The 284,995-nt window shown below is 41.8% G+C and overlaps 1 long non-coding RNA gene and 1 pseudogene across 1 annotated transcript; both read right to left on the bottom strand.

Moving 5' to 3' along the window:
- Positions 1-11,905: 11,905 nt before the first annotated feature.
- LOC124787776 lies at positions 11,906-40,552 on the bottom strand. Its single transcript, XR_007016009.1, has 3 exons — positions 40,498-40,552; positions 34,475-34,594; positions 11,906-12,017 (listed from the first exon to the last, which is right to left on the bottom strand). It is a non-coding gene; the product is annotated as an uncharacterized LOC124787776 (long non-coding RNA).
- A 37,720-nt stretch (positions 40,553-78,272) lies between these two features.
- On the bottom strand, positions 78,273-260,166 carry LOC124788972 (annotated as a pseudogene).
- Between the last annotated feature and the right edge of the window lie 24,829 nt (positions 260,167-284,995).

The following is a 284,995-nucleotide window of genomic DNA, read 5'->3' as shown; positions in this document are numbered from 1 at the left end:
CGCTCCCCGATTGTCGAGAAACGGTACTGCGAAACAAGTCATTTCCATTCACTGTAGCTGATTGTTACTTGTGTGGCAGGGACCACGACGACTCATATTTAATTAAAACGACAGCTTCAGGGTCGCAGCCTTACTGAGAGCCGTGATGATTCTAGGTCACAGCTCGACAATTTAGGTGACGACGAGAATGAGCGTTTCAGAATAGGGCTGCGACCCCAAAACTAGTCACTAAGATAAATTTAAATAAACTGAAAAAAATAAGAAAGTAATAATTAAGTATAGTTTCAGAACTGCCATTTACAGGAAAATATTTCATCAGGCGTCTGAAAGGGGTGGTGGGCAGAGAAATGCTTGTCCCATCCCGGGATCTAGAGTACATTTACATTATATTACGTTAATACTTGTTGCATGGATCGTGATTACGACATTTCATAACGATGTGAAACGAGTCAGCTACAATAAAGTTTCCTTACATGATATAATTCAAATTTTTTATTTTATTTTTGTTTTTATTTTATTTTTTTACCATTACTACTTCATATTTAAAAACCATCTATGGAGTGGAAAGGGTTGTCAGTCAGAAATTCTTTTAGTTTGTTTTTAAATGCCTGTTGGCTCTCTATCAGCCGTTTAATGCTGTTCCGTAAATGACCAAAGACATTTGTGGCAGCATAGTTCACCCATTTCTGTGCCAAAGTCAGACTTAATGCAAAATAGAGAAGCTCATCCTTTCTTCTTGTGCTGTAGTTATGCACTTTGCTACTATTTTTTTAATTGGGTTGGGTTATTAAGAATAAATTTCATAAGTGAATGTATATATTGTGAAAGTGAATATCCCTAGTTCCTTAAATAAATGTCTGTAAAGTGATATTGGATGGGCTCCAGCTTCTACTTACACACTTTTGTGCAATGAAAACTTCTTCTCTTGATGATGAACTACTCCAAAATATCAAGGCACATGAAAAAAGTGAATGAAAATAAGCATACTAGGTTAATTTACTGATATTTTTGTCGTGAAATGTTTCAGCAGAACACCAATGTTTTTCTTCCAATTCAATTTCTCGTCAATATACACACCCAGAAGTTTGATTGTCTGCCTTAGTAACACATTATTCTTCAAACTCTGCATTTATCAATGCTGTTATGCTATGTATTGTATGGAACTGTATTTATGGTGTTTTATGAAAATTTGTTGAAGAGACGATTTGCAGTGAACCACTCAATAATTTTCTGAAAGACATTATTTACAATTTCCTCAGCTAATTCCAGTTACCATACTTGTATCATCGGTAAAAAAAAAACAAAAAAAAAACTAGCTATGCTTCTTAATGAATATAGAGTGGCAAATCATTAATATGTATTAGGAAAAATAAGGGACCCAAGTCTGTATCATGTGGTACACTGTTCTTCATACCTCCCTAATTAAAGGACTCTGTTGATTTTTGCACACTATCTGTACCGTTAATTTCCCCCTTTTCCATTCTTCCTATAAAATATGAATTACACCAATTACGAAATGTCTCACGCATACCTTAATACGTAAGCTTAGCTTGAAGAATCTCATGATTCACACAGTCAAAAGCCTTTGAGAGATGACAAACAATCCCAGTTGTTTAACAATAACCTATACAGCCTATCCAGTAAGCTACTACATATGTGGCTGATAATCTTACTTCTCCGTTTGGAACAAGCTTTTCGTATTCTGGTAGAGATGCCATCAGTTCCATGAGAGCTTTTGCTTTTGAGTGTATTAATTATTTTCCGAATTTCATTAGGAGAGGTGGGTTGAATTTCAATTTTATCAAATTGCATGGTCATTGCTTCTTCCACACACAGCCTGCATTTTACAATGGGCAGCTTGATGCTGCTTTCTCTACAACATTTAAAAAGATTACTACAATGAATTTTATCCATAGCGGATGCTGTGGAACTCTGTGACTGTTCCTTTATAGGGTGTAGAAAAGTACCTGCTACCAGTCACAAAAAAGTTTATTTATTTGTCACACGACCGGTTTCGGGCTTGCGCCCATCCTCAGGTGTTTATGCATTCATGTACACGTTTATACTGTAGGAGATCACTGTATAAACACAAAAAAATATTTGCTTGTGACTACACAGATGCAAGTGGGACAATTGTAAGTGGTATGTCAGCATTTGACGAAAATATATCTGTACTTCCATAAAGATGGAGCACCATTTTGACAGTTATGCTGTGGTGATAGTTTTGCCACTTAGTTACATACTTATTGTCATTTTCACGTCCATATTTCAGTTTTACCAAGTATAGCTTCATATTTCACTATTATGATGTGCACTCGTGAAATACACTATGTTTACATACAGACATGTGTACTGTGGTCAAAGAACTTAGATGTAACAAATGTAAAGATGTTGCTCAGACAGAAACTTGTAGGTTATGGTCAAAGAACTTAGGCACAGGAAGTGCAAAGGTGTTGCATATATAGAAATTTAAAAAGCTACTATAGACTGCGACGTTTCTTGATACACGTTATGAAATTTTTTGATTCACATTTTTGTCAGAGAAATTAGATCTAGGAAGTACAATGATGTTATATATATATGAAATTACTAAAAGCTATTACAAATTTAAAAAAATGACACCTAGAACTGTTTTGAGCCACACTGTTGTCAGAGAACTTAGATCTAGGAGGTACAATAATGTTGCACACATGGAATTTTGAAAGCTATTACACATTATACAATGACAAATACAGCTTGTGTTTACACTATGACTATTACCAATTATAATAATGACACTTGGACTATTATATGACTGCTAAATCGAATTTCCATAGAATATTACTTTGGTATTATATCACAGGATAATTAGTTTCCATTTTTGAATATTTCATGATAGGATTTGTTTGCAAGTTCCATTTGTAGTTGAGAACGAGGTCTGGTGAGGTAGAGATGTGGATATAAATTGCTAGCTCTTCAAGCAGATTCATTTTCTTTCCTTTCTTCACAGTGTGTAGTATTTGTAGGTTTTCTGTAATGGCTGTGGCTGAGTGACCATGGACTTTTAGGTGCATTGCAAAGGTCAAAGGTGGATTTATCAAAATTATTTAGCTGGAAGGCATCCATATGCTCACGATATCTTATAGTGAATCTCCTTCCTGTTTGGCCTATGTAAAATTGTGGGCAATTGTCACATAAAAGTTTCTAAAAACCTGATTTGTGGTGGCATTAGTTGTTTGTCTTACTGTTGTGGATGATGTGGTGTTGTAGTTTGTTGTTAGTGCTGAAAGAAATTTGAATACCAGTTTTCCGAAAGAGGTTGGCAATTTGGTAAGAAATTTTACCTATAAATGGTATGCGGGCAAATGTGTTTTTTCCTTCTTGTGAATCTGATTTAGTAGGTGTGTATTGTTTCTTTATGATTTTATTGTTAATTTACAATTAGATGTATGTTGCAGCCATTTCTCCATGTAATTTCATTTATAATGTTAATTTCTTTTTGTTCATCATGGGGGCTGAGTGGGATTTTATGCATACAACTAAGTGTGGATCTGAAGAACGCCATTTTGTGTTGTGCTGGATGACATGAGGGTTTGTTAATGACAATGTCACTAGTGGTAGGTTTTCTGTAAATCTGGAATGCATGTTTGTTGTTTCCATTAAATATTGTAAGGTCGAGAAAATTGATGCCTTTATCTACTTGATGTTTGATGTTGTTGTGATGCTTCTGAGGCCTTTAGCAAGTTTCTCAATCTCCTCAGTTGTACCATTGTACAAGATAATAGTATCATCCAAATACCTTTTGTAGTATATTATTTTATTTTCAAGTGAACTATCTGATCTGAAAAAAATATTTTTCTATGTGGTTAATGTAAATATCTGCAAGTATTCCTGCCAAACTACTGCCCATTGCAAGACCATCTTCCTGTTTATAAACATTGTTATGAAAAGTAAAATAATTGTGTGATAGCACCAGTTCACATATCTCAGCCTTGGATAGCTTTTTGTGTTTTAATAGGTTGTTTCTAATTATCTGAATAGTGTCATGTACGGGAATGTTGGTATAAAGGTTTACTATGTCCATTGAAGAAAATTTGGCACCCTCTGGTATCGGTAAGTCTTTGATGTGCTCAATACGTTCATAGCTATTCTTAACTGAAAAATTGTTTTCATATGTATAAAAGTTACTAAGAATGTCTTCAAGTTTCTAGCTGATAAATTATGCGGGACTGTTTCTTGAGTTGACTATGGGGTGTATAGGGCAACTTCCCTTATGAATCTTTGGTTGTGAAATAGTTTTGGTGCAGATGGGTTCATGACAAGACATTTTAAAATATCACAGTCAAATAAAAGGATGTCAGAATATTTCAATAGTTTCTTAAACTGGGCCTGAAATTTGGGTGTGGTGTCATTGTGTATTCCATGTACGTTATTATTCTGGAAAAATTCTAGAGTTTTGTTGATATATTCAGATTCATACATAACAACAGTTGAGTTTATCAGATTTGACTACCATAGCTTTGTTTTCAGACAGTTTTCTATTAATATTTCTGAGCAGTTTGGAGTCATAGTTATTTGATTTTTGTTTTTGTAAGTTTATGTGTATGATATTGTTAACTTGCTGCCCAATACTAATCTTTTCATTATTATTTATTTTAGATGAGTTTCATGCCATTTTAGAGAAACCATTAATTCTTTGATATTGTTATCAGTGAATATAGGTGGCATATTATATTTGCGACCCTTCTCAGGTAATTCAGTTTCATGTTTGTCGAATGAGATGCTGGTTGAATTAATCACCCTATCGTAAAACCTTTATTCTGATGTGGAAGGAGACTGTAGTTCTTGCAGTTTGTTGGGGTTAAGAGCAAGTAATTTCTGATTATGTCTAGTTGACACTATTAGTTGTTCTTTGCACACTTGATCATTAATTTCATCTAAAATACACATAAATTGCATTTGAGTCAAGGAGTTGCTTAGTGCCAAGTGGAGTTTGAGCATTTTGATTAATTGGATCTCAGTTTTTAACCAAACAGTTTCACATTTTGACTTTGCTATTTTGGCTGACTTTGTGTGGCTCCTAATATTAATTTTGATGTAGTTCAGTATTCCTGTAGATAAAAGGCACGTTTTGTTGAAATGGATTGCTTTAATGGTCTTCATTATCTTGATTTTACATGTTTTGAATTCATTGACAGTTTGTAATTTCTGGCTAGCTAACATTACATGAATTTTATCCATAGTGGATGCTGTCGAACTCCGTGACTGTTCCCTTTATAGGGTGTAAAAAAACCGGTACCAGTCACAATAAATGTTATTTATTTGTCACATGACTGGTTTTGGGCTTGTCCCATCATACATTCACGTATAAATACAAAAAAAATATTTGCTGGTGACTACACAGATGCAAATGGGAAAATTGTAAGTGGTAAGGCAGTATTTGACGAAAATATATCTGTACTTACATAAAGATGAAGCACCATTAATGCAGTTATGCTGTGGTGATAGTTTTGCCACTTAGGTACATACTTATTCTCATTTTCAGGTCCATATTTCAGTTTTACCAAGTATAGCTTCATATTTCACTATTATGATGTGCACTTGTGAAATACACTATGTTTACATACAGACATGTATGAGGCTCTTTCGGAAAATATACATTGTAATCCCTACAAACAGTAATTTCCTTTCCTCTGTCTGACAGTTTGCACAACGAATACTCCAAGTTTTTCAGAAATAGTTGAAAATTTGCCAATGGAGACCTGTACACAGCTACAATTATACAAGTACCATTATTTAGTTTAAGCTCATAGGCACACGCTTCTATAAGTTACTTCACACAAAACTTTTTTAATTTTTCAGTTTTTCATGATATGATATATTTTAACATATATGGAAACTCTTACTCTGTCCATACTGTGTCTACTTACATTTTGTGAAAGCTTATATCCACATGGATTTACCTTTCCCATATCTGTGGCTGTTATCTTCACTGAGGTGCAGTACATCTACTCCACTCTTAGTTTCTAAATCTTCCAATCAAAAAAGAAGCTACTTTGTGTTTCAGTCCCCTGATTTCCCAATGAAATGTGCATATATTATTTTTCATCATATTTTTATGAGGATCTTGTGATATTTTAACATCCCTAATACATGCCTGTCAGAGGTTCTCATTAAGCTAAATTTCATTCAATGTTCATTCATGAGACACTGCTCTTAGCTTAAAATAGAGTTATTCCCATTCGTTTCAGTTCCACTCACGCCCCTTAAGGATTTTGCTATCATCCTGGCCAGTTTACTCTTCCCTTTGTTACTGAGATGTAGGACCCACCTGTGAAGCTCCAAATACCAATAGTATCAACAGGAACCAAATCCATGTCTGGCAAAGCAGCTGTCCGCAGCAGCTGATCTAACTCCATATTGACCCCCCTGTACCATTGGGACCGATAATATCACATGAAAGCAGGAACCAAGCCAACATTTGTATGGTTCGTTGCAGATGCTACTTTTAACCAGGTCACACTCTATATTGTAGTTTTGATCCCTATCAGTACTGTTTACTGTTCCACCCACTATCACAACATGATCCTGATTTGTGAAACCCTTGCACAATGATCCTACATAGTCTATCATTTGGTTAAGACATACACTGGGTTTGAAAAACTTGTGATGTGACACCTTTCACCTAATTTTTCCTGCAATATCTGGCCCACGGTTCTTCCATGGCTATTATCTAACGATGGAACTTTCCTTCTACTTTCTACTTTTTTCGAAACAGTTGTTTCCCTGGTGAAAGTCTGTTGATTATTAGCTACACTTACGTCTACTTGAGCCTCTTCTTCAGTTAACTGAGGCGGCAAAGCAAATCCGTTGTTTGTGCGAATTATGAAACTGTCAGATACTGCTCTCTTTCAGTGGCCCCTATTCCTTGTTCCCGTTTCCCACCTGTCTTCACCATTCTCTCCTCATAACGTCATCAGTTCCTTCCTAGCAGCATCCAGTTCATTCTTAAGGGATATAATCTTCCCTTCCTGTTCAGGTATTTTCCTTTCCCTTGAACATACCTTGCAGTACCATGGAAGAGAACCATTTACTTCCACAATTCCCATGCCATTACATTCCCCCAATGTAACTGTCTGTCACAACAAGTGCGTAGAACACCAGAATTAACTTTCCTACGCCAGCTCAAACACTTTGCGCTCATGGTTGTTTATAATAATTTTACAAAAATTTATCTAGACAATAACAGTAGCATTCAACTACCTATAGATCACAAGAGTCACTAAAGTTGTGTGGAACGCTAATACATGTGTATACTATTAATATAGTAACGTAATCTCCTTAAAATAAGGTTAAACGTAAAACTTGTATACCTGAAAAATTAGGCCTAAGATCGTGTATGAGTGACATGGACTTTACGCATTTTGAAAAGAAATAAAAGGTATACGTTAAACCTTTTAATTTCCCGGGTAGATATGTGTAACGAAAAAATTATTCACATAAAACTTACGAAAAAGTCTTAAACTTGTATGGAAATCTACGTCTAAAGTACGCGAAAATCGGCCCGTAGGACTTTTTTTTTTTTCGAGAAATCTGTTATAACACATGAAACTTTCTATAAACGATATGAAATGGGCTCTAATTAACTTCCTCGTGGCGTAATATTGACTTAATTGACAGTCATTACAGAATTAACTTCTTATCTTCACGAGCTCAATAATCAAGCGTTTGCATTCTGCGCCAGGGATTCCAGTTTTTATTTGTTGCAGAATTATCATAACCTTCTAGAAGTGACTTCCAGTGATTACGTTAGCCCTCTTGTTTAGAGAAATGCAGGGTTATGTGGCTGACTGCTTTTCTTATGGCGTGACGCGTCTCGAAACTGGCCAAATCATGTACAGTATATAAAAAAATGGCGATTTTTCAGTCTTGCCACCCCCTCTTGCCTTGGATAAATTTCTGCGGACGCAAAAATAAAATCATCCGTGAAATCAATGGAGTAGGTCATGAACTATCATGGCGGTTTGTAATAGTGCCTTAAATGACGACAAGAATGTAACAAAGTGCATTTCGCTTACTTCACAACTCTGAACTAATTCTTCGCCCCAGGGGAGTAACTTGAAAGCTCGGCAAGATAGCCATTTGTTAAGTAAAATTAATAATCTCCCAAGGGGCTATGGCCTGGGTCAAATCCTGCAATTGCACACCTTTTTGGGGACTTGTGTGTTCTTGTCCTACCACCTACAACAGGAGAAAGGAGACCTGCAGTTTAACAAGGAATCCGAAGGACGCCTCATTTAAGGCAGATCTTCACGTTACTGAGAGGTGACTACTGAGTTAAAAGCAGATTGAAAAATTCCGTGATTCGATCAGGATTTTACTCTGCGACCTTTACCATTTGACTACTAGGTCCAAATCACCGATTTAAGTAAAAAAAAATAGACGGAGCGTAAGTACGAAGTTATGCGAAAAGGAGGGTAGTTTCATCGTGGTATAGTGGATATCATCTCTCAGCACCAGTCTAAAGAACCCCAATCAATGCATAGATTTTTTAATAAAACATGTGGTAACTTAAAAGAACACGTAATACAGCCACAATAGAGTCCAATGACAATGTTCCCGCCTGGTCTGTATATCCTATGGTGCGGTAAAGGATAAAGTATGATAAATGTTCAACCAACTGGCGATGCAGTAGGTAACGGAATCCACTGTACTAAATATCCATAGTACCTGTACCTTTCACACATGGTCTTATCGTCACGTCTTTGGAAAAAAGACTATGAAAAAGAAAAATAAGATGAATGTATGATAAATGTTCAATCAACTGGCGATGCAGTAGGTAACGGAATCCAATGTACTAAATATCCATAGCACCTGTACCTTTCACACATGGTCTTATCATCACTTCCTTGGAAAAAAGATTATGAAAAAGAGAAATATGAACGAATGTAAAATTGAGCTCTTTTCCCTTTATACACCCAAAAAAGGAAAAAAAAGAAAAAAACGATGCACCACGAAGGAATTATCCAAATGGGACGGGAATCGGTAGATGTATTGTAAATGTACCAACAAACAAATAATTACACTTTTAGAAAATTGGACGATTTATTGAAGAGAAAGAGCTTCACCAATTAAGCAAGTTGGTCCACCTTTGACCCTTATGCAAGCAGTTATTCGGCTAGACGTTGATTGACAGAGTTGTCGGATGTCCTCCTGAGGGATACCGTGCCAAATTATGTCCAACTGGTGCGTTCGGTTGCCAGATGTTGGAGGGTCCTGGCTGGGCATTTTCTTGCTGAAACGTAAGCCCAGGACGGCTTGCCAGGAAGGGCAACAAAACGGGGCGAAGAATATCATCGACGTACCACTGTGGTGGAATGGTCCCGTTCATGTCAACCGAAGTGGTCCTGCTATCAAATGAAAAGGCACTCAGGGCAATCACTCGTGGTTGCCGGGCCATATAGCGGGCGACAGGGTGGTATCCCACAGCATATTCGCTCGTCAGTGGGGCTCATTTCGAAGCAGGATAATCGCTGAAGGCAACTCTGCTCCAATGGAAGAGATCTCAGGTCGAAGACGTTTCTGGATACGCCCTAGACAGCGGTGGCACAACGACCTAATTGTAACCCTACATGCGACCCGACAACCAGAAGTGATGGTCTGGGTCCATTTCATTTCATACTTGGACCCCTTTGGTTGTCATCGATGACCCCTTTACAGCGCATTGGTATGTCGACTATATACTACGGCCTGTTGTGTTGCCCTTAATGGCAATCTATACTGGTCTTACATTTCAGCAAGATAATGCCCAGCAAGAGTTTCTGCTGCTTGTCTTCGTGCTTTCCGAACCGTACTTTGTCCCCAGATCTCTCCCCCAATTGAGAACGTTTGGAGAGTTATGGACAGAACCCTCCTACCAGTTCGAGATTTCGACGGTTTAACACACCAGTTGAACAGAATTTGGCACGATATCCGTTATAGGGACATCTAAAAGATCTATCAATCAGTGCCAAGCCGAATAAACACTTACATAAGGGCCAGAGATGGTTCAAAGCGTTATTGACTTTCTGAATTTGTGAAGGTCTTGCTCTTCAGTACATCATCCAATTTCTTCTGAAAACGTAATAATTTTTTTGTCTGTATATGCACATTTTTTGTCTTACAGTGTATATCCGAGATCATTGCAAGGGAAGAAACTACCACTAGAATGGTAGATAAGAATTAAGTTCTGTGAATTAATGTGTAGAATGTCAGGAATCGATAAGCTGTGAGTAAACTGGGAACTGGTAAGAGAGAGAGAAGGGCAAGCTGAAGTTGTAATGCAACTTTCCCAAGTCTGTGATGAAGGACTCTCAAAGTAGAGGTTATTCGATCCGAATTCTCATTCTAAGAGGGATTTCTGATGCTTCATGAGCAGTGTGGCATGTCACTACGATGAGCCCTAGACTATCAGAGGACGTTAGAAAGGCGCGAAAGCTGGAGTAACCTCTTGGCCGGTAGCCTGAAGCTATCAAGTATCCTCGCGAAAAGTAAGGAAATGAAACTGGCAAAAGAAATACAAGGAAACAATAAAGATAAAAAGAAAACTGATAGTAAACTTAGACGGTAGAGCACTTGCAAAGCAACGACCCGAGTTCGAGTGTCGGTCCAGCACACAGTTTTAACCAGCCAGAAATTTTTGAATGATCGCACAATCCGCTCGAGAACGAAAATTTAATTTTAATCATTCTGCTCTTTATCTTCCCAGTTATTACTCACACCAACAAATCAGTGTAGCAACGAGAGAAAGAAGGGAACGGTGTAGCAGAAACAAGTCGTCTGGTGGTCATTTTGATACAGCAAAGAATAATTGAAGCGTAAAAAGTTGACAGATGCCTCTTATATACATTCAGAGTGATTAAAAAACGACGGAATGTATGGAAACGGGAAGGTTACGCATTCTGTTTTAGAAATCTAAAAGGTAGCAGAATTATTATCGAATTTCCATAAAAACGTTAACATTGCACCAACAGACAAGGTACGAGCAGATAAATATGCTTATTAACTGCATCAACATCTTGTGCTTGTTTATTGCTGACTAGGAAAACACGTAAATCTGAAAGCAAAGTATGAAAGAATGCACGAAGTTCAGTTTGTTCAGAAAAGACAAAGATTCGAGGTCAAAAACACTAACATAGCGCTTAGTTCTTCAAGTACGAATAACGTAAACAGGGCGAATTTAGTAACGCGAGGAGACCTAGTGAATTTATTCACAAAAGTTAATCAAAATATGGAAGGTAGAGAACTGCTAACCGTCAGAACTCGGAAACAATAGCAAAGCGAGAAAATTCTTTCACTTTGGAGGCGAAATTACACGGGATGACCTACGTATCCAAACTGTCAGAAGTTCATCAGCGCAGGCGAAGAAAACTACCAGAACAGAAAACTGTCATTATCAGATATTGCTGTCGAACAGAGTGGAGGAAGAAGTTGATGGTAATCTATATCTGAAGCACACCACTGATCTATTTCCACTGATATGATTTGGTCTTAGCAGTATAATGCTACACTGCTCTGGACGTGTCATTTTATTAAATGAATCATCGTTCTTATGTGCGTTATTGTTTGACAACCTGAACAAATAAATAGATTTCGGTGTGTACTAGGCGTGTAAGGAGATCCTTCGCAACCGAACATAATTTAATTCTATAAACATTAGAACAATGTTTCAAATACGTGTACAAAGGATTGTTATGCCAATTGAAATTTGTATTAGGTAGTTGCCTTACCAATTTTAAGAAAGGCACAGGAGCCGGTGACTCTTCATCTTTCAAGTCCTCAGTACAATTCCTGAAATTCAAAACACACTTTTAAGATGAGAAATTACTTTCGTTTTCATTGTGTTATAAATTGTTTTCACGTAATGACATTGTAGTTTGGAGACTTACCGTTGTGATGGTGTGGATTTGTTCCCTCTGGATGCACCTCCCATTGAAATTTCATCTATAGAGTCGTCTTCAGTGTCGTAAGACGAAATCAGGGGCTCAGCGAGCTCAGACCTGGAGACGAAATATCTCATGTGAGGTCTAAGTTTCCCATTGCTTGTACACATTCTGGGAGGTGTAGAAAATGAAACATAAATGGAAATTAAGAGTTGTAAGAAGCAACTGAAGAATGAAGGTGGAAGCGCCGTCATGAGGCTTAAAATTTAATTAAAAATTCATGTGAACTGTTAGGCTAACCTCGTGGCAAGTAGAGGACTGATAGATACATCGGCTGACCATGTCAGCATGCTTTTGAGGAACTGGAGAAGTATCTCGCGCCGAGAGGTTCGAGCTTATGCAGAAGAGTTAATGGCAACTACAGTGAGAGAATACACTGTCTGACAAAATAATGCGAAACAGCGAGAAGGGAAGGGGGAAACGAAATGAAATTTTACGAGCTTAGAGAGCATGCGATGCTATTTTGGCGATTACATAGTCAAATCAAATTTAAAATGAAATTGTCAAAATGAGCCCATTTATCAGTATGCCGCTGACCAGAATGTAAGCACTGATACCGTTGAGAAGTGTATCACACAGGCTTTGCATCCTCTCCTGAGGAAAGCTGACCCTCAAACCTTTTAACTCGACGTTGAGATCCTGGATAATTGCACTGAGACGGAATTGACGTCCGAGCCGGTCCCACACATTTTCGATTAGGGACAAATCTGGGGATCTCAGTAGCCACGGGGATACCCCAGCATCACAGAGACAGTTCACAGACATGTGGCATGTGTGAACAAACATTGCCCTGACGAATGTATGACACCACGATATTGTCGCATGAGATGAAACACGTGAGGACACAGAGTGCCCGTGAAGTACCGTTATGCCATCGGGGTTCCCTCAATCAGTTAGTGAAGTGATGCAGTGCTTAACACACTGGACTCACATTCGGAGGACGACGGTTCAAACTCACGTCCGGCCATCCTGATTTAGGTCTTCCGTGATTTCCCTAAATCGCTTCAGGAGAATGCTCTTTGAAAGGGCACGGCCGACTTCCTTCTCCATACATCCCTAATCCGATGGGGCCGATGATGCCCCTGTTTGGTCCCCTCTCCCGAATCAACCAACTTCAGTCACCACGAGTGGTGGCCTGAAGTCATGCCCGACGGCTACCCACACCATGACGCCAGGATTAACGCGGCCCTAAGTCGGCGTCATATTCGCAGACGATGGCCACCCAGGGCAGAACAGAACCGCGACGTATCGCGCAACACAGTGCGACGCTATACATTGATATTGCACGCTTTCCAGTCACAAGATCAGTCCAGGCACAGCCGTTAGTGTTATGGTGTTAACAGCAGCCTACGCAAGAGACAATAATTCATTAATCGTTTCATATTTTTGCGCCACACTCATGTAGTACTCTTTTAGTGATATTTTCGCCAATTCATTTTAAAAATCCCATTTATTTTGTATTACTATCATGATTTCAACCTTAAGGCCTTATCAGGTACAACACTGTTGAGTATAATTATTCTTTCTTAAGTGGAGAAGTTTGTACAGTTGTAACACGGAAAATGCAGATAAAGTACCTTCTGGCACATCCAAAATTTTTCGCCGTTTAATAACCGTTGATAACTTGTACTGTACTTCGACACTGAAGCGCCAAAGAAAGTGATATAGGCATGCTTATTCAAATACAGAGATACGTAAACAGGCAGGGAACGGCGCTGCGATCGACAACGCATATATAAGCAAAGAAGTGTCTAGCGCAGTTGTTGGATCGGTTACTGCTGCTACAGTGGCAGCTTATCAAGATTTAAGTGAGTTTGAACGTGGTGTTATAATTGGAGCACGAGCGGTGGGACACAGCATCTCCGACGTAGCGATGAAGTCGGGAAGTTCCCTTACGACCACTTCACGAGTGTACCGTGAATATCTGGAATCCGGTAAAATATCAAATCTCCGACATCGCTGCGACCGAAAAAAAATCCTGCAAGAACGGGACCAACGACAACTGAAGAGAATCGTTCAACGTGACAGAAGTCTAACCCTCCCACAAATTGCTGCAGATTTCAATTCTGGCCAATCAGCAAGTGTCAGCTTGCGGACCATTCAATTAAACATCATCGATATGGGCTTTCGGAGCCGAAGGCCCACTCATGTACCCTTGATGACTGCACGACACAAAGCTTTACGCCTCGCATGAGCCCGTCAACACCGATATTGGACTGTTGATGACTGGAAACGTGTTGTCTGGTCGGAGAAGTATCGTTTCAAATTGTGTCGGATGGATGGGCACATATACGGGTATGGAGACAACATCATGGATCCATGCACCCTGCATGTCAACAGGGAACTGTCCAAGCCAGTGGAGACTCTATATTGGTGTGGAGCGTGTGCAGTTAAAGTGATATGGAACCCCTGAAACATTCATGTCCATTGTTCATTCCGACGCAATTGGGCAATTCCAACGGGACAAAGCGACACCCCACACGTCGAGAATTGCCACATAGTGGCTCCAGGAGCATTCTTCTGAGTTTGAACTCTTCCGCTGGCCACCAAACTCTCGAGACATGAACATTGTTGGACATATCTGGGATGCCCTGCAACATGATGTTTAGAAGAGATCTCCAACCCGTCGTACTCTTACGGATATATAGGCATCCCTGCAGGGTTCATGGTGTCAATTCCCTCCAGCACTACTTTACACATTAGTCGAGTCCATTCCACGTTGTGTTGTGGCACTTCTGCGTGCTTGCGGGGGCCATACACGATATTAGGGAGGTGACCAGTTTCTTTGGCTCCTAGGTGTAGTTATGAATCTGTAAGCTTTATTATAGAAGCTATATTTAATATGTAATACCGTATTTATATGTAAACATATATCATTGTCTCTAATTATAATGTAAATATTGTAAATTTATGGATAATAGCCAAGGGAACTTCCTTTAATTGTGCGATAACAACCACGAAATGGCAGTAGCTGTGCCGTTGTTTATCTTTGCATATGGAGAGTCTCCGTTGCGTTGCCAGCACAGAGGAAGCAGAGCAGCTTGACTCATGAAAGAGTGAGAAAGTGTTTGTTGGGCGCTCCGGCAGATGCGATGTACAGCTAAGATCGCTCCTTGTAGGCGCACCTAATTCGTTAACCCGCGAGTATTCAGAGCACGGTAGGAGTGGACAGGCGGAGGAAGCTGCAATCCTAACTGTTGCCTGTCCCGTATTTATCCGTTTCTCCGGAGACGACTGGCGGTTCTCAATCAGCAGCAGAAACAGTAGCAGCTCAGCATTGTCGCCGTTGCATTCTTCGTCTTCTGCACAGCTACAACATCGTAAGACTGTTAACTATTATTGTACAGGCATTACTCAGTGGCATTCCTTTCACAAACTTTAATAATTTTCTTCAATAATAACACGCAATAGTTAAAACTTTTAGGGCGTCTGTTTTGTTATTGTCTTCAGACATTATTACCAAGTACAGTCCCTTTCCTTTCCATGTAATCGCCGAGTGTGGTATAACTATAAGAACGTAGTAACTATTTACTGCCAGGTTTGTTTGTTTGCTCATGACCAGTTTCAGTCTAAATTTTGCTGCTCTGTAACTGTTCATTCGTGTATTGTATAACAGAGGCTTAACTTATCTCCAATTTTGAGTATTAACTTCAGACACTTAAAGTAACGTAAAATTTCACCGGAAAAACTAATAAATAAAGATACAGCACAAATTAAGAGTGCGAAATTTCATTTATCCTGTATTTAGTTTAGCGAGTGACTTCTGCTCGCTTATTGCTACGTCATAAGAAAATCAGTTGATCATTTGCTTAAACTAAATTCAATTCAGTCTTTCAATAATCAAAAGTAAATTGCTTGCCTTTTCTAAATTTTGCATTACATTACGGTGAGGTTACTGAAAGTTATTTTTCACTAAAAAAATTTCAGCTACAGCCTGTCATTCATTTAACCAGCAACTTCATTTAACTTTACTTTCAAAATTTAGTATTTTACATTAAGTAACTGCAAATTGAGTACTTTCTTATTCATTTATTCTTTCGTGAACTTATGTGTTGTAGAAAGCGTGACAAACTGTTGTTGCCACGGCAGTGATTATTTGCTTAATTCTCTTTACAATTGGCCTTCCTTGGATTTTGGATATTCATTGCAGCGGTAGTCTGCTGACCGTTTGATGATCCTTTTTTGGCTAATCAGTATTTTTTGTTTTATTTGTATTTTTAGTATTAAAATATTAGGAGGTACCCTCTTCCCCCCTGTGTAGTTTGTGAGAGTTTGCACTGCTTTCCACCAATTTCAAAATTATCATCTGTATTTAGATTAGGTTCAGAATATAGTCTTCCTTCAGAACGGTCTGTTGTACAGTTTTCTCATACTAACTGGTATTATTTTCCTTCGGTAAGAATACCCTTACTCACTGTAAATTTCACTAGGCATACGCAATCACGGTCCGTTACATCACAATCCAGTAGGCCGATTAGGAAGAAAGAGGTTACACGGTCAAATGGCGGAAATATAATTCAAAGAATAATTTCTTAATCTATCTACTGCACTTTCTCGACCAACTGTGCTGATGATATAGTTAGTGCAAGGAATCCATTACTTGTTCTCGGATACCATACGCAGATGTGAAGCAGCTAAGATATGCTTGGCGCAAAATACGGAGATTCTACCTTTCGAGTGGTTAGCAGCTGTCTATCGAAACATTGACAACGAATGTGTGTACCCTCACGTTCCCATGGAGTCCAAAATCGACCACTGCCATAGCGAATACATCACCAATCTGGATATTGCATGATTTGACCAGCTGGTCAAATAGAGGACCCAGTGGGGCCACTTTCAAAGTCTATCGAATGCCGAAAACCCTATTTCACACGAGTATGTGGCCCTCTGTGACATTCAAGTGACCAGTCAACATCTGATGCTGCTTCTATCCCCTACTAGGCCTGGTAACAACACATACGTCACTAATGTTTACTGACCGTTCTACCTGTCACAGAGAGTTGCATCTCTAATCATATACATAACCGTCTATGGTGTCTGGCTGTACAAAGTAACATTGACATCCGACGTGTCTTTTGGATGCGTCATCAGTGTATAAGTCGCACATTCCATTTTCAGAGAAACTGTGTTACGGACTCCACAAACATGCCACAATAAAACCAAATATGTCATAAAAAGTGAGACATGCTCATTGTCATTTTAAGCATGCTCAGACGATAAATATTAAGGATGTTGTAACTTTTTTAATTATGTATTATATGCTTGGCAATATAAATTATTATCAAAGCTATGCAAATCATCCAGTCATAAATCCTCCACAAACTACAACTACTGTAGTACAAAGGCGACATAATACCCTTGTAAGAGGTCCATGATTAAGGAATTTGTTGCTAGCGCACTCGAGCAGATGTATTTTCGATGGATTGCTCACGCGCTGCCTGCGATATGTAAGGTATAAGAGAATCTCAGACCAGAGAGCAGTGTTGTATGCAGTAGGAACTGTGTGTCAGTAGCAGTAAGTTGTTGCTAGCAGTTGTGTGTGTGGAGTTGGCTGGGCAGGTCGTGGGGAGCGATGGCGGAGCCTGAGCGTTGTACTATAAGGTAAAAGCAGCCTCTCGCATATTTAGTATTGTTATATCAAGTCCCATTTAAATGTTGTAAAGAAATCTCTTAATAATAATCTTTCTCATAAAAAGTAACTTTTGACGATCATTCATTTCAATTTAAGGAATTTACTAATTTCTCCAATCCTTGGTCATCCCGATTATTGTAAAGAAAAATTCAGTTGTTCTTTTTATACATGAGAAATCTTTCGGCCAGCATTGCACTGGGCTGTGCCAGAAAAATTTCATATAGGAGCAGATATATATGCGTTATCCGGCGACTAAATTGAGGTAAGATTTTTCAAGTTATTCAGAATGATCTTTCAGGGCCATGACACAGCACTGCTGACGTCTAAAATATACCAATTTAAATTCACACAGTCAGTTATTGAAAGGTTATCTATGAGTCACATTTTTTATTAGGAGATTAGTCACATTTTATTGTTCCAAGGTCATGGAATTTATCTGTGGTAAGTTACGCTGAATGTGAATTATATACTTATATTTTTTACTGTTGGGAGGTTTCAGAACTTTTCTGTTGGGAGGTTGTAGGACATATTACTTTTCTGCTGGGAAGTTACACTTGGCGACCCTGCCAGGATCGTATTTTTGTGAATTTCTGAGAATTAGTCTTATATCTGCTCTTATATACTTAATGCTAAATGTAGTTTGCATCTGGCGCTATGCATTTACTAACTTGTCACACCTACTTTCACAGATCATCAGCAATTTGTTGCTCTTTGTTGATATTGTATTTGTTCCATTTTTGCTTTGTCTTTGTTTGATTTTGTGCTTAACTTTGATTTGTGAAAATGCCGGTGAAAAACTGCTAACAGTACATCGCAATGTGCAATGAGTGAAAAAGCTGACTCGTATAATTTGACCGATAATACTAGTGACACTCAGTGTAATAGTGGTAATCCTCTAATTACAGATATTCACTGCCTGCCGAACACCAGTATTGATTGAAATCCTAATGATGGGCACACAAATTTAATTATGTCCACAGTAAATTTAACAATTGATGACGCGGCACACTCCATTACAATGAATGCTGCCCAGTTTGACGTATCTGATTTGCAAAATTTACACATTGAATTGATAAATGTTTCTAACATAGGTGAACAATATACACAAAACATGTCAAAGTTATTTTATTCCGATGTAGTGACCAACAGTGCACATCTGATTAGCAAACCTTTTCGTGAATCAGACAATGACCAAATGCTTACACAAAACGTGACATATGCAGATACACCATCACACAGCACAGAGAAAAGAGTCGCTAATTCTGGCTGGGATCAAATTATTGCATTATTACTACAACTTAATTAGAAACATGACAACCATTTCAAACAACTTAATGAATCATACAAACAACTTAATGAAAATCTCAAACAGTGGATTGAAAAACTAGACAACAATTTCAAACAATCTAATGAATCGACCAAACAACTTAATGAAAGTTTCAAACCGTCAAATGAAAACCCCAACAGGTCGTTTAAACAAATTAATGAAAAACTTGACATCTCTGCTGAACAGCTTAATGAACAGATTACAGCCATTTCCGTGCAATGTAATGAAACTAAAGAAGAATTACGTGAAGAAATTAAGGCTTGTGCTAGGAATAGTATCGAAGAGTTTTGTAATACACATGCAGCCACAACAAAATCACTTAGAGATGAAATTAGTGCAGTTGCTAAACAATGTTCTGGAAACACAACACAGTTACGCGATGAGTTTAAATTAATGTCAGCAGAACATTCACGCACACTGGACGCGAAAGTAGAAACGAAATTTGACCAACAGAACAGCCAAATTGACGAACGTCATAGTGATAGAAATGAAAAATGTTTCAGTCTCTAACACGTCACAGCATATGCCACATCTTGAACATTTGTCACACTCACACAGCCAGTGTAACTTAGGTAATTTACAGAGAGTACGTGACTTGGATTCCGGGCAGACACAGACAAACGGATTATCATATAATCCTGAACCTGTTCAGACAATCAGAGACGATAATTTTGATTATAAGCACTTTCTACCCGTGAGAAAATTTAAGTTATTTAAGAATGACAGAACACAGATGCACCCTTTGGAATGGATACAACAATTTGCTTTTCAATTTTCGCCGGCATCGCCTATAACGCAGAAACTAAAAGTTATTTGCAGCGCGTAGGAGACCTCAGGGGGTTCATTACACTTCGATGAATATGTGCCGTAGCGTGCACAGGGCCCCAAGCCGTAGCAGTGCTATATCATCTTTAGTTTTCTGCACTGCTGCCTTCTCTTTTACTATCCTTTATATCTATCAAAACAGCTCTTCAACTATCGATCTATCTAGGACTAGAAATGAATAAAGAAAACCTGATATGACAAGTTTTACTTTAAGTGAAGTTATCATTATACGCTCCAGAAATGACAACCACGAGAATTTTAATACCAGACTAAAGTTTAATCATCAGTATGTACAAAATTTTCAACAATCGCAGACACATTTTGGTAACAATAGAGGTTTTTCCCCACAACAGCAACAAAACCAGCCGGTTAACATACCTAACCAGCTATGTAGTCTGCAAGGTCAACCAAGATTTAATGTTTCGCCGCCTACACGCATAGCGTCGGCCCCACCAAATAGTAACGCACAGCAACATGGAAATTAGTACGTACAGAAAACACATCATTTCAATTCCTATCGCAACGCGCCGTGTAGCAATGACTATCATGACAGACGTAAAAGTAATGAGCACAGATTTCAGCGTACATTTAATAACAGTAGGTCTTACCAGCAGCAGAATCATCCGCAACAATATATTATCATGAATGAACCAGACAGTCGATATCATCCCGAACCTAATACGTCAGGAAGAAATAACAGAACAGTACAAATAGTCGAGATGCCACAGCATCCTCCCGCAAATAACAGCACGTCAGATAGAATTTGACTAGATACAGTACAGATTGAATCTTTCAGCAACGTAAGCAATACTTTTGACACACAGACTCTTATTCACGAAAATGTTACTACTTTTGACGACATCCGAGACACACTTTTGCATGAAAAACCAGTTATTCAAAAAACCATTTCCCACCCTGTCATTGAAGTAAAGATTGGATCATCCACATTTTCAGCAATAATCGATTCTGGATCACCTATGTCAGTTATAAATGAAGAAACTTTCAACGAATGTAACAAAGAGAACACCTATCCTACGTTACCATTAGGCAAAACTAAAGTAAAAGGAGCAGTATCTGGTAAAGGAATGGATGTAAAATTACAGACACACTTATTATTTTGTATTGCAGGTCATAAGTTCCACTTAAATTTTTGTATTGTTCCCTTATTGACAACAGACGTTATTTTAGGTACGAATTTTTTGGCACAACATGACGCAATTATTGACTTTCAAAATTCCTATTTAATTTTAAAGGATGAAAATGTACAACTGGCATTAGAATTTCAGCACGCTTTATCTGCAGATGAACAGGCAATTAATCGAAAAGGGATCATTTCTACATCACGTAACACAAACTGTCATTCCACATTGTTCACAGATACGTACGTACACAACTACAATATGCCAAACGAAGTTGACTATGACGTTATGCAAATGATTTCCGATAAAGTAAAACAGAGCAACGCAAAAACAGATGACGAACGTACTCAACTTCGCCAAATTCTTTTACAGCAAGTTCCAGTTTTTGACAACATCGCTGGTACTATGTCCGGTTTTATGTATGAATTTCGTGTTAAACAGCATGACACGTTTAAAGCCAAACATTATCCTATTCCGAATATCCGTACACAAAAGATTGTAGCAGACGCACTATCCCGTTCTCTCAGCAACAATCAGCAAGACATCGCAACCAACTTCTGCCAAGCAAATTCTAGCGTCATGTATATTCAACAAGTTGCATTTGAAAATTTCATTTCATCGTCATTACGAGACATAGCACAAGAGGAGAACAAAGACAACGTGTGGAAAGAAATTAAACACCTTTGGAAAGATAGGAGTAACGTTACCATTAGAAACCATTATACTGAACGCAAGAATATTATGTTTCGCCCCTCCCACCCTGACAGCAACAACTGGTTATTATGTATTCCTGACGAGCTTGTTAACTAATTAATTTTGTATACTCTTTTAAGTTACGCAAATTATGGAGCCAGAAAATGTTTTCTTATACTGAGACAGAACTGTTATTTTGCGAACATGGAGATACGTATTCGACGAGTTTTTAGCGTCTCCCAGAAAGCTAAATCAGACACGACTTCACTTATTCCTCCGATACATCCCATTGTACCCGTTAAATTGAGACACATGGGCGCTGTAGACATTTTTGGTCCGATTCCCAGAACTAATAGAGGTTTCTGCTACATCTTTGCCGCTGTTGAACTCACTTCGAAATTTGTTACCTTCACTCCGTTACGCAAAGTTACTGCCAAATCTATTTCGAATGCATTTGTAAAATATTTTTTATTCCAGTAGGGCATATATTGAAAGTAATTTCCGACAATGGACCACAGTTTCGATCTGTGATATGGACACGTATGTTACGAGCTAGAAACATTTCTCCGATCTACATATCCAAGTATCCGCTTCTTCGAACCCTTGTGAACGACTAATGAAAGAAATTGGTAAACTATGTAAAATATACTGCCATAAGAAACATATTAATTGGGATACACACATACTCTCATTCCAGGATGTAATCAACTCCATACCAAATGAATCTACTATGCTATCTCCGACTGTTATATTGAAAAATGTTGAACCAGCTAACAAAATTAAAGAATTAGTATCCTTTCCTACATCTCGTCGACTACGCCACCATGAAATAATTGACATTGCGCTCAACAACATCAAACGTGCCGCAGAGCGCCGGAGAAGACAGCAAAAACAGGTTTGTACACGCCGTGACTTTCACATTGGACAGAAGATATTAGTACGCACACATTATTTATCCATCAGAGGAATGAGTAGATGCAGTAAATTTGAGCTTCTATACGCCGGTCCATATAGAATTCGCAGCATTCCTCACCCCAATGTAGTACATGTCGAAAATTTGAGAACCAGAAAGAGCAAGGACAATCACCATATTTCCCATATTAAACCCTTTATTGACTGAACATACTTTATGATTTATCACACTGTAATGCCATTTGCAGATATTAATATCACCACTTACTGATGATGATCATAGTTTTTCTTATCAAGTGCCCGGCAAGGTAAGGTTAGCAGGTCGCTTTTCTTGTCGTTATATATCAGAACACGCACATTTTCCATTTTTTGTGTGTGTATGATTGTTTTTCTACCTTAAGTAGAATTTTGCTCTGTGTGCACTATGAAATCTTTAAGATATAACAAACACCAGTTGACACTGACATTTTACCTTATGATATCTCAACATCTTGACTATTTTACATTTCTTGTTACTACATTATGATACTGTGTGTACATTTTCCAACTTGAAAACTGTCTATGTTTTTGACCTAATACGTTTTCTGTCATGCTATGCTGTATGCTTAGTTATATCTCTAGAAACAAGTTTTCATTTAACGGGTATATGATTTAAATGCAAGATATTAATCCTTATTCGTTATTTTCAGAAAGCAATGCCATGTAAAAGAAATTAATTATACAACTACAGTGGTTTACTATGAAATGGAAATTTCACCATCGGAATGAACGAAAAAAAATGCAATACCTTGTCATGAAGAGTAACTGGATCAGAATTAACAAGCATTAACAAGAATATATACTATACACACTGTATGATAGCAGTCTTAACTAATTATTTTTCTTTCAGAATACGAGGCGATTGATGCAAGCTGTCAGACAGAACTACACATGTTAATTTTAGCGTTGAAATATGCTAGAAGTAAGAAACTCTATGAATAGTTGTATGAAGTAAATGGTAATCCAAATAATGACTAATGAAGTGTCTATTTTTTTGCAGATGATAATAAATGATGATGTATAGTTGTATGAAGAATATGGTAATATGAATAATGAAGTTTTTCTTTGCAGATGATGATAATGATGACGTTTCTATATTTACTATTAGTTAAGAGATGCTATGTAGTTATTTAAGTATTCATTGCAGTTCCTTTTGGCAGTATGTCTTATGTTGCATAGTATAATGACTGAATGTTTTGGGAAAGACAGCTAGAGTACATACATATTAAGTACACGTTTCATTACCTGTTAATTCGAAGTTTACTGCTTTTCAGCATAATATACATTTTTTTCTTTCAGGTCAATAATACATTTTCTATTTTTTCCTGGTGAAGCTTTCCATGATATTAATACGCTATAAGCAGTTAGTTATTAAACCTGTTCTAGTACTTGCATTTTTTTGTACAGTTGTGTGTATCATTCATGAATGTGATCACATATACTCTACTTGTTTCGTAACCTTGGTACAGCTGACTCATGATGAATGATGTTAATAATCCTTATTTCCAGCAACAAGTCGAAAGCAAATATTTTCATGCCCCAGCAATCAATTATCGATCCCAACGCAATGCATTGCTAACACAATTTTTTTTATGCCAGTCTCAACTATTACCAGTATGCAACTAAATAATGCTACCAGTTTAAGATATATTTCTAGTCCTAAATATAATGCAAATTTTTCTTATGTGTTGATTCCCTTATGTCTATGTATTATTGGACTACAGACCTTGAGTAATAGTTACAATGTGTTACATTTTAAATATGTCTTATGTCACTTGCATGATATCATATATAAACACTAACAATTTGATGCTTCATGCAATAACTCCTGTTTTGAATGATGACTTCTGAATAACGCATAATAAATGCCTTTTCATTGGCCAATGAATGCCAATAATCACTGCAATGATATGTCTTATGATGCCAATGATTACTGTAATGAGATGACTTATGCAAAAATGCAATCCCAATGATTACTGTAAACTGTAATGAGATGACATGATGCCAATAATTACTGTAATGAGATGAGTTATGAATATGCTATGCCATTAATTACTGTAATTAGATGACTTATGAATAATGTTCTGTAATAATTACTGTCATGAGATGACTTATGATGCCAATGATCACTGTAATATGATCACTTATGCATAAGTGTTATGCCAATAATTTCTGTAAATAATATTTTGTTATACTCTACAAATGCTATGCAAATAATTACTGTAATTAGATGTCTTATGCATAAATGCTGTGCCAATGATTTCTGAAATGAGATGACTTATGAAGGATGTTTTGTAACACTGCATAAATGAATGCCAATAATTACTGTAATGAGATGACTTATGAATAACGATCTGTAATACTCCATACATTCTTATTAAATGCTGTGTAAAAAAAGCCAATGAATGTCAATAATTATTCAGATTGGTTGATACACTAGTGTAATTCTATGATGACTATCATAAGACGTAATGTATCCTTCACCTTCTGACCTAATTACCAGCAATTACTGCAATATCCGTATGTCCTGTCCATCCTCATGATCATGGAGCACTATATTTGGTTTTAGCACTAATTCTACATTGATGTAAGAGTATGGATTCTACAAGAATGTGGAGTTGATATATCAAGCTGTCCACCACCTTGAACGATGGAGATGTCATTATGGTCCTACTGTTTGATGTACCTAATGTACTACCAAAATGATAACATTGAATATTAATACAACATTTCAGTGTCTTGGTTACACTTATAAGTACTTCAGGGAAGAGAACTTCAGATTGTCTCACTTGGTGTTGTGCTTCTGTAGAAAGATATGGACTTTCAGTGAAGCTACGTGCAACCTACTGTGCTACAACCATGATGCAATCCTTCCCATTCCTTTCCAAGTTCTTATAAAATGGTAAAGACTTATACAGTGCGTTTAAATTCTTGTAAAATGATAAAGACATATCCAGTGCGTGTGCACTTCATTTCATATGTTAATAAGATCAGTTGTCCTAAATATGCTAAAGACTTATACAGTGTGTGTGCATTTCATTTGTTAATATGATCAGTTGTCCTAAATATGCTAAAGATTTTTACAGTGCGTGTGCACTTTATTTCATTTCTTAACGTATTCAGTTCTTGTAAAAAATGCTAAAGACTTATACAGTGCGTGTGCACTTTATATCATTTGTTAGTATATTTTGTACTCATTGTGTATACACTATTTCATTTCTTAATACGTTCTGTACTCATTGCGTATACATTTTGTCATTTCTTGATATGTTCTGTACTCAGTGCGTGTGCACTCTATTTCATTTCTTAATATGTTCTGCACTTATCAATAATGTGTATACTCTGTGACTGTAGACTTATTAACTAAATAAATTATAGAAAAATTTGTTGCTCATGGGAAATCCAATTGATTCACCATCGCTGCCAAATTTTTGCCCCCCCCCCCCCCAGTGGAGGGTTATGTAAGAGGTCCATGATTAAGGAATTTGTTGCTAGCGCACTCGAGCAGATGTAATTTCGATGGATTGCTCACGCGCTGCCTGCGATATGTAAGGTATATGAGAATCTCAGACCAAATAGCAGTGTTGTATGCAGTAGGAACTGTGTGTCAGTAGCAATAAGTTTATGTAAGAGGTCCATGATTAAGGAATTTGTTGCTAGCACACTCGAGCAGATGTAATTTCGATGGATTGCTCACGCGCTGCCTGCGATATGTAAGGTATAAGAGAATCTCAGACCAGAGAGCAGTGTTGTATGCAGTAGGAACTGTGTGTCAGTAGCAGTAAGTTGTTGCTAGCAGTTGTGTGTGTGGAGTTGGCTGGGCAGGTCGTGGGGAGCGATGGCGGAGCCTGAGCGTTGTACTATAAGGTAAAAGCAGCCTCTCGCATATGTAGTATTGTTATATCAAGTCCCATTTAAATGTTGTAAAGAAATCTCTTAATAATAATCTTTCTCATAAAAAGTAACTTTTGACGATCATTCATTTCAATTTAAGGAATTTACTAATTTCTCCAATCCTTGGTCATCCCGATTATTGTAAAGAAAAATTCAGTTGTTCTTTATATACATGAGAAATCTATCGGCCAGCATTGCACTGGGCTGTGCCAGAAAAATTTCATATAGGAGCAGATATATATGCGTTATCCGGAGACTTCATTGAGGAAAGATTTTTCAATTTATTCAGAATGATCTTTCAGGGCCATGATGCAGCACTGCTGACGTCTAAAATTTACCAATTTAAATTCACACAGTCAGTTATTGAAAGGTTATCTATGAGTCACATTTTTTATTAGGAGATTAGTCGCAATTTATTGTTCCAAGGTTATGGAATTTATCTGTGGGAAGTTATGCTGAATGTGAATTATATACTTATATTTTTTTACTGATGGGAGGTTTCGGAACTTTTCTGTTGGGAGGTTGTTAGACATATTATTTTTCTGTTGGGAAGTTACACCCTTTACTCATGTAACTATTCCACTTAATGACTGCCTACTGTTAACTGCTGGATATTTTTTAAACTATTATGTGTGACAGTGCCATTGGAAAGCTACATTAAACCTCTACGGGAGTGCGAATAATAAATGAACAGTAAAATACAAGAGTAAAATCGAGCGAGGTGGCGCAGTGATTAGCACACTGGACTCGCATTCGGGAGGACGACGGTTCAATCCCGCGTCCGGCCGTCCTGACTTAGATTTTCCGTGATTTCCCTAAATTGCTTCAGACAAATGCCGGGATAGTTCCTTTGAATGGGCATGGCCGACTTCCTTCGCTGGTCCAATGAGACCGATGACCTCGCTGTTTGGTCTCTTCTACCAAATCAACCCAACAAGAGTAAAATTCTTCAAGCTGGCCATTTGCCTTTTTGATGTCTTAAGCAACTCTTTCAAAATTGTAAAATCGGGTGTAAACGTGTTTGCGAATTTTGCTAATAATATATATATATATATATATATATATATATATATATATATATATATATAATACTGTGTAGTTTCCATAATTATAGTTCGCAGAATATTCATAACAATTGTGAGTGTAAATATGGTGAATATATACACAAACTGCTTTAGCTGTAAATTGCGGTCACTGTTTCAGCAGTGTGTGTTCGGGTGGCGATTGTTAGTAAAATATTGCAGAGCTCGGGATTTTTTCAGGGCTTAATCAATTTGAAGGTCGTTTCGGTTATTGATTTTAAGCTCCCAAACATACGTATTTGTGGGACTTGAGGAGTACGAGAACCTCAAATAATTTATTATGGTTGATATTGAGATTCACGTGTTATGGACTTGTTTGGTTGTTTTCGCAGTCAATATTTATGATAATGAACTTTAGCTTTATGTCTTGATTAACAGTGAGAAACTATGCTGTCGCACTTTGGGCGTTTGCTTTGCTGTTTAACGACTAAATGGCGTCTTACATTAATAGGCTTTTTACGTTAATTACGCCAACTTTCTTTTTTGCATTGGAATCCGCAAAAATGTAAGCTCGCCGTTCATAAAAGTTTGAACGATTATTAACAAAGACTGTTTTACACGATGATCATCCTAGATTAACAACATGATTAATTTCATGGAACTTATCTATGCAATTTATTTATTTATAATGATCATTTCGCTAACCTGCCTACTAAATTATAATTGTGTACTTTACAGTTCTTCAGTAAATGCACCGGATTTTGGGGCTCAGCTGTTCGACATACTCCTACGACACTGATGCAAGCCAGTCTAACACCTTATCCCAAAAGCGGACTTTAAAACAATCAGTGCAGACGCAACGCGCTTCCTTCTTTGCACTGTGCTGAACACCAGCCAATTGCTCTGAAATGCTAGGTCATTTAAAAACGACCGTAAGCACCAAATCGGAATAGTTTCAGATTCACCACACTCGTACTCCGTTGGACGCTGCTTCAGACAGCGCGCGCCAGTGTTTGGCCCCAACGTCCGATCCTTCGTAAGGGAATATGATCTCGGTTGCCAGTTGCCTTTGCCCGGTAATTCCGTCTGCACAAGCATTACGGAAAGACAGACGTTTCCTTACCATTGTGGCTAGTCGACGCTATCCACGTCACTAAATTTAATTTCTTGGAGTACAGTCATACTTTTCTGTCTTTAATCAGTATTCATTATTGATGTTTACTGCAATGTATATAAATGTGAGATAGTTGCGGATCTGTGTTTTTGCAACTTTTCTAAAGTAGAAGGAAAAATTCTGTTTCATTCAAAGCAAAAATGGTTATTTCTCATTATTTGTGTGTAGAGATGTGTTTTCCCCGATTTGTCTATTACGTCTAAATGTAGGTTTTGCGTATCTGGTTGACTTACTAAGCACCAACGCGCGGTCACTTGTTCTTTCGTAGGAGAAGTCTTTGTATTTCATAGTACCAACTTCGGCATTAACTGATAAGATTAATCCAACTTATCTAACATTAGAAATCACTCCAAGGAGGATAAAGTTTGTTTCTCTCTCTCTTTCTTTCACTCTCTCTCTCTAACTCTCTCTCTCTCTCTCTCTCTCTCTCTCTCTCTCTCTCTCTCACACACACACACACACACACACACACACACACACACACACACACACACACAAAACACACGAAGTGAACCATGCAGCAAACACATTTCCCAAAAAAGTGGAAGCAAATGCTTTAATCTGTATTCATATCCGTGAACTGGGACCACAATTTCCTGATACAGTTCCTGAAGTTATTAAATACCTTGGCTGATGGGGAAAAACATTAAACCGGGATATTTTAGTATACCTGATAATGGTACATGTTACATTACGTACTGAATCTCTTGAAGTTTGCTTTCTCCTTAGCTTTCTTCTACTGCGTGTTATTTCAAAATGTTCCCGAATTTTTAAACGCTGCCAAACAGTTGGTTTCAGCGGGTATAATATGCTTCTTACGCTGCTGCATTTGCCGATTTCTTTGCTTCTATCATAATGCAGTGAGAGCTCCTCCTTGCTTATGTTAAACCGATAAACTTCTCTAAAATACGCAATCTGATGATTGTGAAGTAATCGTACAAGAATATAAACAGCTGTTCTTGGTTCAAATGGCTGTGAGCACTATGGGACTTAATATCTGAGGTCATCAATCACCTACAACTTAGAAATACTCAAACCTAACTAACCTAAGGACATCACACACATCCATGCCCGAGGCACGATTCGAACCTGCGACTGTAGTGGTCGCGTGGTTCCAGACTGAAGCGCCTAGAACCGATCGGCCAAACTGGCTGGCCATCTGTTCTTGAGTTGACAGTAACTCCCGGTATTAGTGTTAGAACTTTTGTTTGTTGTTTCAACACTGGTAAGCCGTTTTTAAAGTTCATTTAAATTATATTAATAAAACGAAATGGATAGAATAAGTGAGAATGCTGTCCGTTAATTTCAACGACATCAAGTAATAGTGGTGGAGACCGTTCAGAAATTCTCAACATTGAATATAATGAATAGTCTCGATATTTACAAATGAAAACTTTTCCTGAGGTAGGAATTCGAACCCAAATCTACTTCTTATTAGGATCGACCACCTTTTAGCTTACCCGACATCTCCAGATCTGACCCAGTTAGTCAATATCACTTACATTTTTCTACAAAATTTTGAGTTTAAATAATTAGAGGTTCTCCCATATGGGTGAATTGCATTTCATTTCCATTCAGTTTGCTAGCTTCATTGAAGAGGTGTAAATCCCAATAGTAGGGATTTACCCGCTGCTTACATGATACTACAAGCCACGAAAAAAAAGTCTAGCATAAATGTTCATTTCTTTTCATTACACAAAAGAATGAATATTTCTGAGCACATTCCTCGGAATATTCAGTACATTGCAGATTCAGCATTTTCAAATGGATTTAACAAATACCATCCATATCAGAGAATGTCATCGATTTCATCCCAATTAATTGCGTGTATGTCATTTCAGTGAAATTAATTCAACTGATGTACACACGGTAAGCCATCCTTTTAACGATATCGAGTCCTACTGCTGCGCTACACCCGCTATTCTGGCTGTTTGTTCAGCAAGACAGGATGTTTCGTGTCGGTCTTGAAGGCGTTCTAGGGTGACCTAAATCGTTCAGTCGGCTGCCTACGACATATAGAAGATCCGGTTTCGTTTATGATCTGGTAGAAATATATTCAAGTTCTTTGAGTCATCTTCCTTTTCTAGGTTTAAATCTAGCAGACTTCATTTATGTGCCTCGACTATTGTCCACATATGTAATCTGCTAAAAAGTAGTTTTCCACAACCCTCAAGGCTTTCATTGTTTATGTTTTGTTTATTATAAACCTCTTTCTCAACACTCTTCTGACTACAGGACAACGTACAGGTAAATTTGGTAAATCCGTGGTAAGGTGCTATGGGACCAAACTGCTGAGGTTATCGCTCCCTAGTCTTGCACACGACTTAATTTAAATAAAACTAACTTACGTTAAGGACAACACATACACCCATGCCTGAGGGAGGACTCGAACCTCCGACCGGGGACAACGTACAGGTACACTGTCTCAGTGCATTTGAGCAGATACTGCTGTGTCGTCAAGCGTAAAGGTGACTGTGTGGCTTGTGTACTGTGTTAATGAGTGTGGCCGCGCGCGATTAGCCGAGTGGTCTAGGTGCTGCAGTCATGGATTGTGCGGCTGGTCCCGGCGGAGGTTCGAGTCCTCCCTCGGGCATGGGTGTGTGTGTTTGTCCTTCGGATAGTTTAGGTTAAGTAGTGTGTGAGCTTAGGGACTGATGACCTTAGCCGTTAAGTCTCATAAGATTTCACACACATTTGAACATTTTAATCAGAAGAGTGTTCCTGGAGACATTTTGTGGCAATTGTGGACTTCTGGGGTGTCGCATTGTCCTGCTAGATTGCCCAATTCCTTCGGAATGCACAATGGACAAGAATGGATTCAGGAGATCAGACAGGATTCTTATGTACGTGTCACCTGTCAGAATCGTATTTAGACGTATCAGGGATCTCATATCACTCCAACTGCACACGCCTAACACCATTACAGAGCCTCCACCAGCTTGAACAGCCCCTTGCTGACATGCAGGGTCCATGAATTCAGGAGGTTGTCTCCATACCCGTACACGTCCATCTGCTCGATATAATTTGAAACGTGACTCGTCCGATCAAGTAACATGTTTCCAGTCATCAACAGTCCAATGTCGGTGTTGACGGGGCCAAGCGAGGCGTAAAGCTTTGTGTTGTGCAGTCATCAAGAGTACACGAGTGGGCCTTCGGCTCTGAAAGCCCATATCGATGATATTTTGTTGAATGGTCCGCAAGCTGACACTTGCTAATGGGCCAGAATTGAAATCTGCAGCAATTTATGGAAGGGTTAGACTTCTGTCACGTTGAACGATTCTCTTCAGTTGTTGTTGGTCCCGTTCTTGCAGTATTTTTTTCCTGAGGCAGCGATGTCGGAGATTTGCTGCTTTACCGGATCCCGATATTCATGGTACACCCGTGAAATGGTCGTAAGGGAAATTCCTCACTTCATCGCTACGTGAGAGATGCTGTGTCCCATCGCTTGTGCGCCGACTATAACACCACGTTCAAACTCATTTAAATCTTGATAACCTCGCAATATATCAGCAGTAACCGGTCTGACAACTGCGCCAGACCCTTGTAGTCTTATACAGGTGTTGCCAACCGGAGCGCCGTGTTCTGCCTGTTTACATCTGTCTGTATTGGAATACGTATGCCTATGTCAGTTTCTCTGCGCTTCAGTGTAATACTCAGTCGCCTTCAAACCGTCCATTTAGCCTCTAGGAGTCCGCTAACAAACAATAGCAGAAACCACACAGCACCGAGGTGAAGAAAGAAGGTAAACAAGGAACGCTTGAAATGGAACCTGGAGTCATGCAAAAAGCTGCTCTTCGCGGACGAGTGCAGAATTTTCCTGACACCAAATAGATTTAGTAGAAGAGTTTGGAGATGCCAAAGTATCAATGCATTCAGGCAGGTGGGGTACTCATGTTGTGGACCATATACGGAAGTCGGACAAGTCTCACTGCTGTCAAAGTTAGATGCAGACCTGTGTAGTATCAGAGCAGGAACCCCCACTAAACTGGCTAGCCCCACAGTCAACATTTTGGAGATGGGGTCATGTTTCAAGACGACGAACAAGTCCACACTTGGATCCCGCTGAAGTTTGCAGTGCGTCGTCATAGCAACTCCCATCACACACTGGATGACGTCAGGAGGGCCGCCCTGGGGGAGGTGGGAAGGCCTGAGGCACGTTCCGCTCACGCTTTGGACTAGGAATTATCAAGGGATGTTACAATGCACAGGGTAGCACAAAACGGTAATCAGCGGTAACCGGAAGCAGATTTTGATATAACATATGTGCAAAGACGTACATTTTCGAAAGAAATTCTCTTATATTGGTTATTGTTTTAATTATAGTGGTTTATGAGGCTTATCCTTTCAGACCTTACTCCCCTTTCATCTAAACCCATAAAAATTCTCAAATGTGCAGGTGGTATAGTTTTGAGCTGTCTGTATATCGGCTACCCTGGATAATGAATGTAGCTCATACCGCCTAATAACACTCCATAACAGTTTATCAAAATTTAACTACAAGTAATTGATAGGTTCGATAAAACATAGTTATTAAGTAGCCGGACGCTGTGGCCGAGCGGTTCTAGGCGCTTCAGTCCGGAACGGAGCTGCTGCTACGGTCGCAGGTTCGAAGTCTGCCTCGGGCATGGAGTGTGTGATGTTCTTAGGTTAATTATTTAAGTAGTTCTAAGTCTAGGTGACTGATGACCTCAGATGTAAGTCCCATAGTGCTTGGAGCCATTTGAACCATTCAGGTATTAAGCTCCCCACTATAAGTACATAGCAAACACACGCATTACTTGTTCTTATTTCTTTTTAACTTTAAAAACCTACTTCAGTATCTCACTACTAACAAACAAGGATTTGCCAAAATTTCCTCTCCACATGAAGAATGGAAAGCTAAAAAGTTCCAAATACCAAATCTCTCACATGTCAGGAGAATGAAAAACACAAGTATTTCTCTTTGTACATAGCTGATTTGCATCCAAAAAATTGAGAAATAATTGTGAAACCACACAATTATGCTGCTCACTACACCATCGCAAAAAATAATGAGGCAAATTAGAAAATAAATTACTTTATCAAGATGGTTCTAATTACCATACTAGATAACTGACTGGTTCTATGTGTCAGTAAGACAGTTTTTTAAGATGATTCATACAAAGCTGAAAAACAGCACCCAGACATTGTTAACAATGCTGTTTATTTACACTAAGAGGGGCGTTACGAGTTTCGAACTCATAAATTCATCTTCAGCTTACTGTTGACGTTTGCACCACATTTGAAGTTGTTTACATTAGCTGTCAGTCGTTTTTCTTCCAATACTAATGTAAAAAATAACTAAAATAATACAAAAGTGAACAGCCGTCCGAAGATGAGCCTGTTGGTCCGAAACCGGTATCGGCATTGTTTCTGTAAATCAAAAAACGTTACCAACAGTAGCTGGTTGCTGTTTTTCTCTTTGCAAGAATCAATTTGTATTTTGTGCACAAAATCAGTCTTAAAAATATCAGATTTCGACAAAATAGCTGGGAGAAAGTATATGTTCCAAGAGCCAACAGAACTGAAGCACTACATTATATTGTTAGCAATGCATGCGCGCAAATAAAGCACTACGTGTGGAACTGTAGTCAACAAAAGCACTTCTTGTATCGTTTGAGTTTTCGAACTCTAGACAGAGCAAGAGCTAGGCACAAAGACCATGCGCCATCTGCCAACACATGTTTGAAAGGATTTGTCCATGGTTTGGCACCTGGATCAAGTGTGGGACATGCAACAGTATACCGAGGACACAATAGCACTGAAAACGCCACTGAAAAGAAAAAATGGCACTTAGAACATTTTCTATTTCCACACTTCATATTATTCCGTAACTTACACATTTGCTTCAGGAGGAATCTTCTGCGTCTCAAACCTCATGACTTGACTAGGACTGCCACTTATTTCTGTAGATGTATTGAAGCTGATGACCAAGCTCCCCCTAACACTGGGAGAATGGCTGAAAAGAGAGAAAGCATTTTTCATTAATAGCAGTAATCGAGTATTCAGTCTAAGAATCATTTCTGCGCCACTCCTTCAATAGATACGTACATTAAATGGAATTTTCGGTCATAGTGTTTCCGCTAACCAAAAATTGCTGATTGGTGTAACACTTCAATCTTCGTATATAATATGACAATGAATATAGAGCATTAATATATCACTTTTATACCCATAGCACAAGAATTTACCGAGAAATACATGTCTATCTTCAATATAATAACTCCAAAATGGACTGAAGTGGATCTAAAAATTAAATTCATTTTCTCAAACAATAAAAAATAAAAAAGTGCTGCTGGCCATTATGACCACAAAGGGCTTCAGAATTTCGATTGATGTTATGCTTGTCAGAAGCAAAGAATCGCTAGTTAGTGATAAGCAGTTCTTTTCAATTTACCGTTAAATATTAGAATATTTCCTGTTGCCTAACGACGCTGTTTCAATCTTAGCGGCTTCTAAAGTCTCGTAACCTGTACAGATTTAGAATCATCAGAGAGTGTCGCCGTGACATTTGTGCTGAGAATTAGACTATGAATAACTGTTAATTCTTCCTCGCCAATAATAACGTAATATTAAATTAAGTTTATAATTATTAACAGTATCATTGCGTGTATACACAATAACGAAAGTTTCGTCTATTACAGTAGCATCTCTTCACTTAGTCTCTTTTAACCATACGTTATGGCGCGAAGATACTCGCTTGATACTTCGTAGGATCAGCGCCTTGGAAGAAATATCGAAACAGCCACAAAAATTTTGCAATTCCTGCGGTGCGAATCCCCCCGTATTCAGTTTCAAAATACAGCTTTAAGACAAATACAAAATACTGGTTAATTAATTTGCTACCATAGCTGTATGATTCTGTCAGTTGTAACGTTCACTATCTCGATAATGTTTTTAAATTAAGAATATATAATGCATTTTTCGTGTACAATACTAGTTTCATTCCATCATTGGATGTCTAGTTAAGCAATAAAGGCAGTTTCAATTGAAAAAATGTTTCTCATTAATACCAATTACGCGTCTCGCCCTTGTGAGGCATCATCACATTATGGAAAAACGTAACCGAAGAAACTTCGTTTGTCAGCTGCCACAATAGGTCATAAAATAAAAATAAAAATCATCTGGATAAGATACCCGCTCGTCAATAGTCCTGTTGTTGTTGTTGTTGTTGTTGTTGTGGTCTTCAGTCCAGAAACTGGTTTGATGGAGTTCTCCATTCTGTTATATTCTGTGCGAGCCTCTTCATCTCCCAACAACTATTGCAACCTGCATCCTTCTGAATCTGCTTAGTGTATTTATCTACGATTTTTACCCTGAACGTTTCCCTCCAATAGTAAATTAGTGATCCCTTGATGCCTCAGAACATGTCCCACCAACTGATCCCTTCTTCTAGTCAAGTTATGCTACAAATTTCTCTTCTCCCCAATTCTATTCAATACCTCCTCATTAGTTATGTGATCTACCCATCTAATCTTCAGCATTGTTCTGTAGCACCACATTTCGAAAGCTTCTGCTCTCTTGTTGTCTACACTGTCTATTGTCCATGTTTCACTTCCATACATGGCTACACTCCATACAATACTTTCAGAAAAAATTTCCTGACACTTAAATCTATACTCGAAGTTAACAAATTTCTCTTCTTCAGAAACGCTTTCCTCGCCATAGCGAGTCTACATGTTGTATCCTTTCTACTTCGGCCATCACCAGTGACTTTTCTCTGCAAATAGCAAAACTCATTTCCTGCTTTAAGTAGCACATTTCCTAATCTAGTTATCTCACCATCACCTGATTTAATGCAACTATATTCCATTATTCTCGTTTTGCTTTCGTTGATGTTCATCTTATATCCTCCTTTCAAGATACTGCACATTCCGTTCATGTGCTCTTCCAGGTCCTTTGCTGTTTCTGACAGAATTACAACGTCGTCGGCAAATCTCAAAGTTCTTATTTATTTTCCATGGATTTTAATTTCTACTCCACAATTTTCTTTTGTTTTCTTTACTACTTGCTGAATATACAGATTGAATAACATCGGGGATAGGCTACAATCCTGTCTCACTCCCTTCTCAACCACACCTTCCCTTTCGTGCCCCTCGACTCTCAAAACTGCCACCTGGTTCCCGTACAAATTGTAAATAGCCTTTTGCTCCCTGTATTTTACACCGTCAGAATTTGAATAAGAGTGTTCCAGTAAACATTGTCAAAAGCTTTTTCTAAGTCTACAAATACTACGAACGTTGGTTGGCCTTTCCTTTATGTAGCTTCTAAGATAAGTCGTAGGGTCAGTATTGCCTCGCGTGTTCCATCATTTCTAAGGAATCCAAAACGAACTTCCGCGAGGCCGGCTTCTACAAGTTTCTTCATTCGTCTCTAAAGAAGCCGTGTTAGTACTTTCCAGCCATGACTTAATAAACTGATAGTTCGGTAACTTTCACACCTATTATCACCACCCTATCAGAACCGAAATGTTTATGTGCGAAGACTGGATCAGCATGGTGTACACAGTGTACAAACACGTGTACGTAATTTATCATGAAAGGTAGAGAGGGAAGAGAACCTCTTCGTGGAGTTCATTCCTTTTACAATGCTGTAATAACTAAAACGATTACTTGAATTTTCAGTAACTGAAACTAATTTTCATCCGTTAAACGGTACAAGCTACCTACACTTCAGCGTTGTGACGTTGCATCACATTGGAAGTATCGGAAATCATAGCTGGAAGTGGTATCACGGACATAAGAACGGTTTACTATTACTATCATTGAATTTATCGATGAAAATGTGAATAGCGTGCGTGAATGAATAGAGACCCCAAAGGACGATCTCCTACGATGTGAAAGTCAGGCAGACATTATGAAACTTTGGGATGCAGGAATAAGGAACATTATTGCAATAAGAATTCCGTTGACGATTAGTAAAGATTTACATGACCCATCATTGAAGTGGACGTGGGGTTTGGCTGGTCATGAACTTACGGAAATAAGGAATACCAAGAACCTTGCTTTTTATAAAGTACACTGGTCAGTCAGAACATTCTGACCACCGTCCTAGTGACCAGTCCCTACTAATCAAGCTCACGCACGGTGTACGAAGAGTCAGTGAGCGTGCTGTCAGTGTGTAGAAGGGGGAAGGTTTACGATTTATCTGAGTTTGACCGAGGGCAGATTGTCATGGCTCGGAGGCTCGGCACGAGCATTTCGGAAACTGCAGGACTTGTCGAATGTTCGAGGAGTGTTGTGGTGAGTGTCTTCAACATGAGGCAAAACAACGGTGAAACGACGTTCTGACGTCGTGAAGTTGGGCTGCCGCCCCTCATTACAGATGTCGGACGTCGGAGGCTGGGCAGACTAGCAGAATAGGACAGGAGGCGGACTGTGGCGGAACTAACATCAGACTCTAACTCTGGCAGAGTGCAAGTGTGTCTGAACACACAGTGCACTCCCATCGATGGGCTTCCGCAGCCGACGACCCTTGCCTGTGCAAATGTTAACACAACGACATCGGCAACTATTGCTGAAACGGGCGCTAGAATGAAATTACAACGAAATCCAGGCCTTTAGTTGCTTACAGGCGTTGATAAATACCGATGAGGACAGTTGAAAATGGTTGCTGCGAGCGGGACCCGAACCCGGGATCTCCGGCTTACATGACAGACGCTCTATCCGTCTGAGCCACCGAGGACACAGATAATCGTGCGACTGCAGGAACTTATCTCTGGCACGCTCCACGGGAGACCCGCATGTCCGAAAGAACAGATAAATCTACATATCGGCACTAGACCTAGGCGCTGTGGCAGAGCGTTGCATGGTCTGATGTATCTCAATGCCTTCTCCACGATGCCGGTGAGAGGACGCGAATCCGTCATTTTTCAGGGGAACAGCTCCTCGAAACCTATGCTGCAGGACAGAGACAAGCTCGCGGCGGCTCCATTATGCTCTGGTGAACATTCACATACGGCCAGTGGAGCATGTGCAAGGCACGATGATGGTCAACGAGTATCGTACACTGGTTGCAGCCCACTTATATCCCTTCATGATCAGTGTATACTAATTATGGGACCAGTTTCGATTTTAAATTAGAGTCATCTTCAGACCCCTACGCAAACTGAATGGTGATGTCCAACACTCGGTACATATATATATATATATATATATATATATATATATATATATATATATATATATATATATATATATATAGTTGTTTAAATAGATGGACAGAACGTTTTACTGTTGCTTTAGGCATTTTCAATGGCATTCAGTAGGAATGATCGACATAATTATTTTATTATTGTAATTATTTTCTTTACGTCTAGGTTCTTGGTATTTCTTAGAAACAAATTCAGGCTAACTGTGTCGTGTTGCGTCTCTTATCTCCGACATGTTACCGTTGGCTGTCACGATTACGACCATACACCCCACCCCAATCATTCACAGCTTCCTATGCTGCGTTGCCAGGCTTTGTAGCAAGGTCAACACACATTGTGAAATGCAATGTTTACAAAACTGGCCACAGCCTGATGCTTGGTCTGACCACCACAATGCATTATTAGGTACATTCCTATTGGTGGTGCTATGCACTTGTTTTCGTCAACCGTAGTTCTATTGTCTCTACTCAGTTATCGGGACATTTGCAGGTTAGCATGACCTCTGAACCAGTGAAACTTGGCATTTATGAGATGATAAATAATAGAAAAATAATTCAGGACCGACTGCAGAGTGAACTCAAATCTACGAATTCGCGAAACTTGTCTGCACGTAGCGACGCTACAGTCAACTGCAAAAATTTTTCACACATCCAGGTACATAACAGTAACCACAACAGTCATTGAACACATAAAATGGAAATGAAGGTATGGCATCGTTGGCCGGAAGGCTCCTATTCGGAGAAGTTCGGCCGCCAAGTGCAAGTCTTATTTCATTCAACGCCACATTGGGTGACTTGCGCGCCGGTAATGAGTATGAAATGATGATGAAGACAACACAACACTCAGTCCCCGAGCGAAGAAAATCTCCAACCCGGCCAGAAATCGAACCCGGGCCCAACCCAACTAAGCTGGCGGACATTGAACACATAAATGAGAGTTGACAGAAAGTGATTTCTTAATACACTCTACTAAGAATGAAGAAAATATGGAATTAACACAAAGATGCAACGAAGAAACTAACTTCTAGTCTCAGAACAATTGTAGTTGTGGAATAATTGCAACATTCACTCCTCATTTACACCAAAGACTACAAGAATGAGGTGAAACGTGTCGGTAATACAGTTAAACCCAGTACAGGAGATAAATAATAGTTTCTCTTTAATGATGGGATACGCACCACTGAAGAAGCTACAAAAGCAATATGACTGCCAAATGTTATTAAACATAATTTTAACATATCTGCATCCAACATGTATCCGATGCTGTATTTTGGAAGCGTGCCATATGATGGGCAAACAGTATGAAACGCTTCACGTGAAATACAGATAAATATTACCAGTTGAGAAGATTAGGGGGAGCGACAAGATTACACGACCACGATATCGTTACACTTGGCCTCCCGTGGCCATTATCGCAACACCACGTGACATTACAGTAGACAAGTTCAATGCTGATTAAACGCGTCTCGTTGTGAATGGCTTCAAGACAGTTATACTTATATTATCAAGTAGCTCAGCACGTCCTTGTGGAGCCATGTCCTTGTGAAATATCACGATAAAAAATTCATGATCAGCAAACAGATGCACCCTAGCTCCCAGGTAAAATAATATTATGGTCGACTAATACAAGTAGTTGAAATATTGCGACACTGAACAAAGCACACAGGGCAGAGACTGCATGAGCTAGAAAAGAGTGCGTAGCGAACCACGTACCTTGTAAGACGTATTAGCAGACTACCGATCTATGCTCGTGTTAGCCTCTAAACTGCGATCTGTCGCGACGGAACGTAAGTCCAACAGCTTTTGTTGCCACTTGCCGGCAAGCAGATCAATGTAATCCCCTCCCCCCCCCCCTTCCCCGCCCTCTGACGTCCCCTCTCTCACCGGCAGCCTGTTTCTTGCTCATGTGCAATCTCTATGCCAGTGACTCACAGCGTGACGTTGGTCCTGTTATTTCACGGCTATACGGGAACAGCTGTGACCAGCGTTGTGCAACGTTACACGCTTCGTGCCGCTTTTCGACTGAATGGAGATGTAGTGTAGACATGTGTTGCAATCGGTGTTGAGAGAGCCATAAGTAGCTTTTGCTTTATAAGCATGCCGAACTGCCATCAAATTCACTGTTAAAAAGTATCACATATTATCAGGAAAGAAAGGAACTAGATCATTAGAGATGAAGCAAAAAGTTATGACTATAGAAAGGAAGAGAAGGAAATAGACCATTCATTCTCTAAATAGTCGTCGCAGCATTTGCCAGAAAGTGTTTAAGAGAAACACTGAAAGTCTAAATGTCCATGGCCGGGTGGAGATATAAATCATAGTCCTCCCGAATGCGAGTCAATTCTTTCAGCACTGGGTGACCTCTCCCGGTTCCAATTTTTGTATTTATAGTTTAAGTACACTTATGCCAGAGGTCGTTGCTGTGCGTCTTCTGAAAGTTAGTATTTCCTGTCAGTGAAACTCTTACTGTTGTTTACAGTTTTCTAGCTAGAAAACACTCAGTCATTGTATCGGCCAAATTGCAGTCCAATTAGCAAAGAGATTTGCGTGCCACTTTATCATTAAGTATTTTACAACTTTTCAGTCATTTACTGAAGAGAACGTCATGAAATTTCTGAAATTTATTGGAAATCACGAGCTGTGTGACATCCCTGTAATCTTCTTTTCCATGAAGAAACAATCTTCGTAGTAGCGATATGGTTTTTATTTATTTACCAATGACGCGTTTCGCCTGATACAGGCATCTTCAGATTGGCTGCAGTTTAGATGGTGTTGGGTACATGGGATACTGATCATACAGAACATCCCAGCAAATAACTGCCCTCGTCAAATATTCGGAAGCACTGCGAGGGGTCGTTGTTGAGGCTAACGCTGTTAATAAAATGGAAATGCCGAGTGGCTGGGGCCTCCCATCGGGTACACCGTTCGCCTGGTGCAGGTCTTTCGAGTTGACGCCACTTCGGCGACTTGCGTGCCGATGGGGACGAAATGATGATGATAAGGACAACACAACAGCCAGTCATTAAGCGGAGAAAATCTACGACTCAGGAGGGTATCGAATCCGGGCCGGTGGGTATGACATTCCGTCCTGCTGACCAGGGGCGGACTGCGCTGTTAATGACAGAAGAGGTTGCTGAAGCAAAAAAATTGACTGAATTCTTCTCCATTTATGCTGCTGTCAGTTAAGTAAGTGCGTCAACGAGAAAGGAAACGCTTCAACAATAATCTTCAATATAACAGTTCTCTCGAAACACCTAGTGAAACTAACAAATAGCTGATAGTCAAATTACTGCGATACTCGCTGATTAATTTACTACCAGTGCTGCGTAAATTTATAAATGAACGACTGATGTATCTTCAGCCCTTGTCGATCAGTGTTTCTAAATAATAGAACAAATGAAGGACTCTTTACTTTCACAGTTCTGCTATACCTAAAACTAATCCTCGACATCTACCGTGTCGCCTCTCGCGCTCCTCTCAGCTTGGTGCCCCAAGCAGCGGCTTCTATCGCTCGGTCTTTAAATCAGGCCTGTCAGTTACGATTTTTGAATCGTAGCTCTACGCATTGCGCCTTAAACGGAATTACTGCTACTGCTGACAAGTCTTCAGGAGGTAGATAGTAAGTGCTAAACCTACGAAACTGGGGCGAGTCACTAGTTACGTATACTTTCAAATATTTGCAGTCTGCTATAAAATTTTTAAATGCCAAACGTCGCTGAGTAATCAGCTTTCATTTCAACTATATCCATCACAAAGGGATCGGCAAAAAGTTTATCTCTTAAATCAGTTTATCGTTGCGGTGCTACGTTAGTTAAACAACAATCTTACAAATGTTAACTTCTTAAATTGACATAGGCGAATTAGAAGGACAAATCATTCATGCTAACTGTAATGTTTATTGTATGTATGGAGAACTCTTTGTTTTGATACTGCTTTATGAGAAATTCATTAACTTATATATAACAATTTGTGCTTGTGTTTTAACTATATTATAAGCATGGTGTCTTTATAGATGCCTTCAAGATCTACACAACTGTTTGTTGTACGCATAAGTATCGTCTCTGTAGCTTTCGGTAGTAATTTTTTAAATATTTTTATTTTATATATAAATGTCAATAAATTCCTTTGTATTTATTTTATACAAGTGGTAAAAACGTGATGAGTTCGCTCTTATATTGTGACTTCAGACATGTCATTTAATTCTCCGTAACATATCTGGACGTGGTTTCACTGCTTTTAGTGAATATTCAAAGTCTCAGTTTTAGCACATTCGGAATGTAGCCACTTCTGCTTATCGTCCGTAAGCATAGTTTATCCCAACTACCAAGGGATTTCCAACTACCTAGCACAGTTCCGCCCACCAGACAGCTATCCATCCCCCTTTCACGGCCCACTGCAATGACGGGGAACGCTCCTCAACGCCCTCTCACCTACTAGGAACAGTCACTACACTTGCCGGCCAGATATCGCTCAACCAAACCTGCTGTTTTACAGTGCATTGCATAGTGGGCACATCGCTCGAAACTTCACACTGTGTTCTGAGAACCAGAAGATACTCATGAGCAACACTGGAACTAGGCACACATAACTGCACTGGCTGCTTCGTGTAGTTAATATTTGTTATCATGTTTGTACAAGCTGTCATAAACAAGTACATCAGCACAAGCTGGCCAACTGTATTTGTGAATGGAAGTAAGCTTGGGACTTGAACATGAGGTACTGTGATTGTATAAGTAAACCAGAGCATTCTTCATACTGCCACGTTGTAACCAGAATGAAGTTCAAGTCCGAAAGCAGAGTCGTCAGTGAAGTACAATGCTTAGGATTAAATGCACATTTATTGCAAACACCAACGCACATCCAGAACAGAACTAAATTCCTGGATAGGTTTTAACTGGCGACCAGCAGCTCACCAGAGAGCGACGCTGACTGCTACTGTACACGGCACACGACATGGTTCTCTCCTGGAGAAACACCGTCCTGCTGCTTTGGAAGTTCTCATTGCAGCCGACTACGTCCTCCTGGATCCATATTCTCTGTATGTCAGTACTTGCCGATCCTCAAGCTCTGGTCGCATTGTCACAGCCTCTTCACTAAGATGAGCAAGAAAGATAGGCCTCCCGTCGAAAATTTTCCATCGTCGAGCGGGTCTTCAATATCCTTAAACGAGGAATATCCACCTTGAACCTGTGCCTCAGAAACGTAATAAGACTAGATACGAACGACACGAACGACGTTCCTGCGTTTTTCTTCTCATAATGAATGATCAACCTCCTCGACTTCGTATGTAATGTCCGACGTTACAATACAATACGGCTCAAAGTAGCACTTTAGTAAGCTCTCTGGCAGTCTTATTTCCCACACAGGTATAAAAATCCACGGCAGATCTCCCGGACTGTATTTCACTGGTCGGTGCTTGGGGTTACAGCACTCTCTGTCACTCTCCTAAGCGTCCAGTGACCTTACGCGAGCTAACTATTTTGTTCCTCAGTCCTGCTGATGAGTTGCTCGTCCGCGTCAAACAAGAACATTGTATCCATTGTCGTTTCGGCCTCGTGACTGTGGAGCAGAAAGCATGCAGCGAAGCCTTTTCTGTCTTTACTTCGCTACGTTACATGCGAATCTCATGACCAGCAGTAGAGTACCCAATCTCTGTTTTCGACATCAACATATATCGGAAACGTATGTGCGAACGTCTTATTAAAACGTACTGCAATTTATGTGGGTGATGTGGCAGTGTGAAATTGTCTTTGATACTAGTCTCGATTATATCAAAGATCATCACACGGGGTGTTCATGCTTTAGTCTCATGTGTTCTGATAGGAACTTTGCAATTTCTGGAGCTTTGGTAGTTGGCTCAAATTTGGTGACAGCATAGCCGGGTGAGGTACTCAGGTAGACTATTATCCATCGACTACCAGTTTGTCGATTTTGGGAACTTCTCAAAAGTTCGATTTCAATTCGGTAGAATTGTGCTGCCGCAGGCCGAACTGGTAACAGATGTCCTGGAAGTAAATGCGAAAATTGCTTCTGCTGAAGACATTCTTTACAATGCCTCATAGTGAAAGACGGCGAAACTGGCGGTTTCGTCGACTTTCACTTTATACATATTTGATATGCAAATTACGCAGAGGGATATGTAAACCGAATTAATTTGATCTGAAAATAGTGTATTCTTTTATTTTTATTAAAGGTTATCCGATAGTGATTGACTACACGTAAAGTACTTGAAGGTGTTTTATTTGTTGAGAATTACATTTGGCCGGCCGCAGTGGCCGAGCCGTTCTAGGCGCTTCAGTCTGGAACCGCGCGACCGCTAGGGTCCCAGGTTCGAATCCTGCCTCGGGCATGGATGTGTGTGATGTCCGTAGGTTAGTTAGGTTTAAGTAGTTCTAAGTTCTAGGGGACTGATGATCTCAGATGTTAAGTCACATAGTGCTCAGAGCCATTTGAACCATTTGAATTACATTTTGCTGGGCTGGCAGTTTCACAGCAGACAGAAGATCAAAGTAGGCGCAAGGCCACCATTAAATTAATGCATTCTGTAAAAGGTGACGCCGACGCCATGTAGGACAGCTTTCGCTGAAGGACAGGGTAAGGGAACACTCGTCGCTAGCTGACACAATGCAGACATCAGGTAACATCGCAACCATCCAGACGGGCGCAACGGAGTCATTGGAATTCTGCACGAGATGACTGCAACTCCCGAGTTCCTAGGCCGTTTTTCTGCTGTGAGCGCGCTGAAAAGTACAGTAAGAGTTCCAGAAGGCGGACAGCAATGAGCCTCGGGTGGAGAATGCAGGGAAGACGGCGCTGACCCGCCGACAGGAGAGCAATATACCGGTGAACACTATGCGGGCTCTGTGAAAGCTGCAGGTATTTATGGCTCTAAGCTCTTATCATGGAGGAATTTTGTAAGGGGACTATGCTCCAGACTGAACGCTGAAAGGCATAATTAGTCTTAAATGATGATGATGATGATGATGCTCTCGGCAGAACACGGCAGGATTCTGTGAGTGTGAGACTGCAACTTTCTCATCCCGGCACAGAGGGGAAGAACCAAACCAAATTCGTTTCTTTAGCTGTAGGCCTCTGGGTGCGAAAATGCGGGAATTTCATTGGTCAGCCCGGTCTGACGTAATAGTTTCGGAAAATTATTGAGAAGTGGGAGGACGCTTCACGAGAACTGACACGTGTCATAGGATGATTGCTTGTGAGTGGCTAGGTCTGACTTTCAAAGGAGGTGCGAAATTTACGAGGGGAGACAGGAGGAACTAAGGAGTCACTTCATCCGTTGCGAGTGAGAAAAACACTTCGAGGTCTGCTCGCATAATTTGGTGTGAGAAGCAGTCAATTCAATTTGAAGCTCAAACAGGAGCATGATGTAAAGTTTGCGTTAGGTAGCTTTTGGATATTCACAGACATCGTATCCAACACTGTGGGCACCAACAGCAGCATTGGCTGACGACACAAAGACACTTTCAAAAATGCAAAGCTCTGCAATTGGCTTCGGCGCGTATAAGTTGTAACGTACAAAGTAAACTTTAGAGTGTCAGTGAGTAAGAAGGAAGACGCTCTTCTCACACGCATAATTTTACGTAGTCAAACTTTGGCAGTCATTGTCGTCAGATCGCGGAAAAGGTTCAGTGTGCCACTAATGAAGTAACTTACCAATCAGTTTCTTGTCTTGCACGTCCGCCATCCTAAGTTACTTGTAACTGTTTCATATTCTTGTGATAATCTGTCAGTGAACAGAATGTTATTAGACATGTTCGTGTTATACTTCAGCTTAACTATTGCACTCGTTTTGTGTGAGGATCTGTAATAAACAACAGAACTTACGGTAACTTTGACTTTCATTACATATGTATCTCACCTGACCACAAAAAAATTACAGTGCCACTATTCCACCACCATTTTGAAGTCTGTAGGGACATTATTTAGCACTCATTAGAAATCCTTACATAACAGATGATAGTTTGCCGCCTTCATTGGCTTTCTACATACTTACCTAAAGACATAGGCAGGGAAGTACAGTAGTGTCTAACTGATCCGTGGAGACCTGGCCAGTGATAAGAGCACCTGATTCTGTCTAGGATAGCCACGAGTCTCAGATGACCAGATGATGGAGCATCGTAGAACTTCAGGATAACTGGCAGTAGATGGAGGGTACTTTTCACTCCATCAGAACGTGATTGCTCTTATACAATATTCCGTTTATTAATCGGAATTCACCGAGCGAGGTGGCGCAGTGGTTAGACACTGGACTCGCATTCGGAAGGACGACGGTTCAATCCCGCGTCCGCCCATCCTGATTTAGGTTTTCCGTGATTTCCCTAAATCACTCCAGGCAAATGCCGGGATGGTTCCTCTGAAAGGGCACGGCCGACTTCCTTCCCCATCCTTCCCTAATCCGATGAGACCGATGACCACGCTGTTTGGTCTCCTTCCCCAAAACCAACCAACCAACCAACCAATTAATCGGAATTCTCATTTGGTCTGCTCCTCCTTCTTCTAGCTTCTATGGTTTTCAGCAATGATGGTTTTTCCTTTTGTTTATCAGAAATGTCATTTAATGCAACGATGGCAGAGGTTTCGTCCACGCTGCTCTGTTCTCCCAAAGTATTCTCTGAAAGGCAGTCAGTGTCCATGTGTTTGGGTCTGTTTTCTTGTACCGCTGTAGCATCATACTCTTAAAGCCTCAGTTGCACATCTCGTCAGCTATCCTGATGAATTCTTCAGGTTAATCAGCCTGCACAGAGAATAGTGGTCTGTCACAATGCCGAATCATTTCCTCTTATTGATTTAATATTTCAGAATCGAGACAGACACCATGGCCATTAACTAAGTGCCCCAAGATTTCAGTTCCTTCGACGCCAAGGAGGTAACTTTCTGGATTCAGATGGAGATCTGCAGTCAAAACATGCTTCAACACAATTGTTAGACAACTTAGATGTTCACCAAATATCTCTAATAAACGACATCATCAACAAACATATACATAATATAGACACATAGTCCATTGAAGGTATCAAAGCATGTTGTCTATCACACATTTGAAGGTGATTGGTGCATTACTTAGACCTAATGGTGTAATTTTAAATTCATGTAGGACATAAGTTGTTATGGGGACAGTATTTTCTCTGTCTGTCAAACTCAATTTGGTAAGAGTTTCTCCACAGCTGAGAAATGCTTTGCTCCTTTCAGTTAGTGTAGGTTGTTATCAATGTGTGTAAACTAATAAGTATTGGGGCGGCCTGTATTTTAGTGCACTCTGCATTGTTGCCAGACCTCCTCGTGTAAACACCACTATCACATTCTAGGTCAACACCCTCTCCTTTCCCTTCCACCTCCCTCTCTCCCTCCTCCCTCCCTCAACGTTCTTGGCCAACTGGATGAGGCAGAAGAATTCGAAGGAGTATTATATTATTGATCAGGGAAGTTGATGCTGTCAACGTAGTTGTCATATGTCCCATGTATATTTAGGATCTAATCTATGACCCAGTTATCGTAAGGCCTATAATCTTAATGCCTTTAATTTGTAGCCCTTATGTAAGCAAATGAGCTTCTTCTCCTCTTGTCCAGTATTTATTTAGGTCTAACTGACGACCAGCTTTATCTCAAATTGTATAATTTATTACCTAATGTAGCCACCAGAGGAGGACTTATGAATTTAGCGTTTCTCAACTGTAGTTTTTCACACAGTACACCTTTAGAATCCAATATGGTTGTCTAAGGTTTCCCCCCTTGGCCCACTCTTCTAAGCAGTCCAAGTGATATAGCATGCTTCTACCAGAAAACACACACGCACAGTGCTATTGGTGTATTATGACTTAAAAAAAATATATGGCTCTTTTTATCACAAAATCAGTATTTTAAAATTCACCGCACTGTGCTTACTAATGACTGGAACAGGAGAGCAATGGGCTTGCATTTATTAAACCTTGTCATTCATAGAACATGAACTGTGAAACACATCATGAGATGCCTCCTGGGTGTGCAATACTTCTCGTGCAAGACTGTAGCCACCAGACCTACTGACGTGCTCACTGTGAATGCTTGAGAGGGATGCAAACGAACCCATGCCATAGCGACACGGCTGGCTAATTCTCTCATGCATTAGTTAGCTACTCCTGTGTTTATACGAGAATGCTCCACTATCAACACATACTGGACTGCAACATTAAGAGAGGGCATCAAACTACAAACAGGCATCTCTTTGTATAGTAGACTGCTACTGTTCTCTCTAAATGCTACTGCTGTTTTTTAAGGTGATGAAGGAGACAGGTGACTGACTCACAATGAATGCATTTTCTCTAAAGTGGTGCACTCAAGTATCTCCTCTTTATAGAATTCATCAAGCTCTTAAATAATACGTGCATATCTGTGCCTAACACAGCAACACCTGCAGCCAGTTCACTGCGCCACAAGTGACATGTATCTGTGAAAACAAGGGATATATATAGTGCTAGCACTCTATACACAAAAGCACATTGTAGCTAATTTACAGGTTCTGCCAGCGGTATTTATTCATAACATAATGTATTCAGACATTAGGGTTGCAGAGTATTCATACAACACCCTGACAGAAACATAGTAGTTAATTTACAACTTCCTGCAGGACATGTGTGTGCTAGCTAATGACATCATTCTATGTGCACAGAATGCCCTGACAGAGATGACTGGGTAAATTATATACCTCCCTCCTTAACTTCATATACTTCTTGATCACCGGTTCTGCTGAAAAGTTTCTCGATGTTCTCTATTCTGCTACATCTCAATACTTTCGTATTTCTTCGATTTACTCTCAGTCCATATTCTGTACTCTTTAGACTGTTCATTCCATTCAACAGATTCTGTAATTCTTCTCTACTCTCACTTAGGATAGCAATGTCATCAGCGAATCTTATTATTCGTATCCTTTCACCTCGAATTTTAATTTCACTCTTGAACCTTTCATTTATATTCGTCATTGCTTCTTCTATGTATAGATCGAACAGAGGGAACGAAATACTATAACTCTCTCTTACACCCCTGAGCATTTCGTTCTTGATCTTCCAGTCTCATTGCTCCCGTCTAGTTCATGTGCTCGTACGTATTGTGTAATAGCCATCTTCCTGTATAGCTTACCCTATTTATTTCAGAATTTCGAACATTTTGCACCATTTTACATTGTCGAACGCTTTGTACGGGTCGACAAATCCTATGAACGTGTTTTGATTTTGCTTCACTCTTGCTTCTGTTATCAACAGCAACATCAGAGCAACCCTCCTGGTGCCTATACCTTCCCTAAAGCCAAACTGACCGTCTCCTGATAGATCCTCAAATTTACTTTCCAGTCTTGTGATTATTATTATTATTATTATTATTATTGTTATCACCATCTTCGATAAATGAGTTAATAACCTGATTTGCGATAATTCTCGCGCTTGTCGGCTCTTGAAATCTTCAGAATTGTGTGTATGATGTTTACCTGAAAGTCTAATAGTATATCGCCAGTCTCTCTTCGCTATCGACTCCAGTTTCCTCTTCTTCTATCGTGTCTTCAGACATGTCTCCCCCTGTCGAGGCCCTCAATGTACTATTTTTACTTATCCGCTCTTTCCTTTGCATTTAACAGTAGAATCCTCATTGCACTCTTAATGTTATCAGCCTTGCTTTTAATTTCACCGAAGGTTATTTTCACTTATGTGCATTTTGAGGCAGGCATTCTGATAATTATTTCCTTTTCGATTTCTTCACATTGTTCATGAAGCCATTTCGCCTTAGTTTCCATGCTCTTACTCTTTATTTCACGCCTAACTGACTTGCGTTTTTGTATCCTTGAATTTCTCTGAACGTTTCTTGCACCTCCTTCTTATGTAGATAAGCTGAAGTATTTCTGCTGTTATCCATAGTTTCCCGGCAATTACCTTCCTTGAACGTTTGTTTTTGTTCCATCCACTATGACTGCTCTTTTTAGAGACGTCAATTTCTCTTCAGATTAACTGCTTATTGCGCTATTTATTATCACAATAGCTACAGCCTCAGAGAACTTCAAGAATACCTTTTCAGTTCTTAGTATCTCCGTATCGCACATCTTTGAGCAGTAATCAGAACGACTTTGATCCCAGGTTCGACCACTGACACTGGTTACATTTTGAATAAAAATCAGCAGCAATGGCGGCCAAAGGCCTGTGGAGTAATAAATCACCCTCATTTTGCCAACGGACTTGTCAAAGAGGGTGGAGATGTGAGCAGATATTCAGGACACTCTCTTGCCCTTGGGCTGAGAAACTGCCCCTAAAAAGGGTAAGAATAAGCAATGGTCAACGGCGTTCGGATGCATAAGATATAGGAAACCACTGCATTAATACACATAATCTAAATCCACAGAGCATGTGACCTGTAACTGAAACAGTTTCATAGGAATCTCTGCACTGGCAAAAGATTCCGGACTAGTCCCCGATTTAGACCTCCAGGAGGTGACAATCAGGGGAGGGGGTGCCTGTGGGGGAGGGGGCTGATCATGAGAATGAGATTGAATAGCCAACACGATATCATTCTTCGACTTAGGGCGTGGAACGCAAAAAGTTTTAAAATGTTAGAGAAGTTAGAAATCTGAAGGGTGAAATACAAAGGCTCAACTTGAATATTGTGGGGTTCAGTGAAAAGAACTTGAAAGCAGATAACTATTTCTTCTCAGAATGAGATTTTCACTCTGCAGCGGAGTGTGCGCTGATATGAAACTTCCTGGCAGATTAAAACTGTGTGCCCGACCGAGACTCGAACTCGGGACCTTTGCCCTTCGCGGGAAAGTGCTCTACCAACTGAGCTACCCAAGCACGACTCAAGCCGCCTCCTGACAGCTTTACTTCTGCCAGTACCTCGTCTCCTACCTTCCAAACTTTACAGAAGCTCTCCTCCGAACCTTGCAGAACTCGCACTCCTGAAAGAAAGGATATTGCGGTTACATGGCTTAGCCACAGCCTGGGGGCTGTTTCTAGAATGAAATTTTCACTCTACAGAGGAGTGTGCGCTGATATGAAACTTCCTTAAAACTGTGCAAGAGCGCTTCTGTAAAGTTTGGAAGGTAGGAGACGAGGTAATGGCAGAAGTAAAGCTGTGAGTACCGGGCGTGAGTCGTGCTTCGGTAGCTCAGTTGGTAGAGCACTTGCCGCGAAAGGCAAAAGTCCCGAGTTCGAGTCTCGGTCGGGCACACAGTTTTAATCTGCCAGGAAATTTCATATCAGCGCACACTCCGGTGCAGAGTGAAAATCTCATTTTGGAAACATCCCCCAGGCTGTGGCTAAGCCATGTCTCCGCAATATCCTTTCTTTCAGGATTGCTGGTTCTGCAAGGTTTGCAGGAGAGCTTCTGTAAAGTTTGGAAGGTAGGAGACGAGGTACTGGCAGAAGTACAGCTGTGAGTACCGTGCGTGAGTCGTGCTTCGGTAGCTCAGTTGGCCAGTTCGCCGGCGGACGGCGTGGAGGTAGGACGTAGTGTGGTGTGCGCTGCGCCGTCTGTGCTTCCGCATGGTAAGTCTCGCGCTTGCTGCGGATTAAAACTCTTTTTATAGAACGCTTCGAGAAGTAATGAGTAGCATGCAGTGATGGCTCAACCAAGTCGAAAAGATACGTTGAAACTTACCTTTGATCCTCGATATGCCAGACCCAAGTCGTTTGAAGTAGAAAATTGGTTAGAAGAAGATGTGAAGCTCTCCTTTAATGATGTAATTGGGATCCACCTGTCGATTGTAACTTGTGTCGTGTTTGTTAAAATGCGTAGTTCCGAGTTGTGCGAGAAAATAGTTGAGTCTTCCGGAGGTGTCATGAAATTTAAGCACTCAGATGGAAACGTTGGTGAAGTCACCGTTGCACATGCTGGTTTTGGCATTCGCACAATTCGAATCTTCGAGTTACCTTTTGAGATTACAACAGACCAAATTAATGCTGTAATTTCACCCTTCGGGAAAGTGCTCAGCAACTTTGCCGAGAAATGGTCAAGTGCGCATAAATTCCCAGTACTAAATGGCGTACGTCAGCTTCGTGTAGAGTTACAAAAGCACATCCCGTCGTACATCAATGTCTGCGGATATAGAGGGATTGTAATTTATGACGACCAACCGCGAACCTGTGCCGCCTGTAACAAGCCTGGGCACGTTCGCGCAGAATGTATACAGCGGCGCGTTGCACAGCTGCCGGCCGGCGAGGCCGCCAGGCCACCGGCGATGACAACACTGCCAGGAACCTACGCCGCCGTGGCACGCGAACGGCCGACTGTCTCCTCAGCCCCTGAATCGTGTGCAAATACAAATTCTCCGAACACTGAAATTCCGATGGACGTCAGTGCCGTCATAGCTGACGACCTACAAGAGTCCCGCCAATCTACGGAAACAGTCGAAGTTCCACCGACACAGACACCTGCAATTGTAAAGGCAGCAGATCCGCCGGAAGCTGAAGACCGACACACCTTGCAGGAAAGCGACACTAACGTGGATACTGAAGAAAGTCCGTCGAGAGGCAATTCTCCGAAGAAAAATAAGAAACGCCGGCTGGCGCGCAAAGGTGCAGAGGAGACAGCTCCCACACTCCGACAAAAAGCGAAGGAAATAGGTAGTACCTTACGCCAACAGACCTGTAGCAACACGAAAGCGACACCAGTTTCTGTGGAGCGTTCCCCTTCTGCGCTGGAAAAACGAGACTTCCAAGGAAAGTCAACAAAGAAAGCATCCAACGACCCTCAAGAAACGAGTCACTCTCATGAAGCTTCACTCGTCCCACCCACGACGACAACCTCAACCAGCTGGGCAGACGAAAGCGACCATAACAATGCCGACGCTGAAATGACAGAAGTTTCAGAAACTCAGACAGACTGTAAGCTAGCCCCACAGGTGGCTGATTTCTTCAACGACGACGTCTCCGCGAACGAACATTCTAAAGAACAAAGACACACCGCTGAAACATTGCTACCGGTGAATATTATTAAGATGCGTTTTAAAGCTGACGTTTGCGAGACAAAACAGAAGAATGTCTGACATACAAGCATACAAAATCGCGACAGTAAACCTTAATAAGATTCACAGTTCCTTTAAACTACAGAACTGAAAAGATTTTATATATGCTTCTGACAGTGACATTATACTTTTACAAGAAGTGACAGACATTGAGCTTGGTAACGTACCTGGCGTCAACGCCATTACAAACCCAGGGCATGGAGCGGAAATGGGCACGGCTCTGCTCACAAAGGAGGGCATAGTAGTCCAAGATGTAGTAAAACTACCAAACAGTGAAGGCATAGCGGCCACAATAAACAACATACGGCTCATTAACGTGCATGCCCCTTCAGGATCCAGTAACAGGCACCGCAGAACGGAGTTCTTTAAAGAAGAAATTGTCCCACTATTTGGAACTCGATATGATCACCTTATCCTAGGAGGAGATTTTAATTGTGTTTTGCATGCCAAAGACCAAACTCCCAATTTTAACAAGTGTTCTGAACTGGAACGTATAGTTAATGACTTAAGACTAATAGACTCATGGGAACATATGCACGGTGCAGCCCCTGGCTTCACCCACGCCACAAGTCACTCGGCGAGCCGTCTCGACAGGATATATGTAACGCACAATTTGAAACACCTCATTTTGCAGTCCGAAGTATGGCCTACCGTTTTTTCAGATCATGCTGCTTACATATGCACAATCAATCTGATAAAACAAGGGACATTCAGAGGTCGAGGCACATGGAAGCTCAATGTGTCACATCTGGAAGACCATGCTTGTCATGAGGCATTTCACAAGGTATGGAGAGAGTGTGAAAGCAAATTTAGCTCGTACAACTCTGGCACTGACTGGTGGCTGAAACATGCCAAACCTAAAATACGGAGGTTTTTCATAAACTACTCCAAAGACAAAAACTTTTGGTACAAATGAACTATAGAATTTTACTTTCAGTGTCTAAGGGATTTGTACAAGTGCGATGCAACAGTTGTGGACAACTACGAAAGAATTAACAAAATTAAAGCAAAAATCTTAGCACTACGGCGTAAACAACTGGAAGGCTACCAAATAAGGTCGCGTGCCCAGAACATAACCCAGCACGAGGTCACTTCCATTTATCATGTCATTCGTGAAAGCAAAAGGGCGGCTCGCAAGATATTATCTGAAATAACAACTGATGATGGAAGGAAGCTGACGAAGCAAAGAGAGATTAAAGAGGCAATCGTACAGCATTTTGAATCCTTAATGTCTAGTCAGCCGGTTGACGAACAGCTTCAAGACGAGTTAATGATTAACCTCCAGGGCAAAGTATGCCACGCGGAAGCACAAACTCTCATCTCGGAAGTGACTGAAGAAGACGTCGAAGAAGCTATATATGGAAGCACGAAAAATAAGGCTCCAGGGGCAGATGGAATTCCGGCAGAATTTTATCGCAGATTCAGTGGCCTCGTAAAAGGCAAGTTTACTCTCATCTGCAACGAACTGCTAAACCCTGAGAATGACATCCCGAAGGAATTTCGTGAGGGACTCGTAGTGCTAGTGCCAAAAACTACCAATACGAAATCTGTAAGCGCTCTGAGGCCAATTACGCTTTTAAACAGCGATTACAAAATCTTTGGCCGCATCCTCGCTCGCAGGCTGAAAACCACAATGACCAGCGTCACTGGCCCTTATCAAACAAGTGTGGGCAAAGACAGAAGAATTCTCCAGACCCTCTGTGATTACAGGGACGTAATCTCAACGGCCGACGTCTGCAAAATAAAATGTGCACTCATCTCACTCGACTTTGACAAAGCCTTCGACAGAGTTAAACATAGTTTTCTCCTTCGCACCATGGGCGCAATGGGCTTCCCACCTCTATTCATTGCGGTAGTAAGAAATACAGTAACGAACAACTCAGCCAGATTTGTCATCAATGGACACATTAGCCGCCCGATTGACGTCACCAGCTCCATTAGGCAAGGGTGTCCAATGTCAATGGCACTCTTCGCCATCGCCATCGAGCCCCCGCTTGCCTCCCTTATGAAACATCTACAAGGACTACAAATACATGGAGAAAAGATCGTGTGCAAGGCATACGCTGATGATGTTGGCTTCCTAGTCGTGAATGGCGCTGAAGTACAGAGCGCACTACGAATAGTAACAAAATATGAACAGGCATCTGGTGCAAAACTTAATAGAACAAAGTCGGGGATTTTCAACATCGGCCGTGGAATTGGGACGCAAACGCAGGATCTGTTACGCGAGCTTGTAACCATGAAATGTCTCGGCATAGATTTTAAAAGAAATATCAAGCACACTATTGCTGCGAATTATCGAAAATTACTTAACAGCATACGCGCCTCTGTTCAAGCACATAGTATTAGGAAACTCGATGAACTTCAAAAAGTAACAGTGGCAAATGTATACATCACATCCAAAGTTAATTATGTAGCACAAGTTCTGCCACCACCTGCGACTTTGTTGAAAAGCATCGCATCTGCACTAGGACACTTTGTGAGCCGCGGACGTATTTTCAAAGTCAAATATGACATTCTGATGCTCCCTACGAAATGTGGTGGGTTAAATCTTACCGATGTCAGAAAAAAAGCGCAAGCCTTATACCTTGCTACCACATACAAACAATGGAAAGAGCCAAGTGGTACCCTTGCTGCACATTTGTTAAACGAAATGGCTCCTGCTGACGTCAGTGCACCTATAAATGTCCAACACATACCCAACGGACTATACCACTTGAAATACTTTTTCGTAGAATACAGCTATATACAGGCAAGGATTCCTGGAAAAGACATCATGAAAGTAAAAGAACTTTATAATAACTTGATGAAAGACAAACCCAGAAACGACGTAGAACAAAAGTATCCTTGTTATAACTGGGAAACAATATGGGAAAATATTCACTGCCGGAACTTGCCAACGTATGTCAAATCGACCTGTTACTTTGCTGTAAACAGAAAAATTACGACGAACTCTAAACTTCACTCTATTCGATTGGCCGAGTCACCGCTGTGTCCATTATGTAAAATACCAGATACCGAAGAGCATAGATTGCTGTGTGACAGGGTAAAAGAAATATGGCTCTACATAAGACAAAATATAGCGAGCGTCAGCAGAACTACGCCCAATGCCGTTACGACTGCTGAATTTTTAAACCCTGGCGGTATACCTTACCCTAAAACAAAACGAAATGCAATTAACTGGTTGCAAGGCCAAACGATGCATTACGTTCTAACAAAAGAATCAAGCAATAGGGAGGACTTCTGGGTATACCTTACAACTGAGCACCACAAGTTGATGTGTACTAAAAAATACAAAGAAAATTACGCAAACTTTTTAACTAAAACAATCCTGTAACCATTAGAAATGCGTAATTTACATTGCACACTCAAGCATTTCGTATATTAGACGAATGATTTTTGGTTAAAGTTTGTTCTTCACGTAGCAGGAGGAGGATTTCCAACAGAAAGTAGTCAGAGAAGATCATCAGTATAGACCAATTACGCCTATGTGTATCTATTACTTTGGTTTCGGAGAAACACAGTGATGAAACTGGTATACGCCATTTATTTAGTTTCTGTTTTTCTTTCCTTTTCTTTTCACAAGAAGACACATTTATGTTAATTAAGTGTAAAATCAAGCAGAAGAAGCCTATTTTACTTCATTACCTTCTGAAAAAGGAAATTATACTTATCAGCAATAATGAGTTTGCTTCTTTCCGTTTTTCCACGCACGGAGAACGAAATTTACAGATGCAGTTACATTTCCACAACAATTATGAGACAGCCTTCTCAATGGAATTTACATTTATTTTTATTCAAGCCATGTTGCAAACAAAGGCGACAGAAGGGGCATACTTCGTTCGTCGTTCAGAAGTAGCGCGTTTCCACATCATCAAGTTACATTCATTCTTAAAGGCGGAGAAGCCGGGCCGAGAAGGCAACACTTGGCGAGCGTAAAGGATGGGTTGAAGGGGAAGAAGGAGACCCCAAAAATAAAAAAAATAAAAAAATAAAATAAAAGTTGGTAGAGCACTTGCCCGCAAAAGGCAAAGGTCTCGAGTTCGAGTCTCGGTCGGGCACACAATTTCAATCTGCCAGGAAGTTTTACTTCTTCTCAACTGAGTATAGGGTATCATAAACACCATTAGAAAATTGTATAGCAGAAGTAGGAGTCATTATGAATAGGAAGGTAGGGCAGTTTAGTGACAGAGTTGTTCTCATCAGATTCCACACTAAACCAGAACCGACAATATTACTTCATGCATACAAACCGATGTCGCAAGCAGAAGATGAAGAAACAGAGAATGTATATGAGGATATATAACGGTAGTTCAGTACATAAAGGGAGATAGGGAGATGAAAATCTAATAGTTATGGGGATTGGAATGCAGGTATGTACCTGAAATATCTTATGTGTGTGTGTGTGTGTGTGTGTGTGTGTGTGTGTGTGTACTTGTTCGTATACAGACACGATCTAATGATTTTTTTCGTACGTTGCAGATGGCAGCTTTCCATTACAACTGATGGGTGGTGACACACTAGACCTAATGGAGACAATAACCTCCCATGAAGGAGTGGCTGGTTTTGAATGACTGAACCAGCATCGCTAACCAACGAGGATTGCAATTGTAAGTACACATTTTTATACATGTGCGTGGAATATTTTTGTGCTTTGATTGTCTGACATTAGGCTGGCCCATAGGATTCTTGAATGACATCACCAATTTGAGGATGGATTATCGTCTCTGAATATGTCAGTCTCGGACAAAACTATCCAGTGGCTATGGACGTACGTATGTACCGTTTATGTATGACACATATTGGCCACCATCTGTTGTGAGTCATAGAAATATGAAGCCAGTCCTCAATATAACCCAGCACACGTGGTCGACGTAATGGTCATGGAGTGTTATATGAGGGAGAGATCGTCGTCGTCGGCTGATACTCGTATCCGAGTTTTCATTTCTCTCCTGAGATTTCCTTTGTCACGGTTCAGGCGTGGAAGTGTCGTTGATGGCTTAGCAATCCAATCCTAGCGTGGAACAGGCGGCCACAGACATTACAGCTGATGGAAGGTGGAGGACGTGGCTGAGCCTGGAGGAGTTTACGTCTCTGGCGTTTGTCATTCTCCATTCTTCGACGTTCCAGCTCAAAGTTTTGAAGAGCATTTGAGGTAACTGAGCGCCAGCGACTTCGGTCTTCTGCTATTGTGGACCAGTTACTCGGATCGATGTTCAAGTTTTTCAGATTTTTCTTGTACTGATCCTTATAACGTTTGAGAGGGGCACCTCGTGGCCTTTTATCTGTGCTCACTTCGCTGTACAGCATTTGGCGTGGAAGTCTGTCATTTTTCATCCGCTGGACATGTCCGACCCATCTGAGTTGATGCCCAATGATAAGAGCTTCCATGCTATGCATTTTTGCTTTCTCTAGAACAGCCGTGTTGGATATGAAGTCATCCCATTTCAGGTTCGTGATATATCTTAGCTTCTGTTGGTTGAAGCGTTCTAGTTTCTTCAGATCGCAGCGATATAACGTCCAGGTTTCGCAACCATATAGCAGGGTGGAAATGACTACAGCTTTGTACACCATCAGTTTGGTGTACAGTGTTAGGTCTTTATTCAGGAAGACACGCTTTGTAAGGCGACCAAATGCTACATGTGCAGCACGTAATCTATTCTCCACATCTTTTCCAGATAAGCAGTTGGATGACAGTATGCTTCCCAGGTAGAGGAAATGGTCCACTTGTTCTAAGAGTGTATCATTGACGGATATACTGAAGTCAGGAACGGAGGAGCCAGGAGTTGGCTGCGCCATCACCTTTGTCTTTGGAATATTGATGGAGAGACCAAATCGTTCGTACGCCCTGCTGAAGGAATCAACTAACAGCTGCAACTCTGCAGGTGAATGAGCTGGAGTGGCATTGTCATGAGCATACTGCAGCTCTGTCACACGAGTGGTACTGGTGAACCTTTTTGAATGGAGTCTGGACTGGTTGAATAATCCTCCATCAAACCTGTACTTTAGTTCTATTCCTGCATTGTTTACGGTTGTCTCGTAAAGCATAGCTGCCAGATACAATGCAAATAATGTAGGTGCAAGAACGCATCCTTGTTTAAGCCCACTTGTTATTGGGAATTCACCAGTCATTTTATTCTGGCAGAGGACCTGTCCAGTCATATCAACGTGGAGAGCTTCAATCAGGTCAACAAAATGTTCAGGGCAGCCGAAGCGTTTTAAGACCATCCACATGGCTTCTCTGGGAACTGTATCAAAGGCCTTTTCTAGATCGTAGAAAACAAGTAGTAAAGGCTTTTGCTGTTCTCTGCACTTCTCCTGTAGTTGTCGTGCACAGAAGATCATGTCAATTGTCCCTCTTGAAGGTCGAAACCCGTATTGAGACTCAGGTAGTATAGTCTCTGAAAGTGTCTGGAGGTGATTTAAAAGGATTCTTGCAAAAATTTTTCCAGTGATAGAGAGTAGAGATATTCCCCGGTAGTTACCACAGACGCTTCTGTCGCCCTTTTTGAAGATGGTGACAATTGTGGAGTTCTTCAAGTCAGCTGGTACCTTACGGGTTTCCCACATTAATATAATAAGTGAGAAGAGTCTAGTTTTTAGAGGCAAGCCGCCACCCTCAATAAGCTCCATCGGGATGCTGTCAGGTCCAGGAGCCTTCCCAGGTTTCACACTCTTGAGTGCCTTGCAAAATTCTTGAAAAGTTGGAGGATCAGCCAGCCAGGGTTTTGGAGGGTGCTGTGGGACATTTTTGAGAAAATCTCCAGCGGCAGTAGAAGGGCTGTTTAACAGTGAGCTGAAGTGCTCTTTCCAACGATTTAAGATGTCCTGACTTTCAGTAAGAATGGTGGAGTTGTCAGCAGCTTTCAGTGCTCCTGATGAGGAGCGGATAGGTCCATACAGCTCTTTAATACCAGCGTAAAAGCCACGCAGGTTCCTTGCATCAGAAAGATTTTGGAGTTCTGTGGCTTTCTGTTGCCACCATTTGTTCTTGATTACTCGTATTTCACTTTGACATTTCTGCTTGAGTTCTTGAAAGTGTGCTTTCTTTTCTGCGCGGGATGGATCTTGAGCAAGGGATAGGTAAGCATCCCGCTTTGCATTGATGATGGCTTGTATTTCTCCGTGGTTGTCATCAAACCAGTCACTTCTCTTCCGTGCACTACAACCAACAACATTCTCAGCAGTTTCTTTGATGATGTTCTTTAATGTGGTCCATTCTTGTTCGACGTCATCTGTGGTTGCTGGAGCTTTGTTAAGTTGTTCAGACAGTATGTCTTGGAAGTGTGAGCGAACGTTTTTGTTGTTCAGGTTGCTTATGTTGAATTTTCTGCGTGGTGGGTTTGAAAAGTGGGATCGTGGCTTGCGATACTTTGGTACTCTCAAACGGCTGACTAAAAGTCTATGGTCCGTCCAGCACTCATCGATGTTTAGTGCTGCTTTTGTGATGAGAATGTCTTTCTTGTCACGCTGTCGCGTAATAACGTAGTCTATAAGATGCCAATGAGCGTGGGTGCATCATTGTGGTCTTAAAGCGGTTACGCAAACGGAATTGGGTATTGGAGATGAAAAGCTCGTGCTCAGCACATAGACCAAGAAGTAGCAACCCATTTACATTGCAGTTTCCCACCCCTTGTTTTCCCATGACATCTCCCCAAAAACGGTTGTCCCTTCCCACTCTGGCATTGAAATCACCAAGTAAAATTAATTTATCTTGAATGGGTATTTTAGAGAGAGTACTGTTCAGTTGGTGGTAGAACTGATTCTTTGTGTCTTCATCACTGTCTAAAGTAGGAGCATATGCAGAGACGAAGGTGATGAATCTGTCTGAACCAATGGGTACTCTAAGAGTCATCAGTCTTTCATTAATTGAGACAGGTGTAAGTCGAAGATCTTTCACTATTTTCGTTTTTACGGCAAATCCTGCACCATGGATGCGTGGTTCTCCTGCATCCTTTCCCTTCCAGAAGATGGTGTACCCTGAACGTACCTCACTAATGTGTCCCTCACCTGAGAGTCTTGTCTCACTCAAGGCAGCTATGTCTATATCTAGACGGGCTAGTTCTTGGGTGATAAGAGCGGTTCTTCTCTCTGGTCTGTAATTGTTCACGTCCAGGAGGGTCCTGACATTCCATGTCCCTATTGTCATAATCATTTCATTCTTCTTTTGTTTACGTCCGCAGTATAAGGAGTGACCTACTGGGTGCGGATTCCCAGCCCGGTTCAAGTGTGACTTCCGATGTTTAGCCCACATTTTCTAGGGCCTTCCCCATTCAGGGTGGGCAGCGGTCATCCTAAATAGGCCTGCCCAGTCGCAGATGCAGGACCGGATTCCCGAGTAGTCACACGGGTTCTCAGGAAGGCGACCATCACACACCTGCCGCCAGTGTGCAGGTCCAGACTAGTAGCTTCCAGCCTCACTCGGAGCCTGCTACCATCGTCCTTATCCCATCGCCATTGGTCTTTAGAGAAAATGACAGGAGAAATTGCCATTTGCATGAATTTCTTTAAGGTGGATTACAGCTTGCGAGGAAGTGACCCACACACTATAATTCTGGAACAATTCATCACGGCACATATGTATGTGACATGTGACTTCAGGTACCAGAACTGCAACGAACTGCCGCGAGCTCAATGATGGCTGAGCGGCGCCTTTACAGCCAGTTCGTCTGGCATGACCTCTTCCGCCTCCACGATCTTTGAGAACCTGGGATATAAGATTCTTCTTCCGCTCGCTTCGCCGTTGGGTCGAAGGGTAGATAATAGATACTAGAGAGGAAAGTGAAAGACACCCTTGGGCCTCGGAAACCTAATACCGTTGGGGTCGAAGAAACCAAGAGTTGGCCGAGGGGGGCCGGATAGGAAAGAAAACAGGAGAAGCCTGACACAAGTAAGTGGAAGTAATGCCAGGCTTAGCTAAGGGCCCGTGTGGTTGCCACCCACATACTCCCAAGACGGGAGCCCCCTGCGGTGGAGGGAGAGATACGTCTTTGATAATAAAATGACCAGCCCTCATGAAGATAATGAATATTTACCACCGCACTTTATGAGCCCATTCTCATCTGTAAGCTGACATGACTGGCTTCCGTTTAGAAGAAACTGAACACATAAGCGACAGTTCACATTTCTACAATAATTTACACTTGCATACAATGCTTACAAGATTTTACCTTGTTTGTAGGAGCGCTTGCTGCCGACATTGAGATGACGGACATAGATTCCCATGCTGCGTTGATTAATATATTAAACATTCAACTGCTCGATTATGGAGAGATGAACCTCTGACTGACTAATACCAACATGGAGTATCACCTGCATAAGTACCGGAAAAAAATACTAAATGTGCATATGATTCTTTTTTTGGAATCATCAGACACGTACGTATCTACCTCATTGCTTCTTTTCCCCACAAGACAGTTGGAACCATCTGCAGGCAGTCTAGCTGTTGCAAAGTGAGTCAGTTATCTCGCCTGTTAAACTACAGTAGGCCAGCACCAGGATAGCAGGAGGAATGGTTTAAATTAATCATTTGCTGGTGGCGTATATGAGGATAGGATCTCATACACCTGCATTGATAACTCTACTACAGGCTACCAAGACCCAATGCATTTCCTAAATGCATGTCTATCTATCTTCTCAGAATCATTAACGATCTGTGGTATCCTGTCATTAAGAGCAAAGCAGTTTTATACACTGAACTCACGTACTCCCCAAAACAAAATGGTAGTGGTGAAGAGAAAACCATTGTTCATAATTGGAGGAAAGAAGGTGTGTCGTTGTGGGGCACCTCAATTCATCAACTTCCAAAATGCAGTTCAGAAATACTCAGCTGAATTTTCTAAGTCATAGCTCAAAAATAGCGATTTTTTATCGTAATATAACAAAAACAATCAGTGTAGATCGCAAATTGTGTTTATTATTGTGGTAACCGGTTTCAATCGTATAAAGACCATCTACAGACCAGTATGTAACTCTGAAATTAACAAAGTAGCCTAGGAATAATACGGCTGTCCCATTGTATAGCATTAAGTAAGCAGAAATTTATTATTCCCCATGTAATTCCTTAATTTCAGTGTTACATATTGGTCTGAAGACGGTCATGTGTGACTGAAACAAATTACCAGAAAATTAAACACCATTTGAAATATAAACTCATTGCTGTTGTTGTATTAAAATAAAATATCGTTGCTTTTCCAATTTCGACATAAAACATTATTAGCTTACTCCTAATGAGGGATGTGGAACTTGAAAAAAAATTGAGGAATTAGGGCAAAAATAAACAAAAAATATGAACATTGGGTTTAACAAAAAATGTTTTCCATTTGATGTTATTCCAAAATATCCGAAAGTTATGTGTATACTGCACTCAACCAAACTCCACGTGTGCCAATTTCATCACTAGTTAGTGAAAACACATTTTGCAGATCCAAAGTTCCTACTAACGCACGCACGAATAAATCAACTTGACTGCGTATGCAAGAACATAAAATACACACCAGCAAGGCAGTTTTAAAACAGATCTCTTAAGAACACAGCCTACTGAAAGACTAACAACATAAAATACGAAGCTTGCTTGAGCACGAATGAACAACGCACTTTCAAGAATTATGGCAACCGCTTACCTCTGGTAGTTATCAAGATATTCAGCAAATAACACACGCAAGCATCAGTTTGCGATTATTGCTCAAAACGGCCGCAAACAGTCTGATACAATCAACAGATCAAGGGCGTCGCCAGAATTTCGTCAAAGGGAGGGTTCTGTTTTGTCAAAGAGATCCTTGAAATGGTTCCCGTTTTTCATTTCATTCATAAAACACATATATTTAGTTTTTAATTTTTTGTTCATAATTTGCTTTCGGGAGACCTTCATACAAATAGTATTTGTTTTATAAAATTAAGCTTCAAAACGTTTTCTTAGAAAGTATAACATATATTGTCAACAGTATATATATAAGAAGTACCCAAATTCACAATTAACCCATTAAGGCTCAAACTTGCGCTAACGCAACATTTCATTCGTAATATTTTTGTATAAAATGAGTTGTAAAATTTCGAATTTCTTTAATACAACATTTAGAGGACACCTGAAAAAAACTAGTTTAGTCATTTTAATTAGATCACTGACCGTAATGCTGACCACCGTGAATTTTCGAACTTCCAGATAAATTTGTGTATTTCATTGCGAAAGTTTTCATTGTCTTCCCTAATTAGGATGTGATGAATTTTAGACGAATTGTATACAGCGAACTTCTTTCAAACTTCTGTTATCATACTACATCACTGTTTAGAGACGCCAGTTTGAATTCGAAGTTTTTTTTGTTGCTATATACAATAATGTTGCTAATGTTGCGTTTACGCAACTTTGTGACCGCCGAGTATATTTGTGAAACACGGCTGCTTGATTCTGCCATAATAATATATCGGTAATCAAAATGGCTTCAAATGGTTCAAATGGCTCTGAGCACTATGCGACTTAACTTCTGAGGTCATCAGTCGCCTAGAACTTAGAAATAATTAAACCTAACTAACCTAAGGACATCACACACAGCCATTCCCGAGGCAGGATTTGAACCTGCGACCGTAGCGGCCACGCGGTTCCAGACTGAAGCGCCTAGAACCGCTCGACCACACAGGCCGGCTATCGGTAATCCATTGTTGACGGAACAGTTTATTACTGTCAGCTTTTGTTCGGGAGATATTCATTCAGTGTGTTTACAGATATAACAATAGCTCTGATCAAATATTCGCTACCGGTCAGTTAGTTTCATTGAAGCTTTGTCCGCCCCCGGTAGCTGAATGGTCAGCGTACGGATTGTCAGTCCTCTGGGCCCGGGTTCGATTCCCGGCTGTGTCGGGGAATTTTCTCCGCCCAGGGACTGAGTGCTGTGCTGTCCTCATCATCATCCTATCATCCTCATCGACTGCAGGTTGCCGAAGTGGCGTCGCATTGAAAGACCTGCACCCAGCGAACGGTCTGCCCGACGGCGGGCCCCAGCCATGCGATTAAACTAAAAATTGAAGTTTTGCATTTTGTTTACTTTTGCGTTATGCAAATTGAATCGTAATTTACCGAAGCTCTGCTGTAAATGAATGCAGACAGTGCACACAGGGATTTCCGCTTGTTTAGGAATGTCTGGTTATTACACCAAACCCCTATCTACTGTGCAACTAATATTGTTGGTACATTTGAAATACAAGCACATAGTGAGCTAGACATAGTGAATTCAATTGTCGGTCAGAAGTCAGTGCACCTGCTAAGAAAAGCAAACGAATTAGTGTAAATGTTACGAAAGGAAATGAAGATGTTCCGAACTGGAATAAAGTTCAACCAGCTTACACATCTTCACCGATAACAGAGGTGCTAACCAAGACAAATGTTCAAATGTGTGTGAATTCCTAAGGGACCAAACTGCATAGGTCATCGGTCCCTAGACTTACACAGTTCTTAAACTAACTTATGCTAAGAACAACACACACACCCATGCTCGAGAGAAGACTCGAACCTCCGGAGGGAGAGGCCGCGCAGTACGTGACACGACTCCTCAAACCAAGCCAGAAGACATGAATAAAGTAGAGGGTTTATCACCTTGCGAAATTTTTTCACTTTACTTTGACTCAGAAGTGATTTCAAAAATTACTGAATACACAAATACACATGCACAAGACAATAATCGCCATTCATTTCAAATAACTGTTCCATTACTGAAGCAATTTGTAGGAATAATGATTCTTTCAGGACATGACGCATTACCACCAACGGAACTGTACACACAGGTTATCTGCAACAAATTGTACTGGTCGAAAGATGAAGACAACGGATTAACAATTGTAAGAAGTTGCATGAGTCTTAAAAAATTCTTGTCAATGAAACAAAACGTCCATTTGTCTAATAACGACAGAATGAATAAAAATTACAAGTTTCCTAAAGTGGGACCAATCGTTGATGTAATCAATGAAAAATATCTTCAATTTGGAATATATTCACATAATTTCTCTATTGACGAGGAAATGGTCCCTTATCTGGGGAGACATTCCTCCAAGATGTTCACCTGTCCGATTTGGTTTCAAATTCTGGTGTTTATGCAGTTCAAATGGCTACTTGTACAAATTCATTCCTTATGATGGGAAGATCACAGGATGTGAAACATCTGAATTTTCTTGGGGTGAAAAGTAGTAATGAACTGGCTTTCAGTTGATGAAGAACCGTCTCGTCATTGTATATATTTTGATAATCTCTTTTCCTCTTATTCTTTATTTTGTGTTTTAAAACAAAATAGATTTTTTGCCACTGGCTCGTTTCGGGAGAACCGCACTGCAAAGTGCCCTTTGGAATCCCCCTCAAGCATGAATAATAAAGGCAAGGGTATGTTTGACTTTCTGTTTGACGATAAAGCTGAAGTCATGATGGTAAAGTGGAATGACAATTCCACTATGACAGTAGTCACCAACAACGGCATCATTCAGCCTTTAGCAAATGCAAAAAGGTACAGTCGGAAAGAAAAGTATTTCTCTGCACCAACCCAGGGTTATAGCTCAGCACAGTCAGCATATGGGTAGTGTTGATTTACGTTGATAATACTACTGCCAATTACAGAATTTGAATAGGAGGCAAAAAATGGTGGTCATCTCTCTTCACCAATTTGATAGGCAGTGGAAAATATACAATCTTGCAAATTAAGAAAATATGTCATAACTTGAATTTCGATCATACTTATGTATGACCCTAATGAAATCAAAAGATACTGCAGCCGAGGACGAAAGAAAGAGAGAAACTGCTACCCCTCAGAACACAGGAAAATGCACTTACGGACGTCCCCCTAAATGCTCCCTTCCGAAAGAAATACGCTATGATGATGTGGGCCACATAATAATAGCGGAGGAAAACAAAGCAAGAAGAAGATCTAGGATATGTAAAAGTACAACAATTGACAATGGCATCTCTATTCAAACTGTTTTCAAACATTTCATAAGAGAACTAAATACGACTCCTTGTAGTCCCCAAGTTGCGTAAACGCAACACTTTGCTGTATTTTAATTAGTACCTGTATATTTTTTGTGTATTTATGTCTATATTATTATACAATTAGATCAAATAAACATTATTTAAAAAAATAATATTATTTTAATCTGTGGTCTTCAATGGGGTAAATATTTCTTTATTTGGAAACATGATAACCTGACTCTCTCGCCAAATGAATTAAAATTCGAGTACTTTCAAAGTTAAACGGGTTCATATCAATTTTGTCAATGACACTCTTCCTCCTAATACACTCTTGCATTTAAATTTATGACTTATCTGAAACCAAGCCAGAAATCCTCCAACACATCAAAGCACCCCATGTTCCTCAATTAAATCTAAAATGTTATTAAAGTATCTTCCACTTCATTAAAATTCTTCAATTTTCTTAAGTGATAAAGAACTTTTTAAACATTATTATTTCAACAGTCAACTTGAAACTTAGCAACCAAATTTATTTATTTATTAAGCAAAACGAAATGCACATATACTATGAACTACAGCTCTGGTATCTTAATATTGATTCACACATCGATTTCAGATAGACTTCTAATATTTGCGACCTCGTAAATGTGTTTGTATTTATGCATGATACTATGGTTACACAGTCTTTGGTGCTATAAAACTCTTCTACGATGTACATTGTACAATGACGTTTATATGATGTTTACTTGAAAATATGTTAGAGTTAGACAGTTGGACTCATTGCTCCGAGGACATTACAAATAAGATGTTTCACAGTTGAATATCGTTCCTGTAGTAAAACTTGAAGACATGGTATACTGCCGTTCCAAAATTGAGCAATTTTTATAAACGGAAACGTAGGACAAAATAACGATCGCTAGTCACCTTCCAACGTAAATATGGCTTTTAGTACCGGGAGTCCCGAAGAGAGGTTCGGTTCGCCTCCGAAGAGGCTCTTTTCATCGAAACAGATAGGCTGTGTCTTAAAGGAAATTGCAATCTGTCAGGAGAGACAGTAATTCAGCATGGGTTGGATGTGACCTTTAGTAAGGGACAGGCCCCGGCATTTGCTTAAACGGAAAATGGGAAACCACAGAAAACCATTTTCAAGATCGGCGGGGGGTGGATTCAAACCACCTCGCCTCCTAAATCCAGGGATTGCTAGCTCAGCGCCTCAACGCACAGAGCTACCCCAGTCGGTACAGAATTTGGAAAACCTGGTTGTCGTACCTTCTTTCTAAAATAAAATAAAGTGCATCGCAACGAAATGTGGAATTCTAATATTACATGTTTTTCTTTTAATTGTGGATGTTTAATTATTTGATAGTGCATGGATGCATGAATAATTTAAGATTTAATAATTTGTGCATGGAATTCCTGGATTCAGTAATTATGGTGTAATAAGAGCATAAATAGATATTGCATGAAACGGGGCGGGGATTGGGGGGCGGGTCGTGCCGGACAAATTCAAGCAGCTCACTGAAGAAGTCCTTCAGAAACGAACGAAATAAATAATGTGCTATCACCAAATACTCCTTCTGCTGTCCACAAATCTTCCCGACCGTTGCGTATCGGAACTGGTTTCCTTAACTGAGTACCGCCTGGGTGACCAGACTGGGCAGTATTTTGCCATACAGTATTCTGAGCCATTTTGTATAAAAATGCAACCATCGATGTTTGGAAGCCATTTCTGTTGATTAATGTGATTTTTGGGCTACACAAGCAAATCCAAGTGTATTTTTGTGCTCTGGTTTTAATTTGATATTATTTCTAATGGTTTTTACCGTTCGGCTGCCATTGTGAAATACAGAAATATTGCAACCTCAAAGTTCTACTCGTCCCCAGATAATGACTCCAGTGCTTACATTAATATGCTATAGATAGACGATTAGGCTATTATAGTAGTGAGTAATTGGTGGACGAATCAAAATCGGTTTTCCTCGTTTTTCTTGTTACAGACTAACCGTAATTAGAAATTGTCACAACAGCGCACACCACAAAACAATAAACGGCTGCACTTACTTTATGTTCAGTTGCAAGTAAGAATTGAGCTGATTAACAAAACAACTGAGCACAAGTAAGACTAACAATGTACAGTAGTTTGTCTCGGCTGAAGTATGGATGGGCGGTAGTCGACAGTGCTATCAATCTATCGATAGTTTGAATCTAGCAATGACCTTGTTGACAATGAACAGTGCGTGGCCCCTTTTGCGTTGTGAGACTGAAAATCAAAATATCTTTCAGTTGCACTACATGGTAACTAGGTGGTGTGTACTTTCATTTAGGTAACAGGGTGAGTTTGAACCCTCCGGAGCCCCCCTCCTCCCCCTCCCCCCCCCCCCCCCCCCGCGCCTTTTGGCTACTAGTGCACTCTCGTAAAGAGGATGACGGGGGCTCAGAAAGTATTTTGAACAAGTTCAAAACGCCACCCAGTGATGGATGTAGATACTCACTGTAAAGGTTCCAACAGTTTTCGGGTTGAAGATATTCCATGTGAAATTCCCGTCCGTCAAATGGTTGGCTGTCTAGTGGCTCGAATTCAGGTAGGTGTCTCACCGCCAACAGTCCTCAGGCCAGTGCCCCAGTGATCAGGCCGCTGGGGAGCTAAAAACGTCTGCAGTAGTAGCGAATCCCGAACGTCCCACTGTGCCTCCAGTAAGTGAACTACACTACTGGCCATTAAAATTGCTACTCTAAGAAGAAATGCAGATGATAAACGGGTATTCATTGGACAAATATATTATACTAGAACTAACATGTGATTACATTTTCATGCACGCGGGATTAGCCGAGCGGCGCTGCAGTCATGGACAGTGTGGCTGGTCCCAGCGTAGGTTCGAGTCCTCCCTCGGGCATGGGTGTGTGTGTTTGTCGTTAGGATAATTTAGGTTAAGTAGAGGGTATGCTTAGGGGTTGATGACCTTAGCAGTTAAATCCCATAAGATTTCACAAACATTTGAACATGTTGATTACAAAAAATGGTTCAAATGGCTCTGAGCACTATGGGACTTAACATCTTCTAAACATTCTGCGTGGTGTCTGTTTGTTCTATATCGTGTCTCCCTACCACATTCGCGCAACGACGCTCTGAGCGTGTTTTTTAGGGAATTGACTAGTTTCAACCTGGGACCTGTCGCTGGTAAGGAGACGCCAGACCACACATGACATGTAGCATTCAGAAGAGTTCAGTGAGACTAGCGATGATATAACCAAATACTTAGTGATTTCAGCGTCAGCTCCACTGCACTCCCTGTAAAAGAATCTTAATACTAACTAAATTTAGTGGAAGGGGTTCAAGGCTTTCCTATTTTTAGTTAGCTGATAAAATAACGTCGAAAAAGCAGTTAAGTTTACCATTGGAAATTTTATTCTACTCACAAAACATCGTTTATAAATTGCACTATTGATAAAAGGAAATGTTTTAATACAGGATGGTAAAAACCAACTGCGTTCAACAAAAATGTGAACGAATATTCCCTGAATGGGTTTCCAAGTTCTACAATGGATCGAAGGATGACCTATGCCATATCACATCTATAATCTAGGTTTAAATTAAGTTTCACAAGAGAGAAAACTATCAAAATGGTCTATAGTGACCCTCAATTATCTTTAATTACTTATCTAACTTGTCGTAAATTACAGTAGCTGATGTGGCTTCTCAATAACTATGTAACAGAAAAATCATAGCGTTTCAGATGTTTACTTCAAGAGGCAAATGTGAACACCATGAGCTTTAATTGACGATCGACACTAGTATTACGCAAAAAGGGGATGTAACAGATGAGACTTCTGCAATTCTGAGTGAAGCCTTATGCGCTCAAAAATGCGGCATCGCGTGCGTTCATTACCTTGTCAGTGTTCGTTAGGGGGCGGCGGCCGGCGCAGCTCCGTCCAGCTCACCCTCTCGGAAGCAACTCTCTCCTAACTTCTCCTTACTACAATTTACCGAAGTTGGTTTAAAAAAAAAACTATCTGGCTGTGTTTTCATCTGACCAATCAGGGTCTCAATGTTAACCTTAAGCTCCGCCTACAAAAATTCTGTCTATCCAATAAGAAACGTTATACTTTTCGTGGTGGGGCAATGTTTTTATAGTTTGGAACGTAACAGAGAAGCGAAAAAGTCTCACGCTAAACCTTGCAGCTGGTGTGGTCCTTTTAGCGTTATCGTAAGATCTATACTGTTCTTCTGGAGGGCTCTATCTTTTAACATGGGCTGGGGGTGGCCCTAACGTAACAGAGACGCGGAAAAGTCTCACGCTAAAACTTGCGGGTGGTGTGGCCCTTTTTGTGTTATCGTAAGATCTATACTGTTCTTCTGGAGGGCTCTAGCTTTTAACATGGGCTGGGGGGTGGTCCTAACGTAACAGAGACGCGAAAAAAGTCTTACGCCAAAAACTTGCGGGTGGTGCGGTCCTAGCGGTTAGCTTGCGACGTGGGTGCCCGTCCGTCCCTTATCGTAGGGCCTTCTCGCTTAACACGGTTCTGCTCTCGGCTTCTGTTCTCGTTTCTCCCCTCGGAACTCCGTCTGTCTCACGGTGGGAAGGTATGACATGCATTTAGGCATTCTTGTGTTAGTCTGTGGTATTCCATTTGCTCACTCGTTACTCGTATTACTTTGGTTAATTTAATGTCACGATTTATTCGGAGCTATGTGACATACTACTGGATTTGCTTATCATGTCAGGGTTTTCATGGAAGGTGTTGGATTTGCCTGACACCTTACAATCTGAGGTCATCAGCCCCCTAGAACCTAGAACTATTTAAACCTAACTAACCTAAGGACATCACACACATCCATGCCCGAGACAGGATTCGAACCTGCGACAGTAGCGGTCACGCGGTTCCAGACTGAAGTGGCTAGAACCGCTCGGCCACACAGGCCGGCCATGTTGATTACATTTTCACGCAATTTGGATGCATAGATCCTGAGAAATCAGTACCCAGAACAATCACCTCTCGCCGTAATAACGACCTTGATACGCCTGGGCATTGAGTCAAACAGAACTTGGATGGCGTGTACAGATACAGCTGCCCATGCAGCTTCAACACGATACCACAGTTCATCAAGAGTAGTGACTGGCATATTGTGATGAGCCAGTTGGTCGGACACCATTGACCAGACGTTTTCAATTGGTGAGAGATCTGGAGAATGTACTGGACAGGGCAGCAGTCGAACATTTTCTGTACCCAGAAAGGCCCGTACAGGACCTGCAACATGCGGTCGCGCATTATTCTGCTGAAATTTGGGTATCGAATGAAGGTTAGGGCCACGGGTCGTAACACATCTGAAATGTAACGTCCACTTTTCAAACTGCCGTCAATGCGAACAAGAGGTGACCGAGACGTGTAACCGATGGTACCCCATACCATCACGCTGGGTGATACGCCAGTATGGCGATGACGAATACACGCTTCCAATGTGCGTTCACCGCGATGTCGCCAAAAATGGATGCGACCATCATGATGCTGTAAATAGAACGTGGATTCACCCGAAAAAATATTTTGCCATTCGTGCACTCAGGTTCGTCGTTGAGTACACCATCGCAGGCGCTCCTGTCTGTGACGCAGCGTCAAGGGTAACCGCAGCCATGGTCTCCGAGCTGATAGTCCGTGCTGCTGCAAACGTCGTCGAACTGTTCGTGCAGATGGTTGCTGTCTTGCACACGTCCCCATCTGTTGACTCAGGGATCATGACGTGGCTGCACGACCCGTTACAGCTATGCGGATAAGATGTTTGTCATCTCGACTGCTAGTGGAACGAGGCTTTTGTGATCCAGCACGGCGTTCCTTATTACCCTCCTGAACCCACCGATTTCATATTCTGCTAACAGTCATTGGATCTCGACCAACGCGAGCAGCAATGTCGCGATAGGCTACAATCCGACTTTTATCGAAGTCGGAAACGTGATGGTACGCATTTCTCCTCCTTACACGAGGCATCACAACAACGTTTCGCCAGGCAACGCCGGTCAGCTGTTGTTGTGTATGAGAAATTGGTTGAAAACTTTCCTCATGTCAGCACGTTGTAGGTGTCGCCACCCGCGCCAACCCTGTGTGAATGCTCTGAAAAGCTAATCATTTGCATATCAGAGCATCCTCTTCGTGTTGGTTAAATTTCGCGTCTGTAGCAGGTCATCTTCGTGGTGTAGCAATTTTAATGGCCAGTAGTGTATGTTCACGTACGCCCAGCACGCCAACATATCACCGCTTGGTGCCACATTGCTGCTCCCTTTCAGAAGCATGACCACCTGTTACGTAGGAACCGGGCAAAGACGTTTCTTCGAAATGGTTGCTACCGACATCGCATGTACGTGGCTCCGTTGTGGCTACTGCACAGTCCAGTATTATGAAAAACTAGTTACAAGCTAAATACATTTTGAAGTCAAAACTATTCAAAACTAACGCAAATTTAGTTTTTGAAGACTGGTAAAACTATTAAGATTAGCTTAGATAAGATTTACTTTCATTCCAACTGATCCGTAGTGAGGAGGTCCTCTAGGATGTGGAACATGTCAGAAAAAACAACAATACATGACAAATATTTGCAACTAAAACAAATAAGCTAATGTACCATGCCACAGGTCCCACGTGGAATGATCGTCATTTTTTAATGAACACTACATGAAAGTCATTTCACAAAAACTGATGCACTGCATTTAAAATAAATTTTTTTTATTTATTTATAAGGTAATAAACATGTAATGCAACTACTATAATACTTATTTACAATGAACACATTACTGCACTGAAATGGTGCAGAAGTTAGATTGTACTTACACACACACACACACACACACACACACACACACACACACACACGTGCACACACACATATTTACAATGAACACATTACTGCACTGAAATTGCGCAAAAGTTATATATATATATATATATATATATATATATATATATATATATATATATATATATATACAAATCAGTTGGTTTTACTGAGAAATTCATCAATGGAGTAGAAAGAGTTGGCCACCAATAAATCCTTTAGGCTTCTCTTAAACTGAATTTCGTTGGTTGTTAAGCTTTTTATGGCTGCTGGCAAGTTATTGAAAATGTGTGTTCCTGAATAATGCACACCTTTTTGTACAAGGCTAAGTGACTTGTGGAGATTATTCTTGTTTCTAGTATTGATTCCATGAATTGAGCTGTTGGTTTGAAAAAGTGATATATTTTTAATGACAAATTTCATTAAGGAATAAATGTATTGGGAAGCAGTAGTTAGTATCCCTAGTTCCCTAAACAGGCTTCTGCAGGATGTTCTTGAGTTCACACCACATATTACTCTTACTGCACGTTTTTGTGCCCGGAAAACTTTAGCTTGGCTTGATGAATTACCCCAAAAAATAATCCCATATGACATTATGGAATGAAAGTAAGCATAGTATGCCAGCTTTTTCATTTTTATATCCCCTATGACTGACAAAATTCGCATTGCAAACAGAGATTTGTTAAGACGCTTCAGCAGTTCTGTGGTGTGCTCCTCCCAGTTGAACTTATTATCAAGCTGTAATCCCAAGAATTTAACACTGTCCACTTCTTCTATCTTCTTGTCATCGTATGTTAGACATATACTCATGGGACACCCCTTACAAGTTCTGAACTGCATGTAGTGTGTTTTTTCAAAGTTTATTGACAAAGAATTGGCTAGGAACCAGTGATTAATGTCCACAAATATTTTATTAGCTGATCTTTCTAAGACTACGCTTGATTTGCTCTTTATTGCAATGTTTGTATCATCGGCAAACAAAACGAACTTGGCATCTGGTAATGTTACTGATGAAAGGTCATTGATATACACAAGAAAAAGTAAGGGCCCCAAAATGGAACCTTGTGGGACCCCAGATGTAATTAGTTCCCAGTTGGATGATGCCTGGTAGCTTGATATATGTCTCTTTCCTAATAACGTTAACGAAACACAAGTAATTTGCAAATGTCTCATATTCCATAGGAAAGACCTTCTTGTGTTTCAGCGTGCAAGTTAGTGCACGACTGACGAAGGATGGCCTTAGCGTCCACACGTTATACAAGTATTTTTAAAATATATATAGAATTTATCTTATGATAAATTTGGTAACTCATGAATTAACAACAACGTATTTCAAATAGCTTTAATTTATAACATAGCACACAGATACGTGATACTCGAAATTTTTATAAATGTATCGCAAAAAGAACCTCATGTCTAACAACAACAAAAATTGTAGAAAACGTCGAAAACTGTTTGTGACAGTATCTAGTGCGCATTCGTCCACGTGATTCTAAAATGAGTTACTAGACTGAGGTACTGCCCAAAGAGCATAACGTGTTCGTTGCCACACAATCTCCCAGGTACAGCACTCCCACTTACTGTCATAACATTTTTGATTTTGGATGGTTAATCGAGAACAGAAAGTTATCCAAAACTACTGATTCACGAGGCATCAATTTAATTTCCATCTGATTTAAAAAGTGGCTCTACTTCTGTGTGATGAGCGCGGAGGTAGTCTCAAAACGGCAACCGCAGATGGAAACGTCAAGATTGTGCACAATATGGTATTGGGGAATGAGTGATGAGAGGTAAATAAAATGAATGACGTCTAGCTATATCAGAAGGAAGATAATTAAGGTTTTATATTTGACTATAGCTGTGAGGTAATTTTATGTTAAGGTGGCTGACGGAAACCAGGTGCAGAAACGGAAGTCTCTCGTGATCGTTCTAACATCTGCATCTATACTCCGCAAGCCACCTTACGATTTGTGGCAGAAGTACTTTATGTACCATTGTTACTTTCGTCTTTTCCTATTCCAGTCGCGAATGGTTCGCGGGTAGAACGATTTCTGGTGAGCCTGAGGTCGAATCTTCGAACTCGAACATTAAACTATCCCGTGATGAAGACCTCGCCCTTACAGTATTTGCCATTCTTGTTCTGTGAGCATCTCAGGGGCGCTTTCGTGCTTTCTAAAGGAACCTGTAATGAAACACACAGTCCTTATTTGGATCTTCTCTATTTTCTCGCCTAAGGCGCTGCAGTCATGGACTGTGCGGCTGATCCCGGCGGAGGTTCCAGTCCTCCCTCGGGCATGGGTGTGTGTGTTTGACCTTAGAATAATTTAGGTTAAGTAGTGTGTAAGCTTAGGGACTGATGACCTTAGCAGTTAAGTCCCATAAGATTTCACACACATTTGAACATTCTATTTTCTCTGCCTGTCTGGTACGATTTACAGACGTGAGCAGTATTCAAGTACTAATCGTTAGAGGATTTTATGTTACCTCTTTTGTCAGTGGACTACTTTTAGTGAGGATTATTCCAATGAATCTCATTTTGGACTCTGCCTTACTTGCGATTGGTTTTTTGTGGCCGTTTCACTACAAATCGCTCTGTACTCATACTCTTAGATATTTCACGGACGTGTTCGCTGCGGCTGCTCTCTGTAGCATGAGTGGTAGTGACAACAGGTCAGGAGACCGAGTGGGTACACTGCTGACCGAAAGAAAGGTGTTCAATCCACTGTAATTATACATTGTGTCACTAGCTCAGCGTGGCAAACACGCCTCATTCAGTTGACCCTGGCGGTGCTGACTCATGGCCAATTGTTTTCAGCAATGGTAGGTGCCCTGCACTGCTGACGACAAACTGGAGGAGGTCTGACAGCCTCAGTGGGCCACAGCCCTCACGTCAGCAGTGCTGCGTATTGAGTTGCGGCCGAGTTCCTCTATCGGAATAGCATCGCGCTGTGATTCGGCCGCCCACGTGTTTGCCACAGCGTTACGTGGCGACTGCTGCGTTTTTCGTGCGATCCGTAGCCCTTCGGCAGGAGTCGGACAGAGGCTAACTCGGATGGTAGGTCAGTAGTGCTGAGACACCTAGTCTCGTAGCTCAGTGATGATGGTGGCTGGTCCACCTGGACTCGAAGGCACCTGCTGGCGATGCCCAGTCGTCTCGTCATCCACCACGACCCTGGCATCGTGCCGGTGTTGCTGGTGCCCCTGCCTCAAATTTCAGGAACGTTTACCTGGCTGTGATGTGCATTTGTTACGCCAAAACCTGGCACCTAATCACGAAGCCTGTAGCAGAAGTCATGTCTGGTGTGGTGGCAACAATCTGCCACATCTACTACTAATAGGTGTTGCTGTTTTTTGCCGAGTGCAAGTAGCCCATCTTTTGCCTACATGTGAATGATTTACTTCTGAAACAGCACTTCTCCACTCAGTCACATTTTTCATGGAATGAAAGAAGCATTCAGTAAGGCATTATTTAGTGAGGAGAGCTACGACTTTTTTGGGGGGAGGTGGGGTGGGGGGGGGGGGCTATACACTACTGAGTGCAGATATTTTTACATCTTGTTTGAAAACATGAGACCAATGCAAAAACCTATAGAATTTTTTAAAACTGATGGAAGAATACTGTTTCTCAAATAAACACTGATAACTTCGCAAATAAAAAGCAATAAATCGTTTCTAATAGTTTATAATGAACTTAGTTAATATAATTATATATATAAATCGATAAATTCTTTTCACTTTAAAAAATTTGATTTTCTTATTGGCAAAAGGCATGTTATAGTATATATTAATTTGGAGCCAGAACGTATTTTACTTAAATATCCAGGTTGTAAGATCCCATTAACAGCATGTATTTGCTATCCCTTTATTACTGCTCTAACGTGCTTGTCCTAAACCTACTTGCACGTGGCCATTGATGGCAGTTCCTTTTGGTTACAGGAACTAAAATAAATTTTTGATGTTACTGTCCTGAAGTGGTTTTCAGTCTTTAACTTCTGACTGAACGTTGTCGGCGAATACTGACTTAAAATTATTTTTCTTATCCTCAGTGGGCCTCCAGTCTGACATTCTGTGTATGTTAAGTACAATTTTGAGTCACCTCGGCTTCTGTAAACTTATACTTTGCCATGAGCCGTAAATACCGTCTTTGTTTCTAAAAAAAGAGAAAGAAGTATGTATTCACTTGCCAGAAGGACTTGGTTATTTCTAAAATTTTGGAATTCTGTCATTTTTTAAATATTTCTGTGAGGTGTGAAAGCTCTTATTCAGCATCTGATTGTATGTGGGGCTTAAAGAACAATTACTGTCTTTCTAGATTACTTTCTTGTTTTAGAATTGTCTTATGTAGGGGCTTCCACATGAAGTTTTTATTATTTGTTCATTTGGTGACTCTTAATGTTATTAAACTGTTGTTAAAATTTCATATGCTTTTACTGCCCAACACTGTACTACTCACCCTACCAGCTCCCTACCGCTTCAAATACTTCTGCTTAATTTGATTCACTTTCGGATTATCGTTCTGTAGTGGAGGTATAATGTAACACATAGACGACTAAATATAGAATTGGCAAGATTTTCTAGACTGAAAAGTTTTTAAGTTTCAATAGCATAATTGTTCCTAGGTACATGACCATGTTGTACCTGGGACATATTTTTGCATTTTTCGAAGTACTTTCAGGAAAATCACAAGGAACATATAAAGCGAATACCATTACTTACAAATAAAATGAGAAAATATATTAAACTTTGAAACGCGTACGTATTCATTACCAGCGATGGCGAGGCATGACAGAATCTCTGACCAGAGAGTTATTTATCGTTGCTAGTCTGCGCTTGACCGCGCGAGTGTTGAGTTGCGAGTTGCACTCTGTCTGCAGTAGTAGTCAGTCGGCAGTAGTTGTAGCGAGTGGACGGTTGTACTGAGCGGCCGTCGGCATGCGTCGGCGGTGTGCTCTCCTTGCATCTCTGGTCACGGTTCGGGACAAGGTATATTGTTATCGAAGATAATGAAGCAACATTGCGCTCAGCTAATAACATATGTTAACTGTAATTAATTTGTTCAAGAATTGCCCCAATAATAATTTTCTTATAAAGTAACTGTTTTAAAGAAAAAGATTCATTTCAACTTAAATAATACTTCTTGTGCATTCCCGCCAAGAATCAAAATTAATTATGGGCCAGCATTGCACGGAGCTGTGCCGAAAAATAAGAGCGGATATAGATGCAGTTTTACTGAGGTAAGAATTTATCAGGTTTAATTATCTCACAGGGCCGAAGGTCAGCGCAGCCTTTATAAGATTTATCAGGTTTAATTATTGCTGTTCACATGTTACATTCAGTTCATGCTTCATTATTTAATTAATATTATTGTGGGTTCATGATCAATCTTCAATCCTTAACGTTAATTCTGTTTTTAGCTCATTATCATTGTCACAAAATTTTTGCGGGAAGGTTACAACTTCTGTTATAGAACTGGCTAGAGGCGGAAGTGTCCTAAGATACATTACTCTCTCCTCTACATTACCTAGATAATCAGTTTCAAAGAAGCACAGTAATATTACTTTGAAGAGCCTTACACAAAATAATCTATTACATTTATCAGTGTCAAACATGAATTTCAGAATTATGAAACACGTATCAACGGATTAAGAAAATGATCGCTACTGTGCTGAAAACTTTTTACTTGTCCCGCCTGTCTGCGTATGAAATTATAACCATTGTGCTTCACAACTGAATCAAGTATTGTATTGAAATCATGCTTTCCTGCTATCGCTTACAAGTGACAATAATTTTCACGTGTAACAGGCCGCTAGTAAACTGATACAGATAAGAGCCGACCAATATACAACAACATTAAAATATTCCAAACAAATATCACATATAATTTTATTAATCACAAAGAATGCACATGGCGACAAAATAACAATAAAATCCTGTAATCGACACTGTACATGGAAGTTACTCTGGAATAAATATTGCGAGGTGACATATTCCAACAAACGCAGTTATACGTCAACGATCCTGAGGTTGGGACACACCGAAACATCTAAACTTGGAGCATTTTGAGCGCTGCATAGAGAGAGATTCACTTAGGAATCAATGAACGATGTTTGTAAAGGTTGTTAAGTAGGCTGCATGCACTGAAGTCTATAGTAGATGCCACGCTTTGCTAGAAGATCTGCATGACTTCCCATCTCAGCAACTTTTCCATTACTGATGACACATATAGCATCTGCATCTTGAACTGTTGACAACCTGTGCGCGATTGTAACGCAAGTTCGTCCTTCTTTCGCCTTATTGAGTGCCTCTTGAACAATCTGTAAAAAGCATAAAATGTACCATATATAAGAAATAGTTTTACGTTTGGGATTCATGTTAAAACAGTTTTAATTGGAGTACCTTTCCTCCAGAATGTATATCGACAGGCATGTCTATGGAATTACTTTCATCTAATTTTCGTCTGTAATGAACTTATCAAATGGATATGAGAGTTTAAGGATACACTAGAAGCCACGCGGGGTAGCCGCGTGGTCCAAGGCGCCTTGCCACGGTTCGCGCTGCTCTCCCCGTCGGAGGTTCGAGTCCTCCTCGGTCATGGGTGTGTATATTGTCCTTAGCGTAAGTTAGTTTAATCTAGATTAAGCAATGTGTAAGCCTAGGGACCTCAACAGTTTGGCCCCATAGGAACTTACCACAAATTTCCTACACGGTAAAATCTGATCAAAATTTCATTGCTTCTCGTTTCTATTGAAGTCATAAATCGATCACCAGTCACAAAAGCCTGCAAATTTCTGCTGCATTAACAAAGGTCTCGCTTCAGCAACTTAACAGTGTGACACTTTGAAAATGTATGTCACGTTTTACCTGAATGAGTGACGTTTCGTGTAATGCTGTATTCCTTGCTACGGCTAGAAAAAAATTTTGTGAAGAAATTGGAGATAGTGGTTAATGCCCGCCGACATTAGTGGTGGAAAATTTGGGTTATATTAGTTCTGAACACACTCTAAGGCTGCTCGTGTGACAGAAGAGTCACCTGATGAAATTTCTAACAGTTCGTCGTCATAGGAAATAGACACTAAAAAACAAGTAATTTAGAAGCAAAAACGTTCCTTATAGCATTTCGCTTTTCGGTTGAAATGAACGGAATATTGCTTCTGTATCAAGGTTAAATGGCTCTGAGCACTATGGGACTCAACTGCTGAGGTCATTAGTCCCCTAGAACTTAGAACTAGTTAAACCTAACTAACCTAAGGACATCACAAACATCCATGCCCGAGGCAGGATTCGAACCTGCGACGTAGCGGTCTTGCGGTTCCAGACTGCAGCGCCTTTAACCGCACGGCCACTTCGGCCGGCTATCAAGGTTAAAGATACACATTGTTAATGGAATTACGATCACCATTTCCAGCCATATATTATTCATCGCCGTTTAACGTTCAGTGACCAGTTACCTTTTCACTATCCGAGTCCAGTGCCGACGTTGCTTCATCTAGTATAAGGACACTGGGATTGCGAAGTAAGGCCCTTGCAATTGCCACTCGCTGTTTCTGGCCCCCACTGAGTTGAGCTCCTTTGTCTCCCGCAAGTGTGTTGTAACCCTGTAATTGTGAATTTTACTTATTTTAAGAAATGTCGCCCTGACAAGAAAAGGACGACTTTTTGCCCGTAATTATTTTCCTAAGATAGAATGAACTAAGTATTGATGGCTTCCATTTTAATACCTTAGGTAAAGTCTTTATAAAATTGTGGATGTTTGCTTTCTTAGCCGTTTCGATGATGTCATCCATGGGTACGTCGCGGCTGTTGTCACCATATGCGATGTTCTCGCCGATTGTCCTGTCGAAGAGGACAGGTTCTTGCTGGACCAGCCCCAGCCGCGATCGCAGGGAAGACATTTTGACTTTGGACACATCACGGTCATCGAGAGCCTGTATATACAAAATCATCTTAGTTAGTTAAAAGTATCCCGATATAGCTGAACACATAATGCGGAATACGGTAGCTTACGTAACAGTGCTAACAGTGATGTAAACATCACCCGGATTAAAGACTATTGGTCATGTGCAGTCACCATCTTGAGTTTATTTTCAGACCGTTTTCCACAGTCGTTCAGACGAATGGCAGGCTGATCCTCAATCTCTAACTCAAAAAATACAACACACGAACTATAAAACAAAATAGATAGGACAAAGTGTACGCGATTCACACACAGAAAGCACACACAACTTACATTTGTTAGGTTAATATAGAGACAGTAGGACATCCGGTAGCAAAAATAGATAAATTCAGAAAACTATGAAAATTGCAGCCTCTTACGACAGAATAAATGCTAGAAAAGAGAGATCTAAATTAAGACTTTAGAATATGCGTCATTCTGTTTAAAGTCCCAGATGACGAAGCAGAGACTTTCTCCAAGCAGAAATAAATAACCATCAGTAGGAATCAGGTGTAATGAAGCACACAAAGTGTCTTAGAAGCAAGGCAATGTCTCTTTATGAAGAGAAAGAAACAGTGCATTATTATGGAATTTTACTGTAGAGAATAATGCTAACATAATTTCTTAAGAACAAGAACAGGAGGAATGCTATTTTGGTACAAAAATTTGCCAAAGAAATTGTGATGAACGCTGTGTCTATAAAAGAGGAATCTACATATAAAAGTGGTTAGTCGATAAAATGAAGTGGCTCGCATGAAATAGTTAAGTACAGAGACTAGATGAATACAATTAATGCTGTCCGGAAGTGCATAGCAAAAAAGTCTCATAGTGGGCTGAAATCAAAAACAGAAATATGTTTAGTATGACACAGTGGTGCTCCTATTGATTTTTATACGTAGTCTATACTAGCTGAGAAGGACCACATTCGTTTCCCCTTTTTTTCTCATTTGGTTGCTGATTGGGAATAATGCGTAACTAACCAACTCGTTTGTGTAGCGCCTTATTCAAAGCGTATTGGTAGAAATTAAATTTGGTATTTTACTTCCGTGTGTTACGACGAATAATTTTTGCGTGTATCCAGCACACGAACACGCTACAAACAGTTGTCCGTCCGAGACCAACGATTCCTTTAAACTCACTCTGCAACACTGGAATGTTACCCATTGTGTCTGATTGACAGTCTAATTGTACACTCATTTTACCGGAAATCTGAGCTCGAAAGTTTACAACATCGTCTTGGTTTACTGTTATATCTATGTATTTAAATGTTTCGTTTTTCATGGTGTCATATTCCATATCCACTGATTCCTCTCTTGAACTACATCACTCTGTGTTGCTAAAACTCCTCGCTCACACACTCATCTTTTATTTGCGTAGTTTCTCTTCAAGCGGATACACTTTATCGATGAGTTGCTCCTCTGTCTTTACTAGGTAGCAAAACTCATCGACTAAGAAGATTTTATCAGTGTGTGGTTCAATAAGCTATATATCGCTTCCACATTCTATTCTACAAGATTAGAGGAGGTTCTTCAACATTCGAAAGTATTGTACAAGATTAGAAAACTTTCGTTAACATTCGAGAAATTCGTAGAAACTGAATTATATTATAGGAAGAAGATCTTGATGCGGAAGAGGCAGAAGATGTCCTGCTGGCCAGCTCGATGTGGAAGCGACCACTTCAAGCATTCATGGGTCCACAACAGCAACAACCACAATCGCTCATCTATAGTACACAACTGGGAGACCAAGGATAGCACCACATATAAAAACCATTGATTGGCGGTGGATAGTTTTGGAGGTATTGTCAATTTCAACCACAAACACTTTACATATATCAGGAGCCCGTCTTAAGAGTCACCAAGCGCAATTTCTCTGATGTTTCGGCAGATATTTGCAGTTTCATCTCTACAATATGCAGCTGGACTCATCCCACACGAATACTGTTCATCACATCTTGCATGTCACGCCCAGAGTCGACGGCAAGAATCGGTTTGTTTCCTGTTACAAACAAAATGATTTTTATGCGGAATTTTACATGCCCATTCAATAGAGCGGTTTCAAATTAGACTAGTGCGATACTGGTTTACCGATACGTATTAACAGCGATAGTAGAAGATGAGCTATAGCGGCGGCTGAGCAACGCTATTCCATGGCGGTTGCAAACTACGCGGGCCAAGGCAGGTACTGTCAATCCTGGAGTATCGTTTATTCTTCGTGAAGAATAAAGACCTGCATTTTTGTTTCGGCTGTGATAAGTAAGCAGCAGCAGGGAGGGTTTAAATGGTAAAGTCCCGCCGAGGGTTGTGTCCACAAAAAACTGTGGCAACTTGACGGCGCATATCGCCTGGAGTAGATGCGGCTCCCCATAGGAAAGAATCTAGAAGAGACAAATGAGGAGGTCTTGGCCAGCCATTGCACTCCAGCGATCCATCCTACCAAACGGTCAGTAAACTTTTCATTCATTACTTGCGTGGCAACACTGTAAGCTTGATCTGGATAGCCGTCGTATTGGAACCACATATACAGTCGCTTATCCAGTGGTATCTCTTCTTGAAAAACAGGTAGAATGTTCCTAAGAAATTGTACATAAGCATTTCATTTAACACCCTGGGATGGAGTATGTTCCCACCATGAAATTTCCCATGATGCCGCACCATACGTTTACGCTGCATGGTTGTTGGTGTTACCATCGAGGATTTTCAGCTGCCCAGCAGTGCATGTTACGTAAATTTACAGTACCGTGGTTCGTAGACGTTACTACGTCGGTAAAGAGCACGCGATCGGAAAACGTAGAGTCAGTTCGCAGGCTCTACGAACTAAACCGACAAAATTCTGTACGACGTTCGAAACCACGTTCTCCAGTTGTCTGACGTAGTGACAGATGATAAGGGTGGAATTTATGTCGATTCAAGGTACGAATGACACTCGTCTGGCTGAACCTACATTTCCTGTGCCACCATATTGACGGATAAGAGGCGTAGAGAGGAGAGCTTCTGGACGGATATTCTCTGTCAGCTGCAGTCTTCTTCCTCGACGTCTGACGTTGAAGCTCCCCGTCGTCACTGGTTAGCTAATAACTCGTGCAAGTGCCTGGCGCGAAAGACAGCGACGATGAGGTTAGACATCCCTGTAGTCTGCACTACCGCGTCATTTCTACAACATTTGTTTGACCGCCGTATGAAAATACCACGTCTTACTTCTCCTCATTGATCTATATTTCTGCATGCAAAAATGTTGAAGCAAAAATGACCTGCCAGTAGACGGGACGTTTCCTGGCAGTTTTGCAGTGCAGAAAAACAACTGAAAGTCGTGATACAACAACGTAGCATGCTGTCAGCGATTTTACAACAGAGTAACCAATTCTTGCGGACCTGCCTTTAAATTGTAGACTATTTTTCGGATTATTTTTTCAAGATTTTCGACCTTGAAATTAACAAGCATTACATCACTGTATTCGTTTTCTGAAGCTTTAAAAAGAAGTACATCATTCTATTTTTAAAAAATCGTATTTCCTTCAATATCTCGATCGACACGAGAATTAAGGCTCTTTATCACTTAGTAAAAATTCGTACTCCTTAACGTACTATCATTCCCCGAAAACTTCATTTCAATATCTAGAAACGAGGTGTTACTTCTTACGTTTAGGAACTCCCAAAGTAACGTAGATGACGCTAAGACTAGTAATTTAATATGATACACATGGGGCTGCAGATGTCGAGAAATATCCGGAAACTGGAGAGATATGTTGAACATGTGACGTCACAGGATGACGTACCTCGTCAGACGTGCTGCAGTTGGGCTTGGGAGTGACGGGATTATTGAGTTATGCAATACATGCACTTCAGAAAACGTTGCAAATTTCGAGCACCTGTTGTAAATATGACATGTTGTAAACGTAGGAGTTTGAAAATTACTATCCTCGCTATAACCGAGAAAAAACCGATCTTTATTTGTTTTTCTTTCCTCTTATCCCTTCCTGTTTTTGTTTGCAGGCATTATTAAGTAAGGAAAATGTAGATAATTTACTGGTAACGTCGCAGTTCGGCACCTAATAGTTATTTACCTGTGAAGCAATACGGTAGTTTTTTGTTGTACGTACTTTCCAGTAAACCAGTTAGTAAAATTATACATCTTACCTCAATTTAAACACTTAAATGTCTAACGAAATAAAAAAAATACTTCCTGCCAGACAGAAGATCGAATCCAGAGCTCCACACACTAATGTCGCGCGCCTGGGTCCCAAACGACTCCGACCTGAATACGTGACTGGTGTTGGGATAATCAGGTACGGCAGACCGGTAGGCTCAACCGCTACACGTGCAGCTAGGTATAGGTATGTCATCTGTTGACGTCACATGATCAACAGTTCTCCTCCACTTTTGTGGCATTTGCTGACATCTGTTGCCCCAAGTGTCTTACGTTACATTACTTCTCTCAGTGCCTTCTACATCGCTTTGGAGGTTTTCAAATGTTAATAAGAATCACGCACTTGCTGCATCACATCCAGGTATCTGCGGTATAATTTAGAAATTATACAGTGTAATATGTGTTTTTACTTATCCGTTCTGTTGCACAACAGATGCTTTCCTCTCACATAAATAACTGTGTAGACATGTTCATTGAACAAGTTCAGTATTACCATTAACTAGACCATCGTTGCTCCCTTCTCTACTTCTACGTTCTGTCTCGGATGACGTCTGTGACAAACTATGGAGCGAAGCTGAACTACTGTACTGGTATTCGAAAAGACCTGTTTAAACTCTTGTCCTGTCATCCTGATTTAAATTTTTCCGTAACTTTCCACAATTCGTTAGAACCCAGCAGCTGGTAACAACTCTCAAAAATTTTCATCCCCATGCCACCCCAGTCCAGGTCTGCCCTCCATCTGTAATGTCTCGTCATAGGTGTAAGTCTATAATCTCTCTCTCCTTATTCCACGTTAGGACAACATGTAATAATTCTGCTCTTCTCTCCCTGTCGTCTCGTTATCTCTAAGTGATGATGCAGTCACCAGATTCTTTTAAAATACCGTTTACCGTTTAGTACTCACCACAGTACCAGAGGTGGCGTCGTAGAACCTCTCCAGAAGTTGTACGCAGGTTGACTTGCCGCAGCCAGACGGACCCACCAACGCCACGGTCTGACCGGGCTTCACAATCAGGTCTAGGCCCCTCAGGATCACGGAGTCGGGCCGAGTTGGATAGCTGAACTCCACGTCCGAGTAACGCACTTCACCTTCCGCTGCCTACAAAATGAGGTACAGTGCTATATTACGGCTATAGTTGCTAAAAAAAAAAATTTATCCTTATCTTGTGGAGCAAAATTTCCATGTCGTTTACCGTCCTAATGAACTATGACCAGAAGTGAAGGGAGTGATAGTTCCATTTGAAGACGTGCCGTGTATGACGACTGAATGTTGCTGTCAGATGCGGAGTATGAGACGTATGTGGGCACGGTATCTGAGCAGCTTGTTAGCGACGCGTGTGTTGTACACACGGAAGCACGTAGCGAATTTACCGACTTCGAAAGAGGGATGGTTATCGGAGCAACGCGTGCACCATGGCATACCGGAAGTTACACAAGAATTCAGATTTGTCAGCATTGTGTAAGATCGATCTAAGCATCACAGAGATAATGTTTCCACATGTTTAAACCGCCATCCCAGAGATATATGGGACGATCGACAGTCCACTGCGAGTCGTACACTGAAGAGCCAAAGAAACTGGTACACCTGAATGATATCGTGTAGGGCTCCCGCGAGCAACCAGAAGTGCCGTAACACGACGTGGCATGGACTCGACTAATGTCTAAAGTAGTGCTGTAAGGAACTGACATAATGAACCCTGCAGGGCTGTTCATAAATCCGGAACAGTACGAGGGGTTGGAGATCTCTTCTGAACAACTCGCTGCAAGGCATCCCATATATGCTCAATAATGTTCATGTATGGGGAGTTCGGTGGACAGCGGAAGTGTTTAAACTCAGAAGAGTGTTCCTGGAGACACTCTGTGGCAATTTAGGATGTTTGGGGTGTCGCATTGTCCTGCTGGAATTGACCAAGTCAATTGGAATGCACAATGGACATGAATGGATGCAGGTGTCAGACAGGATGCTTACGTACATTACACCTGGCAGAACTGTATCTAGGCGTATCAGGGGTGCCATATCACACCAACTGAACACGACCCATACCATTACAGAGTCTCCATCAACTTGAACAGTCCCCTACTGACATGCAGCGTCCGCTCGATATGATTTGAAACGAGACTCGTCCGACCAGGCAACATGGTTGCAGTCATCAACAGTCCCATGTCGGTGTTGACAGGTCTAGGCAAGGCGTGAAGCTTTGTGTCACGCAGTCGTCAAGGGTACACGAGTGGGCCTTCGGCTCCGAAAGCCCATATCAATGGCGTTTCGTTGAATGGTTCGCACGCTGACAGTTCCTGATGGCCCAGCATCGAAATCTGCAGCAATCCGCGGAAGGGCTGCATTTCTGACACGTTGAACTATTCTCTTTAGTTGTCATTTGTCCCGTTTTTGCAGGATCTTTCTTCCTGCCGCAGCGATGTCAGAGATTTGATGTTTTACCAGGTTCCTGATATTGGCCATACACTCGTGAAATTGTCGTACGGAAAAATCCCCACTTCATCGCTATTCGGAGATGAAGTGTCCCAGCGCTCGTGCGCCGACTATAACACCACATTCAGACTCACTTAAATCTTCATAAACTGTCATTGTAGCAGCAGTAACCGATCTAACAACTGCGCCAGACTCTTATTGTCTTATATAGGCGTTTCCGATCGCAGCGCCATATCCTGCCTGTTTACATATCTCTGTATTTGAATACGCATGCCTATCTCGGTTTATTTGGCGCTTCAATGTATCACCGCCGACTGGAATGGCCGGCGACACGAACCCATTCCTAGCAGGGGTCTACGGAGACAAGTGAACGGCATAGACTTCCGCAGCCGACGACTGACTTGAGCCCCAGTGCTTTCTTATACCTTTTGGTTAATCAAATCAGTAGTACTGAAGATAAAATCTTCTAGGTTGTAACACAGTGCCATCTTCCTTTTCAGTTTCACCTTATGTAATCGACGTTCAGACCCCTCCATGATGGGACTTTTTTCAGGAGCTTCTGATATTCCCTGTTAGTTGAGTGCTGTCAAAGACCAGTGTCGTGTTCACTTATAAAAGCGAGTTTTCCTGCGCTTGTTCTGAAGAAGTGGTTTTATTGGATGAAATTCTTCCAGCTACTAAAGCTGGGCCATCATCATTGAATAGGTAGCGAAACAGGCAGAGGGCCGAGAGATGGAATATATGTCAAAATATTGTTGTCCTGCTGTAGCGATTACGTCCTGGTAGTTGTACACTTCACGAAGCGTTGGTCCCTAATAGCAGGAAACAAGCTGGAATCCTAAAGTCCTCTTCTCTGCTGAAATTACACTCGTTCTTAGAAAACTCAACTTCTTTTCTGACTTTTTTTCGTTCTGTAAATATTGCTTTCTTCGGCTAGCACTCGTACTTTGTTTGAAACTTATGTCTTGGCCGCGGTTGTCCTGATATTCCGCTACAGTAGATATCACACCACTTTTTAATCGCATGTGGTACTGATTCCAGTTAGTACGTTCTTTTACTGTCATTCCACTTTTGCCTATATCCTTTTTGCCACAGCGAGACGTCACTTCATAGACTTCCACAGTGTGAAGGTAATCTGATGCCTCTGTTATGTTCTGACTGAAAAATATGGTTTTTATACTATATTTCCAAACAATTACGCTTATGCAGTCAGTAACTCTAGAAACTAAAAGTAACCTAACAGAATGAGAAGCGGTTCCTCGACCTTCTTATTAGCATAATCAAAAATAATTCGATTGGAAGCTCTAGTTCTTGACATATCATCATAGCTTTAGGCCTTCAGTGTATCGCTTAGGAAGTTCAGCTGATGATGCCAAGCGGTTATTGTCACCATATGGAAGGTGTGCGGTAACAGAATATTTATGAGTTGCTACTGATGACAAAGACTAACCCATACTAACGTCGCCAGACTTCATAAAATTCTCCTTTATAAAGGGTGATTCCGTGACGATGTTACGATGTTACGAACTTTCGGGGATGATCGAAAAGGGCAAATGCGTCAATTTGAGGTAAGGGACCCTAGTCCGGAAACGACCGAGTCGAAAGTTACAGGCGAAAATCGTTCTGATGCATCTGACAGTGGAATAAGTGTATCGGTACTGTTGTTGTTAATGTCGTAGGATAGGCAACTTTCGGAGGTTGTATTATAGACCAAAACAAGAAAAATATCCACTAATCATGCCCTCTAAAACGCATACCTAAAGATATATGAGCGTTTTTTCTCAGTAGAAGGAGTATGTTTCACAGCAATGAAGATGAACAAGTGTTTATAGCTCTTAAGGTATGCATTTTAAATCCCGTATTCACAGGAAAATTTTTTTCTTCTTTATATCCATAGCGACATCTTTGAAAGTTGCAAACCCTACAATCGTACCATCAATAGTACCGGTACTGCATATCATTGTCAGAGGCATCACAGCGCCATGAGCTTGTCGTGCGGTAGCGTTCTCGCTTCCCACGCACGGGTTCCCGGGTTCGATTCCCGGTGGGGTCAGGGATTTTCTCTGCCTCGTGATGACTGGGTGTTGTGTGATGTCCTTAGGTTAGTTAGGTTTAAGTAGTACTAAGTACTAGGGGAATGATGACCATATATGTTAAGTCCCATAGTGCTCAGAACCATTTGAACCATTTGATATGAGCTTATAACTTTCGAATCGGTTGCTTGCCCCCTACCTAAAATTGATAAATTTACCGTTCTCCATCATCCTTGAAAGTTTGAAATATCATCACGAAATCACAATGAATTTAAAATGGCTCTTTCATAGGCACAATTAGAGTAGATAGCACACGTTTGAAACAATTTGCTCCTCTGTGACAAAAAGGCCACATTTTCAGTCAGAAAAAAGTAAAAGACTTTCACAATAAAACACGGATCATTGTGAACGTCGTGCCCTAAAAAATGCGGCACTAAAGATTACTTGTTAGCTCCGTTAATAGGATGGCACATTTTTAAAAAAAGAGCTTCATAGATTCCAAAATTTCTTATATGACGTTCACTCAAAATGAATTTCGCCTCAGAGGTATAGGGTGATTTTGGTCTTCTGTTCCTATATGTGTTGATCGATAGATCTCGAATACTGTACGACACAAAGTGAATACAAATCCTACAAACACAAATAAGTATTTAGACGACAAGTCGCACTTCCCACCAGCAAGTAGTGCTCAACACTCAGTCTTCAAATGGCTTCCATAATAGTGGGAATAATTGCTTATATGACACCCATTACAGTGCAACACAAATATGGATGCACTATCAGTTGATAGCTCACAATTCCAGTCCACACCAGATCGTCGTAAAAAGTAATCCCAACAGTCCAGGACCAGGCAAATCCGTCGATAATAAAAAGAGCAACAGCGCCAAAAATAGTCCAGCTGAAACCTAGTAAACAAATGCAGTGTACACAGTGTAAGTGAAAATAGTTCAAATGGCTCTGAGCACTATGGGACTTAACTTCTGAAGTCATCAGTCCCCTAGAACTTAGAACTACTTAAACCTAACTAACCTAAGGACATCACACACATCCATGCCCGAGGCAGGATTCGAACCTGCGACCGTAGCGGTCGCGCGGTTCCTGACTGTAGCGTCTAGAGCCGCTCGGCCATACGGCCGGCAGTGTAAGTGAGGTAGAGGCCTTAGCACGATACAAATTGAAGTGCCTTCCAGCTGCCCTGTGGCCAGGTTTAATGTCCGGCTTGGATTCAGCAGCCAGGTCTGTTGGCGCCTTATGCTGCCTGCTGGAGGGTTCACAGGGTATCGACCTTGCTGTCGAATAATAGAGGTATACCATCTTTCCCACCTCCCCCTCTAATCGCCTCGTGGAGCTTAAAGTGTCCGTGTCGGTATTGTGAACGAGGTACCAGTATGGGGAGCGGTGTAGGTGGCTAAGCCAGCAAAAGTTTCGTTGTCTACCCTCAATGTATTGTGGCGTTCAGTCCTCTGCTTGCAGCTGAAATTGGTTGGAGCTGGCGTTCCAGTCTCCGTGTCCACGCTGGAAGCCAGTGATGCTAGAGGTGCAAAATGAGAGTTGAAAAAGAATCCGCATCCCGCGAGGGAGTAGTTCTTACTACACTGAATTTGGTGAGGTACGTCTGTCACATATGTGAATCTGTCTCAAGCTGACTGTGGTGGTAGTGGTGGTTGTGTCGTAGGGGAATCCACTAAGTACTGAAACGACTACTTGGCAATCTGTACCAGCATAGCGCCATTGGCATCCGCTGTGAACATTCGTCGTCCATAGATGGCTCTGATGACACTTGATAGCCGTTCTGGAAGTCTCCCAAAGTTACGAGCCCAAACATCTGCGCCAAGCTAGTGGTGGGGGCGACGGTTGGGCTCGCATGGGCATGTTGTACGTCACAGAATGTCTCAGAGGGTCTAGTGTCGATGGGCATGCAGCAGTTCCTGTGGAGTGCGTTGATGTGTCGGTGTGATCCTGTGGGACCTCGACCCTGGATGTGGTTGACCGCACCTTCCACATCTGTTCCTTAAAACCACTCCGCTTCACCGAAGGTGGCTAAGTGAAACGGCGCCAATGCGAAGTGTATATTGGTAAAAAGAAAGCAAGTAAAGCCTGAGAATCGTTGGAGATACTTAAGAATGAATGTAATGTCAGTAGAGGAGATGACTATAGGATTCCAGCTTCGTGCCTTCCCATCCTCAAGGAAACCACCGTCCGTGAGCAACACAAATCGCTACCAGGAACTCACCTTTACAGTACGGCAACACTATTCTGATAAACTTTTTCATCGTTTGCCTGCCTCTGTCGCTGTCTGCCCAATGACGACTGCCCGCCAGTATCAGTCAACAGAATTTCACCCAGCAACCTAACTTCTTCAGAACAATCAGGGAAAATTCCCTTTCACAGGTGAAACCGAAATTGCTCTTCAACAGTGTTCAGCAAAACCAAGAACACCAAAAGATCCAACTTTCAATGACAATGGCCGTTAAGGTCTATAGACATATATGTTAATCCTATTGTTGCAACAAGACTACTCGACTAGTTTATTTTACAATGCTGAAATAAATATGCACAGTGGTAAAAATTATCGGAGGATCTGAAGAGATTCTAAAGTAGTTATGTCTGGTTCTGTTACAATATGGGGTGTTCCATGTACAACGCAATCACTTTCTTCGCTGTTTTCCGGGAAAAGATGCTGGGGAAGAAGGAACATATGCTCTGAGATGTTCCTCAATTTTGGTAACTACCATATCGTCGAACGAGACAATTTAGGGACGGCCGTGCTCATTGCTCCATCTGGCGCTATAGACTTGGGTGTCAGTAGCACCTGCCTACAGAACTATGCACAGTCTCAGGCTGAGATACTTCTCATTTGAAATAATAGTTCCACAGCTACACTTTTTCTCATACGTGCTCCTTACTACAACATAGCAGCTAGGCTGGACTAGACTGTGCGTCTGACAAGAGGGCTGCAACTTCGAAATTTGTAGGGGACAAGAAATTAATCAAGAAGTGTAGCTAAGTAGTTGTTATATCCAACGAAAAATACTTTGTCGACTATGGAACCTCACAGAAATATTTCTCGTTATAAAATAATAGAGGTGATCGTGCCAAACCGAAACGTTGCTCGACGTCAGTACTGAAAATGGCTGTTGCAGTCTTTGCAAGATGGTGAAGATGATCTTTAAATGTTCTGTTTACCACGTCGCTTTCTTCGCTGTCTCTTCTGTAAACATTTTGCAGGTAATTTTAAACAAGCTTCATGATGAACTATACAACTAAAATATTAAATTCAGCTCAGAATTGAATGACAAAGCCATATTACCTGGCTTTCTTGTGTGGTGTGTGGCGGAGGGTATTTTGTACACCACTGTCAGTTCCCTGTGAGCTACAGACTCAAAACTTTCAACATAACTCGGAACAGGATAAGAGTGCTATATTGACTTACTTTCTTGTGTAGTGTGGGGCGAAGCGTACTTCGGTACCACTGCCATTTCCCCATTTTTCTGGTCCAGTCGCGAATGGTTCACGGGAAGAACGATTGCTGGTAAGCCTTCGTGTAAACCCGAATCTCTCTACTTTTTAACTTCACGGTCTTTACGTGGGAGGAAGCAACGCATCAGCTGCGTTAGACGAAAAAAACCTGAGATAAACTTGACATAAACGGCACGTCTCCATTGTAATCTCATTAAAATGCTTGGAAGCGACTCAAAAATTCACACACACAAAAGACTAAGAAGAAGAAAATAATTATTTAAACAAAAATGAGTTTTTAATGTAATACAGTTTTAATAGGGCTAAAATAAATAAAATTACTTCCCCTAGCACATTCAGGTTCGTAACGGCACTCAGATAGGCGTGAAGAGCTGTGGTTGCGAATTTTTAATTGTCGTGAAATTACTTGTTAGATCTGGAACGAAAAACTTGTAGCACATGCAACATATAATTGATGCATGAATAGCTCATCTCTTTACGATTATAGTACTTACTAACTGATGCATGAACATTTTACTTCTTACTATTACGTTTTGCATGTGCTGCACGTTTTTACACTACTGGACATTAAAATTGCTACACCACGAAGATGACGTGCTACAGACGCGAAATTTAATCGACAGGTAGAAGATGCTGTGATATTTAAATGATCAGCTTTTCAGAGCATTCACACAAGGCTGGCACCGATGGCGACACATACAACGTGCTGACATGAAGAAAGTTTCCAATCGATTTCTCACACACAAACAGCAGTTGACTGGCGTTGCCTGGTGAAACATTGTTGTAATGCCTCGTGTAAGGAGGAGAAATGCGTACCATCACGTTTCCGACTTTGATGAAGGTCGAATTTTAGCCTATCGCGATTGCGGTTTATCGTATCGCGACATTGCTGCTAGCGTTGGTCGAGATCCAATGACTGTTAGCAGAATATGGAATCGGTGGGTTCAGGAGGGTAATACGGAAAGCCGTGCTGGATCCCAACGGCCTCGTATCACTAGCAGTCGAGATGACAGGCATCTTATCTGCATGGCTGTAACGGATCGTGCAACCACGTTTCGATCCCTGAGTAAACAGACGGGGACGTTTGCAGGACAACAACCATCTGAACGATCAGTTCGAAGACGTTTGCAGCAGCATGGACTATCAGCTCGGAGACCATGGCTACGATTACCCTCGACGTTGCATCACAGACGGGAGCGCCTGTGATAGTGTACTCAACGACTAACCTGGGTGCACGAATGGTAAAATATCATTTTTTCGGATGAATCCAGGTTCTGTTTACAGCATCATGATGGTCGCATCCGTGTTTGGCGACATCGCGGTGAACGCACATTGGAAGCGTGTATTCGTCATCGCCATACTAGCGTATCACCCGGCGTGATGGTATGGGATGCCCTTGGTTACACGTCTCGGTCACCTCTTGTTCGCATTGACGGCACTTTGAATGGTGGACGTTACATTTCAGATGTGTTGCGACGTGTGGCTCCACTCTTCATTCGATCCCTGCGAAACCCCACATTTCAGTAGGATAATGCACGACCGCATGTAGCAGGTCCTGTACGGGCCTTTCTGGATACAGAAAATGTTCGACTGTTGCCCTGGCCAGCACATTCTCCAGATCTCTCACCAATTGAAAACGTCTGGTCAACGCTGACTGAGCAACTGGCTCGTCACAATACGTCAGTCACTACTCTTGATGAACTGTGGTATCGTGTTGAAGCGGCATGGGCAGTTGTACCTGTACACGCCATCCAAGCTCTGTTTGACTCAATGCCCAGGCGTATCAAGGGCGTTATTACGGCCAGAGGTGGTTGTTCTCAGGATCTATGCACCCAAATTGCGTGAAAATGTAATCACATGTCGGTTCTAGTATAATATATTTGTCCAATGAAGACCCGTTTATCATCTGCATTTCTTCTTGGTGTAGCAATTTTAATGGCCACTAGTGTAGTTTTAAATCTTATGGGTGTCTTCAATGCAATGAAAAACCTACGCTAGCAAATTTTTAGGACTATCTGTGAGGGGTTACGAATCTGTATGGAGCTAAGACACCTAGCTTTACTTAAACGGAATTAGTTAGCGGAGTAAGCTGTAAACTGTTTGCGACCGATATAATAGATACTCTTTACAGAGTCACACGTTCTATTGCTCAGAGTTGACAGTGTTGATGTAGTTCAGAAAACTTCATATACTCGTACAACATCAGATAAAATAACTCCTACTTACCCAATCTTCTCTGCATTGTGCTCAGAGTCGCAGTACATTCGCATTTACATACTGGGTGAGAAAATATGACTTTATCCGTGCGGCATTCCCTACACCGAAACACGTTCCCCATGCTAAACGCTTAGCCGTTCACGTACCATGATCGACTCCAATTAACACAGCTTAAAACAGTCCGCTCGGCTGTCGTTGTTGGCGTAGGAAGTGTTTCGCCTGCGTAACATCTCGGTGCTACTGTTATTAAAAGAATGTAATAAAAAGAATTTGCATATTGTATCTCTTACTACTGAGGGTGTCTGCTAATATCAATCGAATACACACACATCAAAAAAAGTTTTGCATCATCCGGTTCCCAGAATTTCTGAGGATAGACCTTGACTGTGGATACTCTACCGCAGACAAAGTCCCTTTGACTGTTTAGAGATGTCATTTAGCCCGACAAAAGATGTAACCAACCATGCATGAGCAGCGCCAATTAGACGGAGGGGTTCCGACAGCCGATCAGTTCCAGTTCAAATGGTTCAAATGGCTCTGAGCACTATGGGACTTAACATCTGAGGTCATCAGTCCCTAGAACTTAGAGCTACTTAAACCTAACTAACCTAAGGACATCACACACATCCATGCCCGAGGCAGGATTCGAACCTGCGACCGAAGCGGTCGCGCAGTTCCAGACTGAAGCGCATAGAACCGTTCGGCCACACCGGCCGGCTCAGTTCCAGTCATTCCACCAGGAAGGAGGTACACAGCTCGTGTTGTCTGTAGTTCAACCATACCTAGACGGTCAATACTGCGGTTCGATCGCGTCCGCATTGTTACTTTGTGGCAAGCACGGCTCTCAACAAGGGGAGTGTCTAGGCGTCTCGGAGTGAACCAAAGCGATGTTATTCGCACATGGAGGAGATACAGAGAGACAAGACCTGTCGATGACATGCCTCGCTCACGCCGCCCAAGGGTTACTACAGCAGTTGATGACCGCTACCTACGGATTATCGCTCGAGGGAACCCTCACAGTAATGGCACCATGCTGAATAATACTTTTCGTGCAGCCATAGGACGTCGTGTTACGACTCAAACTGTGCGCAATAGGCTGCATGATGCGCAAATTCACTCCCAACGTTCATGGCGAGGTCCATCTTTGAAACCACGATACCATGCAACGTGGTACAGATGGGCCCAACAACATGTGTAATGGACCGCTCATGATTGGCATCACGTTCTCTTCACCGATGAGTGTCGCATATGCCTTCAACCAGGCGTGTTTGGAGGCAACCCGGTCAGGCTGAACGCCTTAGACACACTATCCAGCGAGTGTAGCAAGGTGGAAGTTCCGTGAAGTTTTAGGGTGGCATTATGTGTTGCCGACGTACGCCGCTGGTGGTCATAGAAGGCGCCGTAACGGCTGTACGACAAGTGAATGCCATTCTCTGACCGATAGAGCAATGATATCGGCAGCATATTGGCGTGGCATTCGTCTTCATGGACGACAATTCGCCCCCCCCCTCTCCCGCCTCCCATCGTACACATCTTCTGAATGACTTTCATCAGGATAACGACATCGTTCGATCAGGGTGGCCAGCATGTTCTCCAGACATGAATGCTATCTTACATGCCTGGAATAGATTGAAAAGGGCTGTTTATGGACGACGTGACCCACCAACCATTCTGAGGGATCTACGCCGAATTGCCGTTGAGGAGAGGGACAATCTGGACCAACAGTGCTTTGATGGACTTGTGGGTAGTATGCCACGACGAATACAGGCATACAGGCATGCATCAATGCAAGAGGACGTGCTACTGGGTATTAGAGGTACCGGTGTGTACATCAATCTGGACCACCACCTCTGAAGGTGTCTCTGTATGGTGGTACAACATGCAATGGGTGGTTTTAATGAGCAATAAAGAGGGCAGAAATGATGTTTATGTTGATTTCTATTCCAATTTTCTGTACAGTTTCCGGAACTCTCGGAACCGGGGTGATGGAAAACTTTTTTTGATGTGTGTGTATAAATTTGTGTGTGTGTGTGTGTGTGTTTTCCACATCTCCTCTCCTGCTGTGAATTCCATGTCTCCTCCTAAACCACTGGACGGGTTTCAACACAACTTTGAACTCATATCCCTTACTGTCAGGAAACTTTCGCTGTTCTGGAAAAGAACCATCACCTACCATAGGTCAGGAGATATGACGTCATAAACACTGAGGTGCGTGAAGAACTTACTCATTGTGCATGATGTTTAAATTCATAACTTCTTTGCCACTAATTCTGGCCGCAACACATTCCGCTGAATGTATGTACAAAATTATGTCATTGGGTGACACATAGATCATGAGATATAATGTAATAAACGCTGAGATGCGTGAAAAAATTCCGCATTATGCATGATGCTATAATACACCTATTATTTACTGTTAAGAGACTCCTTCAGTAGTGTCAACGTAAGGAAATTCCTGACACCTGGTAGCGCTTTTGAAAGCTTTCAACTGCGAAGTGTGAACGGCTGTAGGCGAAAATAACGGAGATCTATAGAGCTATGAAGAGGTGTTGCCATAGACACGTTTAAAAATTGGCGATGTGGACAGGCGAAGCAGGTGTACTTGTGTATTTGTACATTAGAGATATTTCTTTGTACGTGTGTTTTATAATTTCAAAGGTTTCCACGACGACAAGGAAAGGAAATTTTTTCGTTATTGCACTACACTTTCGTGTTTCCGCTTCTAATAGGAAACTGCCAAAATGGATACCCGGGTTATGCCGAATTTGTCAACTAGTATACGTGTAAAGGAGTCTTAATAAATGAAAATTGTCCGTAACTCACTCTATCACTTACGTAATATCAGCTACAATTGACCTTTATAATTAATGAGTGAGATATGGGAATGTGCGTTATGGCTACCAGAGGCAGTAATGCCACTATGTATCAGAATGGAATATTACTTGTTGTGGAATTACGTTATTTTTGTGGTTGCTTATGTATTGCCTTTCTCAGTACCAGCTTCTTTATTAGGTTAATTATGGATTAAGTAAGGCTTTGTTGCCAGTCAGCTGGTTAACGTTTCTTGATATTTATTTTAAATAAAGTTATTAGCATGTGATGACAAAAACATCTTAAAAATACTAAATGAGTAAATAAATGGCAGCAGACTACCTACACATCTGATGTTAGGTCCTCACCCATGCGTGTTAACACTTCAGTGAAATTTCGTACAGTACCTAGGGCACATCCCGCGTCTACCACGGCCAGAAGTGAAGTCCTGCAGAGCGGTTTTGGTGGGCTGGTGTCCGTGCGGCCCTAAAATCCACTATTCTGAATTGAGCCATTTAGCGTTTGCTAGATTCCCTGCAACAAGCCAGATCACCTCCCATTGTTGTAAAATACTCGCTTATTATTGATTAACATTCATACAAACAGTATCTTCCTTTAGCGGGAATATTTTTTAATTTCTTATTACTTCAGCTCCTTCACCGCAGTAATAGATCTTAACAACATAGGACTCTCTATTTCTCAGCCTCAGTTTCTTCCCGCAGTTCCTCCGTTCACTCATCGTTGCTGGAATGTGCTGGCTTGGCTTTGCAGGTTTCTCTAGCTGACGGACTCCTCCCAAGCCCCAGCCGCCACGGTCAGTTTTGCCCGCTCAAGTAACAGCCCCAGACCGCAGTTTTCACGCAGAGGGATGCCATTTCGTTACTCGTCCATCGCCCAATATTTCGAATGCCAGACGTGTCCTTTCTCCCAGTTTCAAGTATGCCTTCAACTTTGCCTTCTGTTACCAGCAGCAAGAACTAACGTTTTTCGTTCTCATGATACGTCCTAAATACTCATTGTTCCTGTTTAATTATATTGGACAGTTTGCAGTCTCTGCTGGCACACTCGCAGGGTTCCTCATTTTCTCGTTCCTACCAACCACATTACTTTAAATACGTAGCGGAATAAACTCATTTGAAGTACATTGATCAGCTAACAAATGACAAACGTTTCAATAATTGCAACGAAATTAGCCTGGCTGTTACAAAAAAATCTGATACCTAATGTCGAAAATAGAAATCTTGAGATTTCATTTTACATGAATGGTATAGCGATAACCTACCAAGTCAAGAGCACTTTGGAGGAGTCTGCATGGTGTCCACTCACCGCAACACCCAACTGCGCATTATGTGCAGCAGTAGCTGCTGCCAGTTTGTTACGGTGAGTGGTGGTGAGTAAGTAGCTGTTGTAGTGCAATAACGTCAGCTGCCCTCACGTGTCTGTCTGTTCAGTTAAGCATAGCTCGTAACCTGTGTCCTCCACCCAACTGTCAAAAAATGGCTCTGAACACTATGGGACTTAACTGCTGAGATCAACAGTCCCCTAGGACTTAGAACTACTTAAACCTAACTGACCTAAGGACATCACACACATCCATGCCCGTCGCGGTCGCGCGGTTCCAGACTGTAGCGCCTAGAACCCAACTGTCCAAAAGTCCTATGCAGTGTTGCTGCTGAGAGGTGTGTGTGTGGAGAGTTGTGGGCAGGAGTGCGCTTCTATGCATTGTGCTGCTGAACTAGCAATACATTATACAACATGTACATTTGGAACAAACTTAATAATTCTTAACATGGTATATGTTGACTGATGTAAAAAAGATGCACCAATCCATACATCTCCCCCTTAGCGAAAGATCTTTTCTTCTAAAGTACCCTACATTCTTCCCCAGGGTTCAAACTGCCTCCATCTCATATTTCATCGAAATCAATTGAGCGGTTTAGCAGTGGAAATATAACAGACAGAGTTAGTTTCGCATTTATGATATTAGTATGGAGTATACCTTGCTTTACAATAACGGCTTCCGAATACTTATTCCATCACGTAATCGTTTGCCTAATGCCACGTCTTTATCTCTTACAGTGTTGTAGTGCTACTGTTTCTCTACAATAATAAATCATTTTACAATGCGTGTTATTTGTTATGGGATCCTAGAACGTCATTGGTCTTCAGGTAATATTTAATGAAATGAATTACGGCGACACAGATGAAACTTTGGGGTATGGTTTCCATGAAGTTTCAGTTGGGGTACGAAATGTTTCTTGTGAAGATGATAATAAAAATAATTTTGTACGGTTCAATGGTCGCCTTCAGGTCTTTCACTTGGATGCCGCTTCGGCGACTTGGGCATTTCTAATCTACCCCAGTTATCTAGCCATGATACGGGGACCTATTTTAAAGCGGAGTGCGAACCACATGTCGCGACTTCTCATATCATTGGGGGGTGAAGGCTATAATAAAAGTAAACTGAAGATATTCGTGGCCTGACTGGGATTCAACACCGCAAATTTCGGTTTCCAAGCACGCTTTTTATACCGCTAGATCTTTTGAAGACAATAACCCGGCATAGTGCTATAGAGTGCCTGATGTCTTACTCCGATCGTCACAAGCATGTTAAATAGGATGTAACAAAAATGTTTGCAGAATTACAAGTGTGCAAAATTTTAGAGTGTTTAGAAGAGATAAGCAGTTGAGTAGTCAGAGCAGATGACTGCCATGTGGGGGACACGAGTTCGATTCCTGGCACTGCCAGGGAGTTTTTCTTGCTTCAAAGACAGGGACTGGGTGCACTCAGCCTCGTGAGGCCAAATGAGCTATTCAGCTACTCCACCGATCAATAGCGGCCCCAAGCTGAAGAAAACATACAACCAAAAACCGGGAAAGCGGTATGTTGACCACATTACCCTTCATACCACACACAGTCACACTGTTGGCAGAACATGCCATGGCAGTCGGTCGGCCCCAAGTGACCCGCCCAAGATCAGAAGCAGAACTTTACTCTCTACTTTTTTTTTAGAAGAGATAAAAAGAAACCCCTTTTACATTTCACCAAAGTATCATAAGTACACTGTTTCTCCGATAGGGTTCCATCAAGACTGTGACGCTAGTGGTTTTCCAAGACGGTATCCAAACTGTGATGTGATAAGGAATATTGTTCTACAGATATTGCTCAGAATGTCGTCCGTTTACATCAATGCGCGACTGATATCTGTGTGCGAATGATTATGTAACAGCCTCAACACTTCCAGGTGTTTCACGAACAATGTCCGCAGCTTCAGCCAAACGGACTACCAGCTCTTCTGCAGTGCCGGCCGATGTCTCGCACACCAAACACTTCATCTCTCACCACAAAAAGAAACCATGGAATTGAGGTCGGGAACTGGTGGTAGCCACAATGATGGCCCACCCTTACCAATTCAACAACTGGTGAAAACAATCTAAACGGTGTCTGTCGTCAACGGTAAAATTTGGTGGAACCCATCATGTTGGAGCCATAATCGTTGCCTGACTGTCAGCGTGACATTCTCAAACATTCCTGGTAGTAATTCACGGAGAAAGATACGGTAATTTTCTCCACCGAATGTGGTAGCCAGAAGATACGGCTCAGTCAAATTATCGTGTATAACACCAGCTCCCATGTTTATGATAATTCTCTGTTGATAGAGGAACAACAATTTCAGCAGGGTCAGTCAATGTGATTCCTACGAAGCAGTCAAAACTACTGTGAACGTTGGGTTAAGGGAAGTCAAACGTCGTTTCCTACGAAGCAGTCAAAACAACTGTGAACGTTGGGCTAAGGGGAGTCAAACCTTTCATGGCTACCTAACGGGGCACCTGCGACTTTTTTGTCACACATGAATGTGTGCTGACAAGGCTCTACAGTTCTGTTTACAAAGCTCCTTTTACACCTTCTACATGCCACTTTTATACGCAAGTATGATTTGAACGGTACAACTCACCCATGTGTCATCTGTAGGATAATGCGGGTCCGTTACCAAAGGTCGACGCTCCAACAGATTGAAGATTCTGGAAGCAGATCTTAGGCCTTTCCTCAATCTGGGACCGGAGGACAAGGCACTTCCGATGGTGCCGGTACCCCATATCAAAACTTCAGCCACTCTGGAAAAATAAAAGTATCGAGAAAATAGATTCACGCAATTAACCATTATGGTCTAAGTTCTCAAGACAGATCAGTTAAATAAGGTGTTTTTCCCGCTTAAAAAATAGTTAATGCACAGCCCACTAAGCGTATTCTGCTGACGCACCAGACTTGAGTATTAAGTGGCTTAAGTACATGAACCATGGACCTTGCCGTTGATGGGTAGGCTTGAGTGCCTCACAATACAGATAGCCGTACTGTAGGTGAAACCACAACGGAGGGATATCTGTTGTCAGGCCACACAAACGTGTGGTACCTGAAGAGGGCAGCAGAGTTTTCAGTATTTACAGAGGCAACAGTCTGGATGATAGGCTGATCTGGCCTTGTAACATTAACCAAAACGGCCTTGTGCTGGTACTGCGAGCGGCTGAAAGCAAGGGGAAACTACAGCCGTAATTTTTCTCGAGGGCATGCAGCTTTACTGTATGGTTAAATAATGACGGCGTCCTCTTGAGTAAAATATTCCGGAGGTTAAAATAGTCTCCCAGTCGGGGATTACTCATGAGGACTTCGTTATCAGCAGAAAGAGAACTGGTGTTCTAGGGATTGGAGCGTGGAATGTCAGATCGATAGACACGAAACCCACGCCTACAACAATGTCAACTAGCTCCACTGATGATGAAGGGATTGAAGAAATGCATGATACGATAAAAGAAGTTATTTAGATAGTTAAGGTTGACGAAAATTTAACAGTTATAGTGAACTGGAATTCGATAATAGGGAAAGGAAGAGAAGGAAAAATAGTAGGTGAATATGTACTGGGGTTAAAGAATGAAAGAGGAAGCCGCCTGGTAGAATTCTGCGCAGAGCTTAACTTAATAATAACTAACACTTGGTTTAAGATTCGAGAAAGGAGGTTATATACATGGAAGAGGTCTGTAGACACTGGAAGATTTCAGATAGATTTTATAATGGTAGGACAGAGATTTAGGAACCAGGTTTTAAATTGTAAGACAATTCCAGGGGCAGATGCGGACTCTGACCACAATTTATTGGTTATGATCTGTAGACTAAAACTGAAGAAACTGCCGAAAGGTAGGAATTTAAGGAGATGTGACCGGGAAAAACTGAAAGAACTAGAGGTTGTAGAGAGTTTTAGAGAGAGCGCTATGGAAGTACTGACAAATACAGGGGAAAGAAATACTGTTGAAGGAGAATGGGTAGCTATGAGAGATGAAACAGTGAAGGCCGCAGAGGATGAAGTAGATAGAAGGACGAGGACTAGTAGAAATCCTTGGGTAACAGAAGAGATATTGAATTTAATTGATGACAAGAGAAAATATAAAAATGCTGGAAATGAAGCACGCGAAAAGGAATACAAACGTCTCAAAAATGAGATCAACAGTAAGTGCAAAATGGCTAAGCAGAGATGGCTAAAGAACAAATGTAAGGATGTAGAGGCTTATCTCACTAGGGTTAAGATAGATACTGCCCACAGGAAAATTAAAGCGACCTTTGGAGAAAAGAGAACCACTTGTATGAATACCAAGAGCTCAAATGGAAAGCCAGTCCTAATCAAAGACGGAAAGGCAGAAAGGTTGAAGGGGCATGTGGGGTCTATACGACGGCGATGTACTTGAGGGCAATATTATGTAAATGGAAAAGGACGTAGATGAAGAAGCTGGGAGATGTGATACTGCGTGAAGAATTTGACAGAGCACTGAACGACCTAAGTCAAAAAAAGGCCCCGGGTGTAGACAACGTTCCATTAAGGCCACTGATAGCCTTCGGAGAGCCATCCATGGCAAAACTTTACAATCTGGTGAGCAAGATGTATGAGACAGGTAAATACCCTCAGAGTTCAAGAAGAATATAATAATTCCAATCCCAAAAAAGCAGGTGTCAACAGGTGTGAAAATTATCAAACTATCAGCTTAATAAGTCATGGCTGCAAAATACTAACATTAATTTTTTACATACGATTGGAAAAACTGGTAGATACTGAACTTGGGGAAGATCAGTTTGGATTCGGTAGAAATGTTGGAACTCGCGAGGCAGTACTGACCTTACGACTTATTTTAGAAGATAGATTAAGGAAAGACAAACCTACGTTTCTAGCATTTGTAGACCTATTAGAAAGCTTTTGACAATGTTGACTATAATACTCTCTTTAAAATTCTGGAAGTGGCAGGGATAAAATACAGGAAGCGAAAGGCTATTTACAGTTTCTACAGAAACCAGATGGCAGTTGTAAGAGTAGAGGAGCATGAAAGGGAAGCAATGGTTGAGAAGGGAGTGAGGCAGGGTTGTAGCCTAACCACGACGATATTCAGTCTGTATGTTTATCAAGCAGTAAAGGAAGCAAATGAAAAATCTGGAGTAGGAATTAAAGTCCATGGACAAGAAATGAAAACTTTGAGGTTTACCGATGACACTGTAATTCTGACAGAGACAGCAAAGGACCTGGAAGAGCAGCTGTACGGAATGGACAGCGTCTGCCTGCCGTCAGCTTAATCCACTGATTAAAGATACCAGTGGAGTAGGCACAGATGCCCAGATGAACATTCCGGTCGCCAACACACATAGCCTCCATCGTCACGTAACTCTAGTACGGCGTAAGGTTTGTCTGTAATCGCTAGCGCAGACAGATACCGGTCAAAAATACTGTTCATTTCGCATAATCGTTTTATAGGTTTCCTAATAACCTGCGGTCGATCCCTGGAATGAGTTTGGATTAAAGCTTTCACAAGACAGATGTAATATCATTTAACTTGTTTCCGATAAAAGTAACAGCTAAGATGTCGCTAACTTTTTGGCTAAGGAAAAGAAGGCATGGCAGTCACTAATGTGTGGTTTTGCACTGCACTTAATTGTGTTTCCGAGGCTCTGTTTTAAAGAATTATGCTGCAGCTTCTTTATGAAATGCCTTCCCAGCTCGGCAAAATGGAAGGGTCCCTAAAATATGGAATTCTGATCCATTACATGACAAAAGTTACCAATCCATTGCACAATGATATATTTTTATGAACGACTTTTAGGTTCTGTTGTTCCTGGAGCCATATGTTTCATCTTCGTTCATATTTAGGGAAAGCAAAATGTCAATCGCTTGTACTCATTTCCTGCGTCAGATACTAGCACTACTATTTTCTAGTGGGATTTCTTTTAAATTTGTTCAGCAGTTGAAGATTTGTGTAACCTGAAGGTAAATCATACAGTCCATTATACATAAATCTTATCGTCTGGTGAAAGTTGTTAGAAATGCGTATACATTCAATAGACAGACTGGAAGTACACACTCACAAGAACGAATTTATCTAGCACTTGCCTCATAAATATTTGACATTGGAGCTACACAAATTAGTCTTACCGCATTACGTCCCAATTATTCTCCGTTTCGGTGTTTTTTCAGCACTTAAAACAGTCTGTTTCGAGTTTGGTTAATACAATTAGGACTCCACGGTATTTACCTACGAAAAATATCCTTTCTATAACGTGAATAAGTCGTGTGTGTTCTTTTGGACACGTCCGAAAGAACTGACACCACAAATTCATATAACTGATCTGCATGGACAGGCAGTGGGTCCACCGACTTCAGTGTGTTTGCACAGATGCGTCCGACCTCCTGTGGAAATCTCAGTGTAGTGAGCATGGATGAAAGGACAGGCACTCGTTGTAGTGGCACTCCGTAAAAATGTGTGTAGCCCGGCAGTGTGTGTTCTTTTGGACACGTCCGAAAGAACTGACACCACACATTCATATAACTGATCTGCATGGATGGGCAGTGGGTCCACCGACTCCAGTGTGGATGCACAGATGCGTCCGACCTCCTGTGGAAATCTCAATGTAGCGAGCATGGATGAATGGACAGGCACTCCTGGTAGTGGCACTCTGTGGGAATGTGTGTAGGCCGGCAGTGTGTGTTCTTTTGGACACGTCCCAAAGAACTGACACCACACATTCATATAACTGATCTGCATGGATGGGCAGTGGGTCCACCGACTCCAGTGTGGTTGCACAGATGCGTCCGACCTCCTGTGGAAATCTCAGTGTGGTGAGCATGGATGAATGGACAGGCACAAATGGTAGTGGCACTCCGTGGGAATGTGTGTAGGCTGGCAGTGTGTGTTCTTTTAAACACGTCCGAAAGAACTGACACCACACATTCATATAACAGATCTGCGTGTATGGGCAGTGGGTCCACTGGACTCCAGTGTGGTTGCACAGATGTGTCCAATCTCCTGTGGAAATATCAGTGCAGTGAGCATGGATGAATGGACAGGCACTCCTGGCAGTGGCACTCCGTGGGAATGTGTGTAGGCCGGCAGAGTGTGTTCTCTTGGACACGTCCGAAAGAACTGAAACCACACATTCATATAACTGATCTGCATGGACGGACAGTGGGTCCACCGACTCCAGTGTGGATGCACAGATGCGTCCGACCTCCTGTGGAAATCTCAGTGTAGCGAGCAGGGATGAATGGACAGGCACTCCTCGTGGTGGCACTCTGTGGGAATGTGTGTAGCCCGGCAGTGTGTGCTCTTTTGGACACATCCGAAAGAACAGACACCACACATTCATACAACTGATCTGCATGGATGGGCAGTGGGTCCACCGACTCCAGTGTGGATGCACAGATTCGTCCGACCTACTGTGAAAATCTCAGTGTAGCGAGCATGGATGAATGGACAGGCACATCTGGTAGTGGTGCTCCGTGGGAATGTGTGTAGGCCAGCAGTGACTGTCCATTTGGACACGTCCGAAAGAACTGACACCAACATTCATACAACTGATTCACGTGAATGGGCAGTGGGTCCACCGCCTCCAGTGTGAATGCACAGACGGGTCCAACCTCCTATGAAAACCTCAGTGTAGCGAGCATAGACGAATGGACAGGCACTCTTGGTAGTCGCACTCCGTGGGAATGTGAGTAGGGCAGCAGTGTGTGTTTTTTGGACACATCCAAATGAACTGATACCACATATTCATATAACTGATCCGCATGGATGGGCAGTGGGTTCATCGCCTCTAGTGTGGATGCACAAATGCGTCCGACCTCCTGTGGAAATCTGTGTAGCGAGCATAAATGAATGGATAGACATTTCTGATAGTGGCACTCTGTGGGAATGTGTGTAGGCAGGCAGTGTGTGTTCTTTTAGACACGTCCGAAAGAACTGACACCACACATTCATTTAACTGATCTGCATGGATGTGCAGTGGGTCAACCAACTCCAGTGTGGATGCAAAGATACGTCCGACCTCCTGTGGATATCTCAGTGTAGCGAGCATGGATGAATGGACAGGCACTCCTGGTAGTGGCACTCCGTGGGAATGTGTGTAGGCCGGCAGTGTGTGTTCTTTTGGACATGTCTGAAAGAACTGACACCACACTTTCATATAACTGATATGCATGGATGGGCAGTGGGTCCACCGACTCCAGTGAGGTTGCACAGATGCGTCGGACCTCCTGTGGAAAATCTCAGCGTAGTGAGCATGGGTGAATAGACAGGCACTCGTGGTAGTGGCACTCCATGGGAATGTGTGTAGGCTGGCAATGTGTGTTCTTTTGGTCACATCTGAATGAAGTGACACCACACATTCATATAACTGATCCGCGTGGGTGGGAGGTGGGTCCACTGCCTCTAGTGTAGATCTACAAATTCGTCTGACCTCCTGTGGAAATCTTAGTGTAGTGAGCATGGATGAATGGACAGGCAATCCAGGTAGTGGCACTCCGTGAGAATGTGTGTAGGCTGGCAGTGTGTGTTCTTTTGGAAATGTCGGAAAGAACTGACAACACACAATCATATAACTGATCTGCGTGGATGGGCAGTGGGTCCACTGCTTCCATTGTGGATGCACAGATGCATCTGATCTCTTGTGGAATTCTGTGTAGCGAGCATGGATGATGGACTTGCATTACTGGTAGTGGCACTCCGTGGGAATGTGTGTAGCTCGGCAGTGTGTGTTCTTTTGGACACGTCCAAAGGAACTGACACTGCACATTCATATAACTGATCCGCATGGATGGGCAGAGGTTCCACCGACCCCAGTGTGGATGCCCAGATGCGTCCGACTTTCTGTGGAAGTCTCAGTGTAGCGAGCATGGATGATTGGACAGGCACTTCTGGTTGTGGCACTCCGTGGGAATGTGATTAGGTCAATAGCGTGTGTTCTTTTGGACACATCCGAAAGAACTGATACCACACATTCATATAACTGATCCGCGTGGTTGGGCAGTGGGTCCACTGCCTCGAGTGTGGGTGCACAGATGCGTCCGACCTCCTGTGGAAATCTCAGTGTAGCGAGCGTGGATGAATGGACAGGCACTCCTGGTAGTGGCACTCCGTGGGACTGTGTGTAGGCCGACAATGAGTGTTCTTTTGGACACGTCCGAGAGAACTGACAACACACAATCATATAACTGATCTGCGTGGATGGGCAGTGGGTCCACCGCCACCAGTGTTAATGCACAGATTCGTCCGCCCTCCTGTGGTAATCTCAGTGTAGCGAGCGTGGATGAATGGACAGGCACCCCTGGTAGTGGCACTCCGTGGGAATGTGTGTAGGCCGGCAGACGTGCAGGGATAGTCCACGCAGGGGCGATCGCACTGTGTGCCGGGGGGCGTAGTAGTTAACGTACCTGCCAAGTATGCAACAGATGCTGGATTCGAATTTCTCTCTGATAGAAGTTTTCACTCGTCATCGCTGATTCCGCGTAATGTCCCGATGCAGTGTACATTAGTAATTCCTTTTCCTTCTCCCCGGCACCTCCACCTTTTATTATATGCGCTTTGCCAAATCTGTTCACACTCATCCAGATGTTATGACCGGATGCTGCAAAAATATTCAATATTCGATTCTAAACGATGTGTGTCAAAGAAATTGTTAATGTGTTATTTAATGAGTTTGTACTTATAAAAGTCGTGAATATACTTAATTTGAAATGTGGGACATATAATTAGATACAGTACTAATGAAGATAATTAAAAATGTTCTGTCTCACTAACATGGAGGGCTTTGTGAAGCGAATAGTAGAATTAGTTAGGTAGAAATTCAGGTAATGATACTGGAGATCAGTTGACTTCGTGATGGTGATGAGATAGTAAATATCTTCTAAAATAAGGTGTATCCTTGTTGCACATGAAATTAGTAGCAAAGATTCGCGATGTTCCGACAATGAGATAGCAAGAGCAATATAAAAGTGTGTTAGTGTTAATAGAAGAATAAATATGTTCACATGGTTTGTGTTGTGAGAATGGTAAGGAGAGGAAATTGCTAGATACAAGAACTATAGGTAGGGTGTATAGATAACCTGATAAGTAGATTTAGATATAAGGCTAATAGTGACTTTGTGTTTGGAGGTTAAGATATTGGAGGGATGGAATGAGTTCCATGCAGAATGCACTAAGGTATTAAACTCACGAAAAAGTAGAGAAGCTTGGAAATTAGGTAAATGATTCGGATGCTACACGAATCTCCCGAATAGCTACGCGCGTTAGCTAGCCGCTTCCGTGCTTCGGGGACTAGGGCAGGTGCACTGGCCCCAGATCTAATTAACGACAAGGGCCAGCCAGCCTGGACGCAGTTTCGCACATCAGATTAAATGAGTACCGGGCTGGTACCCGCATTCCGCCTCAGTTGCACGATTCGGAAACATTTAGAAAACCGGAATGAAATTCTCATTCTGCAGCTGAATGAGCGCTGATATCAAACTTCCTGGCAGAGTAAAACTTCGTGCCGAACCGGATCCCGAACTCGGGACTTATACCTTTCGCGGGCAAGTGCTCTACCGACGGAGCTACGCAAGCACGACTCACGCTCACACCTTTACCTCCGCCAGTACATCGCCTCCTACCTTCCAAACATCACAGAACGTCTCCTGAGAAACTTGCAAGAGTGGCACTCCTGGAAGAAAGGACGTTGTGGAGACATGGCTCAGTTACTGGCGGAAGTAAAGCTGTGAGGACGGGTCGTGAGTCGTGCTTGGGTAGTTCCGTCGGTAGAGCATTTGCCCGCGAAAGGTAAAGGCCCCGACTTCGACTCTCGGTTCGGTACATAGTTTTAATCCCCCAGGAAGTTTCATTTAAAAAACGTCCGTGCATTTTCACATAGGATATTACTGTATGCAGGCAGTTGGGTTATACACATTCCGTTCCAAGGGGAAAATGTGGGATGACAGGAAGGGTGTCCATTCACCCTCAACTATAACATTGCCAAATCCAATAATTACGAGGGGCGTTAAATAAGAAATCCAATATTATTTCCTCGACAAGTTTCCTTTGAAAAAATGCGGAATTTGTTGAGGAACATCGTGGATTATTTCCACTACAGGTTCCACAGTTTCATGAAGTTCCGGTAGGGCACAGGGCAATATATAGTCTTCAAAATGGGTTAAGTAAGACAAGGCAGGTACGTTCCAAGCAGAGAGCTGTCACTGAGTTTTCTACTTTTCTTTCTTTTTTTTTGCGGGAAACAGGAGCATTGCAGATATTCATAGGTGCTTGCTGAATATCTGCGAAGGCACGGCAGTTAACAAAAACACAGGGAGTCAATGGGTGAGGCACTTGTCATCATCGCAACGTCGCGGAGACCTTCCCTGCAGGCGGCCCACATCTGTAACTAATGCAGTGTTGGAACGTGCGGACACTCTCATTCGAGATGATCGGTAGATCACAATGAACCACCTCTCGCTGCTCAACTGGACGTCTCTGTTGGTAGTGCTGACACACTCGCCCAATAGTTTTGGTACCCAGAGGTTTGTGCCTGCTGGGTGCCGCACAGAAGACCATAAAGAGCAACTATGGGCCATATGTTCGGAATTTCGTATTACGAGGCTGATCGTGACAGTTTTGTCGGACTTTGTCACAAGCGACGAAACATAGGTTCGTTACTTCGAGCCGGAAACAATACGGCAATCCGTCGAATGGCGCCACACCACCTCTCCTCCGAAGAAAAAGTTCAAAGGACACACTCAGCAGGTAAAGTCATGGCGATGGTCTTCTGGGAATCTGAAGCGAGTATTCTGTTTTATGTCCTCCCTCATGTTACAACTATCAACTCGGAAATGTATTGTGCTATCCTCAGGAAATTGAAGAAACGACTTCAGCGTGTTCGCCGCCACAAAAATGGTAACGAGTTAATCTTTCTCCATGAAAGCATTCGAAAAACTTTATTTGACTATTCTTCCTCATCCAACCTACAGCCCGGATCTCGCAACTTCCGACTTCCATTGTCTGGCCAGATGAAGGATGCAGTCCGTGGGAAGCAGAGCGTGGATGATCGGTGAGGTTTCTGATGCAGCAAGACGATGGCTCCGACGTCGACAAGTAGAGTGGTATTATGCGGGTATACTGGCCCTCCCGCTAAGAAGGCATAAGGCCGTCGTACTGAACTGAGATTATGTTGCAACATAAGATTTTGTACGCAACAGAGCGGGAAAAAGTATGGTGTATTGGAATCCTGAACCAAATCGACCTGCTTTCGAAAAAAAAGTGTTGCAATACTTATTAAACACCCCTCGTAACATTCAGTCTTCATGTAGATAGGTGACAAAATCCAGAAAAGGGAGTTTACGGGCACCCAACGGCAAGGTTATAACCGGAGCAGGGAAGAAGCGGTTACTCACTTGAAGACGTCCTGATAGGGCACACCGTCAGCATGGACGAGTGTTGCTCCATAATACAAGCACGTAGCGTAGGCAAAAGTGCTAATGTTCCATGAAAGGCTGAAGGCAGCTGCACGCACGTGCGTGATGTGTTCAGCAAGATGCAGTGCTGGCCGCAACTCTGACAGGTACTGGGCGTGGAACTGACGCTCGCAGCAGAGACCCGCCACCGTGCGGATGTTACCAACAGCCTCCACTGCCACCTGTAAAAGTAGGATACGTTCACAAATGCCACACACCGTCGGCATTTCTCGTAATATCAAGAAATCATAAGCAATAATCATTTAAGACATTTCATGGACACAAAATTCTCGATAAACTTGCCACGTGGAACTTCGGATAAAACCTAAGCTTTCGAAGATGGCCACCATCGTCGTTGTCAAAGGCTAAGATTGTTATGAAAGTGGAGATGCTACAATTTTTATATCAGAAGGACGGCGTCTGACCGGCAGGATTATGTCATGATGATATCAGGAGAGTGGTGCATACCGAGGACAGGGTGGAACCTACACCCGTAGATTACGTTTGCGCTATCTATCAGGCATTACTTGAGCAGGAAGACAGGAGAGCTATTAAAGCTCTCCAGCCTCTCCGACAAACTTGTAAAGAATTTGAGACCAAGAGAACCTGGGTTACCCAGGTTGTATGGCCTCAAATTCTCTACAGTTTCGTCAGAGGACCAATCATCAGTGCCGTCGGCTCTCCTAAATACAGGACGGTCAAGTAGTTACCTACATAATTGGCATCAAAACGTTGAATAATGCGCACCCCTTCCAACCGTCCTGTTTTTTTATGTATGTTGATGGTGCGTTTTTAATTTGGGCGCATGGCTGTGAGGCACTGCACATGAACAATATGCACCCAAACATAAGTTTTGCCGCAGAGATGGAGAAGGACCGAAAATTCCCTTTCTCAAACGTATTAGTCAAATGGGAAGAAGGTAGACGATTTAGCCATTCTGTGTATCGAAAGCCGATGCATACAGGCCTATATCTCAATGGGCGTAACTCAGAAGAAAGCTATGCTTAACAATTCAATACGCAGAGCCGGGACTATTTTAGACAAGGAGCTCCCCAGCTCCGAGATGAATCCTCTGACGTCGGTGTTCAGAAAGAATGGGTATTCAGTTCATGATATTAGGTCATCATTGTAGGTGAAACCAAGACACAACGCCTTTCAACAAACGCAGGAGGACAAACACGGCGACTTCCATTCTGCGGTGCAAGAAAAGTAAGATAGGTGGAGTCCTAAAGAGGCAGACTAATGTTTCGCTCACCCAGGAAAATCAAGGAAATATTGTGACACGTTCAAGGTTATCTAGGACTGACAGTGCGACAGATTTATAATATCCCCTGCGAGTGTGGAATCATTGACGTAGGGCTGTATATATGGATTGTCACCAGTCGCTGTGTCAAAAATCACAGTCACCTAAAGTGTGGAAAATTAATTATCAGCTGTGGATGGTCACAATCTGTCAAATAAACAAAACTTGTGTTTGAACAACCCAGTCTAACTTTCTCGACTCTGTGATTAGAGAAGCAGTACAAATTAGATTATGTGATAAAAGCTTCAATAGAGAAGCAAAAAGAGAGGACAGTGGAGGAGGTTTCTTAGTATACTGTAGGATGCAAGTGGTGGCAATGCTAACGACGCTGGATAAAGAGTGTAAACATGATTTATGGACGTGGAGTCAGCCATATCAGTTCAAATGGTTCTGAGCACTATGGGACTTAACTTCTGAGGTCATCAGTCCCCTAGAACTTAGAACTACTTAAAACTAACTAACGTAAGGACATCACACACATCCATGCCCGAGGCAGGATTCGAATCTGCGACCGTAGCGGTCGCGCGGTTCCAGACTGTGGCGCCTAGAACCGCTCGGCCACCCCGGCTGGCGCCACATCAGTACCCACAATTTCCAAGTTGTCATCGTAATGTGATCCAGCAAATCTAATTTCACCATTGGGACATAAAAGTGAGAGACTCTACAGTTTCACAATGACGACGATGGATCCAGTCCTCAAAAACTTCGGATTTTATCTGAATTTGATGTGGCAAGTTTACCAAGATTTTTTATTCATGGACTCTGTCGCGAAAGGTTTCGTAGCCATAAAATATTTCGTGTTGAATTGTTTTTATCTTTTTTGGGGAAAATGTTTCTATGCCTTATGGGTGAGGAGATGGGTTTTTATCACTTTCATGACTGCCTCCCACCCACTGCTGCCGCTCCACAGCTACATTATTTGCCCTTACGGAGGCACTAACAGCAATGGTTTAGACCAGCTTGCTATGAACTTAGAATGAATCACACACTAAGCATGAGAATGCTGAAATCATTCGACTGATTTCAGGCTGTGCAGCTCTGCTGTATGCAAGGAGGGCTCCACTGAACCAGTCGTCCTTGTCCTAAGGAGGCACTAACATCTTTTCCAATCCTAGCACTGTCTCACGAAAATTTCGAGACGTCCGTGGTATGCGACAGGTGCAGTTCTAGTACAAATTCTGGAATGTGCTGGACAGGTGATAGCTTAGGCTTCTAGGGCACTCTCTAAGTCTGCGACGAACTACTCTACAACCAAAAAAGAGAGTTTGCAGTCACATGGGCCACGAAAAAGTTCCAGTCGTATTTATTTCCCACTCACCATTGTGAAGCACCACCATTTTCTATGCTGGCTGAGTAGCCTATCAGACAAGTCAGGTCGAATTGTGAAAAGGTAACTAAGGTATAAAGAGTTCGACGTCAGAGTAGTGTACAAAGGTGAACGTAAATGCAAAAATACTGACAACCTTTTAGGAACACAGCAACGAGGACGAAATCTCATCTATTGCTACATTAGATGAACTTTGCTGCTGAACAGAAGGAAGATCCAGTATTGCTGAAAGCTGTACAAGTCTTGAAAAAGGAGGAACCGACCGAAAGTGAATATCAATTAATAAAGTGAACATTGTATTACATGAGCTATGATGCAACAGGGCAAAAGCGGTTCCTTGTCTCCTGAAGTAACTCCACGATGCTCCTCCATCAGGTCACCTGGGATACGTGAAGACTCAAGACCAAGTCAGACACAGGCATCACTAGCTATGTCTCTACCGATCCGCTACACACTATGTCAGCCACTGTAAAGAATACTAGCAACAGAAGTACGTGCCGCAATCCTCTCCTGCGCATCTGGTACTAATTCCGCCTGCAGCAGCAACATTCCATCAAAGTGAAATCTACCCCTTGGGGAGCTTCCCGAAGCCGATGGATAACCATCTGCACTTACTATTTCACTCGCTACGGTGTCATCAATGTTGTTCCGGCTGCTGAAGCTCAAAAAATCGCAAAGTTCCTTGTAGAAGACAACGTTTTTAAGCACAGAGCACCCCATGTGATGATCTCGTATCGTGCAAGAGTTTTCTGGTCGAGACCGGTATCAGAGGTAATTTCATACTGCGGCTCATTAACATGACGACATCCGTCTACCACACACAGATGAATGACCTCAAAGAAAGCTTTAATAATTGATGTACGTTGATGTCAAACAGAGAGACATTTCGTGATATTCGCTTGTAACACATCGAAGCAAGGCACTGTAGGATTCACACTGTTCACTCTGATCCTCGTTTGCGAATTTCCGTTTCAACAAGATGATACTGCGCGAAATACCTCATCATCAAGACCGGGGAAACATGACAGATCGCTCCCTTACGGTCCCTTGATGTCCAGGAGAAAGACCGAGAGCGCTATAACGCCAAGAACCACCCAGTGAGATAGATCCCAAGAGATTTGGTACGGATTTTTACATCTGTGCAGAAAGTGGAACTCTTGAAAAAGTTTCTAAAGCGCTTCTTTGGGTTGTATCTTTATGTTCGTTGCTTGACGGACGAGCGCTATAAAGCGTAAGAACGCTTGCTACAGTCCAGAGACACAGGATGACGATGGGAGGTTTAAGGAAACTGAAGGGCCAATCAACGATAGCGAAGCTTCGGCTGTAGAGGCTGCCTTCGATGCTCATCAAAATGAAGAGAATGTAAATGCGAGGATCCACCAGCCCCGCCATACAGAGGACAACTGACAAGATCTGGCAACCAGGATGCTGCTGCAGTCAGTTCGCATGAGAAACGGAGACCCATTGTTTCTCCAGGACAGGCAGCAATGCCGCGAGCTGTGGCGCATGCAGTGTAGTGGAATGCTTGTTTACCTTCATTGTGTGCTGCGGGCCACTTGTTCAAACCGGACCAACAGCAGTTATACGTTATTTATGCAATTATTCGTTATTTGGTATTTATTATTTCTGTAAAGTTCTTGAAATATTTTGTTTGTAATGTTTGCATATTCTGGAATATTCGATGTTTGTGTAACTACCAGCGTTCTGAAATATTCGATGCTTTTATCAATAGGTTTCACTCCCTGGTCAAGAGGGCAGTTCTGTTGTGGACGTACGTTGGGGTCAGTAATGATCCCTGATTTCGGATTTGGACTGGGTTCTGGTATCATCACCACACTACCCTTCGTGAAAGAATTAAAGAAACTGCTGAAAGCAGTAAACAGCCCGTTTAAAAATAGTTCAAATGGCTCTGGGCACTTGGGACTTAACATCTTAGGTCATCAGTCCCCTACAACTTAGAACTACTTAAACCTAACTAACCTAAGGACATCACAGACATCCATACCCGAGGCAGGATTCGAACCTGTGACCGTAGCAGTCCCGCGGTTCCGGACTGCAGCACCTAGAATCGCACTGCCACCGCGGCCGGCAGCCCGTTTAACACAGAATATGGCCTTACAGTAAATCAAAAGACCTTAACCTGAGAAAGAAATTCCAGAGAAAGTACGTCTACGGCAGAGCACTGTTAAGTTGTAGAATGATACTAATAAGAAACGAGGATCTTCGAAGCATCAGAGAGGAAGGGACAGGGTGAGAGGATATGTAGTGGAACATCAAGATATAATGTTTATGATCATAGAAGAAAAAAAATTGTTGGGGAAGACAGAGATTGTAATTTATAAAAGAATAGAGGAACTTCGGTTCAAGTGCTCTGAGACGAAGAGCATTAGAATATCCGGCTAACGACGCACAGGGCAATCAGGACATGACTGTTGAATGAAACGAAATCCAACTCTTCGAGAAGACAGACTTGGAGCCGTCACTAAGTGGTGGTAACTGTTCTGCGCAGTGAAGGACATCTTATATGAAAAACAAGTTATTCACACGTGTCAACTTGAAAACAGAGGCCACTGAAGCCAAGCCGCGTGCGTATTGCGAGTGGCAGGATGGGTTTCAGAGTAGGAAATAGAAAATGGTTCAAATGGCTCTGAGCTCTATGGGACTCACCTTCTGAGGTCATTAGTCCCCTAGAACTTAGAACTAGTTAAACCTAACTAACCTAAGGACATCACACACATCCATGCCCGAGGCAGGATTCGAACCTGCGACCGTAGCGGTCTCGTTGTTCCAGACTACAGCGCCCAGAACCGCACGGCCACTTCGGCCGGCTAGGAAATAGACAAAAAAGAAAAGATTAGCACACTTTCCTAATAATCCGGAGACACAGGTTCCAGCCCCGGGTCTGACACAAATTTTAATTTGTTGCATTTCGCTTTTTCAGACATACTTTTCTTTCTATTCCCAGTCTGCATTTTATATCCTGCCTGCTTCGACCAAAATCAGTTACTTTGCCGTTCAGATACCGATATTCCTCTACTGCTTTTGGTGTCTGATTTAATTTGAATGCTTGCGATTAACCGGCCGGGGTGGCCGAGTGGTTCTAGGCGCTTCACTCTGGAACCGCGCGACCGCTACGATCGCAGGTTCGAATCCTGCCTCGGGCATGGAAGTGCGTGATGCCCTAGAGTAGTTAGGTTTCAATAGTTCTATGTTCTAGGGGACTGATGACCTCAGATGTTAAGTCCCATGGTGCTCAGAGCCATTTGAACCATTTTGATCTTTCGATTACCCTGACATTTGTTGGTGTTTATCATTTAACCATTCTTCAATGCACTGCCCATTTTCTTCAACTGCTCTCTTAAATCCTATGCCATCTATGAGGGAATTACAATTTCATCTGTAATCCTCGAAAGGTTTAATTTCTTCTCCCTGAATTTTTAATTCCCGCTCCAGATTTCTACTTGGTTTCGTCTATGGACTGTTCAGCCTACAGGCAGAGTATCAATGGGATTAGCTAGAGCCATGAGTCACTTCGTTGTCAACTAAGTGTTTTATTCCAACTACTTTCATAGCTTCAAAGAACTTATTCACGTCAACACTGTCAAAAGCTTATATCAGTTTGGAAACCCATAAAAATCAGAAAATGTCTACATTTACATTTATATGCCTAGGTAAGTGCTGTGCACCGTTACCGACATTGTTTAGTGGAAGGTACGTGCTGGGCCAAAGCATGTTTGTTTACCGATAATGTGACGCGCAACACAGTAAAAAAAAAAAGCACTATGGGACATAACATCTGAGGTCATCAGTCCCCTAGACTTAGAACTACTTAAACCTAACTAACCTAAGGACACCACACACATCCATGCCCGAGACAGGATTGGAACCTGCGACCGTAGCAGCAGCGCGGTTCCGGACTGAAGCGCCTAGAACCGATCGGGCACAGCAGCCGGCGCAACACAGTAACTTACAAAAAAATAATAATGATTTTTAATGTCCAATCGACAACGAGGTCATTACAGGCAGAGCAGAAGATCAGATGAAGGAAGATTGGAGAGGGAAAATGGCCGTGCCCTTTCAAAGGTCTAGTGGATATCGTGGAGAACCTAAATCTGTATGGCAGCACAGGAATTTGGACCTCGTCCTCCTGAATGTGAGTATAGTGTGCAAACTACTGTGTCGCTGTTCGGTATTAAGGGAAGACTGCACTGAACGTAACTGGACAGCGGCAAAGCGGTGTGTCGCGATGCGGCTTTATTTAGTACACCGCATTTGAACTGTAGCAGCGCGACAATACGCATAAAATTTTGCTTGTAAATCGTTCGGCAACCCCCGAGAAAAATGGACGGAAGCGACATGGATGTGACAGTAATTTCTTTGTTATTTGACGAAGAGGATTATAAATTTATTTATGGTAACGTGGTTGACCTTGGAAAGAATAGCAATGGGGGATTTTTTCATGGTCATATTTAGCAACATAAGTATAAGTAGATACCTTGAATATACCAGACCTAAAAGAATTACAGGGACGACCGTTCGACTGCTTCACGTGTTTGTTGGAGACGGAGCTATTCCATTAAAAACCTACTTGACGAGATCTTATCCAAGTACAAAATTAGATGAGCAATCCCAAAAGCCTTGCGCCTACAGACGTAACGAGGTAAAAGAGTTTCAGAAGGCGCTTTTGGAATATAGTGCTAGAACTTTAGGCTTCACTATCGCCAGATCTCAGTCCAGAGCACGTAGAGACTGCCTCTTGGGTCTTGCCCAGTTTTCCCAGACATAGTGTTGTTTGACAGTCAAGAGACCGAAGAGATACAATTACTAGACCTTCTTCGTATAGGAGAAAATTTCGTAAATAATGTTATTCAGATACGGGAAATATTCAAAGATTGTTTCACTTTCTCACAAGGTAATGTGGTCTGGCAAAACGACGTAGCAAATAGGGGAAACGTCGAAGAGAAAGTAAATAGTAAAAGAATGTAATAATATGAATGTCGTTATAAGGAATAAAGGCCTAATCATCCGTTTGTAATGTGTAGGTATTCGTACGCCATGTTCACTCCTATTTTCTTGGCAGTTTATGCCCAGATGTTATTTTCTTTCTGGTACCATTCATATAATAATAATAATTTTGAAGGTCATATAGCTCTGGATATCCGCTTACACATACAGTTAACTTTTCCTTCTCTACGACCACTTTGGTAAACAAACTTTCGTTTAGCACATCAAAAGAGCTGCGATTTGAGTGACTTGTTGTATGTATGGCGACACTTGCTATACTGCACTACCGACAGCGGAACCACGCGACACCGGACGGCGCGTTATAGCTGGCCAGTTGGTCAGCTTTACCTCGCAATGTTGCATCACTCAGTTGCACTGCAGCGGAATGCGTTCTGTCTCATCAAATCTCACGTAAACAATATTTGGTCTTGGTGTCCCGTGCCGCTCTGCTGCAGTTCAGTTCAGCTCAGTGCAGTTTCATCTTTAGCATTACAGACCTACATACAATACACTTTTCGGCATACAGTCGCGAGAGGTTTGTAGTCATGTCCCTTAGATGAGCACTTTTTTTTCCTGCAATGATATACTGTGGTGCTGAAGACTGAAAGTGCTATTTTACTATAACAGTAAAACAAGAGGTGGCGTGAGGTAAGCACCTTGGTGGCCTTCTCTAGCGATTTCCGCATGCGCTCATCCCCCGCCTTCTCCACGTGGGCGTCGTAGTATTCGGACGCCATCAGGACGGGCATGAAGGCGATCGTCAACAGTCCTAGTCTCCACTCGTAGTACAGGCACAGTCCAACAGAGAGCACCAGCGTCGCAAGCGCCTGCACCACTGAGTTGATTGGCTGGCCTGTAGCCTGCAAAACAGAATGTATTTGCTTGCTTATTCAACTGCGTAAAAGCAAATATATATTTATCATTCAACACGAAATTAGGCAAGAAGGCGAAACATGAAAATTCTGGTGTTTCTTATTACTCTATGACTGTCTCTGTTTTGACTGTTGATTAATGAAAGTCACCAAATGTGCACTCCTAATCGATGTTAACACAGTCGCAATGGGATTCATGTAGCACCCTGAGCAATATCCTTTTACAGCTTCGGCTTTGGTCAAAAAATATTTTGATGCGTGCTGACGGTACCAACGAACCAATTGCATCAAACTGACACTATTAAGTTAATATGTGGATACCTAGCAATAGTAAACGAGGAATGACGACAAATTCATTTATGAGAAGATCCAGTCAATATAATGAACTTTGTTGTTTATCAGATCATAATTATTCACAGCCAACAGATTTAAGAAGTTTTTCACTGGTGATTAGTTCAAACGTTCTGTGGTCCATAGCATGCCATCGCTTAACACCTCATAGAATAGTAAATGTTCCTCGTGTTTTCCTTAAATGCTATATCAACTATGACATCAAGTGTGATACCATTTCACTGGCTTTCTCCAGTTGTTAATGGAAGGACAGGTTTCCATTAGACGTTGATAGTGGTTGAGTAGGATCCACCCATTGAGCCACACAGATTTGGAGACATGCAAGTTAAATACACTACTGGCCATTAAAATAGCTACACCACGAAGATGACGTGCTACAGACGCGAAATTTAATCGACAGGAAGAAGATGCTGTGATATGCAAATGATTAGCTTTTCAGAGCACTCACACAAGGTTGGCGCCTGTTGCGACACCTACAACGTGCTGACATGAGGAAAGCTTCCAACCGATTACTCATACACAAACAGCAGTTGACCGGCGTTGCCTGGTGAAACGTTGTTGTGATGCCTCGTGTAAGGAGCAGAAATGCATACCATCACGTTTCCGACTTTGATAAAGGTCGAATTGTAGCCTATCGCGATTGCGGTTTATCGTTTCGCGACATTGCTGCTCGCGTTGGTCGAGATCCAATGATTGTTAGCAGAATATGGAATCGAGGGGTTCAGGAGGGTAACACGGAACACCGTGCTGGATCCCAACGGCCTCGTATCACTAGCAGTCGAGATGACAGGCATCTTATCCACATGGCTGTAACGGATCGTACAGCTACGTCTCGATCCCTGAGTCAGCAGTTGGGGACGTTTGCAAGATAACAACCATCTGCACCAACAGTTCGACGACGTTTGCAGCAGCATGAACTGTCAGCTCGGAGACCATGGCTGCGGTTACCCTTGACGCTGCATCACAGAGAGGAGGGCCTGCGATGGTGTGCTCGACGACGAACTTGGGTGCACGAATGGCAAAACGTCATTTTTTTTTATGAATCCAGGTTCTGTTTACAGCATCATGATGGTCGCATCCGTGTTTGGCGACATCGCGGTGACCGTACATTGGCACCGTGTATTCGTCATCGCCATACTGGCCTATCACCCGCCGTGATGCTATGGTGTGCCATTGGTTACACGTTTTGGTCACCTCTTGTTCGCAGTGACGGCTCTTTAAACAGTGGACGTTACATTTCAGATGTTTTACAACCCGTGGCTCTACCCTTCATTCGATCCCTGCGAAACCCTACATTTCAGTAGAATAATGCACGACCGCATGTTGCAGGTCTTGTACCGGCCTTACTGGATACAGAAAATTTTCTACTGCTGTCCTGGCCAGCACATTCTCCAGATCTCTCACCAATTGAAAACGTCTGGTCAATGGTAGCCGAGCAAGTGGCTCCTCACAATACGCCAGTCACTACTCTTGATAAACAGTGGTATCGTGTTGAAGCTGCATGGGCAGCTGTACCTGTGCACGCCATCCAAGCTCTGTTTGACTCAATGCTCAGGCGTATCAATGCCGTTATTACGGCCAGAGGTGGTTGTTCTGGGTACTGATTTCTCAGGATCTATGCACACTAATTGCGTGAAAATGTAATCACATGTCAGTTCTAGTATAATATATTTGTCCAATGAAGACCCGTTTATCATCTGCATTTCTTCTTGGTGTATCAGTTTTAATGCCAGTAGTGTATCTCTTCTGTGTTATCTTGTTCGCTAATCATTTCCGCTCCTGTCCAGCATTCCTATGACGACAGTTGAGAGGCCACTCTGTAGCCCACCTCGTCCTACTGTCGTGTACGAAGTTGTACACAACCTGAAAAAATGCTACAAAATCGTTTTGGAATGACTGGATCATTTTTAACACTTGTGTGCTAATTTCAACAAATATCTCAGTCATTCATCAGGAAGTCTAACATTGTTCGAGTTGGGCAATCTACCAGCGTGTTAGTAAATTATGGGTTTTAGAAAAATACTGAAGAAAGATTGGAAAAATCTTATTGACACTCTTGGGCAGAAAGAAAGATACAGTAAGAATGGGGCTGTTCATTATGAGTTCAAGAAATGACGCATGACACACAAATTTGGTCCATATTTACGTGGTAAGTATTCTCCCCCCCCCCCCTTCCACCTCCACTGAACCATAGACCTTGCCGTTGGTGGGGAGGCTTGCGTGCGTCAACGATACAGATAGCCGTATCGTGGGTGCAACCACAACGGAGGGGTATCTGTTGAGAGGCCAGACAAACGTATGGTTTCTCAAGAGGGGCAGCAGTCTTTTCAGTAGTTGCAGGGGCAACAGTCTGGATGATTGACTGATCTGGCCCTGTAACACTAACCAAAACGGCCTTGCTGTTTTGGTACTGCGAACGGCTGAAAGCAAGGGGATACTACAGCCGTAATTTTTCCCGAGGGCATGCAGCTTTACTGTATGATTAAATGATGATGGCGTCCTCTTGGGTAAAATATTCCGGAGGTAAAATAGTCCCCCATTCGGATCTCCGGGCGGGGACTACTCAAGAGGACATCGTTATCAGGAGAAAGAGAACTGGCATTCTGCGGATCGAAGCGTGGAATGTCAGATCCCTTAATTGGGCAGGTAGGTAAGAAAATTTAAAAAGGGAAATGGATAGGTTAAAGATAAATATAGTGGGAATTAGTGAAGTTCGGTGGCAGGAGGAACAAGACTTTTGGTCAGGTGAATACGGGGTTATAAATACAAAATCAAATAGGGGTAATGCAGGAGTAGATTTAATAATGAATAAAAAAATGGGAGTGCGGGTAAGCTACTACAAGCAGTATAGTGAACGCATTATTGTGGCCAAGATAGACACGAAGCTCATGCCTACCACAGTAGTACAAGTTTATATGCCAACTAGCTCTGCAGATGACGAAGAAATTGACGAAATGTATGATGAGATAAAAGAAATTATTCAGGTAGTGAAGGGAGATGAAAATTTAATAGTCATGGGTGACTGGAATTCGACAGTAGGAAAAGGAAGAGAAGGAAACGTAGTAGGTGAATATGGATTGGGGCTAAGAAATGAAAGAGGAAGCCGTCTGGTAGAATTTTGCACAGAGCATAACTTAATCATAGCTAACACTTGGTTCAAGAATCATGAAAGACGGTTGTATTCGTGGAAGAACCCTGGAGATACTAAAAGCTTTCAGACAGATTATATAATGGTAAGACAGAGATTTAGGAACCAGATTTTAAATTGTAAGACATGTCCAGAGGCAGATGTGGACTCTGACCACAATCTATTGGTTATGAACTGTAGATTAAAACTGAAGAAACTGAGAAAAGGTGGGAATTTAAGGAGATGGGACCTGGAAAAAACTGACTAAACCAGAGGTTGTACAGAGTTTCAGGGAGAACATAAGGGAACAATTGACAGGAAGGGGGGAAAGAAATACAGTAGAAGAAGTATGGGTAGCTCTGAGGAATGAAATAGTGAAGGCAGCAGAGGATCAAGTAGGTAAAAAGACAAGGGCTAGTAGAAATCCTTGGGTAACAGAAGAGATACTGAATTTATTTGATGAAAGGAGAAAATACAAAAATGCCTTTGGAGAAAAGAGAACCACTTGCATGAATATCAAGAGCTCAGATGGAAACCCAGTTCTAAGCAAAGAAGGGAAAGCAGAAACGTGGAAGGAGTATATAGAGGGTCTATACAGGGGCGATGTTCTTGAGGACAGTATTATGGAAATGGAAGAGGAGGCAGACGAAGATGAAATGGAGATATGATACTGCGTGAAGAGTTTGACAGAACACTGAAAGACCAAAGTCGAAACAAGGCCCCGGGAGTAGCCAAAATTCCATTAGAACTACTGACAGCCTTGGAAGAGCCAGTCCTGACAAAACCCTAGCATCTGGTGAGCAAGATGTATGAGACAGACAAAATTCCCTCAGAATTCAAGAAGAATATAATAATTCCAATCCCAAAGAAAGCAGGTGTTGACAGATTTGAAAAGTACAGAACTATCAGTTTCATTAGTCACAGCTGCAAAATACTAACGCGAATTCATTACAGACGAATGGAAAAACTGGTAGAAGCCGACCTCGGGAAATATCAGTTTGGATTCCGTAGAAATGTTGGAACACGTGAGGCAATACTGACCCTACGACTTATCTCAGAAAATAGATTAAGGAAAGGCAAACCTGCGTTTCTAGCAATTTTAGACTTAGAGGAAGCTTTCGACAATGTTGACTGGAATACTCTCTTTCAAATTCTAAAGATGGCAGGGGTAAAACACAGGGAGCGAAAGGCTATTTACAAATTGTACAGGAACCAGATGGCAGTTAGAAGAGTCGAGGGACATGAAAGGGAAGCAGTGGTTGGGAAGGGAGTGAGACAGGGTTGTATCCTCTCCCCGATGCTATTCAATCTGTATATTGAGCAAGCAGTAAAGGAAACGAAAGGAAAGTTCGGAGTAGGTATTAAAATCATGGAGAAGAAATAAAAACTTTGAGGTTCGCCTATGACATTGTAATTCTGTCAGAGACAGCAAAGGACTTGGAAGAGCAGTTGAACGGAATGGACAGTGCCTTGAATGGAGGGTATAAGATGAACCTCAAACATGGTTGTCGAAGTAGAGACGATATAAAATGGAGACTGGCAATGGCAAAGAAAGCGTTTCTGAAGAAGAGAAATTTGTTAATATCGAGTATTGATTTAAGTGTCAGGAAGTCGTTTCTGAAAGTATATGTGTGGAGTGTAGCCATGTATGGAAGTGAAACATGGACGATAAATGATTTAGACAAGAAGAGAATAGAAACTTTCGAAATGTGGTGCTACAGAAGAATGCTGAAGATTAGATGGGTAGATCACATAACTAATGAGGAGGTATTGAATAGAACTGGGGAGAAGAGGAGCTCGTGGCACAACTTGACTAGAAGAAGGAATCGGTTGGTAGGACATGTTATGAGACATCGAGGGATCGCCAATTTAGTATTGGAGGGCAGCGTGGAGGGTAAAAATCACAGAGGGAGACCAAGAGATGAATACACTAAGCAGATTCAGAAGGATGTAGGCTGCAGTAGGTACTGGAAGGTGAAGGAGCTTGCACAGGATAGATTAGCATGGAGAGCTGCATCAAACCAGTCTCAGGACTGAAGACCACAACTACAAAAACAACAACAGAAAAATCGTGGAGGAAGATTGGAAAAATCTTATTGACACTGTTGGGCAGAAAAAAAGAAACAGAAAGAGTGGGGCTGTTCATTATGAGTTCAAGGAATGACGCCTGACACACAAGTTTAGTCCATATTTACGTAGTAAGGATGAAATCTTCAGCTGATTTATATCTCTTCTTTTATTTATAAATGCAGCAGAAGGCGTCATTCCTATTTATAAATATGTAACAAAAGCTGTTGTACCAAGACAGAAAGAAAGCAGGCTACTTGCACAGTGGGTGCCAGGTGAGGCAGCTTGGGCTAATGCCAACCAGAGAGCTGAAATGTACGAGACACTTTCTGCGCCGCATGTTGGTGAAGCACTGCCCTGACAGATTCGAGACGAGCACCCTGCAGTCTTCCTCAGATAGATTTAAGGCAGGTACTAGGTAAAAAATTATTTTTTCGTTACTTATAGTGTATGTCAGGATTGTGGTGAAGCGCCCATTATTTTCTCAATGGTCATATTCATTGTGACATTCTGCATTTAAGCATGACACTGCACGAAATTCTAAAAGGTTGCAATGAAAGATAGGCATCGCTATGATTTTGCATTTGCAGCAAAAATGGTTCAAATGGCTCTCAGCAATATGGGACTTAACATCTGAGGTCATCAGTTCCCTACAACTTAGAACTACTTAAACCTAACTAACCTAAGGACATCACACACATCAATGCCGAGGCAGAATTCGAACCGTAGCGGTCGCACGGTTCCAGACTGAAGCGCCTAGAACCGCTCGGCCACCTCGGCCGGCGCATTTGTATTATATGACATCATAAGTTACTGTGTATGAAATTTAGCTAACATACTGAATTTTACTTTAGACTTGGGAGGAGGTCTCCAATCTCAAGGAAATGGAAGCTATGCAATGTACTGAGATGCGATCGCATACCCCAGCTACAAAGCCACAATAAAATATTCGTAACATCCGTAATGTCCCGTACACAGTGTGAGATATCGGAACGTGATTTTGGCAAATAATACCACGCAAAGAGTAAGTATTTTGCCATATGGTTAATATGCAGAACTTCATTATCCACATTGTGTTTCAAGTAATTGTAGATTTCTGAATGAAACAGTGTAATTGCTAAAGGGCTATCTGCAGTTGCTGAAACAAGAATTGCTGTGGGTATAGCAGCAACCTAAGTGAAGAAATTACATGTTTCTTTTTATAACGTGGATATGCGTTAGGATTCAGTGACATTTGCATCTACACTAGCATGTTAGTGAGGTGACATTGTGTAAACTCTGCTGTGTTCTAGCAGGAGAAGCAAATTTTAATATGGCTACAAAAAGTGTAGACGAGTGTGACTAAGACTGCAGGGCTAACGAAGCGTGCCTCACCTTCTACTCGTAACGGCTCTGCTGCAGCTTGACTGGCAGACTAACCAACGTTCCTTGTGAATACCCGTGGACGCATAGAGCTGAGCGGGATAGCGTAAGTTTTCTGTAGTCTTGGGGATAAGAAGTGACTTGGAACTTACGCGATAGTTAGTGATACTGTGTTGAGCGTTCTTTAGGTCTTCGTTACAAGGTCGACATTCACACACAGAAATACGAGGACATGATAAAAAAATCTCGACGTGGCGGAAATGAATGAGATTTCTTAGGTAAAACATTTACTTTTTTTTCAACATACTCCTTTTCTAGATATATGTCCCTCGTTCAACTTTTTCCGTTTGGAACTTTCGATCTCTGGAGTGTTATACTGTAAAGCATGTTAGATAGCCATCTAAGGCAGTCATAAACTTCTCATTGAAATCTAATCGTCTTCGAAAGACAAATTTTCTTAGATATGTCATACTTCCTGTCCCAGAGTATTTCCATTGCCGAAGCACTTTATGAGAACGTATACTGTTTTTTCGTTTGCAATTCTAGCGTCTTCTTGCTTATTTTATCGTCAGGTTAGCCCAGAAGACTAATTTCATGTTCCCTTTTGCTAATAATCAACAAAAATATTTGAGTTCATCTTGTAAAGTACTGTTGATAATCTCTCCAGACGAAGAAATTAGTTTCACCCTGCTTAGTTTAGTGGCCCGTCGGCCATCATATCTTCCCCTCTCCGCTGCTTTCATTGTGATTTAGTTTGTTATAAGAATACAGTGTATGTTCTTTCGGACACGTCTGAAGGAACAGACACCAATGATGACCTGCAGCGGTGTAGAACGAAATTAGAATTATATTAATACCTTCAGCTGCTGACGTGCATGGATCTATACCAACGGGGACACGTGAAAATGTGTGTCCCGACCGGGACTCGAACCCGGGATCTCCTGCTTATATCGCAGACATTCTATCCATCTGAGCCACCGAAGGCACAGAGGAGTGTGCGACTGCAATGACTATCTCGCGCACACCACCCGCGAGACCCACATTCTCACCTTATATGTCCACACACTACAATCGTAGTGTCCCACACCAAAACTCTCATTATTCGTGGAAGACATTCTTACCAAGTCCCGTAAGAGTCTGGGGAACATGTGTGCATCCACACAGAAGAAGGAGGTCATGGTCGGTATTGCCAGAACTGTATAATTATATGGATATGGTGTCTGTTCTTTCGGACAGTTCTGAAACAACAGACACCATTGATGACCTGCGTCTGCCTGGTTAGCAGGAGTTCCCGGGTTCGAGTCCCCGTCGGGGCACATATTTTCACCTGTCCTCGTTGATATATATCAACGCCCGTCAGGAGCTGAAGGTATTAATATCATTCTAATTTCATTTAGTTTCTGATGTAAGGCTTTGTGCCCCAAGCACGCCAAAAAATTAAAGGAAAACGTGGGATTGTTCTTAACACGCTCTAGACTTATTGAGAATTTTTTTTCTCAGTTGCTCATGGCTATCGTTCAACAAAGGCAATATTTTCTCGTAATTACTTCCTCATAAATGTTTCGCATCCTTCCCTGTGAAATGCGTACATTACCATGTGTTTCATACGCCGTTAACCATCGATTGTTCTGTACGGATGTTATCTTTTTCAAGAATAGTACGAACAAGTTTGAATTCTGCTGGCTACTTGTTAACTATGGAAAGTCAAGATACCTCATAAATCTTCACCAATTCTGAATGCACTTCCTTAGGTGATAAATGATCCTAAGCAAACGATGAATCACGTATGGTACACTGGTTTATCATTAGAATGTAATCCATACAAATTAACTACTGGAAAAATCACATAAACGCAAGTATTGAAAATATTACGCCAAACTTTTATTTACGTTACTACCTGACATGAATCAACACAATAAGAAAAAAATTTTGAGACAGGACTGTTGGCCACTACTCACTCAGAGGGTGAAATTCTGATACCGCCGTTAGACACTATAAAAATCCACGAAACTGTTCTAGCTTTCGGACAAAATGATACTTTCCTCAGCCAGGAAAGAAATCTACCTGTAGTGAAAACTAGGCAGTCTCCCCTTTAGACACATAAAAAAAATATTGGTGTAAATGCTGTCCTTGTGCCAAGTGGTGAATTTTTCTCACTGTCCAGGCAATTTAATGTATAATACGGGATGGGTCCGTGTCGATAGCATGAACTTTGGAAAAAGCGGGAGTAACCCCGAAGAAGGAAGAAGAACAGGCCTGTATTTGGTAGAAATGTACAGAATTACCGCTGCTAGTTGTGATTACATGTGGATACGGAAGACGAAGAAAGAAGTGCTCGAATTATAAAGATTCTAAGACAGTGATGTAGTCTTTCGCACCTCCTGTTCAGTGTATACATCGAGGAACGAATGGTGGAAATGAACGAAAGGTTCAAGAGTGAGATTTAAGTGCAAGGTGAAAGGATATCCATTTAATGGAATGAATAATCTAATGAGTGCAGAATAAGGATCGAGAGTAAATCGAAGAAAGACGAAAGTAATGACAAGTAGCAGAAATGAGAAGAGCGAGAATCTTAACATAGCAAAACGGTGATCATGAAGTAGATGAAGTTAAGGTATTCTGCAAACTAGGTAACAACTTAACCCATGGGAGACGGAACAGGGAGGACATAAAAAGCAAACTAATACTGCTAAAAAGGGCATTCCTGGCCAAGAAAAGAATTAAATATAGACCTCAATTTGATGAAGAATTATCTGATAGCGTAAGCCTGCAGCACAGCATTATATGGCAGTGAAACGTGGATTGTGAGATAATCGGAGCATCTGAGATGTGGTGCTACAGAAGAATGTTGAAAATTAGGTGTCTGACAAGGTAAAGAATGAGGAGGTTCTCTGCAGTATCGGTGAGGAAAGGACTATACGGAAAACACTGGGTGGAAGAAGGGACAGCGTGATGTTCCTTCAAGAATCTGTAGAGGATAAAAACTGTAAGGGAAGACAAAGGATAGAATACATCCAGTAGCAAGCGCTACTCTGAGATGTAAATGTTGACACAGGAGCGAAATCGTGGTGGGCCACATCAAAAAAAAAAAAAAAATTATAGTTACATGGTGCAAACTGAGTAATGATCTTTGAAACAGCAGCGTACCCCTCGCACGGCTGAAGTATCCGTGGATAGCCTGGTACAGAGGGCGCCAGTGCTGTTGTTCTTGTCGTCGAACCACGCCATCTCCTGGCGCAGCATCGCCGAAAATGTGAGCTTGCGCAGCCGCATAGTCAGCCTGTCCCCGGCGACGTCGAATGTGTATATCTGCAACAAGTACGACACGGTGGTGGCTGTGATGGAGGCTTTCCCAGGGCATCATGTAAGTTTTGCGATACGGTCCGAACAGTAACAAGAGTTTCAGAAATGTCATTTCACACCTGAACTGTTACTCACAATGGCAGTTTCATTAGCAGTGTGCCATTTTCAAGTTTTAACTCAAATGAAGTGCGTAGATATACGTCTTTATTCATAAGAGGACGTCGTTCTCGTGGCCAAATTTCACTAAAGTTCAGATGAAGAGAATTACACGAATATGGTAAGAAGAGTATTGGTCCTAGTTACTAATGGAGGATTGCAACGTGCAAAACAAATATTACCAGTAGCGTACTGTTTCAAGTACATGTATATACTTATTCACAGAAACTGCTTTGCGTAAATAAATTTAGTTAAAGCAGTGTCATTCAGCTGTATGGGGTGAAGATTTCAAAGACCTGTTTCGTCTCTAATTTAACAGTTAAAACAGTTACTAGCTCTTTAATACAGAATAATTTACAAACTGACAGAAATATATCGAATCGCAAAGTAGCACACTAGGTTGCTAAGTCTCATAAGCTTGTAGTTTAAAGACCAGGAACATAATTTTATTCTGAATGTTATTCTGAATGTTACAGGAAACGAAGTCAGTTTTCCGTACCATCAGAAACAGCTATAACAGAAAGCAAACGTCCTTGAAACGCATCTTGTGATTGGGCTACTCTCTCTCTCTCTCTCTCTCTCTCTCTCTCTCTCTCTTATTTCTGTTAAATGCACAGAAACAGATCGGAGTATTACAAAAACGTTTATTACTTGAAAAGTTACAAGCTAGACAAGTTATCTCTGACTACCCTGTTCATTACGGTTCCTTTCGTTACGCTAGCTACTCCACTTGTGCAGTATCAGTGTATAATTTGGGACATACCTGTAAGAAAGAGCTTATGCTCATAACGACAGCCATGATGATGAACACGGCGCAGTACCAGTACGTCTGACTGCGGAGAACAACTGGATCCGGCTGAGAAAGGACCTGAAAATAGGGAAATGAGTCGCAAAAGCCACTGAAGAATATTTACTGCAAAATGTATCCCCTTCTCAAGTACTAATTTTATTCATGACTTAATAATTAGCCTTCAGGAACTGTGCTGTACTTGATATCACAAACATCACAAACATTTTAAGTTTTATGGTGAGCACTATAAAATTACAAGCGCGTTTGATTTAAGCAGTGCACTAATTCTCCTTTTATGATTTCAGCTGGTCGATGGTACAGTACTCAGAGAATAAACAAAAACGCACTTATCATAGAAGTACTCCTAGTAGTAGCCTATTTCTCGTAAATGTACAGAAACAGACCGGAGTATTGCAAAAAAGTTTATTACTTGAAAAGTTACAGGCTGGCATCTATTCGATGTGGTTGCAAACAGTACGTAGAGGTGGAACTCCTGAACGCATTTGAAAGCCATTACAAATGGAAGTAATGCGGACTATCTGTTAGGCGGCTTGTGCACAGTAGAGGGGCACGCCTGTCTTGATATACATTTAAATGCACAAAATAGTGAATTAAATTACTCCATTATGTAAAGGACTGGGTCAAGTGAAACGTCTACAGTTGCTGAACATGTAAGTTGAGTGGCGATAAATTCTCATTTATTGAAAAAATATATACCGCCGTTTTTCAGTGCATTTACGTGACAAAAAGATCACGCTTCTGATAACTCTGTCGGAATGATTGATTTTTCAATTGTTCTGTTGCCGTTGCATCAAAAAATGGTTAAAATGGCTCTGAGCACTATGGGACTTAACATCTGAGGTCATCAGTCCTCTAGAACTTAGAACAACTTAAACCTAACTAACCTAAGGACATCACACACATCCATGCCCGAGGAAGGATTCGAACCTGCGACCGTAGCGGTCGCGCGGTTCCAGAGTGAAGCGCCTAGAACCGCTCGGCCACACCGGCCGGCCGCCGTTGCATTACACAGCTTATACTAATACCTGTTCTATGAACACGTTGCCTCGTGGAACTCAGAACGTAATAAATCCGTTCTCGCAAGTACAGAAACGAATTACTTAATGTACTGAACCAGTAAAATATCATTACGGATAGAGCGTTAAACACTCGCAGTTACACAGTTTAGGTGACATTACTCGCAATTCTGAAGAGAGGGAGGTTATTCCATTTCCAGTACTGCCATTCCCAGAAAAAATTTATAACGATCAATGTATGCCAGAGGGTACATTCTTCCGTATGTCACAATGTCTACGTTCCATCGCTAGCAACCTTCACTTGGACTCCCAACGTAGGGTCTCAATGGAGTGAGCGTATTCAGTGTTAGTATTACGAAAGGGTCGTAGACAGTATGATATATGGAAATCTAGCCGGTCTGGAAGCATGCTTGGATAGTCGACGTTGTTTAGCCGACCGCTCGTGACAAGAGGGATGTCCGAATTCGAGTCCCGGTTAGAGATGGCGGTTATCGCTGAAACAACCGGTTTTCAGCTATTCGTTTTTTAATACCATTTTAACCTGAATATTAAAATCTCTCTAAAAAACGGATTCTGAAATAACCGATTTTCGGTTTTTGTATCCCCATTATTTCCTGTAGTAAGCGTGGAAATCGAAAAGTTTTCGCCCCCTCAGTTTCAAGATTCATAGAATCAAAACATTAAAATAAACAGGCAAATAAAAGAAAACTTAGTCCAACCACAGTTCGCTGCTTTTGTCGAAAACGGGTAAGTGTTCAGATACCGCAAAAAACCACCATTATTTTCCTACTGATTCAAATTTTTTGAAACTCTGCGAAAAATTGTGTTGTAACCGAGTATCGAACCACTGTTTGGGAATTACGAATAGTCAGTGCTAAAGGCTAGACACTGATGTTGAAGAACTCCATTTATCGTGTTTATTTGTCAGTTTTCAAGGTCTACAATTCGATAATGGTGTATAATGTAGATACAGGTAGCAGATCGCTACTTTCTATTTTTGTCGTAAATTATTAATGAACTGTTAATTTTTAAGTTGTCTCCTCATATGGCGTCGCTGGTTTGTTGTGGTTCCTCCCGTATTTAATCTTTTACAGCAAGTGGCACATTGTACTTCATTGATACAGCAGTTCATAAAATGCTTCCAGACTAGGGACTGCTCCATTCTCTGCCGCAATTGATGTTCGACGACGACAGAGAGAAATTGACATATAGATCAGATGGAACAAATGTAACACACAGCATGTATGTGCATACCATCTAATAGGCCACGTCGGATGGTAATAGGTAGTTTATACTCTCAGCAACGTTGTACGATTTCTTATGTTATTTGTTTCTCGTTTCTGTCGGCGTTGTTATTGAAATAGCACTGGTTGCTTTTCTCATTTTCTATTGCAACGCTATATTTCAAAGCCATGGAAACTTTACCAATGAAAATTACTAGTTTCTTTAAAAAAGTGTTTATTTGAAATAAAAGAATTTAATACTGCATGCTATGGCTCATTGGTTTTTCGGTTTTTACCGACTTAAGGTGAAAAAATTTAGGAAGAAACACCTTTTATAACCGAGGCCAAACAAATACCGAAAAATATGGGTTATTCAGAACTAAAACACCAGTATCGGTTTTAACCGGTTGGTTTTCTCATCTATAGTCCCGGTCCGGCACAAATTTTCGTGTCTCACCAGTAGATAACATTTCCATACCTAATGCAGCTAAAGACAGAAAGATTCCTCAGTTGTAAATAAATTCCATAACTCATTTTCACTTTTTCTGTTACCACCTCAATTGTGATTCACCATCCTTAGAGCACCAGTGCCACAATTTCCCCTGCGGTTAAGTGTTCTACACAGAAAGGTCGTCAGCCACTTCGTTCCTCATTTAGTGAATGCGTCAACTTATCGCTGTGTCGAACGAGAGTGCTTTGTTGCCATACACTTCCACCAAATCAGTGTAGACTGTTGCTGCGTTGTTCCCCTTCAAATGCAGAAAACAATTTACTGCACGACTCACGACTTTATCATTGGCCTGCACCATTTAGTGTTGTGGTTTCAATGAGCAACAGGGTTGCAGACACGTACCCGCAAACGTATAAAACATGAATTACACCACATAATTTTATTTTAGGTGATAATTAAAACGCTCTATGGGAGTGGTGACAACTTTAATCCTATCTGGTCGATCAAAGCACAGCTGGAGACCCTTACTGAGACTAATTTAATACTGTATCAGTGGCAGAGAATTCATTCGTTTCCATTCTTCTCTGGAAGTCAGTCTTCCTGTTACTGGAAGGGCGCTACAGTCTCGATAAATCTGAAGACAGTTCTCCACTAGGCTTTATTTTAAAATACGCTGACGGGAGAAAACTGCAACGCCAAGAAGAAGTTGTGCTACATAAACGGGAGCTGGCAGGCGTATTTCTACACAGCATTATCCACACCTCATTGAGTTCGAAAGAGGCCGTGTAATAGGGCTACGATAAGCTGGAAGCTCGTTCTGCAATACTGAGAAACTCTTGGCACGAATACAGCGACTGTGCATGAGTGGTGGCTGCAGTGGTCACGAGAAGACCTGGCTCCGGACTGCCACGTGGCACTTCTGAGAGGGATGACCGTCGTGTTCGTCGTATGGCTCTGGCGCATCTGCAGCTGCAATCTGAGCAGTAGGTGGCACCACAGTGTCACAATGATCTGTTACAAATCGGGTACTTCAAGGATAGCTCCGAACTAGACGCTCTGTAGCGCGCACTCCTCTTCCCCCAGCCACCGCCATTTGCGTCTTCAGAGGTGTCAAGCGAGAGCTTGTTGGGGGACAGGGTAGAGGTCTGTTGAAAGCTGGTTCCGACTCGGTAAGTGCAGTGTGTTAGTTAGAAGGAGCCAGCTGAGAACCTGCAACCAACCTGTCTCCATAGCAGATACACTGGACCTATACCTTTGATTTCGTACGACAGCAGAAGCACTCCCATGGTTATCCCACACACACTCAATGGAAGTTTCTACGTCTGTCTGGTGTTCTGACCCGTTTTGTTGCCATTCATGAACAGTATTCCGGCGGGTGGTTGCCCACATACTGCTGTTGTAACCCAACATGCTCTGCAGAGACGTTTCTTTGGCCTGCTCGATCACCAGATCTGTCTCCAATCTATCACATACGGGACATCATCGGACGACAACTCCAGCGTCATCCACAAACAGCATTAACCGTCCCTCTGTTGACCGACCAGGTGCATCAGGTATGAATCTCCACCCCACAAACCGAATCCAGCAACTGTACAACACAATGCATAGAGGTTTGCATGCTTGAGCTCAACATTCTGGCGGTTACACCGGTTATTAATGTACCAGCATTTCACATTTGCAGCGTCATATCTAGCGCTTCAATTAAAACGTGATCTTGGAATTCTGATCACTTAAATATGTTACCTAGACAAATGTGTTCTCGAAAGTTCATTATATTCCATTAATTACTTTTGATGTTGAGATACTTTTCCTGTCATTATAGTAATGTATTGAGCACTACCAGTTTCGAGCGTTGCTCCTTCTCAAGTGTGTCTACAACAGATATGAGTACGTCATCCTCGTCTAATAAAAACAGCCTGCACGACTACGCATGGCCCTCAATTTCTGTTTGACGAGGGTGACGGATTCAAGTTGTAACGCCGGAAATGCATATCCTCCTATTTCCATCTATTGTACTATTATTTTTTTTCCTTGTTTTGTTACCTCAAGATATGACATTTCTGTCTCTTTATATATTGTAATTGCTTTACTGTTTGGATATATATATATTTATGCACTTATGTCGATGTATAATTGGTTTGTTTCGTAAATATTATTTGTATTTTTGCGCTGGGTCTTGCCTAGGGAAAACTGCTATCGAACGATTACATCGATAGGTCGTGTGAAGAATCAAAGTGTGTAGGATCTTTGGTAGTGTGAACTCTGCCGCGTGAAGCGCGGGCAGAGCAGTCAGAGTCTGGCGGGAGTAGCGAGTGGAGCAGGTGTGTTGTGTGACGCTCCCGCGAGTTGCCGCGCTTTCGGGGTTTGGCAGCATGTAATTGCGCTCGATTCGCGATGATAGTTTCTGACATGGTGTCGCGGGCGGGAAGCATTAGCTGGCGCACATCAAGAGCCCGTTTCGCCTGGTGACCGTGTCGAGAAGAAGGCGCGCCAACATCCAGCTTCTGCAACAGCGACGGCCGACAATGAGTGACTGTCGCCACCTCCTCGACCGACGGCTTCAAACCTTCAATCAACCGACAAGGAAGACTGGACGCACGTAAAGTTTTAGAACTGTATGGCAGACCTCAGTTTTTAATCTTGTTCCATTTGCCTCGCAAAATTACAGCAACTTAGCATGAACCTTTGTTGCTCATTGTCCCAATTGCATTACCAAGCAAGGTCCCTTCCTTTTCCGGAATGAACCCGAGTGTCGTTGAAATTCAGATGCCAGCATTAAAGTAACATCATTTCACTGCTTTAATCTCAAAGGTATTCATAGCTGGCTTCAATATTCAGATTACACAAGCACAAATTAAGAGTGCGAGTTTTGTTATCGTATTTTAGCTTACCTGTGACTGCAGCTCAGCTTGGTACGTACTAAATTTTACTATTGTTAATTGTTCAGGATCATTTAATTCAATTTCAAAGTTAAATCTCTTATTTCTAAATTGCGTAGATTCAAGTAGTTTTTGAAATGATTGTTGAGGTAGTCCAAGACTAACCGTATTTTACTGAATTTCGATGTGCTTCAGAAAGAAAGCTCACTATTAACTTCAGTCACTAAATTAACTTTCGATTTTCCGGTTATTAATTCTTTTGCTAAATTAAGTCAGGGTGTAGCGAAATTTATTACTTCTGACAAACTTTCAGTTTTCACACTACACGTGTCAACCTTCAGTTGCCACGCTTCTAGTGTTAATTATATGTGTAATAACCTTTCTTTTCCAGTTACTATAGTAATTGTCCTTAGGACTGGCGACCGTGATTTCCCCCAAATCTCAAATATCTAATTACCGCTAGTTAATTGTTAACGTAACGGCCGCACATTTACTTTCTTTATTAACTTTACCCCTTTTCAAAATTAATTTCCACCAGTTTCATTAGCACATTTCCTTTCATTTAGATGTAACCCTTTCCTCCCTCTTTACCGACAGGTTAACTTCGGTGACGATTGCTTTTCCAAAACTCCCATTAGGTACACGCGGTTTCATTTTTCACTGTCATTAAGGTCGATAAGTGAGGGGGAGGTTACACGTGGCGACCTGGTGACAGGACAATCTTCGGATTTGAGGTTGTTCTGGACACGAATTTTGTATGTTGCAAATCTCGTAACAAAGTACTGGTTACGTACAGGCCGTTACGTCAGCGAGAATAAGTAGTGGGAGTAATCCTAATTATATTTGAGATTTGGCAGTTATATTGAAAATTATTAAAATGAGTGAAGGCAACAATTGCCAATTGGTAGACTTGGATACGGAACAATCGGTCGAACAGTGGGAAACGCGCGCCGCGGTACCCATTGTTCAGGGGCAGGCGGCTAGCATGAAAGACGCGACCGCCGAAACGCAACAAAGAGCAGAAATGGAATTCCAAAGTTTAGAAAATGTTTCGGAATCAGAAGTGAAAATCAAATCTGGATCCCTTGATGACGAATACGGGGGGACAATTAAAGAGGAAGCCGCTACGGAAGTAAAACCGGTAGTTTCCGGGAATTTAACTGATTTATTGAATGTTTTGATTAATGAAATCAAGAGTCAATCGGCAGAAATTATAGCTCTGTCTGCCAAGCAAGAAGCTCAGTCTGAAAAAATTGAACGAAAGCTAGACAATCAGAACAAAGCTATTAATGTTGTTAACAACAATGTTGGAGTTGTTAATACAAAAGTTGATAAAATCAAAGAAGATATTGTTGTAATTAATACCGAAATCGGTAATCTTATACAGGAAATGATAGGCGTTCAGGCGGAAATTGCGAGCATAAATACTCGTTTTGATTCCGAAATTAGCAGAATCGAGAAAAGTGTAGGAGAAGCAGTTGCTCCGATCATCGAGAATAAGGTGACGGAACAAATTCAATTAGTGAAAAAAGAGGATCAACAGAAGGTGGAAACTTTAAAGGCTTTAGTGTCCGAAGTAGACACTAAAGTGAGGGAGCAAGCTAATACCTGCGAAGAGAAAAAGAGGGAAGTGGAAACGCTTGCGACAACCACTTGCCAAGTAATTACGAGAGTGTCGGAATTAGAAAAGCAACTTGGGCTTTCGGTAAAGTCTGCCGTGCAGAAACTTGATGAAAAACAGAGCTATGTGCCAATCTGTGCACATAGTTCGGAATTGTTGACGAAAGAGGAGCGGTTCGACCCCTTGAAAAAAGGCGGTATACACGCGACGGATTTCATTAAGAATTGTGAAAGAGTTTTACCCAGATCATGGACTAATGAGAGAAAAATTAATGCGGTTATTGATGTGCTGGCTGGTGATGCCAAGCGTTGGGGCTTAAACCTCAACATTACGAACCTGACTTTTGACGAGTTTAAAAATTTGTTTCTGGCTGAATACTGGTCAGAGCAAAAACAGCAAAGTGTCTGGCGCGAATTTGTCGTATCGAGGCCTTTCGATGCGAATTCGCGCGGTTCGATGAGGGAGTTTTGTGAGGGCTGGATCCGCAAGTTGGAATATTTGCGTGATCGCCGCACGGAATCCGAAATAGTCTGGGAACTCTACAAGAAGCTTCCAGATGATACAAAACGCTACGTAGGAAGCAATTACAGGACAATCAATGATTTCCTGGAAAGAGTTGAGGACGAGGACAATTGGCGCAATAATCGCGACAGTGGTAGAGGCCGTGGTAACAACAACGGGTACCACCCCAACCATAACAACGATAACCATGGGAATAATGCATACCGCAGCAATGACAATAATGGTTCGGACCGTAATAACAATCGGTACAATGCAAATAATAACCGGAATGACGGAAACCAGTATCATACTAGCGTGATACGGGCTGCGCAGAATAGTAATAACGCCAGAGGGTGTGACCAGCCGCCTCAGCAGTATCCGGGGAGCGTATCTGCTGGGACGAGACAGGGAAACCATTAGCCGCGCCGGTGAGGGGCCGACCGGGCGTGGAGAAATTTTGGCGGCCCAATAACAGGAGAAGACCCAGGTGTCGTCGTTATGAAAATTCCGTATGGAATAATCAACGGCGGGAGAGTGTGCCAGTGTTAGGAGAAAGGAGTGCGCCCACAAGTAGTAGATCAACTGTATACACGGCAGTAGAAAATACCTTCACTGTCAGTGAGAACAATTTAAGTAGTGTTCCGGAAATCGATTATAAAGGGGCAGCTGTAATACCCACAGCGGAACTGGAGATTGAGTTTAAGAATGATTCGCAAGTGTCGAAAGAAGATCAGATGTCGGATAAAACGTCCGTCATCGAGCGAGGGGATGCAGAGAGGGATGAGGTCTGGTTAAGGCAGTTCGGTCGCTTATACGACGAACTAAGAGATTATAGGGGCCTGTACGGGAGAAGTGTTTATGGGGAGCGCGGGCAGGATTTGCCGCGTCTCGTCCCGCAGGAAGGTAGTGATTGTGAAGTGATAGAAAGTTCTGGCCCTAACCGGCAGACTTTACTAGAAATAGTTGATGTTAATGGGGAGCACGAGCAAGATGCGTCGTGTTTCGTCCCGCAGGAGTTAGATGTTGAAGTAGTAACGGAAAGTTCTGGCTCTAACCGGCAGACTTTACCGAAAGTTATAGTGGTAGAAGTAGCCGACCCATCCGACGCAAACCTCCAGTTTAAACATTGCGAGAGTATTAAGGAGAAAGATTACGAAAATTTTAGTGATAGCCGGACACGATTGGTAGAAAAGCACGTAGATTACAGCGTGTACGAGGTTAGAGCTGACGTTATACTGTCAGACGGTAGCAGTGTGGGTTGCGCAGATCCAGAGGAAGTAATTGCAGATACTACTGGGCACATTTCTCCAGGTAGATTGGCAGATGAGATCAATCTGGCCAAAGAGGAATCAACAAAGGTGACAATTAGTGAATTGATAGCAAAGCAACACTCACTAGTTGACGAGTTACAGGAAAAGGTTTCGGTATTGGAGGCGAAGCTACAGACTAAGCCTCAGGACAAACTTGTTGAAATTAAAACTGTATGTGAACAGAGGCTGAAAAAGCCGCCAGATAAACCGGATTTAGGATCAAAGCCGGATGGTTTTTTCTGGGATGACCTGGATATAGACGAGGATTTACTGTGGGAAAATAAAGAAACAGTCGAGGACAAGTGTAGACAGATAGTAGTGTCGGTTAATATGCACGACCTACAACTAAACGTGTTGATTGACACTGGTGCAGAATTGAGTGCTGTATCTGGGAAAATATTTGAGTTACTGAAAGACAGACCTGGCATCGTAGTTATGCCAGTAACAGGAGTGAAAATTATCGGTGCTACTGGGAAGGCCAGTAAACCGGTCACAAAACAGATTTTTGTCCACTTCGAGATATGTGGGGCACGATTTGAACAAGAGTTTGTCGTCGTGCCAGACTTGACTACGGGAGTAATTATCGGGTTAGATTGGCTATTAAAGTACCGTGCAGTGATTAATTGCGAAAGCAAAACTTTGACATGTATGTCACAAGATAAAACAATAGTAGTTAGTTTTGACGAGGCAGGAGACTGTGTGCATAGGCAATACCAGCCTATACACATTGTTAACTGGCCGGATGACATTGATGTAGGAATGAATTTGAACTGCCGTGACGTGAGGAATTTCGGCATTGACAGAAGTAAAAGTTTAGTGGAAGAGATAATCAAATTCCCTCCACGGATTGACATTAGTATTGGTGTGAAAAAAGATCGTTTGTCAGATATAATGAAGCTAAGAACTGATGCTCGCATACGTCGTCATGACGCTAAAGCGCGTTTTGCTAAGTTTGCAATCGGAGACTTAGTACTTGTAAAAGCTCATGAGAAATCGAGCGAGATAGACCATGAAAACTCTAAATTTAAGTTTGTTTATAATGGACCATATAAAGTCATTGGTATGCCTCACACAAATGCTTACGGAATATTGTAGACTTGAAATTGTACCAACCTAGGATCGATTAATACCACACAATGGGTAATTTATACAGTATGTAAAATAGAGTGTAAGATTTAACGATTTGCTAGATTGCCATGCTTTTGACTGACCAAGGTCATTAAAGAAGTTGTAATTAATAAGTAATTAATTTTGATTAATCAATTTAATTTTAATCAATTTAATCATGATCTAATCAACTGAAAAATCCAAGCTGCTAGTTTAAGTTTTCAGCTGAGTCACAGTAGATTAAGGAATGTAAATATGATTTTGTAAATAGCTGTAAGATTTCATAAAATATGTGATTTACTAGTCATTGCCGATGTACTTAGACGCTGTTTTAAGTTTCAGGCTAGTACATGCGTGTGATGATGGACAGTGTTGAGTTATCCACTGTGATAGTATTAAGGGACTCCTTGAGATTACTCGGGAGTGAGTTTTTCCTAAAGAATTCAGTGAAACGGACGTTCTGGAAACGCCGTCATAAGGGCGAGTGAGATCAAGCGTGCCGCACACGCGGGCGCAACAATACTGGCGAGGCGAGCCGCTGTCGGCTCTTGTGCCGCTGTTGGCTCTTGTGCCGCTGTCGGCATCCTTTGTACTCGCAAGTACGGAATGTGGAGTTGCTTTTCTTCCCGGACAGCTGATGTGAAAGGATTCTGCTGTCAATATTTATGTTTTATTTTATCTGCTGCATATTATTTTCTTGTTTAGCGTTAATTGGACATGACGAGAATATTAATTATGAAAAGGTTACATAAATATGTGTATTCTATGTAATTAATTATTAGTTTGCGTATTTTGATGTACCTGTTTTTTATGACCATGTACTCTGATCAATTTTGCAAATAGTATTCCATTTCTTATAGTGTTACGAATTTTAATGATTTTGGAATAGCTAAACCGTTTTCTATGTTTTCTATGAATTTTGATATGTTGTTAACCTGTTTTATTTTGTGCAAGATGACAGAGTGGAATAAGATTAGGAGTTTCTCCACTCAATTATTATTGTCTACAAATTGGTTTATGGTTAATTAGACGAATGCTAACTTTTGTTGATGTTTTGAGCATATGCATTTCCGCTGTTTCTTTTTTGGGACATTTTCTGAGTCTGTTTACGTTACACGAACATCCTCAGACAATGTGGGGCACGTGTAACGCCGGAAATGCATATCCTCCTATTTCCATCTATTGTACTATTATTTTTTTTCCTTGTTTTGTTACCTCAAGATATGACATTTCTGTCTCTTTATATATTGTAATTGCTTTACTGTTTGGATATATATATATTTATGCACTTATGTCGATGTATAATTGGTTTGTTTCGTAAATATTATTTGTATTTTTGCGCTGGGTCTTGCCTAGGGAAAACTGCTATCGAACGATTACATCGATAGGTCGTGTGAAGAATCAAAGTGTGTAGGATCTTTGGTAGTGTGAACTCTGCCGCGTGAAGCGCGGGCAGAGCAGTCAGAGTCTGGCGGGAGTAGCGAGTGGAGCAGGTGTGTTGTGTGACGCTCCCGCGAGTTGCCGCGCTTTCGGGGTTTGGCAGCATGTAATTGCGCTCGATTCGCGATGATAGTTTCTGACATGGTGTCGCGGGCGGGAAGCATTAGCTGGCGCACATCAAGAGCCCGTTTCGCCTGGTGACCGTGTCGAGAAGAAGGCGCGCCAACATCCAGCTTCTGCAACAGCGACGGCCGACAATGAGTGACTGTCGCCACCTCCTCGACCGACGGCTTCAAACCTTCAATCAACCGACAAGGAAGACTGGACGCACGTAAAGTTTTAGAACTGTATGGCAGACCTCAGTTTTTAATCTTGTTCCATTTGCCTCGCAAAATTACAGCAACTTAGCATGAACCTTTGTTGCTCATTGTCCCAATTGCATTACCAAGCAAGGTCCCTTCCTTTTCCGGAATGAACCCGAGTGTCGTTGAAATTCAGATGCCAGCATTAAAGTAACATCATTTCACTGCTTTAATCTCAAAGGTATTCATAGCTGGCTTCAATATTCAGATTACACAAGCACAAATTAAGAGTGCGAGTTTTGTTATCGTATTTTAGCTTACCTGTGACTGCAGCTCAGCTTGGTACGTACTAAATTTTACTATTGTTAATTGTTCAGGATCATTTAATTCAATTTCAAAGTTAAATCTCTTATTTCTAAATTGCGTAGATTCAAGTAGTTTTTGAAATGATTGTTGAGGTAGTCCAAGACTAACCGTATTTTACTGAATTTCGATGTGCTTCAGAAAGAAAGCTCACTATTAACTTCAGTCACTAAATTAACTTTCGATTTTCCGGTTATTAATTCTTTTGCTAAATTAAGTCAGGGTGTAGCGAAATTTATTACTTCTGACAAACTTTCAGTTTTCACACTACACGTGTCAACCTTCAGTTGCCACGCTTCTAGTGTTAATTATATGTGTAATAACCTTTCTTTTCCAGTTACTATAGTAATTGTCCTTAGGACTGGCGACCGTGATTTCCCCCAAATCTCAAATATCTAATTATCGCTAGTTAATTGTTAACGTAACGGCCGCACATTTACTTTCTTTATTAACTTTACCCCTTTTCAAAATTAATTTCCACCAGTTTCATTAGCACATTTCCTTTCATTTAGATGTAACCCTTTCCTCCCTCTTTACCGACAGGTTAACTTCGGTGACGATTGCTTTTCCAAAACTCCCATTAGGTACACGCGGTTTCATTTTTCACTGTCATTAAGGTCGATATGTGAGGGGGAGGTTACAAAGTCTGTGTTTCTACGATGTACTCGAGAATGGACGAGGCTCGAACCTAGTAGCGCCTAATATTATACTGTTGTACAATGTATATTTGTGGAACGATGTATGTCTTCATATACCTTGACTACAAGAAGTAGGGTCAGGGTGCGAATGTTAGTCATTGCTGGCTGAAATTTTCTCTGAAGGAGGTCAGCGGACAAGCCCGTCATCGCAGGCACGGCCTCACAGAAGCGATTGGAAAGTGCCTTGTAAATTCCATAATTCCTTGCCATTTTCGATAGTGATACATTCCGTGCCACATTATTCTCTGCAAATTAATTCTGAAATTTAATTCCTACCGATGGGGACGTGAGATATCCAGCATAAAAATATCCCATCAGGTAAATGTTTCTTGTAAAAGTTTTAAAAACTATGTGCAGTATCCTTATTACGGCATGGGGCGCTGTCCAATGCAAACAGCGGGGTCAGGCGTACAGTAAGTCTTTACGTTAATAACATGCCGGAGGTGTCGTGCTGCACGGAAGTAAAATGGGTTATAAATTTGAAAACATCAAATAGAAACTAAAATACTTTATAATTTCTGAAGATCAGACACTATTATTGATGTACATCTATTTTCCATTTAATAATATGAAATTTCGAATGCCTGTATTAAATTTTCGTTTGTTATTACACAAATGTTAATCTATACAAATAAAAATGTAATGTCAATTTGTTCAAAATCGTGTGTATCCGAAAGTTATTAACCGACTGCTTTTAAATTTTGAAACAACGTTGAATTTCAATTCTGGCGTGTTCTTAGGTATCTAATTCTACATCTACTACATAAAGACATTATATATATATATATATATATATATATATATATATATATATATATATATATATATATATATATATATATATATATATATATAAAGGGAAACATTGCTACGAAAAATCTCAAAATTTACATATCAAATTTACTTCAAATTTTTACGCTTTACGTTAAGAAACGTTTAGACACATACTGACTATATACCTTGTAGCAATATATGTAATGAAATGTTGTTAGGCCAGCCGTTGTGGTCTAGCGGTTCTAGGCGCTTCAGTCCGGAACCGCGCTGCTGCTACGGTCGCAGGTCCGAAAATGGCACTGAGCACAATGGGACTTAACTTCTGAGGTCATCAGTCCCCTAGACATAGAACTACTTAAACCTAAGTAACCTAAGGACGTTACACACATCCATGCCAGAGGCAAGATTCGAACCTGCGACCGTAGCAGCAGCGCGGTTCAGGACTGAAGGGCGTACCACTCGGCCACAGCGGCTGGCTCGCAGGTTCGAATTCTGCCTCGGGCATGGATGTGTGTGAAGTCCTTAGGTTAGTTAGGTTTAAATAGTTCTAAGTCGAAGGGACTGATGACTCAGATGTTAAGTCCCATAGTGCTCAGAGCCATTTGAACGATTTGAAATGTTGCTAGCAAACAGGGACGCGGTATTTATGGTTTAATATGAGAAGAATACTACAACATAACTTGAATTTGCAATAAAATAAAATAAACTGACGGACAGAGAGATGGGGCAGGAGGAGACGGAGAGAGAGGGGGCGGCGGAGGAAAAGATGGACAGAGGAAGGGAGGAGGACGAGATGGACTGAGAGGAGGGGACAGAGAGAAGGCAGGAGGAGATGGAGAGAGAGGGAGGGGAGTAAAATATAGGCAGAGATAGGCGAGGGAGCAGGTAATGGACAGAGGGAGGAGGAAAAAGGAGCAGATGGAAAAAGAAAGGTGGAGATGGACATTAACAAAAAATAGAAGGTGATTAACGTGTATGTCCAGTTCCCATACATATTAGAAACGTGTGCGTAATCTTTTCTTTCTTTCCCATTTAATCAGAGTAAGCCACAGAAAGAGCCGCTGGGTACAGCCAGTTAAAAATAAAAAGACGCCACTTTTGTTAAGTAAGTGTTAATCAATATTTGAAATTATCATTTCCATGTAACACTAAATGTACAATTGAAATACCCTTTTTTTTAATTTGGTAATAACAAGAACTGAACCATAGACTTCACTATTAGAAGAACTGATGACAACACACTGTCCTAGCGGTGACTATGTTAATGGAATAGAAATGTTTGACGCTTAATGCGCTTGGAAGTCTTGTCTTGAAAGGCAAATTTTTCGACCATATTTTTAATTTCTTCTTTAAAACTGCAATGTACTGCTTTGAGAAATTCATGCCCGGCCACCGACGTTCAAGCGTGGAGAAGAAGGGGACCGGTTCACAAGGTCCTCCTGCAAACTGACTCAGCACTCACCCCGATGACGTCCCCGTAGAACATGCTGTAGACGGGGAAGCTGACGCCCACGACGAGCGCGCTGAGCGTCCCCGTGGCCAGCAGGCGCCACTCCGGGGCGCTGAGGCGCAGCACGGGCAGCACGCCCGCGTGGCCCATCGCCACCGCCTCCTCCTCGTCTTCTGCATCCTCCACCACGTCATCTGCAGCCACCCTGTCGCCCACCACGGAGGACGTGTCGCTGCGTTCACTCTGCAGCCTCTCCAGGACCGGCCGGTCGTCTCCTACACACATATAAAGCAGCTGACTACAAAATATCAAATGGCTCTGAGCACTATGGGACTTAATTGCTGTGGTCATCAGTACCCTAGAACTTAGAACTACTTAAACCTAACTAACCTAAGGACATCACACACATCCATGCCCGAGGGAGGATTCGAACCTACGACCTTAACGGTCGCGCAGTTCCAGACTGTAGCGCCTAGAACCGCTCGGCCACTCCGGCCAGCGCAGCTGACTACACAAATGAACGCAAGTCCCTTACAGATTTCTACGCAACAGGTTAATTGAATGGTATAAGTTATACTGCGAAGAGGAAATATTCTATTTAACCGAAATAAACATGTATTCCGAAAGCATGGTTTAAACAGATATTGGTATAAAATTTTCTCGGGCTTCCAGCCGTGTCAGCTGGTTAAAATCCCAAGAGCTTTCCGCGAGTTCTCCACGGCCATCGTAAAGTAGCAAAATGAATGTTGTGTCTCCGTGGAGCAGTTATATAACCGTGCTCCCGGCTATGACGTCAATGGTCGCTCTCTTCCTCGCCAAATATTTTCGTCTAGCGTCCGCTACGCCCGCGTCCAACTCGCGATGGCCGGGTCCCAGGCTGTGCTCAGCTGCAAAACGCCGTCCTTGCTGATGGTGTTTTTAGACATTTGTATTTATATGGCTTCTTTTATAACGGCTATTCCAAAATCCTCACGTCGTCATAAGGACAGACGTTTCGTCGAATAGAATTCGTTGTCAAAAAAATCGTTCAAATGGCTCTGAGCACTATGGGACTTAACATTTATGGTCATCATTCCCTACAACTTAGAATTACTTAAACCTAACTAACCTAAGGGCATCACACAACACCCAGTCATCACGAGGCAGAGAAAAATTCGTTGTCGATTTTCTAAAGCGTGTTCTGTTCAAAATAGTTCAAATCGTTGTGAGCACTATGGGACTTAACACCTGAGGTCATCAGTCCCCTAGACTTAGAACTACTTAAACCTAACTAACCTAAGGACATCACACACATCCAAGCCCGAGGCAGGATTCGAACCTGCGACCGGTTCCGGACTGAAGCGCCTAGAACCGCTCGGCCACATCGGCCGGCCGCTTGTTCCGTCGCGACAGATTTTTTTGAAAGGTCTGTCGTTATCAAGGCGAAGAGATTCTGGGATAGCATTGTAAAAGAAGCGATACAAATAAAAATATCCTGTAACACCATTAAAAATGACGGCGGTTTGCAGCTCAGCGCAGCCTGGGTCCCGGCCATAGCGTGAAGTGGCGGCGGCGGACACGGGATGAAAATATTACATCTGGTGGGGAAGGTACACTAGTGACGTCACAGCCAGCACCGCGGCTGTGTAACGGCGAGACCACGGCGACATGGCAGTCATTTAGCAGCTGACATTGGCCGAGGAGAGCTCTATCGACAGCTTGTGGAATTTTAACCACCTGGTGTGGCTGGAAGGCCGAGGAGATTTTATTAATTCATATCGCCGCGAAATTATGCATTCTTACAAACTGGTATTATGTTCGTTTTTACACATCTTATTGGAACGAATAAGCGTAGAAATAAGTGATGCAGTGGATTAAACATAGTAGACTATCTACCTAAGAAGCGGTACTGCACTTAAAAAAATTTGTGTTTGCTTCTTTAAATTAAAAGACACTAATTCAAAAGTGGGGTACCAGCAATCCATTCTACCTTTCTCAACACTTTCGAAACATCCCAAAAATTTTTGGCATGTATACATATTCACGCTTTTTTATGCTCAGAGAGGAGACAGTGGTTGTCATAAATTCTGGAAGATAAGGAAATACAAAAATGTTCAGGGAAATTCAGGGATTCAAATGTACAAGCCGCTAAGGAATGAAATAAATAGGGAGTGCAGGGTAGCTAAGACGAAATGGCTGCAAGAAAAATGTGAAGAAATCGGAAAAAAAATGATTGTCGGAAGGGCTGACTCAGCATATAGCAATGTCGAAACAACCTTCGCTGAAATTAAAAGCAAGGGTGTTATCATTAAGAGTGCGACGGAAATTCCACTGTTAAATGCAGAGGAGAGAGCGGATAGATGGAAAAAGTGCACTGAAGTCCTCTGTGAGGAGGAAGATTGGTTTGATGTGTTGGAAGAAGAAACAGGAGTCGATGTAGAAGTGATAGGTCTTCCAGTGTTAGAATCAAAATTTAAAAGAGTTTTGGAGGACTTAAGGTCAAATAAGACAGAAGGGATAAATAACATTACATCAAAATTTCTAAAATCGTTTGGGGAAGTGGCAACGAAACGACTATTCATGTTGGTGAGCAGAATGTATGAGTCTGGCGACATACCATCTGACTTTCGGAAAAATATCATCCACACAATTCCGAAGCCTGCAAGAGCTGGCAAGTGCGGAAATTATCGCACAATCAGCTTAACAAAAAAATGGTTCAAATGGCTCTGAGCACTATGGGACTTAACATCTATGGTCATCAGTCCCCTAGAACTTAGAACTACTTAAACCTAACTAACCTAAGGACGTCACACAACACCCAGCCATCACGAGGCAGAGAAAATCCCTGACCCGGCCGGGAATCGAACCCGGGAACCCTGGCGTGGGAAGCGAGAACGCTACCGCACGAACACGAGATGCGGGCTCAGCTTAACAGCTCATGCATCAAAGTTACTTATAAGAATAACAAACAGAAAAATGGAAAAGAAAATTGAGACGTTAGATCATGATCAATTTGGCTTTTGGAAAGGTAAAGGCACGACAGAACAATTCTGACGTTGTGGCTGACAATGAAAGCAACGCTAAAAAAAGTCAAGACACGTTCATAGGATTTGTAGACTTAGAAAAAGCGTCCGACAACGCAAAATGGTGCAAGATATTCGAATTCTGAGAAAAATAGGGGTAAAATATAGGTAGAGAGGGGTAATATACAATATGCACAAGAACCAAGAGGGAATAATAAGAGTGGGCGTACAGGAAGTACAAGAACACAGTGCTCGGATTAAAAAGGGTATAAGACAGGGATATAGTCTTTCGCCCATACTGTTCAATCTATACATCAAAGAAACAATGATGGAAATAAAAGAAAGGTACAGGAGTGGAATTAAAATTCAAGACTAAAGGATGTCGATGATACGATTCACTGATGAGATTGCTATCCTGAGTGAAAATGAAGAACAATTACATGATCTCCTGAACGGAATGAACAGTCTAACGAGTACAGAATATGGACTGAGAACAAATGGTAGAAAAACGAAAGTAATGAGAATCATTACTGATGGTCATGAAGTAGATGAAATTAAGGAATTCTGACATCTAGGCAGCAAAATAACCGATGACCGACGGAGCATGGAGGACGTCAAAACTAGACTAGCACTGGAAAAAAAGGCACTTCTGGCCAATAGATGTCTACTATTATCAAACATAGGCCGTAAAAAGTGTGTGTGTGAATTCCTAAGGGACCAAACTGCTGAGGTCATCGGACCCTAGACTTACACACTACTGACTTAATCTAACTTATGCTAAGAACCACACACACACCCATGCCCGAGGGAGGACTCGGGCCTCCGGTGGGAGAGGCACGCAGTCCATGTCATGGCGCCTCAAACCACGCGGCCGCAGTTTGAGGAAGAAATTTGTATGGTGGTGCAACATTGACTGTGAGAAAATACGAACAGAAGAGAATCGAAGCATTTGAGATATGGTGTTGCAGAAAAATGTTGAAAATTAGATGGACTGATAAGGTAAGGAATGAGGAGATTCTGTGCAGAATCTAAAAGGAAAGGAGTGTATGGAAAACACTGTTAAGGCGAAGGGACAGGATGACAGGACGTTTGTTAAGACATCAGTGAATGACATCCATGGTAATAGAGGGAGCTATAGAGGGCAAAAGCTCTGGAGGAAGACGAATATTGGAATACATCCAGCAAATAATTGAGGACATAGTTTGCAAGTTCTGGTCTGACATGAAAAGATTGGCACGGGGGAGTAATTCGTGGCGAGTCGCATCAAACCAGCCGAAGACTTATGATTAAAAGGAAAAAGACAGTGATTGAAGAGCATAAAGAGCGAAGGAGTCAATGGCGATGTGAGAGAAAGAGAGGGGCACAATGGCAGTGAAATATAGTTGAAGTAAGAGATCAGTGCAAGCAAAAGCATGAAGGATTATTGCCGGTGGGCAGGAATAAACTAAAGAGAAAGTGGAAGTGGATGACAGCAATGATAACGAAATGGCTCTGAGCACTATGCGACTTAACTTCTGAGGTCATCAGTCGCCTAGAACTTAGAACTAATTAAACCTAACTAACCTAAGAACATGACACACATCCATGCCCGAGGCAGGATTCGAACCTGCGACCGTAGCGGTCGCTCGGCTCCGGACTGTAGCGCCTAGAACCGCACGGCCACTCCGGCCAGCAATGATAACGAGCCACAAGAGTTTATGTCAGTGACAACGAGGAAGAGAGTGACAGAGAGAAGATACAGCAGCAATTGGAGGGAATGGATGAGATAGTAGCAGTAAGAGAGAGGAAGAGGGAGACAGTGACAGTGAGAGGAAACAATAGCAGTAGGACACAGTGACGGAGACTGTGGCAGTGGGACAGTGACAGTTATAGAGATGCAAAGAGATGGGGTGAATGAGTAAATGACAGTGGGTATGTTCGACTCGCAGCGATGAAGTAGTAGGTGTGAGCGAGTTGCAGTAAAGGGAGCTTGTGAGAGTGAGTTTTTTCTGCGTGTTATAAAGAGCTAGAATACGTGCTCATGCCAAAATTTTTGGGAAAGTTTTTAAATATGGTGACGAAGGTAGAATGAAGCAGCTGATTGTTCACTTTTTAATCAGTCTTTTAAAACAGTAGCATGTTAGCCTTTTTGTGCTCCTATAGCGGCATTTTTTCTCTGATAAGATCTATGTTCAATCACTGCATTCATTTAGTATCATCAAGAATCTAGTAGCGATTTAAAGAGGAGTTATCGTAAGAATCTAGCCTTAGTGAAGACAGAAGTCAGTCTGAGATTTATCGGACTCATCCCAAGGAACGGTGCGCTTATACAACCCAAGTATGATCAATTCTTCAATACTGTTTTGTTTGCCTCACGAAGAAGTATTAACGAAATAAGAAGAGCCAGGAGCAAAGGCTAGTGCCTTGGCTGACGCATGTACAAACAATTTTACTCCTGTGTCCGATCCAATAGACCACGAAGACGTGTCTCGAGGAGCGGCCACCTGGATTCCTAACGGCGAGGGCTGAGGATGACGCGATCGCACCAAACGCGGAGGGAAAGATGAGGATACAGCTTCAGCGCTTCAACCCGAAGAAAGTGGAAGACAACGAAGGGTTCGACAACGTGCTACTGAAAGAACCTGAAGCTCATCGAATGGCAGCCATTTTTAACAGCGTCTTGCCGTCCAGGTGGAAATGATATCACCCAAAAGAGCAGCAAGTAACTCCGGCTAGTGCAGAATTATCGGCCGGTCACCCTGCCCTTCCCAGCTGCCCCCTCCCAACCTCCTCACCCTTTCTCGAAATTTCAGAGAAGCTGCACGCCAGGCATCTCCTCGATCACGACTCTGTGGAAGGCCTCATAGGGAATGAACAGTTTGGCTTCCGGAGGGGCCATTCCATGACATCATAGCTGCGGTTACTGGTGGCGAAGACTCTGAGAGCCCTGGAGCTTCGCTAGTACTTTGGTGCCGTACTCCTTGGCGTTAGGTTCCGTTTTGTACTGCGGTCTTGTGCTCAGATCTTCTGTACACATGGTGTTGGCATCACTTGCTTCACTAATACTTCTCCAGAAGATAGTTCCGCTTTCATGTTGGCGACGGAAAGTCTGCAGATTGGCCTTCATGTAAACAAATTTGTGGTACTATCTTATGGGACCAAACTGCTTAGGTCATCGGTCCCTAAACTTACACACTACTTAATGTAACTTAAAATAACTTACGCTATGGACAACACACACACACTCATGCCCGAGGGAAGACTGGAACCTCGAAGGAGGGGGAGCCGCGCGGACCGTGACAAGACGCCCTAGAGCACGCGGCTATGCTGCGCGGCCTGGCCTTCACGTACAGGGGTCAAGCAGGGGTCGGTGTTCGGCCCTTTGAGCACTCATTTTTCTCATCCGACTTTCAGAAGGTGATGGCCTATAGCCGGTTTGTACGCCGATGACACAGCGCTGATGCTAGGTCGCCATCTCTAACTTGGTTCACGAAATGGCGACTTCAATGCCGCTTAGTCAGGCGCCGATTTCAAGAGAAGGAAGCTGCCTCCTAACTAGCCGCCTCGTCCATACCCAATGGTCCAGCACGGGAAAATACCTTGAAGGTGATTGTGGATAAGCATCTGATTTCGCTACCGCACATCCGGGACGATGAGTGTAGGGCGATGGTGCATTTCTGCGCACTCTACCTCCAGCACAATCGGGAATCTCTTCTCCCATCACTGCAATTAACCGCCGCTGCAAAAGATGAAGACCAACAGATCCATTCAACCCAGAGGACACTTCAACAAGTCAAGAACAAATCACAACTGTCCGACGCAAGATTTGAAGGAATAGATTGAGTGGCCAGCACTGAATCCGATCTATGTAGGTCTGCATTTCGAGTGCTTCCGAGAATGCGATATCATTCTAGCGACGATAAGGGTCGTAAATGGAGAAATTATGTTCCGGTGTAACGTTGGCCCGAAACGTAACAGCAGAGAAGGCTGTGAGACGACGTCAGCCAACAGAACGCTGACTAGCACGACACCACGACAGCAGCAGCACCTATGCGAAGAGAATATAAGCGCCTCTCCAGATAGCCTCGGCCGCAATAGAAGAGCCGCATGAGAAGACAGACACTAGAAGACGAGCCGTGATCTAAACGATTTAGCCGTGACTTGAGATCTATAGTAATTTCTTGCATGGAAATTGTATATATCGAAGGACATTACTTGCATGTCGCCATTTGCTTGCGACCCATCTTGTACATACACAAGTTAAACATTGTCAATTTAATTTATTGTTATAAACTCCATTAATAAGATCTGCTTGAATTGTTGACTGGCTATCCGAGAATACAGCTTCCTGGACACCCTATATTAGACGAGTGGGCAGGATCCCACAAATTCAATGACATAAAAGACTGACAAAGGACACGTTGTTATGGCTGAGCATCTGATAACCAACATCTCGCAAAAGGTGAAGACTGGCGGCTGCTCGCTTGCTACTATCGTGAACACGTTTCTTGTTACGCCAGGTAAGTGGTCTTGTACAGATACATCATTCAGATGAAGGCTGTTTCGAACATGTACCGCAGCACGAACGCAAGTCTGCGGTGCCAGTATTATCCACGGGACATGTGGTAGCAATGTAGGCACCGTGACACCTGTGGCCTGCGTCTTTTACCTCTACATAATTGATGTCTTCCCCGACAGAGCTTCCATCTTTCAGCAGGTCAGAATCGTGCTTCACTAATCTGAGTACTTTAACAGTAAGGTAGGGAATTCACGTTGATTTCTTGGCCGCCGAATTCGCCTAATCTCAAGTTGAGGGGACTCATTTGGGACGCTGTTCAACGCCGCCTCCACTCCTACGAACCCGCGACCATTAATTAACGGGAATAGCATCACCTGCATGTAGGCATCTGACGTCGTATACCTTCGGAAGCTTTACCAAGCTCTTGTCGAATCCGCCGGCCGGAGTGGCCGAGCGGTTCTAGGCGCTACAGTCTGGAACCGCGCGACCGCTACCGTCGCATGTTCGAATCTTGCCTCGGGCATGGATGTGTGTGATGTCCTTAGGTTAGTTAGGTTTAAGTAGTTCTAAGTTCTAGGGGACTGATGACCTCAGAAGTTAAGTCCCATAGTGCTCAGAGCCATTTGAATCTTGTCGAATGCGCACCACGCAGAATTGCTGATATATTGTGTTCCAAAGATAAACCAACGCGCAATTAAAAAAGTGTTCATAAGACTTTGACTCGTTAGTGTATGCTTCGTGCGCAAAAATAAGCAACGTCAGTTACTTTTAGGAAGTCAAAGTGAAGTTTCGTATTCACCACAAAATAAATAGTAAAGTCTGAAGCAAAGGTTAGTTACTCTGAATGTTATGTCTGAACGCAACTGTTTGCTGTAGAGTATATTTATTGATGCTGATAGCAATAGTAAAAGGAAAAAGATGAAAGCTTTTCCTCTTTTCCTATTCCTCTCTGATAGGATCAAAGTAGCAAACAAATTTCACGCTCCTTTCGGTGGCTGCAACGCTAACAATTGTGTGTCTAATGCTGTGTCCTATAAAGATGTCGATAATTTAAACTGAGATAATATGAACAGTCGAAGGATTAGAAATGCCTCCCCTTCCTTTTCGGATGGATCATCAAACTCGAGTGATGAAGTTTCCTCTACCACAAGGACGCGATCGAACTAACTCTGGGTTGTAGTGTTGTCGTTCAAGAACACGATAATTCCGGAAGCAGCATTTCACAGTTGTGTACAATTGTCGTTTTCAAAATATTTCGTTTTATATATAACAATTCAGGGTACTTACCTATGCGTTCGCCGGTTTCGTTAGTCTTCAGTTGAGTAGTGGCGAGCGCGTGGTAATGGCTGTTGAGCGCCATCAGCTGGTCGTGGCTTCCCTCCTCGACAACGACTCCTTCAGACAGAACAACGATCCTGTCCGCATTGCGTACCGTAGACAACCGATGTGCTATAATGATCGTCGTTCGCCCCCCGATGGCCTGAAATGTATTTTTTTTTACTTACAACTACTATGCAGCCTACTGTTTTCTGACTTCGGGTGAGCATACTGAAGTGGACTTCGATACAATTTATTTTTGTTCTTATGCAAATTACACTCATGCATTCAGATTGTACTACTCATGTGACTTGGAGTTCTCAGTTGCTCACGTATACTCACTGCACTATCGACGTGCTAAGTGATGTACGTGGAACTGTACAATACCGAGCAGAGCAGCGTGAAGTGGAACACCACGCAGTCATGGCACTGTTTTGGATGCTTTATTACCAATGTACATACATCCATAGATTCTGAGAGCTTATATGTGAAAGTTTCTTCATTTTTAACCGTTAGGAAAGAGGATTGTGAACTGTAGCGTGGGCATACTGATATTGAAGTTGATTACGAAAAAATGTCAAAAGCTACGAGAGCAGATGAACAATCAAGAAAGTATATGAGAGGATTCTGGACGATGCTCTTGTAAAACATTCTGTATTCTTTCTCTGACGTAGCAGTAACTATAGTCTCAGTTATTTACGGCACTTGTAATTAGAGATGATATACTCCCTCTGTTTTTCATCTGTTATAGCAGTTTCTGTCGTCTTCCGAGTGGACCACCTCCAAGATAAGTCCTACTTTGTTCGAATTTAATTTCCCACATCATAATAATTATAACAGAAGGAGTAATTTGCACACAGACTTCCATCAAATTTGGAGTAATTTCCATTCAAAACACAGCGAGTTACATCAACACAGTATTCTAGGTGGGGCATGTGACTAAAACGCCTGAAGCTGTACTAGAAAGAAATCGTGTAAAGTATACTGTTTGACACAGTGGTTGCCACTTGACATACGTTATGATGCTACAGATATCAAATGCAATTTTTAATTGATTTTAACTCAGTTTTCGTGCTTGGTCAAGAAATTTTCTTCTTGCCCTAGTAATGTTGGGTACGATGAATGTGTTCAGCGATGAATTTGTGGCAATGTATTGTTGACGAGTGCTCCGCTTGAGTAACCAGAAGCCAATAAATAAAAAAATGGACAATATTAGGATTATATAGAAGGTATGGGTTGGTTATTTTAGGGCTCATACACTGTCAGATGGAACCATGCGACGTTATTAACGTTTACATAATACCTTACTGAGAAACCCGGCGTTACGACGGTCAGGATATATGGAACGGGAGGAGAGCACCATGCATACACACACATATCTCATTAAGGATATTATTAACTAAATTATCATGTTAGGAAGGTAGTTTGGGTGCGATGCGCGGAAGTGCGAGAGTGTGATGTGCAAAATATCCACGAAATGCGGATCATTAAATACTCTTAGGGAAAGTTAAATAATATATTACTTAGGAGCTTTACCGCATGTGTGAAAATATTTTTATTGTTTCATTCATGGGGCAACGTTCCACCCATACAGCGTTTCGTAAGTCAAAGAATATACAGACCGTAGCGGTCGCACGGTTCCAGACTGAAGCGCCTAGAACCGCTCGGCCACCAGCGGCCGGCTAGAAGATGACAAGTGCAGGCTTAAATGCGAGCGGTAATAGAGGATGCAAAACTAAAATATTCGTATTAATGGCTTCAGAAATTTATTTCCATCTTCAAGTATGAAAATTAATCAAAAAACAGTTTCGTAACGGTGTATAAAGTCAAGTTATTTGCGCTTTTAATTTCGTGAAATGGTATCCAATATGTCAGTGAAGTATATGTCATCTCTTCCACCATGTGACGACTGTGTATGTGTGTGTGCGTCTTAAACCAAAGTATGTGGAGGTAACGTGGTAACCGTATTAGACGTGGACGTAAGTTGCTCGCCGCTCACCCTGTCTAGCGCTGCCTGCACCTTAGCCTCGCTGCCGGTGTCCAGAGCAGAGGTGGCCTCGTCCAGCAGCAGGATCTTGGGGCGGCGAACCAGCGCCCTGGCGATGGCGATGCGCTGCTTCTGGCCGCCCGACAGCTGGGCCCCGCGCTCACCTACCAGCGTGTCGTAGCCCTGTGCACGGTAAGCGAAGGGAGAAAAATAAGAGTTTAACGTCCTGACGGAGCACAAGCTCGGATTTAAGAGAGGATGGGGAACGAAATCGGTTGTGCCCTTTTCAAAGGAACCATCCCGGATTTTCCCTGGAGAAATTTAGGGATAACACAGAAAACCTAAATCCGGATGGCCTGACGAGAATCTGAAACGTCGTCCCAATCCAGTGCGCTGACCGCTGCGCCACCTCGCTCGGTCTGCGTCCAGTACATGGAAGGTCTGCTTTAGGTGCAGCGAAGAAACGCCTGACACGCAAAAGTTTAGAACTCTAAAGTAAGAGAAATTTGGGCATGTTGGTATTCCCTCGCTCTATTTGCAGATGGAATTGGAAACGTTATGACTTACGAGGTTACAAGTACCCTCCGCCATGCAACATAGGGTGCAAATGGTTCAAATGGCTCTGAGCACTGTGGGACTTAACATCTGAGGTCATCAGGCCCCTAGAACTTAGAACTACTTAAGCCTAACTAACCTAAGGACATCACACACATCCATGCCTGGCAGGATTCGAACCTGTGACCATAGCGGTCATCTGGTTCCGGACTGAAGCGCCTAGAACCGCTAGGCCACTACGTCCGGCGCAACATAGGGTGCCTCGCGAATATGTTTGTAGATGTAGATGTAGATGTAACAGACTGATCGCACACGTGATGGCTGCAGTTAGAAATGTACAATTTATTTTATTTTATTTTATTTTATTTTATTTATTTATTTTTTTTGGTTTGATGTCATCTACCGATGACCTGGCACCTACTTTCTAAGACAGGTCATATTTTCACAACATGAAATTGTACATGTACAGAATGTTCTTATTTATAATAAGGATTAAAAATGTTGCAGCTTAAAATACTTATAGACTTAAAAGAAATTAAGAAATGAAAATCTTTAAAAATTAAAGATCCATGAACAGAAAATACAAATTTAGGAAGATAGAAAAGAGTTTATGACATATTATCACTTTATGGCATGTTATAAATTTAGAGAAATTTTCTAAAATAACATGAGTCTTGTATTTAAGGAGGATAAATACAAGATAATAAGAAAGTACACAGATTTGAATTAGAGATACCGTCACCTAGTTACCTTGGGTTTGAGGGCTTGGCAGCTTATCGTGCCTGTACAGGTAGCGTATAAAATATATTTTTAATATACATCGAATAAATTTACGTGTACAGATTATATTTGTATTACTTGTATTTTACATTTGTTACAGGTCATATGTGCTTTACACAGGGCATAATCAGTACTTTATTTGTGTATCTTTGACTCATTATTTCTGCAAGTTCTGTGCTTGGTGTTTGTGGTGTCTCTAAGGTGAAACATTATCTAAGCTTCAGTAACCAGTTGCATGATTTTGATTACAGGTATTATTTTACCTAAGCTTAATAAATAATTATATCACTTAAATTACACATATTACTCAAGACTTTTCCACATGTATTAAAATTACAGTTAATCCATGTCTGCGTTCCTTAATTTCGTCTTCTGAGTCTGTTTCTGTGTTTGTGTCTGGGTCTGTATCATTTCAAGAATCCTGGATCGTTGAGCGCCCTACAAGCCCGTGTTTGTCTGTTACCTCACATTTGCGAATTTGATTGCTCTTGTTTCCATAATTTGTGTAACGTACGTGACACTTTACCGGCTATGTAAGGTACGTGCTACATTATCGGTTAGATCATTATGTCATTCAGTATACCCCAATCGTTCGACTGTCGTAGAATTTGTGCTACGTTGTCATATTCAGTTCGTGCTCGTATGTGTGTGAGTCCGTCACAGTGTAAAGTGAATGTTCGGGAGTTCATAGTTCTCCGCAAGTGCACTTGGGTGTTCTGCTGAGACCGAACAAGTGGAGGTGCTCTAGGTATGGATCATAGTCACTGAGAAAAGGGACCACGCCAACTGCGGGACCTGTAAGTTTTAGCCTTACTCGTTCCTTGGTGTTTGGGAAAAAGGCGTAGACGTGACGCCCCTTCTCTGTCGAGACCCATTCTCTTCTGCGAGGTATCATTTCAGCAGCGGTATAGTTGGGCCTTTCCGTGATATCCTCTCCTATAATTTCAAATATCTTGTCGTGTCTGCCTTTCATCAATCAGTACATTGCTGCTCTTTGACCGACAGTTACATCAATGGGGCACAGTCTCATCACCCGCATAGTACCTCTGCCTTGTTGAGCCAAGGCACCCACCATCCCGAGCTGAACATTTCTTCACCCTGGGCCCAGACGGTCGCTGAAACCATACTATGTATTCGAATAGTGCGATACGATATGCACGTATTGTCTTTATGGGCAATCTGTGTTTTGTACTACTTAGTTTTGCTAATTTATGTACTATTTTCATTGCTTTATCAGTTGTAATTCTGACATGTTCAGTATATTTTAGTTTGTCGTCAACGTGCAAACCTAGATATTTTATCAGTCTATTGCGCCGGAAGTTTGTGTTATATAGCTGATGCTTGGGTTTCTTTTAAGTTCGCCTTAGTATACGATTTTATTAGCTGCAGTTGTTAGTTTATCATTGGTGCCTACGAGGACCTGCACAGCGTATTGCTAAAAGCGTCTTCTTGAGATAACAGATACAACTACGAGCGCATCATCAGCATACGCTACTATCCTCTTTGCCCCGTCATCTCTGTCTAGGTTGTCTATCAGCGGCATATTCTAGAAGAAAAGCAAATGGAGTCTATCAGCGGGTCAATAGCGATGACCCAGAACATGGGTCACTGCTCAATAGCAATGACTCAGATCGTGGGTCCACATATGGATACCTTTCGGCATCCTTTAGTGATTTTCTTGACACCTCTTCAGTGGCCTGCTCACATTCTACAACTCTGTCTCTGCAGAAATATAGAAAGCTGATATATGAAGCTGTTGTGATTTGCATTTGTCTTAACTTTGCGATTACACAGACCACGAAAGGTTGTCAAAAGCACCAGATGTATCAATTAATATTGCCACCACATATTTTCCCTATGTGCTGCCCTATTTTTTGCACCGTCAATAAACTTGCTTGGCCGGAACCCATAATAATGTGGACTGAGGCCCAGAAGCGGTCTGTGTGACTGCAGTCTGTCACACAGTAGTTTCTCCTGGACCTTGCGTGGTACAGTCAGTAGAGAGGTCGGACTATATGATTTTGGGTCTAATGAGTCCTTGTCCTCTAATTTTTTGTCAATTACTGAATTGAGCGTCTTCCAACAAGCGTATATTTATTCCCTCTTGCTGTAAAGAGTCATTAAATATGTCCCTCAGGTAGGGGACGATCTGTTGTCGAGCAAATCTAATGGTTTCTGAGTGGACTCCATCTGGGACCGAAGCTTTTTTGTCCTTAAGTTTCGTTATTGCCAGCGCGGCCTCCTCACGAGCGAAAGGAGCAGTGATTGTGATGTTCTTGTGAACGGTCATCGTCTGGCAGTAGCATGTTTAGCAGATACTTTACCGAGTATCTCCAGCTCTGCGTCATGTACCGTTTTGTCGCTATGATATTAGCTTAACCGTTGGTGTTTCAATTCTCTCAGTTTATATTTTGAAGGGCTCTCCCTATATGTTACTATGTAAGTTTGTCCTGACAAAATTGTCCCATCGGTCCTACCTTGTTTTTGTAATTCATCTTTGTATCCCCGTTCGGCTTCAAGGTACTGTTCTTCTTCTTGTTGTCTTTGCTCGTTGATAGTATCGTCTTTTATCACATGAGTCTTCCTTTCTTTTGTTAATAATGTCGACCATGGTATACTTTATTTACGTATGTTATTGATTAATGGATTATAGCGATTTGATCTCTCTGTAACAGGTCGGTTAATATGTATATTCTCTAATCAACGCTTCGTCGGGCAGTCTGCAAGTGGAATTTTTCTATAGTATCTTTTAATGTCTGCCAGTTTACCCCGCTCAGCAGCAATCGCGGATGTTGTAGAGTGAGTGTGGTTGTACTTCGTGTGTAGTAATCTGTATAATTTTTACATTGTGATCGCTGAGCGTTGCTCTGTCATGTACTTGCCATTCAGCGGTATGTGTTACAAATGTTATGTTTGTTAATGAAATGTCTAGTTTACTGATACCTCCGACATTTCCACGGTATGTCGGGGCTTGCCCTGCCTTATTGAGCATAAAAAGGCTACACTCCCTTATGATGTCCGTTGTTACTTGTTCTCTGACTTCTGCTCTATCAGCACGCCCGAGTGCTGGGCTTGCGTTAATGTCGTCGAGGATGAGTAATCTTTTGCACCTGGAGAAACTTGTTATTTCCCTAACTGTACCTGCAAAGGGTTCAATGTCATACGAGTAATGTGCATATCATGATGTGACTATCCATGATTCCACTCCCAGTGTAATTTCTGCTATTACAAAGTGTTCAGCACATAGTTGTGTTATTTTTATCACTATAACTCGTGTATTTGCTACCAGGAATGCTGCGTTCGCCTCCATTACCCCTATAATTGCCATATATTGTGTTAGGAGACCAGGTAATTTACCTGTTCTGTGTGTGTTTTTATTTGACTATAGATTTAATCAAACAGTAAACAATTCATTGTAGACCAAATTACTGTGCCACAGTCTCATGTCATAGTATTTGTCTTTTATTGATCACTACCTGCTTATTATTTATTTAATTATTCGCTAACGTCCGTGATAATCAGTCTCCTTAATAAGTGGTTTACACAAATTTACGATTATTGTGGATTAATCAGATTTATTGTTACCAATGCCTCATGACGTCTAGCCCTTGCCACAAAATTTTGGCTGACAACCAGATAGCCATTTTCGTGTGAGTAATTACTAATGTTCTATATCATAATTTAATAATATTAAAATGCAATAAATCACGTGAAGATGACTGCCTGGGTGTCTGCCGGAACGCCGCGGCTTTCTCCGAGGATTAACGTAAAGCAGAAAGTACAGTCTTACCTGCGGTAGCTTAGAGATGAATCCGTGGGCATTGGCTGTCTTGGCAGCCTCCTCGATGTCCTCCATGGTGCAGTCGTCTCGCCCGTAGCGGATGTTCTCCGCGATGGTGGTCTGGAAGAGCACCGGCTCCTGGCCCACCACGCCGATCTGCGAGCGCAGCCAGCCCACGTTCAGCGTCCTCAAGTCACGACCGTCCAGCTCCACCTGCCAGCCCACAGGAGACTCTTGTATCCATAACGTACACACACTTCTGCATATCATAATGCCGGGTGATTCAAAAAGAAACAAAGGATTTCAGTTTTTTACCACAGACAAACAGTAAAAGATAGAAACGCATTGCGCATGTCACTGGCTAGGGGAAGGGCCAAAGTATTGACACAGCTGCGCTCTTGTTTGCTTGTAACAACATACCGAGTATATCACAAGAGAAACCGCTTGTTTATCGGAATTTACTCGAAGTCAACAGATTGTTCAAGTGAAACGTGCCTTTCGCCGTTGATTCAGCAAGAAGCTGCCTTTGCACGCTCATACAAAATTCTTGCATGTTAGTTGCATACGGAAATGAAGAAGCACTGGTCGGCCACGCACGTCTGTTGAAATTGTCGAACATATCCGAGATGCTTTCAACGACGAGCAGTCCAGAAACTTCCACTTCCTCAAACAATGGTGTGGTGTGTTCTGAAACGACTCCTGCGTGTGACGCCTAACAAGTTGCAGGTACTGCAGCAATTGTGTCCCGGCGTCCATAGCAGAAGGCACGAATTTTGCAAGTCCGTTCTCCAGGTTATGGCAGAGGACGCTTTCCCCGAACGGCTCATTGTTTCGGACGAATAGTTCATCCCTCGGGGAAAGTAAACCGCCTAAATGCAAGAATTTTGCCGGCCGGTGTGGCCGAGAGGTTATAGGCCCTGCAGTCTGGAACCGCGCGACCGCTACGGTCGCAGGTTCGAATCCTGCCTAGGTCATGGGTGTGTGTGATGTCCTTAGGTTAGTTAGGTTTAATTAGTTCTAAGTTGTAGGGGACTGATGACCTCAGATGTTAAGTCCCATAGTGCTCAGAGCCATTTGAACCATTTTATTGTAAGAATTTTGCTGTCACATTATCTGGCGGCGTCATCGAATATGAAAGACTCGCCAGAAATGTGCCGTTTCTGTTCACGGAGTTTACAGAACTTTCGTTTCCTCAGCTTCGCGAAGACTCCAATGATTTCAAAACATGGTTCAAATGGCTCTGAGCACCATGGGACCTAACTTCTGAGGTCATCAGTCCCCTAGAACTTAGATAACTACTTAACTAACCTAAGGACATCTCACACATCCATGCCCGAGGCAGGATTCGAACCTGGGACCGTAGCGGACGCGCGGTTCCAGACTGTAGCGCCTAGAACCGCTCGGCCTGCAATGATTTCATTTTTATGCACGACGGCTTCCCACCTCACTTTCACCTTGACGACCGGCGTTAACGACACCAACACACAGGGTTGGATTGTAAGAGGCGGACAACAAGAGCTTGTTCATTTATTTTGGCTTCTCAGCTCACCAGACCTCACGCATCGCGATTTTTTCTGTAGGCATACCTGAAAGACAGCCTTTATCCCACTTACGGCAGCTTCTCTTCAGCATCTGGGAAATCGAATTGTTGACCCTGTCGACTCAATAAACAGGAACCTGCTGAAGCGTGTGATGAAATTCACTACAGTTTCGATGCTAATGTTGAGTGTATGGTACAGTGTCTGTGCGAACAAATAACTTGGAATCTTCCTCAATCCAGTGACGTGCGCAATGCGTTTCTATCTTCCATAATTCATTTATAATAAACAACGGAAATCTGATCTTTCTTTTTGCCTCGCCCTGTACATTGTCAACGGAGTTGTAAGAAGGTTAGAGTTTCCCGTTTCGTGCGTATCGAGTTCTTAGAAACTATGAACAAGTCTAGATTGGTAATAACATGAAAGGACTGCGGCATTGTTAAAGGAAGCATCCCAGCATCCACATCAAGTGATTTAGGTTCGTATTTACCGCAGAATGTGTTGCGCAGTGTGAACCTGTTCGTACAGCTTACTGTGAAACGCACTGCCTTGCGACGCAGGGCAATGATGTAGACCCAGTTCAGATCCACGCGCTGAACATCGAGTGTTGGTATGTTAACCGGCCAGGCTGAACCTGTGTTCGGCGCTTTTATAGGATCGTACGGCAAGTACTTGGCTAGAACATTGCAATATTATATAACGTTGATTTCAGAATCTTATGGAAAGCGCTACAATTGAAAAAAGCCGCTATAACGCATATGCGAAGACTACAGAAAATGGAACAACAACGCCCCAAGGTAGGATAGGATAACAGGGGAACTGATCAAAGAGCGAGGTGAGTGCTTCTACTAAAAAAGGTATAAACTGATTCAGATGATATGATAGAATGAGATATTGACAGAAGAAGTGAAATTGGCCATGAAATACCCGATATACAAGGAGTGAAGCCAAATGGAATGTGGTAGCTGCAGAGGTATCAGCTTGCTGGAAATAACCTAGAAAGTACTGTCTATCATTATCCTTAAAAAATTACAACCGTTCACAGAGAACAACATACAGAAATACCAAGCTGGCTTTTGAATAAACCGATCGACAATTGATCACATTTTCAGTTTAAGACAATTGTTGGCAAAACACTGGGAACGCCATAAACATATTTATAGTTTGATCGTCGATTTTCAATGTGCATACGACAGTATGCACGGGAATTTTCTATGCAATGCACTGCGTGACTTCAGAGTTCCCAAGAAGCTAATGACAATCGTGCAAACTTGTACGAGTGGACAAAAGGCAGCAGTGCTTTTCCGAGGGGTCAAAAATGGCTCTGAGCACTATCAGTCCCCTAGAACGTAGAACTACTTAAACCTAACTAACCTAAGGACATAACACACATCCATGCCCGAGGCAGGATTCGAACCTGCGACCGTAGCGGTCGCGCGGCTCCAGACTGTACCGCCTAGAACCGCTCGGCCACTCCGGCCGGCTCCGAGGGGTCACATCAGAAACTTCGAGACACGCCTGAGAGAAGGGGATGCTCTCTCTTGTGTTCTGTTCGGAGTAATATTAGTGAAAATAATAACGGAATGTAGGCAACAGGAGTGGGTTACAGTAAATATGGATGGTAACTTTCAATTTCTCACATTTGCAAATCATGTTGTTCTACTAAGTGGGTCGAACCATGAGTTGAAAGGAATGTACCAGAAAATGGACAGCTACCTACGGAAGGTTGGGCTGAACATGACTTCATGCAATTAGGAAGAAGACAAGAGCAGCAAGTTTCTCTTGAAACAGATGGCATGACGTTCAAGAGAGTTCTCCAGTACAGATACTTCGGATCTTCATTTACCAGTGACTACAGAATAGAAATGCACATCATGGAAAGAACAACAATGGGAATGAAATGCATGTGTTCCCTCAGGAAGGAGCTCAGCTCAAAATTGATAAAAACGAACAGAAAAATGAGAGTACACAGCAAAGTGATAACCCAGAAATCAACCACAGTTCAGAAACGCGGAACACGACTAAGCTGAGAAGGAAAAATTATTAATATCTGAAAGAAGAGTAATGAAGGAGATACGGGAATAAATCTTCGACAAAGGAGAATTTAGCAGCAAGAAGAATGAGCCAATCTACCTCTTGATGCGTAGCAACAATCTTACAGAAGCTGAAATGCAGAAGAATTGATTGGGCGAGCCATGTATCCCGTATGCCAGAAGAAAGACCGGTGAAGAAGGCACTGGATAGGAAACCAAACACCAGACGCCCCTTAAGACGACTACGGCAGCGCTGGAGGAAGACCTGGGGAAGGACCTGGCAGCCCTGAGGACTGAAGACACCTGTTGGAACTGAGCACAAAATGCGAAGGAACTGAGGCAGTTTCTGCTAGCAGAGGGTGTCTGCTGGCCTTGTGATAGCTGTGTATGTACGTACGTACGTATGCGGAACACATATAGGCTTTCGTAAAAATTACTGTCAGTGTGAATTTGAACCCACAACTGGATACGTGAGGATTGCCAGATGAAGATGTAGGGCCTCAGTATGTAAATATAACATAATAGTCGATGTATGCATCAGGTGGCGAAGCCAAGTGGGAAAGCCCTCGGACAGTAGTCGGCCATTGACTGCTGCTGAAACGTAAGTACTGGTAGAAAGAGTTTCTTGTCTCTGATAGTCAGACAGGCTGCTGTATGACAATATACCGTCGATCGCCACGAAGACTCGGGCGAAGCAAAACGAAACATTTGTAATTGTCCTGCACAGTTGTTTTATGTGTGTGGAACGATACCTACACGATACAAAAGCCCCATCTTTGACATTGCTGACCTCAGAAACCCGAATTTTTGTGTAGTCTCCGATACGCTGTGGTCCATGCGTTTTGAGCCCACGTTCAAAGTCGGTTAACTCGCGACGTGCTACCGTCGTCACTACCATACCTCTCAGACACAGCGTGTAAACTCACGCTGTACACCGAGTATATCTAAAAAGGCAAACCATCCCTCAATCTTTAGCCCTTAGTTCATTCAAATCCCACTTCTACTCACTTTAATATATCTCTACAAGACGTAACTGCATGGATGTGCGGAACATAGGGCTGAACGTATCAAGTGACCCTAGAGGCGATTGTTATCTACAGCGTTACAACTAGAACGTACGCGTTTGTCGTGTCTGTTCTTTCGGACATATCCAAAGTCACTGTGAATCTAGACACAATGGAATTAAAGAAGTTAGCTGCCTTTGACGTAAATCAATTTGCGCTGGACTGGGATTAGAAACCGGGACTGCTGCTGAACACTGGACACAGTGGTCATGGCAGCTGCACATACTGCTCTAACACGCCTCCCGTCAGACTCAAAATCTCAATTTATCCACACGCTACTGATGTGTTGCCACTTGCACATTATCCCCATTACTCGTGGCGTTTCGTCGGTTCCCTTAAGTGCTCGAGATTGGTGTACGTCTGCAACGAAGAAGGGATCATTGGCCCTCCTCGCCTACATACGTAGTACCTGTCCTTTAAGACAGTCCGAAAGAATAGATACCATCTTTGATCCAGCAGCCGTTATGAATCAAATCACAAAGGAATTAAAGACATTAGCAGCCCGTGAGCATTGATTTAAATCAATAGGGAAAGTTGAAAATTTGTGCTGGACCGGGATTCGAACCTGAGTCTCCTGCTTACTAGTGAAATACGCTGACTACTGTGCCATCCGCACACAGCGGACATGTCTTGGAAAGCAGACATCACGTATATAATTAAGGTGATGGCTGACAACGTTCCCTTCAGTGCCGGCCCGAGTGGCCGAGCGGTTCTAGGCTTTACAGTCTGGAACCGCGCGACCGCTAGGGTCGCAGGTATGAGTCCTGCCTCGGGCATGGATGTGTGTGATGTCCTTAGGTTAGTTAGGTTTAAGTAGTTCTAAGTTCCAGGGGACTGATGACCTCAGCAGTTAAGTCCCATAGTGCTCAGAGCCATTTGAAACATTTGAGCCCTTCAGTGCAGATGCACACCAAGCTCGACCTCTTACGGAAATCGGCGAGATGCTGCGACTAATGAGGCTAATGAACAGGGCAATTACATCAGTGGTGTGTGACACAAGTTTAGAATCTGGGTCTGACACCAGGTGTGCTAGGGTAGTCCATACAGTTGCGCTGACCATTGTGTCCGGTTGGTGTAGTGGTCAACGCGTCTGCCTTAGTGAGTGGGAGACATAGGTTTGAATACTAGTCCGGTGCAAATTTTCAACTTTCCCCATTGATTTAAATGAATACCATTATATTAGCGATTCAGATTACTATTAATACCTCAGATTGGTTCATACTTGTCAACTGTCCTATGAAATACTCACTGATCCCAGGCGAGGATCGTAGAATCTTTGAATAAGCTGGATGCACGTGGACTTCCCACAGCCGGAGCAGCCGACAAGAGCCACCGTCTCGCCAGCTTTGACTTTCAGGTTGAGGCCTTGAAGAATCTGAAACCAGAAAAGCACTTCAGGAAAATCTTAGTATGGTGTTGGCCCAGCTTCCACTCTCGCAGGCATAAGTTCAGTCAGGTGCTGAAAGGTTTCTTTTGGAATGGCAGCCCATTCTTCACGCAGTGCTGCACTGAGGAGAGGTATCGATGTCGGTCGGTGATGCCTGGCACGAAGTCGGGGTTCCAAAACATCCCAAAGGTGTTCTACACGATTCAGGTAAGAACTCTGTGCAGGCCAGTCCATTACAGGGACGTTATTGCCGTGTAACCACTCCGCCACAGGCCGTGCATTATGAACAGGTGCTCGATCGTGTTGAAAGATGCAATCGCCATCCCCGAATTGCTCTTCAACAATGGGAAGTAAGAATGTGCTTAAAACATCAATGTGGGCCTGTGCTGTGATAGTGCCACCCAAAACAACAAGGGATGCAAGCCCCCTCCATGAAAAATACGACCACAGCATAACACCACCGCCTCCGAGCATTACTGTTAGCACTACACACGCTGGCAGATGACGTTCATCGGGCATTCGCTATAACCACACCCTGCCATCGGATCGCCACATTGTGAACGGTGATTCGTCACTCCATACAACGTTTTTCCACTGTTCAATCGTCCAATGTTTACGCTCCTTGCACCAAGCGAGGCGTCGTTTGCCATTTACCGGCGTGACGTGTGGCTTATGAGGAGCCGCTCGACCATGAAATCCAAGTTTTCTCACCTCGCGGCTAACTGTCATAACACTTGCAGTGGATTTTGATGCAGTTTGGAATTCATATGTGATGGTGTGGATAGATGTCTGCCTATTACATATTGCGACCCTCTTCAAGTGCCGGCTGTCTCTGTCAGTCGAAAGTCGAGGTCGGCCTGTACGCTTTTGTGCTGTATGTGTGCCTTCACGTTCCCACTTCACTATCACATTGGAAACAGTGAACCTAGAGATGTTTAGGAGTGTGTAAATCTCGCCTACAGACGAATGACACAAGTGACACCCGGTATCCTGACCCTGTTCGAAGTCCGTGAGTTTCGCGGAGCGCCCCATTCTGCTCTCTCACGATGTCAAACGTTACTCAGGTCGGTAATAGGGAGTACCTGCCAGTATGTGGAAGCACAGTTTACCTAATACGCGAAACGTATGTTTTTTCGGGGTGTCCGGATACTTTTGATCACATAGTGTATTTCTCTCTTTCATAATAACTGAAATAACAATATTAGAGAAAACGTTTGCTTGTGATCGTTACTGTGTTTAGATAAGTAGTTTCTTACGTGTTTGAAAACAGCACGTTGTAGCAACTTTTCTATTCGTCACTTTAATCCAAGCGTTTTTAAAACTGGACGTAAGATGATGCAAAACAAAGGTTATAACATACACTACTTACGTACCGGACAAAAATAGTAAATAGAAGGTATAGAATAGTGCAACAAATCAGTTGCGGCAAACAAGGGCTTCCCTAGTCGAACTTTTGAAACTGTTCGTGCGAATACGAGTTCAGGATCTGCTCCGGATACTACTCGTCTTAATGGATATGACAGTGAAGCTTCACGACTCAGACAACTTCAGTGAATAAAACAGTAATCTTTCAATTATTATTTGTCTTACCTGAACTCGCCGCCGTGACGGGTATTCAAAGTGGACGTTCTTGAAGGTGATATCCCCACGAGCGTAGTGTGGCTTGTCCCCCTCATCAGACAGACTGCTGATGTGCGACTCGCGGTCTATTACAGCAAATATCTTGGCAGCAGCGCCTCTAGCGGTAGAGAAAGCCTCAACGCGAGAAGTCACCGAATAGAACACCCACGTCCCATTCATAACGGAAAAGAAAATCTGTATGGAAAAATAAAAATCCATCCATTAAAGACAGAAATTATCTGTCCGGCTTCCCAAATCCTCACAATAATAATTAATTCATCTTACATAGTATTTAAACTTACATGATACACAGCATGCATAATAATTAATTCCTACAGTACCGGTTTTCTAAATGTGTCCAACAGTATTCAACTTACTCCTTCCAAACATTCCATTTAATTGATGAGAATGTCTCACTTGCGGTTTTATACGAACTGTATCAAATTATTCTGATAGTAATTGCGCATCTCTGGTACTAATGCTATTGGGAAACTTGCGCACTTACTTTATATTTGTGACATCGCTTGACCAAGGCCATTCACCTTAAGACATCATCAGTCCTATCAGTGACGCCACACTTGTAGGTGACTTTATAATTCCTATCAGTGGGAAGCCATGCCCACTTTTCCATTCCCTCTTCTCCCTTCCACTCCCCATTATCTCCAATAAATTATAGCGCAGCACTAAAAATAAAAGAGCCTTTCAAAAATCTAGCATAAATGTGTTAATGGAAAATTAAAAACCCTATTCCCTTCCCTTTACTCACATCTCGAGCCAAACATAGCTTGTTATTAAAATGAAACACCCAACGGAAAATCCAAGATGGTGGAAATAGCCCAGTTGCGTTAGTGGGAAATAAAAAAGAAATCCTCCTTCCAACCAATCAGAGTGTACAGAGTGTAGTATATAAATGATGTGTTAAAACGGTGTCAAATTACACCCCTTCTCCCTCCCTCCTCTCTATCTCCTATCAATCAAAAGACATGCCACTCTCTCGGTTGTTAGTTTCTCCATGTCTGGATGATTATGATGCTGTATCGTAATTGATGTTCATTAAATGAAAATGCGCTCCAGATGCTCTTTTTAGAGCTTTATTAAGTTCACATGACCGGCTTTGGGCTTTATATTAGGCAATTATCAAGTGCACTTGAAAGTTGGCTGTAGAGAAGCAATAACTTTCAGATGAACTGCCGGTTTCGGCCTTTATATTATGTCATTATTAAGCGCATCTGAAAGTTACACTGTAGAGAAGCAGTCTTGCTTCTCTGCAGCATAACTTTCGGACGCACTTGATAGTTGTCTAATATAAACGCCGAAGTCGCTCGTGTGAACTTAATGAAGTTCTAAAGAAACAACTGGAGCGGCTTTTCATTAAATATCCCAAATGTGCCCCATAACCCTTCCCCCTCCCCCTGCTTTCCAGTCAGTCATGGTGTAGTATTAAAATTATGTGTGAAAATTGTTACATTATTTTTAAAAAATCAGGTTCACCAAAATCAGTTTTAAATTTTTTTTTATTACCGGTTCCGACATATCTTTTCTGTCATCATCGGGTCTGAAAGTTTAATAAACAGTCCAAGTCAAGGTGGTTGATACAAATATTATTTCATATAAACTCTGTTTTCCGTACATCACTGAAGCTTTAGACCGTACTTTGTACCATATTAACAAAAGTCCATGATCTCTACAACACTATGTGGCTTGCAAATTTGTGAAGATCATGAATTTCCTTTAATATGTTACAAACTATGTTCTAATGCTTTAGTGATGTATACGGTGTTTATACGAAATAATATGTGTATAAGCCACCTTGACTTTTGACGTTTGTTTATTAAACTTTCAGGTCCAATGAGGGCAGCAGAGATATGACTAAACAGATAATCAGTAAAAAGATTTACAAGCCATCTTGAACAATATAACAATTCTGATCGCCGCCCCCCCCTCCCCCACCCTCCACCCATCAACTGATACAGCGTCAAAACATACGTAGAAATTGTCACACGTGCAGTAAAAGGTTACGTAGCCCCAACTTGAAGATCAAAGATATTCGCTACTGCCTAGAAAGTCAAAGACATTCATTATTTATGGCATAAAAACGGTGTCAAGTTACGTTATTTACGTATACATACATACCTCTGACGAAATGTTAAAGTGATGCCAAGGCAAAGTTGTGCACTATTCAAGTAGGCACGTAGCTTTTACAAAAAAGTGATCTTGCTGCATTTAATACGTCAACTCAATGTGTACATAAACATACTCTGGTGTAATTTAAAAATGAATCCAAGGTCAATGCTATGCATTATTTTTGTACACACATACCGAATAGTGTCTTATCAGAGTACTCCTGGTCAATCAAACATGTTTCTGGAAAAATACATCCTCCTTACACTGAGTAGCATGTCGGCGTCCTACGACGTCAAAAGATTACTGATGAGTTATGACTGTCAAAACTTCTTATATACTCTTAGAGATCACTGATCAAGACGCCAGTCTTGGCTGAGATAAGCACAGCGTTAAATCTCTCGTACATGGAAATTCCTTGTTTCCCATTTAGTTGAAGGCATCGTATATAAAGCAGATTCGTGAATAACCTGCCGTAATATTTATTGAGAACTGTGTTTTTGTTTTTATTTCAATTCTCATGTTAATTAGAGACGATTTTAGTGTTCCTTCATCTTGACGCAAAGAATCGATAAAATGTGTAGGGCACTTCTGGAACTCTGTACGGTTCACGAGCGAATTACTTCTAGGTTCTTTCGCCAATCAATACAGTGGCTGAGTGTTGCAGTACATTTCCAACGCTTGCTCAGTATTCTTTGTGCTAAAATGGACTGAATAGTTCTGTTTTACACCTATATCATCGAATATGCTGCAGTCACAAGAAATCGAATACGTGTTTGCCTGAAAAGCTAAAATTACGTATCTTGCTGTTTCGAGTACTGCATTAGATTTAACTTGCCCCATCCATGTAACAATTTTAAGCGGAAAATATTCAATTGAACGCCAAGTACGGAGTGCTAGAGTCCACCGCAGAACATTTTTTTAAGTTGCTCCATAATAAGATTTGTTCTTTCCCGGACACTCGCATTTATGGCATTTGCCAGTAAATCTTTCGATCACTATTTTCTACTTTGTATTTGCTTTATTCGGAGTAACACATTTAGTGTCCTCTCTGCAACGATTGAGTACAAATTCATGTTGAGCTTTTGAAATCATGTAATCCTCTGCGAACCCAAGTACCATCACGAGCGGGATACAGAAGCCGAAAAGTCCATCATCAGCAACAGATTCCATTAGCTCATTTTTCTTTCCCCAACCAGCATTCTGTTATGCCGTCATTTGATGTAAAAGATGCATGCCCTTTAATTAGCGTTGAAATTCCTGGATAGCGCTCATGAAAACGAGTGAAATGCGCAATTTTTACTGAAATCGATCTCGTTGGCATTCTGTAGTCCTGACTCATCGACAAATCTTTCCTCATATACAGACGACTCTCGTATGACAATGGTTAGGTGTTTTCATATTGTATCAGAATCAATATGGAATCGTTGTATGCGAAAATAGGTTGACCAAATGGTTCATTCTTATGATATTCGAAACGAATAATGCAGACGTCACCGACATTTTTTTCTCACACTCATTATGTAATTACTCATCATCATCATGAGTTTCTTCTTCTCCTTCTTTTCCCTCGCCTAACACAATGACGAATAACAACTCACAGGGAATGTCGGTCGTATTTTTAGTACTCTGCATCCTAATGCTGAAACTTCCTCATTTTTCCTCTCGTCTTCTTCTTCTTCCTCTTTAACACCATTTTACTAAAATTTCGTCAAAGTTTCCAAATTGTTTCATTGAGCTACAAGTTTCAGTGATATATTACGCCATCGTCAGACCCCTTGACCGACCTGTAGGAAGATTCCCACCACTGGTTCAATCACAATAGGGGTCAACCTTCAATGACTGATATCCGTAAATGACGGCAATCACTTCAAACATCACCTTCCTTTTTATTAGGTCGCATTGTTCTCTGTTTATCTGTTCGGTATAAATTTTAAACTTCCAAATGAGCTAGAGACTTGAAATTTTAAACATAGCTCAAAACTCGATGACAATGCAATATTAACCCGCTTTCGTGTTGGTCTGTTCGCTAGGGATGGGGATGATGGTGAAAAAGATAATGCCAGATGTACGCTGCCCTGCAGACCTGGGGTGCTGTACGGGTCCTTCTACAGTTATATCTATACTCCGCAAGCCACGCTACACAGGGTGGTCCATTGATCGTGACCGGGCCAAAAATCTCACGAAATAAGCGCCAAACGAAAAAACTACAAAGGACGAAACTCGTCTAACTTGACTGGGGAAACCAGATGGCTCTATGGTTGGCCCGCTAGATGGCGGTGCCATAGGTCAAATGGATAACAATTGCGTTTTTTTTTAAATATGAACCCCCATTTTTAGTACATATTCGTGTAGTACGTAAAGAAATATGAATATTTTAGTTGGACCACTTTTTTCGCTTTGTGATAGATGACGTTGTAATAGTCACAGACATATGGCTCACAATTTTAGACGGACAGTTGGTAACAGGTAGGTTTTTTAAATTAAAATACAGAACGTAGGTACGCTGGAACTCACAATTTTAGACGGACAGTTGGTAACATAGGTTTTTTAAATTAAAATACAGAACGTAGGTACGTTGGAACATTTTATTCCTGTTGTTTCAATGTGATACATGAACCTTTGTGAACTTATCATTTTTGAGAACGCCGGCCGGGTTGGCCGAGCGGTTCTAGGAGCTACAGTCTGGAACCTCGCGACCGCTACGGTTGCAGGTTCGAATCTCGCCGCGGGCATGGATGTGTGTGATGTCCTTAGGTTAGTCAGGTTTAAGTAGTTCTAAGTTCTAGGGGACTGATGACCTCAGAAGTTAAGTCCCATAGTGCTCAGAGCCATTTGAAACATTTCTGAGAACGCATACTGTTACAGCGTGATTACCTGTAAATACAACATTAATGCAATAAATGCTCAGAATGATGTCCATCAATCTCAATGTACACTCCTGGAAATTGAAATAAGAACACCGTGAATTCATTGTCCCAGGAAGGGGAAACTTTATCGACACATTCCTGGGGTCAGATACATCACATGATCACACTGACAGAACCACAGGCACATAGACACAGGCAACAGAGCATGCACAATGTCGGCACTAGTACAGTGTATATCCACCTTTCGCAGCAATCCAGGCTGCTATTCTCCCATGGAGACGATCGTAGAGATGCTGGATGTAGTCCTGTGGAAAGGCTTGCCATGCCATTTCCACCTGGCGCCTCAGTTGGACCAGCGTTCGTGCTGGACGTGCAGACCGCGTGAGACGACGCTTCATCCAGTCCCAAACATGCTCAATGGGGGACAGATCCGGAGATCTTGCTGGCCAGGGTAGTTGACTTACACCTTCTAGAACACGTTGGGTGGCACGGGATACATGCGCACGTGCATTGTCCTGTTGGAACAGCAAGTTCCCTTGCCGGTCTAGGAATGGTAGAACGATGGGTTCGACGACGGTTTGGATGTACCGTGCACTATTCAGTGTCCCCTCGACGATCACCAGTGGTGTACGGCCAGTGTAGGAGATCGCTCCCCACACCATGATGCCGGGTGTTGGCCCTGTGTGCCTCGGTCGTATGCAGTCCTGATTGTGGCGCTCACCTGCACGGCGCCAAACACGCATACGACCATCATTGGCACCAAGGCAGAAGCGACTCTCATCGCTGAAGACGACACGTCTCCATTCGTCCCTCCATTCACGCCTGTCACGACACCACTGGAGGCGGGCTGTACGATGTTGGGGCGTGAGCGGAAGACGGCCTAACGGTGTGCGGGACCGTAGCCCAGCTTCATGGAGACGGTTGCGAATGGTCCTCGCCGATACCCCAGGAGTAACAGTGTCCCTAATTTGCTGGGAAGTGGCTGTGCGGTCCCCTAAGGCACTGCGTAGGATCCTACGGTCTTGGCGTGCATCCGTGCGTCGCTGCGGTCCGGTCCCAGGTCGACGGGCACGTGCACCTTCCGCCGACCACTGGCGACAACATCGATGTAGTGTGGAGACCTCACGCCCCACGTGTTGAGCAATTCGGCGGTACGTCCACCCGGCCTCCCGCATGCCCACTATACGCCCTCGCTCAAAGTCCGTCAACTGCACATACGGTTCACGTCCACGCTGTCGCGGCATGCTACCAGTGTTAAAGACTGCGATGAAGCTCCGTATGCCACGGCAAACTGGCTGACACTGACGGCGGCGGTGCACAAATGCTGCGCAGCTAGCGCCATTCGACGGCCAACACCGCGGTTCGTGGTGTGTCCGCTGTGCCGTGCGTGTGATCATTGCTTGTACAGCCCTCTCGCAGTGTCCGGAGCAAGTATGGTGGGTCTGACACACCGGTGTCAATGTGTTCTTTTTTCCATTTCCAGGGGTGTATTTGGAAATCCGTGTAACTACATTCCTCTCAACAGCGAGTAGTTCGCCTTCCGTAATGCTCGTACATGCACTGACAATGCGCTGACGCATGTTGTCAGGCGTTGTCGGTAGATCACGGTAGCAAATATCCTTCAACTTTCCCCACAGAAAGAAATCCGGGGACGTCAGATCCGGTGAACGTGCGGGCCATGGTATGGTGCTTCGACGACCAACCCACCTGTCACGAAATATGCTGTTCAATACCGCTTCAACCGAACGCGAGCCATGTGCCAGACATCCATCATGTTGGAAGAACATCGCCATTCTGTCATGCAGCTTAACATCTTGTAGTAACATCGGTAGAACATTACGTAGGAAATCAGCATATGTTGCACCGTTTAGGTTGCCATCGACAAAATGGGGACCAATTATCCTTCCGCCCATAATGCAGCACCATACATTAACCCGCCAAGGTCGCTGATGTTCCACTTCTCGCAGCCATCGCGGATTTTCCGTTACTCAATAGTGCATATTATGCCGGTTTACGTTGCCGCTGTTGGTGAATGACGCTTCGTCACTAAATAGAGCGCGTGCAAAAAATCTGTCATCGTCCCGTAATTTCTCTTGTGCCCACTGGCAGAACTGCACACGACGTTCAAAGTCATCACCATACAATTCCTGGAGCATATAAATATGATACGGGTGCAATCGATGTTGATGTAGCATTCTCAACACCGACGTTTTCGAGATTCCCGATTCTCACGCAATTTGTCTGCTACTTATGTGCGGATTAGCCGCGACAGCAGCTAAAACACGTGCTTGGGCATCATCGTTTGTTGCAGGTCGTGGTTGACGTTTCACATGTGGCTAAACACTTTCTATTTCCTTAAATAACGTAACTATCCGGCGAACGGTTCGGACACTTGGATGTTGTCGTCCAGGATACCGAGAAGCATACATAGCACACGCCCGTTGGGCATTTTGGTCACAGTAGCCATACATCAAAACGATATCGACCTTTCCCGAAATTGGTAAACGGTCCATTATAACACGGGTAATGTATCACGAAGCAAATATTGTCCTCACTGGCGGAATGTTACGAGACACCATGTACTTATACGTTTGTGACTATTACAGCGCCAACTATCACAAAGCGAAAAAAGTGGTCCAACTAATTCATTTTTCTTTACGTAGTACACGAATATGTAATAAGAAATGGGGGTTTCTATTTTAAAAAACGCAGCTGATATCCGTTTGACCTATGGCAGCGCCATCTAGCGGGCCAACCATAGCACCATCTGGTTTCCCCCTTCAAGCTAGAAGAGTTTCGTTCTTTGTAGTTTTTTCGTTTGACGCTTATTTCGTGAGATATTTGGCCCGGTCACTATCAGTGGACCACCCTGTATATGTACTGATGTGTGGTGCAAGGATCTTGTACGGCACTGTCACTAATCCCCTTTCCTGTTCCAGTCGTGAATGGTTCGCAGAAAGCTGTGAAGCCTCTGTGTGGGTTCGAGTCTAATTTCATCTTCCTGGACTGCTCACGAGATATACGTAGGAGAAATCAATGCATTGGCTGAAACTTCTAGATCTTTAACAGTAAACCACACTGTGATGCAGAACACCTCTCCCACAACCTCCGCCACTGGAGCTGGTTGAGGATCTCCGTGACGCTTTTGAGTTTAGTAAGTGAACATGCAAGAAAATGAGGAAATCTACTGCTCTACTTTGGATCTTCTGTCTGTCTTCTTTCAATCCTATCTGGTATGGATCACAGACTGAGGAGCAGCATTCAAGCGCCAGTCCAACGAGGGTTTTGTAACCGACCTCTTTTCTCGATGCATTAAATTTCCTCCGAAATATTCCGATGGATCTTAGTCTGGCATGTGCCTTAGCGGCGACTATTTTGTTCTCACCATCTTCTTGATCGTTCCTGATATTGTATGACTCCGGCTCTCTCAAAGGGACGAGAAAAATGTGGAGTTCATAAGTTCCACATTTTAAAGTAACTCTGTTCGAAATTTCCGCATCGCCTGTCTGGTTATGAAAATAGAAGTTACTATTTTTTAAAGTAATAATCGGTATGGAACTGTAGGCAAATGAGTTGAATAAGGCAGTTTCGTGCGGTTGATGAGATAAAAAAAAATGTTCAAAAGTGTGTGAAATCTTATGGGACTTAACTGCTAGGGTCATAAGTCCCTAAGCTAACACACTACCTAACCTAAATTGTCCTAAGGACACACACACACACACACACACACACACACACACACACACACACACACACACATACACACACACACGCCCGAGGGAGGACTCGAACCTCCGCCGGGACCAGCCGCACAGTCCATAACTGCAGCGCCTTGGACCGCTCGGCTAATCCCGCGTGGCTGATGAGATGAATTTAATGTAAGGTTAAATATAGCAGTTATACCAGAGCTTTTACCAGTCAAGCTAAACGTTAGACCACACTCGACGACGTCCATTGCGATACTGGCAGTATGTGCTGGGAGACTTGTTAATTTATCTAGAGTTCAGAAACTTTAAACAAAGATGACCATGCCTTTGTATGTTAGGTGAGTGATACGAATGTATTAATTCTGCTTCATAATAGAACTTTTAAAATATATCACTATTCACGGAGGAGGCAGAAAATTGCCGAAGCTAACAAACTAGTATATAACATTACACTTCCTCTTGTAATGGAATGTGAAACTGGTTTCCTTTCAGTCTGGAGGTTAAAAATCGTGCTTCCACACCTTTAAGACGTTTTGGAAAAAAATTATGGTAAACCCCTTTTTAGCATAATTTTCTAAGTAAATATTGGTGAACATGCGTGTTGGAAGGCTGTTTAAGCAGGTTTCTTCCCTTTCAAATACAGACGAAGTCCATATTTCCTATGTGGTCCTAAGTACAAACCCTTCCCTTCACAAAGTGCTGTTACTTTCATTATATGATTATGTCTTTGCATCTGAACCAATTTTAGCGAACAGCCTTCGCATCGTTTTTTGCCTTAACAGTACAAGTGGCTCCACTAGCTAGTCCTCTGAGCGGAGATAATGCAGCAAACATTAGAATGATAGGTAAAACTGAACGTGTTTTCGGAGTGGCTCTTATGCGCTCTCTGCAGAGCGGTCTTGCATTTGGAGCAGCTTGTAAAGCAATTTTACGAGCTTTTTCCGCAGCTGTTATGAGATTACAGCCAGGTGTCATACATTTAGTCTACTTCGGACTATTTTAATTATTTTGTTCGTTATATTCTCTGCTTTTTTACGCCTCATTTTAAGATTAGGCTCTAAGAAGGAGAGGAGGAAGGAGGGGCCACAATTTTTACACGTCGTTTTGATACTAGACTGTAACTGGATGGAGACTGGGAAGACGGCGAGGGGGATGGGGAAAGAATTGTTAATTCCCCATTAATACAATTGGGATAACTTCGCCCTCTTGGATTTTTATGGTTCGTTGGAGATAAGGAGGAGGGTATAAAGGGGAGGGGAGCGGAAAGGGGCGTATCAGCTTGTCCATTGCCGATAATTCCTCGGTGACCAGAGACCCTTAGCTGATTTGTCCTGTTGGTTGCCCCTAGCCTCACAAGGGCTTCATGGCATTTTGCAACAATCTCTGATCTCATTCCAGGGGCTAATAGAGATTTCAGATGTCCTACGCTGTGTGAATGAATATAGATGCTACGAATCTTGTAGCACCTACGTAGATTCTCCTCTGCACACACACTGGTAGCAAATATTTCCTCGTGGAGTATCATGGCAGCTTCATAGAGAAACTGCTCTCTATAGTCTCTAGGCTTTATCCCGTATACTCCGGCCTTCGTCTGTTTTTTGTCCGCCAGTAAACCAGAACGTGTCTCCTGAACAGTATCATGGTTCATTCGTCCACTGCTCCTTACTTCCAACTGTTACCTCGAGAGTTTTATTGAAGCAGCTGGAAGTTTTTGTATAGTTACCAGGCATTTCCCCGACGATTCCTATACCTGTCACTTTCACTGGTGCGGGATTATTGATATCCTAAAGGTTTCCAGTTTTTTCCAGTTTATAATGAATTATTACTCCGGAAAAGTAGTCATATTACCTAAAACTGGTGTCAGGTAGAGGAAACGGCACCATGCCATAATACCTTCAATAATTTAATTGCAACATCTGCCTTTATCAGTATAAATGGAAATGAGCGTTTGGCGTCATTGGCCTGGAGGCTCCTTGCGGGGCAGGTCCGGCAGCCTTGGCGCAGGTCTTATTACATTCGACGCCACATTGGGGGACCTGCGCGCCGGATGATGATGAAGACAACACAACACCCAATCTCTGAGCGGAGAAAATCCCCGACCCAGCTGGGAATCGTACCCGGGCCCGTAGGACGGCCATCCATCACGCTGACCACTCAGCTATCGGGGCGGACTTTATCAATATGAATACAGCAGATAAATAAATGTACAACTATATAGATTTGATTGATGCCCAAACGTGGTTGACTTTCACGTTAATAGTATCCACTCCCATGTTGGTCTATAAGAGTTGACAATTTATTGTATGATACGGCACCCAGTGTCTCATTGTGCTGACGTCATAGGTCTTTTGGCTCTCAGGGTAGTCTTTGTCTCTGATAATGAGTTCCACACCATACCAGAACGCTACAGCGTACCCGCCGAACATTGAGATCCATGATACTGCTTCGTTTATTCCGTTTATGAAATTCTTTCTCTTGCTAATGTTAAAGGCACCTTGGAGTTTCGCGCTGTACCTGAAACAACAAATATGTTCTATCCAAGTTGAAAGTACTTATCATTGGTTTTCTGGGAAGTAATAAATCGCAGAAGGTGGCACTCCCTCAAATTTCATTGTTGATTTATTTAAAGACATGTGTAAAAAGAATGCTCATACAAAAATAAAAAATAGTTCTATTTTCCTCATGTGATTGCAATAACATTGAGGTGGCGAACAATGTGTTTAATTTTATTTCTGAGACATAAGTTGGTTTTTAGCGATCCACTTGGTGTACATAGTTCCTCTACTGAACTCCGATCGTGGCGTCTGCGTTATAAAGTAATCACTCCTTATTTTAAGCTACTTACTGTCTAAAATGGAAATTGAAGAAGAACAAGAAGACTACTTGTTAAAAACCTTCTCAGTCACCATGATTTCAAGGAACGAAAATGCCCTGCATGAATTTGATACAGTAAGTTACGAATATGACCATAAACCTTTTTTGCAGAAAATTAAAACCACTGAACCAAACTCGGACCTAAACTATCCTTCACAAAAAAATAATAGTGTAAGTTACACATGAAAGTAACATATCAGATAACCAGTCAGGTATATAGCGTATGATTATGACTAAGGTAACAAAGTAAAATGAGTGGGTTTCGTAATATATACATGTGTAATAATCAACAAATAATTGAATAAGTAAACTTTAAAACACGTAGGATTACGATTTTATAAGGCTGTTACTTTACAGACACTATTTTGTGGAAATGGATTATGGATGGTAAACAGGAGGTAAGAAACACGTATTCAAGGTACAGAGATTAGATTTTTAAGAAGTGTGAAACATAATCAGAACCAAACTAAATATATGCAGCGTGAAACAAAAGTCATTTTCGTTTCATAGCGAAAAAACTATCAATGTGCAGTCCATTTAACAAAGCATGTAAATGTGGAGTAGTATTGGTATGGGCGGCCTGGCACACACTTCAAGTGGCCGCTTGTAGTCAGCACTGCAGTTGTCGCATTCCAAGATGGTGATGGTGGGAAATTAAAAACTATTCCGAATGGTGGTGGTGAGAAGAAATCGAAGAGTGTGGAAGAGAGAAATTTTAAAACGTCGAAGATGGAAGAATTATCCCAGTTGTGCTTTGCGAACCCTCTGGCATCACAACCCAGGCACCAGGTGTTAAAGTGAACAAACAATCAAAATTGATATGATCCATAGTGATGTGCTGTGTTAGGGAATCATGAGGACTGACTAGGAAACAATGTTGTTTGCTACTTAACACCGCCCACGCATTTTAAGGTAGAGATGCGAAGCAATAGTGTGTTATACCTGACACGTGATTGTCATTTAAGCAGCACCTAACAAAGACTGCAGCTAAATTGAGGATACGACATAATATTCTGCAGAAATTATGATGTATAACACTGAGTTCTGCATCTTCAGCCTTAAAATCATCTAGCTACTCAGTGATAGAATACAGTAGCCCTGTCTACATGAGCAGCAGCATCACAAAGCTATTGGGCATGGATGTGTGTAATGTTCTTAAATTACTTAGGTTTAAGTAGTTCTAAATCTAGGGGACTGATGACCTCTGATGTTAAGTCCCATAGTGCTTAGAGCCATTTGAACCACACAAAGCTAGTAGATGTGCAACTACATCAGACAACGAGAATTGTCGCTGGTACAATTAAGTCTACTGCAGTATTCTTGCTACCTGCCCTGAGCTGCATTCCACTACATAACCTAATGAGAAAGAAGGTTCCTATGAGAAACTACAAGAACAATCTGGTGCAACCAACAGCCGCACATTAATGAAGACATACCTGCTACGTGAATCAACAAAATCCTCTCCAGACAGCTCCAAATCAGAACAGTTAGCAACCTAATGAATCATAGCGTCAGTCTCCAGGAAGCTTGGCTGCAAAAGTGGTATAATAACACTCCACCAGAGCTCCATTGTCTTCTCCACATCAACAACAAACTGTGGGAACTGAATCTGTCCACAGGACATGGAGAAGACTCAGTTGGATCTGGACTAAATATGGGAGGATGGTGACCTGTTATGCAGATGGGGAACGACTACCACTGCAAAGATAGACTGCCAGATAAATCATTGAAGTCTGACCATAAAATATATAGCCTTGAAACCAATTGAACAGATATGTTCAGTTACCAGAAAACACATAATATGTCTATAAATTTGTATGCTACGTACTTCTTTTATTTGTACTTGTAAAATGATGTTGAAAACATGTATGTTTAATAGCAATAATATTTAACTAAAATGTAAAGACATTTACAATATTACAATACGTCCAACATCTGTGCCATATATCAAAAAATAAGTAAGCTTCACCTAACTAATGGGTAAAATGGCGTCATGTTCTAAATTACCTGATAGCCTGAATTTTGCTCCATGTTCAAAAGTATCCCAACAATCTCCACGTACCAAAGCATGCCAACAACTTAAATTATCTTTCGAAAAAAATATAAACGGTCTTACAGTATCTCTTCATCCAAAATATGTACATTTCATTGTCAGAAAACACACACACACAAAATACACAAATGCAAACAAGGTTTATGTCAAGTGCCTCCAATGACACATTCATTTCTAAAATGTCTGCCAACATGCATGAAAGGGTCAAGCTTTCAGTGTTCCACATCTAAAATGGACACATCAGAATTATGTCAGCTGTTGTTGTTGTGGTCTTCAGTCCTGAGACTGGTTTGATGCAGCTCTCCATCCTACTCTATCCTCTGCAAGCTGCTTCATCTCCCAGTACATAGTACAGCCTACATCCTTCTGAATCTGATTAGTGTATTCATCTCTTGGTCTCCCTCTACGATTTTTACTCTCCACGCTGCCCTCCAATACTAAATTGGTGATCCCTTAATGCCTCAGAACATGTCCTACTAACCGATCCCATCTTCTAGTCAAGTTATGCCACAAGCTCCTCTTCCGCCCAACTCTATTCAATAAATCGTCATTAGTTATGTAATCTACCCATCTGATCTTCAGCATTCTTCTGTAGCACCACATTTCGAAAGCATCTTTTCTCTTCTTGTCAAAACTATTGATCGTCCATGTTTCACTTCCATACATGGCTACGCTTCATACAAATACTTTCAGAAACGACTTCCTGACACTTAAATCTATAATGAATGTTAACAAATTTCTCTTCTTCAGAAACGCTTTCCTTGCCATTGCCAGTCTACATTTTATATCTTCTCTACTTCGACCATCATCAGTTATTTTGCTCCCCGAATAGCAAAACTCCTTTAGTACTTTAAGTGTCTCATTTCCTAATCTAATTCCCGCAGCATCACACGACTTAATTCGACTACATTCCATTATCCTCGTTTTGCTTTTGTTGATGTTCATCTTATACCCTCCTTTCAAGACACTGTCCATTCCGTTCAAGAGCTCTTCCAAGTCCTTTGCTGTCTCTGACAGAATTACAATGTCATCGGCGAACCTCAAAGTTTTTATTTCTTCTGCATGGATTTTAATACCACCTCCGAATTTTTCTTTTGTTTCCTTTACTGCTTGCTTAATATACAGATTTAATAACATCAGGGATAGGATACAATCCTGTCTCACCCCCTTCCCATCCACTGCGTCCCTCTCATGTCCCTCGACTCTTATAACTGCCATCTGCTTTCTCTACAAATTGCAAATAGCCTTTCGCTCCCTATATTTTACCCCTGCCACCTTCAGAATTTGAAAGAGAGTATTCCAGTCAACATTGTCAAAAGCTTTCATAAGTCTACAAATGCTAGAAATGTAGGTTTGGCTTTCCTTGATCTTTCTTTCAAGATAAGGCGTAGGGTAAGTATTGCCTCACGTGTTCCAACATTTCTACGGAATCCAAACTGATCTTCCCCGAGGTCGGCTTCTACCAGTTTTTTCCATTCGTGTGTAAAGAATTCGCGTTAGTATTTTGCAGCTGTGACTTATTAAACTGATAGTTCGGTAATTTTCACATCTGTCAACACCTACTTTCTTTGGGATTGGAATTATTATATTCTTCTTGTAATCTGAGGGAATTTCGCCTGTCTCATACATTTTGCTCACCAGATGGTAGAGTTTTCTCAGGGCTGGCTCTCCCAAGGCTGTCAGTAGTTCTAATGGAATGTTGTCTACTCCCCGCTGCCTTGTTTCGACATAGGTCTTTCAGTGCTCTATCAAACTCTTCACGCAGTATCACATCTCCCATTTCATCTTCATGTGCGTCCTCTTCCATTGCCACAGCATTAGCTTCAAGTACATCGCTCTGTATAGATCCTCTATACACTCCTTCCACCTTTCTGCTTTCCCTTCTTTGCTCGGAACTGAGTTTTCATCTGAGCTCTTGATATTGATACAAGTGGTTCTCTTTTCTCCAAAGGTCGCTCTAATTTTCCTGTGGGCAGTATCTATCTTAACCCTAGTGAGATAAGCCTCTACGTCCTTACATTTGCTCTTTCGCCATCTCTGCTTAGCCATTATGCACTTCCTGTCGATCTCATTTTTGAGACGTTTGTATTCCTTTTTGCCTGCTTCATTTGCTGCGTTTTTGTATTTTATCCTTTCATCAATTACATTCAGTATCTCTTCCGTTACCCAAGGGTTTCTGCTAGCCCTGGTCTTTTTACCTAGTTGATCCTCTGCTGCCTTCACTATTTCATTCCTCAAAGCTACCCCTTCTTCTTCTACTGTATTTCTTTCTCTCTTCTTGTCAATTTTTCCCTTGTGCTCTCCCTGAAGCTCTGGTTTAGTCAGTGTATCCAGGTCCCATCTCCTTAAATTCCCACATTTTTGCAGTTTCTTCAGTTTTATCCTACAGTTCATAACCAATAGATTGTGGTCAGAGTCCACATCTGCCCCTGGAAATGCCTTAGAATTTAAAACCTGGTTCCGAAATCTCTGTCTTACCATTATACAATCAATCTGATACCTTCCATGTGTACAACCTTCTTTAACGATTCTTGAACCAAGTGTAAGCTATGATTAAGTTATGCTCTGTGAAAAATTCTACCAGGTGGCTTACTCTTTCATTTCTTAACCCCACTCCATATTCACCTGCTACGTTTCCTTCTCTTCCTCTTCCTACTATCGAATTCCAGTCACTCATGACTATTAAATTTTCGTCTCCCTTCACTATCTGATTAATTTCTTTTATCTCATCATACATTTCTTCAATTTCTTCGTCATCTGCAGAGCTAGTTGGCATATAAACTTGTACTACTGTAACAGACTTGGGCATCGTGTCTATCTTGGCCACAATAAGGCGTTCACTATGCTGAGTGCAGTAGCTTACCCGCACTCCTATTTTTTATTCATTATTAAACCTACTCCTGCATTACCCCTACTTGATTTTGTGTTTATAACACTGTAGTCACCTGACCAGAAGTCTTGTTCCTCCTGCCAGGGAACTTCGCTAATTCCCACTATATCTAACTTTAACCTATCCATTTCCCTTTTTAAATTTTCTAACCTACCTGTCCGATTAAGGGATCTGACATTCCTCGCTCCAGTCCGTAGAACGCCAGTTTTCTTTCTCCTGATAACGATGTCCTCTCGAGTAGTCCCCGCCCAGAGATTCGAATGGGGGAGTATTTTACCTCCGGAATATTTTACCCAAGAGGACGCCATTATCATTTAACCATATAGTAAAGCTGCGTGCCCTCGGGAAAAATTACGGCTGTAGTTTCCCCTTGCTTTCAGCCGTTCGCAGTACCAGCACAGCAAGGCCGTTTTGGTTAGTGTTACAAGGCCAGATCAGTCAGTCATCCAGACTGTTGCCCCTCTTCAGGAACCACACGTTTGTCTGGCGTCTCAACAGATACCCCTCCGTTGTGGTTGAACCTAGGGTATGGCTATCGGTATCTCTGAGGCACGCAAGCCTCCCCACCAGTGGCAAGGCCGATCTTTTATGTGGGAGTCAGCTACAAGAACATTATTTAAACCAAGTGCCACATCATTTTTATCATTTATAATATCTTGCTGGGGTCGAAACTGACTGAGCATATAATTGCTCGAAACACCTGGTAGTTATAATAATATGCTAAGCAGGTACGCCAAGAGAGTTGACACAAGCAAATAGGCGGTCTAAATTACTAGTACTGAAAGAGTGCACTTTTTGTCTAACTTACAGTTGATACCTAAATTGTGATTTTGGACGCTCTTATCAATTGCCACTATGCTATTTCAACTTCCGAATAGTCCTGTAACAGTACCAAACATACGCTACAGGCAATGCAGTAATATTTGTCAGTTGATCCTAGGCCTAAGTGAGATTTTTACTGATAGTAAAAGTACAGGATATTACTGATCAAAAATACATAAGCACACACACAGTATTTATGTCATTGTTATTACCACATTTTAAAATGTTTGCATTGTTGTTCTGTAAAACAGAAGTAAGTTAAAATAATATCTCATTTATTGAAAGAGAGAAGTTGTTATGTAACATACACTTAAAACCGAAATATAACTTGATTTAGGAATCAAGTGGCACAATGATATTTTCGTTTCTGAATAATTTATTTTATTGCTATACAGGAGTGCAAAACATGTGCAGTGAAAATGATGTGCTAATCAGACAGCTGACAAGACATCTTAGGCCTAAATGAGGCTCTGCTCATAAAAGAACCTGTTCAAACACCATTTTATGGGGCAAGAATAAAATGCATCAACAAAATAATAATTGATTTTATTGCCTGAGTAATACAGCCTTACTTTTTATTAGTTTTGATATTGGACACACCTCCGGTAGCATGTTTATTCACCAATCTTACATTTTCAGACTGTTTAACACAACAAACTGTTCTGAAAGTGATTCTTTTTGTCTAGTTCTTTAATGTGTCATGTCATTTACACTGCATATTCTCGTGATACAAAGCTATAACTTCCTAATGGTCCAAATACGAAATGTAAACACAAGCCAAGCAAAATGATGGACAAGGTTCCACACAAAGAGAACAGTTCTATATCACGAAAATACGATCCCTGCTCCTATATCAAATTATTTATCGAAATATGTTAGCTTTTTGAGTACAAACACACACACAGGGTGTTTACCATAATACACAAGTATAATTATAGACATCTGACCATGAATAAAAATTCGATCTTTGCACCAAACTAAATTTTCCTGTTTTATTTATGAAGATACACCAATATTTCAATAGCAAAAAATCACATTTTACTACTTTTGTAACTTACTTGTACCGTAAGATTTAATGGAAATACACATTGCTTACATATTGGGACTAGCGATTTCACTTACAGGTTCCACAGCACTTTCTGATCACCTTGGTTTGATTTTTTTACAACACTTTAAAGACAACAAAAATTATCTGTATTGTTTATCAAACTACATTACGAATTTTTCTAGCATTACAAAACATTTATGCACTACTCCAAGTATAAATTTCAGCTTAAGTGGACTTGATAAGGAGGAGAGCTTGATGATTCCATTACATTTTAAAGAAGCCAAATAATTTTCTGTATTATTTAACAAAACACACATGGCACCATGAATCTAATTTACAGGTTAAAGTGCACTTATAAAGGACTAGTTGTGCTGTCAAGAAGTGCAGCCTGCTTGACACTTCAGTGAAACAGGGTATTGAACTGTAATATGCATTTGTATTAGCAAGAAATCGGGACTACTATGATACCCACTTTCAACTACTTTTCAAAGGCAGTCAAACATTACAGGTACATGCTGGGGAATTATTTTTGTCTTTAAGTGCACATTTCTCATCTACTGCTGAAAGGGCTACCTTATGCTGTCACATAATGGAGACTCCATGACAGTTTTTCACAAAACATTGCTATGTGACAACAAAATTATAACCAACTGCCCCATCACATCATTAGTGTCAAGCTGTATATATTGTTTTAAAAATGTTGCAAACAATTAAATTATTGCATTAGTGCCATATGTGTGTTGTACTCAAAATCTATACATGCTGTGATAAATCGTATAGACACTTTTCCTTTGGTGCAAAGACATAATTTTCGTTCATGATGACAGATTTGTAATTAAACATATGAATTACGATAAACAACCTGTGTGTCTTGCACTCGAAGTCCTTACGTATTTTGGTGTGTTGGATCTTTCCTGTGTTTTATTTTACTATGTTCTGATCGCACTCTGTACATGGAAGATTACAAAGCTATATTTGCATATGATGAAAAAATGTCGTTTAAGTGATGCAGCAAGTTAAGGATCTCACCAAAACACATTTTTATAGTAAAGTTTGTTGTCTAAGGTGTCTAGAAATGTAATATTGGTGAATAAAGACGCTGCCACGGATGTGATCAATATAAACTTAATAAAAAGTAAAGCTGTATTACTAAGTCAGTAATATTTATTATTACTATTATTTCACTGATGCATTATCTTCTTCCCCCCAAAATGGTGCTTGGTCGGATTCTTTTTTGGTGCATAGCTTCGTTTAGGCCTAAGATGACATGTCATCTGCCTGCTTATGCTTTATTTTTTTTGCCACATGCGTTTTTCCATGTATATAACAATAATGTACATTTTATTTAGGCACTAAAATAGCGATGTGGTGCCTAATTTGAGGAACAATAGTCATGTTTCAGGTATCAAGTGTATGTTGCTAAATGATTTATCTCCTCGAGTAGCTGCCATATTATTTTAAGTAACAGGTGTTTTATAGAACAATAATACAGACATTTTAGATGTGATAATAACGTTGATGTAACCAATGTGTGTGTGTGTGTGTGTGTGTGTGTGTGTGTGTGTGTGTGTGTGTGTGTGTGTGTGTGTGTGTGGTTGTGTGTGTGTGTGTGTGCACTTACATATTTTTGGTAAATAATATGGCGTTTTATACTACCTGTAACAAAATTTCATTTAGGTGTAGGAGCTAGTGTTAAATTTATTGCTCTGCTTAAAATATGTGTTTTCAACTATTGTTGAAGAAGTTAATTGTGGAAATGGAAATGTGACTGTACAATTATATTTTAGCCATCAGGTGTAAGTTACACATTAGCTGCATTCATTTAGTAGCTAACAGTTGTATAACAGCAATAAAGACCATCTATTTATGTCAATCGTCATTGGTTGCCTGCTTAACATATTATTGTAACCAACAAGTGTTTCTTTTTCAGTTACAGGTTTGGACATGTTAATTGTTTAACACAGTATCATTTTAGATTTGGTAATAACATTGTGACACTTGATGTAAATACTGTATAAATGTGTGCATGCGCGCGCGCGCGCGCGCGCGTGTGTGTGTGTGTGTGTGTGTCTGTGTGTGTGTGTGTGTGTGTTTGTGTGTGTGTGTATGACTGTGGGTATGTGAGTATGAGTGAATATGTTGGTGACATACAGGATCTGTTAAAAAGTAATGCCTCCAAACTTTTTGTGAGAAAACTCTTAGAGATTTTTAAATAAAATAAATGTACTACATAATTATTCTTTATGTCTCTATATTTACTTTTCAATGTAGCCACCCTGCTAATGAACACATTTCTCCCATTTAGAGACCAGTTTGTTGATCCCCATCATTGTAGGATATTCTGCTTTGTTAGCAGAGCCACAACCTCAATTCTGTCTGCATTGTTTTATCACTATCAAAGCGAAGCTGTAGATAGTGTTCTCTAAGTGTTGGAAACAGATGGAAATTGGATGGAGCCAAGTCAGGACTGTATGGAGTATGGTCGATATCAGTGAACCCAAGGGTTGGACTGTTGCAGATATCAAACCATGCATGGTGTGACACTATTATGCTTAAGTAGAGGATGCTCTGTATGTGGATAAACTCATAGAAATGTAAATTCGATTAGAGCACTCCTTTTTATGTACAAAAATAGGTAGGTTAAACAGTCTCTTGTTAACACTACATTTAAGAGCCTTCTAGCAGCAGAGGGCTGCAGATGTATAGAGCTGAAAAACAAAAATGTGCGGAGTCAGTAACGTTTGTTTTATGTAAAAAGTCTTAAGAGTTTTTACATAAAAGATTCGGAGGTATTACTGTTCTGCATGCCTCGTATTTCTCATGTACTTTTTAAAAACTATGATACTTTAAGTTACACTCTTTATGTATTTTGACAAATATTTTAGATGTATTTAAAAAAACTGAGATAAATTTAGTGTATGTGCTTTTGTTTTACCGATAAATAGTACATTATGTCTGTACTACCAGTAAGATAGTCTCATTTAGGACTAGGAGGAATATTGAGATATTATGGTTTGGGGGTGGTAATAATATTAAAATGAACATTGTGTGTGATCACAAACTTATGATAAATGAACAGACAGTTAGAGACGAAAATATTTAATTTCAGGTGCAATTTTACTTACACCAAGTAATGTACATTGAGTGTACCAAGCACACTGACAAGGGTACCAACGTATCAATAATTCAGATGAAGTTTACATGTTTTTGATGAATAATGCAGATGTGGAAATACTTCTGCACTGCCACATCTTTATCTTTTTTTGCTAAATAATTCAGATCGTTTGGATAATTTGGGACATGGCGTCTGGATTGTGATGTCAGACGGCCTATAAAGCAGAAGTGAGCTAGTTCTGGCAGCTTCGAGTTTTTAAAATTTTTTGGGCTATTTTAAACTTGGCCAAAAGGGCTAGTCTTGTCATCTTTAACGTCCCCTCATTGCTAACTCTTTTTTTTTTTTTTTTTTTACTTCTCGCCACCACCACTATTTTAGGCAGTTCTGAATTTGTCTCCACTGCCATCTGAGAATTTGGTGACTGCAGCGCCAACAGCATGTATTTCGGCAGCGGCAGCGTCAGTTACCAGTGGCCGCTTCACCTGAGCGTTTGGTTACCCATAGCTTTACCATTATGTGGTAACAAAATAATTCGCAGATGAGTTTTGTCGTGTGGATGACTTAAGTTGGAAATTTTCATTTCTGAACAAACTGCCTATTGGCTTCTGTCTCGGGTTCTTCGGCCGACGTTCATCTAATGATTTTTCTTACGTTTCGCCAGCACGAGTGGCTGGCATTGTCAAAGCTTCACCCTCCATTGCCGGTGGTGAACTGGAGCCGAGCTCGCGGCCGCAGACTATATGTACCTGGCCCGCCAACGTCCGAGGGCTTCTCCGCGGTCATTTCCGGTGCGGTTCTCCTCTTGCTACCTGCGACGGTCGTTCGCTGCAGTACGGGAAGCCAGGATCCGTTGACCTTAAGGCTTTCCTCTTTCTTGTTCAAACTGTTGTGTTTTTGTATTTCTACAGCTTCTCTGAACAAGCGCGTGTGATAGTGCTTCTCTACAGCCAGAACTTCCGTGTCGGCGAATTTTATTACGTGGTCGGTCTCATTCAGTGCGTGCTCTACCACGGCCGATTTCTCCACCTGCCCCAACCTGCAATGTCGCTTATGCTCTTTGATCCTGGTGTTAATGGATCGTCCAGTCATTCCGACATAAACTTTTCCGCATGTGCATGGTATACGGTATATTCCCGACATTGCAAGTGGGTCTCTTTTCTCCTTCGCCGATCTAAGACACTCTTTGATCTTCCTTGTCGGTTTGAAAATCGTCTTTACGCCATGTTTGCGCAATGTACGGCCGATTCTGTCCGTCACTTTGGGAATGTATGGCAGAAAGGCCGTACCCGACATTTCTTTTTCTGGTTCCTTACTTCGCCGAGTGTTTGGCTCTGTTACACTTCTAATGTAATTTGTGGAGTACCCATTGCTCCTCAGAACAGTTTCCAGGTGTCGCATTTCTCGTTTGAGGTGTTGCGGCTCACATATTCGTCCTGCTCTCGTTACGAGCGTATTAATCATGCCTCTTTTCTGGCTCGAGTGGTGGTTTGACAGTTTGTGCAGGTATTGGTCCGTGTGTGTCGGTTTTCGAAACACGCTGTGTCCCAGGTTTTCGCCGTCCCTTGTGACCAGCACATCAAGAAATGGCAGTTTCTTGTCTTTTTCTACTTCCATGGTAAATGTTATGTTGGCATGGAGCTCTGTACGCTAACGTCTTGATGACACCCCGCTTCTGTTGTGGGTGGTGGTTCGAATCCCGGTGCAAATAACGGTCCGTGTGCGTGGGTATACTGAGTGGCCCAAAGCTAGTGGACAGAGCTAGAAATATTTGCGAACCTGAGTTGCTCGACGCTGAGATGGAACATCTCCACAATGCACTAATGAAGAACGGATATTCGGCCGCCGAAATAAAACGTGCGTTGAGGCAGCCACGCAGAAATCATACTGACGTACAGGCTACTGCAAAAGCTAAGGTTTTCCTGCCGTTTGTTAAAAATGTAACGGAAAGAATAGGGAGGATCTTGACGAAGCGGAATATTACCGTAATTTACAAGCCCACCAGGAAGATACAGGAATACCTTAAGCCTGCCAAGGAATCTCGCAAACCACTGGAAAAAGCTGGAGTGTATAGGATCCCATGCAGCTGTGGTGATGTTTATGTGGGTACCACTAAAAGAACTGTTTCTAAACGTTTGGAAGAGCATAAGGGAAATTGCAGAAGAGGAGAAACGGAACGATCAGCTGTTGCGGAGCATGCTTTCCAGCCAGGGAACCACAATATTCGTTTCGAGGAGACGCAAGTACTAGCGGCCGCAAGCGGATATTACGAAAGGCTCCACAGGGAGGCAATCGAAATCGCTAAACACTCAAATAATTTCAACCGTAAGGAGGAGGGTGTGAAATTAAACGGCATATGGATGCCGGTGTTAAAGAAGATGTATACCACCCGCCCACTACTGGATGAGGCAACGGCGATCTACGGCGACGGACATCGGCCAATTGCACTGACGTTTTCAAAACACGTGACGTCACGCCGCGGCGTGGGAGCGCGCGGACACGAAATTTAGCGGCAGTCAGTAGCGAGCCAGTGGGTGTGTTGGACCTTCCAAATTACCTACGGACCCCCTTGAAGATGTCTCCCGCAGTCGGAGACGAAACGTTGGGAATCGATACAGAATTCATCAACCGACCACGGCATAACAGCCCGGATAATTATAATGGACATGATATTTCCGGCCGTAAAAGTCTACATTTTGCTTTGCGATGTTTTCCACTTGCTTTCCGGACACACCATACAGTGATGCAAACGCTTTTGCACAGACTCTTGCATTACTCTCACCGACTCGAACAGTATATACATTTGAAAACGCCCTGGGGTTTCCTGTTCCACTATTTGGCCTATTTCTTGTAGCAGGTAAACCTTTAATGCAACTATCCAAATACACATCTTGGGCATGTTTAGTCCTTAGGCCACTAAAAGCAATGATAATACAACACCTTGCTTCAATTTCGAATTCAGTAAAACACTTGTATTTGCAACTGTAATCATTACCTGTAGTCTGGCGAGGCATGTTTCTTCCACTAGTGCTCTTGTACTGCTTTCCGTCAACTTTCCATTGTCTTCTTATGTTCCGTTTCCATTGTTCCTTGTGCGATCCTTTTTCCCTCTGAAGTGGTCCAACAACTGCGGTCTCTGCTTCTTGAATCTTCTTCTGAATCAGTAGATGTCTCATCTTCACCTGGTTCGTAGTTTTCTAAGGAGTCACAATTAAACAGTCGATCCTCTTCGCTCATATTGACAGAAATCGTGAAGTCAAAAGGCGATGAAGTCACAAAACATATCATAAACCTGATAAAAAAATATCCCTCACAGAGAACGCGCAGTGTTTACACCGGTCTGCTGAACACTACGTAACATAATCTCCTTCCTGCTCTCGTTTGGTGGAAGATCGAGGCAGCTCAAGGAGCTGCCTCCGTTTTCGCGCAAACTCGGAATACAGGCAGTTCCATCTATTGGATTTCTATGGAATTAGCAGATGCAGCTGCCACCACCTTGCACCAATCGAAGCGGCTTTTTCTTTTTGTATCTGATAGGCTGTTAAACTCAATAGAGGCAAAAAGTGGAGCTGCCCCCTCCTCGCACTAAACGCCACAATTCTGAAAAGTGAAATGTGTATGTTAAAATTAAATTAGTGGGGGCCAGTGAAGTTCAGTGGCAGGATAAACAGGATTTCTGGTTAGGTGAAGACACTTTTCTAAATACAAAATAAAATAGATGTAATGCAGGAGCAGGTCTAATAATGAATAAGAAAATAAGAATAGGGATAAGCTATTACGAAAAGCATAGTGGACACATTGTCGTGAGCAATGATACAAAACCAGCACCCACCACAATAGCAGAAACTTATATACCGACTATCCCTGCAGATGGCTGAGGAAATAGAAGTAATCTATGATGAGATAGCCGGCCGCGGTGGCCGTGCGGTTCTGGCGCTGCAGTCTGGAACCGCGGGACTGCTACGGTCGCAGGTTCGAATCCTTCCTCGGGCATGGGTGTTGTGTGATGTCCTTAGGTTAGTTAGGTTTAAGTAGTTCTAAGTTCTAGGGGACTTATGACCTAATATGTTGAGTCCCATATCGCTCCGAGCCATTTGAACCATTTTTATGATGAGATAAAGTAAATTATTGAGATAGTTAAGGAAGAGGAAAAATTAATCGTAATGGGTTTCGGTAGAAGGTACAGCAGGAGAAGGAAAGTTAGTAGGAAAATGTGGACTAGAAGAAAGGAACGAAAGACGAGCCACCTGATAGAATTAGGCGCAGACCATTATTTATTAATCGCTAAGACTTGGTTTAAGAATATGAAAGAAGGTTGTGTAAGTGGAAGAGTCTTGCAGACACCGGAAGGTGTCACGTTCATTATATAAAGGTAGACAGAGATTTCGGAAACAGATTTAAACTGTAAGACATTTCCAGGGGCCGATGCGGACTCTGACCAGAGGGATCGATTTAAACAGAGGAAAAGAATACAGTAGCATACGAATGGATAGCTTTTGAGAGATGAAATAGTGAAGGTAGCAGAGGATCAAATTGATAAATAGATTGTGCCTCGTAGCATTCCTTGCATAGTGGATTTAATTGATGAAAAGAGAAAATATAAAAATGCAGCAAATGAAGTAGGCTAAAGAGAATACAAACGTCTAAAAAACTAAATTCAGAGGAAGAGTAAAATGGCTAAGCAGGAATGGCTACACGACAAATGTAAGGATTTAAAAGCAAGTATAAGTAAGGGAAAAATACATACCGGTTAGAGGAAAATTAAAGATTCTTTTGGAGAAAGAAGAAGCAGCTGTATTAATATCAAGAGCTCAAATGGAAAGCCAGTACCACGCAAAGAAAGAAAGCTGAAAGGTGGGAGGATGTAGAGGGTCTGGACAAGGAAAGTAAATTTGAAGACACTGTTAGAGAAATGGAAGAGGACGTGGATGAAGATGAGATTGGGAACACGATACTGCGAGAAGAATTTGACAGAGCAGCAAAAGGGTTAAGTCGAAACAGGGCCCCTGGGATAGACGACATTCCCTCAGAACTGTTGATATCCATGGAAGAACCAGCGACAACTGAACTATTCCATCTGATCCGAAAAATGTGTAAGACGGGAAAAATAACCGCATGTAATAATTCCAATTCTAAAGGAAGCAAGTGCTGACATGTGTGAGTATTACCGAGAAATCCGTTTAATAAGACATGGTTGTAAAATACTGACAAGAATTATTTACAGAACAAAGGAAGAATTGGTGGCAGTGGACGTCGGAGAAACGTAGGAATTCGTGAGGGAATACTTAGACTACGACTTACCTTAGAAACCGTTTACATCATATGTAGATTTGGAGAAAGTTTTCGATAGTGTGGACTGGAATAAACGCTTTAAATCTCTGAAGATAATAGGGGATAAAACACTGACTATCAAAGGTTAGTTTCAACTTGTACAGAAAGCAAACAGCAGTCGAAGGGCATGAAAGGGAAGCAGTGGTTGAGAAGGGAGGGAGACAGGGTTGTAGCCTATCCCAACTGCTATTTATCTGTACATAGAATAGGCTGTGAAGGAAAGCAAGAAGGAATTTTGTGACGGAATTAAATTTTAGGAAGACGAAATAACAACTTTGAAGTTTGCCCATGACACTGTACTTCTGGCAGGGACGGCAAAAAAATTGGAAGTGCGGATGAACGGAATGGACAACATATTGAAAAGAGGATATAAGGTGAAAAATAACAAAACAAAGACAATGCAATGTACTCCAGTTAAATGAACCGATAATGAGCGAATTAGATTAGGAAATGAGACTCTAAAAGTATTAGATGAGTTTTGCTATGTGGGCAGTAAAATAACTTACGGTCGAAGTAGGGAGAATGTAAAAGGTAGAATGGCAGTGGAAAGAAAGCGTTTCTGTTGATGTCAACGATAAATTTAAGTGTAGTGTGGCATTGTACGGAAGCGAAACTAGGACAATAACCAGTCCAGCAAGGAGAGAACAGAAGCTTTTGAAATGCGGTGCTGAAAGAGAATGCTGAAAACTAGATGGGTAGCTCCCGTAACTCATGAGGAGTCACTGAACAGAACTAGGGAGAAAAGAAATTTGTGGCATAAGCTGACTAAAGAATGGGGTTGAGTTCATAGGATACATTCTGAGATCACAAGGGATCACAAATTTTCTATTGGAGGGAAGTGTGGGCGCTAAAAATTGTAGAGGTAGACCAAGAGGTGGATAAAGTAAGTGGTTGAAATGGATGTGGGTTGCAGTAGTTAAACAGAGATGAAGAATTTGTACCAGATAGGGTAGCATGCAGAGACCACGACAACTTTGTGTATTATGCCATGACATAATACTGCCTGCCGGTTACTGTTGCAAAGATTGACAGCAATAGCGCTTTACACATCTTGAAGCTGCAGTGTTATGGCGTATTTTTGTGAGTTTACAAGCCTAGCTCCTGGTTTTTCCTTGGGTGCTAACGCCGTGGGGAGGTGGAGTGTCGTAACCTTAACTAAACCATACTGCCAAATACAATGGTAGTTTACCGCAGGTAATGACCAGAAATCCTTTAAACACCAATGGTTCTCAAGGCGGTTACGGATGCATGGCGGACTGTCAACGTTTCACTTTCCAGCCTTGAAATATTACTTGGCAGTATTGCGTAGAAAAATACTAAAACTGAATTCTATGGAGTCACATAATAGATGAGGATATCAAATTAGGAGTTTCGAGGTCACGAATTCACTGAAGCATTATGCTTCAATGAACTTTATTAACTTGATTTTCACAAACAACGATGGAAAAAATACTTTGAATTACACTACTGTAAACCAAAACTGCAACAATCATGAACTATATGTCCAACAAGAGCTGAATTGCATGTGGAATACATACTGATACCGTCCGTCCGGAACTTAACTGTGTCAGGACTGTCAACATCTTAAAACCACTGACGAGAAGTAAATGTATAGAGAAACTAGACACAATAGGATAATAGGAAAGAGTGTATCTGTCCTTGACGGACTACAGAGCAGAGAATCAGGGAATCCACAGAAGACAATATACTACTTAATTGTTCTCTGAGGGTCAACAAACCCTAAGTTAACATAAGTAATCGTAGCATAACTATTAGTATTAATCTCGTTGCTTAAGTACCCGCACCCCTCCATTAACCATGGACCTTGCCGTTGGTGGGGAGGCTTGGGTGCCTCAAAGATACAGATAGCCGTACCGTAGGTGCAACCACAACGGAGGGGTATCTGTTGAGAGGCCAGACAAACGTGTGGTTCCAGAAAAGGGGCAGCAGCCTTTTCAGTAGTTGCAGGGGCAACAGTCTGGATGATTGACTGATCTGTCCCTGTAACACTAACCAAAACGGCCTTGCTGTTTTGGTACTGCTAACGGCTGAAAGCAAGAGGAAACTACAGCCGTAGTTTTCCCCGAGGGCATGCAGCTTTACTGTATGACTAAATGATGATGGCGTCCTCTTGGGTAAAATATTCCGGAGGTAAAATAGTCCCCCATTCGGATCTCCGGGTGGGAACTACTCAAGAGGACATGGTTATCAGGAGAAAGAAAACTGGCATTCTACGAATCGGAGCGTGGAATGTCAGATCCCTTAATGGGGCAGGTAGGTTAAAAAATTTAAAAAGGGAAATGGATAGGTTAAAGTCAGATATAGTGGGAATTAGTGAAGTTCGGTGGTGGGAGGAACAAGACTTTTGATCAGGTGAATACAGGGTTATAAATACAAAATCAAATAGGGGTAATGCAGGAGTAGGTTTAATAATGAATAAAATAAAATAGGAGTGCGGGTAAGCTACTACAAACAGCATAGTGAACGCATTATTGTGGCCAAGATAGACTTCGTGTCTATCTACTACAGTAGTATAAGTTTATATGCCAACTAGCTCTGCAGATGGTGAAGAAGTTGATGAAATGTATGATGACATAAAAAAAATTATTCAGGTAGTGAAGGGAGATGAAAATTTAATAGTTATGGGTGACTGGAATTCGACAGTAGGAAATGGAAGAGAAGGAAACGTAGTAGGTGAATATGAATTGGGGCTAAGAAATGAAAGAGGAAGCCGCCTGGTAGAATTATGCACAGAGCATAACTTAATTATAGCTAACACTTGGTTCAAGAATCATGAACGAAGGTTGTGTACATGGAAGAAGCCTGGAGATACTAAAAAGTTTCAGATAAATTAGAAAATGGTAAGACGGAGATTTAGGAACCAGATTTTAAATTGTAAGACATATCCAGGGGCAAATGTGGACTCTGACCACAATCTATTGGTTATGAACTGTAGATTAAAACTGAAGAAACTGAAAAAAGGTGGGAATTTAAGGAGATGGGACCTGGATACATTGACTAAACCAGAGGATGTACAGAGCTTCAGGGAGAGCATAAGGGAACAATGGACAGGAAGGGGGGAAAGAAATACAGTAGAAGAAGAATGGGTAGCTCTGAGGAATGAAATAATGAAGGCAGCAGAGGATGAAGTAGGTAAAAAGACGAGGGCTAGTAGAAATCGTTGGGTAACAGAAGAGATACTGAATTTAATGGATGAAAGGAGAAAATACAAAAATGCAGCAAGTGAAGCAGGCAAAAAGGAATACAAACGACTCAAAAATGAGATCGACAGGAAGTGCAAAATGGCTAAGCAGGGATGGCTAGAGGACAAATGTAAGGATGTAAAGGCTTACCTCATGGGGGGTAAGATAGAAACTGCCTACAGGAAAATTAAAGAGACCTTTGGAGAAATGAGAACCACTTGTAAGAATATCAAGAGCTCAGATGGAAAGCCAGTTCTAAGCAAAGAAGGGAAAGGAGAAACGTGGAACGAGTATATAGAGGGTCTATACAAGGGTGATGTACTTGAGGACAATATTATGGAAAAGGAAGAGGATGCAGATGAAGATGAAATGGGAGATATGATACTGCGTGAAGAGTTTGACAAAGCACTGAAAGATCTAAGTCGAACGAGGCCCCGGGAGTAAACAACATTCCATTAGAACTACTGACAGCCTTGGGAGAGCCAGTCCTGACAAAACTCTACCATCTGGTGAGCAAAATGTATGAGACAGGCGAAATACCCTCAGACATCAAAAAGGATATAATAATTCCAATCCCAAAGAAAGTAGGTGTTGACAGATGTGTAAATTACCGAACTATCAGTTTAATAAGTCACAGCTGCAAAATTCTGACGCGAATTCTTTACAGACGAATGGAAAAACTGGTAGAAGCCGACCTCGGGGAAGATCAGTTTGGATTCTGTAGAAATGTTGGAACACGTGAGGCAATACTGACCCTACGACTTATCTTAGAAGAAAGATTAAGAAAAGGCAAACCCACGTTTCTAGCATTTGTAGACTTAGAGAAAGCTTTTGACAATATTGACTGGAATACTCTCTTTCAAATTCTGAAGGTGGCAGGGGTAAAATAGAGGGAACGAAAGGCTATTTATAATTTGTACAGAAAGCAGATGGCAGTTACAAGAGTCGAGGGCACTGAAAGGGAAGCAGTGGTTGGGAAGGAGGTGAGACAGGGTTGTAGCCCTTCTCCGATGCTACTCAATCTGTATATTTAGTAAGCAGTAAAGGTGGTGGTGGTGGTGGTTAGTGTTTTACGTCCGGTCGACAACGAGGTCATTAGAGACGGAGCGCAAGCTCGGGTTAGGGAAGGATTGGGAAGGAAATCGGCCGTGCCATTTCAAAGGAACCATCCCGGCATTTGCCTGAAACGATTTAGGGAAATCACGGAAAACCTAAATCAGGATGGCCGGAGACGGGATTGGACCGTCGTCCTCCCGAATGCGAGTCCAGTGTGCTAACCACTGCGCCACCTCGCTCGGTCAGCAGTAGAGGAAACTAAAGAAAAGTTCGGAGTAGGTATTAAAATCCATGGAAAAGAAATAAAAAGTTTGAGGTTCGCCGATGACATTGTAATTCTGTCAGAGACAGCAAAGGACTTGGAAGAGCAGTTGAACGGAATGGACAGTGTCTTGAAAGAAAGGTATAAGATGAACATCAACAAAAGCAAAACGAGGATAATGGAAGGTAGTCGAATTAAGTCAGGTGATGCTGCGGTTATTACATTAGGAAATGAGACACTTAAAGTAGTAAAGGAGTTTTGCTATTTGGGGAGCAAAATAAGTGATGATGGTCGAAGTAGAGAGGATATAAAACGTAGACTGGCAATGGCAAGGAAAGCGTTTTTGAAGAAGAGAAATTTGTTAACATCGAGTATTGATGTAAGTGTTAAGAAGTCGTTTCTGAATGTATTTGTATGGAGTGTAGCCATGTATGGAAGTGAAACATGGACTATCAATAGTTTCGACAAGAAGAGAATAGAAGCTTTCGTAATATGGTGCTACAGAAGAATGCTGAAGATTAGATGGGTATATCACATAACTAATGAGGAGGTAATGAATAATATTTGGGGGGAAGAGGAGTTTGTGGCACAACTTGACTAGAAGAAGGGATCGGTTGGTAGGACATGTTGTGAGGCATTAAGGGCAGCGTGGAGGGTAAAAATCGTAGAGGGAGACCAAGGGATGAATACACTAAGTAGATTCAGAAGAATGCTGGCTGCAGTACGTCCTTGGAGATGAAGAGGCTTGCACAGGATAGAGTAGCATGGAGAGCTGCATCAAACTGACTGCAGACCACAACAACAACAAGTACCCGTAATAGCACACGCTGTAGAATAATGAAATGGTAGTAACAGTAATACGGTGTTTTATACTTGTTATAGTTGTGTTGTTTGTTATTGTGATAGTAATATACGCTGCTGTAATGCAACTAGCAGTAGGTGATAAATATGATTGTAAACTTAGTGAAATAGCTTGATATAACGAAAATTTTAGCTTTTTTTTCTTCAGAGTGAAGGAATATCCGACTGAGAGCCGAAAAAAGATGCCATAGGATTGCGCAATATCCATCTAAGCATTAGAGCGATAGTAGTAGAAACAAATAGATAGGGAAAATAGTACGATAGACAATGTAAACTTGGTTACATAGTCAGAATTTAAAAAAAAAGAAAAAAAAAGAAAAATCATAGAGATTTACGTGTAAATGTATATGTGACGGTTCACTGCTTGGTCAAGAAAATAGACTAGAATGAGTGAGTAAATCAGTAATATATACACTATGTGATCAAAAGTATCTGACACCTGGCTGAAAATGACTTACAAGTTCGTGGCGACCTACATTGATAATGCTGGAATACAATATGGTGTTAGCCTTGACGAAAGCTTCCACTCTCGCACGCATATGTTCAATCACGTGCTGGAATGTTTCTTGGCGAATGGCAGCCCAATTTTCACAGAGTACTGCACTGAGGAGAGGTATCGATGTCGATCAGTGAGGACTTGCACGAAGTAGGCGTCCAAAAACATCCCAAAGGTGTTATATAGATTTCAGGTCATGACTCTGTGCAGGCCAGTCCATTACAGGGACGTTGCTGTCGTGCAACCAGTCCCCACAGACCGTGCATTATGAACAGGTCCAAAAATGGTTCAAGTGGCTCTGAGCACATGGGACTCAACTTCTGAAATCATCAGTCCCCTAGAACTTAGAACTACTTAAACCTAACTAACCTAAGGACATCACACACGTCCATGCCCGAGGCAGGATTCGAACCTGCGACCATAGCGGTCTCGCGGTTCCAGACTGTAACGCCTAGAAGCGGCCGGCCACTCCGGCCGGCTATGAACAGGTGCTCGATCGTGTTGGAAGATGCAATCGCCTTCCCCGAATTGCTCTTCAATAGTGGGAAGCTTAAAACATCAATGTAGGCCTGTGCTGTGATACTGCCACGCAAAACAACAAGGGGTACAATCGTCCTCCATGGAAAACACGACCACACCATAACACCACCGCCTCCGAATATTACTGTTGGTACTACACACGCTGGCAGATGACGTTCACCGGGCATCCGCCATACCCACACCCTGCCATCGTATCGCCACATTGTGTATCTTGATTCGTCACTCCACACAACTTTTTTCCATTGTTCAATCGTCCAATATTTACTCGCCTTACTCCAAGCGAGGTGTCGATTGTCATTTACTGGCCTGATGTGTGGCTTATGAGCAGCCGTTCGACTATGAAAACCAAGCTTTCTCACCCCCTGCCTAGCTGTCATTGTACTTGCTGGGGATCTGATGCAGTTTGGAATTCCTGTATGGTGGTCTGCCTATTGCATATTACGATTTTCTTCAACTGTCGGCGGTCTCTGTCCGTCAACAGACGAGGTCGGCCTGTGCGCTTTTGTGCTGTATGTGTCCCTTCACTTTTCCTCTTCACTATCACATCGGCATCAGTGGAACTAGGGATGATTAAGAGTGTGGAAATCTCACTTACAGACGTATGACACAAGTGACACCCAGTCACCTGACCAAGTTTGAAGTTGGTGAGTTCCATGGAGCGCTCCATTCTGCTGCCTCACGATGTATAATGAGTACTGAGGTCGCTGATATGGAGTACCTGGCAGTAGGTGGCAGCACAATGCACCTAATATGAAAAACGTATAATTTTGGTGGTGTCCGGATACTTTTGATCACACAGTGTTTGTAGATACGTAACTGCCCAGTCAGCGTGCTGAAGATCCGAGTTCAAGTCCCGGTACTGCCAAGAATATTATCTGTGTGGGAGGACTGGAACGGGGCCCAATGAACCCCTGCCGCCGTCTGAGGAGATATTTACGTGAGAAACAGGACCATAATGCCAGGAAAGCCGAGAACGGCCGAAAAAGCTGTGTGCTGATCCCTACCGCACCCGCAGGACGCCTTAACGCAAAACGTGCACGTCAGCTGTGGGTCTCGCGCGGTCTCCTACGGCTGATCTCCAAGTTTAATTTTTTTATGCTAACTAACTCTGCCGTTTATTAACACGGTCGGAAAACGGAATCCGAGTCAGAAATGATCAGTAAGCAATTGGTGTGTGAATCAGTAGAGGGTCATTAAAGTCAAGAAAGACTACCACGAATTAGTGGAAACGATTTCTTCGCTCTCTCAACACTTACTACGGATGTCGCGAAAAGGGGAAGAGATATTCTGTGTGAACTAGTATTGCAGGGGTAGCTGAGTTTAACAAACGGAACAAATTATTTTTAATGAGTCAAGAGAGACTAATGTTACGTTACACTGAGGTGGTGAAGGTCAAGCGATGCCTCCTAAAATTGTGTCGGACCTCCTTTCGCCCGGCATAATGTGGCGACTCGTCGTGACATGGGGCATGAACTCAACATTTCTGTGTGAACTACTATTGCAGGGGTAGCTGAGTTTAACAAACGGAACAAATTATTTTTAATGAGTCAAGAGAGACTGATGTTACGTTACACTGAGGTGGCGAAGGTCAAGCGATGCCTCTTAAAACTGTGTCGGACCTCCTTTCGCCCGGCATAATGCGGCGACTCGTCGTGACATGGGGCATGAACTCAACAAGTCTCTGAAAGCCTCAGCGGAAATACTGAGCTATGCTGCCTCAATAACCGTCCGTAGTAGCGAAAGAGTTGCCGGGGCAGGATTTTGTGCACGAACTGGCCTCCCGATTACATCCCATAAATATTCTATGGGATTCATGTTGGGCGATATGGGTGGCCAAATCATTCACTCGAACTGTTAACGATGTTCTTCAAATCAATAACTAACGACTGTGGCCCCGCAACATGGCGCACTGTTAGCCACGCAAATTGCACCGTTGTTCTGGAAGATGAACATGAATGGCTGCAAATGTTCTCAAATTAGCCGAACATAACCATTTCCAATCAATGATCCATTCAGTGGGACGAGAGGACCCAGTCTTTCCCATTCAAACACAGCCAACACAGTTCATTGTTCGCAACTTGCGTCCACGGCTTGCATCGCATTCGAACCCTACCATCAGCTTTTACCAACTGAATTCGGAACTCAGCTGGCCAGGCATCGGTTTTCCTGTTGTCTAGGGTCGAACCGATATGGTCACAAACCATGTGAGGCGCTGGGGGTGATGTGCTGTTAGCAATGGATCTCGCGTAGGTTGTCTGCTGCCATAGCCCATTAACAACAAATTTCGCCTTTCTATCCTAATGGATACGTTCGTCATACATCCAGTATTGATTACTGCGTTTATTTCACACATTGCTGTTTGTCTGTTAGCACTAACAACTGTGTGGCAACATTGTTGCTCTCGGTTGTTAAGTGAAGGCTGTCGGCCACTGCGTTGTCCGTGGTGAGAGCTAATGCTTGAATTTTAGTATTTTCGGACACTCTTGACACTGTGGAACTCGGAATAATTAATAGCCTTACAACTTCCGAAATGTAATGTCCCTTGCTGCTAGCTCCAACTACCATTCCGCGTTAATTCTCCTTGTGCGACCATAATCACTTCGGAAACCTTTTCACATGAACCTTTACAAATGACGGCTCCACCAGTCCACTGCTCTTTTATACCTTGCGTACGCGATAGCGTATCACTATCCCACGACTTTTGTCATGTCAGTGTACATCAAAACAATCAGTATACCAACCTACCGTAGTATGATAACGCATTCAGGCTCATGCTGTTGGTCCACAGATTGTTTCCACAATGAGACATCTCTATGCAGTAGACAGTGCAGTAATATGGATCTTATTGTCTGTCGAAACTGTGCACCAGTGCTGAACCGGAGTAGTGATATACGTTCAGTTATTGTAGCTTCGACCGTGATACGCGTTCAGCAAGCGAAACGACAACGCACTAGTCGCCTCTGAACCGCGGTAGCACGCGGCCGCCGTTGCCCCCCTGCGGAAAGCCCGGCAGCCGCCCTGTCACACGGTGGCGCGGTTGTTGACTTCGGCGAACTTGCGCAGCAGACAACACACGTTGACTCGTATCACGCCTGATGTCTGGCACGGACATGCTATGATGCACTTAGAGAAACTTACTGGTTGAAGTGGAAAATCGTTCAGCCGTACGGAATATGAAGATGGACGATACAGCGACAGAATTTTAAAGTATAAATTTCTGAAGAGATAGTAAATTCGTTTGGAGGAAAAGAATTGTTACAAGATGGAAGAAAAAGCTAGGTACGTGGGTTGGCCTTTATTTTTATAGTATAATCACATTTTTTTTACATGTGTTTGAATCTGTTGCACCAGACGCTAAGCGCATCGATGTTATCATTGTAGTGGATTGACATTTACAATGTAATCTGCTAGTATATCACGGTCCTGAATAACTGGTAAGTTTGTGGAATGTGTAAAGTCTCCTCGAAATTAATACCGTGCCTTAAGCGTATAAAGTTGTGAAGTATACAACAAGCTTTAACAACTTATGTTGCCAAGTTCACGTTAACATTTACAGGTCAATCTAACATCTACCATTTATTAGTCAAAATGCGAAAAGTGCATTCCTTGTATCTACGTGTTCTTCTGAGCTGATAATTAAATATTATCTTGTTTTTACTTAAATTATCTCTCGCACAGCGTCGTAAAACATGTTCTGATGTCCGAATGCCTCGTCACCAACAACGAATTAAGAAATTTTGCCGTGAATGCCTTTTGTTTCCTCGTTGTTACGTAATCCTAAATTTCCATCCATCAGTTGTTTGTACAAAAACGAAACTTTGAAAACTGATGAATCTCTGCGTTTTTCCTATGGGCCTACAACAACGTATATGAATTTATAATTGTTATGACAACCTGTCGTTAAAGCAATTTTAAAAAAAGTTTATAACAGTAACAAAATGATCCTGTGTTGTCTGGTTTTATTACACGCATATGTTTCCCGCCAATAGCTTGTACTACGAGAGGAAAATTTGCTCTGGTTGAAAATTTTTCAGCTATATAAAACCAAAATTTTATCGTCGGTTGGGGAAGGCATTCTGCATTCATCTTGATGATATCGCTCGAGAAACTTGTTGCATAATTTTGCTAACTGTAGTTTTTCCCAAGCGATAGGTGCAATGAGTGTCAGCAAAAGAGCATCCAGAAGCTAAGTACCTAAAACATAAAGAAAATTTCTTTTCAGGCTTGAGGCTGCCAAGAAAATGGGAAAATCTGAGAAACAGCTTTGTGAAGGAATATCGGAAAGTCAGCAGGTTGAAGGGTGCATCAAGTGTTACACAGAAATCTCATTACATCTAATTCGCCTAGCTTATCTTTTTTGGACACGTGTTGCAAGAAATAATGCGGATGACAGTTTGAAATCAGCTGAAGTAGGATAGAAGGCACAAATATTGAGCCTACTGAAGAACCACATGAGATTTGAGAGTGCAGGTCATCAATACTGAAAAAGAGAAAGGCTAATAACGCAGAAAGCGAGAACGTAGAAGTGCAGCTTTTTGGAGTACTGAAGGGAAGTAGCCAGAAACGACGATGACCCTTACCGCCACTTTCTGCTGTCGTTGCTGAATGATTTTAAACGAGTATCTGAGTATTTTAAGTTAATAAGAAAATCGGTATTATAGAAGTGATCATGGATGCTTGTTGTCAACAGAACGCGTCCCCCGAGAACTATCCACGGAATACTAATTTCATAAACATTGGCCAGCCATCAACTAGTTACACAAATATTTATGAAAATGTAACAGACGTAAGATATTCAGCAACTTCATCTCATGCACCGGATCATTCCTAAGGAAGTGATCATTATGAATAGTTTAACATCTGTATAATGTAATGCCGAGGTGGCCGAGCGGTTCTAGGCGCTACAGTCTGGAACCGCGCGACCGCTACGGTCGGAGGTTCGAATCATGCCTCGGGCATGGACGTGTGTGATGTCCTTAGCTTAGTTAGGTTTAAGTAGTTCTAAGTTCCAGGGGACTGATGACCTCAGAAGTTAAGTCCCATAGTGCTCAGAGCCATTTGAACCATTTTTGTATAATGTAAACAAGCAGTATTAAGTTTCAGTGAAAATGTGTGTATTATTAATGTGCACTTAATTATATGAAACCGTTTGATACTAAAATATTTAAATATACTAGTAACAAGCTTACCTCAGTGTTACCAGCATTAGGGTCTTTTCATTAGTGCAAGTTTGTTGTCACTGTCGTTATCGTTCCTCTAATTTTGGAAAGTGGTTCGTCGAAAGAAGACGTTCACATTCTGTTGTAATTAAAAAAAATATATCATACTTTCTTAGCTCCTTGTAAAAGGTGACAAAAGCACCACTGATATTTCTTTCCTGCTGGAAGGATGCACCCGATATATGTTTTTTCTGCTGCTGCGGCGTCTTTCCTTCTTGAAACGAAACGACGTACCGATTGCCAAATTGCCACAGCACCTTCCATAGACACTTTCGTTTTGGCTAATTATTTCCAACAACTGGAAAAAAGATAACAATTCCGGTCGAAAGGACTGAGAGAGCAAGAACTACAACGAGATCCGCAGAACAGACGGACCGACCTAGTTCACACGCTGCTCCTTTCGACGGGCCAGTGCGCCGTAGCCCGTAGAAATTACACAACCACGTGCGGCGCTCGCTGTGGCGGTTGGCGGGCCGTGCGTTGCTGCCCTAACACGACTACTGCGCTGCACTCTGCACGCTCCTTACCTCTCTGCTTCCTTGTCCCGTCCGTCGAAAGCGACTACGGTGCGGATGGCGGCGAACACCTCCCGAGCCACGGCGCCCGCCTTGCCTTCTTCGTCCGCTTCCTTGTCCGCGAGCCGGGAGGAATACACGTCGGTGGCTATGAGTGAGACCACGCACAGAGGCAGGGATAGCAGGCAGACGAGGGCCAGCTCCCAGCCACGCACCAGGGCCATCACCACGCAGCCGACGTAGCCCACTATACTCCTGATGAACATCACCACCTTCTCCCCGATCCCGTCTTCCAGCTTCGACAGGTCCCTGTGGACATGACCAACTTGTATAATGTGCTTGTAGTTATCTAACAGATGTATTCAGTCCAAACAACAACAGCCCCATCTTCACACAGCCAGCGTTACCACTGTGTCGGAGATGAATGTCACTATCCTTTCCTTATTGTTCTCAGCAGGTGGATCACGACACAACACCTTGCCACGACATTAGCTAGGTGTGCCACTACACTTCTGAGGCTTTATGATATTTATAATAAAGGTAATTAAATTACACCACTGAATGTTTATTTTTAAAAAGAACAACAGAATATATATTATATTATAGAATCTGAATTTATTTACAGGTTATTCATTGGTTTACGCCTTACAAGTTTGATTTATCAAAGAGAAGCTTGAGCCTGTAGAATTGTGGACAAACATACACGCGTTTCCTGTTAAATTGAAAGAAGTCCATCCAATTTCTTACCTTTTATGCTGGTAGCTGCCGAAAATCCAGTCGCGATAAATAGGTGATGGAAAAACGCAACAGGGCATTAACTGTTTTCACTGTTATTACAGGTTACACTTTCTTCGCTAACGTCCACAACTTAATACGTTGTAGTTCACAATATTTCAGTTGAAGTTTTCATTTTGTCAGAAGTTCTGCCTATAGCTCATCTTCCTTCAGACAAAGGTAGGTGGAGAATTCTGGAGACACAACATAAGAGTTTCGCATCCAGTCAAACCTTTCGACAGTGATGTAAGGATAATATTCTGCCTTGTTATTCTCAAGAACCATGAGTAATTAAAAATGAGTTTTGTAGGTTATGTCACCTGTGGTTCCATCTCGCAAATGAGAGTAAAAGTCAAGATTTTTCTTTTCCACGTGCGATTTTCAAATTCTATTTTCTTAACAGCCCGGTGAGTTTATCACTATACGTCAGCATAATTTACTTCTTTCGATCAGGTAATGTTAACCAAATAGGCCACCTTGGCACGCCACTCCTCGTTATTTAACTTCACTGCGAAGTCTGGCTCCTCGACGCTAAACATTTTTAATAGTTCTTTCCTCAACTCAAACAAAATCTTTCCACAACTCTACCTTCTGACAACCAACGGATCTCAGTAATCAGAACCAAAGTGCCATGTCGAGATACGCTTCCTGGCACAATTGTTTAATGAGTCTTCTCATAAGAGCTCTAGAATTAACGAAATTTATCATGTAAATGAATTAATCAAAAACTTTCTAAATTTCTGTTGGCCTGGCATTCACCACCAGAGCCTCAAGATATATGATGCGATGTGCCGAACCTACGGTCGGGAAATCTTGTTTCAGTCCTGCAACAATTCCACTGAATCTTCCACTCACTGCTGGTGCACCGTCTGTGCAAACAGGAAGACAACATTTGCAGGACAACTTGTTTTACCAGGCGAAATGGCGCAGTGGTCAGCAAACTAGACTCGCATACGGGAGGACGACGGTTCAAACCCGCATCCGGCCATCCTGATTTGGGTTGTCCGTGATTTCCCTAAATCACTTCGGGCAAATGCCGGGATGGTTCCTTTGAATAGAGCATGGGTACCTCCCTCTCTCATCCTTCCATAACCCGATGGGAGCAATGACCTCGCTGTTTGGTCCCCTCCCGCCGAATCAACCAACCAACAACGTGTGTTGCTCCAGGGTCTGTGTATATAATTATACACTTCTGAAGCAGTTGACGTGTACACGAAAGAAATTCTTCAGTAATCGATTCCTAATGAAAATATCTTATATAGCTCAGTAATCGACATTTCCTACTTACATCTGTTGAATCGTCAAGCTTCAGTGAAAATACACGACAGCAGCTTAACTTTCCATGGGCATTTCAGTGGATATCTGAAGACACGTCATCAGGTCGCTGGGAAATAATATAGTTTCACAATGGAACGAAAGAGACTTTCTTTTCGCCGCCATCACCTAACAACGATGTCTCTATATCTTTACTTGCAGGAAAAATTACGGCTTCTGCAGTACTATGAGGTTCCTCCATTTTTTTTTTTTTTTTTGCTGCTATTGCTGAAACTTTATTACTGGCCCTTGTACTTTTTCAGAAATAAGGTGCTCTCCGCACCATGGATTTGGCTTGCTTTTATACTGACGATATCAACCGACTAAAATAGTTCTCATCTTTCCCATGTATGTGACCACGTCTGCTGTTCAAATGTCTTTTCAAATTACTATGGACCATGGATTCATTGTTAAGTTTTTATCTGCACACGATGCATTCTCGTAATGGGCAGTTTTCGAGTTCACTGAATGCAAATCCGAAGTTTAACTAATTCTCTCTCGGTACTTACGAAATGTTAGAGTAGGCTGTTTGATTTCTCGGATTTGGAATTGGTTCGTTCTCGCTTTTGCTACTCATATCTGTTTCTGTCAGTTAGTCATCTTGAACTTTTTCCTTTTTGATCAGAAACTTATCCATACCGAAAATTAACACATTAACTGGACATCACTAACTGGTGAAGGGGCCCCTCGCGCTGTTGCCAACTCCGTATGTCAGTGTACCACAATAACTTACTATACTGTGCACGGTGCCGCGAACAAAAAGAGGCTGAGTACCACTGGACTACACACACGGACTGTCGCGCCACGCGATCACTTGGGGCCAGTCACACTTTTGATGCCATATCACGTACTGTATCCGTCCAGTGCAGACAACTGTTAGCCTTATGCATCAATCATTTATTACTGTATTAACATTTACACTTTTAATAACTGGTACTCAGCTGATTTCGATTGGAATATTAATAAATTTATGTAACCATTCAATCTGAGAACATGTCACCAATGTCAATTCCAAAAAGACTTCCAGCATTTAGATTTCACGAATTCCCAAAACAATAATTTTTAGTACAGTGAAAATTACTTCATACAATGTTGAGGAAAACATGCAGGAATCTTATAACTTGCCTAAATCCTACAGTAATTCGTATTTTAATGTATGTCACTGTTTATGCAATCGACATTGTATATTTACGTATCGTAGTACCACGTAATTTGTGGCGTTATTATCAAGAGCAGAAGTCTACTTCGTATTTATAAATTAGTAAATTTTTGATTGTAATTTTCTAAATTACACGTTATTGTGAATCTTTTTAATGCGCATGGTTGGCGCTACGTCATGTCGGTCTTGAGTGTATTTTTCTGACGAGAAATCTTTATCAATGTGATGTATAAATTTTAACTGTTTTCAATATATAAAAAAATTATATAAATTCACTGTGTCGCGTACGTTAATAAAGCCGAACGATCGTTACGATAATGCTTAACAGACTTCAGCAAAGTTAATTAAAAAATAAACACTTCATCAACTTTACATCTCCAAAAAGGAGCAACGTGTTGCGAGTTATGTGAATGTATGAAATTGACACATATTTTTCAGTACATTCTACACATAATTACATACAGCTATAAGGTTAATCTTATAACCAAACATCTTATTCACATTATGGACTTCAAGTTAGATACATTACTGAACACGGTGAACTCAAACACTACCACAGAATTTCGAGGTTGTATAGGAATACTTTCTCAGTATTTTCATGCGAGGGACTCATAATCTCAGATGGATCGATACAGAAAAATTACGTTTAATTTGATGTATTCCCCCTCCCCTCCGACCCCCCCCCCCCCCCCCCGAAAATTGCTCCATTACTCCATTCACTCGCGGTACTTGTTGTTGTGAACAGCAATGAAAAATCTACTCTTCGCCCTCAAGCTCGAATTCAGTTCTGCTCGATTCTCGCTAACACCTGACCCAGTTGTTTTTATGGATATCGCCACAGATATCCCTACCAGTTTTTTATCCTATCTATCATAGTACAGCTTGAGACTCGTCTTAAGCAATCTATTTGTATGGCAAATCGTTTTTTTCTACTAACGTTCTGGGTTTCTGCTTCGTACAAAGCTATAATATGGACTATAGTCTTAATCATTTTCTTCTACATTGTTGCTCTTATTTTCTTATACCACAGAAGAGAGTTCATTGGCCTTGTTACACATCGCCTTTTATTAATCCTACTAGTGACTTCGTCATTATTTGTGCCCTGTTAATTAAATAATTCCACAAGGTATTTTACCTTCACTTACATTTGCTTCCCCATTCACCTCCAAATCATTTACTTTTCCCGTTCAAACGCCCAACTACTCACACTTCTTCGTGCTCATCTTCAGGTCAGCCTTATAGTACTTCTGTTTAAGATTTATTATCATATAGCTCAGACTATCCTTATCTTCTTCCAGCACAATCTGATCATTTGCGAAATACTGGATAAATATCTTGCTGTCCTCTAATGTCACTCCCATAACTTGTCATTTTCTATGTCAAGTCTGCAGGACTGCCACTAGATACAGCTTAAAGTGGATCGGTGACAGTCCATATCTTTACCTCGAATTCTTCTGACCAATTCTTACTTTCGCTCTCTTATTTTTACGTATTTTCATAACAGCTTTTAGCAATCTTTGGTTATCTCTATCACTTTCAAGATATCCCACAGTTTGTTGGTGGGTACATTACCATACACCTTTTCCACGTTGGTCAATCAATGTATCATGCGTCTCCAATCCAGTCTCTGTGCGTTGTTCACATACTAGTTTCATTGCGAAAATTATGTCCATTACCGACCTTCCTGCTTTTTAATCCTGGTTGCTCCTCTAGCTGCTTGTGGGTTGTTTCTTTTTCCATGACATCTGTAAGTACATTAGAGTACGGTCTTCCAACAAAAGGAATCACTACCCATCACCTATAATTGTTTGAGTCGTTAAGTAACAGTTTCTTATGCACCAGTATTATGGAACATGTTATCCATTCCCACTCAACATCTTCTCCACTTAGTAGTTTTTCAAGTAGCATCCTTAGCATCTTCAAGAGTTTCTGTGATCCAAACTTCACCCACTCTGGATGTATTGGCCCATATCCTAGTGCCTTCTCCAGCTTACGCTCCTCACAGCCTGCTGAAGAAATTTTATGTCTAAAGTCCATAACTGCTTCTATTGCAATCTCGCTTCACGTCTGGGTGAAAATTCAGACCGACTTCCAGGAGGAAATCCTTAAATACTTCGTCCATTGACAATGACTAATATTATTAAGACGTAACCTGTCACTAGCTGGCAGTCGCATTCACTCTCCTATTCTCTATCCTCTCCACGGATTCACATCTTACTTCCCACTCTTTGATTTTTTCCTTTTTAAACTTCTGTTTCTACTTATCTTTTTGTGTTCCTACATCTATGTCTTCTTCTATTGTCATTCACCTTCAAATAAGCTTTTAACCTTTCAGTCATCTCTGCTATTTCTACATCCCACCAAGCGGGTTTCTTCTTCTTTTAGTAATCTCCAAGAACTTCTCTTTACCCTCCTATTCCTGCTCTGTTATCCTCTGTATTTGAGAACGTGTCATCATGATCTCCCCATTGGCAAAAGATTCCGGAATAGTTCCCCATTCAGGTCTCTGGAAGTGGACTGCCAAGGGGGAGATGAGCATGAAAAAAGAATCGACTAACCAACAAAAGCATAAGGTTCTACAAGTCGCGGCGTGGAATATCAGAAGTTTGAACGTGGTAGAGAAGCTAGAAAATCTGCAAAGGGAAATGCAAAGGCTCAATCTACCAGGTGTTCAAAAAGTCAGTATAAATTTGAAAACTGAATAAATCACGGAGTAATGTAGATAGAGAGGTACAAATTGACACACATGCTTGGAATGACATGGGGTTTTATTAGAACCAAAAAAATACAAACGTTCAAAAAATTTCCGGCAGATGGCGCTTCATCTGATCAGAATAGCAATAATTAGCATAACAAAGTAAGACAAAGCAAAGATGATGTTCTTTACAGGAAATGCTCAATATGTCCACCATCATTCTTCAACAATAGCTGTAGTCGAGGAATAATGTTGTGAACGGCACTGTAAAGCATGTCCGGAGTTATGGTGAGGCATTGGCGTCGGATGTTGTCTTTCAGCAACCCTAGAGATGTCGGTCGATCAAGATACACTTGCGACTTCAGGTAATTCCAAAGCCAATAATCGCACGGACTGAGGTCTGGGTACCTGGGAGGCCAAGCATGACGAAAGTGGCGGCTGAGCACACGATCATCACCAAACGACGCGCGCAAGAGATCTTTCAAGCGTCTATCAATATGGGGTGTAGCGCCATCCTGCATAAACATCGTACGTTCCAGCAGGTGTTTATCAGACAGGCTGGGGATGATGCGTTTCTGTAACATATCGGTGTACCTCTCACCCATCACGGTAGCAGTTTTGCAGTCCAGCGCCATCTGTCGGACATTTAGTGAACTTTGTTTTTTTGTTCTAATAAAACCCCATGTCATTCTAAGCATGTGTGTCAATTTTTACCTCTCTATCTACATTATTCCGTGGTTTATTAAGTTTTCAAATTTATACTGACTTCTTGATCACCCTGTAGATATAGTGGCGGTTAATGAGGTGAAATGGAAAGAAGAAAAGGTTTGCTGGTCAGATGAGAATTGCGTAATAGCAACAACGGCAGAAAATGTTATTACGGGGGTAGGATTCGTTATGCATAGGAAGGTGGGGCTGAGAGCGTGTTAGTGTGAAGAGAGCAGTGATAGGGTTGTTCTCATCAGAGCCCGAAAGCAAACCAACACAAGGGTCCAGGAATACATGCCGATGTTGCAGGCAGAAGAGGAAGAGATAGAGAAAGTATATGAGGATACCGAACGGGTAATTCAGTATGTAAAGGGAGATAAAAATGTAATAGTCATGGAAGACTGGGATGCGGTTGTAGGGGAAGGAGTAGGAGAAAGGGTTGCGGCAGAATACGAGCTTGGTGCTAGGAATGAGAAAGAAGGAGGATTAATTAAGTTCTGCAGTAAATTGCATTTAGTAATAGCGAATACTCTGTTCAAGAGCCACAAGAGGAGGAGGTATACTTGGAAAAGGCCGGGAAATACGGAAAGATTTCAGTTAGATTACACCAGTTAGATCCGAAATCAGATATTGAATATTAAGGCGTACCGAGTAGCAGACAGAGACTCAGAGCACAATTTAATAATGATGCAGAGCAGGCTGAAGTTTAAGAGACTAGTCATGAAGAAACGGCGTACAAAGCAGTGGGATACAGAAATGCTAAGGAATGATGAGATATGCTTGAAGTTCTCTGAGACTATAGATACTGCGATAATGAATAGCTCAGTGGGCAGGTCGGTTGAAGAGGAATAGATTTCTCTAAAAAGGGCAATCACCGTCTCCGTAGTAAAAAACATAGGTACATGGAAAGTAAGTGAGAGGAAACCATGGATAACAGAAGAAGTACTTCTGGCGATCGACCAAAGAAGGAAGTAAAAAAATGTTCAGTGAAATTCAGGAATAGAGAGATACAAGTCACTTAAGAATGAAATTAATGGGAAGCTAAGGCGAAACGGAAGCAGGGAAAAGAAATCGAAAATGAGTTGATTGACGGAGGGACTGACTCGCCATACAGAAAAATCAAAACAACTTTCGATGAATGTAAAAGCAAGGACGATAATAGTAAGGGTGCAATGGGAATTTCTCTGTCAAATGCAGAGGAGAGAGCGGGTAGGTCAAAAGAGTACACTGAATGCCTTTATGGGGAAGGGGGGGGGGGGGTGAGGGTTGGGGGAGGGTAGGACTTCTGTGACGACGTGATAGAAGGAGAAACAGAAACCGATAGGGAAGAGGTAGGGGATCCATTCTTAGAATCAGAATTTAAAAGGGTTTTGGACGACTAAAGATCAAATAAGGTGGAAGGGATGGGTAACATTCCATCGGAAATTCTAAAATCATGGGGGAAATGGCAACAAATGACTTTTCATGTTCATATATGGTATGTATGAGACTGGCGATATACCGTCAGACTTTCGGAGAAACATTATCCACAGATTTCCGCAGATAGCAAAAGCCAATAAGTACGAGAATTACCGCGCGATGAACGTAACAGATCATACTCCCACGTTGCTGACAAGAATAACATGCAGAAGAACAGAAAAGATAATTGAGGATGTATTACATGTCAATCAGTTTGGCCTAAAGGTACCAGAGACGCAGTTCTGACTTTGCGATTGATAATATAATCTAGACTAAACAAAAATCAACACACATTCATAGCATTTGTCAACCTGGACAAACTATTCGACAATGGAAAACGGTGCAAGACGTTTGAAATTCTGAGAAAATTAAGGGTAACCTTTAGCGAAAGACTGGTACTATGTAACAGTATAAAAACCAGGAACGAACGATAAGAGTGGAAGACCAGGAACGAAGTGCTCAGATTAAATGTAGTATAAGAGAGGGATATAGTCTTTCTCCCATGCCATTCAATTTATACCCCGACGAAGCAATGACGGAAATAAAATGAAGATTCAAGTACGGAATAAAAAAAATTCTCTGCACTCTCTCCAATTTTTTTGGCAGTCGTTGTTGGTACAAGTACTTACTATTATCTTCCAGGTTATCCTTGTTACTCCTTACGATGTCTGACTGGTCAGCACGTTGGATCCTCTACTTCAGAAAGTGTAGCAGACATAAAAATTTACGTTTCACCAGATGATGGTCACTTCCAAAATCTCACCCTCTTTTAACTGTGCCGTCCCGTATTTTTGCATTGGTCTTTTGCCTGAAAGATAATTCTTTTCGGCCTTCTTGTATGGTTATGCCAAGGAAGTTAAATGAATATCTTCCTGAGCAAAGAATGTGTTTTCCACTCGTAATTCATATTGCTCCAATAAATCCATCAACCTTATACCATTTGCGTTCTTAACATCCTCCCCTTTCAGCCCAGTCGTTTTACTATTTCTCTCTTTTTCTCCTCTGCTATTAAGATCTCCTGCCTGTAACAGCTTGCATAGCCTCTTTTGGGCACCCGATCAAAGTCTTCACTTGCGTTTAAGGATGCATCTTCATTTGGGGCATGCTCTCCCACTATGACCATATTCAGATTGACCTTTATCGACCTTTCATTAACTGCTTCCCAGGAGAATACATCTTTGACTACCGTTAATTTAGAATCATGGATACTCATGCTCTCTCTCTACTACATTTTTCCACTCCACTAAAAGTAATGGCAAACGCCAGTAGGTATTAACAACCAGTACCTTTCTGTTTTGTTTCAAAAAGCACAGTTAGATCACTGTTTTTCTGTCTTATGTCCATTGAACTTCGTGTTCATTTGTCTGGATACAGTGTACATCCTAGATACCACAATGCAAAATCCATTTTCGTTTACATTTTGGAATTCCATTAAAACCATCCAAAAATAGAGGCATGTTACTGGGAATTTAAGCTACTTGTCTTTTTCTGTGGATGGAGAGCTAAGCTATTCCACAAACCTCTACCTGGAGGACTAGTATTTGTGATCAAAGCTTTTCCCCTAGGAAGATTGTATTCGCTAGGCCTCATAGTTCTTTCTGCTTTGCAATGAAGAGCAAGGGAAATAAATAAATAAGGAGAACAAGAGTTAGACAGTACACCAATCACCTCTTACAGATAAGGACAGCAAAGGGAATGACAAGTCTTTGTAAGACACACTCTAGCTCCTCAACCAGACTCCTGCGGTAAGCGTGACCCTGCCAGCGGCTAAGCTACCGCTACTGTAATCCTCACCTCATTGTGGTATGCAAATGTCCCCATCTGTAGGGACAATGCTTCGTTAAGGCGGCGTCCCCTTGAGAGGACAAAAGATATGTATGGTCCAAATCCTTTTGTCTAATACCACATGTGTAAGGCATAGTGTGAAAAACATGGAAACCAGTATCCTGCTTTATTTGAAATATGTCGTTACTTCACACGATTGATCTGTATCTACGAGGATACGAATAGATGGTACCTTAACGTGTACCCACTTTAGCATGTTCGAATAAACACATCGAATAATTTATTAGCTGTTGTTTTCTACAGTCATAACTGCGGCACAAAGTGGACTACGCCTGTCATTATAAACAATCCATTTTGCGTCCACGCATCCACACTTCTATACCTGACCTGCCACCCAGAGGAAAATAAACACTAATAGCTTGCTTTTGCGACTACTAACCGAACGAACAACATACTACACGAATCTGCTATAATTATTAGTCTGCAAATGAAGTAAATACTGATGGAACGTTATTCACAACACTGTGCTCAGTCATCAATAGAAGTATCTGCACTTTTACTAACACCCTTTGTTTCATTCAATAACGGCTGTAGGTCTTGGTATATAGGAAGTGAGTAGAATGTTAAGGTGGAAACAGTGATAGTGCACTCACCCTGACATGCGGCTGGCGAAGTCTCCCGTCTGATGCATGTCGTACCACGCCATGTCTTGCTGCAGCATAGACCTCAAGTACAGTTCACGGATGCGGTGGACCTGAGAACAGCCAAAATAATTCATTTTCATGGACAACACAATACAAAAATATTTTAAAATTTATTGTGCAATATTTCGTCAAACTATACTAGAAAACAGTACAGTTAACACATGCAATAAGTCTCGGTCAAACCAGGAAAAGAATACAACTACAATGATGAGCCTAAACGTCGCGGCAGCCTGCTTCAAAGCGTTGCGATGTACCTCCGGAACTCAAACAGCAGCGATTCAGGGTGGCATGGATTTAACAAGTTCGTAGTAGATATGTGGACCAGATCTCTACGAACATGTCACGTAATTCCCGTTCACTACATCTTAACGCCTTTTGGGCGCAGATCTGGTCCCGATAGCCTCTCAAATGTTTTCTATCGGTTTAAGGTCAGCCGAATTTTGGGACCAAGACATCAATGGGAGTTCAGTATTATGCTCCTCAAACCATTGTTTCGCGATTCTGGCCTTGTAACACAGACATCTATACTGCTTGAAGTTGCCATCGTTATCGAGAAAGACATCAACCATGAAGGGACGCTGATTGTCACATCGTGATCCCCTCCATTCCCGCCAAAGATCCCATGGACACCTACGTGAATGTCCCTCGCTGGATAACAATGCATCTACGGGCCTGCGTCCTTGGTGGAAGCCATATTTCGGGCAACCGTTTGCAGGCTGTCGGCGTATCTGGACACGACGACGGTGTCATTGGGTCTACATGGAAATACGTATGGGTGGTCTACTCTTTTCAACAATGTACGCTGATAATGGTTCCTTTGAAAGGGCACGGCCGACTTCCTTCCCTAATACGATGGGACCGATGACCTCGCTTCTTGGTCCCCTCGCGCAAATCAGTCAACCAACGACCAATATGCGCTGAATGATATGCTCCGAAATACTCATGTCCACACAGTGATTGTACTTTTTCGTCAGATCTGCTACAGATAACCGCCCATACTGCTTTACAGAGCGGGGAAACCTCTGACCTCCACGTTCTCTGATAAGTAGACTCCTAGTCGACGACCAGCACCTTGTCAGCTGCTCGTGGTTTCACTGACCTTCAACAAATTTTCACAGACGTTAATGACAATAGCACGCTAATAGCAGACCAGCTTTGCCGTTTCTGAGATATTCATTTCCAGGTGCCGCTTGATAATGAACTGACCTTCATAAAAGTTTCTTATTCCAGCATTTTCCCCATTTGCTTGTTGAGACATCAAGACGTTAAGTTCCATGATACTTGAGGCATCTCTAGAAGGTAAAAACTGTACAGAAAGCCTCTGAACTGCCCACTGACGCTTGGGAAAGTGATTTACGTTGTCATGTGACAGGCTAAACAGAGTGCTGTGTAGGGAAGACCATTCCCAGGGACCAACAGTTTAACAATTCTGTATGTTTAACTAACCAGGAACACTGAAAAAATCCCTGAGAAGATTCCAAAATGTCCAGACATTAACTAACAAAGAAGAAAGACGAAGAGCTACATAATATGTTCGTACAGCCCACACATTTGTGTGTATTAGGATTTATACCATGTCAATATTATTTTCATGCAATTCAATTTACTACAGTATAAAAACTTCACACAATTTATTGTATTAGAATGTACATCATAACAATATTCTTTCTCTAGGACTCAATTTATTGCGATTTAAAAAAAAAACTTTAGGCAGTTTCATTAGAATGTTATCTAACAATTTGTAATGTCCTCTGGTGATCTCCTCCACGGAACTTTCCAAATCTGTCCAATTTACCTTGGAGGGGGTCATGGGCGTTTCCTGTTCACACAACACTTTCACGTGTGCATATTATATTTTGCTTGTAATATATAATTATGATGTGAGTGATATCTAAGATTACGCAGTGTTGGGCAGTATGTTGCCATAGGATTATGAGAGAGGGAGGGTAAATGACCTGGGGGAAAGGGAGCGTCCTGTGTAGTGTCCTTGGTGAAGTGGCATTACATCAGCAACGTAAGAAGCCGCCCAAGAAGATCGAATCCAGCAGGCAACATACATACATAGGCAACAAAACGGGGGGCTCTAATTGGGCCAAAACACAAGGAAACACTTTCCTACCCTGTGTCAAGGTAATATAGTGCCAACCGGGAAGGGCCGCTGGAGGTGAGCGGTTGCATAGGTCCCGCTGGTTACAGTAGCATATGCCTTATGAATCAAATTGTGGCTCCGGATAGAGTTTGTTAAATGCAACTATCATTGTTTTTGCGCATTACACAAGTGTTAAGCCCGTTGTAATCTGCATACGGTGCAGGTGGATGACAAGTGATTGTGTAAAGGTGTTTCTGTAAGCAACGGAAAAGGAAATTACAAGAATTAGAAACGTCACCCCTTCAAGAAACTTGCTTGCTATTATTTGACCATTAACTCCAGTAAGACTTCACGTCTGCACAGCTACAGACATTCATCCAGATCCTGAGTGCGGCGAATCCAGGACAAGCGCTTCTGCTGTGCACAGGCGACATCACCATCTGAATGACGCAGGTCAGTGTAATTTAGGTATCTACAGCAAGACCGACGGAAGTGGATATCTCCGCCAGCAGGAGTTCAGACGATGTGTCCACAATAGGACCTGTGACCAGTCTTGCTAACACAAGAGAAGGGTTCAAAGCAGGCCGGCCGTTGTGGCCGAGCGGTTCTAGGCGCTTCAGTCAGGAACAGCGCGACCACTACGGTCGCAGGTTCGAATGCTGCCTCGGGCATGGATGTGTGTGATGTCCTCAGATTGGTTAGGTTTAAGTAGTTCTAAGTTCTAGGGGAGTGATGACCTCAGATGTTAAGTCCCATAGCGCTCAGAGCCATTTGAACCATTTTTGGTTGAAAGCAGATTTTTTATATCTATGTTTCCAATATAGTATGAATCAGCAATTTTATGTCCTTGTGGAGTCAGTCAGCTTTCAACCAATGGAAACCGTTTGTAGGCCATGAGGTCTTTCTTCTTTTAATTAGTGTTCGCCATTCTTCTTCTTCCTTCCTTTACACTTGATTGTGTGTACTGTTCTGGGTTCTGTTGAATGTTAGTCCATGGAACTGTGTAGGAGAGAATACTGCCTTTGTCTGGTGTAGATGCAAGCAGTTGTGCTGATTCTGTGAAGAACTGGGAGAGATTATTTAAATACACTTACCGTGGTGAAGCTTTGTTATTGTGACGAGGCTAGCTCGCCACAGCGTGGTTGGGATCCCTCCACCAGTAGCAACCGGGCCAGGTGCTAGCATGAAGTAAAACAGAAGCTCATATGTTGCTTATTTTTATTTAGCTGAGTGTAGCTGGATACGTTATATTTTCGCTTTGTTGTGTTAGAGTTTCAGTGATATTACCCCACTCTGAAGTATAAACAGTTTTTACTTATTCAAGAAACGTGGGATGAGAATATGATTTTTCTATTGCTTGTCATGAATCTGAAACTTGTAGGCTTGACTTCCTATGCAAGTCTGTAAAACCGTTTTATTGCATTTAGTTACAATTTAATTGCTTATCCATCGATTTCTTTTCGCGTTATTTCAACGTATACCTTATTGTTATTTCTATTAACTCAATAAAGCGTGGCGCTTTTTTGTTGAACCTTGCGGCACTGTTTCACGATCCAAAACCAACCAGGATGAATTGGAGATCACTCACAGAATTATAATCCCACGAGACACTGATAATAAGCGACTTTTTCGTATGATATTAGGTCGAGCACTCAGCGACGTAATCTCGCCCACAATTAGAATGATGCATGAAAATGATAATCGGGATTTAGATAATCATTCAGACAGTTTAATTTTTCGTGTCAAGTCTATGACCGTAAAAGTGGGGAGACATCCGCATTGCACAGTTGGATGCTACAAGCAGAAAGCCAACACGTATTCAGCTTGGTTTTCTGACTTTATAACACAGTTCTCACGTGCAATATACAAGTATTAGCTATGCAGGTGAATTTAGTTTTGTTGTTCATAGCTTACGGAAGTAGTGTTTGTTTAACTGTTTCAATTAACGTTTAGGAGTCAGATAGTGTTTTGAATTTGTTTTACTTTCTCATGAGAATTACATATTTTACATAACTGGAAATTGCTAGTTCACATCGCTAACTTGAAACAAAAAGTTCGCGTGGAGACGCATGCGCAAAGACAGCCGCAACATGAGCGACATCTGTCGAGTTACGCGCCCTCTTTTTGTGTTCTTTTCTGCCAGTAAAGGACGATCTAGGATAGCGGAGCGCTGGAATTTACAGAACACCTTACCAGAGTGCCAAAGCCTGTGTTGGTCAGACAAGGGCCACAGTGCGTGAGAGCAGCATTGAACAAGATCGCCGCACTCGCCTTTCTCAGCCATAGCCGAGCACTGATTCTCCACACGACGTTCCATGGAATATTGTGCCATAGAAATCTTGGCATCTACGAGATCCTTCTGGGATTCAATTACACACATCAAAAAATGTTTTTCATCACCTCGGTTACGAGCGTTCCGATATCTGTACAGAAAATTAGAATAGAGATCAACAGAAACATCATTTCCGCCCTTTTTATTGCTCATGAAAATCACACACTGCATGTTGTACCACCATATGGCGAGACCTTCAGAAGTGGTGGTCTAGATTGCTGTACACAACGGTACCTCTAATACCCAGTAGCACGTCCTCTTGCATTGATGCATGCCCGTATCCGTCGTGGTATACTATCCACAAGTTCGTCAAGGCACTTTTGGTCCAGATTTTCCCACTCCTCAACGGCGATTCGGCGTAGATCCCTCGGGGTGGTTGGTGAGTCACGTCGTCCATAAACAGCCCTTTTCAATCTATCCTAGGTATGCCCGATAGGGTTCATGTCTGGAGAACATGCTGGCCACTCTAGTCGAGCGATGTCGTTATCCTGAAGGAAGTCATTCACAAGATGAGCACGGTGGTGTCGCGAATTGTTGCCAACATGCTGCTGATATGGTTGAATTATCGGTCGGAGATTGGCGTTCACGTATCGCACAGACGTTACGGCGCCTTCCGTGAACACCAGTGGTGTACGTCGGCCCCACATAATACCTCCCCAAAACAGCAGGGAACCTCCACCTTAATGCACTCGCGGGACATTGTGTCTAAGGCGTTAAGCCTGACCGGATTGCCTCCAGACACGTCTCCGACGATTATCTTGTTGAAGGCATACGCGGCACTCATCGGTGAAGAGAACATGATGCCAATCCTGTGCGGTCCATTCGGCATGTTGTTGGGCCCATCTGTACCTCGCTGCATGGTGTCGTGGTAGCAAAGATGGACATCGCCTTGGACGTCGGGAGTGAAGTCGTGTACCAAGCAACCTATTGCGCGCAGTTTCAGTCGTAGCACGACGTCCTGTGGCTGCACGAAAAACGTTATTCAACATGGTGGCATTGCTTCAGGGTTCCTCCGAGCCATAAACGGTAGGTAGCGGTCATCCACTGCAGTAGTAGCCCTTGGGCGGCCTGAGCGAGGCATTGCCATTGACAGTCCCTGTTCCTCTGTATCTCCTCAATGTCCGAACAATATCGCTGTGTTTCACTCCGAGACGCCTGGACACTTCCCTTGTTGAGAGCCCTTCCTGGCACAAAGTAACAACGCGGATGCGATCGAGCAGCGGTACTGACCGTCTAGGTATAGTTGAACTACAGACAACACGACCCGTGTACCTCCTCCCTGTTGGAATGACTGGAACTGATCTGCTGTCGGACCCCCTCCGCCTAATAGGCACTGCTCATGCATGGCTGTTTACATCTTTGGGCGGGTTTATTGACATCTCTGAACAGTCAACGTCTATCTGCAGCAGCTCTGGGAACCGGGGTGATGCAAAAGTTTTTGTTGTTGTGTGTAGTAAGGAATCAATAGAAATACGTTTGGAGAGAGTTATAATTAATCGTGATAGCTGATTTCATTTAGATAAGGCGTGGAAACCGTAATTTCTTTATTATCTTCAGAAAAAAAGCATTTTATGACGATGACACGTGTAGAAAGTTACTTCTATTCATTTGATATCTAAATTTTAGCTCTGCGAGCCCGCATTCCGACAGAGAGCGCGCATGTGGTATCACGACTACGCATGTGTCTGCGCACCATACATGGAACAGTATTCGAAGAGGACGCGAAACTCGACAGAGGTCGGTCATGTGGCGGCTGCCTTTGCTCACACGTCTTGGCGCCAATTTTTGCCATGACGTTAGCAATGAGAACTAGCAACCTCCGGTGCAAAACAGTTACCTGAAGACTGCTGAATGGTGTTAGTCGAAATATCGTGACAAGAGGTCGACGTCATCCGGCTGCAATCCAGAAAGTTAATGGAATACTCTTAACGGTTGGAAAATATTAAGAATCACAAGTTTATTCATGTTACAGACGCGTTACGCCCTTTATATTCGACATGCTCAGGGGATTTAATAGTTATTCTTTTTCCCGGTCGAAAACTGCTTTTCCATAGCCACAGATCAGTTAACAGCACGATTGATCTGACACTAACTGAAAAGTTTTGTTACGAGAACTGTCGTAACTGCGAGTTCACTTGGTGCAACACAAACACTAAGTGAACATAGAGTTACGATAGAAATATTTATAGTTCTCGTAAGAAAAATTTGCGGTATTATTCCCATTGTATCTATTTATATTTTGGAATGAGCAACGGTCTTTCGTTACTGGAAATGATTAAGTAGTGAAAGCTTCTTTAGTTATAGCAAGATTTTTGTGATCTCATAATAACGTTTGCTTCCATGCACAAAACGTACGGAATTTTCAAGTTTATCCCATTCATCTCGACTAATTTAGAAGCCTCTTTGATGCTAAAGTCACAATTAACCTTCAGCGGAATTGAAAAATTGGAATGCGAAGGAAGCCAACACACAAGAAGGATTTGACAAACAATATAAAACGAAAACTGCGAAGTTAATACATTGCTTTACTTGAATTTTAATAAGCTATTACTAATTTAACTACAGTTAATTTACCCTGAGAAATAAAACAGCTTCAGCTGTAAAATCCTTTTATTCTTAGGCGTATTTCTCAACTTGATTTATCGCAGCTTTGGTTGCCCAGACTACAAATTTTTTGTAATTAATTTAGTTTGTTCTACTTTTCTTTTAAGACGGAAATTTGTTCGATTGACTTTTTGGACGGAGCAACCACATCATGTCTCCTTGCACTGCTTCGTCACTATCAAAGTGAAGTCCTCGAAGGTATTTTGTAAGTTTCGGAAACTGATGGAAATCGGATATGGCCAAGTCGGCATTGATGGAGGAAGACCGATGACAGTGAACCCCAGGACGTTGGACTGTTGCTGATGTTGCAGCGTTCGTGTGTGGGCCGGCACTGTCATTCTGAAGGAGAGAGCCACATGTGTGAACGAATTCTTCGAATTCGTGCTTTCTATTTTCTGAGTGTCTTTCAAGCATGGACATACCTCCGTTACACACCGTCTTGTATCACTTGCTACGATTTGGAGCCCTCTCGCGGCAAAAAGTTGCAACTCGGGTCAACGAAGCGAGAAATTAGACCGATTAATACACATGATATATAATAGGTACCTCAACCGATACTGACAACGGAGTAAAATACTCGGAGGCATTACTTTTCAGCCCGCCACCGTATTCCCTTTCGGCGAACAATTTCCCGAACTGACGGTCTTTCTTACCTTATGTGGAGCACGTCATCCAAGCCTGAAATGACACCGAGACATGTCGACAGACCGAACAGCGTGCGCAAGCCGCATTGTGCCATCCACGATGGAGACACGTAGCGATATCCTGTCTTAAAGAAGTACTGCAAGTGATAAAGGTCGTGCAAAAAGTTATCTAAGCAGTTCCTGTATGGGTCAGTCAAACGGAAACTAGATAGACGGAAAGAAAACAAGTAAATTATTTATTATTTCAAAAGTAACGGCTGTAACTGTGATACAAGACGGCCAGTGGCTTCAAGGAAAAATGTTTGTGATTGCCTACGGAACCATGGGTGTGCACAGGCGTGCAAATCTTCATCAGAAGCAAATCGACAGCCACGAATGTTTTTTTCCATGGCTCCAATAGTATGAAAAGCACGTGGTGAGCGATCGGGACTTTATGGAGGATGTGGAACGCCTGCAGCGTACACGAGTAACATTGACACATGTGGGGCCCTTCGGCCTCTTGGCGCCAAGGTTATTTCGATTATGCTGCACAAGTCTCCCAGGGAATCCCTTACACATCCTCCATACAGTTCCGATCGCTCACCATGTGCTGTTCATATTTTTGGAGCCCTGAAGAAAAATACATTCGTGGCCGTCGATTTGATTCGGACGAAGATGTGCACGCCTAGGTACAATAACGTTTCCGTAGTCAACCGCAAATATTTTTCCGTGAGCGCATTTACCGTCTTGTGGCACACTGGGGTAAACTTACTAAAATTTTGAAATAATAAACAATTTACTTACTTTGTTTACCATCTGTCTCATTTTCATCTGCGTATCCGTTATAAGTTAAATGTTGATTCAAACCGCAACGTCATAAGAAGAGCCGAAGCAAACAAGCTGCAAATTCACGAGGGCGGCGCGAGCGAGCACTGTCCCATTTACTGGCTTCCATTCGCACCAGGACTGCACAGTTCAATTACAACCCCAACAACCAAGCCACGAACACTGTCGACTGTGTACCGTTTCATTCCTTCCATCTGTCTTTCATGCTGACGAATGCGTTAAGCTGAAAACGGTCTGAAGTCTCACGACTATTTTTTAATTTATGGGAAACATACCTGCCTATGTGCGACGCAGTTGAAGGTAGAGATGCAAACGTAAATGAAGAGAAAGTTTACTGCGCCCACGATGCAGGAGTACATGGCGTAGTTCTTGGCGCCATCTAGGAAAGCTGCCGTCTCCTTGTCGGAGACTATTGTTCCGGACGCCGTTGCATTCGCCAGGGCTCCACCGTAGTCCACCATAGTCTTAGTGAAGTCCCCAAATAGCAGGTTGTCTATAGGTTTGACGGCGGCCGCACCTAACGCAGCCATCAAGCCTAGCGCGAGGACGAACCGCTCTCCAGCCGTCGAGAAACGGTACTGTGAAATAAGATATTTCCATTCACTGTCACTGAATGCTACCTGACTGGCTTTCAACAAGAATGGAGGTTTGAGAATGGGGCTGTGTCCCCAAAACTAGTTCCAAAAAGTTAAATGTAAGTAAATAGGAAATAAAAAACAATTAAGTATATTTGTGGATACAGTTGTCGAACTGCTGCTTCCAAAAGATATATTTTATCTCCTGAGCAACAATAGGACGTGCTTGTCTTCCCCTGGATTCTGGAACACGAAGATTTTATTCATTGCTCAGTTTTCACGAACTTCTACAACTGAATTTCTCTGGTTCCACGAAACCTCTCATTTAGCCAATTTTAGCATTACGTGGCTGATCGCAGTTCTTTTGGAATGACACATCTCGAAACTGACTAACTCGTTTATATCAAAAAATGGCAATATTTATTCTTGTCCCTTCTGTGCATAAATTTATGCGTACCCCTATGTATGGACCCACAAACAAAATTCTCCTTCGCGAATAATAATCGTGAACTGTGATGCCGTTTTGTAACAACGCCTCAGTGACGACAGGATTGTGTCAACATGCATTTCGCTTACCGCACAACCCTGAATTAATTATTTCTCCCGATGAAATTGCTTGAAAGTTCGACAAGATAGCACAACGACACAGTGTAAGTCTTTCAATAAACTGGACGCCACTTCGGCACCTTACGCGTCCCTAATTCATCCCAGTTATTGAACTGGGAATGGGGAATGGGAAAGATGGAGCTATAGTTCTACGTGCAATTCGAACCACGTGTTGTTTCTGACGAATCTGCACAACAGTGAGAGGTGAATGCTAGGTTAAAGGCAGACTGAAAAAAGTGCTTGGAAGGAGATTCAATGCCGGTATCTTTTGGTATACAGGCACGGCCCTTTGCCACTAGACCAACAAACCTGACGGTTACGTAAAAAGAGGATTCAGTGCAAATGCGTTCAATTATTTCTACTGGAAGGAAGTGTCGCCTTTATATAGTGGATCTCACTTTCGAGCACCAGTGTAAAGAACACCATTCAGTCCAACAATTTGACTGAATGTAGTGAGTTATAATATCCCAGAATTTACGATAAGCCGTAGGTCACTCGTTTTCTGACTACAGCAGTGTCCACAGACAGTGGAGAATCCTGACTCATTTATCTCTTGGAGTGGTAAAGGGGGAGGTGTCGGCAATTATCAAGGTCTTGGGGATGCAGACGCAAATGGAAACCACTGCTGCAAATACACGAAACGTGTATCCACAGTATGTGTAACTTTCGAGTATGCTCTTATCATGAACACGTCCTTGGAAAAAGACAATAAAAAAGAGAGAGAGAGACGAACGAATGTACAGTGCGGTCCTTTCAAACTTATTTGAGCACTGCCAGGGAAGGAGCTGTCAGTAGAGGGGCAGATAATTAAGTTTTTTGAAGTAATGTGTGGAATGTTAAAAGTCTGATACTTGTGGGAAAACTAGACAATGTTAAGAGAGAGATGGGCAAGCTCATTGTAACGTAGCTTCTCGAAGACTGAGGCGAATGTCTGTCCAAGAGTGATTTCGCATGAATTATATTCAGTGTAGAATATCACTGTTCTCATTGGGATGAACAAGGGATTTTTGGAAGACGTCAGAAAGCCTCGAGGACTAGGATAATCCCAAGGTATGTAGTTTGAGGCTATGGATTGTCTTCGAGAGTATGTGAAAAACTAAATGAAACATTGATAAACGAAACATATGGCAATAATAAAGGTACGAAGAGACGGGTAATGCTCCATCCCCAGAATGAGATTGCTGAGCAGCCAGGGAAACAGGTTGCCACATTAGTACTCATAGTCCCAATAGGGCATAATGGAACTCCGACGATTTTCTAATGGAAATAAGCAACACTATTATTACGATAAAAGTATAAACGTCTGTTCGTCAGTTACATGTGTTACAGTTTGCGTTTAATTTTAATAGCGTACTTGAAAACTGTACGATAAGAAAATAAACAAATAAATCCAAAGTAAATTTACTTCAGGTAGACATCACACTTCATTCTTTAACACAGAATTTTGTCACCAAATTATTACAGGACTCATACTGCAAAACTAATGCAGGATTTTGTTTAGGGTTTCTATAGATAAATTTTTTCTGTAGACCCAGAAAGGAACAAAAAACACAGTGAATAATGAAAATAATGAAAATTTTCTTGTAATACCAGTTATGTAGAACGTAATTCTATATGCCAACAAATTCAACGCTGCAGAAAGTCATTGTGTTTCAATAGGAATCACTAAACTCTTGAAGACAAGTAGTACTACTGATACCGTTATACCCTGCATAGTTCAAAGGTGATGTCGACGAGTTCATATCTCTTAGCGATACACTGAATATCTTTCGACTGAAAATTAAATTCACGTACGAAATCGAGAACAGTACCATGAACTCAGCTTCCTTGACCTAAAATTGTGGCTAATAGATGGGAAATTTAAGTCTGACATCTCTATAAAACGCATTACCGTCCATGTTCCTTTCTGCCATCCCTATAGGCATAGAATTGCATTTTTTCATCCTGTGAGTGACTGGATGTTTGAGGTCTCTTGAACACCGTCTGCTGTTGTCACGGAACGGTATATTTTTACTGAATAAAGATGACCCTACTGCAAAGAAATATTTTTCTATTCCATTCATAGATGGTATTTCCTATCGGACTGCGAGATAATTTAAAAAATACGACCGCGTTGAGGCGTTTACCATCAATAATCTCACTATGCTTCTTCTCATACATAACGACAGACCTCCTACAGATAAAAGTCTAAAATCTGGGATATACAAAATTCAGTGCAGCGAATGCCCAGGGCCGGCCATTGTCGCCGAGCGGTTCTAGGCACTTCAGTATGGCCCCGCGCGACCGCTACGGTCGCAGGTTCGAATCCTGCCTCGGGCATGGATGTGTGTGATGTCCTTAGGATAGTTAGGTTTAAGTAGCTCTAAGTTGTAGGGGACTGATGACCTCAGATGTTAAGTCCCATAGTGCTCAGAGCCATTTGAACCATTTTGAATGTCCGGGATTTTATATAGGACAAACAAGAAGGGCATTTAAGACTCGGTTCCATGAATATCTATTGAACAAAGACGGCGAGAATGCTTTTAAGTCTACGTTCGCAGAACATCATAAAGCTGAGCGGGCCGGGGTGGCCAAGCGGTTAAAGGCGTTACAGTCTGGAACCGCGCGACCGCTACGTCGCAGGTTCGAATCCTGCCTCGGGCATGGATGTGTGTGATGTCCTTAGGTTAGTTAGGTTTAAGTAGTTGTAAGTTCTAGGGGACTGATGACCTTAGAAGTTAAGTCTCGTAGTGCTCAGAGCCATTTGAACCATTTGAACCATAAAGCTCAAAAGTACTTACACCCACCGCTTTCATTAGTTGATACTGAAATCTTGCACGTAGTGTATAAAGGGTGCAAATTGAATCTTTTAGAAGAGATAAACATTTATAAGCTTTCCCACCGAGCTCCAAAGATATGCTGAATGATCAGCTCTCGTTTAGAAAGAGGTTGATTTTTGATTGTATTTCCTTTCTTTTCAAATGATTTGTAACCTCCTTATTTACTTAACCAGTGTGTTACATCACGTAGTAAAGGCGCTCATTTGTAGGCTGTCGATTCAAATGACTTGCAACCTTCCTGTTTGCATGCATTTTCATCTGTTATTTACTTTTTTTTTAACTTTGTTATCTGCTCAAGATGTATTAGTGCTTTTTAACTTAATTTATTTTTGTATATTTTTGAATACATTTTAACTGTGATGCTTAGTCAGAGCCGCGGGCTACCTATCTGTATAATGGTCAGTGTGCCTAATACATTTTCCTGCGTTACGCTTTTATCTAGCTAAAGTTTTAAGTTACTAACGGACATGTGCTATGCTGCGGTTAGCATTTATAAGAGTTATAGGTAGAGGTCCTAAACAGAATGACAACTTGTGAATACGCACTGGGACCTCGCGTTCGCTATCGAATGGGATGTCTTAGTCGGGGCGGGGCCCACTTACTCGCGTCGTTGGAAACTCGTATCCTGCGGCCGGCCTCTACGTCAAGATACTGGAAAGTTCATTGCAGCGCCTCTTCTCCGTCAGCCCACGGCGCCACCATCAGCTGAATATTAAATAAGCCGGATCATTGAACGCATTCTTCAGCCCGTTTTACAAGCTTTGTCATTTTCGCGTAAAAATTTATACGCTTGATTAGCACGTGACTTAAGATTCAAAGTGATGTTCAGTTTCGTTCGACTTACGTTAGAGACACAAGCGTCCTCATTGTGTTTAGTCTTGGTAAGCTTTTAGGTATACCAGCGCTCATTGCTTCTCACATTAATGAAATCTTTTATTTTTAAACTATCAGTCTATTGGCGCTAATCATCAAAGTCTCGTGCTGTTTTAGTGTTTTGCTTATGATACGAAGTTTTTTTTGGCATCATATCTTCGCACTTATTACGTTACTTTTTAACTGCTCGACAGTGCTATGTAAAAATTTCAACGAAGGAACTTTTATTTTGTTTAATACTGTACATTTATTGTTATTTATGTGCTGTTAATCGTCATTCAACCCTAGTAATCACTAAAATTTTATTCTACACCCATTTCTTGTAGGACTCTATCTTCCAAACTTTGCTTGACAGCAGCTTTCCAATGTAAGCTTAATTCCATGATTAATGACGCATTAATTTGCCGAAATTAGTCAAGAAGTTAATGTAATAAAAATTTGTGCAGCTGATTGTTTCTACTCTTAAAACGTGCATCTTAAGTGCTCTTGACAACCACGAATAAAATTTTAATAGTAAAGATACTTGCAAAATTAATTAAGGAATGGTTGCAAAGGCAGACAGTTTCCAAAAACTGGAATATTGCTGTAACTGTTTTATTCTAGAAGAATGAAGACACAAAAGTCAGCCTCCTCACCCCTGCGTGCAAGATAATACGTTGTAACCAGAAAATATTGCATTTTAATCAGTCAAAAGAAAAGCCGTCTTTAGAAGTGAAGTTAGTTCAATGGACGATTTCCAAGCCGTTTACTAAATAAGTAAAACGAAAGTGAATGTCCATTCCGTCTAGGATTCATAGATATTGATTCAATATCGAAGAGGAGTCTGTGGTATAACTCCTTTGAGAAAAACATTGGTTCAACTAAGTTGTGTATACTGAAGAATGTACCTGCTTAAGAACTTCTTTGTCCGTCTTTGGAACGAAATACATCACTCATTCTGCGCATCACGGATCCGACAGTTTGCTGGTACGTTTGTGGAGGTAGGTTGCATTAGATGCCTACGCACAGGTCATGTAATTCACGTAAATAACGGGACGCTGATTTTCGCACGTTGTGACAGCGCCCGATAGCGACGCAGATAGGTCAATAGGATTTACATCAGACGAATTTGGTCGCCGAGACATCATCGTCAGTTCACTATAATGCTACTCAAATCATTGTAGCACGGTTCTGAGTCACGGGCAGTTATACTGCCGAACGATGACATCGCCGTCGGGAAGACATCAAGCGTGAAGGGTTGCAGGTGGTTCGCAACTGTAAGAATGTCTTCGATTACCACCACAGTTTACATGCAAGCTCAGGAGAGTGTCTCCCATAGCATAATACTGCCCCCACCAGTCGGCGTCGGTGGCACGCAGTACATTTCGAGCCATCGTTCACCTCGATGATGGCAGACTTCCATGTTCATAATGTACGATGAACGGTTGTGCGCCGTTTTCGAGATACTCGTTTACAGATTCTGCGTAATAATAATCTGCCCTTTGTCAAAGTAGCTCATCTCAATAGATTTCCCAATCTGCAATGCATATCTTCGCTAGGGTGATCTCCTGTCCATGTCTGCTCCGCTTACATGCTTCCGTTGCCGCGTCACGTTCCCGCAACGTCACCAGGCGGCATCCAAGTATGTAAGCGGAGCAGACACGGATAGGGGATCGTCCTAGCGAGGACATGGGCCGCAAACGGGAAGATTCCTTGAGATAAGCGACTTTGACAAACGACGTATTATTATTACACAGCAGTCCGGAACCGCGGGACTGCTACGGTCGCAGGTTCGAATCCTGCCTCGGGCATGGATGAGTGTGATGTCCTTAGGTTAGTTAGGTTTAATTAGTTCTAAGTTCTAGGCGACTGATGACCTCAGAAGTTAAGTCGCATAGTGCTCAGAGCCATTTTGATTATTACACAGCCCCTGTGAATATCTGGAAAACGGCTAAGCTGGTTGAATTTTCACGTGCCACTGTCGTGGGACTCTACGGAAAGAAGTAGAAGGACAGTGAAAATACCACTAGGTGCTAAATGGTTGGATGTCCACGACTCTTCACAGAACATAGAATTCGGAGGCTTGTCTGCCCTGTACAGTAGAATAGATGGCGATCTGTGGCATCTCTGGCTAAAGAGCAACATATTGGTCCACGCACAAGTATTTCAGAGCACAGCGTTCATCGCACATTGTTGAACATGGAACTCCACAGCAGAGCACCCATACATATTCAAATGTTGAGGCGTCGACATCGTCAGTTACGATTGCAGTGGGCACGGGACCATCGCATTTAGATCGTCGATCAGCGGAAACGTGTCGGCTCTTGGGATAAATCACACTTTTGCTGCACTAGGTAGATGGTCGTCACCTCAAACGCCGGCATCGAGGTGAACGCCAGCAGTATAACTGCCGGTGTCTCGGAGCCATAACCGTGCTACAGTGGTTTGACGAGCATTATAGAGAACTCGCGTTGATGTCTCGGCGCACAAATCCGCCTGATGTAAATCCTATGGAACCCATCTGAGTCACCATCGGGCGTCATCACCAAATCAGCGGCCCGTTATTTACGCGACTTACATGACCTTCGGCGAAAAAAGAGCCACCTGTATGAATATCAAGAGCTCAGATGTACACCCAGTTCTAAGCAAAGAAGGGAAAGCAGAAAGGTGGAAGGAGTATATAGAGAGTCTATACAAGGGTGATGTACTTGAGGACAATTTTGTGGAAATGGAAGAGGATGTAGATGAAGATGAAATGGGAGATACGATACCGCGTGAAGAGTTTGACAGAGCACTGAAAGACCTGAGTCGAAACAAGGCCCCGGGAGTAGACAACATTCCATTAGAACTACTGACGGCGTTGGGAGAGCCAGTCCTGACAAAAATCTACCATCTGGTGAGTAAGATGTATGAGGCAGGCGAAATACCCTCAGACTTCAAGAAGAATATAATAATTCCAATCCCAAAGAAAGCAAGTGTTGACAGATGCGATAATTACGGAACTATCAGTTTAATAAGTCACAGCTGCAAAATACTAACGCGAATTCTTTACAGACGAATGGAAAAACTGGTGAAAGCCGACCTCGGCGAAGATCAGTTTGGATTCCGTAGAAATGTTGGAACACGTGAGGCAATACTCACCCTACGACTTATCTTAGAAAATAGATTAAGGAAAGGCAAACCTACATTTCTAGCATTTGTATAGAGAAAGCTTTTGACAATGTTGACTGGAATACTCTGTTTCAAATTCTGAAGGTGGCAGGGGTAAAATACAGGGAGCGAAAGGCTATTTACAATTTGTACAGAAACCAGATGGCAGTTATAAGAGTCGAGGGGCATGAAAGGGAAGCAGCGGTTGGGAAGGGAGTGAGACAGGGTTGTAGCCTCTCCCCGATATTATTCAATCTGTATATCGTGCAACCAGTAAAGGAAACAAAAGAAAAATTCGGAGTAGGTATTAAAGTCCATGGAAAAGAAATAAAAACGTTGAGGTTCACCGATGACATTGTAATTCTGTCAGAGACAGCAAAGGACTTGGAAGATCAGTTGAACGGAATGGACAGTGTCTTGAAAGGAGGATATAAGATGAACATCAACAAAAGCAAAATGAGGATAATGGAATGTAGTCGAAGTAAGTCGGGTGATGCTGAGGGAATTAGATTAGGAAATGAGACACTTAAAGTAGTAAAGGGGTTTTGCTATTTGGGGAGCAAAATAACTGACGATTGTCGAAGTAAAGAGGATATAAAATGTAGACTGGCAATGGCAAGGAAAGCGTTCTGAAGAAGAGGAATTTGCTAACATCGAGTATAGATTTAAGTGTCAGGAAGTCGTTTCTGAAAGTATTTGTAAGGAGTGTAGCCATGTATGGAAGTGAAACGTGGACGATAAATAGTTTGGACAAGAAGAGAATAGATGCTTTTGAAATGTGGTGCTACAGAAGAATGCTGAAGATTAGATGGGTAGATCACATAACTAATGAGGAGGTATTGATTAGAATAAATAATAGATGATACTGAAATGTAAAGTTGTCATGGAGATGGTCGATAGAAAAATTATCCAGTTTGTTGTTGTTGTTGTGGTCTTCAGTCCTGAGACTGGTTTGATGCAGCTCTCCATGCTACTCTATCCTGTGCAAGCTTTTTCATCTCCCAGTACCTACTGCAACCTACATCCTTCTGAATCTGCTTAGTGTATTCATCTCTTGGTCTCCCTCTACGATTTTTACCCTCTACGCTGCCCTCCAATACTAAATTGGTGATCCCTTGATGCCTCAGAACATGTCCTACCAACCGATCCCTTCTTCTGGTCAAGTTGTGCCACAAACTTCTCGTCTCCCCAATCCTATTCAATACTTCCTCATTAGTTATGTGATCTACCCATCTAATCTTCAGCATTCATCTGTAGCACCACATTTCGAAAGCTTCTATTCTCTTCTTGTCCAAACTATTTATCATCCATGTTTCACTTCCATACATGACTACACTCCATACAAATACTTTCAGAAATGACTTCCTGACACTTAAATCTATACTCGATGTTAACAAATTTCTCTTCTTCAGAAACGCTTTCCTTGCCATTGCCAGTCTACATTTTATATCCTCTCTACTTCGACCATCATCATCAGTTATTTTGCTCCCTAAATAGCAAAACTCCTTTACTACTTTAAGTGTCTCATTTCCCAATCTAATTCCTTCAGCATCACCCGACTTAATTAGACTACATTCCATTATCCTTGTTTTGCTTTTGTTGATGTTCATCTTATATCCTCCTTTCAAGACACTGTCCATTCCATTCAACTGCTCTTCCAAGTCCTTTGCTGTCTCTGACAGAATTACAATGTCATCGGCGAACCTCAAAGTTTTTATTTCTTCTCCGTGAATTTTAATACCTACTCCGAATTTTTCTTTTGTTTCCTTTACTGCTTGCTCAATATACAGATTGAACAACATCGGGGAGAGGCTACATCCCTGTCTTACTCCCTTCCCAACCACTGCTTCCCTTTCATGTCCCTCGACTCTTATAACTGCCATCTGTTTTCTGTACAAATTGTAAATGGCCTTTCGCTCCCTGTATTTTACCCCTGCCATCTTTAGAATTTGAAAGAGAGTATTCCAGTCAACACTGTCAAAAGCTTTCTCTAAGTCTACAAATGCTAGAAACGTAGGTTTGCCTTTCCTTAATCTTTCTTCCAAGATAAGTCGTAAGGTCAGTATTGCCTCCCGTGTTCCATTATCCAGTTTAGAAACGTAAAATGTTTAGAAGTTAACCTACAAGGTGTAGATAATGAAGATCTCTTAAGTTCGGAAGAAACAGTGCAATAAATGACTGGACGCCAGAGTAAATCGCAATTGTATACGGAGAAAAAGTTTCCGTAATGCGTGGTAAAAGAAGAGGAAGAGGAGATTGATGGGAAAGAAACATGTCGTCTAGTGGTAAGTTTGGTACAGCATAATCTGCAAAGAAAGAAGTTGGCAGCCGTCAGTTTTATGTCTAGAGTGATTAAAAGGAGTGGAAAGTAGAAGGTTACGCAGCCTGTTCTTGAAATCTAATAGGTAACAGGACTATCCTCGAATATTTAGAGAACACTTAACATTACATAACAAAAGTGACAAGCAGACGAATGTGATAGCGACCAGTATTAACACCTTACGCTTGTGAATTGCTGACTAGGAAAAATGCAGATTGGGAAGAAAAACGTAAAAGACAGAGCACGAAGGTGAAACTGATTCCGTAAAGGAAAAGATACGAAGTCAAAGAAGCTGACATAGTGATCAGTAGCGGAACTCCATCCGACTAGGCCTCAGAAAGACCAACGGTACGTCCGTTTAATTAACTTTTTTTTTTTTGCTGCCATTTACAAACGACCTGCCACCTAATTACCAAGACAGGTCGTACTTTCAAAATATGAAGTTGCACATGCACATAATGTGAAACTTATTTGATATTTCTTATTGGTAGTAAGGACTAATAACGCTGCAGCTTTGAACTTTTGCAAACTTAAATATAGTTAAGAAATGAAAATCTTAAAATTAACGATTTATGAATAGAAGATAGAAATTTTGGAAGATACGAAAGATGTTATGACATATTATCCCTTTACGACATAAATTCGAACAATTTTCTAAAATAACAAGATTCTAGCATTTAGGAAGGAGAAATAAAAGATAAAAGGAAACGCATAGGTTTCTACTAGAGATCGCACGACCCAGCTATTTGAAGTGTGAACTAATTAGAGGAGCCGGCCGTTGTGACCGAGCGGTTCTAGGCGCTTCAGTCCGGAACCGTGCTGCTCCTACGGTCACAGGTTCGAATCAGGCCTCGGGCATGGATGTGTGTGATGTCCTTAGGTTAGTTAGGTTTAAGTAGTTTCTAAGTCTAGGGGACTGATGACCTCCGATGTTAAGTCCCATAGTCCTTAGAGCCATTTGAACCATTTTTTAAGTAGAGGAATAAGTTATTTGGATTGTACATCTGAAACACAGTATTGTATGATTTTCCACTGATATGGTTTTTTTTTTTTAATTCCGAAAGAAACCTGTGACTGAACGCGGTGGATGCATCGTTACATCACATGAATCTTCGTTTTTTGACTATGTGAGCAAAGTAGTATATTTCGATGTATGCTACGAGTATAAAGAGATCCTTCGGAACACAATACAATTTAATTCTACAAACATTAGAACAATGTGTCAAATCTGTGTACAAAGGACTGTAGCGCTAAGTGTAATTTTCAGTAGGTTATTTCCTTACCAGTCTTAAGAAAGGCACAGGAGATGGTGATTCTTCACCTTCCAGTTCCTCAGTGGAAGCCCTGAAATTAAAAACATAATATCAATTCGATAAATTACTTTCGTGAGCTTACGGTGGTAAAATGTTTTCTATATACTCATATTATTGTTTGTTGATTTACCGTTCTATTGGCGTGGATTTCTTCTCTCTGGATGTGTCTTCCGCTGAAATCTTTCCACTAACTTCGTCTTCGGTGTCGTAAGATGAAAGTAGGGGTTCGACGAGCTCCGACCTGAAGACGAAAATCCACTGTTAGGTCTAAATTGTCCAACATTTCTGTGCATCTTGTGAAGCCTCGTTACTCTGAGAAATGTAGCATGAATAGAAATTAATAGTTGTAAGTAGTAATGGAAGAAGGGCTGAGGAAAAGATCACTAGTTTTAAAACTTTCATTACATTTTAATTAACAATTCATAAGAACTTATAAGCTAATCTTGTGACAAATGGAGGATTGAAATATCGACCGGGTACGTTTCTGAGGATCTGGAGAACTGTCTCAAGGGTTTCTGTGTAATTTTCGTCTCACTTTCAAGCATTAAGTGATTAACAAAGATGGTAGACGGTTGAAGCTTGTCTATACGGTAAAACGAGCATTACAACGAGGGAACTGCTGGCACATTTCCTTTGAAAAGAAGTGGCGTAAGACCCCTTAGCGAATATGACTCCACTGCGGGTCCGTCTTTTTCTCTATATGTCAACTTCAGAAAGTAGACGCCCGCCCTCTGGACCCGTAGAATAAAACAAAGGTGTCATGTTCTGTTATTCAGCAGCTATGTAGATCGAGACACGGCGGAAGGAACGACTGCTTGCGTCACTCCTCCAGGAATAATGTAACAAAGTGAAGTCTGACTCTCACTCACTTCGCTCATTTAGTTCAGATTTCTCACGCGTCTCTCATGTTGACGACAGCGTACGTTCTGCGGATTTTGTGTCGTTACAAAAAATCTGCTATTGGAGGTACGAAATATAAGATGGGTATCGCATTTTCAGAGAAACAGCGTTACATATCTTACAAACGTCAAGCAATAAAACCAAATACACCTCACAAGTCATGATGAAGATACGAGTTCAATGCCATTATAAACGTGGTTCTACAAAAGCGTTAAGAAGGCTACAACTGTTTTTAATTGTGAATGTTTTACTGGACGATATACATTAGTAACAAACTAATGGAGCCATCAAATCATATGAAGTGTCAAACGAGAGCTGGCAAAGTCTGCATACACCACAGTAGGATGCATTACAACTCCTGCAGGCGAGGCAGGGGTCGCAAATTTCATCAGGACCTGTATAAGCCCTGTAAGGATGTGGAAAAGGCTGCAAATAGTTAAACCTTTTCCTGAATTTATCCTCGACTTTTAGGCACGTTACAGTTACATTTTTATGATATACTAAAGCTAATATTTAACATAAACATTTACATTCCAAAAATATAAATAGAAAAAAGTATTTGCAATTTATCCCCAAAAAAATTATCCAAATTAAAATTAATTCAAATGCATTTTTCTACTGTAACATTGACGAACACTTTTACTATTATAAACCTATTGGAAGTCCATAACTGATCAAATTTTCAAATTATTTTCATGTGTCGCATATGAAGTTATATGTCAACATAGATGTTACGTGATAGCAAACCATGCATTTCGTCTAACGGATCCATCTCCCCATACCCCCCCCCCCCCCCCGCTTTTGTTTTCCCATATCATAAATATGGAAAATCGTTACAAATAGCAGATACAATCAGTTTTTAACAACAGTTCCAAATTTCGTCCCGGGACGAAAATAGGAACAACACAGGGGACGAAATTACGAACATCCTCAGTTTATAGTAATAGCCGCTACAGGGATCTAGATTACATTCTTGACTGTAACAATTAAACACGAGAAACTGCAACACATGACTGAAATACAGCCCAATATTTGAACGCAAATCTGCGTTCACCCTAGGAATTGCTGGCTGTTAATTTTACAGGTGCATTAACTCACCTCAGCGTAAAAAATTTAATACATTCATACGCGGAAGCTACCAGTACTGCCAACAACAGATTTTCTCGATAAAACATTTGTTACCAACTGTAGAAACCGAAAGTACCTAGGGGGAAGATATTTGGATCCCTTGCTGTACATATAAAGTTATGGACGACTTTACAAGAGATAGCTGTGCCACAGACATAAATTCTCCGCAAGCTACACGTAGTACGAAGGCAGCGTGGGTTGCATAGTTCATCACATAATTGTTCCAGGTAATGAATAGCTACAGTTAACTATTAGATACACTGTAAAAGTTATGTATGTAAATCCCATCAGTAAAAGTTACGTTAAGTCGCTACGGAAATATGAGTAAGAAGTAACACACAAGAGGGCAGATTGACATTCATTCCTGAAGTGAGCCACATGTACATTATAATTTTAACGTAATTCATCCAACGATGTAAAACTGGGTATAGGCTTGTTTATGAATTTCGTCAAAATTTACGTAATATTTTAATGTTTTTGTAATGAGAAGTCACAAAATATTTGTATAATTGTGAGTTTATTTTAACGTGGTGCATTTATGAACAAATGGTAGTTGCTTTTAATATGGGTCATTCTTTTAATATTTAACATGGATTCAGTAGTATGTGCCGCCAGAGAGTGTATTTAAGGGGTAGCAGCACTATGCACCTGGGCTTTCTTCTTTCGTTTTTCGTTTGCGGTCTTTCATTGTTGGCATCTGCATCTGAGGGTACTAAGTGTCAATCCACATGGTCCGCGTAGTGAAGCTGGTGCGTAATTTAAAGTTTTGATCGCTAAAATAATTTTACAGAGCGCGAGTGAATGCTTTAAAATGTCCATGGAAAATTAGATAGAGGTTTCAGTGACTGAGTTTCAGCGTCCATTGAACTTTATGAGCTTTGCGTGGGACTTGAGGTGACTTAGAAGTTTAATTAATATTCTTTGATTAGTATCGAGACCTGCATGTCATGTAATTATCTGCCTGTTTTCGTAGTGAATATTTAGGATAACAGAGTTTAGTTTTATGTTGCGATTAATAGTGGGAAACTGTCCTGTGAGACTTTGAGCATTTGCTTTCCAATTTAGTAGTTAACGTCTTAACATTTTTCTATTGCAACATTGCCATTATTCCAATTTAGTAGTCAACCCCTTAACATTTTTCTACTGCAACTTTGGAATAATTATTATTTACGTTCTTAAATTTACATCCAGGCCATTAGCAAATGTGTGAATTGTTATTAACATACGTTTGCGTTGTTTAAACGGTAATTATTTTAGTTTGACACTATTATTAACCCCTCGAGATTCGCTATGCAGTTTACTTATTTATAAAGTCATGTTTTTGAGTAATGAGTGTCCTGACAGGTTTTTCCCGCCACGAATTCCTCTCCTGCGCCAACCTCTTCCTGTCAGAGTGGCTCTTGCAACCTACGCCCTCAATAATTTGCTGAATGTATTCCAATCTCTTCATCTACAGGTTTTGCCCACTACAGCTTCTTCTAGTACCACACAGTTTATTCTTTCACGCCGTAACTGATGTCCAGTTATCCTGCCCCTTCTTCTTGCAAGTTTTTTCTGTATGTTCCTTACTTTGCCAATTCTGTAAAGAACCTAGACATTCCTTACTTTGTCAGTCCACCTGAATTTCAACATTCTTCCGTAGCACCACACCTCAAACTTTTCGGTGTTCTTCTGTTCTGGTTTCCCCACTGTCCTTGAATCACTACCATACAACGCTGTGTTCCAAATGTACGTTCTTGGGAATTTCTTCTTCAAATTAAGGCCAATGTTTGATACCAGTAGACTTCTCTTGGCCCGAAATTGCGTCTCTGACGTCGCTAGTCTGGTTCTTATGTTCTCCTAGCTTCGTCCGTCGTGGATAGTTTTGTTCCCAGGGTAGCAGAATTAATTAAATTCGTATGCTTCATGATCCCCAATTTTGTTGCTAAATTTCTCGCTATTCTCACTTCTGCTGTTCTTATTACCTCTGTCTCTTTTTCCAGTTTACTCTCAATCCACGTTATGAACTCATTACATTTTTCATTTCACTCAAGAGGTCCTATAGTTCTTCTTCACCTTGAATTTTAATCCTACTGTTGCAGCTTTCTTTTATTTCTGCTAGTGCTTCTTCGATGTAAAGACTGAACACTGCGAGCAAAAAACTACATCCTTATTTTAAACCCTTTTAAATCTGAGCAATCGTTTCTTGGTCTTCCAGTCTTATTGTTGCTTCTTAGTTTTTGTACATATTCTATATTACCTACCTATCCCCATAGCTTACCCCTATTTTCCTCAGAATATCGAACATCTTGGACCACGCCATTGTCGAACGCGTGTTCCATATCGACATACTCTATGAAGGTGTTTTCATGTTTCTTCATTCTTGCTTCCATTATCAACCGCAACGTCACAACTGCCTCTCTGGTGCCTTTACCTTTCCTAAGGCCAAACTGATCTAACAGATTCTCAATTTTCATTTCATTCTTCCATATGTTATTCTAAAGAGCAGCTTGGATGCATGAGGTTTTAAACTGATTGTAAGGTATTTTTCGCACTTACAGCGCTTTTGAATTGTGTGGACGGTGTGCATGGAAGTACGTAGCTGGATAAGTAGATTCTACATAGCAACTTGAATAGTTGTTTGGTTGCCAGTTCCATCAATGATTTCAGAACTTCCATTATGCGTTATTTTAGTCTTCCAGAGCTCTTTTAATTTCTCACTGATACTGAATCCCTTATATTCCTTCCAATATGTTGTCAGAGTAGTCTTCTCCCAAGTAGTCGCCTTCATTGTACCCTTTCCACTTATATTCCCATTGTACTCTTAATGTTACCACTCTTGCTTTAAATTCCACCGATAGTTGTTTTGGCTTTTGTATTTGCTCACTCAGTCCTCTCAACGATCATTTATTTTTTGATTTCTTTGCATCTTTCCAGCAATCATTTCCTCTTGGCTGCGTCAGCATTTGCTATTTATTTTATTCCTAAGGGATTTATACTGCTGTATTCCTGTCTTTCCCAGATCGTTTTGGTACTTCTTTCTGTCATCGATCTAGTGAAGTATTTCGTCTGTTACCCAAGGTTTCTTCCGAACTACTTTCCTTGTCCTTTGGTTTATTTGTTCAATATGTGTGATTGTCCTTCTTAGACCCATCCTCTCCTCTTTAGCTGAGCTGCCTACTCTGATGTTCCTTATCGCAGCATACACATCGTTAGCGAGCTTCAAGCGCGTTCGTCATTCCTCAGCTTTTAAATATCCTACATCCTTACATATTGATTGCTTCGGAGGATTCTCTTGAAGTTCAGTCAACTATTCATCATTACTCAATTGTGATCTTAGTATATATCTGCAGCTAGCTAAGCCATACAGTCCAATATCTAATTTCGGCGTCTCTGTCTGACCGTGAGGTAATCCAGTTGAAAGCTTCCGTGCTTCCCGGTCTTTTCGAAGTATATCCTTCCTCTTGTTATTCTTTGAGTATTCGCTATTATTAAATGATATTTGTAGAAGAACTCAATTAGCCTTTCTCCTGTCTCGTTCCTACTACCAAGCCCGTATTCTCCCGTAACCATGCCTTCTACTCCCTCCCCTACAACCACATGCAAAACCACCAACCGAAGTTTATTTCAGAACCGACATTCCCTGCTTCTACTTGTATGATGTTATCTAGTCGCTAATTATTTCATCTTATTCTCGCGTTCACCACGCTCGCCATCCTGTCGTTACGTGTTGTTTGGATAAAATACTGCGCTTTTCATAAATCTACGATAGTGCCTTTTTAAGACTTTTTTAAAAAACATGTCTTGCTTTAATGTACACTTAACTAAATAAAACGTTTTGCAGGAGGTGGGAATCAGTACAATCGAATGGCCTGCGGTTTCCGCTGACATGAACCCGGCTGCGAATGCTTGGAGAAGCATGCATTGCGTCGTTAATGAACCTTCTCCACACACTAGAAGACTAGATGACATTAGGAGGGCCGCCTTGTAGATGTTCTGTGCATCTAAGAACATCATGTGGCCGCAGGAATAGAAAAGATAAATATTAGGGATTCTATACTAGCATCATTTTCGTGTAGAATTAACATGCAAAAAGGAGGATTTGCAACGTATGTGAAAGTTGGGCAAAAAGACAAAAATATTAATACAAGCAGTATTTGTGTAGACCAGAACCTAGATGTATGTGCTTCTGAGTTGTTGCACCTGAATACTTCTCTTACAACAGCAACAGTCTACAGGTCACCCCTAGGAAACTTTCTGTTGTTTATGAGAAATCTAGACGCATTATTGAGCTACATGTCGGACAAGAAGTAACAGTAGTTTGTGGACATTTCACTGTAGGGTCTTTAAAAAATTCTTATAGCAAAAATGAACTGGAGTGGTTATTTGGCGGTTTCAAACCGATTTCAGTGGTAAATTTCTCAGCTTGCAGCAAGATAGCAGTAAACTTATTGGAAACATTTTATAGGCAGTGCTAAGGCTGAAACAATTCATGTGTACCCAGTTGTTAATGGGCTATCTGATCATAATCCACAATTAATGGAAATAAACAGTGTTAACACGTTGCAGCCCTGAGACATGGTCATATAGAGCAGTGAGGCTGGTTATTGAGAATAGGATACAATACTTGAGAATAAGTTGAAAAAGGTGATCTTAGGTAGATTTACATTTAGAAAGTGATGCTAATGTGAGATTCAATATAGTCTGTAGTAAATCTGTGTCAATATTCGAAAGTAGCCTTCTTAAAAAGTTATTCAGAAAGTTCATACAAAACAACAGCAAATAAGCCATGGGTACCTAAAAGGATAACAACCTCAAGTAAGAGGAAAAGATGAATGTAAAGATCAGAATAAGTCAAGCTCAGATGTTAATTGCATTGTGCAAAAAGCTAATATTAAGGAAAGTCATTAAAATTCCCAGAAATGTGCACATCCTGACAGAAATTAATAATGCAGATAATAAGATTAAAACCATATTTGACATTGTGGAACAGCACATTGGACAACCAGTCAGTGTGTGAGAAACCATAACAATTAAACTAAATGAGAAAGTTGTGACTAATAATTCACAAGTTGCGAGTATTTTTGACAATCACTTTCTAAACATAATAACAATAAATAGTTCAGGTGAAGAAGCAAGGGAATATATTAAACATTTAATTTCATGGAACTTAAACCAACTAGAAACAGCACCAATGTCCTCACTAAAATTAATGAATTTATAAAAGTTATAAAAACGAAAACTCATGTGATGTTGATGAAATTTTAAAACAGAATTCTGATGAGTTATTCTAACTTAATAAGCATGTTCTTAGAGATAGGTTTCTATGTATGACATCAAAGGAACAGGGATTTTTTTTCATGTATATTACAATAAGCTACTGTTAACCCCTCTTTATAAGAAAGGTGATAAGAAAGACATAAACAATTATCATCCAGTTTCATTACAGATTCTTTTTTTCCAAGATATTTGAAATAGTAATGTCTTGAACAACAGTCTCACATGAAATTTGAAACAGTTTAATCAGCACACCACAGTTTGGATTCCAGAAGAGTTATTCGACTGAAAATGTTAGGTATACATTCAGTCACCAAATATTTCAAACCCATCGATTTTGTAGTTCATGGTAGAAAGACTTAAATGTTAAGAATTGATGATTTAACACCCAACTGGTTTGAATTATACTTACACAGTAAAAAGTTATACTGAATAATTCAGGGTTTGAACAAGAGCAAGGTTTATTGACTGGTGAGTCATCAAGCAGTGAGTCTTCTTTTGTTCCTTATGCATGCAAATGACCTTCCACTTAACATTCATCAAACAGAATTTATCCTTTTTGGAGACAGTACTAGTGTTGTAATCCATCCAATCAGAGAGAAAGCAATAGAAGAGATTGTTAATACTGTTTTCGAAAGAATTATTTCATGGTTCTCTGAAAATGCAGTCTCCATAAGTTTTAAGAATATACACCATATGCAATCCTGCCCAATAAATAACGGTACCAACAACTGATTCAGCAAATGTAAAGGGCGTCAATAAACAGGGTTGATTGCTCCAAATTTTTTGGTATACATACCAATGAAAACTTGAACTGAAGAATCATATTACCGAGCTTCACAAACAATGAAGTTCAGTTACTTTTGCCTTTCATATAACTGCTGATCTTGGACACAACCGAATCTACATCCTGACTATATTTCCACTCAATACTGTCCTCTGGAATAATTTTCTGAGATAACTCATCACTTAGAAGGAACATATTGTTTGCACAAAAGCTAACAGTAAGGATAATATGTGCTCATCATGTAGGTACCTCCTCAAGGCATTAGGCATTTAATTGCACATCACAGCACATATATTCGCTAATTAAGTCCGTTATAAATATTCCAGCACAATGTCAGAAGAATAATGATGTCCATACTTATAATAATAGCGGCAAGAATTATTTTTTTTATTGAAGCTGTCAGAGGCTCGGAAAACAGATCAATATGCAACAAAAAATGTTTTTGAACTGTTTGCCCTACAACTTAAAAAGTCTTACAGATCATACAGGAAGTCTAAATGTAATCTAAAATATTTCTTCTGGACAATTTATTATATGCCATGGGCGAATTGAGGTAGCATGTAAAGAAACCTAGTTTTTAAGCGTAGCCAGATGAAAGAATTTTTGACTGCGGAGAATCAAAGCACGTTACAGTGCAAGGGGTAGAGCAACAGGGCACAGAATACTGCCCAGAAGCAAATCTTGGTTTAAGAGATGTGAAGAGATGGATACTTTCAAATAGAGTGAAATTATTTTGCTTAAATGTTTGTTTTTATTTGGCTGCAATTTTTTCTTTTGTTTCATAAGTCTTATCCTTTCACTCGTGCCCCCTTGAATCACAACCAGCACAGCTTCGTAGATCTGCTGAAGATGTCGAACTTCTCTGAGCTATCTATATATCAACATCGTGGGAAAATGAAAGTAGTTCCTTTCCGTTGATGAAGTGTGTATAATACTCCATAACTGGTTATGAAAGTTTAATTAGAAGTAATTAGTTACTTTGATTGAACAATGTTACTACTAAACTCACGTGTTAACTGTTAAAGCCTCTCTTTAACTTTAGGAAACTACGTCAGTAGCTTAGTACTGACAAATAAAAATGTAGCAAAAATTCTGTAGATATTATTACGCAACTTACATATCTGCGTCAGGCGGAATTTTCTGTGTTCCAAACTTCATGACTTGACCAGAGCTGTGACGTACTTCTGTAGATGTAGAAGCTGATTACAAAGCACCTTCTGACACAGGTAATGATGCCTAAAAAGAGAGAAAAAGGGAGCTCTCACTTGCGTTTACACTAATAACATGGAGTAATAAAATGTAAACAACTTTATGTTGATCTTCACCGTCTCATTGTTTATACAGGGCGTAACGGGTATAAGTGCAGATATTTCTACCGGTGGCTGAGAATGGAGTACTGAACGACATTAAATCAGTATGTACGTCGTATACACACTAATAATTATAGCTATTACAAGTCGTATATTTTTAAGTTGTTTGGTACTTTCACTTACGTGTGGCAAGAGCACGTCATTGATGCTCATTTTCCCCTGGGCAGCAGGTCAGGAGTTGAAGTGTAGACGTGTGGACGCAGAACTGTTAGTCTGTACTGACAGATGTAGTCCACTTAGCGGTGCATCTACGACCACACAAAAAACATTAGATCATTAAGTTTGTGACGTGTTCATGGAAACACTGCTCAATGCAGAGCAAAAACAACTAACACACTGAATTAAGTTCATATTAAGGTACCACGTAGAAAAACGTACACACTTACATCCGTTACACCCTCTATATGACTTCGCCATGCTGATGGATGACGTGAAACTATTTTTCTCTAAATTCAGTATTTCAGGTGTAATTTTAAAATATTCGCTTTTACTGACACTAGATGAACACGAGTATCTATTGTGTTCAGCAAACAGAATAATACATAAATAATTAATACGTAAAAACAAGAAAGTTCTTTGGAAAAGATATTCCAAAAGGATATTCTGTGATTTAGAAAAAATTCAAATAAAAAATGAACATTAAAACGGCTTCTTCGTTTGTGCGATGCTTCCTTCGTTTTATGCACTAAGAATTAATATATTCCCCCCTCGTTGCTGTATTCCATCGTAGTTGGTATTTTTGTCCATGGTGTCTTGGTGAACACTTTCACCACATTCTTAACTCACATCTCTCAAATTCTGTCTTTATAAATCAATATGTGAAAGCAAGGTGCGCATTTTAATTGACATTCTGCACCCAAGGTTACTGTTGCTTTGAATTAAGGCATCTATAATTTCTATGTCATTCTTACTTCTATTCTTGTCGAGGAACACACATACCATCATTCTGAATGACTTCCATGTATTACGTTCTTTTGGAGTCATTGTTTCCTCCAGATTTTTTTATTGTAACATGAGTCAAAATTGGTACGCAGAAAATATTCTAGGACTGCACTAGCCAAACCTTTAATGAAATATTTAATTGGTCCCAATGTAATATGCAGAAGGGTAACTAAACTTTTTTCCTGGGTACAAGGGGTTATCTACGCCTGGCTGCAACGCTTCTCTCACAGACCATTCTTTCCTAATGCTGCTGTACTCTCTTAAAATTTCCACATAATAATCTAGAAAACAGTGGAATAATTCTGTACTTGAGAGTTATCTAGCGGTATCCTATGGTACTAACAATGAAAACGGAAATAGAACTAATAAAAAATATGAAACTGGGTGGTATCTAGTGAATTATCTCTGCCCCTTTCCTTCATCATATGCGTTCACTGTAGGTATATGTCAGTTAAAGTATTTCCCCTGAACACAAGCTTCCAATCGATGCAGCACTGTCAGCACACTTCAGTCTTCGCATATAGTGTGCCAATGAATACAGAACATTATCGTATTACATTTTTATCGACAGCATTAGAATTTACCGAAAAATACCACACGTCTGTCTTACACACGTTTACAGAAGATAGTAAACAGAAAATGGACTAACATTGTTCTGTAAAATACCTTCATTTCACCAAAAAATTAAAAAAAAATTGTGTGTCGTCGCGACGCAGAACTCGATTAGAATTTCAAGATCTTAGGCTAGTCAGATGCAAAACAAACATAGATACAAAGCTACAAAGAAACAAACTCATCGGAAAGGAAGTCAGATGCGAGGAATACGATAATCTGTTTAAGAACGTTGAGGTATAGCTGATGCAGTTAAGGAACAAATTCAGAATCACAGAAAATGAACCTGATGAATTCTGAAATGGGGCTAGCAGTGGCATACGAAAAGGAGATGGAAAACATTTTTAATGGGAAAACTAAATTCGAGGGTAATGGGGACAGAGCTTAAGCATTGTTAGACACTGTGTATCTTAATCTTTGGAGTGACAATACTATGTTCGTTTGCACAATCAGTCTGACATTTTAAGAGAACTTTTAGCGTAAGCTTTTGTGTGATGTTTTCGAGTAACGCTAGTAAACTGATCATTACTTCTTTTCAGTTTATGGTTAAATATAGAATATTCCGATATTCCGTTCTGACTAGTGGCGCTATTTTAACATTACATGAATTTGTGAAATCCCAGTCATTGTGCGGGTTTGGAATCATCCGAGAGTGTAGGAGTGATATCTGCGCCGAGAATTGGTCTACGAATTCCATTTACGATTAGGATAAATGTTCCTATGATGCTGTAAATAATGTAAGTAACTAACTAACCTGCGAAGACTTCTTGCAGTTGACTACAGCGAAGAAGGAAAAGAGAAGTAATGAGTTAGTTAGCACGTACGATTCTCTTTAAAACACCAGTGAAAAACAAATTAAAGTTCATGAGACAAGAGACTCGGTGAGGAAGAGTTATTCTTTCGAAGAAAAGAAATGTTGGACTTCAAATGGTCGCTGGTTTACTTAGCACGGAAGTGAATCTACACTCATCACCTGTGAATAAATCCTTGCAGAGTAAAAGTGTGTTGGGACTTATGAAAAGCAGGTGCGTAGGTCAGCGACTGACAGTAGGCAGAGGTTTAGGGTTTGACACCACAATATCTTTGTAGGCATTGTCGAGTAATAACCATTTGGCATCTTCAAGTGGTCTTATTAGGTTACACATTATGGTGATTTTAAATTTAGTTATTTGGGAGTAGAACTTCACGATTTATTGTCACTCTCATCAGTTCTTTTATGAACGAATTGTCTCTACAACTCGTTCATGCTACAATCAATATCAACACACAGTGTTTATAAATGGAGATTTAAACTGTTTCAGAATTATTTAAAATTTTGCGTAGGTGCCATTCTTCGTTACTTGTTTTAAAATAGTACTTTCAAAAGTCGGATATTTTATTTTTTATTTTTCGCTCTTTTGTGTATAACGAATACTTAATAATGAGCCTGCAAACGCATAGTATTCGACTGCGACAGGAGCGAAAGTTTTCAATGTAAAAGTAGTCTTTGCAGACACACTTCCCATCCCTCCCCCCCCCACCCAACCCCCAATCACCATCATGCTTGAAAAGACAAGTAATAGACATTGTTGTTGTTGTTGTGGTCTTCAGTCCAGAGACTGGTTTGATGCAGCTCTCCATTCTACTCTATCCTGTGCAAGCTTCTTCATCTCCCAGTACCTACTGCAACCCACATCCTTCTGAATCTGTTTAGTGTATTCCTCTTAGTCTACCTCTACCATTGTTACCATCCACGCTGCCCTCAAGTACTAAATTGGTGATTCCTTGATGCCTCAGAATATGCGCTACCAATCGATCCCTTCTTCTAGTCAAGTTGTGCCACAAATTTATCTTCTCTCCAATTCTATTCCATATCTACTCATTAGTTATGTGATCTATCCATCAAATCGACAGCACCTCATTTCGAAAGCTTCTATTCTCTTCTTGCCTAACTATTTATCGTCCATGTTTCACTTCCATACATGGCTACTCTCCATACAAATACTTTCAGGTACGACTTCCTGACACTTAAATCTATACTCGATGTTATCAAATTTCTCATCTTCAGAAACGCTTTCCTTGCCATTGCCAGTCTACATTATATATCATCTCTACTTCGACAATCATCAATTATTTTGCTCCCCAAATAGCAAAACTCACTTACTACTTTTAGCGTCTCATTTCCTAATCTAATACCCTCAGCTTCACCCGATTTAATTCGACTACATTCCATTATCATCGTTTTGCTTTTGTTAATGTTCATCTTATATCCTCCTTTCAAAACACTGTCCATTCCGTTCAGCTGCTCTTTCAGGTCCTTTGCTGTGTCTGACTGAATTACAATTTCTTCTCAATGGATTTTAATTTCTGCTCTGAATTTTTCTTATGTTTTCTTTACTGCTTGCTCAATATACAGATTGAATAACATCGGGGACAGGCTACATTTCCCTCGACTCTTATAACTGCCATCTGGTTTCTGTAAAATTTGCAAATAGCCTTTCGCTCCCTGTATTTTACCCCTGCCACCTTCAGAATTTGAAACAGAGTATTCCAGTCAACATCGTCAAAAGCTTTCTCTAAGTCTACAAATGCTAGAAACGTAGGTTTGCCTTTCCTTAATGTATTTTCTCAGATAAGTCGTAGGGTCAGTACTGGCTCACGTGTTCCAACATTTCTACGGAATCCAAACTGACCTTTCCCGAGGTCGGCTTCTACCAGTTTTTCCATTCGTTTGTAAGGAATTCGTGTTAGTATTTTGCAGCCGTGGCTTATTAAACTGATAGTTCGGTAGTTTGCACATCTGTCAACACCTGCTTTCTTTGGGTTTGGAATTATTATATTCTTCTTGAAATCAGAGGGTATTTCGCATGTCTCATACATCTTACTCACTAGATGGTACAGTTTTGTTAGGTCTAGCTCTCCCAAGGCTATCAGTAGTTCTACTGGACGTTGTATACTCCCGGGGCCTTGTTTCGACTTAGGTCTTTCAGTGTTCTGTCAAACTCTTCACGCAGTATCGTATCTGCCATTTCATCTTCATCTACATCCTCTTCCATTTCCATAATATTGTCCTCAGGTACATCGTCCCTGTATAGACCCTCTATATACTCCTTCCACCTTTCTGCTTTCCCTTCTTTGCTTAGAATTGTGTTTCCATCTGAGCTCTTGATATTCATGCAAGTGGTTCTCTTTTATCCAAAGGTCACTTTAATTTTGCTGTAGGCATTTGTCCTCTAACCATCCCAGCTTAGTCATTTTGCACTTCCTGTCGATCTCTTTTTTGAGACGTTTGTATTGCTTTTCCACGCTTCAGTTACTGCATTTTTGTATTTTCTCCTTTCATCAATTAAATTCAATGTATCTTTTGTTACCCAAGGATTTTTATTAGCCCTCGTCTTTTTACCTACTTGATCCTCTACTGCCTTCACTATTTCATATCTCAAAGCTACCCATTCTTCTTCTACTTTATTTCTTTCCCGCATTCTTGTCAATCGTTCGCTAATGCTCCCTCTGGAACTCTCTACAACCTCTGTTTCTGTCAGTTTATCCAGGTACCATCTTCTTAAATACAGATTTTTTTGCAGTTTCTTCAGTTTTAATCTACAGTTCATAACCAATAGATTGTGGTCAGAGTCCACATCTGCACCTGGAAATATCTTACAATTTAAAATCTGGTTCCTAAATCTCTGTCTTACCATCATATAATCTATCTGATACTTTCCAGTATCTCCAGGCTTCTTCCATGTATACAACCTTCTTCCATGATTCCTGAACCAAGTGTTATCTATGATTAAGTTATGCTCTGTGCAAAATTTCACCAGGGTGCCTCCTCTTTCATTCCTATCGCGTTCCAGTCACCCATGATTCTTAAATTTTCGTCTCCCTTCATTATCTGAATAATTTCTTTTATCTCATCATACATTTCATCAATCTCTTCGTCATTTGCGGAGCTGGTTGGCATATAAACTTGTACTACTGTGGTAAGCGTGGGCTTCGTGTCTATCTTGGCCACAATAAGGCGTTCACTATGCTGAGTGCAGTAGCTTACCCGCACTCATATTTTTTTTATTCATTATTAAACCTACTCCTGCATTACCCCTATTTGATTTTGTGTTTATAACACTGTAGTCACCTGACCAGAAGTCTTGTTCCTCCTGCCAGCGAACTTCGCTAATTCCCACTATATCTAACTTTAACCTATCCATTTCCCTTTTTAAATTTTCTAACCTACCTGCCCGATTAAGGGATCTGACATTCCACGCTCCGACCCGTAGAATGCCAGTTTTCTTTCTCCTGATAACGACATCCTCTTGAGTAGTCCCCGCCCGGAGATCCGAATGGGGGACTATTTTACCTCCGGAATATTTTACCCAAAAGAACGCCATCATCATTTAACCATACAGTATAGCTGCATGCCCTCGGGAAGAATTACGGCTGTAGTTTCCCCTTGCTTTCAGCCGTTCGCAGTACCAGCACAGCAAGGTCTTTTTGGTTAGTGTTACAAGGCCAGATCCTGCCCCTGCAACTACTGAAAAGGCTGCTGCCCCTCTCCAGGAACCACACGTTTGTCTGGCCTCTCAACAGATAACCCTCCGTTGCGGTTGCACCTACGGTACGGCTATCTGTATCACTGTCTATCTGTATCCTTGAGGCATGCAAGCCTCCCCACCAACGGCAAGGTCCATGGTTCATGGGGGGGGGGGGGGGGGGGCAATAGACCATTAGACATTACTTGCGTAAATTAATGCTGTTTATAATTTGTACCTGTACATTTTTGTTTGAATAAATTGCTTGCTTAACCCTATAGAGGCCGGTGTGGTGGATGGTGGAACTGTGTTGGCAAAAATCAGGTTACTATCACTTTGCCAGCTTGTGTGGTTCATCAATGGAGTGGTGAGTGGATGGATGATAGCCGTTTGGAATATCATCATGAAACTTTCATTTATTTCTCAGTGAACTACAATGGTTGTGACGTTGCCTGGAGAAGCTAGTGCTCCTAAGACGATAGCTTTAGGCAGAGCGGTGACAACGATGACCTGGTAAACACAGCAGGCAGTAGTCCTCAAGGCAGACTGGCGGCAGCCTGGCTTCACCGAACATGGTATGACGAGTTGCACAGAATCACACTGCGGACCCAGCGTGGGTGAGAGATCTCACAGCAGCAGTAGTATCTGTCCACACGAACAGAGGCGTGCAGCAACTAGTTTACCTACACGATCGATGGTGGCGCGTGGCTCTGCTACCCAAGGTCGAACCACAGACCACATGGACAGGAGGCCGACAGCAGCTGAGGTAGGCCTGCGGGTCACCAGTCAGTTGGGCGGAGCTAAGTCTGCACAAACAGCCGAGCCACAGCTACCAGTGGCAGAGTCCGGAGTTGATCAGTTGTTGATTCATAAGGACGCACAGACCGTCGTAGGTACACCTCAGAGTTGCGGTTCGCAGACTGTTGTGCCTCTGTCTGGATATTTATGGTATTTATATGCTCTTCGGCAGTCCTTCTTTTGCTAAAGCATCGGTTACTATCCCATAAGCCACAACATAGAGGCAGCTCATGCATGCAGAAATCGTGTCGCTCACACCATGGCGGCTCTGCCTTTCTGCTGTGTCAGTGGTATTAAACCCCTGGTCCCTCTGCTTTGATGTAGCATGTGGTAACCTCCTCAATTCCTTGCAGACAGTGCTTAAAAGTATCAAAATGTAGCACTTTATGTAAATTCATGTGGTCAGCTTGAACTGAAATGTTTTCACAGCATTTTGCATTATCTGTGGGTGATATCGCAATTTTACCCAGCCAGGCCAAGAAAATTAATTACAACGCCGGACGTCATTCCCCTTCTGGAGATTTGGGCCACTGGATCCAGTTCACGGCAGTTATGCAAAGTTTGATAACCAACTTAGAAGCTGACAATTACATACAGCACATTCCGTTTCCTCGATTTAACCACAAGGACCATTGAGTGTAGCCTACTATAATGTAAACACTATTTCCTACATCTGGTATAGCGGATTTTGCTTTCCTACAGTAACATCATTCCACTGAACCATTACTTAGAGACTAATTCAATGTCATCTCTTAATTCTGCCCTCTCGACGGATTCGTAAGTAGTCAGCGAACAGTAAATATTCCTGCTCATTTCTTTCTTATGCTTCGCTGTAGCATTTATCCTTCTTTCTCCAGAAGTTTCTAATCTAATTCTTACCTAACTAACCATTACTTGCTACAGGTAACACAATCCACTGTTAGTTGATGTACTAAAAGTCCCCAAGGGTGCGCAGCTTTCCACCTGAGGTAGATGCAGGTAACACAAAACGAGAACCACAACAGCACCAAAAATCGAGATACTCAAGACGATAAAGTTATCATTTCGATTATTGTGATACTGCCATATGTGCTGGAACATTTTTCATTGGTAACACGATACTTCTGTGAAGCTATACGTTAATACAATGAATGAGAAGTGTCTGGTTTTAGGGTACCATTTAAATATGTCATATTCTGAGTTGGCAACAGGTCTAATGTTCTTTCAGCACACCAAGAGTGGTGTATGGTTCGTTATGGTTGTTCCAATGATGGTATCTGGGAGACAGAATGTTGTATCCACTACAATACAGGTTCTACCAAAACAAATATTTCACTATTTTGTGATTACAACCTCGTTAAATTTTTGGGCCAACTTTGTTTGTAACGGTTCAATATTACTATTTGTGGAACAAACACAGAGTTAACCGAGTTCATAGTAAACTCACTGCACACCTACTCCTAGAAAGTATGGGTGTGGCGTCAGAACATCCTCTGGCACGCAGTCACTTCTGCCTTAGCCGGGAATAACAGCTATTCACAACCTGGAGTGACAGTTCGAGCCATCCTGGATGTCATCCATCTGTATTGTTCAGCTATTCGACGAACAGGTGCCCTTCATACTCTATGACCTGCTGATATATGATCTTGTGCTTCGTTCAACACTTCATCCCTCTGAGCTGGTGATACCACGATGTTTGGCCAGAACTCCGCCAACCTACACAACAGAAGGTTGGGCATAGTGAACTGCAGCTGTGTCCTAAATAACTGGCAATCTGCATTAGTGGTCTGTGCATCTTCCCACTTCGCCAATACTCATATGCCTTATAATCTTTCTGCTTAACGCATCAGCATTGCTTGTCATCCTGCTGGGTGTATTTAGTATGTCTATCAATTTTACTCAGTTGTAATCACCAGTGAGTTAATCTTCTTGAAGGATCCTTCAATCCTAATAACAAATTTAATGCAGCGTAGTGGTATATAACTTTGAATTTCTTACCACACAGGTAAAAGCAAAAACACGCAATACAATATATAACACACAGCATCTCATTTCTCTGTTGTCGAGTATTTCTGTTCAGCTTTTTTTATCTGTGTAGATGTATATGTTAATGTGTCTTCCCTGAAATTCACATCCTGACTTCGAATGCACATCACCTGGTCGCTTGTACCACAGAACCACATAAATCCTTTATCATAATTCTGAAATATTAATATGGGAATAGTTGATAATGTCTCTTTATTTCACTAACATAGTTTGGCAATCGGTTGCCCACTGGAATTTTACACCTATTTTTGAAAAATGAATTAACGGTATAGCGATTTCAGTTAACCGTTTCATAAATTTCCTACAATAATTACACAGACCTAAAAATTAAGTTGTTTTGAAGTTTGCATCAGTGAGGAATCACAGACAGCACACTCACCCCATGTTGGCTCATGACATGACCCAGTGAGTTTTCAGTATTTAATGTCAAGCATCCCAAATGTTACATCTTAAATACTTCATCCAGCTCTTGTGTATGCTCCTCTAGATCTTTATGAAGCACAGTAATGGCGTCTAAACAGAACATACACTGGTATGGTTTTGGTCTCCTTGGCACTCCAACTAATACCCTCTGGAATGTGGCTGGCACATTCTTGAGCCCAATAGGCGTCGATACGATGGGACTGCTGTCAGTGGCTGGTTTTTCGGTACCATTTCCAACTGATGATACCCAGTTTTTAAATCCACTGTGGAGACTTACATACACTGATACATGTTGTCCAATGTTTCCATTATACTTGGCATAGGATATGTGTCGATCACTATTCTTGATTCTGATGTCACTAACCACAACAGAGCCTCTACTTCTTCATCCTGTCTGCCATGGACTACCACTCTCATCAGTAACACCATCCTTCAACTGTTGATTGGCGAATTCCTCTATTATCAACTGGAAGTGCTGATGTACGCTGTATGGCTTCTTGTACACAGGAGTGTTATCCCCAATCAGGATTTTATGCTGCGTCGCAGGTGTGACTGGTAATGGTCCACTGTGACTGAATAAATCTGCAAATTAGATTAACAGAGTTTCTATAGCTGTCTTAAGTTTCAGTTTGCAGTGCTGTACTTTTTCGCGTAATACACATCATTTATTCTTTGCCTCCAACGGGGGTCTACCCTTGACCCATCCAAGTTGTCCTCGCCTAGAACAAGCAAACTGACAATCACTAGCCCTTTCGACAGATCACACACATTCACTGAAAGCATATCACCTACATCTTCTTCCTGTAAACGTGTTGTGCTTCATCATACGAAGTGTGAAGTATCCAATACATCATTTTATCTCAACAGCTCTATAACACATAACATATTGTCCAGGAGATTAGGATCTACACTCATCCAGAACAGATTTCCCATATCTCATGATACTTTACAACATGGATTGAGCTTTGATGAATATGTATGCATTTTATCCATTTATGCCTTCATGATCAGTGAACCTTGTGCAAATGAATCATTTACTGTCATTGTTCTCAACTGGAACATTGGAGCTCTGGGTTCGATTATGTGCTGCAAACATCAGATTCTGCATGACTGTTATTCAGTATATCCAGGCCTAGGATCGTGTGGTTCCCCTCACCCACATGGGCAAATATTTTGATATATTCCCAAAAATTCCTTGCCACAGTACAAAAACTGAGCGATGTTCACCCCAATGATGTATAATTATTGTCCCTACCACACATAACCTACATCATGAAGAATTCAGTCTCTTCCTACCCAAGATGTTAAGACTACTTACCGACACATGAACCTCTGTGTTTACTAAAAAATTGTATTCTGTTCGACTCACCATGCACATCAAGTAATGTTCCATCTTTGTAGCATTATACTTACTGGGGTGCCACCTGCTGGTTGAGGAATTCCTGTTGGTTAACAAACCATTACCATGACTTCACCCACTTTTGTTTTACTCTCATAATCAAGTGCCAAATGCCCCACTACCCCACCCTTACAGTACTGTGGTTCATGGCGTTGTTTCCGAATCCGATCCACACACTCACACCTATAGCATTTCACTTCGAGAAAACAAACACTCCATTTATTTTGCACCTTTGTTGCTATGCCTACTTCCTCTAGTTGTGTAGCAACTATAATCACAGTTGTCATATTCTTTGGATTTTCCATAGTCACCCTCCTTGACATATTGTGTGAAAGTCCTCTCAAAAACATCTTGTGCTCCGTGTTTTGCCTCCTCCAGAATAATTTTATTTGCCTTGTTAATAATTCATACATTTGCGCGTTGATGTTCCTAAGAATGTTTTCACTGACCTGTTTTGTTTCGGGGATACAAGTTAAGTTGCTTCTTACGTTAATGCTGATGGATTCCCTTTTTGAGCTGTACAAATTTTCTTGCCTTATTCAGTCCCTCGTGATACTGGGTACATGTCTTCGCGTCACCCACGAATCGTAACTTTCTCAAATGAGAATCTACTTCAACGACCAACCATCCAGAATAGCAGTAGCTCCCAGATTGTCGATAAACTCTGACACATCCTCAGTCGCTCTAGCCAAATAAGTAGCCACCAGTCCAGCCATAAAGTGACCTGCAAAAGGAGCTCATACGCTGAATGAAACCTCTGCTTCTATTGTAGCAGTTAGTTCAACGTATGTAAGCACATTATCTCGCTTTAAAGAGTCAAGCTACTTTTGTTAACATGGCATTCCTCTCTGATAGTTCGCCCATTAGTTTCACCAATGATTCTGATGTCTCCTGTGTCGTCAGTAGCTCTTTTTTCTGGCAGATGTGTGACTTCTAGCTGTCAAAAATACAATATATTTGAAGTACGCAACACATTATCAAAGGAATAAACAGCTACCATGAACTCTTGGGCATAAATACAAAAATTGTGCCTCATGCCTCTGTCATCGGCACATACTCCCTGTAATTCCCCCTGAACTGTGACAAATCCTCAGGTTCCTCAGGTTTCACAAATTTTACCTTCAAGTTCCAGTCCACGTCACTTACATCATGGACATATACAAAACAAAACAAATAGGCCACAAAATTGAAAACCAAGAAAAATATACTGCTGAACTGCACATAGCGGCTGAAACTTGGTCCTGGGACCAGCTGCAGGTAATCACTTCTGATTCCTCTAACAGAGGCGAGGCTGCTTTGGTAGCACACTATGATGGATGGTGGAATCAGGTTGACATAAGTCAGGAGGCAAACAGTTCACAACCCTGGGCAGGGTAGCAGTGGAATGGTCAGTGGCTGCCTTATAGTCCTCTAACGTATCGTCATGACAACACTATTGTTGAAACACTTATTTATTGCTCAGCAAAGCACAACAACCAGGACGATACTCGGCGAAGTCAATGCCCCCAGGACGTACGCTGTAAGCGGCCTGCGAAGAGGTGATTCCATAAATAGTGTCTCGCTGCCAGTGGAGTGATGTTGGCACCGACTCTACAAGGGCGCTAATCATAGCAGCGGCCAATGGCTGACACTGCTCACTAGAGGCAGCCTGGTTGCACAGGACAGTCTGACAGGATGCACAGAATAACACTGTGGACGCAGCACTGATGAGACAGCTCACAGCAGCAGCAGCATGTGCCCACATTAGCACAGGTGGGCAGTTGTCTGTTCCCATAAGCCACGGCGGCTGAGAAGCTGCACAGCCCATGCCTCAAACCATAGACTAGCAGAGCAGGAGGCCAGCAGTGGCAGAGGTAGTAGGTGGTCCACCAGTTGGAGAGCGCTAACTCAGCAGCAATCGACTCAGTGAGAACACCAGGGCGACAGTTAAGAACAGCAGAGGTGATCATTTGTTGACTCATCTAGACTTGCAGACCGTTGTATGTCCCCCCTTGGAGTTGGTGGCTGGTGTTGGCTGTCAGACTACAGTACCTTTGTCCAGAAATGAGAAATACTAATATGGGCTTGGATGTTCCTTGTTTTGCTAAAGCATCACTTTCTACCCTGTAAGTCACAACAGCTCCACAACTCAGGCATGAAGCAATCAGATCACCCATGCCATGTTGGCTACGCCTTTCTGCTGCACCATTGTTATCACAGCTGTGGTCCCTCTGCTTGGCCGTAGCATAAAGTAAACTTCTCGACGCCTCAGAAACAGTACTTGTCATGTCAGTAGGTAGACCCGGTCAGCCTGAACTGGCCTCCTATCATGGCATCTTTCATTATCCATAGGCAGTGTCTTAGTTGTAGCCAGCCGTGCCAAGTAACTTAACTGTAGCGCCGCAACTCTTTGCTTCATGCATTTTCAATCTTATACAGTTGGAATGATCAATGCATTTATTTTATTGCTGTATTCATTTCGTTTTGCACCTAGACATCTAATGTCTCTTGGCGTCAAATTCAAGTTAACTGTTTTCTTAGGAGGAGAAGAACTTCTTCGACGAGATCTGTATAAAAAAGTTTATTGTAGATAACCGGTTTCGATGAAACGAAGTTACCGTCTCCAGATCTTCATTAAGATTATTACAAATATCCTGCGCCAGCTATACACAAAGTCACTCCATTGAATTTTCAGGTACATAAAACGTGTATTGGGACATCAAAATTAAAATTACTGTGTACAACACAATTAGCCAAAACATCGTTCCCATAAGATAACAGGGACTGATAACCTCAGATGTTAAGTCCCATAGTGCTCGGAGCCATTTGAACCATAAGATAACATGTGTTTTGGCGAAGTATGTTGTACAGAGTAATTTTATTTTATACGTGCCAGCACACCGCTCATTTCATGTCTTAAGCACCTGGAAATTCAATGGAAAGATTCTGTATGTAGCTGGCACAAGATATTTGTAATAACCTTTATGAAGATCTGAAGATGGTAACTTAGTTTTACCGAAACCGGTTATCTACAATAAAGTTTTTTATAGCGATCAGGACTACGAAGTTTTTCTTCTCCTAAGTAATCACTAAGTAGAGCTCAACATGATTAGACTAACTGGTTTCTTTTAAGTCTCTTATGTCTGACGTATTTCCATTGGCGGTTGCGATTACGATTCCACATCCTAATCCTATCGGTCACACTGTCCCATGATGCCTCAGCTGGCCTTGCAGAAGGTCAGACACACAGAGTGGAATTCAGTGTTTACAAAGCTGCCCTTAACCAGAAGCTCGGGTTGAATGCCACCGTGCTTCACTAGGCACGCTCCTGTTGGCGTTAGTACATACTTTTCTTCCTTCAACCACAAATTTGACCTACCCACTTAATTGCTGGGAAACGACAGTTTAACGTGGTCATAGAACACAGTGCAACTTGTCATTTCTGGTATGTTTAAATCATTTACAGAGAAGAGTAACAGAAAAAATCACAGGAACGATTATGAAGTGAACCCAAATACATGCATTTGCGATATGAAACATAGCTGCACGTAATGACACTATACTCAAGTTTCGGGTACATAATGGTAGCCAGGATAGCCATTGAAAAGACATATAAGAAGTAAAAGTAAGTGATTCTTCAATATACTGTACTAAGAACTAATAAAATTAAGTAATTAACCAGAAGGTGCAACGAAGGAACAAACGTCTAACCTCCAAAACAATTGCAGTAGCGAAGTAATTGCAACAGTCATTTCTGATGTACTTAATATACTAAAAGAATGAGGTGAAACCTGTTGCTAATAGAGTAAAATTAAGCTGAAAAAGACGAATAAACATTCATACTTTATAACGAGATACATAGCACTGAATAAGCTACAGTAGACAAATTTATTTGGATGTTACTACAACCAACGTAAAATCCCAAGTGCTGTATTGTGGGGGTGTGTCACATAATGAGGTAGATAGCCTGAAACGCTTTATGTAAAATACAGGTAAACCTCTCAGTTCAGAAGGTTAAGAAGTATGGCTTATTGAATACATGTCACTCGTTGAAATATTGAAAGACTGAACAAAACACACAGGGTGCGGGTTGAGTACATGAAGAGTGCATAGCGAGCCACATACCTTGAACGAGGAAATAGCAGACAACAGCTCTATGTGCGCGTGAGCCAGTTAACTGTGATCTGTCACCACGAAATGTAAGACCAACTGCTTTTGTTGGCACTTGCCCGCAAACTGATCAATGGAATCCCCCCCTCCCTTCCTCCCTCCTACCCCACCCTTATCACCCATCTCTCACCGGGAGCCTGTCACTTGTAGAGGTGCAGGCTCTGTGACGATGAATCACAGTGTGACGTTGCTCCATTTACTTCTCCGGAAGCGGGAACAGCTGTGGCCAGCGTTGTGTAATGTCTCACGTGTTGTGTCGTGTTGGAACTGTTGAGTTGGCGTGTTTTGCAACCGTGCAGAAAGAACTATGAGCGCTGCTTTGCTGTAGTTTTCTTATCAGGGTACCGAACTGCCAACGCATTCAGTGTTAAATATATCACTCTTATCAGATGGAACAAACAAGCGTATACTTCGCTTATCGCGCTTTTGATCGTGCCTAGTCCCTGTTTGGAAAAAAAAAATCTTAACGTCCCATTGACGACTAGATCATTAGACTACAGACGAAACAGAAGTCCTGACTAAGGAAACACGGAAAAGGAAAAATAGACTAATCGTTTTCGAAACCATCACAGAATTTTGCAGAAACTATTTATAGAAACCTCGAGTAGTCCAAATATGGATGCCCAGAGGAAGATCGGAACAAGGGCACTTTTCGTAGAAATCGTGCTGTCCGCCTCCAAAAATTTAGTACTCCCTGCTATACAAGCTTTTACTTTCTTCATAATTTTTTAGCTAGAAAACACTGAGGCATTACACCGCCCATATCACAGACTAATACGCAGAAGGGATTTACTTTGCACATCATACCTAAATTTTTTACTACTATTCCGTCATTCTTAGAAGAGAATATCATGAGACATCTGAAAATTATTACAAATGATGAAATGTGTTTCATATTCAGGTCATCTTCTGAACTAACGGGATAGCCACCCTTCGGCACAGCCCTATCGGGATTCGGGCAGGGTGCCTACCACGGATAGACTCCACGCTACAGATTAACGACGAGGGCTGGTGTACCGCACGGCTTGGACGTGTGTGATTTTTAGGCTGTTTCCGACATTCGACTACTTGAATACCGGGCTGGTACCCGCAGCTTGCATGAGTTACACAGATAACAAACTTTTCGAAAACGTTCTCACAGATGGATAACACTATACGCAAATAGATGCAGTACAAGGTTTCCTTCAGAGGGGTGGGGGAGAGGGATGAGGGCTTACGACAAGAAGGGCATCCTGCTTTCCCCTACCACTAGCATTACCAAATCCAAAGTAACATGCCGATCTCGTGAAGACACGGCATAAGACTAGGAACAAGAAGATGCCAGAAGGACTGCAAAGGTTGAGAAGCTGAAACAATGAGTAGAGTCTTGTCCATTTATACTGCTCCCAATTAGCTGTGTACGTCAACTAGAAAGATAATAAGAACTTCATAAGTGAACTTTTCAGCAGCAGTCTTTAATACAAATGCTGTCTTGAAAACCTCCTTGCTAAACTAACAAACAACTGGTAATATAATTGCCGGTGGTCTATTCTAAACATCTACTGTTTCGACAGAAGAAATAGTAGCCGGTGATAGTCATTATGGGACTGTAAGTGAACGTATTTAGAACTTAACTAACTTGTGGAGCGCGGTAAAATTCGGTACACCTGTACTAAAGAATAGTTAATTCGCTGTGCCACTACTTCTTATGTCACAGAACGAAAACCTTGAACTCAACACTATAGTTGGCATCATTGCTCCCTTAAACAGCATCTAAGTTGTGTTTTGTTCTTCATAGAGTGCTTTTGAGGAATGTCCCGTGCGGTCATGCCGAATTAAAAAAAAAAAAAAAAAAAAAAAAAAGTCCCGCCATCTATCGTACAGGGCACTGTCTGTCAAAGAAACGCTCCCTGGCGGCTGTTTACTCGCCTTTTGTTCCATTATATTCACTCATTTGTCGAATGTTTGAAGCATCGGAAAGAATTTAACATTCTGCCATCTGTGGTAAAAGTTCTTTTAGGAGAGAGAGAGAAGCTGACGTCTCCGTGGTCTCGTGGCGACTGTATGGTATATTTCAGTTCCTAGTCAATCATGTAACACGTGTTGTGAAATATATTGGCTCCATTGTGAGTGGTTTAATAAACGACGTATGGTTAGTGATTAGGAATACATGTTGTTCGTTTTGTGTGCGAACCGCGTGTGGGAACAGTTGTCAATATTTGTCGGTCTCATGTTTTTCACCAGTGAATAAAATTTTGTCAGCAGGATCAGTCAGCAAGTCTAGTGAAATCGTTTTGAGTTTAACAACTTGTCGGCAGTCACACTGTTAAAGGTGGAGTATAAGGTCGGCCATCTTTTAGGCTCCAATCAATATAGAACAATAGTATGTTTACCCAACTTCCACGTCGAAACACACTGCAATAATTCGATTCTTATATAATATAAGGTTGATTGACTAACTTCAATACTTTTTTAATGCAACCCGAATCAAGATATGCAATGAAATGTACGTGGACACTGTTATGTAGCTAACGTTCGTCAGTAACATACACTCCTGGAAATTGAAATAAGAACACCGTGAATTCATTGTCCCAGGAAGGGGAAACTTTATTGACACATTCCTGGGGTCAGATACATCACATGATCACACTGACAGAACCACAGGTACATAGACACAGGCAACAGAGCATGCACAATGTCGGCACTAGTACAGTGTATATCCACCTTTCGCAGCAATGCAGGCTGCTATTCTCCCATGGAGACGATCGTAGAGATGCTGTATGTAGTCCTGTGGAACGGCTTGCCATGCCATTTACACCTGGCGCCTCAGTTGGACCAGCGTTCGTGCTGGACGTGCAGACCGCGTGAGACGACGCTTCATCCAGTCCCAAACATGCTCAATGGGGGACAGATCCGGAGATCTTGCTGGCCAGGGTAGTTGACTTACACCTTCTAGAGCACGTTGGGTGGCACGGGATACATGCGGACGTGCATTGTCCTGTTGGAACAGCAAGTTCCCTTGCCGGTCTAGGAATGGTAGAACGATGGGTTCGATGACGGTTTGGATGTACCGTGCACTATTCAGTGTCCCCTCGACGATCACCAGTGGTGTACGGCCAGTGTAGGAGATCGCTCCCCACACCATGATGCCGGGTGTTGGCCCTGTGTGCCTCGGTCGTATGCAGTCCTGATTGTGGCGCTCACCTGCACGGCGCCAAACACGCATACGACCATCATTGGCACCAAGGCAGAAGCGACTCTCATCGCTGAAGACGACACGTCTCCATTCGTCCCTCCATTCACGCCTGTCGCGACACCACTGGAGGCGGGCTGCACGATGTTGGGGCTTGAGCGGAAGACGGCCTAACGGTGTGCGGGACCGTAGCCCAGCTTCATGGAGACGGTTGCGAATGGTCCTCGCCGATACCCCAGGAGCAACAGTGTACCTAATTTGCTGGGAAGTGGCGGTGCGGTCCCCTACGGCACTGCGTAGGATCCTACGGTCTTGGCGTGCATCCGTGCGTCGCTGCGGTCCGGTCCCAGGTCGACGGGCACGTGCACCTTCCGCCGACCACTGGCGACAACATCGATGTACTGTGGAGACCTCACGCCCCACGTGTTGAGCAATTCGGCGGTTCGTCCACCCGGCCTCCCGCATGCCCACTATACGCCCTCGCTCAAAGTCCGTCAACTGCACATACGGTTCACGTCCACGCTGTCGCGGCATGCTACCAGTGTTAAAGACTGCGATGGAGCTCCGTATGCCACGGCAAACTGGCTGACACTGACGGCGGCGGTGCATAAATGCTGCGCAGCTAGCGCCATTCGACGGCCAACACCGCGGTTACTGGTGTGTCCGCTGTGCCGTGGGTGTGATCATTGCTTGTACAGCCCTCTCGCAGTGTCCGGAGCAAGTATGGTGGGTCTGACACACCGGTGTCAATGTGTTCTTTTTTCCATTTCCAGGAGTGTATATCAGAGGATGATCGGACGAGAAACTGAGGTCCGCTTATTCTGAAGACAAGTGGAATGAAAAGAGGCATTATCGGTTGATGAAGGGAGAGTGAGATGTGCAGTTGATGTTATTTTCAACTGGGAATCATAACAGTCTATAATGTGAGAAATGAATTAGTTAACTGTAGGCAGTAGTTTACCGAGATATTAAATTTATTCTGTAACATAAACTGCTGTTTTATGCCAGATTGTGGATTGGGGAAAGTGTAAACAAGGTGACATAATTTTTCCATATTTTGCAAGAGAGGTGAAAAGGGGGGGAAGGGGAAGGGTATTGATCTATTCGTCTGCTCGGTATTCGTGTGATCCAGATTTGGTATAGATGCTGCGAGAGATGTCAGAGCTGCGAACGGTGACACGTAAGCGTGTAAAAACGTCTCCCAGCATTAACAGTGGGGCAGGCTGCCTTATGTAATTACTAAACTGTATGGAACATTAAAATATATTGTGTTATTCTGATAAACACTGTTACGTAGTACAGTTACAGCGTGATTCAGTGTGCTAAGCAAATTGCCGCTTGAGACGTTCTTGGCACTTTATCGTCCAAGATATCTAGCAGGAAAGAAATCTTGTAACAGCCCATAGAAAATCTGTTTCACGCTTCGTGGTAGCTTTATCAAATATGTAACGTTGAATTGTTCAACAATACAGGATATAAGCACAATCTGAGTGAAAGAAGGGATTGGTTTATAGCACATGTCCTGAGGTCAATGAAGCCATATTTTGGTAATGGAGGAAAAAGTGTGTCTGTGTAAGTGTGTGTGTGTGTGTGTATGTGTGTGTGTGTGGTTGGGGAGGAGAGGGGGGCGGGTGGATAACTTGAAGGAGATCTGACTGCAGTCCGCAGTATAAAATAGATGTCGGTTGTAATAGTTATACAGAGATGGAGAGACTTGCACAGAATATGCTAGTGCAACTGCACCATACCAGTTTTCCTGCAGAAGGTCAGACTAACAGCGCATGAATACTTAATGGAATGCGTAGCAAGTGACTCACTTTGAACTAGCAACTCAATGACTGTGTGAGCCAGTCATCAATGATCCACACTTCGGAAACAACTTTCTCGATATGCTGACACCGATCAATGGATCTCAGCTGCCCCCCTCCTGCCTTGCCCCGTCCTGACTACGCCAGCAACCGTACAACAGGTTGTTTATCAGGTATTGCAATGCAGTGTGGCAAGACAGACCTGTGACGCTGAACCACAGCGGGACGTAGTTACGGTTACACCACGAGAACTGAGAAATGCTTGAGAAACAACTCTGCCTAGTCAAATGTTGTGCAAATTACCATTTTAACATCTGATGGGACACATAAGCGACTACAGCGGTTTTCACTGAGGAGCGTGTGCAAATTTTAGGTCTCTCTCTCCTCCGCTCGCACCTTTCGAATTATTAGTCCGTATACTATTTTTCAGGAAACAGTGCTTTCTACTTATTAAAAATTGGCTTTAAATGCCCTTAAATAATAGGTTCCTGGCCAAAAATCCCTACAACTTGAACTTTGGAAGTTTGTGTAGTTTTTCTTTTCTTTGTTCAAAATACCAGAAAAAGGGCTAAAATGTTTTACAAAAAATAAATTTTACTGGGATGTATGTCAATATCTTCAACAAAATGGTTATAGACGTTACTCTATCAGTTATTAAGCACCTCCGGCGATTAATGACTTCAGAAAAAGGACTGTAACTGCTATACCGAATATATACATCAGAAAATATAAAAACAGCTTGTTCACCATTTTTAATATCAGAAATGTTCCAGTTCATGAGAGATTCTGGATGATGGCAACAGGTCTGTTGTGCCTATACAAGACATAATTAGTAGACAATATCCAAAAACGGCAATTTTGTAAGTCAGGAGGGATATAGAAGCATCTAGCCTATAGAGTAAGAAGAGTCTAATCCTGAGGGACAAGACCTCTTAATACGAACAACGCTGGCACTGTTGAATGAACGTGGTACGTGGACGTCTAAATTGATTATATAGAAAATACCACATACACTACCAAGGAGTGGAAGAACAGACGCTACTGAAAGTCACCACCCAGTCTATTTTGTGACAGATGCCACGTTTCACAGCTAGAAGAAGAGTGCCTGGACTGTGCACATCTTTTAGATTTTGCGCATGTTAACACATCTGTGGTTGGCAACACTGTAATAGTATCTCAGATCACCCAGAACTTTCCAGTGTGTCAGTCAAATGTTCGATTGACACGTCTTATGTATCATTGATGCTGACTCACTTTATCGTAATTTGTAGCATGTTTCCACTGACTGATAAATAACTGATGCTGATCAGTGATTCGCAAAGATCCAGCCACTAAAAAGTCTTGATTTCTATCTCTGTAGTTAATTACATGTTCTGTATTTGTTGTGCTCTATGAATCTGACAAAGTCTTGGATGTGCCTTATGGGAGAAGGCGGTAACGGCCGCTGGCAGCCAACCCTGGGGTTCCCTATGGAGTATTTGGGAGAGGGAGTGACAGTTGCGCCACTTTGAGCAGGGGCAGTGACCCAGACACTGTCATTCAGGTTGGCGTTTACAGGGCCCTGTGTTATACGGTTCAGTGCCGGCGTGGCGTGAGCGGTTAACATTCCTAGGCCTTTGGCCACGTGCTATGCAGTCCTGGATTCTGCCAAAGAAAGACCGGTGTCATGATCAGTGTTTTGCGCTGGTCCATTGTAAAAAAATTATTTTCTTAAAGTCTCTGCTCAAAAAACAGATTCGTGAATTGTTTTTTCTCGTTTGGTGAAATATTCTTTTTCGCCGGTGACGCTTTTCCTACAAAACTGGAGGGTGCCCAGCTGGAGGGGATATATTCATCTCTATTTTTTCATAGGAAGCTCGGTGACTGTTTATTGTTAAAAACTTTTTTCTTGTCTCATTGTGAACGAAGAGATGGGACAACCGTATGCCACTCCATGTCGAATGAGAATTTCTCTGCTTTAGAAGGTTGAGAGGTAACCCATTGGGAAATGTGAAAGGTACCTGAGAAGTGAGAGTTTGGAGGTCGGGTTTCTCATAACTGCATATGCCGAAAGGCAGTTCATTGGATAACTTAAAAAAAAATTGCTAGGTTGGGCGTTAGGCCGGTGTTTTTAAAAACAAGATCTCATTGGCCAATATTTAGCGGAGCCTCCCCGTTGATGGAGTATTCTTTTCCACTGATTTCGTGCAGAACGGAGAGGTTGGATGGTTTGGACACTCCGGATGGAGACAGAGGAGAGGAAGCTCAGGCCTTGTAGACATGCAATCGCATACGCCCTGGCCTTGGAGATGCGGCAAAAGCCGCGTGTCTGATGACAAACGACTGGCAGTAGGTCCTACCGTATCCAGGACTCAACTCTCTGACTCATCAACTATGATTAGATTATCTTTCAGCTCAGACTAACCGAGCAGGGAAGCTGTTTGGCTGTTTTTGGCCCACTGCTTCTAAATTTAAAAAGGTCCCATGGTTTAACACCTGTTCAGGGTTTCCACGGCTAAACCATGCTCGAGCAGTTTTTGTCAATTGCATGTGGATTTCATACGTCTCTTTTGCACGATCAGCCAATTACTGCACTTTCATCCACAGTTATGCTTCTCCGAGAATTTACTGAGACGACGAACCTCCCATCGTGCTTCCTCGTTGCAGGCTTCCCCAAACCAACCTAACTCTGATTTAAATTCGTCTCAACGTTCATGATTGGCATTTCCTTTCGGTTTGTAACTTATTTCACATATTAATTTGATTGGATTCGATTAACTGAGGGAGGCAAAAACAACAGTGGTCTTAGCCCAGTGTTGTCTGCACCGAAACTGAGTTTATTGTACGGTTTCGCTCTCTGCGATTCTGGTAGAGCCAACGAGTATCCTGAAGAAGTAGTAGAAGACCCCTTACTAGTTCCTTATTAGAAATGATTTCTTCAGGCTCTGCCGGCCAGAATATTCTGTGTCTTTTGGCCTACAGGGTTTCACATTGGAAGAAGAGATGTGGTGTGGTTTCATCCTTCTTACCAGTTAGGGGCTTCTTCCTCAATGTCTTGTGTAGGTGTTTCTTAAAGTTACCTACGAGTTTAATTCCTGTTTAAGTTCATGGCTACAGAACTCCTTTTGAAACATGGCTTCGGCATCGTTAGCTTGCAATGTTTTTTCTCAGTGTAGACCAGTATTCTACGTGTTGCCTCCTGTCTACGTAGATTTGATTTTACCATCGCCTTACTGATGGTTAGAACAGGTTCCAGTAGCGCCTCTCTTTGCAGTCTATCTGCTTGTTCATTTCCACTAATTCCTGAGTGACCAGGGACACAGAGCAGGTTTACCCTGTTGCTTCCCCTTAGTCTTCCAAGAGCTTCACGTCATCCTGCTATGATATTTGATCTCTTTTCAGTGCCTGACAGAGGTCTCAGAGCTGCTTGGCTATCGGAATAAATGTATATGCTCCGATGTTTTTGGCACCTATGCTAATTCTCCTCGTCGAGCACTCTGATAGCTGATATTTCCACCTGGAAAACTGTGGTCATCTTCCATAGAGAGACTGCTCTCTCTGGTCCAGGCTGTACCCTGTGTACCTTGGCTCCAGCGCCTTCATCTGTTTTCGACTTGTCAGTGAACCGGACTACGTCTCCTGAACAGTGTCGAGGTTCATTCTTCCACTGTTTCCTTCTTCCAATTGTTACACTGAAAGATTCTCTGAAGCAGCTGGAAGTTATTACTTGGTCATCCGGAATTTCCACGACTATTTGTATATTTATCACGCTATCAGGGTTTGCGAGGAGGAGAATTTGCATAAGTGCTAGAAACATCACAGCATCTACAGTTATTCCGCCAACCAAGCAGCTCTGAGACCTCTGTCAGGTCCTGCAAAGAGATCATCGGAGTTAAGCGTGTAGGACTTGACTAGCGCTTTGAGAAGGCACCATCCGGGTCTTCCGAGTACTGTTGGCAAACGGGGTGCACTCAGCCCTTGTGAGCCAACTGAGTAGCCACTTGATTGAGAAGTAGTAACACTGATCACGAAAACTGACAACGGTCGAGAGAGCGGTGTGCTGAATACCTGCCATTCTGTATCCACATCTGGTGACGCCTAAGAGCTGAGAATGGCATGCCGGCCGGTCGGCACCGTTGGGCCTTTACTCCTGTTCGGACGGTGTTCGCTTGTTTATTTGTTTGTATATTTATCACGCAGATTAAAACTGAAGAAACTGCAAAAAGGTGGGAATTTAAGGAGATGGGACCTGGATAAACTGACTAAACCAGAGGTTGTACAGAGTTTCAGGGAGAGCATAAGGGAATAATTGACAGGAATGGGGGAAAGAAATACAGTAGAAGAAGAATGGGTAGCTCTGAGGGATGAAGTAGTGAAGGCAGCAGAGGATCAAGTAGGTAAAAAGACGAGGGCTAGTAGAAATCCTTGGGTAACAGAAGAAATATTGAATTTAATTGATGAAAGGAGAAAATATAAAAATGCAGTAAATGAAGCAGGCAAAAAGGAATACAAACGTCTCAAAAATGAGATCGACAGGAAGTGCAAAATGGCTAAGCAGGGATGGTTAGAGGACAAATGTAAAAAGGTAGAGGCTTACCTCACTAGGGGCAAGATAGATACTGCCCACACGAAAATCAAAGAGACCTTTGGAGAAAAGAGAGCCACATGTATGAATATCAAGAGCTCAGATGGAAACCCAGTTTTAAGCAAAGAAGGGAAAGCAGAAAGCGGGAAGGAGTATATAGAGGGTCTATACAAGGCCGATGTACTTGAGGACAACATTATAGAAATGGAAGAGGATGTAGATGAAGATGAAATGGGAGATACAATACTGCGTGAAGAGTTTGACAGAACACTGAAAGACCTGAGTCGAAACAAAGCCCCGGCAGTAGACAACATTCCATTAGAATTACTGACGGCCTTGTGAGAGCAAGTCCTGACAAAGCTCTACCATATGGTGAGCAAGATGTATGAGACAGGCGAAATACCCTCGGACTTGAAGAAGAATATAATAATTCCAATCCCAAAGAAAGCTGGTGTTGACAGATGCGAAAACTACCGAACTATCAGTTTAATAAGTCACTGCTGAAAAATACTAACGCGAATTCTTTACAGACGAATGGAAAGACTGGTAGAAGTTGACCTCGGGGATGATCAGTTTGGATTCCGTAGAAATGTTGGAACACGTGAGGCAATATTGACCTTACGACTTATCTTAGAAGAAAGATTAAGGAAAGGCAAACCTACTTTTCTAGCGTTTGTAGACTTAGAGAAAGCTTTTGACAATGTTGACTGGAATAACCTCTTTCAAATTCTAAAGGTGGCAGGGGTAAAATACAGGGAGCGAAAGGCTATTTACAATTTGTACAGAAACCAGATGGCAGTTATAAGAGCCGATGGGCACGAAAGGGAAGCAGTGGTTGGGAAGGGAGTCAGACAGGGTTGTAGTCTCTCCCCGATGTTATTCCATCTGCATATTGAACAAGCAGTAAAGGAAACAAAAGAAAAGTTCGGAGTAGGCATTAAAATCCATGGAGAAGAAATAAAAACTTTGAGGTTCGCCGATGACATTGTAATTCCGTCAGAGACAGCAAAGGACTTGGAAGAGCAGTTGAACGGAATGGACAGTGTCTTGAAAGGACGTTATAAGATGAACATCAACAAAAGCAAAACGAGGATAATGGAATGTAAGCGAATTAAGTCGGGTGATGCTGAGGGAATTAGATTAGGAAATGAGACGCTTAAAGTAGTAAAGGAGATTTGCTATTTGGGGAGCAAAATAACTGATGATGGTCGAAGTAGAGAGGATATGAACTGTATACTGGCAATGGCAAGGAAAGCGTTTCTGAAGAAGAGAACTTTGTTAACATCGAGTATAGATTTAAGTGTCAGGAAGTCGTTTCTGAAAGTATTTGTATGGAGTGAAACATGGACGATAAATAGTTTGGACAAGAAGAGAATAGAAGCTTGAAATGTGGCGCTACAGAAGAATGCTGAATATTAGATGGGTAGATCACATAACTAATGAGGAGGTATTGAATAGAATTGGGGAGAAGAGGAGTTTGTGGCACAACTTGATTAGAAGAAGGTATCGGTTGGTAGGACATGTTCTGAGGCATCAAGGGATCACAAATTTAGCATTGGAGAGCAGTGTGGAGGGTAAAAATCGTAGAGGGAGACCAAGAGGTGTATACACTAAGCAGATTCAGAAGGATGTAGGCTGCAGTAAGTACTAGGAGATGAAGAAGCTTGCACAGGATAGAGTAGCATGGAGAGCTGCATCAAACCAGTCTCAGGACTGAAGACCACAACAACAACATATTTATCACACAATATCGGGAGATTCTGGTATCCTAAAGGATTCCAGTTATTTCCAGATTTAGACTTGTACGTCCCTGCTGCTGCCTCCATTGTACCCAACAGCTGTAATGGAAGCATGTCCAACATACTTCCCATCCCAGCAGTGGGTGTATTGCTAATTTCACATGTTAAAGCTAAGCAGGCCAATCTCTTCATCATGCTAGGCCCCTTAGCAGCCACATTCTGCTCCACTTCATTCCCACATAAATTATCAAAGGTCTCACTACAGAGTTGTACATGCAGCGCATACTTCCAGGTCTTAAACCCCACCACAGGCCCTTATAGTGCACATAACGGTACTCTTAGTCTTGGAACATATATTCTTTATTTGAGGGGTCCTTGATAGTTTCGCATCCAGGATGATCCCCAGATACTTCACTAAACCTCTCTACTGATGGAGCTTCTTCGAGGATTTTCTTCCTTACAAACGGTACTACAGCAGTTTTTCTCGCGTTAACCTGTAACTATCGCAATCTTGCTTATGTTAGTGCTTTCAAGGTGTAATTGTAATAAACTGGGGATAAGCTGGGCAAAGACTTCTAATTTAGTAGTTAGCTAACCCCCTTCCAATTAATTAAACCGTTAAGGCTTTTTGTTAGAACCAACACTCGGGCGTCATTTACTATGGGCACTCCCTTCCTAGCGATCAGTAGGTTGTGCGGGAGATGCAGTTCTGGATCTGAGTTCATGGGGGGCGATCTGTCTCTCAGACGGTCCAGGCGATGCAGATCATTGTAGCAGCCGAAATTCTTGTTATCTTGGTTCGTCTCTTATAGCTACCTTGCACCAAGATAGCGGGGTGCATACCTACAGTAAACTATTACCTGTTCCCTACAGTTTTCACTAACACACCTCACAGAAATGTATTAGTAGGAACTGGAGTTAAATCAAACATTCTCCGGTCACAACAATAAGAAAGTACAGTGAAATGAACACCCCTAGCTGCATACAGGCGTTGACATAAGTCAACGGGGACAGTTGAAAATGTGTGCCCCGACCGTGACTCGATTCCTGGATCTCGTGCTTACATGGCAGACGCTCTACCCATCTGAGCCACCGAAGTCACAGAGGACAGTTCGACTGCAGGGACTTATCTCTGGCACGCCTCCCGTGAGACCCACATTCGCAACTTCTTGTCCCGCACTTTGTTCATAGCGCTCTTCCTCATTATACTCGTTACTCGCGGCTTCGCTGCCGATTCCCGTAAGAGTTCGGGCACTGTTTGTGCATCCGCACGGAAGTAGATGGTCAATGGCCGGTGAGCCTTAACTATACATATATGAAGATAGTATCTGTTCTTTCGGACATGTCCGAAGTATGAAAGTATTCAATAACCTTGCTATAATAAGACTATCACACCTCTGTAAATAATCAACCTATATAAGACTGTGAATAAGAGTCACGAGGAGGCGTTACTTGTCCAATTGCCAGCATTGTTTAACTGCTGAGGGTAACACTAGCAGTTTTCCGAATCTGTACTGTTGTGTGCAACCCTATACTTTCGTTCAGCTGCTAAAAACAAGTATTGAAATTACTTGACGTATTATTACATCATCACATCATGAGTTATTGTGGCGAGCAGTTGGAGAGCACAGCCATTCTACACCAATCGTTCCCGACATTCCTGCGAACATTATTCCTGTGTGAGAACAGATAACAGCCTATACCCTCGGCCGGCCGGAGTGACCGAGCTGTTCTATGCGCTACATGCCGGAACCGCACGACCGATACGGTCGCAGGTTCGAATTCTGCATCGGGCATGGATGTGTGTGATGTCCTTAGGTTAGTTAGGTTAAAGTAGTTCTAAGTTCTAGGGGACTGATGATCTCAGAAGTTAAGTCCCATAGTGCTCAGAGCCATTTGAACCTATACCCTCAACGAAGTATTGTGCCAAGCTAAATTTTACATTGAGAGAAGAAAGTGATAGAAAAGAAAAAATGCAATATTCGAGCAAATTATTGTGGATGTTTTATGACGCCAAAAGACAGTGAGTCATTTTTCGGTCTCAGTTTATGTACACTCTAAGCTCCAAGTTCATTCGGTTTATGTCTTATCTTTTCAATGCTACCATAAAAATCCACTTACACATCTCCAAGTCTTAACAAATGGGAACAGTGTTCTTAAGGCTTTCATCAATAATCATGGGCCCTTGTCACTACCTATCATCAAAATGTTACCCGTTGTGTGGTATCAAAACTTATTTTAACCGTGTTGCCCTCGTATAGTCCAAGATATTTTACTTTTCCTCAAATGTCTCTATATGAAAACGTTCTTTCATTCACTGAAAATCTTACTTTCTACATCCGGAAAATAGTTGTTAATAGAATTTGTTGCTGAAGACAAAGGCTGACATCATCATCTACCAGTGCTTGAGTCGATCATCACTGTCAGTTTTGATAACAATGATACCACCTATAACTCTGCCCTCTGTTGGTAAAACTTCAGTCTTTGAAGAAAATCGGCAACCTAATTTTGTGCTGTTAAAATATTTATCGTATTTCCTTGACAATCGTCTAAAGCCTATTTATTTCTCCAGACAAATTCATAGCATAAATCAGCAAAAACAAATAAATTATCTTGTAATTTTTGGGCGGTCAACCGTCAACTAGCGAACAAGTGGTAGGCGAAGCGATTAACCACAAGCGAAACGATGACTCGGATGAAACGATGGTCGTTCTCCGCAAGCAGGCGGTAGGTTTGGGTAACTTTTGTTCCCTTTTAATTTCGTCCGTACATACGTTTCGGAATCTGTGGCTCCCATCGCATTCCATCATACGCTAATGTCTCCTTCCAGTACAAAATTAAGTATGTGCCTTGAATAAATTTTCTCCCTGCTCTTTCCAGGAACTTTCCATTGGTTAAACTACCTGCCCATAGTATCTTCAGTATTCATCTATAAAGTGACATTACAAAAGCTGCCACACTCTTCGTGGCTGTGCTGCCCGTAGCCCAGATTTCATTTCTGTTCAAGGCTACACTCCACACACATTCAGAAGAAAACGTCCTAACACTTAATGTTTGATGTCAACATATTTCTCCTATTTATAAAAGGTTTCATTGCTACTGCCTATGTGCAGTCGGACACGGTGGTCCAGCGGTAAAGCGCTTGACTTGAAACCATAAGGTTTCCAGTCGGACCGTGAATTTTTCAGGCTGCCTTTAACCTAACACTCACCTCTCAGCGATGTGGAGATTTGCCAAAAACGACACGGGGTCATATACTGAGTCAAAGTGTAGGTTCCCATTCTCCGGCTGGATAACTGGGGTAGGTTAGGGACTCGCGAGTCAGCGGCGTGGAGTTCAGTTGAAAAACTTGCACCATGCCTTTCAGCCACAAGAAATTATTATCTGCCATTTATATTCTCTCTATTTCTGCGATCATCAGTTATTGTGCTGCCCAAATATCAAAACTCATCTGGTACCTTAAGTGTCTCATTTCCTAATCTGATTTCCTGATAGTCACCTGATTTATTTCTACTACAATCCGTAATCCCTGTTTTAATTTTTTTGATATTCATATGATTGCCTCGTTATGAGACACTAACCGCTCCAGTCAACTGATCTTCCAAGTTCTTTGTCTTGGTTTGGTTATTTTTTGTTGTTCAAAGGGACCAAACTACCAAGATTATCAGTCCCATTGCCGTTTCTATGAGAATTACAATATCATCCGCAAACGTCAATGATTTTTCTTGTCCCTGAACTTTAATTCTCTTTAAAAAATTTCTCCTTGGTTTCCTTTACTGCTTGCTCAGTGTACATATTGAATAACATACAGGATAGCCTGCAACCCTGGCTCAATCCCTTCTCGACTACTGCCCCCACCTCACGTCTTACTCTTGTCACGACAGTCTGGTTTCCTTATAAATTATAGATAAGCATTCATTAACTGTATTTTCTTCCTAAGAACTTTAGATTTCCAAAGATTGTGTTAGGTCAACATTGTGAATGAATTCTCTGAATGTACTAATGTTATAAATGTGAGTGTGCCTTATTTTGATATACTTTCTTAGGATAAGTTATAGTGTTTTCCTACATTTTCAGAAACCGAGACTGATCCTAACTACGGTTTATGGAGAACTTGAATTAATATTACTTATAAAAATAATCCCATTTGTCATCACTTGTCTTCCTTGGGATAAAGATCATTGCATAATTTCTTGATGTCTGAGGCTAACCTCCATTGTCTCATATATCCTACTAGGTGCAGTGCATGGCGCTGCCCGGGTTGTTTGGTTTCTGTCACAAAGTTATTGGCCCTGTGCCTTGTTGATACTCGTACCGAATGCAAGCCGCGTAGGAAACTGCAATCGCTTTAAACCGAAGGGCGTATTTGAATCACTGGATGTCAACGAAATGCGACGAATGAATACATTTTTACCTGTGCGAAGACGTAATCAGTTGCACCATCTGTTGTTACATTTTGCGATAATTATCTCATTGCATGTTTGCAGAATTCGTCTTCTATTGTATCAGCTCAGTGTTCACTGTTTCAAGTAGGGCTGTGTTTAAGAACGACTCGAACTGTTCAAATGGTTCAAAGGGCTCTGAGCACTATGGGACTTAACATCTGAGGTCATCAGTCCCCTAGAACTTAGAACTACTTAAACCTAACTAACCTAAGGACATCACACACATCCATGCCCGAGGCAGGATTCGAGTCTCAGACCTTAGCGGTCGCGCGGTTCCAGACTGAAGCGCCTAGAACCACTCGGCCACCCCGGCCGGCTCGAACTGTTCGAACAGTTTACATCACAGTTGGAAAATTTCGTGCTCTGTTCGATCTTTTGATCGGCCCGGTATCTAGTTAGTACTATATCCTCGACCAGCGTTAGAGTTTGTATGACAATGTGGATTTTAATTACAGAAATAACACCGTAGACTTTCAATGGGAAAAAATGGAATTTATTGTCTTAAATTACACTTCATCAAGTCCGACTCGTTTATTAAAGACTACGCCCAGGAATCTGATGGATCAGCGATCCAATATGCAGCCTGTTGCCACTAGTCGCGGAGACGCCTATAAAAACGGCGCATTAAACCAGAATCCCAATCCGCGCCTGAGAACACACTTGAAGACACTAGAAATTCTTTCTGAATTAGAGAAACGAGTTGATTGACCTCTGACAATCATTCATTCCCGACTTCACATATTCAACAGTTTTTAAACATCAGCTCCAACCCAACATCCCACAGCTAGCCTTCCGCGAAGACCAGATACCCAACTCCAGTTTCTCGAGCTTCAGACAACCCCACAAAACAATTTCAACATTTACGCAATATAGTCAATCAATATGTGGAGCATATTGCAGGTATTTTCATTGAGTATTTTCTGTTCTGAGCAAAATGCTGCTTCCTGCTTGGTCTTCTCAAAAGTTTCTTTCCAACAGGTGCTCGAAAACCTGACATGGAAAGACATCAAGCCTTAAACTACCATAGTAGGTCCTGACCACAGCCCACATAGGAAGTCTGCGGATGGAACAACTCAGGATGGACGAAAGCCACTATGTTCCTGATGTTGGAAACTGGCTACGATGTTCACAGTAGCCAAGGAGATGAACCTGCTGACATTGCCAGGAATGATATGTTCCAATTGCTCAATGAAATTTGATTCATGCTAAATGTAAACAATACAAAAGTATTATATACACTTAAAATATACTCCTAATAAAAAGTTTAGGCGTTGTCGTCTGACGTCAAAAATGCATGATACTCCTACGATGTACGCCTTCAAGGCCTGCGTCTTCTACCGTTAAAACTACCGGGCTGAGGGTCCGTGGTCGATGTATAAAACTGGCTCCGGAGGCTTCATCGTGAACTATGCGAGACATCTCCGGCTGTAAATCGGCTGCTGCCACTAAGGCTTGAGGGGCTCTCGACGCGGTGGTCTAGTGGTTCTAGGCGCGCAGTCCGGAACCGCGGGACTGCTACGGTCGCAGGTTCGAATCCTGCCTCGAGCATGGATGTGTGTGATATCCTTAGGTTAGTTAGGTTTAAGTAGTTCTAAGTTCTAGGGGACTGATGACCACAGAAGTTAAGTCCCATAGTGCTCAGAGCCATTTTTTGCTCTCGCATTAATAGGATGCATAGAGGGTACCACGACCTAAATGGTTCAAATGGCTCTGAGCACTATGGGGCTTAACATCTGAGGTCATCAGTCCCTTAGAATTTAGAACTACTTAAACCTAACTAACCTAAGGACATCACACACATCCATGCCCGAGGCAGGATTCGAGCCTGCGACCGTAGCGGTCGTGCGGTTCCTAGAACCGCTCGGCCACACCGGTCGTCGCACCACCACCTTTTGCCGACTGTGTGACTACCTCTGGATGGCGTCCTCATTCTCGATTAAAAATAACAGATTGTCGTTCTGTTTGCGCAGTGTCGACATCCACATTTTATCTAACTTCAGATCTTCTTCTTTTCTGTTAAATTATTATGGTGTTTATGAATCTCTATTGCTTTTCTATACATGTGTCCGTCATAATGCGATGTCCCATCTCGAAAATCACGTTCTGCTCTGGCCGATTTTTCTCTATGTCCCAGACAACAGCTCCTTTTGTGTATAGCTATTCGGATGTTGACACTTCTTTTCATGGTTCCAGTATACACTTGTCCGCAACTCACGGAATTTTATATACCCCTCATGTTGCTAAGGAGAGCCGTGCATCTTTTGTCATCATCATCATCATCATCATCATCATCATTTAAGACTGATTATGCCTTTCAGCGTTCAATCTGGAGCATAGCCCCTTTATAAAATTCCTCCATGATCCCCTACTCAGTGCTAACATTGGTGCCTCTTCTGATGTTAAACCTGTTACTTCAAAATCATTCTTAATCCAATCCAGGTACCTTCTCCTTGGTCTGCCCCGACTCCTCCTACCCTCTACTGCTGAACCCATGAGTCTCTTGGGTAACCTTGCTTCTCCCATGCGTGTAACATGACCCCACCATCTAAGCCTGTTCGCCCTGACTGCTACATCTATAGAGTTCATTCCCAGTTTTTCTTTGATTTCCTCATTGTGGACACCCTCCTGCCATTGTTCCCATCTACTAGTACCTGCAATCATCCTAGCTACTTTCATATCCGTAACCTCAACCTTGTTGATAAGGTAACCTGAACTCACCCAGCTTTCACTCCCATACAGCAAAGTTGGTCGAAAGATTGAGCGGTGCACGTTCTTAAATATTCTTTAATTTTCTTGGTAGGTATAAAGATCGCTTAGACACCATACTTGGTTAAAACTTTGCCTCTGCTTTAAGTAATTTTATTAATGGACGGGAGAAGTCTTTTCCAGATGGTGGCCGTTGTTGCTCAATACTTCCGTTGCAAGTATTTGCGGGATGAATTAAATCACTTATGGTCGACCTTCAAGAAGTACAGATATGCTATTAAGAAGATTTATCGAGCACTCCATAACAGAAGAGAAGACGCTGGAAGTACTGAGCAACAACGACCGCCATCTGAAAATGTTTTTCTCCCGTTCATTAACAAAATTATGGATCGCACCGGCAGAGTTTTGGACATGTAAGGGGTCGAAACAGTCCTTAGACCCGATTAATGAGTATTTACGAACGTCATATTCAGTGAGATTACTGTTTTAGCAAAGACATCGAACTACCATGCACGGGCGTATAGAAAAGCAATAGAGATTATTAAACAGCATAATAATTTGGATATAAAAGAAGAATATCTGAAGTTAGATAAAGTATGGATGTCGACTATGCGCCAGCAGAATGACAGTCAATTAATTTTAATCGAGAATGAAGATACCATCCAGAGGTAGTCACATAGTCGGCGTCACGTGACGTATGGCCCTCTGTGCGTAACCCCAAGCCCTTGTGTCAGCAGCCGTTTTACCTGGGAAGATGTCTCCCGCAGTTGCAGACGATACGTCAGGAAGCAGTGTTATACATCGACCA

The sequence above is a fragment of the Schistocerca piceifrons genome, chromosome 3, assembly GCF_021461385.2.
Source record: "Schistocerca piceifrons isolate TAMUIC-IGC-003096 chromosome 3, iqSchPice1.1, whole genome shotgun sequence".
In the NCBI taxonomy this organism is placed as follows: domain Eukaryota; kingdom Metazoa; phylum Arthropoda; class Insecta; order Orthoptera; family Acrididae; genus Schistocerca; species Schistocerca piceifrons.
The sequence above is the reverse complement of the archived record's forward strand: the minus strand, read 5'-3'. Positions and strand labels throughout refer to the sequence as shown.